This window comes from Sciurus vulgaris, assembly GCF_902686455.1.
Source record: "Sciurus vulgaris genome assembly, chromosome: 11".
Lineage (NCBI taxonomy): Eukaryota > Metazoa > Chordata > Mammalia > Rodentia > Sciuridae > Sciurus > Sciurus vulgaris.
Window position 1 is genome coordinate 91,045,034 of NC_136472.1, and position 288,358 is coordinate 91,333,391.

Consider the following 288,358-nt stretch of genomic DNA (forward strand, 5'->3'; position numbering starts at 1 on the left):
TGGCAGATTGGATTAAAAAGAAAAATCCAACAATTTACTGCCTGCAAGAGACTCATCTCATAAAAAGAGATACCCATAGAATAAATGTGAAAGGATGGGAAAAAACATACCACGCACACAGCAAAAAAGCTGGAGTATCCATCCTCATTTCATATAATGTGGACTTCAAGCCAAAATCAGTCAGAAGGGATAAAAAAGGACATTATATACTGCTTAAGGGAAGCATAAATCAGCAAGACATAACAATCATAAATATCTATGCCCCAAACATTGGCTCATCCATGTATGTCAAACAAATACTTCTCAATTCCAGAAATCAAATAGACCACAACACAATAATACTAGGCGATTTTAACACACCTCTCTCACTGCTGGATAGATCTTCCAAACAAAAATTGAATAAAGAAACCATAGATCTCAATAACACAATCAACAATTTAGACTTAACCGACTTATATAGAATATACCATCCAACAAAGAACGAATACACTTTCTTCTCAGCAGCACATGGATCCTTCTCTAAAATAGACCATGTTTTATGCCACAAAGCTACTGTTAGCAAATACAAGAAGATAGAGATACTACCTTGCACTCTATCAGATCATAATGGATTGAAATTAGAAATAAATGACAGAATAAAAAAACAGAAACTTCTCCAATACCTGGAGATTAAATAATACACTATTATATGATGAATGGATAACAGAAGACATCAGGAGGGAAATTAAAAAATTCTTAGAAGTAAATGAGAACAAAGACACATCATATCAAAATCTCTGGGACACTATGAAAACAGTACTTAGAGGAAGATTTATTTCATGGGGCGCATTCAACAAAAGAAGTAGAAATCAACAAATAAATGACTTAACACTACAGCTCAAAGCCCTAGAAAAAAGAAGAGCAGACCAACACCAAAAGTAGTAGAAGAGAGGAAATAGTTAAAATCAGAGCCGAAATCAACAAAATTGAAACAAAAGAATCAATCAGAAAAATTAACAAAATAAATAGTTGGTTCTTTGAAAAAATAAACAAAATTGATAAACCCTTAGCCACACTAACAAAGAGAAAGAGGGAGAAAACTCAAATTACTAAAATTCGGAATGAACAAGGAAATATCACAACATACACGAGTGAAATACAAAACATAATTAGAAGCTATTTTGAAAATCTATACTCCAACAAAACAGAAAACCTCGAAGACATCAAAAGTTTCTAGAGACATATGAATTACCTAAACTGAACGAGGAGGACATACACAGCTTAAATAAATCAATTTCAAGCAATGAAATAGAAGAGGTCATCAAAAGCCTACCAACAAAGAGAAGTCCAGGACCAGATGGGTTCTCAGCTGAGTTCTACAAAACCTTTAAAGAAGAGCTCATTCCAATACTTCTCAAAGTATTCCATAAAATAGAAGAGGAGGAAACCCTCCCAAACTCATTCTATGAAGCCAATATCACCCTGATACCTAAACCAGACAGAGACACATCAAGGAAAGAAAATTTTGGACCAATATCCTTAATGAACATCAATGCAAAAATTCTCAACAAAATTTTAGCAAATCACATACAAAAATATATTAAAAAGATAGTGCACCACGATCAAGTGGGTTTTATCCCACGGATGCAAGGTTGGATCAACATCTGTAAATCAATAAATGTCATTCACCATATCAACAGACTAAAAGTTAAGAATCACATGATTATTTCAATAGATGCAGAAAGAGCATTTGATAAAATACAGCATCCCTTCATGCTCAAAACACTAGAGAAAATTGGGGTAGTGGGAACATTCCTTAAAATTGTAAAGGCCATCTACGCTAATCCCATGGCCAATATCATTCTAAATGGTGAAAAACTGAAAGCATTCCCCCTAAAAACTGGAAAAAGGCAGGGATGCCCTCTTTCACCACTTCTATTCAATATCGCTCTTGAGACTCTAGCCAGAGCAATTAGACAAACCAAAGAAATTAATGGGATACGAATTGGAAAAGAGGAACTCAAACTATCCGTGTTCACTGATGACATGATTATATATTTACAGGAACCTGGAAATTCCACCAGAAAACTCTTAGAACTCATAAGTGAATTCAGTAAAGTAGCAGGTTACAAGATCAATGCTCATAAATCCAATGCATTTTTATACATAAGTGATGAATCTTCAGAAAGAGAAATTAGGAAAACTACCGCATTCACAATAGCCACGAAAAAAATAAAATACTTGGGAATCAATCTCACAAAAGAGGTGAAAGACCTCTACAATGAGAACTACAGAACACTAAAGAAAGAAATTAAAGAAAACCTTAGAAGATGGAAAGATCTTCCATGTTCTTGGATAGGAAGAATTAATATTGTCAAAATGGCCATACTACCAAAAGTGCTATACAGATTCAATGCAATTCCAATTAAAATCCCAATGATGTACCTTACAGAAATAGAGCAAGCCATTATGAAATGCATCTGGAAGAATAAAAAACCCAGAATAGCTAAAGCAATCCTCAGTAGAAAGAGTGAAACAGGGGGTATCGCAATACCAGATCTTCAACTCTATTACAAAGCAATAATAACAAAAACAGCATGGTATTGGCACCAAAATAGACAGGTAGATCAATAGTACAGAATAGAGGACATGGACACAAACCCAAATAAATACAATTTTCTAATACTAGACAAAGGTGCCAAAAATATGCAATGGAGAAAAGATAGCCTCTTCAACAAATGGTGCTGGGAGAATTGGAAATCCATATGCAACAGAATGAAACTAAACCCCTATCTCTCACCATGCACAAAACTCAACTCAAAATGGATCAAGGACCTCAGAATCAGACCAGAGACCCTGCATCTTATAGAAGAAAAAGTAGGTCCAAACCTTCAACTTGTTGGCTTAGGATCAGACTTCCTTAACAGGACTCTCATAGCACAAGAAATAAAAGCTAGAATCAACCACTGGGATAGATTCAAACTAAAAGCTTTCTCTCAGCAAAGGAAACTATCAGCAATGTGAAGAGAGAGCCTACAGAGTGGGAGAATATCTTTGCCGCTCATACTTCAGATAGAGCGCTAATTTCCAGAATATATAAAAAACTCAAAAAACTCTACACCAAGAATACAAATAATCCAATCAACAAATGGGCTATGGATATGAACAGACACTTCACAAAAGAAGATGCACAAGCAATCAACAGATATTTGAAAAAATATTCAACATCTCTAGTAATAAGAGAAATGCAAATCAAAACTACACTAAGATTCTATCTCATCCAATTAGAATGGCGATTATCAAGAACACAAGCAACAATAGGTGTTGGCGAGGATGTGGGGAAAAAGGTACACTCATACATTGCTGGTGGAGTTGCAAATTAGTGCAGCCACTCTGGAAAGCAGTATGGAAATTCCTCAGAAAGCTTGGAATGGACCCACCATTTGACCCAGCTATCCCACTCCTTGGCCTATACCCAAAGGACTTAAAATTAGCATACTACAGAGATACAGCCACATCAATGTTCATAGCTGCTCAATTCACAATAGCCAGATGGTGGAACCAACCTAGATGCCCTTCAATTGATGAATAGATAAAGAAACTGTGGCATATATATACAATGGAATGTTACTCTGCCATAAAGAAAAATAAAATTATGGCATTTGCAGGCAAATGGATGAAATTGGAGAATATCATGCTAAGTGAGATAAGCCAATCTCAAAAAACCAAAGGACGAATGATCTCACTGATAAGCGGGTGATGACACATAATGGGGGGTCAGAGGGGTTAGTGTTAGGGTTAGGGTTAGGTTTAGGGTTAGGGTTAAGGAGGGTGGCAAGAATGAAGGAAGGAAGGACTGTATAGAGGGAAAAGAGGGGTGGGAGTGGTGGGAGAAAGGGAAAAAAATAACAGAATGAATCAAACAACATTACCCTATGTAAAATTATGATTACACAAATGGTATGCCTTGACTCCATGTACAAACAGAGAAGCAACCTGTATCCCATTTGTTTATAATAAAAAAAAAAGAACTCAAAAAACTCTACACCAGAACACAAATAATCCAATCAACAAATGGGATAAGGAAATGAACAGACACTTCACAGAAGAAGATCTAGAAGCAATCAACAAATATATGAAAAAATGTTCAACTTCTCTAGTAATAAGAGAAATGCAAATCAAAACTACACTAAGATTCCATCTTACCCCAATTAGAATGGCCATTATCAAAAATACAATCAACAACAGGTGTTGGCGAGGATGTGGGGGAAAATGTACACTCATACATTGCTGGTGGGATTGCAAATTAGTGCAGCCACTCTGGAAAGCAGTATGGAGATTCCTCAGAAAGCTTGGAATGGACCCACCATTTGACCCAGCTATCCCACTCCTTGGCCTATACCCAAAGGACTTAAAATCAGCATACTACAGAGATACAGCCACATCAATGTTCATAGCTGCTCAATTCACAATAGCTAGATGGTGGAACCAACCTAGATGCCCTTCGATTGATGAATGGATAAAGAAACTGTGGTATATTTGTACAATGGAATATTACTCAGCTATAAAGAAAAATTAAATTATGGCATTTGTAGGCAAATGGATGAAATTGGAGAATATCATGCTAAGTGAGATAAGCCAATCTCAAAAATCCAAAGGAAGAATGATCTCACTGATAAGCAGATGATGACACATAATGGAGGTGGGAGGGGGCAAAAATGGAGGAAGGAGGGACTCTATAGAGGGAAAAGAGGGGTGGGAGGGATGGGGGAAGGGAAAAAATAACAGAATGAATCAAACAATATTACCCTATTTACATAGCGTATGTTTGATTACACAAATGTACCTTTACTCCATGTACAAACAGAGAAACAACATGTATCCCATTTGTTTACAATAAAAAAATTTTTAAAAAAGCGAAAATAAGCTCAATTAATGCAAGTTAGTATGTTCCTAGAATAAAGGAGAAAGCACATTTCATTTATGAATAATTTGACACAATTCAGTATTCACTGATAGTCAATTCTCTCTACACACTAGGAATATAAAGTAATATCCTGAATATAATAAAAGATATCTATAAAAACCTGTGGCAAGCATCATGCTTAATAATGGAAGACCAAACACTTTCTCTCTAACATTAGAAACAAGAACACATATCCATGCTCACCACTTCTATTCCCTGTCTGACAGAAAGCCTGGTTAGTGCAATAAGAAAAGGAAAAGGCAGAAAAATCACATATCTTTATTTTCAGAAGATACTGGCATGTACATAGATAGTCCTAAAGAATCTACCAACAAATCTGTGAAAACAAATAACTGAATTTAGCATGTTTGCAGGATAAGACTTCAATATTTTTTAAAAGTGTTTTCTATGTCTTGGAGCTACAAGAAGGAGTGAAAATTACCAGAAGCACTGATCTGATACATGTGCTTAGGGTTTGATGGAAGGAAGGAACTTCAATCAAACAGAAATTGGGAGGTTTTCAAGATGGCGGCCTAGAGGGTGGCTGCATTACGTGTTGCTCCAGAACTCAGGATTCAAGAGAGGAGATATTGAGACGCTTGGGACCAACTCAAAGTAGCCGGGTGACTCTCACCCCCTGGGGGGGCATCCCGGATGGGACGGGGGTCCCGGAATGCAGGAAACTTTGTGAAGTAGAACTGCCGGCGAGACGCCCCTCCCCCCGCTGGAGCGCCATAGAGGAGGCCGCTCGGCACAGCGCTGGGACTCGGAGCAGCCACTGGGGCTCCGGCGGCTGCCCGGGGGAGGAGTGGCGGGGAGAACTGTGTGGACTCAGGACACCGGGGCCTGCCCTGAGGAGGAGGAGAGGAGCGTGGCCACTTGGATTCGGAGAGACTGCACCAGAGCTGCAGGCGGTTGCCAGAGGAGAAGCCGCGCGCCGAGCTGTTTGGAATCAGAACGACGCTTCTGAACCCCGGGGCCTGCCCTGAGGACGAGGAGGAAGAGGAGCGGCCGCTTGGATTCGGGTGACTATACGGGAACTACAGGCGGTTGCCAGAGAAGGGGCTGCGTGGCGAGCTGTTTGGACCCTGACCACTTCTGAACCCCGGGGCCTGCCCGGAGGAGTAGGAGAAGGAGGAGAAGGAGCGCGGCGGGTCCTTTGGACTCGCAGTGACTGCATTAGCGCTCCAGGCGGCTGCTCAGAGGAGAAGGCGAGTGGTGAGTTGTTTGGTCTTAAAGTGACAGCTCCTGAACACAGGGGGGCTGCCTGGAGGAGAAGCGTGGTGGGACGCTTGGTCTTGAGGGACCACACCAGAGCTCCGGGCGGTGCCCAGAGGACCCGTGCAGCGGGTCACGTGGATCCAGAGCCACTCAGAGGGACTGCTCCTGAACACCCGGGGGGTTATCTGGAGAAGGAGGAGGAACGGGCAGGGTCACTTCGACTCGGAGTGATTGATTGCCCCGGGCTACGGGTGGTTGGTGGGAGGAGGAGGCACGAAGTGAGTTTCTTGGACTCCTAGTGACCGCACCGGCATACTGGGCGGCTGTCTGGAGGAAGAGGCCTGTGGCGGGTCTCTGGGACTCAGAGCGATTGTTCGGGGCCACAGGTGGCTGCTCAGAGGAGGGGCCACGCAGCCAGGCGATTAGGTGCAGAACAGGGTCCCAGGATCTAGGAGGCTTCTGGGTGGAAGAGCCGCACAGAGACAGGCTTAGGGCGGAGCGAAGGTTCCAGGCCTATGGGCAAATTCTCTGAGGAGGGGCAGCCTAAGGAGATTCATCTGCGAAGGGTGAGGCTCCCAGGCCCAGGAGGTAGGGCCGGGCCCCTGGAAACTTTGCAGAGGAAGGCAGCCCAGCCCAGGCAGTAGCTGTAAATTGAGGGGAACCTCTAGGAGGAAACTGACCAGTGAGACCTCCCCACCGGGTGAGTCTTCCCTGCTGGGTGAGGTTTCCCACAAGGACGGTAAAACCAGAGACTCAGGCCCAAACAGGCCTTGCCTCAGCCCACAGCCTAGGTCCCCTTTGGATGACCATTGGTCAACAAGTGGAGGCACCTCTGCCCACTAGCAGGGAATATACCCCACCTGAAGGCCACCACTCCTAGAGAGGCAGCTTCCTTGTGGAGCACCGCATTATCAACCTCCTCCAAGACTTCAGCCTACTGAAGGCTAAGAGGGGATATATATAGAAATCTTCAGGGTCATTGTAAATCAACAGAGGAAATCTGCAATATCTCAACGGTCCACTGATATCTGAACAACATGAGAAAACAAGGAAAGAAAATGCTGCAAACAAATCTAGATGTTACATCAATAAAACCCAATGACAGCATGGCAGAAGAAATGACAGAAAAGGAGTTCAGAATGTACATAATTAAAATGATCAGAGAAGCAAACGAGGAGATGAAAGAGCAAATGCAAGCATTGAATGATGAGATGAAAGAGCAAATGCAAGCATTGATTGATCGCACCAATCGACAGTTAAAAGAGCAAATACAGGAAGCAAAAGATCATTTCAATAAAGAGTTAGAGATATTGAAAAAAAACCAAACAGAAATCCTTGACATGAAGGAAACAATAAACCAAATTAAGAACTCCATAGAAAGCATGTCCAATAGGATAGAACACCTGGAAGACAGAACCTCAGACATTGAAGACAAAATATTTAACCTTGAAAACAAAGCTGAACAAACAGAGAAGATGGTAAGAAATCATGAACAGAATCTACAAGAACTATGGGATATCATGAAAAGGCCAAATTTAAGAATTATTGGGATTGAGGAAGGCCTAGAGAAACAAGCCAAAGGAATGAACAACCTATTCAATGAAATAATATCAGAAAATTTCCCAAATCTGAAGAATGAAATGGAAAATCAAGTTCAAGAGGCTTACAGGACTCCAAATACACAAAATTACAACAGACCCACACCAAGGCACATTATAATGAAAATACCTAACATACAAAATAAAGACAGAATTTTAAAGGCTGTGAGAGAAAAGAACCAAATTACATTCAGGGGGAAACCAATACGCATATCAGCAGATTTTTCAATCCAGACCCTAAAAGCTAGAAGGTCCTGGAACAACATTTTTCAAGCCCTGAAAGAAAATGGATGCCAACCAAGAATCTTATACCCAGCAAAACTTACCTTCAAATTTGACGATGAAATGAAATCCTTCCATGATAAACAAAAGCTAAAAGAATTTACAAAAAGAAAGCCAGCATTACAGAACATTCTCAACAAAATATTCCATGAGGAAGAGATGAAAAACAAAGAAGCAAATCAGCAAAGGGAGGAATTATCCTAAAGGAATTGTCAAATAAAGGAGGAAACAAGTTGCGTCAAACAAATAAATAAACAAAATTTTAAAAATGAACCAAATGACCGGGAAACCAAATCATTTCTCTATAATAACCCTGAACGTTAATGGCCTGAATTCATCAATCAAAAGACATAGGCTGGCAGACTGGATTAAAAAGAAAGATCCAACAATATGTTGCCTGCAAGAGACTCACCTCATAGAAAAAGATACCCATAGATTAAAGGTGAAAGGATGGGGAAAAACATACCATGCACATGGACTCAGCAAAAAAGCTGGAGTATTCATCCTCATTTCCGATAATGTGGACTTCAAGCCAAAGTTAGTCAGAAGGGATAAAGAAGGTCATTTCATACTGCTTAAGGGAAGCATAAATCAGCAAGATATAACAATCATAAACATCTATGCCCCAAACAGTGGCTCATCTATGTATGTCAAACAAATCCTTCTCAATTTCAGAAACCAAATAGACCACAACACAATAATACTAGGTGATTTTAACACGCCGCTCTCACCACTGGACAGATCTTCCAGACAAAAATTGAGCAAAGAAACCATAGATCTCAACAACACAATCAATAATTTAGACTTAACGGACATTTATAGAATATTCCATCCAACCAAGAGTGAATACACTTTCTTCTCAGCAGCACATGGATCTTTCTCTAAAATAGACCATATATTATGCCACAAAGCTAATGTTAGCAAATACAAGAAGATAGAGACACTAGCATGTATTCTATCAGATCATAATGGATTGAAGTTAGAAATAAATGAAAGAGTAAAACACAGAAACTATTCCAACATCTGGAGATTAAACAATATGCTATTATATGATGAATGGATAACAGAAGATATTAGGAAGGAAATTTAAAAATTCTTAGAGGTAAATGAGAACAAAGAAACATCATATCAAAACCTCTGGGACACTATGAAAGCAGTACTTAGAGGGAAATTTATTTCATGGAGCGCATTTAATAAAAGAAGTAAAACTCAACAAATAAACAACCTAACACTACAGCTCAAAGCCTTAGAAAAAGAAGAACAGAACAGCACCAAAAGTAGTAGAAGACAGGAAATTGTTAAACTCAGAGCTGAAATCAATGAAATTGAAACAAAAGAAACAATACAAAAAATTGACAAAATAAATAGTTGGTTCTTCGAAAAAATAAACAAAATTGATAAACCTTTAGCCACACTAACAAAGAGAAGACGAGAGAAAACCCAAATCACTAAAATTCGGAATGAACAAGGAAATATCACTACAGACAGGATGGAAATACAAAACATAATTAGAAGCTATTTTGAAAATCTATACTCCAACAAAATAGAAAATTTCGAAGACATCAACAGGTTTCTAGAGACATATGAATTGCCTAAACTGAATGAGGAGGACATAAACAATTTAAATAGACCAATTTCAAGTACTGAAATAGAAGAAGTCATCAAAAGCCTACCAACAAAGAAAAGTCCGGGACCAGATGGGTTCTCAGCCGAGTTCTACAAAACCTTTAAGGAAGAGCTCATTCCAATACTTCTCAAAGTATTCCATAAAATAGAAGAGGAGGGAACCCTCCCAAACTCATTCTATGAAGCCAATATCACACTGATACCTAAACCAGACAGAGACTCATCAAGGAAAGAAAATTTCAGACCAATATCCTTAATGAACATCGACGCAAAAATTCTCAACAAAATTTTAGCAAATCGCATACAAAAACATATTAAAAAGATAGTGCACCATGATCAAGTGGGTTTCATCCCAGGGATGCAAGGTTGGTTCAACATCAGGAAATCAATAAACGTAATTCACCATATTAATAGACTTAAAGTCAAGAATCACATGATTATTTTAATAGATGCAGAAAAAGCATTTGATAAAATACAGCACCCCTTCATGCTCAAAACACTAGAAAAAATAGGGATAGTGGGAACATTCCTTAATATTGTAAAGGCCATTTATGCTAAGCCCATGGCTAATATCATTCTAAATGGTGAAAAACTGAAAGCATTCCCCCTAAAAACTGGAACAAGGCAGGGATGCCCTCTTTCACCACTTCTATTCAACATCGTTCTTGAGACTCTGGCCAGAGCAATTAGACAAACCAAAGAAATTAAAGGGATACGAATTGGAAAAGAAGAACTCAAACTATCCCTGTTCGCTGATGACATGATTATATATTTAGAGGAACCTGGAAATTCCACCAGAAAACTCTTAGAACTCATAAGTGATTTCAGTAAAGTAGCAGGTTACAAGATCAATGCCCATAAATCCAACGCATTTTTATACATAAGTGATGAATCTTCAGAAAGAGAAATTAGGAAAACTACCCCATTCACAATAGCCTCGAAAAAAATAAAATACTTGGGAATCAATCTCACAAAAGAGGTGAAAGACCTCTACAATGAGAACTATACAACACTAAAGAAAGAAATTAAAGAACACCTTAGAAGATGGAAAGATCTTCCATGTTCTTGGATAGGAAGAATTAATATTGTCAAAATGGCCATACTACCTAAAGTGCTATACAAATTCAATGCAATTCCAATTAAAATCCCAATGACATACCTTACAGAAATAGAGCAGGCAATTATGAAATTCATCTGGAAGAATAAGAAACCCAGAATAGCTAAAACAATCCTTAGCAGGAAGAGTGAAACAGGGGGTATTGCAATACCAGATCTTCAACTCTACTACAAAGCAATAGTAACAAAAACGGCATGGTATTGGTACCAAATAGAAAGGTAGATCAATGGTACAGAATAGAGGACACGGACACAAACCCAAATAAATACAATTTTCTCATACTAGACAAAGGGGCCAAAAATATGCAATGGAGAAAAGATAGCCTCTTCAACAAATGGTGCTGGGAGAATTGGAAATCCATATGCAACAGAATGAAACTAAACCCATATCTCTCACCATGCACGAAACTAAACTCAAAATGGATTAAGGACCTCGGAATCAGACCAGAGACCCTGCAGATTATAGAAGAAAAAGTAGGTCCAAATCTTCACCTTGTTGGTCTAGGACCAGACTTCCTTAACAGGACTCCCATAGCACAAGAAATAAAAGCTAGAATCAACCACTGGGATAGATTCAAACTAAAAAGCTTTCTCTCAGCAAAGGAAACTATCAGCAATGCGAAGAAAGAGCCTACAGAGTGGGAGAATATCTTTGCCAATCATACTTCAGATAGAGCACTAATCTCCAGAATCTATAAAGAACTCAAAAAACTCTACTCCAAGAATTCAAACAGTCCAGTCAACAAATGGGCTAAGGAAATGAATAGACACTTCACAGAAGAAGATCTACAAGCAATCAACAAACATATGGAAAAATGTTCAACATCTCTAGTAATAAGAGAAATGCAAATCAAAACCACCCTAAGGTTCCATCTCACCCCAATTAGAATGGCGATTATCAAGAATACGAGCAACAACAGGTGTTGGCGAGGATGTGGGGAGAAAGGTACACTCATACACTGCTGGTGGGGCTGCAAATTAGTGCAGCCACTCTGGAAAGCAGTGTGGAGATTCCTTAGAAAACTTGGAATGGAACCACCATTTGACCCAGCTATCCCACTCCTTGGCCTATACCCAAAGGACTTAAAATCTGCATACTACAGAAATACAGCCACATCAATGTTCATAGCTGCTCAATTCACAATAGCCAGACTGTGGAACCAACCTAGATGCCCTTCAATTGATGAGTGGATAAAGAAACTGTGGTATATATATACTATGGAATATTACTCAGCCATAAAGAATGATAAAATTATGACATTTGCAGGCAAATGGATGAAATTGGAGAATATCATGCTAAGTGAGATAAGCCAATCTCAAAAAGCCAAAGGACGAATGATATTGCTAATAAGTGGAGGTTGACACATAATGGGGGGGAGGGAAGGGTTAGAGTTAGGGTTAGGGAGGGGGGCAAGTATGGAGGAAGGAACTACTGTATAGAGGGTAAAGAGGGGTGGGAGGGGTGGGGGGAAGGGAAAAAATAACAGAATGAATCAAACAACATTGCTCTATGTAAATTTATGATTACACAAATGGTATGCCTTTACCCCATGTACAAACAGAGAAACAACATGTATCCCATTTGTTTACAATAAAAAAAATAAAAAATAAAAAAATAAAAGTGAAAAAAAAAAAAAAAAAACAGAAATTGAAGTGAGGAAAAAGAGATTCAGCAAAACTTTATATAATAAGAAGGAGGAAATTCCAGCTTCTCACAGAAAGAAAACCAAGGCTCTGACTGATAAAATTGCTTTGCACGTATGAAATCTCAAACTGTGTACAGAACTTCTGAGGGGCAGAGATAGATAGTTTTTCCTTTGAAGTAGCCATGTCTGGGCTAACTACTCATTCTGGGCCAAAGATAGAAGATTCTGATCTTAGGATCTGGGTATGTTGCTTACATAAAAGAATGTTAAAGCTGGTCCCTTCTGCTTTTGGTTTCACTGAGGGATCAATTCTATGGCTAAGCCTACTGGAGGAGTTCCCTAGAGAGTCTTATATGTGCCTGCTGGAGTCCAGGCTACTGTAGACAGGTGTCAGCTTCTGGTCAGGGAATCATAGGAAGGATAAGGACTGACTGACTCACTATTTTGGTGATGTAGCAGAAGGCTACCATGCCAGAATTGCCTAAACTGCTTTAATGGATCTGAGGGAGAAAAAATGCCAGTGATTTCTTTGAATAAGAGATCAATCACAGGAGAGAGTGGAGCTGGCTGGAGCTATTGGGGGTGGAATGGGCTCCAGAATGTGAACCTGCTGGAATGGATTAGTAATAAACTAGAGGTTGAAGGCAGAGCGTTCAGAGAATCAAATACATCTCCTTTGTTTTGAGGATTGTGATTAAAGAGGCCACAGGGAGCCTTTGCAGAGACTTGTGAAAGTACCCACAAGACAATTATCTGCTCAGGTCAGAAAGGATGAGGTTACCCCATCAAGTGAGAACATGTATGTATCTTTCCTCCCTTTCTTTGACGTATCCAAGATTGCAGATTTATGTGGGACGTGATGAGGATGTCAGAGTAGATGCAGTGTTAGCTAGGGCAGGGAGGCAGGGAGTTGGCTGTGGATGAAGACAGAAGTGCTGATATCTCGTACCTGATATTTTCATTTCAGAAATTAAATTTGAAACTGAATTATTTACTTAAAACTCTAAGAATAAGCCAGAAAAAGTTGTCATAGAGATTATAACATGAAAACATGGCACATGAAAGAAGAAAATTGACAAATTGAACTTGCAAAAATCGAAATGTTTGCTCCGCAAAAGGCAGTGCTGAGAGAATAAAAAGACAAGTCACAAATTGGGAAAAATATTTGCCAGGTACATACCTAATGACGTACTTCCATCCAAATTGTACAAAGAATTCTTGCATTTCAAATAAAAAAACAAACAACTCGACTGAAAAGTGGGCAAAAGATCTGAACAGAAAAAAGAATAATATGCAGATGGAAAATAAGCATATGAAAAGATGCTCAATACCATTTGCCACTGAGGAAATGTAAATGAAGACAATAGTGAGATATACCAAGTACATATTAGGATGGCTAAAATTTAAAATAATCACCATACCAGGTGACTTGGCACACACCTGTAATCCCAGCAACTTGGGAAATTAAATCAGGAAGATTGCAAGTTTGAGGGCAGCCTCAGCAACTTAGAACTTAGTAAGTTAATGAGATCTTGTCTCAAACAGAAAAAAAAAAAAAAAAAAGAAAGAAAAAGGACTGGAAATGTAGGTCAGTGATAAAATTCCCCAGGATTCAATCCCCTGTACAAAAATAAATAAAATAAAATAATGACCGCATCAATTAACTAGAAGGATGTAAAACAGCAGGAACACTCATTCATTCATTGCTGGTAGAAATGCAAAATGATACAACCACTTTAGAAATGGTTTGTCAGTTTCTTAGAAAGCCAAACATAGACCATATGGGTCCAACAATAACACCTCTAAGTATCTACCCAACTGATGTGAAAATTTGTATCCACACAAAAACCAGCAAGTTGATGTTTACAGAAACTTTATTCATATATGGCAAAACCTGGCAGCCAATAATGTGTCCAGGAATAAAGGTGAATAGAAAATCTAGGTGTGGTACATCCACACAACAGAATACTATTCAGCAAACTGAACAACCAAAAGACACAAAAATCATGAGCTTTCAACTCACACAAATATGGACAAATCTCAAATGCATGGAAGCCATTCCGTGAAGGCTCAATACTATATGATTTCAATGGTATACTATTCTGGAAAAGATAAATTGTACAGGAATTGTAAACAGATCAGTAGTTATTTGAGGTTCAGGGTGGGATAAGTATCAAATAGGCGATATACAGGGTTTTTTAGGTGAAACTTTTGCATAATACTGTAATGGTGGATATAGAACAGTACATATTTGTCAAAACCCATAAAATTTTACTGGATAAAAAACAAACCTTAATGTACACAAATTAAAAACCATCATTTAAAAAGATCAGAAGATTCCAAGGTAGAATACTGATGGATCCAGTGATGGAATGAAGATAGAACAAAACAATTTAACTGTATCACAAATGTTTAAAACAATCTTACTGAAGGGGATGCAAGACAAAGTCATTGAATTTAGAAACTGCAACTTTCCAAAAGTAACTTTGGAAATAAATGGAGTCTATAAGTCTAAGACAAAAGGAACTGCACATAAGCACTGAACTCTGGTTAATAAAGCTGTTTCCCACAGGAGAATGAGTGAATGATACTGATATTGCTATGCATGTATATCGGAACTTAACCATTAAGTAAATGAATGACAGCTGCTGGGAGCCAGGTTTTTTGGAGTGGGAGTTTATAGATAAGCAAGGAAAACAAGTTAGGTTGGAATTTGAGATACCAGTATAAGCTTATGTTTAACTCATGTAGATATAGATGGTTACATGTAAAAAATGTCTATAACTATGCATTTACACACAAGTTAGAATATACATCTATATTTCCTTGCTTTGCCAGATGAAAGGTCCTAGAAGTAATGACACCCAAGCAGCAAAGGGCAGACCTAGCATGCAGAAATTGATTTCTAAAACCAGTTTCCAATAAAGGAAGCAAGACTCCTTGGGGAAATAACTGATTCTCAGATGAGAGCAGGAAATACACAAGGTAAGCCAGGAACATATCACAGCTCCAGAAAGTGAGGAAGTACTAAACCAAACAAATTCCATATGGAAGGGAGTGTGTCACGTGTACACAGGAGAAAACTAAAAGAACTCCCATGGCCAAAGCTGAAACAATTTGAGCAGCAAAGTAAAGTAGTTTTAGATCATAATCCAAATATAAAATAAGTATACTGGCATAAGTAAATAAATAATTAAATGTGAGAAAAGACAAACCTGTGCAGCAGAATTGCAAATTAATTATCCAGCTCCTTCACATTCAAGGAGGAGGAGCATAGCTCCAATACTTAATTGTGGGCTGTGCCACCCAGTGACATATTCCAAAGACTACAGTATGGAAAGGCGGGATGACTTCACCATGAAAAAAAATGAGAAGTAGCACCTCAGCCAGATGATCAAGTTTAATATGAGGAGTGATAATTCACATTCATAATGTGTGCCTTTGATATGAAATGATGAGAATGGCACTTTGTTTCTGTGGTCACACCCCCCCCCACCACCAAATCTGTAAACCTGTCAGTCACCAGGGCATCGCACAAAGCCCTATTGAAGGACAGTCTTCAAAACACCTAAGCAATACTTCTTATAACCATTGAGATCATCAAAAACAAGGAGAGTCAGACAAACCCATTCACTTTCAAGGAGCCTAAGGAGACATAAAGACTAATGAAATGTATTCTGATGGAATACTGAAACAGAAAAAGACAATTAAAAACTTAGGAAATGTGGTTAAAGTATGGACTTTAGTTAAGAGTAATGTATCGGTATTGGATCACTAATTAGGACAAATATACGATGGCAATATAAGATACAGTAGGGAGGGTCATGCGTAGGGTCTAAGAGAACTCACTCTGCTGTCTTCACAATTTTCTATAAGCCTAAAACTATTTTAAAGATAAATGTTTATTTTAAGAAATCACAGAGCCTGTCTAAGCTTTCAGCTAGGTATAGGGGGAAATTACATAATGAATAAATTTTGAAATTATGTGGAGTGAAAAGATAAAATTTGGTTAAATCACAGGACAATTGATCTAAAATTCAGGGGCCTTAAATATTAACTCATTCTCAAGGATACCTACATACACATGGCACTTTCACAGAACATCTTTAGCAAATGATTCCTGCCAAAGCTGGGTAATAGGCAAAAATTACAAAACCCACTCTCATAAAAAAGAGTTATCAGGTACAACAAACAGGCAAATATGAAAAAAAGGAATGACAAATATAAACTCAATCTCTGAAGGACTTAGATGTAGAAAGACATAGGCATAGAATGACTAAGCTGTTTAAAGGGATAAAAGAAAGACTATTGTCTATAATACAAGGAAAGGAAAGAAAGAGTGGACATATTTCAAGAATAAATATATAGTCACACTATGAATATAAGAAAATAGATATTTAATTTTTAAAAATACAATAAGTAGTTGACTAGACTCAGCTAAACAGAGACACTAGATTCAAAAAATATGAAAGGGAAAGTAAGAACCAAAGAGGATTTAATAAGAAGCTACAAAAGTGACAAGTAGAAGCTATAGGGTAAGAAAAAGAAAAAATAAGAAGAGGTAATATTCAATGCAATATTGGCAGGTAATTTTTCAGAACTCCAAAAAGACATAAATCTTTAGAGTGAAGATTCAAACAGAGTTCTAAACAAAATAAAGAAAAGCAAATATAAATCCAAATAGGAGTAAATGTTCAAAATGTCAAAGAATGAGATAAGATTGTAAAAGCTACCTACAAATTAACCCAGAGGACATTATGTTCAGTGAAATAAGCCAGACACAGGAAAAAAAATATATAATTTGCTCTTACTCACATGTGAAATCTGAAGAGTTGAACTCATAGCAGCAGAGAGTAGACTAGCATGGTGGTTGCCAAGGACTGAGAGGTGCAGGGCAGGTGGTGAGAGAAATGGGGAGATGTTGGTCAAAGGGTACAAGTTTCAGTTAGGAAGTGTGAATAATTTCTGGAAATCTATCTTATAGCATGGTGACTTTAGTAAATAATAATATACTGTGTGCTTGAAAATTGCTAAAATAGTAGATCTTAAATATTCTCACCACGAAATGATAATTAGGTGAGGTGATAGGTATGTTAAATAGCTTGATTTAATCAGTTTGCAATATATACCCTTATCAAAACATTTTACATAAGTGTACATAATTTTTATTTGTAAATTATTCCTTAGTAAGACTGGGAGATAAAAAAAAAAAAAACTAAAATAAAAAGCTTCCTACAAAGGAAAAACATTCAAAGCGTGGAACCCTCATCCCTAACACTAGATGCCAGAAACAATAAAAGTGATATCCGCAGAGAATTAAAGAGAAAAATGACAGTCAACCTGCTAATCTCTACACAGCTTGCTAGTTTTCTATGGCTATAACAAAATTCTTGAGATAATCAAAAGAAATAAAGGTTTACTTTGGCTCATGATGTCAGAGGTTCAAGTCTATTGTTGGTTGTCCCTGTGGCTTTTGGGCCTGTGGCAAAGCAGTATATCATGGTGAGGTGTGCATAGTAGAGCAAAACGGCTCACTTCATGGCAACTGGGAAGCAAAGAGAGAGGAAAAGGAGGGGTTGGGGTTCCAGTATCTCCTTCTAGGACACACCCACAATTACCTAATATCCTTCCACTAGTTCTCACCTCTTAAAGGTTCCACTCACTCTCAATTGCACTATAAGCTGATGACCAAGCCTTTAATACATAGGCCTTTTGGGGACACTGACCGAAACTATAGCACAGCTACACTACCATTCCAGGCTTAATAGAGTAAGTTTTAAAAGACTAGAAAAAAGACCAGTGGAGTAGAGAAAGGGGAATGAAAGGAAAGAAGGAGAGATGGGATAGGAAAAACAGTGGAATGAATCTGACCTAACTTTCCTATGTGCATATATGAATAACAACAGTGAATCTCACCATTGTGTACAACCACAAGACACTGATTTAAAAATAACTAGAAATAAATAGCAGAAAGATCAGTAGAGTAGAGGAAAGGGAACAGGGGTAAAAAGGTGGAAGAGGAAGGAGAAATGGGGACTGAATTAGAACAAATTATATTCCATGCTTTTATAATCATGTCAAAATGAATCCTATTGTCATGTATAACTAAAAACAACTAACAAAAAATTTTTGAAAAGTTTTAGACTATCAAATACTGAAAGAGATTATTTTTTATGACTATTTGCTATGACTGATAACTTCAGGCTGCTTTATTTAATAATAATGCCAACTACTTTCTTCTAATATAGAGGCTGGAATGCAATATATATACATATGACATATATGTATATGGATACATATATATATGTAAAACCTTTTAGACCTTTCTGCACTGGATCTGCATGTGACTTATGTTCTGGCAAGGGATATACTTACAGAAATTGAGAAGCCAAAATGAGCCACGTGAAGTTAAAGTTGTGTCAAGGTCTAAGTGTTCTTCTAGAGGACGCTGAATTGGTGTTCGCTGGCGACTGTAGCAGAGACTCTGCCAGCCTCCGCACTGAATGATGTCTGTGTGAGCCCTTACGGCTCTACTGCTTCTGTTGTTATGATGTCCAAATGTCATTCCCTAATGAGCTCCCAAATTTTGTTCTTTCTCTGCTATCCTGTAATAAGTTGCTTTTAGATTTGAACTAGTCATAATGGCCTGTTTTTACTAGAAAGAACAATGATCAATAAATAACTTGTTCCACAATTGCTGTCAGGTACCGACTTTTAAGAAAAGAGGAATCTGGACTTAGTTATCTCTTTTCCAGGATTTGAAGGCAATGAAAATTGGGTCAGCACAGGTATTCCATGGTATGCAATGACTCAGCAGTCACCATTTTACATTCTCACCAACCATAAGGGGGTCAAGTGATAAAGAGAATTTTGGGTCCATGAGTCTATTCTGTGGTTAGTCCCTGAGTTGCTAAATGAAGAGTGGGAATACTTAACCACTGGTGAAATCTACACGTGAACAGTTAGAGCAGTGCCAAGCAGAAGCCCCTGAAGCATCTTCTCCCTGTGAAAATAGTGAAACAAAAGCAACATTGTATCTTTGGAAGAATCACAGAGACTGGTATCTACACATAAGTACTTGAAAGGTACACAGTTGGTGATCCCTCCTACAGCCCATTCAACTCATCTTTTTGGTCTCAACCTAAAATAGATGGGTCTTAGATCACACACATAGGACTGACTGAGGAAAGTATCCAGTTTCTCAGCAGAAGATAATGGAGCAATACTAAAAGCAGAATGATGACCCCTCCTTAAGATGGTCACATCCCAACCTATGAATATATTCAGGCAAAGAAGAATTAAGTTTGAGGATGGTTTGAAGATTGCTAATCCAGCTGACTTTGAAGATATAGACATTATCCTGGATTACCCAGATGGGCCCAATACAATCATAAAAGTCCTGAAAATTGAAGAGGGAGGGGCAGAAGAAGAGAGTCAGAGGGAAATGTGATAATGGAAGAAGCTCAGACATGGTGCTGCTGGTTTTGAAGCTAGAGGAAGGGGACCAAGAGCCAAGGAATATGAGTGGCCTCTGAAAGCTATCAAGGGCAGGAAAAAGGTTCTACCCAGAGCCAACAGAAGGCAATGCAACCCTTCTGTGTCAGACTCCTGATTTGCCCACAGAATGATGAGATAAGCAATTTTTATTGAATTAAACCCCTAAGACAGTAGTAAATAATTATGGCAGTAATATAAAATAAATACAAATACCTTCAAAATTGTGGGGAAAAGTGATTTCCAACCCAGTATTCTACATGCAACACAGAACAAGTAGAAATTAAACTCGTTTACAGACAGATCAGATTTCAAGAGAAATGAGCTCCTATGCATCTTTCCTTGGGATAATGCTGGAAGATGTCTTCCCAAATAAGGGAGCAAACCAAAAAAGAGGAATACAGCCCTCCAAAAACTGAACTAGCTCTAATCCTAGAGAGAGCAGCAGGCAGGGAGAACAAGTGTTCTGCAGGAGGAGAGCAGACAGAGTGGAACTACTCAGGCAGCTCAGGAGGTCTGAGGGAACTGAGCTCAGGAGCTAGAGAACACTTAGGTCATGTGAGTGTGCCACAAAGCAATTTTGACTATTTTTAACACTGGAGAACAATTAGTGGCAGTGATTTAGAAAACTCAACCAGAAAACAAAAAGCAAGTTTTAACTTTGGAAAAACAAGGTCGTTTTAAAAAGGAAAAATAATTGTCATGTCTTGGTTGTCTTGGCAGTGAACTCTATTTGTTTGTTTTAATAATACAGATGTAAGTTGATTGGAAGAGTGCAGGGAAGAAATGTGAAGGCCTGGACCTTTAGGTCTCCATATCCATTAATTTACTGCTTATTTTTTAGTTGGCTGTGGACTTCAGGGGCGTATAATTGGATTTATTATACCTTGATTTGTGGCACACTCGCTTTGTTATTGTTGAGATGGAGTATTGCTGTGTTATCTAGGATGATCTTAAACTCCTAGGCTCAAGCAATTCTTGCACTTGGGCATCCCTAGTAATTGGGACTATAGGCCCTTGCCACCATGCCTGGATTTATGGCACATCCTTAACATTGGTCAATACACGACTTAATTTTGGCTATCTGGTGAGTGATTTGATTCATTACTTTTAATATATAACAAGCATCTATGAACCCATTGCCCAAAATTAAAGCTGGACAATATATCTATATAGATATTTACCCTGTGATACCCATCCGACCCTGACACCAACCAGTACCTCTTCTCTCCAGCCTACCATAATCAATATTCTAAATCCCATGTTTGTGATTCCTTTGCCTTCTTCATAGTTAAGCTGAGCATCTTAAATTCATGACCAATCTAAAGATAGGGTTCCTGTTGTCCTGGAAGTGGAAGTAGGGGAGGTACTATAAAATTCAAACCCTCTATCCTCATGAAACAGCTAATAGCTTCTTCTTCTCCACAATACAGATTATGATGCCTCAGAAAGAACACTGATTCCAGGGTTTTCTCACATTAGATACCACTGTTCTGTTTTTTTAAAAGGCTCCCAGCATTGCATTTATTTTTATTCTTCTTGTGTTTCTTTCCCTAAATACTCATTGAAATGAAAGGAAATTTTAGGGGAGGAGTGCATGGAAATGCTAATGGTCATCCTCCACAGCCTGGGAGACTGGCTGCCCATGGTTACCATCTTCAGGTCACACTCTTAAGACATACATGTTTCCCAGTGGATGTTCCAAGGCCCCAGTCTTATCAGATTCCTCCCTGGCTCCAGACACCCTGGAAGGGCTCCATCATCAAAAAGGCCCTGGTGACATGGCTTGGAAGCAGTAAGGGGTCAGCTGAATTCTGTTTATGCTACCTGAAGACCTTGGGGTCCAGGCTGGCTATGAGATGGCTATTTGCCTTGGCATCCTGCCATGGTCTAACAGGCACCAGCAATGTGAGAGTCACTTAGAAACTTGTTTGGAAGATGATTCTAACCATAACAACTCATGAGGCAGCCTTGTGATCTTTTAGTACTGGAATCATGGATTCATTGACCACTGGGCAACAGGAGCCTTTGAGGTTCACCTAATCAAGCATTTCCCAAAGTTTGTAGCTCAAACACTAGTTTTTAAGATTGTTAAGACTTTACCCCCAAAAGTTATCTTCCAATCAAGAAAATTTAAAAAACAATGAATTAAAAAAAAAAAAAGTAAGATATTTTTTCTGCATACGTTCTCAGAACTCAATATCCAAGAGGGTAACTTTTTTTTTTTTTTTTACATGTTGTATCTCTATTTGCACATGGAGTCAAGGCATACCATTTGTGTAATCATAAATTCACATAGGGCAATGTTGTTTGATTCATTCTGTTATTTTTTCCCTTCCCCCCACCCCTCCCACCCCTCTTTTCCCTCTATGCAGTCCTTCCTTCCTCCATTCTTACCACCCTCCTTATCCCTAACCCTAAACCTAACCCTAACCCTAACGCTAACCCCTCCTACCCCCCATTATATGTCCTCATCCGCTTATCAGCGAGATCATTCATCCTTTAGTTTTTTGAGATTGGCTTATCTCACTTAGCATGATATTCTCCTATGTATGCAAGTTATCTAAGTTTGCCTGAGCTTCAGTCTCCTCATCTGCAAAATAGAAATAATAATCCCCACTCTGAAGAGCTACTGTGCCTGTGAATGAGATAATGAGCTCAGAAGCCTTAGCAGGTACTGAAATGAGAAATGTCAACAAATCTTAATTCCCTTCTATTTCTACTATGCCTTCCATTTTTCTTCTAATTTTTCTCTAGGTTTAGCAAATTACTCCAATTAACGATTGTCTGTGAAACTGTTTAAAGCTTATTTTAACAGATGCTTTGAATGGCATCAGGGTAATTATGTGTTCAATGAAGGCTCCCATCCAGATTACCTGGCAGGATAGTGGAACCCCAGGCCCAGTGTAGCAGATCACCGTAGGCACAGGGAAGATGGTGCCCACTGCACACAGAAATTAGAAAATGACTCCCCCGGCTCCAGTGACTACTTCACTTCCTCCTGAGTCATCTAGGAACAGATGGAGCTTGGGCCTAAAATACATAGTACTCAGCTGACTCAGGAGGAAGCTCTGGATCAGGAGACAGAGGCTTCTAACTGGCTGTGTCCCCTCTCAGTGCTTGGACTTCCTCACTGAGATCCCATAGATGAGTTCCATGCTCCCTTTCTGAATCCATGTTGATCCCCATTTTAAAGGTTACCAGCTGCGACAAGAGTCACCAATCCAAGAGGCACAGCCCACGTACACAAAAGATATTTTATTGAGAGTGGAACAATTTACAATGAAGCATTCTTTACATCACACTGAGAAAACTCAAGTTTTACAAATTTCACATTCACAATTACAAGTCACTTTTTGCTCTGAGGTACAAAGGGAACACAGGAAAGGGGGCAGACAGGTGACAACAGGAGACCCAGACTTAAGGGTTTTCTCTGTAACTCAGCAGCATTTCTAGCCACCCTAAGAGACAAGGGAATGAAGCTGTGCCCATGAGTCCAGAGCAGAGTACGTTTTCTATATCCCTGCTGCTTCTTCTGGTTCTGGCTCATAGGATTTCTACGGCAGCATTAAGAGGAACTAAGAGCTTCTTCCTGACATCACAGACAAGAACAGACACGGGAGCCATTTAGCCAGAAAAACTCACTTGGGGATCCGTTTGGACTTAGAAAATGCTCTCAGCCCCATGAAAGTCATTTTTAAATCCATTCTTCAGAAAAAGATGATTGTTAATTTTTTTTTTCTATTTTGAAAATGTTCTAACATCCTCATATCCTCATAAATAGACTCGTATAAGATACTCTCATAGTTCATTATACAGAAGCAGATGATGAAACCAAGTTCAGTTTCAATCAACTACCTGGAGATGGAAGTGAATCTTGGACAAACCCTTCTCCCCTAAACCTGTTTCCCATTCGACTCCATCTGCATGCTTTTCTTTCAGGATTTCTCCAGGGCCAGAAGGAAACCAAAACCCAGCATGACAGGAGCAATTGTTCAGGGCTAGGGAATTAGGCTCAATTCTGCCCGACAAGTCTCTCTCTGAGTGACACTGTGAGTCAGTCAGGACCAGATGGAAAGTGACAAAAACATTCAGTCTCTGGAATGAGATTTTTCTGGCAAGTGGGCCCTTGAGGAAAAGAAGTTTCTTTAAGGATACCACAGGTTTTTGGAACTGACATGTGAATTGCCAAGGTGACAATGACAGTGAGTCTTCTTTCAGGAACTGGTGTGAAAAAAAATCTCATTATTCAGACATACAGAGAAATGGCCTGTCTAGACAGCTTGGGTTGATGAAGTGGCTCAGCACAGTTATTTCCAGCATGTTGGAAAGGCTTCTCCCTCATTTCCTGTGAAAACAGAACAATGCTTCACCCCCTTTGGTTTCTGTGTGATTGTAAAAAAAAAAAAAAAAGGAATTATAATTCATGGTCAAGTCTTGTCTCCTGGGTCATCATGATGGCCACCATCTGGGGAGAGGTACCTTAGCTGGACCCAGGGCCACCACTGGCTGCAAGATGAAACCAGTTCTGTCAGCATGGGAACAGTCTTCACTTTGGGTTCCTCTCTCACCTCTTCTTCAGCACATCTCATAGATGCTACTCTTGGAGAGCGGATCATAAATACCCTGCTGCACCCCTGATTATTGTTGGTCATTACAATCTAATGGAAAAGTATAGTTCAGAATTTTAAAAGTGCACCTATGCACACACAGAAAGGGAATAGCTGCAAATAAATTCACAGCATTAGCAGAGGTGATCACAAATTGATGGGATGAAAAAATGACTTTTTTTTTTCTTTATGCTTTTCTGAATTTTTCAAAGTGGAAATAATGATTTCTCTTTGTTTTAAGGAACCTAAATTGGCCTTTCGTGACATGTATAGAGACGAGCCACTGAAAAATTGTGATTTATCTTGGTCCAATGACTTCAGAAGGCAAGGCATGAAAACCCGGTGCCTGCTCTGACTTGCTAACATCTCACTAGCCAGTGAACCTGTTTCCAGCAGAGCTGTGTGCATCTGGGTCAGCCACAACCAAAGGATGACTCCTGTTTCCTCTATGTATGCTTAGCAGTCAAAAGGGCTAGAAGATAGCTGCCCAACAGTTGGAGTCCATTGACTGACTCAGCCCCCATCTGAGCTGAAGTTGCCTTGGTTCTCTCACTCAGAGATTCAGGGTGCTATACCTCATAGCATTTTCTGTATGGGAATTTATAAACAGATGCCTAGTTGGTAATTGAATTTTAGTTTGCACATCAAATGGGCTAGAAGACCAGGCAGTTTCCAAGGAACTCAAGGGCCCTACTGTTTCTGTAGGAATTTGTTTCCAGCACTGTGATGATCATGCACAAGAGGCTAGGCCACTTTCCAACCTCAGCTGAAGGCAGATCCTCCCCTGCCTCCTCCCCACCTCCTCTAACTCATTGCCACAATGGGTTCCACAGATGACAGATCTGTCTTCCCAGACTGGAGTTGAGAGGAGGGTAAGAGGTTATTAGCTAGTGGAGCCCTCCGATCATTGCTCTTCTCTGTCCAAGCCACCCTGAATGAAGCAACTGGGGAGGGTGGCCTGTCTTCCTGAGGCTTGGGGGGTCTTTGGCACATGCTCAGTAATGCCTTTAGCTCAACCCTGAAGTTCTCATTCAGCCAACAGTAGATGAAGGGGTTGTAGCAGGTGCTACTCATAGCAAACCAGTGAAAGGCAAAGTAGAGGGCATTGTTGGTGCGGATGACCTTGCTAGACAGGAGGAGGACATAACAGTTGAGAGGGAACCAGCAGAGGGCAAAAAGAACCACCACCAACATCAGCATCTTGATAGTTTTCTTCTTCTTGCGCCGCAGGGCCAGGTACTGCTCCGTGGTCACGTCGCCGATCGTGTTACACAGCCACAGCTTCTTGGCCACACGAGCATAGGCCACAGAGATGATGAGGAGAGGGAGGATGTACAACAGGATGAAGGTGGCCAGGTCCAGGTACTTCCAGAAGAGATCGGCTGGCTCAGGGAAATCGGGCAGGCATAGGGAGCGCACAATGTCCTCACTGGGGCAGGAGGGAGACAGAAAGAAGGTGACAGGGAGGAGACCCCCAAGAGGCACCAGCCCCTCCCTCCCCTGGGCTCTGGGCACCTCTGTCTGTTACAGCTTTTTTGACGCTGTAGCCTAAGTATCTGATCATATTTCTCACTCCCCACAGGTTGAGTTCTATAAAGGTAAGGAAGACACTGAATCTCTGAGCCCATTTACTCTTGCATTGTTCCTAGTCCATAGACAGGACCTAATAGGTATTTGTTGAATGATGAAACAGTAGTGTCCTTAAACTGAAAACTAATGCCATCCTTCAGGAATTTAGAATTCCCCATTGTACTAACTTCCTATTCCAAAGGGGAACTAAGAAATGACAGAAACAAATAATGGGTCTTGATAATGAGTGGGAAAGCCTGAACTAAGGAACTCATGTGACCAGTGTATTTTACACAGAATGAACGCTGGTCCCCTTCATCCTTCTTAATATGTCCATGTGGCTCGTTGCTCTTGTTATATGTGCTGGTAGCCATCATAAGCAAAATAAAACTCCCTTTGCTCTTGGAGGGAAAAATATGTCTTCCATATGTGAAGGCAGATGGGGGGTCTTAAGGTGGGGGAATCTGAGTGTGTGGTTTCTTCCAATATCCTGGATTTCATGGAGGAACCTCTATAAATAATTCGAAAAATTGATCTTTAAGACCTCTCTCTCTTGAGTCTACTTTTGTCATAGAAGTGAGTAAAATGTGTCTTTCAACAACATAGTGCATAGCCACTGTAGCAGACACTGGGAGTACATCGTCTTGGTCCTCAGGACCCCTTAACCAAGCATCGGCCCCCAGCTCCTGCCCCTCCAGTAAGAAATGCTGGCACCTGTGGTCTTCTAGGTGTCTGGGACTACCCTAGTAGTTCCACAGATTCACCAAGAGCCAGAAGTGAGGGGAGTTTCTGTTTTCTCTAGTAAACCTGGACAAGTGACTGACAGAAATGTGAAAACCAAGCTCTCTGACCTACAGCAGGGCAAACTGCTGCTCCAGACTCTACTTCTGACTCTATAGACTGCTCCAGAGCCCCCAGCTTCCCCTTAAACCATACCCTGGCATGGGTTCTCCCTTCCCAGTCCTGACTCCATACCCCCTCACCCAGTAGTCCTTGGAGTGTGGACTTAATAAACCTCTTGCCTGTATGCCTGCCTTTATCTCAGGACCTATTTCTAAGGAACTTCACCTAAAATGACTTGTGAGAGGTTGACTCACTCTATGATCATTCATTCATTCATTCACTCAGTAAATATGGATTGAAGGCTTGTTACAAAGAGTAGGGTAAGTGTTGAAATACTGAGGTCCCAAATTAGAAACTGAGCCAGCTCTTTCTAAACTTAAGTGTCTAGCAGGGAGATAGGCCTTAATGAACTAATTTAAATTTCTAAACACTGGGTGTTTAAAATAGAGTTTCCCATCTGGTGAAAATGTATGATAAAGAAACCTGGGTGAGAGGTGCAGGGATGTGGAGAATCCCACCTCAGACACATACACACATACGTGTTTTTCTAAGTCCTGTGAGAATTTAAACCTTGCTCATTTTAAACTGGGTGCAGTTGATTCCGTCGCACTCTGTGTGAGCACACGCCCCCTGGTGGCAGAACCTGGTAACTACTGCCTGGTCCTTGGAGAAAAAGTGGAAAGAGAACCAGGAGGAAGCTAAAGTGGTTGAGAAGAAAAACAAAAAGTCATGTGGGGATGCAAAGGACAGGCATGGATCAGGAAGCAACAGGATGAGGGAGAGGCCAGGGTCACAGCTCAGTGAGGCAGTTACTTGTAACTCTGATACTTGTGGATCCAGAGAGGGCTCCAGTTTCCCTTTCCCAGGGCTTCCAGTAGATTTGGGAGAAGGCAGGGATGGGCAATCTCCTCTGAAGTCCTGGCTACTCCTACTTATTCATCTCACCTGTACTTGAAGGTAAACAATTTCTGACAGATAGCATGTGGGAGTGAGAAGAACGTAGCCATGATCCAGATCACAGCGATGTAGATGACACCCTTTGTGATAGAGATTCGGGGCTTTAAGGGATGCATAATGACCTGGAAAAAAGTAAACAGCATCACTAGCCGAAGAAGTTTGAAGCAAATGAGACTTCAGATAATGTAACTCACTTGTCATATAAGACACACCTTATTTATTAAGGCGAGCACCCTTTACATTCATTGTTGAACTCCTGCGCTGCACCAGGTAACTGGCAGGGCTGGGAGACCATGCCCCACTCCACAGCTCATCTTTAAGGTTGGAAAAAAGGGTGCTGTCTGGATTGAGACTCTTGGCAGTTCAAATGCTTCTTGCTGCAGAGAAGGGACCAAGGAGGGCTTGTGAAGGAGGTCTGCTTGCATGGTAGAGGGACAAGCCCATGATCAGTGCTCGTGTCCTTGAGATCTGATTTAATCTTCCCAGGATTCTAGACACCTTAGGTTATGAAGGGTCTGAGAGGGTCTGAAGCTGATGGAGAGTAAATTCTCATCACCTCTTATGGAAAGCTGCGTTGACACTTATTTGGGAGCTCACAACACTGTTCGTGAAAGCTGCTAGTAAAATTGCAGTGGGGCCCAGCTCTCACACGCCTACAATAAAGTCAGTTTTATAGGCTTCAGGCTGAAATGCACTTGGAATTGCTACTGTATGCCAATCAATTCTTCTAAAAGGCTTAACTAAAGGCTTGCAAATTTAAAAGCATATTCATTTTAAGATGAGAATAATTACTTCTTGGAAAAGGCAGTAGGGATAGGTGATTTCAGGGTCAGGGGGACAGTGTCATACAGAGTTGCTGCTATCTTAGGACACCATCTGGAAACACATGCAACGTTCTGGGTGTTCCTCGGGATTTTTTTTTTTTCCCTTCCAATTTTTTCAAGATCTTGTGGGAGGATGTGATGAGTTTTCAGAAGCTTCTTCCCAGAACATCCCCATTCTGGACTTGGCCATCTCCAGCCCCTCCTACTCCTGTGTTCAGGTTTGATGAAGGCAGCAGTAGCCTGGGGCAAAGTCTCCAGACACTGCTCAGGGACTTCACTGGCATTGGGTCAAGACCTCATGTTTGAAAATATGTCCTGGCAACATGGTCAGCATGGGCAAGATTTAACCCCTGTTCCTTAGCCCCACTCAACCTATGCACCAACTCCCAGCTGTCAGCTATGTTGGACAGGGGTAATATAGACCAAGCACAGGTAACCAAAAGCTCTTATTGAATAAAAGGAGAAGATTAAGAAAAAGCAGAAAATATTTGTATGCAAATTCTCACACTTTACTATATTTATATTATATATGAAAAATTCATTCTTTCAAAATTATAGCATTTAAAAACTTATCTCACAGTTTGGCTAGTTCAATTCCTTACTAGATACCTGAGTCCCTTTGAAAACATTCCTATCAAGTGCCATCCAGACTTTGCTTAAATATGGCTGGTGACATGGAACTCATTACCTCCCAGGCAGCTTTGTCCACCTTTAGACAATTCATTAGAAAATCATTCCTCACATTGGACTTCAGCTTTGAGCCTGCATCTTTGAAGCTCCTTATCCCTTGGTCCTTGTTGTACCTCTTGGTGCTACTCAGGATAAATCCCATCTCTCTTTGTCCTGGTGGCCATAATGATACTTCTTTTGCAAGTTTCTTTGAGTCTTCTTGGAGCAGGATGGTCTAGTGATCACAGAATGAGCTTGGAGCCACATAGACCTTGGTCCTAGAGGCATCACTCATAGTCACATGATCTTGAAAAAGCTACCTAGGCACTTTTCCAAGTCTTTGTTCCTTGATTCAGCATTGTCTAAGCATAAAACACAGGCTCATTGAGTTAACATAGGCAAGGCACCTGGCAAGGAGCCATCCCCTTGCAGGATGGACACCCTCAGGTCTTCTTTGGGTTCCTACCACCATATCCACCTAAGGCTTCTAATGTCCTCACCCCAGGTGCTGTCACCACCATGACACCTGCTCTTGCCATCTGGATATCCTGGCTTGTTTTCCTTTTCAACAGTCTGGGCCAGTGAATATCCATCTCTCACTCAAGAGCCTAACTCCAACCTGCAATTATTTGCTGTTCTCTTTTCATTGGTGATCTTCCGGGTTTGCCTTTCTACCCCTAAAATGAGCTCATTGATTTCTGAAACAGAAAATGCCATCATTGAGCCTTCGTTGGAACAACAAACTGGAAACAACTTTTTGAAACAACTAGGACAAAGGCTTTAAGATCCCTAATCTACATGCTCATCTTGAACAAGAAGAAGACAAACATGCTCACTGGAAATGGGCTAAAATGCTATCTTGAGAGTATTTTCTGCAGACTCCAAGAAAGCAAAGCCAGAGAGGGAAGGACAGTGTTGGAGGTAGGTGCCCTCACCTGGTGACGGTCCACAGCAATGGCTGTCAGTGTCAGTGCTGAGACATGCAGGGAGCAGTACTGGGCAAAGCGGCTGACGTGACACATGCCCTTCCCAAACACCCATGTGCTATTCACAAAGCGGACCTAGGGACAAGCAAACAGGTTAGGAGAAAGACAGCCCTTGACTCTGACACTTCCTTGCCCTCTTGGCAGTCTCTGAGGAGCGTACCCCCAGAAGTCTCTCCCAGCTCCTCCCTTCTTTCCACATATGAGACCAAATCATGATTACATGTGATTTCCTCCAGCACAGCTGATTATCATTCATTCAGTTCAACAAACCCTGATCATGATCCTAGGTCATCAGGACAGGAGAGCTTAGGAAGATATGGGCTTTGGAGCTGATCTTCCTACCTCTAAGAGTTTATCACTGTTCGCCCTTGACAACATATGTAACCTCCATGAACCTCAGTTTTGTCATTTGCAAAGGGGGTAAAAAAAAAGGTTTCACAATCTCTACCTTACAACCTTAGTATAAAGTCTGTAAAGGATGGGAAGAAAATATCTGGCAGATTGTTAGAAAGCTATTAATAGAAATAAGAAGTAGGTATTTTTATGTGTAAAAAGATTCATTCTTGGCCCAACAAAGTTCACTCTAGTGGGGAACATGTTAAAAGTCATAACAGTGTTTGGACTGTGCCAGGAATTTTGGCTAAACTGATTTTGCAACTCTTCATTTGTAAAGGAGAAGCAGAGGCTTGGAGGAGTGTGGATCAGGATGAAGAGAGATGGTGCCCTGGGAGCAGCCTAGTCCTCCTCCCACAACGACCAGGGCTGTTTGCTCACTCCACTAGTACTTGAGTAGCTCCTGGGAATAATGCTGCTCGCCCAAGAGAGACCAAGCACGGTTCTGATCAAGGAGCTTCCAATCTGGGCAGAGGAGGACCCAAATAACCTAAATACAAGGCAGAAAGAAGTCAACGCCCTGTAGAGACCCAGACAAAAGGCAATGAGTCCACCAGGTAGGGCATGAGTGGGCAGAGGAGAGAGAGCAGCGATGGAGATAGAAACAGAACAAGTCAGCCCCACAGAAACGAGTACAGTGTAGAGATTTACAGCAGATTTTTTAGTCATCCTGGGAAAGATATTTGGACCCTCTAAGCCTCACTTTCCTCATCCATAAAATGGGGCTGCCCCTTTTCCGAAGGTAGTTATGAAAATCAAAAAGGATGGCCGACACACATGAAGTAGGCACAATAGTGTCTAATAGCCAGAAGTGGGTAACCCTATGCGCTGCCACTGTGACTACATCTGAAATGAGGAAGGACTTGCACTTGTGGAGATCAGAACAAAAGGCATTGACATTGCATCAGAATCCCAGGGCTGGCTGGGAATGAGGAGTGGACAAGTCTGGCCTGATTGTGAAACCAGGGCAGCAGACCTCTAGCCTTCCTCTCTTCGGGGTAGACAGGGAGGAGCCATTTGAGGCTTTCGAGCAGTCCAACCACATTATAGAGCTAGAAATATTCACGCCCACGCTTCTCACCCACACTCAGTGAAAGACCAAATCCAAACCTCTAATGGCTTTCAGATCTGTTCCCTCGTCCTTCAGTCCTGAGGTCATGGCCCTGGTACAGCATCCTCCCGGCTCTCCCCACTCTCAAGTCTTGTCCCTGGTAACAACCTACACACTGCTGCTCGTAGCTTCCTTAACAAAAAATCAGATTGCTGTTACCAACCTGCTGAGCATGGCTACAGTTCTCAGGACACAGCCTGATGCCTCATGGAGTATCCAGGCCTGTTTGAACTTGGCCCTGACCTCGCTTTCTAGTCCACCTCTACCTCTCCATCCCCAGTCCATCCCTCCACAGTGCCTCTCATCTCTGCTGCTCCAGCTACACCGAGCCACTCAGGATTCCCTCAATACACTGTGAACTTTGATGTGTCCTTTCCTTTGTCTCCCAGGTCCCTCGGTCTGCATTGACTATTCAGCATGACCTGGGAAACTTCTACTCATCTAGGTCCCACTGAAATGTCATGTTCTTTGCAAAGTATCCTTTGACCTTCTCATGGGACTCTGGTGGGTGGGAGTGAAAAGACTCCCCGTGACTCCCGGCTGAGACTCCATTACATTTTGCGGATGTCTCTACCATGAGAACTGTGAGTAATTATTTACTATGATGCCCTGTCATGTGCGAAGTAGATAGGAAGGGAGACAAGGGAGAGAGGACACTGTCAAGGATGCCTTGCCCTGCTGAGTGGACTGAGGGGTTAGAAGACCCTGCCCCTATACTCCTCCCTCTCCCTGATTGCCATCACCTTATGACACTAACAGGAGTTTGTATTCAGCAGCTTCATGGGTCAGGTTCAAGTCCAAGCTATTTTGGCTCGACCTGGAGGGAGTGCAGGATTTTTAGCACCTTGACTTCCTCTCTTGCAGACCATCCTCTGGGGTAGGGGTTCCCAGCTCTCAGATGTAGCTGGACTTGGGTCCCTGACTTCCTTGTCCCCTCATGTGTCTGCAGCAGATTCAGCCCTGCAGCCTGGCTCTGGGCAGCAGCACCAAGGCCAGGCCATAGAACCTTCTCGTTCCCACTATGAGTGGCCTTGCCCATCTCAGCACTGCCCACTGTCAGGTCAGAAACCAAAGGAGGAGGGGTAGGGGTGTGGTACAGTGGTAGAGTATTTGCCTGGCATGCAGCAGGCTCTGGGTTCAATCCCCAGCACCACAAACAAAACAAAAAACCAAGGAGAGACAGAGATGTTGTTCCTTGTGAATCAAGGCAGCAGAAGCAGTGCTCTTTGTCCTTGAGTTAGTACCCAAAGGATCCTGAATAGGCATCAGTAAGTTCTATGTAGATGAGAAGGAGAACAGGGAAAGTCCATAGTTCCGAGCAGTGGAATAGAACATGGTGCTAGAGTGACCTCCACTCCTCTAGTGGTATGGTGGACAGATAACTGGAATTGAGGTAGGGGATGTAATTCTTATCCTGGGTCTGCATATTACTAGTCACACAGTCCTGAATCAGGGACTGAACATCTCTCTGCCTTAGTTTCCTTATTGCCAAATGCGAGTGATATTCTCATAAGAGACAAAGAAAAGGAGAAAGTAAGAGTTCTCTGAGGATTTAAGATTTGGAAGGATGTTCACATAGGTACATGGACTTACAGGAGTCAGCCTCTTCTTTTTGTTGTTTGTCATTTCTGTGTGTGTGTGTGTGTGTGTGTGTGTGTGTATGTGTGTGTGTTGAGAGAAAGAAAGGCAGAGGCAGGCATGAACAGATTCTGCTTTCACAGTAACTCAAATAAAAATAAAGTTATTCCATAAATTGAAAAAGATGTAACTCATGCTATAGAAACATGCAGATTGTAGTCACAACCTTCACGATTCCCCGTTATCCATGAGAACTGCACTTTGGAGTCACAAAAGGACAGAAATGACACCACTAATGTTGAGTGGTCAGGGACTGGGGAGGAGGTCATGAACCACGGGTGTGCTGAGTAGACAGCTGAGCCAGGTGGGGCCCAAGTTCACCTCACCCTCATCTCTTCCCCCAACACATACACAGTCTCACTGTCACAGAAGGGAAATGAAATTTAAATAAGCAGTCTAGGAAAATGCGCCTCAGTTTCCATTAACATTTAGCAATTGTCTGATATTTCAATTGCAGCACAAAACAGCACCCTATCAGTATGGAGGGGTAGACATTTAATAGTTTGCACTTATGGAGAAGGAAGCAACCTAATAGTCTAGCTAATATTTTAAGGGATCAATTTACTGTTTGATAATCAAAAAGGCCCATATATCCAGTAAGATTAAACAACAGTAAGATTAGCCAACTGCAGACACTCCAACCATTGACCCAACGCCACCAACTGCAGAAGCTCTGGCTTAGAAAGTAATCAAGCAAAAGATGGGTGGAAGAAAATGAGGGAGAAAATATAAGAGAAAGAAAGAATGGGAGAGAAGTAGAAGAGACAGAAAACTGAAACCACAAGAAGCGAAGGAGACAAAGGATGCGATAAAAACACAAATTGAAATGAGAAACAGACTTAGAGAGACAGAAACTGGTGGAAAGACAGAAAAACAGGAGAGTTGAAGGGTGAGAAACTAGAGATGAGTGACAAGAGAGAAAAGAGACTAAAAGATGAAGTCAGAAAGGCATAAGTGCCAGAAATGAGGAGGAAGAACTGTAGGGGTGGAGAGATGGGGGTGGGGTGAGGAGGAGAGAAAGGGAGGGAGGCAATGATAGAGGAAGGGGAGAAAACTGAGAAGTGAGAGGTTAGATAAAGAGAGATGAGAGGGAGACCAAGACAACCAGAGGTTGGGAAGCCAGAGGAGCCAGGGCCCTTACCAAAGTGAAGGGGGTGTTGAGCAGCGTGATCATTATGTCTGCCACAGCCAGGTTGACGATGAAGAGGCTGGTGGCCGAGTGCATTCTCTGGTTCTTGAAGATGACATGACAGACCAGCACGTTGCCAAAAAGCGAGAAGATAATGATGAAGGAGTAAGCGACGATGAGCAGGGCTTTCACCGTGGGGTTCTGGGACTCGGCCCCGTAGCGCCTCCTGCCCACAAAGTTCTGCCAGTCGGAGAAGGTGTAGTTGTTCCAGGAGAAGAAGTGCGAGGTGTTGGGCACGGCTGGGGACGCCTCCAGGTTCTGCTCCTCCGCCCGACCCTCGGGGCGCTCGGTGGCTTGCACCAAGTGGAGGAGGAAGAGCAGCAAGAAGTGATGGACCATTTTGCCAGAGCCGCTGGTTTCCCGGGAGCTCGCGAGCTCGCAGTCGGGACGTCCCCACTGCCTCTCGGTGCTGGAACCAGAGCGCGCCCGGGCTGTGGCGCCAAGGGAGCCCGAGACTGTGCAGCCCCCCTCGCAGCCGGACTCAGCCAGCCACCAGCTCTAGGTTGACACGCTCAGGGCTTGTTTCAGCACTTTTATATCTGCTCCCACCAGGCTGCCAGCGAGCGCCTCGCCTATTGGGCAGCACAGCGACTCTTGCGCCGACCGTGACGCGCTCCGGCTCTGACAAGCCTCGCTCCCGCCACGGTGCCTGGCGGCGCGGCTGCTGCCCCCACGCCCAGTCCACTCCCACTCCAGCACACAACTCCGGCGGCGCTGCAAAGCGCTTTCTCTAACGCACTTTGGCTCGGTTTCTCCCAGTCTCTGGAAAAGGAAACGAGCAGGTGGAAACCGCCCGTGGGAGTGAGTGGGGATTACATGGGGTCACGCTGCAAGACTGGGTCTGCCAGGGGTCTCCTTCAGTGACAAGGATAAATTTCATTTGTTTTCATCTGTGCTGTAGTCTTCGCACACTTGAAATATTGAGATGGACCATCGAGTTCTGACCAAGCCAGGAACAAGGCAAAAAATGAAACAGAGACGTTAGAATTGCTTCAAGCTCTTGGAGCATCTGGATTACAGGCGTGCTGGAGGGCTTTTTAAAGGCTTATTATTTCTTTGACAGCCCTTGGGAACGCAATTTGGGGGAGCTTTGTTTTTCAAAGAAACTCTTCAGAACAGTTTTCCTGATGGATCAAAGGAAACAAGAAGCGTATTAGCTATGTGCACACTTACTGGGTAAGAGTGAGTTTTCTGTCCTGGAAGTTGCAGAAACTACCTGAAAGTGAAATTGCGACCCAAGTTGCTTTTCAGTTCCCCACCTACTTCTCCATCTTGCTCACCTGTTTGCACTTCCATTGTGAAGTCTCTCTCCCTGCCACACATCCCCTGCTACCCACCCTTCTGACCTTTTTCTTAAGACCAGGGACTCTGGAATCAAGGCCTAATCCCAGCTTTGTCACTTTCTGGCTGTGAGATATTAGGCAGGTTATTTCACCTTTCTGGCCATAGTTAACAGCTTTCTTTTCCTTTATGTAAGGTTTTCAGAGAACCCTGTACAGATCTCTCACTGCACTGCTTTCTGGTACAAGGGATGCAAGAACAGCTGACTACTAGTAACTGTGCCCTCAACTTCACATTCTGGTGGTAAACCTGGTGTAGACTTTCTAGTGTGTCATGTGGCCCTGCTGAGCAGTGCCCTTGAGTTTTGGCCTGAACCCAGGTAACCCAGGTAACTTCTGAGCTATCCTCTTGGCTGTGGGGAAAGCCTGCTCCTTTGTCCCACCCAAACCCTGGAGAACAGAAACTTCCCACCAAAGTCCTCTTTTCTCACTGGACCAGGAAGAAGCTCCAGTCACCTGTCACTTTGGAACTTTTCCAGGAACATTAGACATCAGCTTTAGTACTCCCTCGAACTCCAGGGACACAGGCCAGACTCTCCTGTTGCTAAACAATCAGAAAGTAGGTCAGTTAGTGTCACCATGGTAAAATACAAGAATGCACTTATCCCCTTTGGAGAGAGTCAGGGAAGTCTTATCAGAGTAAAGTGACATTTCAACTCAATCCTGAAGGACCAACAGGAGACAGGTCATGGAAGAGGAGGCAGAGGAAAGAAGGTGAAGTAATCCTCAGGAAAGAAGTCATAGTGCAGTCACAGGCATGGAAGTGAGTAGTGTATTATGCAGGGAGTGGAGTTACAGAGTGAACTGGAGAGGTAGACAGGGACTGGAGCATGAGAGCTTAATTGGTCATGCTAAGAATACAAAAGAGTTCTAGGGATGCATGGAAAGACTGTAGATAGAGACTGGTAGAATCAGTTTGACCTTTTAGAAAGAACACTCCAGCATCTGAGAGGAGAATAGAGAGGCTGTGGTTGAAGCAGGTTTGAAGGCTGTTGAAGTAACCCAGGGGTGGAGGTGAGACCTGAGTCAAGCTGGCAGCGGGAGGAGCAAATATGACAAAGATTGGAGGGAAAAATCAGGATGATTGCTCATTTCTTAGTTTGGTTAACATCAAACACAAAAAGCATGAAAGATCTTCCTTTGGCCTCAATCTCTCCCAGAACTTTTAGTCTTTCCTCACTAGTTTATCAGCTAGTTCCTAGAAATCCCCCCTTAGCTCCAGTTTCTTGCCTTAGACTCACCCTTCAAGCCACTGTTTTGAGGAAGAAGATGGTGAATAGGTGTTCCTTGATTCTGCTGATGGGCCTGACAGGTCACACAGGATTATGTGGTTGGAACAGGGGATTATGGGACTAATCCCAGAAGAAAGAACAGGGTATCAGGCTGATGAAATATCAGGTATATAGATTTTAAAAAGATAATAATAATCCAGGAGACTTCCTATAAACATGTAACCTTGAATAGACTTGATGCCCCATCAAGGTGACTTGGAACCATTTCAGAGTGGCAAGGCTAGTGAGTGGCGGTAGTTTAGGAAACAGAATCCTAATGAATAGAATTGTGCCCCATGTCAAAAAGGAGTGCAGAAGTAGAAGAGGGCCAGTGAGCAACAAGCACAGAGAAAGATACAGTGCCCTGAAAAACACTCGCTTCCAAGCACCATCCTGATGTCAACAGCAGGCATATTCTTAGTTTGAGCCACCTCACTAGTGCTTTGATTCCTTACTTAGCCTTGTACCTTGTGGGTATAAGGGCATTTATATCAGGTGCCTGGAACTGTCTCTCTGAAAGGCAAGATGAGGTGTTATAGTTCTCAGCTTTCCCTGGAAGCATATCCTGAGACAAAGATTCTAGTTCAAGGGTTTATTTGGGAGGTGAAGGCAAACACCAATAGGGGAGTAGAGAAGTGAGAAAAGGAAGGGAAGGTGGCCAGTAAAGAATGCATTGTCAAACCAGCTACCACTGTGGGTGACTGGAGCTTAACTACCTGTAAAGTCAGTATCAAGCATAGATGTGAGCTACCCAAGCCAAAGGGAAAGGCACCTGGGACACCTATGTACCGACTCTTGTCAAAGTTTTCTCCTAAGGGTGTATTAATGCTCCAGAATTGGCCTGCCAAGTAGGCAGTGACAGTGGGCAAAAGAAGGTCCTTGGGCAAATAAATTTCAGTGCTAGCCCCTGGGAGTTGGACTGGTGTGCTCTAAAGGTGTGGGGCACTCAGAATATCAGAATTTCCTCTTTCCTAGACATTCAGTTCTCCATTCAACCAGGTCAGGCCTCCCAACTGCTCCTGAATTCCCACTCAGCACCATTGTCCCAGCTTACCCTGAACTTCTGGAACAACCTATTTGCTAATGAAGCAAGAACATCCTTCATGTTACCCCACACTAAGGTGACATTATTACAAATTCTTCCCTCAGAAGCTTTATCTGTCCTGTAAATTACTGTTGCTCTAAGGAGTTATGGGAGGACACAAGCTGCTCTTACAGAATGAACCAACTCCTTTTGTACATCCTGAGTAAAAACGAGGACACTGTGTATAGTCAGTGTGTGCCACATAGTAATTAGATTTCTACATCTCTAATAATAGTTCCATGTATTAAACACACCAAAGAGAGTTTACTGTTTAACTCTCTCAAATGAACTTGAGGAAAAAAAAGAAAAGGAACAAAGGAAGAAAAACACTTCCTAAATATTTTAACAAAAATGAGACCAAGAATTATAGAGCAAAAATTTCACACAGAGGCCTTAGAAAGAAGCATTTCTGAGAGCTTCCCCACATCAAGACTCCAGATGCCGCAAACAATGTTGCTTTAACATCAATATTGTTTTCTAAAACGCTCCTACTTGGGTTAGAAACTCCACACTCACAATTCCCTTCTGGCACCAATCACAGTAGCAGAAAGGAAGGAAGCACAAATAGCATGGTGACATGACAGTCACTTGAAGCTTGTTTAAATTGCACAAGTTGGATGTTGACATACTTGAATTACAAAGAAACCAAGTAGGCCTGAAATATCAAGTACTGCTGAAGATATATACACAAATACAGTGACAACACAAAGCACGTGGGCAGGCTAAGCCAGGAATTGCTTTCCAAGTCTAGTATACTGGCACCACAGAGTAAAAAGGTACACTTAGAATAGGGAAAGGAAATATACCAGTGCTCTATCTAAATTACAATTTGTGACCCAAATTAAATTGTAAGTTGCTTTAACTTACCCTGCACTTTCACATAGCAATTTTTCATAAATGATGATTTGGGTCTTGGGCCACCTAGTGCCAATCTGTTTAACCCATTTCACAGTATTATTTGTACCCCAGGAAGGCTAGGTAGTAACCAGAGTGCCATCCTCCATGATTTACTCCTTTCAAATCAAATGTTCCCATGCACGTTTCCAACCATCTCCACAGGTTTAGCTTTCTATCACTCACCAGTAACTCCAAGATCTGAGTCTCCACTCACCACCTTTGTCAAGAGCTCCAGACCTGTATCAAATATTGACTGTTGACTGGACATTTTCACCTAGAATGCCCCCACACACTTCCAATTCTGCAAGCTCCAAAGTCAACTCATAGCCCGTTCTCCCCGACTTTCTTGTACTCCTTCCCTTTTCTGTTCACTGTTTACCATGGTTAGAATCCTGGGGTCACCTCACACTTTGCCAATTTCATGATGGTATATGATTAAGGATGTTGTTTCTCCACCTGCAAGCATCATCTCTGCCACCCTAAGGCCAGAAAAACTCCTCTCTTCTTCAAGACCCAGTTCAAGTATTGCCACCCCTCTGAAGACTCAGTGATGCCCTTGACTGTCAAAGTCCCATAAGCAAGGTCAGGTCCCAAATCTACTCTTTAAACAGTACTACCATAACATGCCATCCATTCTCCAATGTTGTACTTCCTTTGTTGTAGTCTATTTGCTCTGCACCCATCTTGCCCACTAAACTGTCAGCTTCTCCTGACCAGGAATGATCTTATTCCTAATGTTACTTCCTGCAGCCAGACAATCCAGGATGCAAACCTTAATTTCTCTGAATAATTTTTATCTAGTAGGATTTGGGGGGCATAATTAATCATAGAAAACTAAATAAACCTCAAACTTTTATATGCCACGTAAAATCTACCTTCTGTGAAAATAACTATTTTCTGGCTCTGTTGCTGGTTAATTATTTAAAGTGAACACTTCTTTATTAGATCTTGGAGAGAGCAAAGAAAAGATACAGTTCCTCTACAGGGTAGAGCCATGGAATTGATGTTTCAAGGAGATTTTCTATATTTCTATAGGTTGAGTCATCTTTCTTAGCACTAGCTCTAATTCTATGTTCTTAATTGCTATTGAGCTATTTTTCTACTTCTCTATTATTTCTATGTGTGCTTTGTTTCAAATCAAATCCTCGGAATGTGAAAGAGGAGGATTACCCATGATATTTAAGCCATTTGAGTAATAATGCATCTTACAGAGGGGAAAATGATGATTAAAGGGGCTTTAAAAAAAAAATACTCAGTAAAAATTTTGTTAAAGATATTTCTAGAAAGCATCACCAGATCTGCAATGCACTTTCATAGGATGTAAGCAGTAGCTGTCATTGACATTCTCTTTTGAAAAATGCTTTAATAAGATTTTTTCTGAATTACCACTTGAGGCCATTAATTTTGAGCTCCAGAAAAATGAAAAGTGGTCTTTTTTCATATTAATTTTATCCTGACTTCTATTTCCTAAAGTTCATGCTATGATAAAGACAAATTCTAGCAATTACAGTTGAAAATCCTGCTTGCAGGCAGTGGAATCAAGGGAGGTTTTGGTATTTGAAGTATGATGATGAAGCCTTTGAGAGGAAAAACTGTCCACAGTGAAGTTAGCATGTGGTATCGGAAAGGAAAGTGCAGATCCCGAACCACCAGGCTATTCAAAAAAATCACATAAGGATATTACAAAAGCCCAAAGTTAAGGGTAGAGTAATCAAATCTACTTTAAATTGTCAGGAAAAGGATCATACCATTTTTACTGTATCTAGAAGTTTAATTGCTAAAATTCTTAACAGTAAGTGTCTTCTGGAAAGCTCTGGATCCCCAGCCTGGGTTCATCCTGAGTTTTCTCCCACCTCGGCCTTTGTTACACAGTAATAACTATCCACACTCTGCCCTCCCATTGGACGATTTCCTTAAGGGCAGGCCCCTGCTCTTTTCTTCTTTTAAACTAAGCCTAGCATGATGCGTGGCACAGAGCAGTCTCTTACTAAATACTTAATGCATGAATATGTGAAAGTATAAATAGATTGTTAAAAGGAAAAATTCCAAAGCACTCACAGAAATAAAGTTGAGCTATTAATTTCACCATCACTCCTTGACAATGAATGCCTCTCATAAACACAAAAAATGGCTGTGTTCTGCGGTGGAGATAGTGTACAAATTATAAAGCCAATGATTCGATTTCCTCATTGTCAAAGTCCTTCTTAGATATAACTAAACATTGCACCCTGGTCAGATTGGCTCAATTGGTTCATCAGAACAGAAACCCATTCCCAACAGTGACAATAGTAAGGAGACTGTTATAAGTAAAGATTGATTGCACTGCTCTGCAAACCACTTGATTTTTTTCCCTAAGTTTACAAAACTATTTTTCCTGAGTATAAATGATATTTGTAAAAAAAAAACTGAAAAATGCAAAAAATGTAAAAAATTAATCACCACAATCCTATTAACATTTTAGTTTGCTTTAACATTTTTTATATAATTGGAATGAAATTTTATCAATTTCATGTCCTGCTCTTATTACTGTGAAAATATATTCCATGTTACTAAATTTTCCACAAAAACATCCTTTTAAATGACTGCATAACATTTTGTCTCATGGGATAACATAACATAATATTTTTTTTGCTATAATAAATAATGTTGGATGGAATCTTTTACATAAATATTTTTAGACTTTTTATATAGACAGATGTGTGCATCATCATCCAGCTTCGATCCATTTCCTTTCTGCTGGTCCAGATTATTGGCTAGGAGAGGATCCAAAAAAAAATGGAATTTCAGGTAAAGAGGATGAAAATGTTTTAAGGCTTATGATAATTTTGCCAGATTGCTTTATAGAAAGGATATATCCATTTATACTCCTACCAGCAATATGAGAGCACTTCTTTAACTGTACCCTAACCAACACCTAGTCATTTGTTTGATTTTCTGAAATGCATTGTAAAAGGCTTCTTCCGTTGAATTTAGACTTTAAAAATCTTCCTCGCCCAGTAGCTAAGGGTGAGATCATTGGTCACTCAGACCTGGACTTCAGTCCTCCAGCCATATAGCTCTGATTCATGCAAGTCAGTCAGTGTCTGAACATCTGCTTCCCATTCAGCGGATAAAAATACTACCTTCACAGTGATCAGAAGCAATGATGTTAACAAAGTGCTTAGCTCAGTCCCCGCTCAGAAAAAGAGCTCAATAAATTAAGTATCTCTTTTAGACTCAAAGCTCTGTGAGGTTACGTCTATTGTGGGTTTTTTGGCATTTTCTTAGTGCCTGATGTACAGCTCACACTCAGTATCATATAATAAAGTTCTACTGTGATAGGTAAAAGTGATATGCCATTTAAAGTTTAATCACTAACAAAGTCCCAGGCTAATTAGCTATTTGCCTTTCCAGTCTGTCCTTTTAAAGTTCATTCTTTTGGTTATTCAACCAAGCAATTTGACAGTTTTTACCAAATCTTTAAATATGACCACAGTGTATGTTCAACATTTCACATCTAAGTCTATCCTAATGGAACAAACAAGCTATGTTTACAAATATACATATGTATTCTTTATGCTGTTTAGAGCTTTTCAGGTTTTCTAGAATAGCACACATTTTTGTTTGTGTTTAGAAAAAAACTAATAAATGTGATTTGGGTAGCAAAAACAATGAACAGAATAACTTTCAAATGGGTTTTTAGCTGATGGATACATTAAACCCAATTAATCCCAGGAATCTCAGCATAAACCAATTCTCAGTCTATCACCTATTACAGGTTTTATCAAAACCTATTGAAAACCATTTGCATTTTCAACATTCACAAGAACTAGGTCATCAGGTCACCCAAGGTTACTACTCAATGTTTAATGACTCCCTGTACCATTTTAAATGTGTTTCTGTAAAGGAGAGCCCTCCTGTTGTTGTTTACCCTGCCAAGCCCAGTTGCCAATTTTAGATGTGACTCATGTTCTTTCTTGGGTTTTTCCTGTCTTTTTTATGTAGTCCCCGTTCAAATATGCTTTAGGATTTGAGGTTAATGTTTTTAGTTGTAAGTCAGGATGTGCCTCAGTTGATGGGAGGCAGTGTAGCTATGTAGAAAGAATGGGATTTGGATTTAGACAGAATTAGATTTAAAACTCAGTTCTACCATTTATTTACATTGAAAAAATTTAAATTTATTGTTTAAATTTTTTATTTAAATGTTATTTCTTAGGCCAGGTGCAGTGGCACACATCTGTAATCCCTGTGGCTTGGGAGGCTGAGGCAGGAGGATCAACAGTTCAAAGTCAAAACAACAAGGTGCTAAGCAATTCAGTGAGACCCTGTCTCTAAATAAAATACAAAAAAGGGCTGGGGATGTGGCTCAGTGGTCGAGTGCCCCTGAGTTCCATCCCTAGTACCCCGCCCTAAAAGTATCTTTTAGATACAAATCTCGGTTTTAACTTTTATTTGCTGTACGATTTTATGCTTAAGTCTTTATCCTTCCCTACTTAAAAAAAATGGGATAACAGTGCCTAATGTTTTAGTTCCCTTTTGTGTCTCTGTGACCAAAATACCAAAAAAAAAAAAAAACTTTAGAGGAGAAAAAGTTTATTGGGAGCTGAAGGTTTCAGAGGTCTCAGTCCACAGATGGTTGTTTCCATTTGCTCTGGGTCCAAGATGAGGCAGTACCTCATGGGGGAAGGGCCCAGAGAAAGAAAACCACTCAATTTGTGGTGCAGACAGGAAGCAAAGAGACAGAGGGGAGGCTCACAGGGAAGATAACAGGACCTGCCCCAACTAACCCACCTCCAGCCACACTCCACCTGCCTACAGTTACCACTCAGTTTGTCTATTCAAACAAGGATGGACAGATTAGGTCACAACTCCTATAATTAATCATTCCACCTCTGAATATTCCTGATAGTCCTGCATTAACAGCTTTTGGGGGACACCTCATATCTAAACCATAACACCTACTTTATAGTGTTGCTGGAAGAATTAAATAATACGTACACATAGCTAGGCCTGGCATAGAAAGCAACACTATATATAAACATTGTTTATGGTAAATATTTTGATAAAATAGACACCTTCATTTCACAAGTCATATTTCCAGACTATCAGAGGACCAAAAATAATGCAGCTATTGCTCTTTTCCTACTAAGTGATGGATTTTTATCTCTAGTAAAATTATCTCAAAGTCAGATATACCTCATCATCAATTCAAATGCACTAACAGAACAAAGTTGTAATTCAAAAGCTTATGGTGTATAAAATGGTGATTTTTAAATAAACTATAACAAATGCAAAATTCTTGAAGTTAAGTAGGCATTGTGATCAAGGGTATTTATGCATTAGTTTTGGGCATTAGCAAATGAACCACCAGGACTGCATAGCAGCTGCGAGACAGAACAAAATGTGGCACGGACTAACCAACATAGGAGCCATTGCAGCTCTCTTGGCTGGTCAACTGTAATGTGCAATCAACAGTCAAGTACCCTTTAAAAATCACTTACTACTTCTGCTGTCAAAGCATCTCCAGATTAATTTTCTTTTACTTGACCCAAACTGAACAATAACATTGAGTCACACATTGGAAAGTAGTATAATTATGCCTCAAAGGAGGCAAAGATGGTTCAACTAAAAAGTTAATAAACCAGATGTGAAAAAAATCAGAAAACTAAGATAAGTACCAAAGTGAGCATATATCTTGAGAGAAGCACTAATATTTAGCTGTACAACATGGGGTTCTAATTCAATGATGAGAGAGTGCCAAAAGTACTTTAAGAAATGCACCTAATTGCCCACAGAACATAACTGGCAAGAGGATTACAGGGAAATATATACATTTTGGTATATACTTCAATGTCTATATTTTGAAGAATAAGTATGCTTTTACAACTTTTTTGAAATATCTTTTTAGTTGTCAATGGATCTTTTATTTTTATTTATTTATATGTGGTGATAAGTAGCAAACCCAGGGCCTCACGCATGCCACACAACTGCTCTTCCACTGAGCCACAACTCCAGTTCCATTTTTACAACTTTAAAATAGCTAAAATCAGATCTTGTGATCTGTAACAAAGACATACAAATATACATGGCAATAGCAAACTATGTGAACTGACTTTAAAGAGATCAAATTAAAATTTTAGTATTTTCAGACCTAAGCAACATTAAGTTCAAAATTCTTGGAAGTAAGATAAGCAAATGATGAAATGTGGACATTTCTCATTCAAGAATACAGAATCTTTCTGGATAAAAAACTCAAATCTTTATTATGTAAAGCATGTAATAATTTTAATAGAAATTAGTTTTTAAAAGTTATAATTTGAAAGATACAAAAAAGAATATCAGATCACTTTGGGGAAAGTTGCTTTTAAATATCATACATTTCTATAGAAAAACCTTACATTGGTAGACTTTTCTACTCAACTTTTTGATAAAAGATTTTTCTCTTTATGAAAACATAAAACATTTTTTCCTCTTCCTGAACCTTAACATGCAAAATTATCAAACTGGCAATTTTTATGGTTACAGCCCAAACCAGTTGAAATATGTAAAATATTTAAGATTAGAAGGCAAATTATGGTACTGCTGCATAGGTTTAATATTCCTGCATAGGTTCTAAATTTATTACAAAACTCAACCTCTTGAGCTTTGCAGAGGAAACATCCTCACTGCATCACATGGTGCAAGCACCACCTTGTGGCAAAAACAAGCACTCTGGAATAGAGTCATGACTATATACTGGGAAGAAAGAATATTCAGTGGATTTCCAGGGCATTAGTGATACTCTATTTTGTTACCTGTGTGGAGATTCCACAAGTGCTAAATATATAATTATTTGTTAAACTGTATGACTTTTCTGTATTAACTGTTATTAGAAATTTTAAAAGTTTACTAAAAAAAAAGTTTTATCTGTACCTGAATTAAAGGTTGCCTCATCACTTGCCTAGATGCCTGAATTTCCTAAGCAGGTCTATTTCCTAGAATTGCCTAGGAAAACACTGCATTTGTAGCTTTGCTGTATTTTTTCATAGGAGACAAGAAGCCAGGAGATTTCTTCTTAGATAAGCATGGAAGGATACCCTACATATGTTCTCCTCACAATGTTTTCATCATTGCTCTCACAGCCTCCAAGAGCAATTCCAAGTGCTCTGGAATCATCTGAAAGACCCCCTACATTAACAGGTCTGAAAACTGCCACAGAAAAACCAATAATAGACTTTGTTGCCTCAATACAGAGAATCAAGGATAGGTGCACATTTAACTATATAACAATATTTGGTAAGATAGGTTTTCCTTTCACATTTTATTTACCATATTTTTAGGGCTTGACGCACATTAACTATTCACAAAATGACTTGAATTAGTTGAAGAGATGTTCATTCTCTGTAACTGCCACAGAATCACTTTCCTTAGCAGCTAACTGCATCACAGTAAGTATCTCTTTTCAAACACTACAGCAGTGTTTTAAAGAGAGAAAGCCTTACTCCTTTTGCCCAGGAACCTGTTAGAATACTTCAGTGGCCATGGCATAACTTTCACCCTTACCCAAGAACATTTAACTGGCAGGACACCAGCTATCAGCCGATGCTGCCTGATCCAAACCAGTGTGCCATGTGCAGGGGTAGCACTGCATCCCCTACCAGTTTCCACACCACCATTTCACCCCAGATGGACTTTCTACTCCATTCAAATACAGGGAATATTGTGGATTTAAAGTGCAATCAAGATGTAGGCAGATGTGCCTTAAGAGTATTTCACAGAACAATGCTTTCTGCTGTGTTAATGCTACTTACTAAAATAACCCTTATGCTCAAGTTAAGCACAAAATTTACTTTATAAAGAATTAGAATGTTATACTGTAATTTTTGACTTAGGCCATTTCTAAGATGCTATAATATAGAGACATCCATTATCCAAATGCTCCTTATAATTTGACAAGTTCCTTATAATTTGACAAGTATGATTATTCTGATGGTAATGAATATTGCTCAAATCAACTATTTGTTTTTATCTATAAAGAAATATCAGGTTGTGGTACCACAAAGATCCACCATTTCCTTAAGGAGTCTTTAAACAGAGCTGCCTCAAAGAATGAACACTCTCAGCCAGGCATGGTGGTGCCTGCCCATAATCCCAGCAATTCAGAGGACACTGAGGCAGGAGGATTGCAAGTTTAAGGCCAGCCTGGGTCACTTGGTGAGGCCCTTTTTAAACTACACTCCTAAAAGTTAGGAGTGTAGTTAGTTAGGAGTGTAGTTCAGTAGTAAAAGGTCCCTGGGTTCAATTCCCAGTGTGTGTGTAGGGGGGTTATCCTCAGGTATCTATTTTTTGTAGAGTGTTAAGAGAATGGGATTATTTCAATAAAAACCTTCTTTAAGATTTCTGGAATTTCCCATTCTGAAATATTTTATGGGAACCAAAGTTAAGATTAAAGAAAAAAAATTTTTGAGATGGTTACTACATTGTCCAGGCTGACCTTAAACTCACTCTCCTCCTACCTCAGTCTCCCCACTATAAGCATCACTCTATCTAAAAAAAGTTCTTTAACATTTGTAATATATAAAATTTATTTAACATTTTTCTTCCTACAAACAGATGAGAGAGAACAGCCTTAATAATAGAGAATAATAGAAATAATTGCTACCACTCAATGGGAACATAATTTTTTGAATTTTTGCTACAACTGGAAAAAAAAAAAAAAAAAAACCTCAGTAATTCTAACAGACTGTTCTTTTAAAAAAAAATTTAAAATCTGTATCTAATCATTCAAACTATTCAGTACTTCTAATCATTCCAAGTCTTTGGGGCTGATACTACATCAAGCACTGGGGGGTGGGAGGAAGAAAAGAAAAAAAAAAAAAAAAACCCACACTTAAATGACAAATAGTGAGCTTAGGTACAGTTTCACACAGAATGTTCACTTCTGGGAAATATAAAACCTCTAGAAAATTATAAAAAATTATGAGGTTAAATTTTATAAGCTCTTTCCTTCAACTTTGGCTAAATTTAATATTAAGATATTAATATTGTCTTTGATCATGAAGCAGAAATATATAATGGTGGATTTATTTCACTACTTATTCAAAAACAATTCTAAAGCAAAGCTCTTATTCAGTAAGATATACACTTACATGTCAGTAAAATAACATTTTAAATTTTATAAAGCATCCCTAAATAATTTAACAACCAGACTGAAAAATAAGGAGAACCAATGTTACTTTTAAAGCCATCAGCTGAGAAATGTCTTCAGTAATAGAGTCATGTTCAGGAAATGATGCTTAAAAATACAAATTTTTACACATTAGTTTCTTTGTTAAGTAAGTCTTTTTCAAATTCCTCAGTTCACAGAAACAGTTTAAAAATCTTTAACTATGAGTTCTTAGCTTGCAATGTTTTGATTTTTTCTATAACTTGAAACTTTCTAAGTTCCATTAAATATATTATCTTCTGTTTCTTCTTAAAGAAGCAATGCTCATGAAAGGATCATCATCTTCATCCTGAAATGACATTGAAATGTTAAGTCAGCTCCATGTTGCTGAGGCAAGACAGAAGTTCCTAGGGCAAAACAATAGCAATGGTATCAATGAGAGCCACTTTCTCTTCATATGGGTTAGATTTCATTTTTGCATTTCCTTTATAAGTGTGAAATATATAAATTCAATTCAAGTTCTTAGTGAGCATTAAAAATAAAATTTTATTCTGCAATGTATGTATGCATATATATATACCTACATTTCTCTCAGTGATTAGCCTTAATAAAGGGAAATGAGATACGGGAAAGCAAGGTAAAAATGATGTAAGTCATTTCAATTTGGTCTGTCAAATAGGTTTTTTTTCCCCCCATTTACATTTTATTACAGTTGTATGCTATCTGGAAATTCATCCAAAAAATAATGAAGTCACATGGAGAAGGTCGAACCTAGAAAGAGCTGTAATTCTTAGTTCCCACTTCCCATTTAGTGCTAGAAGTAGATAGTTACTCTCAGACTGATGTTAAGAAACAACCTATCAAAGCAATCTTCTGGGTTTTTGAAATATTTCAAGAGTTTCCATTCTGATGAGCTGTAAATTTTATATACATTAGAAAAAAAAACGGAAATACGAGGTATTAACAAGGATTTAATTAAAGAGAATGAAAACTAACAAACCTCAGACAAGTTCAAGTTATATAATTTGATGAGGGATAATATCAAATTGATTATATTCTATAATTCAATATTGAGAAGGTAAAACAAATTTGTAAATTTCTGATTTATGTTTCTGTTAAAACATTAATAAAAGAAATCACTTACTCATGTTAGTCTTTATTGGTGGTATTAACAAATTGAAATGTGAGCTAAATTATCCATCTCTGTTAAGAAATGGATGCCTTGAGAAATACAAATTCACTTTCATTTACTGACTCAATTTCTGCTATCAAAGGCAGCGCTTATTAAAAATGAATCCAAAATGAAGTTCAATAGAGAATTTTCTTTCTTTGCAGTTTAACACGAACCAGTACACAAAAGTTTAACTTTTAATATATGACCACATGTACATGCAGATGCTCTGCTTACTTCTCTCCTATAATCAATATGTTAGCATTCAATAGGAAGACTGAGCGCTTGCTGTCATTTTTCTTCCCAGTTCAAGTTGTTTTAAAACAACAGCTGAGATGCAGGGAACTTGAAAGCAGCAGTGAAAGCTCAAAATTATAAGGGGTAAGTCATATGCCATACCATGTATGAACCTTGAGGACATTTTGGAAAGTTAATAAGCCATTCACAAAACAGCAAATATTATATGATTCTATGTATATGAAGTACCTAGAGCAGACAAATTCATAGAAAGGAAAGTATAACGGTGGGTACCAGGGACTGGGGAAACAGGGAAGTGCGAACATATTTAAAGGTTACAGAGTCTCAGTTTTACAAGATTAAAAAGTTCTACCCCATCTATCACCCTGCACAAATTCAAAGTGGATCAAGGACCTAGGCATTAGACCAGAGCCTGTGCCTACTGGAAGAAAAAGTAGGCCCAAATCTCCATTATGTCAATCTAGGAACCAAATTTCTCAACAAGACTCCTAAAGCACAAGAAGTAAAATCAAGAATCAATAAAAGAGATAGGATCAAACTAAAAATCTTCACAGCAAAGGAAACAATTAAGAATATTAAGAGAGAACCTACAGAACGGGAGAAAATCTTTGCCATTGGCAACTCAGAGCGTTAAACTCCAGGATATACAAAGAAGTCAAAAAACTTCACACCAAAAAAACAACCTAATCAATAAATGGGCAAAGGAACTGAACAGACACTTCACAGATGAAGAAATACAAATGGTCAACAAATATTTGAAAAAATGTTCAATATCACTAGCAATCAGAGAAATGCAAATTAAACTACACTGGGATTTCATCCCACTTCAGTCAGAATGGCAATTATCAAGAACACAAGTAAAAATAAATGTTGGTGAGAATGTGGGGAAAAAGGTACATTCATATTGCTGGTGGGACTGCAAATTGGTGCAACCACTCTGGAAAGCAATATGGAGATTCCTCAGAAAACTTGGACTGACATCACCATTTGACCCAGTTATCTCACTCCTCAGCATATACCCAAAGGACTTAAAATCAGCATACTATAGTGATGCAGCCACATCAATGTTCATAGCAGCTCAATTCACAATAGCTAAGCTATGGTACCAACCTACGTGCCCTTCAACTGATGAATGGATAAAGAAAATGTGATACATATACACAATGGAATATTACTCAGCCATGAAGAAAAATGAAATGATGACATTTGCTGGTAAATGGATAGAACTGGGAACTATCATGATAAGTACAATAAGCCAATCCCAAAAGATCAAAGGCCGAATATTCTCTCTGACACGTGGATATCTGACTCAACCAATGCCTGAATTCTTCTGTGACATGAAAATCACCACCATACACCATCTTATATATGAAACATGAGGGGCACAGAGTGCGTACTTATTCTATTAAAGCAACATTAAAAGCTCTTACATTATCGTCACCATCATTTCTTCAAATACAAATGGTAGAAGCTAAAAAACTGCTCTGATCCTATTCACTGGGCAGATTGAGAGCTGAGTGAACATCATCTTTTAAAAATCTGCAGGCCTTTTATATGAGGTAATTACACAGATGGGCACTCAACAGATGTTCCCTATTGACTTTTACATTATAGCTCAAAGTAAAGCTATAAATGAAACTATTTTTAAAAATAACTTATAGCAACTAGATGATAGTCTCTATTTACCTATCACAAAGTTAAAAATTATTAAAATTTAACAATATGGCTTTATTACCTCATCTGATTCAAAATCGACCCCTTTAGTTATTTGGCTCTGGGACATTTGCTTGCTTGCTGATGTGCTCGACCACCTGAGGCAAAAAATAAAGGTGTTGGGGGGGCAGGACAATAAACCAAAGACAAGGACATATAGAATTTATCAGAAATGCATTTCTAGTTAAGTTTCTCAATCACATAGAATCCATGAATAAAAATAATATACAATTCCCTTCAATTACATTAGAGCAGTAAAAACTTGATGTTAAGAAAAAGGACTCTGGGGGGCTGGGAATGTAGCTCAGTTGGTAGAGTGCCTGCCTTGAAAGCATAAAGTCTTGGGTTCAATCCCCAGACCTGCGAAAAAAAAAAAGAAAGAAAAAAGAAAGAAAGAAAGAAATAGAAGAAAAAGAACTCTGGAGTCAGAGTTTGGATTTCAGTTTTTCTGTCCACTAGCATGTGTCTTTAGACAAGTTTCCCTATGCTCCAATTTCCTCATCTGTAAAACGGGATGTTTATTTTTTGTTAAAATTTCAGGGGCTGGGGATATAGCTCAGTTGGTAGAGTGCTTGCCTTACGGGCTCAAGGCCCTGGGTTCAGTTCCCAGCACTAAAAAAAAAAATTTCAATGGGCTAATATGCTTAAACACTCAGAGTAGTGCCTGACGTATCAAGCACTGCTCAGAGGCTTCATTATAATTATAGTTCTTATCACATATTAAAATGTATCTATTCTCATCCCCCACTTCTCAAAATTATGGCAATGTTGAAATATTTTTTCTCAAATCTCAGTTCTACAACAATAAATAAAAGTATCTAAAGATAGGCCCACCACTCTCCAGAACTTTTTCTTCTACCAGAGCCCACGTTCCTTGCTCTTTATTTGAGCCCTTCCCTTATGAAGCACTCACAATTAGGGGACTGAATCATAATTTCACACATAATTATGTACTGATTCAATCTTCCTTTAATGGATTCAAATGGGTTCAACTCTTCCCACAATTTAAGTTGCCTGAAGGCATAACCATATTAAAATAGTTATGTCCCCCATCAGACCTAATTTAATGCTCAAACAGAAAATATTTAAAAAGGTCAATGATTATTTTCTTAGTAGAAATTTTCATTAATTGAGTTTTAGTTAAGCAATGTTCACCCAAAATGTTAATCCTTAAACAAAATAGTACTATTGAATTAAGTCAAGCTTAACAGCAACAGGTTAAAAAAAAAAAAAAAAAAAAAAAAAGGCCAGGAAAAGCACATAAATACTCTGAAGGCAGAATAAGTCTACACCATCTCTTCCTAGTGTTTAGCACAGTACTACGTGCAATTAAGTAAATAAAATATGGTAGTAAAGAAAAGCTGGAATCAAGGATCAACAAATCACAGAATTGTTTTCTAGTAATTGGGAGAAAATCACTGAGTAATACAGACAAAAGGAAGTGGATTACAGGTTATTTACATTTCCAGTGACAATACTAACACTGCAACAGTTCTATGAACTAGCCCTTTGTTCTCAACTGATCTGCATACTTTACTAGTGCAAAATAATTCTGTTGAACTTATAGAGCACAGAAAAATGTATAACTATAGAATTCTAGATAATTTTTTTTGGGGGGGGATACCAGGGATTGAACTCAGAGCCACATCCCCAGTCCTCACTGAGTTGCTTGGCGCCTTGCTATTGCTGAGACTCGCTCTGAACTCTCAATCCTCCGGCCTCAGCCTCCTGAGCCCCTGTGATCACAGGCGTGCACCACCATGGGTAATTTTTAATATTTTGGATTTCTGTTTTTCAGGAAGCCCCTGACCTACCTTTGATCTGTCTTTGAAGTAGTAGGAAAAATGTCATCTTCATCTGATTCATCCACCTCGATCTCCTAAGGGGAAGGAGGAAAACGAAGCAACAATTAGTTCTTTTTAGGAATGGAACATCTGAATAAACATGAATTAAATAATTGAATCTGAAAGTGATTTTAAAATATATATATTAAAAAAGTCACAAAAAGGGAACCAGAAACTCTGAAAGTAGTAACTATTAAAGTCAGTCTGACCTTCCTCCAATGTCCCTCTTTATTCACAAGTGGTCTTCTCTACTGTGTGTCTTAGCTTACTTCTCTCCTTGCCACACAGGGCCTGGGCCCCTAAAGGATCCAGACCAGTCAGTAACTTGCACAAGCTTGAAGGCAGTCATGACCTGTGATGTTCTTCTTGGATTCTGATGAGGAGTTAGAACTTTAGTGTTTCATCTCCATTTTTAAATGAGGTAACTGACCATGTAAGAAGTACTAGGTATCTGTTACATTTGTCCCTGCTAAATACCATTTATTAGAATTAAGAACCAACAAAGATATCTCTGATTTTTTATTCCATCAGGGAAAATACTAGCTATTCCTTGACATTTTGTTATCTTGACACATGACACACACAAGTTGTCTTCATCTAACTGAAGCATAGATGAGGATAAAACCCCTATAAGAAGCGCATGTAAGGCCAACGATGTTGCTAAGCATCCTACAACATACAGGACATTCCTTCAAAAAAAAAGAATTATCCAATCTAAAATGTTAGTGGTGCTACTAGAGAAACCTTGATAAAAGAGGAAGATCACTGGCTTGGGAATTAAGACATACAGGTTTTGAAAGTGAAGGACTAGGAGAGTCAAGTCCATACTGAACTCTTCGGAATCTGGGAAGAGCAGAAGGCCCATGTGAAATTCAGAGCAGACCACAGAGATCCTTAGGCTCTGAGCTTTTAGTCTGTGTTGAGTATACACCAGTGTAAATGAAGCCTCTGTATGTGTAATACACTGGTCTTCAATGTTAGTATTCCACACACGTGCACTTTTGTTTCAGAGTTGTTACCCTTGGAAATATTACTCTACGTAAAATCCTTATTGATTTCTAGTAATGTGAACCACTATTTTAAAATGAGAGAAAGAAAAAAGAAAAAGAACTCTGAGACGTCGGTGTATATAACTGAGAAGTGTCTTCCGGCTTTACTATTCCACACTTTTTCCTCTTTTATTTACTCTCTAAATCAAGAACTGACGATTCACAATGCAGGAAATATAAACTATTAAAAGAGAACTATAAAAGTTTTTTCTTACCTCTGAGTAATTCTTAGTAGCAACATTTCGGGAGGGCTGCTGTCTCACAGATTTAAAAGCTAGAATGCAAAAGATAAAATACCCATTATGTAATTTTTACAATAACTTAGAAAATATTACATTTCTTTAGCTGAAGATTTTGTTTTGTTTTGGGTTTTTTCTTGGTTTTTTAAAAATGCTTTTATTAGTACATTACAGTTGTACATAACAGTGGGGTTCATTTTTACATAATCCTATATTCACGGCATTTATTTTGCTCCATTTCAGTCCCCAGTGCCTCCTCTTTCTCTCCACTCCTCACTTCCCTTAGTCCCTTTCCTCTACTTTACTAGTCTTAGCTCAAGGTTTTTAAATTCCTACCTGCAAAAACCCATGATGACCAATTATAAAACCATCTGTACCTTTTAAAATCAGAAGGCACATGGAATTCCATGTTCAAACAACTCAATCTCTGTTGGCCTCACGCTTTCCCAGCTTATTCAGATATAGTAACAGCAGTATTCATAAACACACCCATAGTAAAAACACTCTTAAAAAACACCCAAAGGATAAAACCTGATCCTCCAACCACTGAACTACAAAGATAATGAAGGTAAACCTCCCAATCCCTTCCTTCTTTGTAGTCAGTAATAGACTTTTTCTGTGGTTACATTAGGAATTTTCTCATTCTCTCTGCCTTGGTAGCCATATTCAGAGGAGTACTGGATATACCAGAACTATACCAGAGGGAAATTCTATAAAATAGTACATCTTTCTTTTATTCCACGATAAAACTTTCCAATGAATCTTTTTATTTTTTTATTTTTTTGGCTATAAACTACGTTAAAAGTCGAAGTTTAGCTAGCCCTTTACCTTTCCCCTTCTTTTCCCTTGAGATCAAAACTTATAATAAATTTCAAACACCTGAGATTTTATATTCTCCTAAGCCTTGAAGCTTGCTAATATCACGGATATCTCCCCCAAGACAATCTCCAATTTAAACAGGGCAAAAAAAGAAAGACAGATGATTAATAAAGCCAAACACTCAAAGGATCCTTCAGAGTCCAAAAATTTCCTCATCTGAAAACCCCAAGAATCTTTCTACCTGGCCGACATTTATTATTTGCTCTAGACTCTATCTCCAACCTTGTGATGTCTGTCTGAGAGGAGAGATGAAAGGCAGAGGCAAAGTTCGGTCTACTCTCTAAATTATTGGTCTCACATCCTACTCTACTAAAAAGGCTAGCAGAGCAAATGAACAGAAAAGCCAGTGATCATGACACTTGCAAAGAATATTTCTGCTCAAAGTTTATTCACTATCTCCCCAAACTCTGAGATGCTTTAAAAGAAGAAATCTTTCTTTTAATCCTCAGTGGATAGAAAAAGATTAAGGTTTATGAAATACATTTAATTTTATCAGAAAAATAAGCACACATTTTGTCATAAAGGCAATATATTATAGTGGTTAAGAGGTCTGGTTTTGGAGCTAGACTCATTTTGACTTCCCAACTGAGTAACTATGGCAAATTCCTTGGCTTCTTTAAATCTCACTATCCTCATCTGTAAAACAGTGTTAATAGTTCATGCAGAAAATTGTTGAAAGGATAAAAGAGGTACTTAATGCAAACTGCCTTGGCAAATGACTAGTGGGTGGTGGGCTTTCACATACAAGGAGCTGTTGGTGGCAGTAAATGCAGCAGCAGCAGTGGATTTCACGGTGGTAATTACACATAAAGGCAGTGACTGCAGAGGTGTCTTTTAGTTGCTCAGTCACCGACCTTTGCTAACTTCAATGGAAAAATTTGAGCTGTCAACTCTTCTTTACAACTGCCGCTGGCTAAAAATGTAATTTCTACTGTTTCCAACAAAATCTCAGCAAAACAAAAAATCTCCATATTCCATGGAGCTTGTTATAATTTGGCTTTTATTTTTTCTTCACTTCTCCTTTGACAATGGGTATCTACAAGTTAGTTTTAATGTTGCTTTTGTCCCAATGTGATGACAAGTATGGTTAATAGCCCATGGTTATTTTGTTAGAGATTTAAAAAACACCAAATCTAACCTGATAAAAATATTTCACACATTCATATTAAAAACATGAGTTTGTTTTTCAAAACAAGGTTCAAATACTGGAGGTAATCAGTTAAATTAGTATAACTATGAGATCAAATCAATTAGATAAAAAGTAAATTTTGACTCAGGATTTATATAACATCCCTCTCAAGTTGATTATATAGTTCAGTGATACAGCACTTGCCTAGCACGCAAGAGGCATTGGGTTCAACCCCTAGTACTGGAGGGGGGAAAAACCTGCCACTAATACTAATAAGTGAAAATCTACTGAGTTTTTACTAGGTGCTGTGCTCAGTACCATGAATACTTAAGTTCACTTAAAATAACTATTCCATGAGGTCTATACAACATTGCCATTTTAAAGCTCAGGGATCTGAGGCTTACTGAATAATCCCAGTTTATTCTTATTGAGGCCTATCATGTATAGACAATGTGCAAATACCTCACACATATCTTCCCAGTAATTCTCAACATGACTCAATAATGTAGAAACAATCATTACCCCATTTTGGAGATGAGGATTTTGAAACTTCAAGATGGAAAGCATACTAATCTGCTGAAGGACACACAGCTAGAAAACAAAGGAGTTAGGAGTAAAATCAAGGTCTTTCTGACTTCAGAACCATGCCCCGAACCTTCATGCTATTCAATCTCTAGGTAATTTTCACTCAGTCAAGCTCAAGAATTTAATGAGCATCTACTATATGCAGGCACTGTGGATGCAACGATGAACAAAAATGACACAGTCACTCTTCTCACAGCACTTACAGTGCAAGGGTGGCAGGTGAAGAGCTGACCTGACTGGACTAAAGCAGGCCTAACTCTAGAGCTGGGTTCTGAATCATAATGCTACACTGCCCAAAGCACCACAATAAGATCTGGGCCTCAAAAACAACTCAGAGAATCTGAAGCTTCAAATTAATGTGGTTTACTGACATAGCCTCTTCCACAGGGGACTATTACTTTAAAAAAATAAAGTCATGCGGCAGCCACATCAATGTTTATAGCAGCTCAATTCACAATAGCGAAACTATGGAATCAACCTAGGTACCCTTCAACAGATGAATGGATAAAGAAAATGTGGTATGCATGCACAATGGAATATTATTCAGCTATAAAAAAGAATGAAATTATGGCATTTGCCAATAAATGGATGGAACTGGAGACTATAATGCTAAATGGAATAAGTCAATCCCAAAAAATCAAAGGCCAACTATTTTCTCTGATATATGGATGCTAACACACAATAAGGGGGTGGGGGGAAGAACAGAAATTCACTGGATTAGACAAAGGGAAATGAAGGGAAGGGAGGGGAGATGGAAACAGGAAAGACAGTAGAATGAATCAGACCTAATTTTCCTATGTTCCTACATAAATACATGACCAGTAAAATGCCACATCATGTACAATCAAAAGAATGGGGTCCTAATTAAAATGTTATACTTCATTTATGTATAATATGTCAAAATACACTTTACTGTCATGTGTATCTAAAAATAACAAATTTTTAAAAAGTAAAAAAAAATAATGAAGTCTCCAATTTGTGAATCTCTTAAAGCACCATAACTAGTCCCTTTGTCTACCGACCCGAAGAGGGACTGTATTCCACACTCTCAATGGATAATGGAGCAGCAGTTGTTAACAGATGCTTTCAAAGTCCCACTTGGCATAGTGGTTCTGAAAGAAGCTGACACTAGAAAGTGAAACATGCTCACAAACCATAAGAGCTGAAGTCCTCAGTGCAAAGGAGGTACTACATGTGAGTTTCAAATAAGGAAGGATAAAATCTCTGTATCTATTCACTGTTTTTCAGATGACGCTTCTCCTGAAAACCATCCATGTGCTACTTCGAACAAGAGAAAAATCTCAGTGGCATTTGAAGAGCACATGACATAGCACAGAATTATCAGGCCCAAACTAGAAAAGCTAGAACTCAAAGAAGTAAGCAGTCCTTTTCCCTGAGGAACTTGTCATTCAGGAAAACATTAATGTTGGCTTTGAGAGTCTTGGAGAGAAAAGGGAGTGCTACCATCAGCCAAAGCCTATTGGTGGTGGGAGCCTGAGGCACTTCCTCCCTGCCATAAGCTGGCACCCCAATGGCAAAGACAGAAGCAAAGGTAAACAAGATTTCACAAGCGCATGTCACCTGACTGGCCCGAGCAACCCTCAAGTTATGTATTTAGTTTTAAGTGGCCTAAGACTGTTTTTAATCGAAAGCATTTTATGATTTTATTATTTTACATTTATCTCAAAATAATGTTTTTATTAGAAAAACAAATAATTTAAATTGGCCTGTTTCATACAAATACATATATACATATATATACATATGTATATACATGTACATATTTCATTTTTTGTCCTTTTTATTTATACATGACTAAATGAATGTATTTTGACATACATATATGGAATATAATTTCCTATTCTGATTGTACATGATGTGGAATTACATTGATTGTGTATTCATAAATGAACACAGGAAAGTAATTTCTGATTCATTTTACTATTTTTCCTGTTTCCATCCCCCCCACCTTCCCTTTATATCCTTCTGTCTAATCCAAAGTACTTCTATTCTTCCCTACTCTTACCCTTATAGTTACTTAACATCTGCATATCACATAAAACATTCGGTGTTTGGTTCTTTAGGATTGGCTTATTTCACTTAGCATGATAATCACCAGTTCCATCTATTTAGCAGCAAATGTCATCATTTCATTTCTCTTTATGACTGAGTAATACTCCATTGTGTATATGTATCACATTTTCTTTATCCATTCATCTGTTGACGGGCACCTAGGTTGTTCCATAGCTTAGCTATTGTGAACTGAGCTGCTATGAACATTGATGTGACTACATCACTATAGTATGCTGATTTTAAGTCCTTTGGGTGTATGCTGAGGAGTGAGATAACTGGGTCAAAAGGTGATTTTGTTCTAAGTTTTCTAAGGAATCTCCATACTGTTTTCCAGAGTGGTTCAATTTGCAGTCCCACCAGCAATATATGAGTGTACCTTTTCCCCACATTCTCACCAACATTTATGTTACTTGTGTTCTTGATAATTGCCATTCTGACTGAAGTGAGATGAAATCTCGGTGAGTTCTAATTTGCATGTCTCTAACTGCTAGAGATGTTTAATACTTTTTCATATATTCATTGACCATCTGTATTTCTTTTTCTGTGAAGTGTTAAGTGGCCTAAGATTCGAGGTGCTCTAGAAGACTGGAGAAACAAAGACAGATCTTTTCCAGAGGAACACAGCTTCATCCAAGGTCTGATTATTCCTACTGACAATTTTCTAGGTACAACAGATAACAAAACATGCAGGAAAATAAGTCACCAAGAATAACAACAAAAACAGAAATCACAAAGAAACAACAGAAAGAAGCCAAAGATATTCAGACATTAGGTTATAAACACAAAACATAAAACAAGTATCCTTACTATGCATACAAAAAATAAAAGAGACTTTAAAAATATCTGCAGGGAATTCTTAAAAACAAAACTAAAAATTCAAAAGAATTTCAGAATAGAAGATTGATCAGATGTCAGGAGCTGCAAATGAATCATTGCTTTGAAGTATGTAACCCTGGACAGGGAGAGGCCTCCCTTGGGAATCTTTCAGTTTGAGGGCTCCCAGAGAAAAGCCCATTTGCAGGTGACTCCTGTTGATTGGGAGAATTCCATGTTAGTCATGGAATTTACTAGTTCAAAAGCCTTGCAATCAATGCGGCTGAAGAGATGTTATAAACTGATAAGCCCCAACTAAACTGTTTTGCTCACAACTTCCTCTTGTTCACCTCCAGAAGCCTTTTCACAGTGGATCCCTTTGATGTTTAAAACCTATAGAATAAACACGAGAAGCCTTGCTAATTGTTGGATCAGACCCCCACCAGAACTGATTCACCCACTGAGTCCCACTTTCACCTATAATCGAATCTTTGTCTTTATTTCTTATAATTTATTATTTTCCTAATCTGCCCGCCACCTGTGTTCAGAGAACTATTCACTCGCCACAGGGCAGGTCAAGGCAATAATCAGATATTGTTATTCAGAATGTAGTCCAGGAAAACAGCAAATGCAAAAGAAATCAAGAGACTGGGAAGGAAAGAACAAAAAGGTCTTATATTTATTTAACCAAAGACCCAGGAATGAGGAATAAAATAGAAAAGAGAAAATAAGGGATAACAGCCAAGGCTTTTCTAGAAGTGATACAACACCAATTCAGAGATTTATAAAGCAATAAACCCTAAGCAGGATGAAAAAGAACACCATATTTAGATTTATGAGAGCAACACTACAGAACACCAAAGACAAGAAGATGAGGGAAAAAACAGATTACTTTAAAAAAAAAAAAAAAAAGAGCGATCTTAACAGCAGAGGAAGACTTATTTTAAATGATTAATTCTACTCACTGTGTCAAGGAAAACTTCACATAAAACAAATAAGCCAACACAAGCAAAGGTCATCAGGGTAAAAGCAAAGGCAGGCCACCTGCAAGTTAGCCTCTGAACATGGCATGCTAACCAACTTCTGGTGGTTTAACATGCAAATGTTCACATCTTATTTTACCCTCTTTTTCTCATTTTGTATAATGACAACAACACTTCATAAATGCCTAAAATGTGCCAGACATTTTGCTTATTTTCTTTTCAAAAAAGCCTAGTACAAATATGGATTATCATTCCTAATTTACACATAAACAACCTAGGACAGTGATGGCTTGTCTGAAGACGTGAAGTTTTCCCATGCTGAACTGAGTTGAACTTGGCCTGCACCCTTTACAATACATTATGCTGCCTTTTCTTTTTTTTTTTTTCCTTCTTTGCTTTTGTATCTGACCTATCAGAAAAAGAAGATCATCTCCCTAGACACCATTCCCTACCTGGCAATGGTTTCTTCAGTTTCTGAAGTCAAAAGTTAAGGGTATTAGGGGGCTCTCCAAAGTGCTGGAAAAAAAACCTCATTTAAAAAATACATTTAAAAGTTTTAGTAAGAAGGTTCTTTAACAGTCTCACTTGTAAACCCACACATCTACAGTCATCTGATCTCTGACATAGTTGCCAAAAGCATACACTGGAAAAAAGAGCCTTTTAAACAAATGGTACTGGGAAAATGGGTTATCCACACATAGAAAAATGAGACTAGACCCTTATCTCTCAGCCTGCACAAAAGTCAACTCAAAATGGATCAAAGATATCTAAGAGCCCTGGTGCTTCGCTCCGGCCCGAGCCAGGGCCATCTGAATTATGCCGAACCCGCGACCTGCCGACGATTTCTTTCCAGCATGATCCGCTGGGCCCCCAGGGCGTCACCTAGAAGACCCCACTCACCCTCGGCCCCCAGGGCGTCACCTAGAAGACCCCACTCACTCTGGACGAACTCTTCAGCAACCAAAGTCCGTTCTTGAGAAGGATGACTGAGACGTTATGGGATACTCCCTGTGTGTCTGCTCTCGTGGAACTGTCATCATTGACAATAAGCATTACCTCTTCATCCAGAAACTGGGGGAGGGTGGGTTCAGCACCTAGTGGAGGGGTTACATGATGGACACTTCTACGCCCTGAAGCAAATCCTGTGTCATGAGCAGCAGGACTGGGAAGGGCTCAGCGAGAAGCGGACATGCATCGCCTCTTCCACCACCCCAACATCCTTCGCCTCGTGGCTTACTGTCTGAGAGAGCGGGGTGCTAAGCATGAGGCCTGGCTGCTGCTACCTTTCTTCAAGAGAGGTACACTATGAAATGAAATAGAAAGACTGAAAGACAAAGGCAACTTCCTGACTAAGAATCAAATTCTTCAGCTGCTGCTGGGTATCTGCAGAGGCCTTGAGGCCATTCATGCCAAAGGTTATGCCCACAGGGACCCGAAGCCCACCAATATCTTGCTTGGAGATGAGGGGCAGCCAGTTTTAATGGACTTGGGTTCCATGAATCAAGCATGTATCCGTGTGGAGGGTTCCCGCAGGCTCTGACCCTGCAGGACTGGGCAGCCCAGCAGTGCACCATCTCCTACCGGGCCCCGGAGCTCTTCTCTGTGCAGAGCCACTGTGTCATCGATGAGTGAACTGATGTCTGGTCCCTAGGCTGTGTGCTTTATGCCATGATGTTGGGGAAGGCCCATATGACATGGTGTTTCAGAAAGGTGACAGTGTAGCCCTTGCTGTGCAGAACCAATTCAGTATCCCACAAAGCCCCAGGCATTCTTCAGCACTGCGGCAGCTGCTGGCCTCAATGATGACTGTGAACCCCCAGCAACGCCCTCACATTCCTCTCCTCCTCAGTCAGTTGGAGGCACTGCAACCCCTAGCTCCAGGCCAGCACACTACTCAAATCTGAACTAACCGTTGGCCATTTTGAGATGGCCCCATGTACCTTGGAAAGAGGCTCTGATCCCTCATTGGAAGTTCATCCTTTCTATCCAGGACTGCTCTTAAAGTTGGGCACCAGGGGGCTGGGGATATAGCTCAGTTGGTAGAATGCTTGCCTTGCAAGCATAAGGCCCTGGGTTCAATCCCCAGCACCGCAAAAAAAAAAAAAAAAAAGTTGGGCACTAGGGATGGGGACCATTATCTCAGTCCTCTCTGTTGTTTCACCCCAACACATAGGCAAGGGGCCTGACTGGTGGTGGGGCTGGGGGAGAAAGCAAAACTGAGAAAATATGGTGCACAACTCCGAGCTGGACTGCTGGGCTCACATCATGTTCTGCTTTCAAATCTGGGAGCAGGAGAATATATACACAGGAGAATAAAATGAAAGCAGGTTGGCATGGGAAAAAAAAAAAAAAAAAAAAAAAAGATGTCTAGGAATTACATCAGAAACTGAGCAATTCCTAGAGGAAAACATGGGGTCAACACTCTAACATATAGGCACAGGCAACGACTTTCTCAATAGGACCTCTAAAGCTCAGGAAATAATGCTGAGAGTAAAGAAATGAGACAGCATAAAACTAAAAAGCTTCTGAAATGGGATGGCATCAAATTAAAAAGCTCTGCACAGAAAGGAAACATTTAAGATCAAGAGAGAACCTACCGAATGAGAGAAAATCTTTTGCTAGTTAAACCTCTGACTGAGGATCAATATCTAGAATATGTAAAAACTCAAAACGTAACACCAAAAAAATCAAATAACCCAATTAATAAATGGGCAAATGAACTCAACAGACACTTCTCAAAACAAGAAATACAAATTGCCAACAAATATATGAAAATTTTCAACATCATTAGCAATTAGGGAAATAACAAATCAAAACTACACTAAGATTTCATCTCACTCCAGTCAGTATGGCAGCCATCAAGAATACGAACAAGAATAAATGCTGAAGAGGATGTGGAGAAAAAGGAAACTTTTCCACAGTTGGTGGGATTATAAAATTAGTATAAGTATTATGGATATCAGTAATGGAGTTTCCTCAAAAGACTGGGCATGGAACTACTGTATGACCCAGCTGTACCACTCCTCAGTATTTATCCCAAAGAATTAAAGTCATAACACCACAGCAATTCACGCACACCATGTTAATAGCAGCACAATTCACAAGAGCCAAACTGTGGAACCAGCTGAGGTATCCAACAATGGATGAATGGTTAACAAAACTGAGGTATATGAACACAATGGAGTTTCATGCAGCCATAAAGAAATATGAAATCATGAAATTTGCAAGAAAATGGGTGGAACTTGAAAACATTATGTTAAGCAAAAAATGTCAAACTCAGAAGGTTAAACGTCATATCTTTCTCACATGTGGCAGCCAGAGAAGAAAAAGGAAAGGAAAGGTGGTGGTAGATAATCTCATGAAAATCAAAGGGAGATCAGTACAGCAAAGAAAAGGGATCAGGGGAGGGAGGATAGGAAAGAAAGGAGAACTACTGATAAATGATGTTGGCCAAATTATATTGTTATATTATGTGTGCATATGAATATGTGACAACAAATCCTACCTTTACATACAACTATAATGCACCAATAAAAAGTAAGGAAATAAGAGAGTCTTAATCGATTTGATGTTTGTGTCCTTTCTCTAATGTCAGCTGTCATTCAATAAGGGCTGAAAAACTTCCTTTAAGGGAGTGACAATAATTCTTTACAAGGCAGCTTACTCCACCTTTATTTTTATATTAATTAGATCCCATTCTCATTGGGCCTCATTGCTTTACTTTTTGCTATGCAATCATGATCCCTCTGTCAAAGGTAAATAATTCTATGTGTCTAAAAGAAATTTAAAAGAAATCTAAAAGAAATTAAAAGCTGAGTTCCTTTGTGTTTGTCCCACTTACTAAAGTCCTAGCACAAAATGCACCAAAACCTAGAGCAGCAGTTCTATGTAAATGTTCATGGGTTTGTATTATTAATATAATTGTTAATCTACTCATAATTTGTGCAATACTGTATGTAGAGATTTGAGTTATCAATTAAAAAATGTGGCCTCTAAAAAAGAAAAAAAAATTATTTAAAACATTGTTAAAGCTTATTCTCTTTAACAGTTCTGATGCATGACAAAGATCTTTTAAAAAATAACTTATTGTGTGATCTTAATAGTCCTTTGAACTATAATGAATGCAATACAAACAAATGAGGGCTTCTAAGGGGGGGTTTCCTTAATCTCCCTAAGTTGGAATTTGTAAGCACTGCTAGATAGTCACTTGCAGCCTGTACTCACCATCTATAATAGACATATTTCTGGATGTTGATACAGTAGTCTTTGAGCTCCTGCTTCGAGTAGAAGTCTCCAGACCAGGACCTGTTATTAGAATAATGAATAGTCAATATACAATCCCACCAGTAACTAAGGCTTTTTCAAAAACCACCAAAAAATGAAAGCTAGATGAAGTTATGCCAAAAGTTTGTAAAAACTGTAATTGCAGCAGCTCAAGAGGCTGAGGCAGGAGGAGAACAAGTTCAAAACCAGCCTCAGTAACTTGGCGAGGCCCTAAGCAACTCAGTGAGACCCTGTCTCTAAATAACATACTTAAAAAGGGATGGGGATGTGGTTAAGCATCTTTGGGTTCAATCCCTGGTATTAAAAAAAAAAAGTTTGTAAAGAGCCAAAGGCCTATATTAGAAAATGTAGAGTCTGACCAATCAATTTTCAGAGACTATACTTTTATACTGTGTCTGGTTCACATTCATCCATTTAATATTTCAGAAAAAAAAATTATAAATGTAAGGATGATGATATCACTAGAAGATGGAGATTTCTCTCACTGAACTTTCCTCTTCATTTTGCCAGCTTAAAATTCATTTGGATAAATATTTAATGAAAACAAGAAATTTCCTTAGGGATGGATTTAAGCAACACCTTAGGAAGTCATTGGATGATCATTTTCCATTGTCTGGACTATTCAATGACAACAACAGTACATTAAACACAGAGATGAAAACTAATGTTAACAACTGGTTTTAAAAATCAAATTACTTCAGGGGGGATAATTTTCCTTTTTAAACACATTTTGTGGAGAACACTTTATAAGCATATAGGTATTTTACCTGTAACAGTAACAAAAATAATACTTTCATGATCTGGAGTAGTCATTAGCTAGCCATTTTCCTTAATGATTCATATTTGCGCATGTGAGGGAAAATGTGACAATAAGTGTACTCATAGTGTACTATAAGACAAATACAATAAAGCTCTAAAAACTATAGATTAAAAACAATTAAAACTATGTTTCATGTGTACATTCAAAATTCACTTAAGTAAAAGGTACATGGCAAAACTTAAAAACTGCCTTTTGCATTATAAAAATCAAACTCTAACTTGGCATGGTGGTGCACACCTCATAATCTCAGCTACTCCAGCTGAGGCAGGTTGATCACAAGTTCAAAGCCAGCCTGGGAAACTTAGTGAAACTGTTTCAAAATAAAAAATAAAAAGGGGGCTGGGACTGTAGTTCAGTTGCAGGGCACTTGCCTATCATGTATGAGGTACTGGGTTCCATCCTCAGCACCACATAAAAATAAATAAAATAAAGGTATCGTGTTCATCTACAACAAAAAGTAAAAAAATAAAATAAAATAAAAAGGGATGGGGATGTTAGCTCAGAGGTGTAGCACTTGATGGGTATGCACAAGACCCTGGGTTCAATCCTGATTATTGCCAAAAAAAAAGGAAAAAAAAAACATTTTTTAAAGAATCATGTTGTAGAAACAAAAATTTGTAACTCAATTCTGACCACAAGAGACTAGGTGCTACTCCCCATTCAACTTCCAAGTCAGCAATACGCAAAAGACAATATTTAGTACTAACCTCTGCCTCTTTGAGACCCTCCTCTCGAGGCGGAATTCTGCCCTCTGCCTCCTCTTCGACCTCTGCCTCGGCCTCTTCCTTTGTTGGGTCCTGCTGAGATGCTGTCATCAGAGTCATTTGCCATCTGCTCTGCTAGATCCATACTCATGAGATCATCAGTACTAAAGGCAGATGCAGAGTCTTCCGATTGGCACCTGAGAGCTCGGGCCCTATTCATGGCCTATGTAACAGGGGAAAACACACATCAGAAGATAATGCAGCATCTTGACAATCATTAATTTAGTCTTTCAGATGAACAGTTAATATTGTCAAATTGTCTATGTTGTTATTTTATAGCACTAACTGTGCTATAAAAGTACAAAAAGGAGAGTTGCCCTGCCAATCCAATTCAATGCCTATTATCTATCAGATCAATTTACAATACTACCTGTAAAGTGAAACCTTTAGAAAAGATTTATCAATCCAAGTATAATTTCAAGAATCAAAATTTTAAGAACTAGAAGGAATATTGGTTTTTGTGAGCTACTATTTAGAATGGGATCTTAATAAGCAATCATTAAAAAAAAAAAAAAAAACTTATACCAAGTAGCTATTTTCTCTAGGCAATGAAATTTTAGGATACTTTTATTTTCTTTTTTATTCTTGAAAATCCTTATGATATGCTTTTCCTAAAATATTGTTTTTATAATCAGAAAAACAATAAGTAATCTCTTACAAATGTAAATACATTAAAAACAACTGGGCTGGGGAGATAGCTCAGTTGGTAGAGTGCTTGCCTTGCATGCACAAGGCCCTGGGTTCGATCCCCAGTACGCAAAAAAAACAACTGAAGGTCTGAGAAGGAACCAAGAATAAGCCACAATTTTTTTTTGGTGGGGGATGGTGGATATCGGGAATTGAACTCAGGGGCACTCGACCACTGAGCTACATCCCCAGATCTATTTTACATTACATTTTATTTAGAGACAGAGTCTCACTGAATTGCTTAGTGTCTTAATTTTGCTGAGGCTGGCTTTGAATCTGTGATCCTCTTGCCTCAGCCTCCCGAGCCGCTGGGATTATAGGTATGCACACCATGCCTGGCTTACAATTTTTTTAATTTGATAAGAAACCATCTAGAAAAGACAAGTAGATAAACTTTCTTTATATGGCGAAAACTCCAAATATTCTATACTAACATGTGTATGGAGAAAGAAAGGGAGGGATAGAAGACTGAATAATTAGATTAAGACCAAAGTCCTAACTACTCCCAAATATTCTAACTCTAAAATGAATACAGATTTTTAAATTAAAAATTGAATAAAAACATGTTTGTCCTGGTCTCTTCCCTTAAACTAGCCAAATGTAAAAAGAGTACAAAAACAAAATGCATTTTCGATAAAACTAGAAAATAATTCCAACCCCAAATACACAATCTATGAAGCAGGGTGAATAAACACAATGAACACCTGAGCTGGTTGAGGGAGAAAACTGAGAAGACTTCAGGAAGCGTAGAGCTCTCCAAAACTGATACAGATATCTCAAGATGCTATGACAACAGTCTTTCTCACTTGGAAAAGCAAGTTCTTAATCTAAGAATAGGTGACCAAAGCATTTCTAAGCATTATGGTACCACAAAGGAGAGGCAGGGCTAAATGAAGAGATGGGAACAAGGCATGCAGGGTAGAAACGGGAATGAAGTGGGGTAGGGCATATGAACTAAACTAATTCGGTATTCAAAAAATTAGGAAAAATAAAAACTTGACGCTATTGTACAAAATTTGGAGAATCAGTAATATAAATTGACCAAGAAAAAACAGATGTTGTCAAAAGACTATCAGATAATACTGTTAAAAGAATGACACCACCGAAAAGAACAAATGAGTCCTCTCTCTTCAGAGGCAGAAGCAACGCGGCGGAGACTGTAGCGACTAGAGGACGCAGCTATCACCATGAGCCTCCTCAACAAGCCCAAGAGTGAGATGACCCCAGAGGAGCTACAGAAGCGGGAGGAGGAGGAATTTAACACAGGTCCACTCTCTGTACTCACACAGTCAGTCAAGAACAACACTCAAGTGCTCATCAACTGCCGCAACAACAAGAAACTCCTGGGCCGTGTGAAGGCCTTTGACAGGCACTGCAACATAGTGCTGGAGAATGTGAAGGAGATGTGGACTGAGGTCCCCAAGAGTGGCAAGGGCAAGAAGAAATCCAAGCCAGTCAACAAGGACCGCTACATCTCCAAGATGTTTCTGCGTGGGGACTCTGTCATTGTGGTCCTGCGAAACCCCCTCATCACTGGCAAGTAGGGGCTCCTTCCCACTGTCAGAACTTGCTTCCCTGTCCTGTGAAGACCTGCTCTTTGTGATCAGAATAATAAAGTCCTGTTTTTTGTTTAAAAAAAAAGAACAAATGAAAAATTTCACAAGTAAATTTGACCAAATTTTCAAAGTGATAATCCACTAGGTACTTCAGTAGTTCCAAAACACAAGGAAAGAAATCTTCCAAATGCTTGCAAAGCCAGCACAACATGATACTGACAAAAGACTGCATGTACAAAAAGAAAATTACTAATGGATACAAAGCAAAGAAAGAGAATCCAGGAACATATGGAAAGATCAGTATACCATCACTAGAGGGTTTATGAAGTGATTATACAAAGATGTGTCAATAATAGTATATGTAGTAATACAATTCATTATGTTAATAGAATGAAGAATGAAAAAACCTACATGCTTAACTCCCTGGCTGCCACAAACGTAATTAACTCTCCAGCCATTCTCAATTTAAATAAATAAGTTTCACATAAATAAATAGGGAAAAAAGCCTCAGAAATGGGTAGATAAACTTTCTTTATATGGCGAAAACTCCAAATATTCTATACTAACATGTGTATGGAGAAAGAAAGGGAGGGAGAGAAGACTGAATAATTAGATTAAGACCAAAGTCCTAACTACTCCCAAAAAATAGGAGCAAAGAAAATAAACGAGTGTTTCAAATAAGTGATTTAACATAAAAATTGCTCACATATTAGTAAAAGAGGAAGTGTAAGTTAAAAACAGCAGTTAGAAGTACTATCTCACCTCCAAGATTCATTAAAGATCAAAAAGATGTAGCAATACATCATGAGGGCAAGGATGAGGGTAAAATAAGCACTCCCACATACTATCATCACAGGGCAAATAGATATCATCTTTACCATAAAGTGGCAGTAACTAGAAAAAATTTAAATTCATATGCCCCATTACAATTATTTTTTCTTGAAGTGAATTACCATCATTTCCAAATTTTACATTTTTCTCTTTGCCCAAATACTGTATCTTCATCTTCATCACCTCAAACATTACATTTGAAAAGTATTTTAACTCTACCTTTCCTATGCAGATTTTGGAGTATACTCATCTCTAAGATGTTTTCATCATCCCAAAATGAAACTTTATACCCAGATGTCTGTTTATATCTGGACTTTTTTTCACTCAGCATGTTTTCATGATTCATCCATGTTGTACCACATATCTAAATTTCATTCTTTTTCAAAGATTTAACTAACATTCCATTGCAGGTAGGTACCACATTTTGTTTGTCCACTCATTTGTTCAGACATTTGGGTTGCTTCTATCTTTGGGTTATTTTAAGTCAGGCTGCTATGAACACTGTCATATAAATATCTACTTGAATCCCTGCTTTCAATACTTTGGTTAAATGTCCAGGTATGGAACTGCTAGATTATATGGCAATTCCCTGTTTAATTTTCTCAGAACACACTGGCTGCACCATTTTCCATCCCACCAGCAAAGTACAGTGTTCCAATTTCTCCACATTCTTGCCAATACTTGTTATTTTCTATGTGTGTTTTTCTTAGTAGCCATTCTAATGGGTATAAGGTGGTATCTCACTGTGGTTTTGACTGACATTTCTCTAATGATTGGTGATGTCGAGTATCTTTCCACCGTTTATTAAACATTAGTAAACCTTCAGAAAACTGTCTATTCAAGTCCTATGCCCACTCTTTGACCTGGGTTTGTTATTGTTGAGTTGTAGAAGTCTTTTTTAATCCATCGTGGATATTAATCCCTTGGCTATATGGATATAAGATTTGCAAGTCAATTGTGTGGACTACCTTTTCAATCTGTCAATAATATCTAGTATCACATTTTGAAAGAGGTTATCAACCCTAACTCTAATTCAGATAGAACATTAAGAAATCAGACCACATAAACTAAGTACTGTGGATCGTATTAAGAATAGTTTTTATATTCTTAAAAAGCTATGAAAAACAACAAAAAGGACTGGGTATATAGTTCAGTTAGTAGAGAGCTTGCCGAGCATGCACAAGGCCCTGGGTTCAATCCCCAGCATCGTAGAAAAAAAAAAAATAGTATGTGTAATAGAGACCACATATGATCTACAAAGTCTTATATTTACTGTTTGGTTCTCTGTTTCAATGTGAACTTATAATTAAAGAAAAAATTTTAATTTTTTCCATATGAACAAGAGTTTTAAAATATAATGCTTTTTTTCCTAAATGGAAAAACTTATATTTTTGTTTTGTTTGTTTAAATAATTTAAGCAACTATAGTACGATTCATATTCTGAGCTAAATTATTACGTAAAGCTACAAACTGCATCTTGGGAAAATATCAAAATATCAATCACCGAGGCTGAAAAAGTTTAATATTCTATGTATGGCATGCTGAAAATTTTACCAGTGGTTTGAATGAGTTCCCTAATTTCATGTGTTGGAAACTCATATATTAATAGTATTGAGAAGTGGGACCCTCAGGAGGTGAGTTAGTCATGATGGCTCTGCACAAATGGATTATCTATCCATGGATTAATAAATTAATGGGTTATCAAGGGAGAGGCTTTATTATGAAAATGAGCTCTCTCTAGCACACTACTGTCTCAAAATGTAATGCCCTCCACCATGTCAGAACCCTGCAGAAAGGCATCACCAGGTGCTCATCAGATAACTACACCATGTTCTCTGGACTTCTCAGCTCCCAGTACTGTGAGTTAAACAAATGCTTACTATTTATAAATTGCCTGGCCTCAGACATTCTGCTAAGAGCAACAGAAAATGGACTAAGACACCTAAGAAGCCCTGGTCACCTGCAAAAGCCTTAAAAATATAGCTGAAAATCTAAACTTATAAATTCTTTCCTCTGAAAAATTTCAATATGAAAAGTGTCATATCCTTTCCTACCTTCCTTATGTGTACTTTTTTTTTTTTTTTTTCCAATGCTGGGGATCAAACCCAGGGCCTGCCTCATGCATGCTAGGCAAGGGCACTACCACTGAGTCATACTCCCAGTCCTCATGTTTATCCTTTCAAAAGATTAATGAAAAATTGAAACTCATGGCTTCAAACACAAAGGACCCAAAGTAAGAAAGTACTTCTATAATCTGTTAAATTGAAAGAGGTAATTGATTCTATATTTAGAGGATCCAAAACACTCCTCCAGAAAACTTCTAGATCTCATCAATGAATTCAACAAAATAGCAGGCTATAAAATCAACACGCATAGATCTAAAGCATTTTTAAATGCAAGCGACGAAACAGCTGAAAGGGAAATGAGGAAAACAACTCCATTTGCAATAGCCTCAAATCAAAAACAAAATACTTGGGAATCAATCTAACCAAAGGGGTAAAAGATCTCTACAATGAAAACTACAAAACACTGAAGAAAGAAATTGAGGAAGACCTTAGAAAGATCTCCCATGTTCTTGGATAGGCAGAATTAATATCGTCAAAATGGCCATACTACCTAAAGTGCTATACAGATTCAATGCAATTCCAATTAAAATCCCAATGATGTACCTTACAGAAATAGAGCAAGCAATCATGAAATTCATCTGGAAGAATAAGAAACCCAGAATAGCTAAAGCAATCCTTAGCAGGAAGAATGAAACAGAGTATCGCAATACCAGAACTTCAACTCTACTACAAAGCAATAGTAACAAAAACAGCATGGTTCTGGCACCAAAATAGACAGGTAGATCAATGGTACAGAATAGAGGGCATGGGCACAAACCCAAATAAATACAATTTTCTAATACTAGACAAAGGTGCCAAAAATATGCAATGGAGAAAAGATAGCCTCTTCAACAAATGGTGCTGGGAAAACTGGAAATCCATATGCAACAGAATGAAACTAAACCCCTACCTCTCACCCTGCACAAAAATCAACTGAAAATGGATCAAGGACCTTGAAATCAGACCAAAGACCCTGCATCTTATAGAAGAAAAAGTAGGTCCAAATCATCAACTTGTTGGCTTAGGATCAGACTTCCTGAACAGGACTCTCATAGCACAAGAAATAAAAGCAAGAATCAATAACTGGGATAGATTCAAACTAAATAGCTTTCTCTCAGCAAAGGAAACTATCAGCAATGCGAAGAGAGCCTACAGAGTGGGAGAAAATCTTTGCCAATCATACTTCAGATAGAGCACTAATTTCCAGAATATATAAAGAACTCAAAAAACTCTACACCAAGAATACAAATAACCCAATCAACAAATGGGCTAAGGATATGAACAGACACTTCACAGAAGATCTACAAGCAATCAACAGATATATGAAAAAATGTTCACCATCTTTAGTAATAAGAGAAATGCAAATCAAAACTACACTAAGATTCCATCTCAGCCCAATTAAAATGGCCATTATCAAGAATTCAAGCAACAACAGGTGTTGGCGAGGATGTGGGGAAAAAAGAACACTCATATATTGCTGGTGTGGCTGCAAATTAGTGCAGCCACTCTGGAAAGCAGTGTGGAGATTCCTTAGAAAACTTGGAATGGACCCACCATTTGACCCAGCTATCCCACTCCTTGGCCTATACCCAAAGGACTTAAAATCAGCATACTATAGAGATACAGCCACATCAATGTTCATAGCTGCTCAATTCACAATAGCCAGACTGTGGAACCAACCTACATGTCCTTCAATTGATGAATGGATAAAGAAACTGTGGTATATATATACAATGGAATATTACTCAGCTATAAAGAATAATAAAATTATGGCATTTGCGGGCAAATGGATGAAATGGGAGAATATCATGCTAAGTGAGATAAGCCAATCTCAAAAAACCAAAGGACAAATGATCTCGCTGATAAGCGGATGATGACACATTATAGGGGGTAGGAGGGGGGCCAGAATGGAGGAAGGAGGGACTGTATAGAGGGAAAAGAGGGGTGGGAGGGGTGGGGGGGGGAGAGGTAATCAGAATTAAGCCAGATGATTCAAGAAGCAGAAGAGAATACTTCTTTCTAGCCTACATTTTTGCTACCTGGCAAACTTTTCTATTTTAAGAGCACTTTGTAAGAGGAATACAAATGCAATGGTAGCAAGGGATTCATAATCTATTGGCTCTTAAAAACAACTTAGCTTTCAAAAAACAACTTGTAAACGTCACAGCAGTTGCATCTATGCATAGTGATTTTGATGCCGTCCATGACAATTTTAGAAGTTTTTAATTTTTAGTAATCTGCTGACCGTGTGTTTTTATTATTATAACCTAACACTTTGGTAATACAAAGGATGGTGGAAAAATCTAGATTTCAAGGTTAAAATAGGTTCAAATTCCAACCTCACCATGTGACCTTGAGTTCATCTCAGTCTCGTTTGTAAAAGGAACAAAGATAGTATAAGTAAGGTACCTATCAAAAAGAATTCAATAAATACTTTCTTTAGAGATAGTAAATGGAGAAAATTTGAAGAACATAGATCACACCTTTAATTTGTATTTCTAATAAAAAGCAAAACATGTAACTCATAACTATTCAAAAGGTCTGCTGATGGAAAACAATCAAAAGCCAAGAGGAAATAATTGATGAGATAACTTTTGAATACTAGTAGGCAGTCATAAAACACTAAGGACAATCAAAAAGTAAGAAAAACTACTTTAATCACTGGATTGAACTAAACAGAGGTGGGAAATTCTACTAGATAGAGCCTCAAAACTTAAAAAGGTAGTTGTTAATTTGTTGTTCCTAATCTGCAGAGACAAAGACAGAGATGATGGTACCCAAGCTAATTTTAACATTTAGACTGGACAACAGAAACTGCCTACTTACTCAGAATAACATTGCTAACCAAAACAGTAAGTTCCTTCTTTTTTGTCCCAAATAATATCAGCTTAGAACATCTGCCTAGTATACATGAGGGCTGGAGTTCAATCTCCAGTACCAAGGGAAAAAAATGAATTTCAAAAATATCAGGATAAAATTTTGTCTTACATAGATAAGATGCTCTGACAGCAGTTAGATATTATTCTAATAGAAAGGGATCTTTTTAAATGTATCCCTGCCCCCACAATATATAAAATAAATTTTAGACAATAGCAAAAGGAAAAAAACATAGCAATACCAGCATAAAGAAAATTGAAGGTGAACAAATAAATGAAAGGCAGCAATTCTCACTCCTATCCACCACACCCTGGACTGACTATTCTAAATAAACCTACTAGTTATTCTATTTTAACAAACTAAGATATGAGTACAGAAGTTTACAGCAAGAAAATTACCTCTCGAACTTCATCATCTTCTTCATTAGTATTTTTTTGTCTGCTTTCTCTGAAACGACGTACCTAAATCATAACAGAATAAGTCATTAATGTTGCTTACCAGTTAAGTAAATATAAAATAATGGGCTACCATTGATTAAGAAATGCTTTTCACTACAACATAAAACCTGGAAATTTAACTCCAGTTTGTCTCACAAAAGCCTGATTAAAGAAGTCATATTTTTTCCAGTTACTTAAATTAAAATGCTAGAAATGTTTTCTGAAATAAATGTCTATTTATATATATGTGTGTGAATACACACACACACAATGTTCTAAGCAAAATTATATTACCTGTTGTCAAAATGTTCCAGGTCACTAAAAAAGTCTGTCAGACTGCAAAGAAAAAACATTCCTAATATCCTATGGGTATAATATTTCAATAAATAGTTAAAAACAAGTATTTCTCTTTTACAAGGCTTGAAATATTTATTATATCGCTCAATTCACTCTTATACACATGGCTGCAAGACATATAGGAGGCTCTCTAAAACAGTATCTGAGGTGACTGGGCCCCTAAAGATCCATTTTTCTTAATAGTCAACTACTAAATATTTCCTGACTGTGGCTCTGGAAGCAAGAGGGGAACTACAAATCCCATGTTTTAATGAATGCTGTTCACAAGGATCTTATATACTAGAGACAAGCCCCATTTAACAATGTACTCAGCATATATTTACCAAGTACCTACTACATGCCAGGTACTATGTAGGAAATGAGAATAAAAAATAGTAAAAAAAAAACTTCTGCCTTCACAGAGTCGACAATCTAGTGTGCATATGGGAGGGAGGAAGGGAAGTCAGCCAATAATAAAACAAGAAGTTATATTGTATTTAGAAGGTATCCAGAATCCATTTAATACAGTTAATATTGGAAAGGCTTATCCTAGGGGAGCCTTTGGCATCCTCATGGTCAGTGCCTTTACTGATGGGTTCAACCTACACATTATGATCATGTGACCTTGCTTATGTGATGAGAGGGCATAGAAGGACTCCTTGGAGTCAGGAGCATTGTCACACACCCGTAATCCCAGCAGCTCCAGAGGCTAAGACAGGAGGATCATAAATTCAAAGCCAGCCTCACCGGGGCTGGGGAGATAGCTCAGTTGACAGAGTGCTTGCCTGTCAAGCACAAGGTCCTGGGTTCAATCCCCAGCACGCAAAAAAAAAAAAAAAAAAAAAAAAACCTATTTGTCAAAGCCAGCCTCACCAACTTAGCAAGGCCCTAAGCACCTTTGTGAGACCCTGCCTCAAAATAAAAAGTAAAAAGGGCTGGGTATGTACCTCAATGGTTAAGTGCCCTGGGTTCAATCTGTGGTACAAAAGCAGAAAGAAAAAAAAAAGGGATTCCTTGGGAACTTCTGCACAGACTTAGTGTTCAGTCCAAGGACCACTCTTTGCAAATGTGGACTTGGAGAGCTCATGCCTGGTGTCCCTCAGATGCCAACAGACGCCTTACTTCTTACTTTAATATATACCTTTTGCCTTTAAAAACCTTAAATGGATGTGCTGCCAGTAGTCTTCTGAATCCTTTCAACCATTTGAACCTGTGAAACCTTTGCAAAAAGCCTGTAAAGTGCTCAGAGGAAAACAAAGCAGGAAGAGGAACAGGGAGTGTTAGGGAGAAGTTGCATTTGAACAGAATTATCACAAAAGCCTCAGGGCAAAGGTCATATATTAGTGAGGATGTTAAAAGGTGGGGAATGAGTCATGAAAATATTTAGGGAAAATCATTAAAATAAAAGGAAAAAAGTATGTGGACTGAGGAAAAAGCATACCTGAGATGTTTAAGAAACAGCAAGGAGGTCACTGTGGCTCGAGCAGACAGAAGATAAAGAAATAATAGAAAGTCAGCTGGATTGAAAACAGCTTTATAATCAACCATAAGAACTTGTTTTTTTTTTTTTTTAAAGGCAGGAGTTACTAGATTCATAACCTGTTAGGATCACTAGATAGCTGAATTGAGGACAGAATGGAGGGGCAGTGGAAGAAGAGAAAGGATAGGAGCAGGGAGATCAGTTTGGAAGCTACTGGAAAAATCCCAGACAATGCCTTTGACCAAGTGTAGTGATAAAGGTAGTAAGAAGTAGTCAAATACTGCACACATTCTAACAGAAGAGCCCAAAGGATTTCTAGACAGTGAGAATACAGGCGACAGAAGGACAGGAGTCAAGGATGACTTCAAAGTTTTTGGCTGAGCAACTGAAAGAGTGGTGTTTTCACTAGCACTGTAAAGGGACAGCAGGTCTGACAGTGGAGTGTGAGGATGAGCCACTAAACTTAGGATTGTTAGAAGTTTGAAATGCCGATTAAACATCCAGTTGGAATTATCTAGCAGGCTGTTAACTATTCGAATCTTGATCTGAGAGGAGAGGTTGGGCTAGACTTTTGAAAGTCACCACCAAACACAGGAAGCTGGACAAGGTTACAAAGAGGATGTAAAGATGAGGAAGAGGTCCCAGGACTAAGTTCTGGGGACTCTAATTTCAGAGGATAGGGAGATGAAAGGAATCAAGAACAGAGATAAGAATACCCCATTTGTTTACAATAAAAAATAAATAAATGAATAAATAAAAGAAAAAAAAAATGAATGCACAGCCAATGAGGCAGGAAAAATCCCTTAACAGTGAATGTGGAGTCCCAGAAGCCCAGGGACACTTAAGGTAGAACAATGACAGTAGATTTAGCAGAGGTCACCAGTGACACTGAAAAGAGCAGCTTCATGGGAATGATGGGGTCAAAAGCTTGATGGATAGTTTTAAAATGAAAATGAGGGAGAAAACTCTCTGAAGCAATTCTCAAAAAGAGGAGGAACAAAGAAATAGTGCAGTAGTTAAAGGGAAATGGAATAGAGAGTTGGTTTTTAAGCATAAATATCAGTATGTTTGTTATGATTCAGGGAGGGATGCAAAAATAATAATCTCTTTAAAAGATGACATAGTATGTAATAGCGGTTCAGATGGTATAAAGCATACTTAAAATGCCACCATTTGTAATAGAGAATCGAAATTCACAATAAACACACTGAGCAGGCACTGTGCGTCTGGCAGCATTCTAAGAACTTCATATGCACTCATTCTTTTAATCCTCACGACAACTTTGAAGGATGTTCCATTATTACCTCCATCTTATAGATGAGGAAACTGAGGCACAGGGGGGTTAGAGAACTCACTGATGGGTGCACAGCTAATCAGGGCTTTCATTTCAAATACAGGTGGTCTGATTCACAGTCCATGCTCTTAGCCACCATTCTAAATACACGAGTGAGCCCTCTGCAGCTCAGGAGTCAAGGTGTCACTGTGGGTAGGGATGATCTGGGTCATGTTTTATATTTTATACTCACCTGAGAAATCTATCTGTACTAAAAACTCAAACATAATATATCCAGAGGGATGGAGTGAGTAGTTTTGGAGTATGGTCTACATGCCTCAATTTTAAAAATACTTGGTAATGAATAAAACTAGCAACATAATAAGATTTTATTATGATTTTAAGAAAACCATGTTAAGTAAATTCAATAAAATGAAAACCAAAGTAATGTGTTTTTAAAACAGTGTTTTATTCTGCTGTTTAAGGGGAACAGAAAAAGTGATCCCCTATAACACAAATGCCTAAATATAACTGTTGATAATATATTGGAATACTTCCAATCTTTATATACATGCAGACACATACGCTCACATATACAATAAAAATAAGTGGGATACTATTGTGTATAGCTCTACATCCTTAGAATTAGTCTCCCACTTAACATTATATTAGAAATATTTTTCCAAGTTCTACAAAAATATAATTTTTAATGGCTGTAAAGAATTCTATATTGTGTATGTGCCAACACTGAATGTAACAAGATATTTCCAATTATTCTTTACTGTGGATAACACTAAGAATAATTACTTATACACAAATCTCTACTATATTATTTTCTTAGAAAAATTTCCCAGCATGTAGTTAAAGAGTAAATCTTCTTAAACCTCTTCATATATGCTACCAAAATGCTTTCCAATAAGGCTGTTTGAACATAATCCTCCCACAGCAATGTACTAACTACTCTTTCTCTCAAATCATTCCCAATTTGAGAAATAAAAAATACATTTAATCTAAATTTCTTTAATTTCTTTGATTATCGTTGGCTAACTACCATTTTCATATGCTTATTAGACATTTATATTTCTTTTGTGAACCATTTATTTATGCCCTTTGTTCATTATCCAATTGAAATATTTAATATTCTTAGGGACTTATTATAACTATTTAATATTAAGAATATCAACCTTTCTTCTGCCCACATATAAATATTTCCAAGTCAATACCTTTTAATTTTGCTTTCTGACAAATTGACATGCAAGCATTTAATCATCTAATATAGTCAAATCTATAGAATGGTCTTCTGTGATTCTTCCAGTGCCTTTATGCTTAGAGAGAATGCACCCTATAGATGAGACTCTAAAGGCCCAATCAAAACTTTAAAGCAGTGAAATGAACAGGCATTTTCATCCTACAAGGCTCACTTTCAGGAAAAGATGTTTTCTAAGGGAACAAGGCTAACAAGCATAAGACCAACCACATGTAAGACTGTTCTGGATACTTTCTAGACATTTTCTAATTTAATCTTCACCTTATTATCTCAATTTTATTGATGAGGAAATTGAACAATCAGAGAGATTAAATACTGGTTTATGAGAAAAAAACTCAGAGCTACTCTTAAGGAGAGACTATCTAAGTAGGCCTACACACCCAAATTAGTTTCTCACCTCTTCATCAATTTTATCTTCTAGGGCATCAATATGACGTTCTTTAAGAAATCGCTGTGTTTTTTCCAACTGGTATTTCACTAATTCCTCAATGGCGTCTTTCTCTTCCTTGTCGACAAATTCTTGTACTGCCTCACCCATCCCTCTTTCTGTTAGCAGTGAGAGTTGAACATTCTGAAAGAGATACAAATCACTATATGCAGAAATATTATCTATTCCTCATAAAATAAGTACCTATGAGCAAGGAAAATTACAAAATAATATTATCAGAGAAAAGTCAAACAAGTTACCCAGTTGTTGAAGGAAAAAAAATTGGCAGACAGTAATCTAGCCCAGTGACAAAAATTAAGGGTCAAAAAAACAAAGTCAAACCAAGAAAAGGAAGGGGAGTTGAGGACAGGTAAAGATGAAGAAGCCTGAATGGCTGGGGTACAGGGTCCAGAAATGGCACTGATGATTAGTAGAGATTAAGTGAATATGTTAAGGGGAAATGAAGGATGCAGGATAATGAGGCTGCAGGGAGATAATTATTAGAAACTGTCTAAGACAGGCCAGTGTAATCACAGGGTCAAGAAAAAGGAAGGAGGAGGTAGAAGGAGGGGGTCAGAAGGAAATGTAATTGTGGGAAAATGGTCAGAGATACAACACTGCTGCCTTTGAAGATGGATAAAGGGGACGAAGAGCCAAGAAACTAGGCACCTCTAGAAACTGGAAAAGATAAAGGATTCTTCTGTAGAGTTTCCAGGAAGTAATACAGTTCTGCTGACACCTGCTTCAGTCCAGTGAGATCTGTGTCAGATTTCTGACCTACAGAATGGTGTAACAAATCTGTGTTGTTTTTATACAACCAGAGGCTCTTAGAGTGGCATAATTTACTCCAATGGTTAAATTTAATGGCTTCACCATCATGTGGCTGTATTTGTAAAGTAATTCTGAAATTACATACAAATTAAGAGAAAACCAAATCCTGGACTGACTTTTGCAGTACAAAAAAGAGGATAACAACAATAATAAAAATAATAATAGCCACATTGATAACGATATTAATAACCATGAACTAAGCATTATTTTTTCTTGATGTACAGTAACTACAAATGAAAGTAACTAAATGTCACCCTACCTACTTCATGGCAACACTGTGAGGATTCATTTTGTTTGAACTATCAATTATATGTATCCTAAATTAAAATCTATTATTGTAAGATAGTCATTATTCAAAATGTAAACTATAAGAAATTACCTTCTCTGCAGTCTGAAAATACTGCTTGACGAGGTCTTCCACCCTGAGAGTTGTTCCTTCTGAAGGTTTTGTGATAAGCTTTCCAAAGTTGATCTCTTCTCCTAGAAAAATAAGACCATCAAAAAAATAGCAGCTTCTACTGACAAATTAAAGTAGCCAAACTCACTGCAGGTTGCTGTCAGTGAGGAGGTATGGCCAAACTCTATCAGCTGCCAACTTGCCCATTATGGTACATTTCAAGACACTGCAGTCACCTTTGCTAATAGCTAGTCTTTTCCCACAGTTAGTATTCCTTTCCATATCTCCAAGAAGTATGTCTCTTGCAGCTGTTCTCATAAGATGATTCCCAGACCTCTGGAGGTTCCCAAGACCCTTTCAGAAAATGTGTAAAGTCAAAACAACTTTCATGATAATATAATACTAAGAACACTGCCTTTTTCACAGTATGGACATTTGTACCAATTATCCAAAAGCAATCATGGGTAAAACCCTCAGTACCTTGGGATGAGCAAGTGAAGTTTAAACAAAAAAAAGAACCAATAGAATACAACTCACCAGGGACAACTCAACTAAGTAAGGTACTACTGTAATTCTGTTTTCTTATGAACACTATACTTATGATGTTTCGAGTAACTGATAAGGAAGCACAATTAAAGTAGATCATTATCAAGAGGCAATTATTTCAAATTCATAGCATAAAAATATGATTCTCTGGTTTGAATTTCTTTCTTCTAAAATAGTAGTAATGAGCTGACTGTGAAAACAGAAGCCCATTAAATCTGAGCTAATAAAAACCAGACTGACTTTTAAACAAGGGACATGTTTCCATGAAAATTCTCTAATTCAATAGTTCTAAGAAGAGTCTCTACATTTAACGTGATCAATACTTTTTATGAGAAAGCACCATTTCAGTCACTGATTTTGTTTTATCAATGTTTAAAAGTGCAATTAGATTTTATGAAATTTAATTGGAAATTAATTACCTAGATCATCAGAAACACCAAATTAAATTACAAGACTTGTTACTTCAAAAGTTTGACACCTTCCTAATCCACTATACACTATGGTGTCAAAATACTTAATAATGCATAATTTGCAAATATATTTTCTGAATATCAATAGTGTATAGAAAGTAGCAGATATTTATTTTGAACAATAAAAGTCTAAAGTCTATGTTATTACTCAGCAGCACTGTTTAGAAAAACTGTTTTTACAAAGAAAGCCTTCCTGTTGGGGTTGTGGCTCAGTGGTAGAGCGCTTGCTTACCATGTGTAAAGCACTGGGTTCGATCCTCAGCACCACATAAAAATAAATAAATAAAATAAAGGTGTTGTGTCCATCTACAACTAAAAAATATTAAAAAAAAAAAAAGAAAGCCTTTCATTTCTTCATCAATCCACAGGTTTAAAAAATAACAACTATCTAATTTATAGAAGAAAAAGATTTAATTATTCCAATCATCATTTTTTTGTCTAAGATATTATAATAAACTAAAACATCTTCTATAACAATTTTATATTATTTTACCAAAGATGAATTTACACAAGTCTTGCAATAGCATTCTTTAACGTGTAAAAATAACTAGCTTACCTGTTTTTTCTTTTTGTTCTCTATGTCTGAAAAAATGGATAACATCTTTTGGATTAGCTACTCGATCTACAAATTTCTGGCTAAAGCGAAGAACACTGAAAGGTTCAAAACCTCCACTATAGTCTACCTGGAAATACAGAATAACGTATGAAAGTTAGGAAATAATTTGCCAATTTTTGAGAAACACACTCATTCTTTGGTATTTGTATTTGGCATTTTTATATTTATTTATCAATATTTTAAATTTGTAAAAATTAATTTTCTACATTTTAAGGATCACGTTGGTATACCATTTGTTCAATTGGGAAAATAATGCTTGGAAGGTTCATAAACTTAAAAGTAAAATATTTTGGCTGGGCACGGTGATGTACACCTGTAATCTGAGTGGCTCAGGTGGCTGGGGCAGGAAGATCACAAGTTTGAGGCCAGTCTTAGCAACTTAGTGAGACCCTGTCTCAAAACGAAAAGCTTGAAGAGGGTGAGGTGCTGGGGGTGTGGTTCAGTAGTTAAATGCCCCTGGGTTCAATCTCCAGTACCAAAAAAAAAAAAAAACACAAAATATTTTGATAGATTCAGGTTACAGCAAAAATTTCCACAGTATTGGAATGATTATATCTCCAATGACAACAATGTTTAGGTACCCACCAGGCATAATGTCTGAAAAGGAGATGGAATTTCTAAACAAATTTCTAAACTTTCAAGCAAAAAGATAAACCCCTAGCAAAACAAAATGGCAGCCCTAAAGACATTAGTTCACTGTTCTATCATCTTAGGGATATGTATGTCTTCAAACTGGACAAGGACAAATGCTGGGAAAATCCAAGTAGGAAAGAATCAAGTTTGTGAGCTTTGGTAAACGATTACCCTCAGAAGATGGTATCTCATATCGCTAATAAGTGGAGGATGACACATAATGGGGGGGAGGGAAGGGTTAGTGTTAGGGTTAGAGTTAGGGTTAGGGAGGGGGGCAAGTATGGAGGAAGGAAGTACTGTATAGAGGGAAAAGAGGGGTCGGAGGGGTGGGGGGAAGGGAAAAAATAACAGAATGAATCAAACAACTTTGTTCTATGTAAATTTATGATTACACAAACGGTATGCCTTTACTCCATGTACAAACAGAGAAACAACATGTATCCCATTTGTTTACAATAAAAAAATAAAAAAAAATAAAAAATAAAAAAAAAGAAGATGGTATCTCAATGGAACCAACAATCTCTCTCAAGGAAGATTCTCCTAGAGAAGTATATAGTGGTAAACAATCCTTTACAAAGAGAAGTACGGCTTTCCTTTGAAGAGATACCCTCACTAAACTAGCTGTTCTTGGCACATGCTTTTGGACCAGCATCACACAGCCTATCCAGAACACCCTGACCTAATCACAACCCCACCCACTCTCTTCATCACAGTTGGTGCCATCCTTTTATTCATTATGTTCATTTATTTGATATTTATTATGTCTCTCTCCACTCCTCTACCTCCTATAAGCTCAAGTACAAAGCCGCCATCTTCTTTAAACCATCTCTATAGCCAGGTACAGTGGCGCACAACTGTCACCCTAGTAAGTCAGGAGACAGAGACAAAAGGATTGCAAGTTTCAGGCCAGTCCTAGCAACTTAGCCAGACTCTGTCTGAAAAAATAAAAAGAGCTTGGGATGTAGGCTAGTGAGTACCCCTACATCCAATCACCATATCACTTAAAAAAAAAAAAATTACTGTGTCCTTGTCGGGAGTGGTGATTCATGGTCTGACTGTCCTGCAGCAGAAGTGTGCCTGCACTGGGAACTTCCTGTGCACAGTCTGCAGGTTAAGACTGCCCAGTTACTATGGTGATGCCCTGCTCAAAGGAGATTCTGTGCATGGCACTGGCACTATCACTCTTGACCCTGGATTCAGATACCAGCTGTGTGGGGTAAAGAATTATGAGCACAAAAAAGATAATTAGCTGCCCAGAACTTCAACCTTCAGCCTGCCTTGCTTTGAAGAAACTTTCTCACAGAAAATCCTTTTGAGGTTAAAACCTATATAATAAACATGCTGAGCTAACTCTGTATCATTATACCTCCATCAGAAGGTAATGTCCCACCTACTCTCAGCTTTCTCTCCATGCGGGTCTGTTTGTATTTTCTAATCTCCCATAACCCCTCACCAGTTTTTCTGAATTAACAGTCAGCCATGCAGGTCTTGGCATTTCCTCCAACATCCATAACAGAGGTACTCTGAGATTTGTTCAATGAATTAATAAGGGCCCTCTAATTGAGACAATGTATTTTTATCATACTACTTACACAATAATATCTGTTCCCTTACTTCATGAATGAATTAATAATACTCTGTGTTTAGAAAAGGAATGTCAATTTGTATTTAAATGGTTGGTTCTAAAGGTATCAGGCAGGACATAAATGAGAAACATGGTATCTTTTGCCTAATGAAGAAGACTATGTAGTTCACTTAAAATAACCATCTTTGTATAACCCAGATCATCTCTACTGCTGCCAGGTCCTAAAATAAAGAATACTAAATGCTGAAGCAACTAGATCTCCCCCAGAACTCCTTAGACATACTCCAGCCTAGCTTTATTTGTAATTTTCTTCTCATGAAAATTACAAAGTGTGTTCACTAAACCAACTTCACTGGGTGCCTTCAAATGTTCTGGTTCTGAGTACTCTGCTACAGGTTAGGGACACAACCACAAACAAAATACAGTCTTGGTTGTCAAGAAATTCACACACTGACTGGGAAGACAAACATAAATAATTGCATGCAGAATGTAAATTGTACTGTAAGAAGTATGTGCAAAGTAGAATGAGGACACAAAGAAAGAAACTTCAACTAAAAGTAGAGGCCCAGAAAGGCTTCTGTGGAGAGACAGGCATTAAATGGGTGCTGAAGGAGACAAAAAGCCAGGAAGGAGAAGTGCATTCCACACAGGCCTGGCACAGGCAAAGGTTCAAGTGAACTTCACTAGGCACAGGACCAGTAATTTCAGTCCAATATGACTAGAGCTTAGGAACATGCTTAGGAGGAAAAAGCTTAAGAGGCTGGTTTAGACCAGGTTCTATGAACACCCTAGTGCTAGCCCCCTCAAAAGTTTTGACTTGTTTCTATTAGTGCTAGGGAATTATTAAGCTGTTTCCAGCAGGAAAGCCATGCAAGATTGTGTTTTACGAAGATTGAGGAGAGCCTAGCTAGGATGTTGCAGCTGCAGGCCTACAAGTGATAACAAGGGATCAACTACAGCAATGACAGTGGGAGAGAAAAAAGGGACCAGATTACTTTTTGTGCACCACTCGCTATATAATTCATTCAGATCTCTAAAATTTATGAAATACAAACAACAGACAAGAGATCCAGCTATGTGCCAGAATCAAACCCAAACAGTCTAGCTTTAGACTGTAATCTTTACCCCCATACCCTACATTCCAGGACCCCTCAAATTTTAATGTGCAAACAAATCTCTCGGGGAATTTTATAATGGGTCTGACGTTGGGTCTAAGATTCTGCATTTTTTTTAATAATTTCCCAGGTGATAGAAATATCAAGTAATGTGGCTTAAGGATCATAAAACTACATTACTAGACTCTGAAAATTAATAAAGCTTTATTTACATAAATAAATAAATTTATTTACCCGCAATCGTATAAGAGGCTTCTCTGGCTGTCTAGAATTTCCCAGACGTTCCCGTTCAGCATTTTCAAGCATTTCTTCAATCTCAAAATAAAAATTAGATAAAACAAAGTATTACATTTAGTTTAAATCAGTTGAAAAATAGTTCATAATCCTACCACAGGAACTTTCTTGAATTACATAGTTATCTTCCCTTCCTAGGTTATTTATAACACCTTTTTAAATATACCTTCTAGTAATACTCTCACTGATTAATGTTCTTTGGTGAAAGTTCTCAATAATTTTTCAATCTCTGAATACTTTTATAAGAAAGTTTAAAACACTGCTTCTGCTCCAACTTTCTATTCATGTTTTGATATGACTTAGCCCTCATTTTATCATCTTAAAAGCAAATAGTTGGGGAGATAGCTCAGTTGGTAGAGTGCTTGCCTTGCAAGCACAAGGCCCTGGGTTCGATCCCCAGCACCGCAAAAAAAAAAAAAAAAAAAAGGACATAATTTAAAAGCAAATAAACCTAGTTTTTTCAGTCATATCAGGCAGCATATATAAGATTCTATGAACAAGACTTTTGGATTATCTCCTTTGGAAAAGTTCAAGCTATAAGAAAAATGTTTCAAATATCTGAAGTTGTCTCATGGTATAATACTTGACCTAAATTGTTCCTGAGGTCAGAACTGGGCTATAAGTATTTCAACATAATAACTTTCTTTCTTTTTAAAATAATATTTTTAGCTGTGGATGGACACAGTAGCTTTATTTTATTTATTTTTTTTAATGTGGTACTGAGAATCACACTCAGTGACTCACACATGCTAGGCGAGCACTCTACCACTGAGCCACAACCCAGCCCCACAATAACTTTCTAAAAGCTGAAGTCCTTTATCCATCTGAAATTATCTTAATCACCATGCATGCAACCCTTTTGAAAAAGGATTCTAGCAGTGCTTCCTTGTAACTTGGTTACTCCTCAGGAACAATAATAGAACAAATGTTTTTGTCCTTAAATCTCTTCCAAGCCTAAGATTTTATAATCTTCTCCTTCAAGCTATATGTAACAATGCAGTCCAAAAAGAATTTACAATGATGAGGTTTTATATCTGTAGTATTCAGTATGGTTGCCACAAACCACAAATATATAGAGAAACTGGAATTGGTATAATGAAGTAAATTTTTAATTTAATTTTAATTAATTATATTTAAATAGTCACATGAGCTATTAACTACCATCCTGAACAACACAGAGCTATAAGACTATGATATAGATAAATTATTTCAATTCAATGAGCATTTACAGAGCACCTATTTGCCAAGTATTTTTGATGTGTGCTAAAGGGAAAAGTTAAGAGATGAGTATTATCTGCTCATGCATATAAACAGTAATATAATTAAGTACAAAAAAAGAAACACAATAGCATGCGGAGGTAACAAATGGATCCTTTTTACTTTTGCTTTTGCCAGCATCCACTCTCCTCTCTGAATTCATGTGACCATTCGAAGTCCATGTAAATCTCACAGTGGAGGCAAAAGCCAAGGATCTCAATCAGAGATGGTTTTGGCCCCCAGGGCCACTGGCAAAATCTGGAAACAGTTAAATCATGTCTAGGAGAAAAAGGAGTGACTGGCATCTACTAAGGCCAAGGAGGACACTGTTAAATATCCTATACTGTACAGAATAGTTTCCCACAACAAACAATATTTAATCTAAAATGTCATTTGTGCCAGGGTTGAGGTACATGCCTCAGGCTGAGATAATATAAATTCAAAATCAATCCATGTATTTTTCATCTCCCTGATTCAGGGATTGTATTTAGGGATCCATTCCTCACCTCAAGACAGTAAAATTCAATGTTCAGGGTTTATTTGGAACCACTAGGAAAAATAATTCTTCCAGCTGTAACGATAATGGAAGTCTGTGGGCCACCATTTGAGAATGTCTTCCTTATAATAAAGTTTAGCATAGAAACCATTAGTGTGAGTGGTAGCATAAAAAAAGAGAGAAATCCACAACCTTAAGCATGAATTTCTGGGATCAATTTCCTTGAAACCATCATACTCTTAAAATTTTTTAGTTATGTAAGCTACACTTTGCTTATACAGCTCTGGCATTGGATGAACTACTTTATCTGAGGTTTAGGTCATTGTGCATAAATTGTGGATGGTAAGGCTAGAGGTATAGTTCAATGACAGAGTGTCTGCCTACCAGGCAGGAGGGCCTAGCATTGATCCCCAACACTGCAAGGAAAAAAAAAAAAGTTGATCCTAACTGTCTAGAACCCTGTTGCAGGGCACCATCCATGGGCAGCAAATAAAGCCAGGCTTGGTCCATAAGACACCAGAATCTGGCTCTCAGGAACTGGCAATCATGAATATTGTTCCAGATTGCCTGGAGTATATGGTTTCCGTGCAGATTGGTTCACAGCTGGAATTTACAAACCCTAGATGTGCCAATGACCCACTAAAGCAAAATGGCTTGCTTAACTCCCCGCATCCTGTTTCTCACAGAAGAAGCTCCAACTGGTCCCCCTTTGATCTGTACCACTATAAATAAAGAGAATGTGGGTTCCTCCATTGTATTAGAACCAGACCCTTAGCATGGCTCAATCCGTCACACCCCCTGATTCAAAATGTGATTGTCTCCCGTGTTTTTTTCTATTAAATAAATTTCTGAGCGATTAATTTACAGTGAGCTCATCCTTCCAACAGGAACCCTTTTTACTGCCCACTCAGGCCGTGTGGCGACACCTTGTTGAATGATTTAATGCTAAATGCTGTCAACAGTGCACAGCATAGAGAGGTAGTCAGTAAATATTAGTGTTAACAAGTATTACTGCTGTCATCACTACCTTACATGATTTTTGTAAGAATAAAATGTAAAGTAGGAAAGTTGGCACAGAGTAAGAACTAAATAAAAGTCAGCAATTAATGTTGCTAAGTTGTCAACCTAAATTTTATTAAAAGCATTCACCCAACTTTAGATTAGTAGCATTTCCAGATTTCCTACACAGGTTTATGGGTGGTGAGTTGCACAGATAGGGAAGGCTTGGGCTTATGCTGAAGCTGTAGGGTATAAAGGAAACACATTTTAAGATTTTCTGTGGGGTAGATATCAGGGTGAAAGATATGCCTAATGGAGATTATTAGAGAGGCTCTGTACCACAATATCCTCCCATTGTCAATCAAATCACTGCCCACTGTCATAAGTGAAACAAGCCAATTATCAAATCAGGATTAAAAAGAAGAAAAAGATCATAAGTATTTTTTTAAAAGAAGGAAAGAAATTGGGGGGGAAAGGGTTTAATTGCAGTTATTTCCTATTTCTAGCATTCCTTTATCCCAATGATGTAAAGGGAAAAAAAGGGGGTCCCTGACACATCTAAATGCATTTACTAAACAAATGGTCTCACCAACTTTGTGAGAATGTAATAAATACAAAGGCTTCCCTCTACTCTACTGAATTACTTTATTGAAGGTAAATAATTTCTCAACTAACATAGATCCTCATTGACTTTATCTAAAAGAATTACCTTCTCCAAACAGAAGCTTTGAATGGCTTGGGTTACTTTAGGATTATCTGGGTTAAAAATATCTGGATGATTAGCTAGAACAATATCCTCCATAAAAAACTGCCGAACTGTGTGAAGAGGGATCTTCTGCATATTCATTTTCCTCCCTTTAACACGGAGCAAACCAACATGTCTGAAAAGGGAGAAAAACGAAAGCTTAATCACAACATCAATTTCCCCAAGAAAACATTCATATCAGAGCTACCATATTTATAATTTTCTATATTTCCTTATAAAATTATACCTTAAAAATAAATGTTTCTCTCAGTATAATCTTAATAGCATTTTTACAGGGAAAAAACTGTAAACATTCTTCTTTCTCAGAATAAAATCATTTGTCATTTTTCCTCTCTAAGCAAATTACAGTCTTACAAGGGAAGACAGAACTAAGTATAATAAAATGTTATCAGGAAAATGATAAAATTAATTTACAGCAGAGCTACAGAGGAAAAAAACCAACAAACACATATCCTATAAGCCTCCTATTATAACAATCTGAATGCCAATAGATTCCAAGAGTAAAACCCTTTAAAAATTGAGTTCAGGCACTGTTAACTGCTTTTTAAAATCACACCACTTTGTCAAAGAGTTAAGAGATTAGCTATATTATCCTATTGCATTTACAACTAGAAAAATCTCAATTAAGGGATTTTATGGGAATTTGTTTATAAATGAACTTTGTGAATTAGGAACCATCAACATAGCATCAAATTTAAAATTTAATAAATAAAAATGTTAGTCTTGAATTCACCTAATGAACAGCAAAATTAACATCAACTGGTTGAAAACATCTCGTTGAAAATGGCTTAAAATCTGGGAAAACAGTAAAACTACATAGAAGGTTGCTACCTTCATAAATAAATCTACCATATATTGCCAGTACCTTGAACCCATGGGATGATAAGTAGATTACAACAAGGATTTCTTTAAAATTGATTTGGAACATGTAACAATGACTCACTTCTTCACAGCTTCTCCTGGGGAAAGAGAAGTAACCACTGAGCTTCCAGGCTGTGATACATAAAAGAGCTGCTGCTCATTTTTGGTTGGAGCTATTTTACACTCGTGTTCATGGCCCCAAATAACAAGATCAATGAAGTCATCCAAAAACTGTTCTGGAATGAAGTTCGTACTTCCATGTTTACTCCTATACGAAGATTTTTAAAAATAAATTCACAGCAATATAGAAAAATTCCATATTAAATAAGTCTATACAGATCTTTCTCCGTTCACTAATGATTTATTACATCATTCTTTGTGCCAAAAACTGCCCATGGAATTGGAAATGCAAAAATAATCAATATCCACTTTTTGACTTTTAGGTAGTGACAGACTAGCACAGTACAGTCAAGTAGTATGTCAAGAGAATGTGTTCAATTCTACATTCAAGGAGTCACAATGGCTTTACAGAGAAAGGTTCCCCAACTTTGGTCAAGTCAGGAAAGCATGAGCACTGTCAACAGGAAAAATCCACAAACTTGATCTCATTATATGCCCCCAAAAAGTGAAAATGAAAATGAAATAAATCTAAACTTTATAATATAAAAACACATTTCTAAATGTGGTCAAACCTTTTTTATTTTTCTTAGGTAGGGACGGGAAATGAACCCAGGGGTTCTTTACCTCTGAGCTACAACCCCAGCCCTTCCCCAGCCCTTTCTAATCCTGAGAAAGGACCTCACTAAGTTGATAAGGCTGGCCTCAAACTTGAGATCCTCCTTCCTCAGGCCTCTAGGCAGACTGGGCTACAGGTGTGCACCACAGTACCCAGCCAACCAACCATTTTTTAACATAATCTGTTTCTTTTATGGATTATAAAAATCTGAGATAAAATGTCAATTTAAGACGAGATAAGAGTTTTCAATATTAAATAAAATATCATAAAAGTGCTTTGCAAATTATAATTTTATAGTTAGAAAAGTTGTTACCCAATAAGAAAAAACAGGAAGAAAAACTTTTCCCTTACATTAAATTATATCACTGGGTATTTAAGTGAAAGTGCTCAAATACTTTAACCTAGCATTCATTTGATCAAAACCAACATTCATTCATTTAACTAACAAATATTTAGTCGGGGTCTGAAATGTGTCCAGTGCACCAGGCAGTGAACACAGCAGTGAACAAAATCCTTACATGTGTGTGTGTACATAAATATAACTTATCAAGCAGTGATAGATGCTCATCATAAAGAAAAATAAAAGAGTGAAAGGGAAGGGATGCTAACTCTGTATACATAGGGTAGTCAGGAAAGGTCTCTCCAAGGAGTAAAAATGAGCAAAGAACTGAGATGAGGGATCAGTATGCAGGGAAAGAGCAGATGGCAAAGGTGCTGAAGTAGCAATGTGTTCCATGGGTCCAAGAAACATCATGGAGATTAATATAGGTGAACAGAATAATGCAGGGAAGACAGGAAATGAAATCAGGAAAGCAGCAGGCTTGTGTGTCTTAGAATGTTTTCATGTAAAAAGTAAACATTTGCTGGGCATAGTGGTGCATGCCTGTAATCCCAGTGACTCTGGACTGAGGCAGGAGGATCATAAGTTCAAGGTCAGTCTCAGCAATTTAGTGACCCTAAGTAACTAAGCGAGACCCTGTCTCAAAAAATAAAAAGGACTGGGAATGTAGTTCAGTGGTAAAGCACTCCTGGGTTCAAATTCCAGTTTTAAAAATAATCTAAGGTATGAGATCATGACAATTACTAAGAGAAAGAAGATAACTCTCAAATACATTATATCATGTGCCTTCATGGAGCACTGGCTCTTTCCTGGAATAAAGGGGGAAGATTATGCAGGTAGGCTGACTCTGATTTGTGACCTAGAGGTGGACCAAAACGTCCAAGTTGAAAGATTTTGCATGGCAAAGCCCTCCTCAGCTTCAGACTCTTCCTTCTTTTGAAGCAAAAGAAAAAAAAAACTGGTGAATGTAGGGAAACAAATAAAACCAGTACAGTATAGAACTTAAGAATTCTCACTCAATCTGAGAATATCTTTTGTTTTTATGACACTTAAGTAATAACAACAGAAGTATCTAAGAATGCAAAGGGTGGGAAATTAATCCAAGGGTGTTTAAAAAAAAAAAAATCACAAAACCACCATGAAGAAGGTGGGGAAGAGGAGTAAGCAACTTTGGAAAATGGTGTTTTGACTGAATGTAGTGAAGTTGTAGACAAAAAATATATAAATACTGTACCCTGGACCCTAGTTGGCAAATTTGTTTCTCAAAGGGTTATGGTTTAGTAATTATGAAATTACCTCACACACCTGTAATCCCAGTGACTCGGGAGGCTGAGGCAGGAGGACTGCCAAGTTCAAACGCAGCCTCAGCAACTTAGCAAGGCCTTAAGCAACTCAGCAAGAACCTGTCTCTAATGAAATATAAAAAGGGGCTGGAAATGTGGCTCAGGCGTTAAGCATCCCTGGGTTCAATCCCTAGTACCAAAACAAAACAAAACACCTTACACATAAACCTGGATCAAAAACACAGGTAAGCTGGGTGTGATGGCACACACCTATAATCCCAGAGGCTCAGGAGGCTGAAACAGGCGGATCACGTGTTCAAAGCTAGCCTCAGCAAAATCAAGGCGCTAAGCAACTCAGTGAGACCCTGTCTCTAAATAAAAGATAAAATAGGGCTGGGGATGTGGCTCAGTGGTCAAGTGCTCCTGAGTTCAATCTCCAGACCAAAAACAAACAAACAAACAAAAATCAAACAAGTAAATACATTACAGATAATACAATCCAGGTTTCTGTTAGAGAAAAAATTTACAAATAAAGCAAGGGGGAAGAAAAAAATGAACCTTGGAGGTCTGGATTAGAATCAGCCTGAATTTATGATTGCATTTTTAAACATATACATAATTAGAAATAGAAATACAGGTATATATATATGCATGCATCACTACACATATAAAAATCTTTATTCCTTTACTCTGTTTGCACCAAGGGCTGAGAGAGCCACAGAAGCAACAAGCACAACTAGGTATATGGGCACATGTGAGCTTCTAAATACTACTTTGCAAAAAAGGAATCAGAGCTCCTTGGAGAAGTGGCTGATTCCAAGGCTAGGGCAAGAAAACACAAAGGTGAGACTATAGCATCTTGAGTGCAAAGAAGCTAAGGCTATAGTCACCAAAAAATGAAAGAAAAAAAGAAAAGAAAGGAAAGGGGTAAAATGAAAGAAACGCAGAAGCCAACATAAAAGAGCCTCCAATGGTCACAGCAAGAATAATTTATTGGACTGTACCTCAAAGAATAAAATAAATATCCTTAAGCCCATAATGACCTGTATAAATGAGTAAAGGGATTTAAAAAAATCTTCCTTACAAAGAATTCCAATTACTAAATACAGAAAGAATAAATTAAAATATTTTAAAACACCACAATTATAATACCACACTATTAATTACTGGAAAAATGATGATCCCAAGGATGCCAAGATTAGTAGGTAAATTTTAAGGTGATAATTGATCATGACTACTGATATATAGTCTCCAAGTATTTTTCCCAAAATGTTCATTAATTACAAAGTAGAAAATGAGAATTTTATACTGGAGAAATCTGGACCACCTCTTAATCAAATGATGGTTAGCACTACTAGCAATGAGACAAAGCAACATCACATGTTGACTACTTATTCCCTGATCAATGCTGCCTTCTATCTTTCATTCTGGCTTAAATCTGGAACAATTAAGAGTTTTCCTTTCAACTCTTCCTTACTTCGGCATAGTACAAAGTGTGGCAGAACTGGGAAGACTCCAAAGAAAAGGAACAACTCCAAGTGTAAAGTTACATAGCAATCACACATAACAAATCTCTGCCTGGCTTTTCCTTTGAAACTCACCTTGTTTATTTGAGAACGTACATAAAGCAATGCAAATCTGCATCCTTCTTTGACCCAGCACTTGAAATAAGTCTACATTCATTAAATGTGGAATAATCTGCATTCAATAAATATATTCAATAAATAAATTATAGGCCCCAAATCCCTTGGATTCTTCCTCGACAATGTCCTAGGTCTGTCTCTTCTGTGTCAGTTTCACTGTCATCACTATTTCCACTTCACATTTCCTACTACGATAATCATATAAATCTTGCTTCTTCAAGTCTCTCTTCCTGTCATTCAATTCTGTACCCTACCAACAGATTAAACTTCTTCAACTACTAGCAAAAAACTAATCCTGCTATATTTACATATTCTGGAAAGACCTTTTTTCATATACTCAACAGAAAACGTGTACGAAATGTTTGCAACAGCAAGGTTTTAAAAAGCAAAATGAAAACTGGAAATAAAAGTGTGTACTGGCAGGAGAAAAAATAACTGTACACATCAATAAAAATGAGTTATAAATCTAAACAACAAAAATGGATGAAACTCAGTAATACAATGTTGAACATAAGTTGTCTAAAATATATAGCATCATTCCAGTTACACTAAAACTAAATAAAATACCAATTATGGCTATACATGTGATTAACAATAAAGAAAAGCAATGGATATTAATTCAAAGCTGCAATTCAAAGCTAGGCTATGGGGAAGCAGATGAGATCATAAAAAGTGAATGGGACAATGCACTGGTAAGATTCTACTTTTTTTTAATGTTTTATTTTTATTTTTATTTGTCAATAGACCTTTATTCTTTTTATATTTATTTATTTATTTATTTATTTTTATATGCAGTGCTGAGAGTCAAACCAGTGTCTCACACATGCTAGGCAAGTGCTCTACCACTGACTATAACCCCAGCCCCAAGATTCTACTTTTTGCTGAATTCATTTATTCTTTTATTCATTTATTCATTCATTCATTTATTCTTATGCCTCATCCACATGGTACAAATCTTCTTTTATAGAAATTAATATACACTAAAAACAATTTCAAAATGATGTCACACGAAGTAAGTCCAAGTTTTGCCTGATTCTGACATCTTAAAAGAATAGGGGCATTATTCACTGAAGCAGGTTAGCTTGGAAACAAATCTAGGGAACCTCCATACTTGGCTCAACATTTTTCAAAGAATTTCTTTACCTGTTTTGATGAATCACAAATAAGTTAAACCAAGAGTTCTCATCTTCTTTTGGTCTCAACATTGTTACTTTTTTATTGACAAACATTCGGTAGAGCCTTTCATCAGGAATGGACCCTGAAATAGACATTATGTTATTTTGAAATTATTTTCTTACTCTGGCTTGAAAAAAGAATGCTTTTCTTCTAAATTATGCATTTCTCAAAGTATTTCATTTTACTATTTAGAGATATATTTAAATTCTGGAATAAGTTATAAGTGCTATCATGTATAAATGTTATGTTTCAGGGCTGGGGAGACAGCTCAGTTGGCAAAGTGCTTGCCTTATAAGCACAAGGCCCTGGGTTTGATGCCCAGCACCACAAAAAAAAAAAAAAAAAAAAAAAAAAAAATTATGTTTCAGATTCTTACATGATAGCAGTTAGTTACATTCAAAGAACACATTTCATTTCAGAGATATATACCCTCAAAATCAGGGAAGCATAAACTAAAAAGTGAATTTCCTATACTTAAATTCTTATTAAAATCCTCAGTAATACTATTTTTCACTATCCCTTTATTATAAATTATAGGCAAATATACTTTTAATCTAAGATACACATTACTGCATGCAGAGATATTTAAAAAGTTTAGATAAAAAATGTATTTTAGCATAGTATTTCTACGTATGTTGTGATTTTAAATTAAAATATTTTGCTTTTTAATAATTCAATATTTTTCAAATAACTCGTTACATGTACACCACAGGCTCGCCTCAGTCTAGTGAAGGACAACAAACAAGTAAACAAAATAATAACAAATTGTAAATATTATAAAAAAGAGGGAAAGCCAGGATGATAAAATGAAGAATAACAGTTTGGGGTGGGAAAGAGGGACAAAGTTGCTATTTTATATAATGATTACAGAAGAAAAGCCAACAATACAATAATGTAGCCCAGCTCCTAAAGAAAATACCTTGCTATGGCAATTGGAATAAGAACTGAGGTAGAATGCAGAACATATATAACTGGAGATAAAAGTCAAGGTATGCAATGCCCAGGGCATTAGACAACTGACTTACTCAGGTATCGAAGCACTGAGAACACTGACAAAATCTAAAGATAGGCAGGTAAAAAGTTTGAGGGAAAAGGAGGGCAGTTCAGCCAGAAGACATAAGCTTTAAAGGAGGAGGGTATTTGGAGACATGAAAGAGAGCAGTGGTGGGGAACAGGAAGAGTGACCCCCACTTCTGCACAAAAGCCCATGATAAGAGAACTACAAGGGACCTAACAAACACAGACACCCAGCTGGGCTTCAGAGAAGGTCAGAAAGTAGAGGCAACATTCAGAAGAGACTGTCAATGCTGGAATAACACTGATTATAAAGAATTCCAGAATTTAATAGTGAAAGGAAAAAGGATGGGATGGAGATAAAGTCCAGCTAAAGAAGGCATATCAGGACACAATGAGCCTTTGGGAGAAAATGGTTCACTAAGGAGATGTATCTCTGGTGGTAACTGAGGCATAACTGGGTCTGTCTTTAGTCTGAACATAGGAGAAATCGTTTTCTGGAGATGTGATCTCTACCACTGCAGTGATTAAAACTGCTAATTGCTTTTTAAAAAGTGTATTTTGGGGCTAGGGAGATAGCTCAGGTGGTAGAGTGCTTGTCTTGCAAGCACAATGCCCTGGGTTCAATCCCCAGTACCGCGAAAAAAAAAAAACGTGTATTTCACTTCCTGCTCTATTGCTTGCAGAAGCAGATGTTAAGAACATAATAAATGGACTTAAAGCACATTTATTTCTGGCCTCAAAAATACCTGAGATACAAAATACACAAAATAATGAATGTACTCTTTAAAAATAATCTTTGGTCTTTCATTCACATGGAATCAAGCCTCACAAATAAGCTTCTGTCTACTGAACACAAATAAACTAAAGATAGTGAAGTTGATAAAGCAAATGCTTATCTTTAGAGATGATAGCTCTTAGACTAGCACTATCCAATAGACATATAATGTTAGGTACTAATTCATTCTAAATATATAATTTTAAATTTTCTACTAGACATTAAAACAAGTAAAAGAGGAAGACAAATTTAATTTTACTTATCTAATATGTTAATAAAGATGTGTTACATTTTTTTCTCAGTCTTTGAAATCTGGTGTGTACTTTACATTGATAGCCACATTTCAAGTGTTTGATATCTACCTGAGGCTAGTGGCTACCATAATGAACAGTGATGTTTTAGATTTTTCAAAGATTTCTAAGATACCAAAATGAAGTTTTGCTAATTATTCTATAATTCTAATATTCAGGATTCTACATCTAAGCTTAAAAGAAAAAAACTCAAAACAATAAACAGATCCTAAAGGATAGCTACATTTTCACCAAAATTGCTATTAAGTATTAATAGCTATTGGCTCTTACAAATACTAAAAGATTTTTTATCAAAATCTTCCAACATTTTTTACAGACACCAACAAGGAATAAGGAAATTTGTTCTGCTTTTTTCTGAAGGGTTACAAAAATATCTCCAAAATTCCATTTCACAATGGTTAAGCAATTGTTTATTGATATAAATGGTAAAATGAAACCATCTTACCTAAACCATATAAAGCAATTTTTGTGGTTCCTTTTTGAAGCAAAACTGGACTAATATCTATCTTCTCCACAGACATTGAACGTCCAAAGTGATTTATAAATCCAGCACAACTTAAAATATCCAGGGCACAGAGCGCATCTGCCTATGCAAAATATTTTCAAAGAATATTAATATGTATGTAAAACTAAACATTCTGCAAAAATACCAAACTACCTTTTACCAGCATACTCCATGTACTACCCGCCTTATCTAAAATGCTTGGGACCAGAAGTATTTCAGATTGTGGGGAATTTTGGAATTTTGGAATGTTTCCATAGATTTTTGCCAACTGAGAATCCCTAATCTAAAAATCCAAAATCAGAAAAGTTCAAAACTTTTTGAGCAGGCAGTTTCAGATTTTAGAGCATTTTGGATTTTTATTTTTTAATTAGGGATATTCAACTTGTAGTTACAGAAATATAGATTAGGATATTATCTTCTCAAAATTCCAATATTAAAAGTATTCAATACCTTTTTTCTACTATAAATTACCTACAGCAAATGAACTCATACACTAAATGCCAAATAAACATTTCACTCCAACTAATTGGTGTCTTGGCCAATAAAAAAGTAAAAATCAACTTAAAATAAGTGCTTTGTAATTTTAAGCAGACATTTTGAAATCAGGGAAAAAAGACTATAGGTAATTAGTGGCTTTAAATATTTATAACCAGATAAAATATTTTCAGTTTAGGACCTCTAGTCTTACCTCCATGACGAATAGGTAATAAAATAATCTAATTTAGATTTAAAGACGTTCATGTAATAATCATATCCTATAGGTGATATATTAAAGAGACATAGAAGCACTAGAGAACGCTACACAAATATTGTTTATTTCTCCTTGCTACTCATTGTTAAACTCAGTTCTAATGAAATAAAAGCATAGCTTGTATACCAATTCTTACTCTACATTTTTTTGAAAAACTCTAAACAGTAGTATAAATGCTTATATTAGTGGTAACAAGTCAATCTAAATTCTTGACTAAATTTGACTACAAATTGCTGAGGAAAAGGAAAGAAATGCTTTCCACAGATAAACTAAACTGATCATTTCTAAAATTTCAACAAACTATAAGAAAATAATAATTACCCCTGTGGGATCATCATGATTGCCATGAATACTAAACACTGGAATTGAGATGTTGAGATTGCCATCTTGATAATTCACCCATGGAAATCTTTAAAAAAAAGAAAAAGAAAAAGAAAGAAAGAAAGAAATCTAAAAGTTTCTATAAGAGACAAACTTGTGTTGCAAGACTCTCTTCCAAAAAAAAAATTCATGCAATTATAGGCACACTGTGCAACTTAAATTGGTAGATGACCACTAATTCAGAGCTTCAGCAAATATAATCATAGGTAACAATTCATTTTTAACCAAAGCTTGAAAATATCTCACAAAGTACTATATTTTAATGAAAACCCAATCACATTAAATGTGCTTCTGAAATGTATGAGAGTAGGAAATTAATAGGCCTTCAAAATTCTGAAAACCTTTCCATAAGGTTCATATTTGTCAGGAGGGCAGGAGAGAAAACACCTACAGTTTGGATTCCAAAAGACCTACGGTAAGGATCCTAGATCTATCACCTCCTACCTGCACAATTTAATCTCCCTCCCACTGTTGTCCCCAGTCATCCTATTCTTCTCAGAAGCAAATAATGTTAGCAATTTCTATTACATCTTTTCATTGTAACATATTCACTTAATACATTTCACTTAACATATTTTAAGTCATTCCACAGCAGTACTGTTAATGAGGAACTTCTTTCTGCTTTTGTGGTCACAAAATATTCCATTGTATGGCTCATGATACTGAATTTAAGCAGTACCCTATCAAAGGACATTTAGATTCTTTCTTGTCTTTTGTCTTATAAATAATGCTACAATGAATAATCTTGGAAAAGTTTCCCTCTTGAGAATGTATCTATAGAAAAATTCCTAAAGGACACTGTTGAGTCAAAAATATATGCATTTACAACTTTGACAACTACCAACAATTGCCCTCAACAGAGGTTGTTCACAATTCATTAAAATGTACAAAAGGGACAGATTCCCCAACCTTACCAACATAGAATGTTTTACCACGTTTTTAAACCTGTATGCCAATGCTCATTTTGGCAGCATATCCACAAAAATTTTAACCATACAGAGAAGATTAATATGGCCACTGCACAAGAATAACACACCAATTTATGAAGCATTACATATTAAAAAATCTGCATGCCAGTGGTTCTCAATCCTAGCTGCATCTTAGAATCATCTGGGGATGTTTTAAGAAGAACCAGTGCCCATGACACACTCCAAAAGAGATGTCCCTTGGGAAAAAGACAGGGCACAATACTTCAAAACTAGGTAACTTTAATGGGCACTCATGATTGAGAAGCACTGATCCAGGCCAACCTGACATAAGAAAAAAATATTTCAGTATAGTTTTGTTTTATATCTTTCATACAAGAGACATATAACTTCAATATGTTTAAGTGACATTCTATTTCCTATTCTGTCAACTATGTCCAAATTCTTTACCTATTTTCCAATAACTCAGATTTTTTAAGTGACTTGGAACTATCTCTTGGAAAATTAGGATCCTGAGACACCTCTGGAGACTGGAAGTTCATTGTCAGGAAAGGTATTGGAAACCTATAGGGTCACTATAAGCCTATACGGTGGAAACTGCAATACCCCAGATCTGCACTGATAGAGGGGAAGATACATTAACAACATGAAAAAACAAGGGAAGAAAAAGATCCAAACAAACCTAGATTCTATATTAATAGAACCCACTGACAGTATGGTAGAAGAAATGCCAGAAAAGGAGTTCAGATTATACATAATTAAAATGAATTGTGAAGCAAAGAATGAGATAAGAGAGCAAATGCAGGCAATGAATGATCACACCAATAAGCAGCTCCAAGAGCAACTGCAGGAAGCAAAAGATCATTTCAACAAAGAAATAGAGATTCTAAAAAAAAAAAAAAAAAAAAATGGAAATCCTTGAAATGAAGGAAACAATAAACCAAATAAAAAACTCAATGGAAAACATCAACAGATTAGACCACTTGGAAGACAGAACTTCAGACAATGAACACAAAATATTTAATCCTGAAAATAAAGTTCAAGAGAAGATGGTAAGAAATCATGACTAGAACCTCCAAGAACTATGGGACATCATGAAAAGACCAAATTTAAGAATTATTGGGATTGAGGAAGGCACAGAGATACAAACCAAAGGAATGAACAACCTATTCAATGAAATAATAGCAGAAAATTTCCCAAACCTGAAGAATGAAATGAAAAATCAACTACAAGAGGCTTACAGAACACCAAATATACAAAATCACAACAGATTCACAACAAGGCACATTATAATGAAAATGCCTAACATACAAAATAAAGATAGGATTTTGAAGACTAGGAAAGAAAAGCATCAGATTACATATAGGGGGAAACCAACACGGATATCAGCAGATTTCTCAGCCCAGACCCTAAAAGCTAGAAGGGCCTGGAAAAACATATTTCAAGCTCTGAAAGAACACGGTTGCCAATCAAGAATCCTATACCCAGCAAAACTAACCTTCAGATTTGAAGATCAACTAAAATACTTCCGTGATAAACAAAAGTTAAAAGAATTTATAAATAGAAAGCCTGTGCTACAGAATATTCTCAACAAAATATTCAATGAGGAGGAAATGAAAAACAACAATGTAGGTCAGCAAAGGGAGGAACTACCTTAAAAGAAAATCCATTCAAAGGAGAAACCAAGTCAAGTTAAAAACCAAAAATAAGCCCAAATGACTGGGAATACAAATCATGTCTCAATAATAACCCTGAACATTAATGGCCAAAACTCATCAATCAAAAAACATAGACTGTCAGAATGGATTAAAAAGAAAGACCCAACAATATGCTGCCTGCAAGAGACTCATCTCACAGAAAAAGACATCCACAGACCAAAGGTGAAAGGATGGGGAAAAACCTACCACGCACACGGACTCAGTAAAAAAGAAGGGGTTTCCATTCTTATTTCAGACAAAGTAGACTTCAAGCCAAAGTTAGTCAGAAGGGATAAAGAAGGACATTTCATACTGCTTAAGGGAACCATAAATTAGGAAGATATAACAAACATAAATATTTATGCCCCAAACAATGGTGCATCCACGTACATCAAACAAATTTTTCGCAATTGCAGGAATCAAGTAGACCACAACACAATAATTCTGAATGACTTTAACACACTGCTGTCACCACTGAATAGATCTTCCAAACAAAAACTAAACAAGGACATCGTAGAACTCAATAGTACAATCAATAAATTAGACTTAACAGACATATACAGAATATTCCATTCATCAATGAGCAAATTCACTTTTCTTCTCAGCAGCACATGAACCTTTTTGAAAATAGACCATATGATATGCCACAAAGAAGCCCTTAGGTAATGCAAAAAAATAGAGATACTGCCTTATGTTCTATCAGATAATGGAATGAAATTAAAAATCAATGACAAAAGCAAAAACAAATTACTCCAAAACCTGGAGACTAAATAATATGCTATTGAATGAAACACGGATAACAGAAAACATCAGGGAGGAGATAAGTTCTTAGAGGTAAATGAGAACGATGATACAGCATATCAAAATCTCTCGGACACTATGAAAGCAGTACTAAAAGGAAAATTCATTGCATGGAGCACATCCAAGAAAAGAATAAAAAGTCAACAACTAAATGACCTAACATTACAACTCAATGCCCTAGAAAAAGAAGAACAGAACAACACCAAAAGTAGTAAAAGATAGGAAATAGTTAAAATCAAAGCTGAAATCAATGAAATTAAAACAAAAGAAAAATTCAAAAAATTGACAAAACAAAAAGTGGGTTCTTTGAAAAAGTAAACAAAGTAGACAAACCCTTAGCCATACTAACAAAGAGAAGAGAAAAAATTCAAATTACTAAAAAAATTCAAATTACTAAAATTCATGATGAAAAAGAAAATATCACACAGACACCACTGAAATATATAACATAATTAAAAGCTACTTTGAAAATCTATATTCTAACAAAATAGAAAATACCAAAGACATCAACAAATTTCTAGAGACAGGATCCTCCCTAACTGAACCAGGAGGACATACACAATTTAAACAGGTCAATATCAAGCAACGAAATAGAAGAAGCCATCAAAAGCCTACCAACCAAGAAAAGACAAGGACCAGATGGATTCTCAGTCGAGTTCTATACAACCTTCAAAGAAGAACTCATTCCAATACATTCTCAAAGTATTCCAGGAAATAGAAAAAGAGGGACCCCTACCAAACTCATTCTATGAAGCTAATATCACTCTCATACCCAAACCAGACAAAGACACATCAAGGAAAGAAAATTTTAGACCAATATCCTTGATGAATATAGATGCAAAGATCCTTAACAAAATCCTGGCAAACCATATCCAAAAACATATTAAGAAGACAGTGTATCACGATCAAGTGGGGTTCATCCCAGGAATGCAAGGTTGGTACAACATCCATAAATCAATAAATGTACTTCATCATATCAATAGACTTAAGGATAAGAATCATATGGTTATTTCAATTGACACAGAAAAAGCGTTCGACAAAATATAACACCCCTTCATGCTCAAAACACTAGAAAAACTAGGGACAGCAGGGACACACTCAACATTGTAAAGGCTATTTATGCTAAGCCCATGATCAACATCTTTCTTAATGGAGAAAAACTGAAAGCATTCCCTTTAAAAACTGGAACAAGTCAGTGATGCCCTCTTTCACCACTTCTATTCAACATCATCCTGGAAATATTAGCCAGAGCAATTAGACTAAAGAAACTTAAGGAATACAAATAGATAAAGAGGAACTCAAGCTGTCACTATTTGCTGATGACATGATTCTATATTTAGAGGATCCAAAAAACTCCTCTAGAAAACTTCTAGACCTCATAAATGAAGTCAGCAAAATAGCAGGATATAAAACCAACACACATAAATCTAAAGTATTTTTATATATAAGCGATGAAACATCTGAAAGGGAAATGAGGAAAACAACTCCATTCACGATAGCCTCAAAAAAAATAAAATACTTGGGAATCAATCTAACCAAAGAGGTAAAAGATCTCTATAGAACATTAAAGAAAGAAATTGAAGAAGAGCTTAGAAGATAGAAAAATCTCCCATGTTCTTGGATAGGCACAATTAATATTATCAAAATGGCCATACTTCCAAAAGTGCTATACAGATTTAACACAATTCCAATTAAAATCCCTATGATGTTTCTCATAGAAACAGAAAAAGCAATCATGAAATTCATCTGGAAGAACAAAAGACCCAGAATAGCCAAAGCAATCCTTGGCAGGAAGAGTGATACAGGAGGTATCACAATACCAGAACTTAAACTCTACTATAGAACAATAAAAACAGTATGATTTTGGCACCAAAATAGACAGGGAGACCAATGGTACAGGGTAGAAGACATGGAGACAAACCCACATAAGTACAGTTATCTCATACTAGACAAAGGTGCCAAAAACTTACAATGGAGAAAAGATAGCCTCTTCAACAAATGGTGCTGGCAAAACTGGAAATCCACATGCAGTAAAATGAAATTAAATTCCTATCTCTCACCCTGTACAAAACTCAACTCAAAATGGATCAAGGATCTAGGAATCAGGCCCAAGACCCTTCACCAAACAGAAGATAAAGTAGGCCTGAATCTCCATCACGTTGGCTTAGGATCAAATTTCCTTAACAAGACCTCCATAGTCCAGGAAATAAAAGCAGGAATCAATAAATGGGATAGATTCAAACTAAAATGTTTTTTCTCAGCACAGGAAACAATCAATAATGTGAAAAGAGAGCCTACAGAGTGGGAAAAAATCTTTTCCACACACACTTCAGACAGAGCACTCATCTCCAAAGTTTATAAAGAACTTAAAAAACTTTACACCCAAAATACAAAGAACCCAGTCAATAAATGGGCTAAGGAAATGGGTGGACACTTCACAGAAGAAAATATACAGGTATCAACAAATACACAAAAAAGTGCTCATCATCCCTAGTAATTAGGGAAATGCAAATCAAAACCACCCTCAGATTTCATCTAACTCCAATTAGAAAGGGTATTATCAAGAACACAAGCAATAATAAGTGTTGGCGTGGATGTAGGGAAAAGGCACACTCATACATTGCTGGTGAATTTGCAAATTGGGGCAGCCACTCTGGAAAGCAGTCTGATTCCTCAGAAAAATCTTTCTAGAAAGCAGAAAGATTCCTCACAAAGCTTGGAATGGACCCACCATTTGACCCAGCTATCCCACTCCTCAGTTTATACCCAAAGGACTTAAAATTAGCATACTACAGTGATGCAGCCACATCAATGTTCATACCTGCTCAAGTCACAATAGCTAGATTGTGGAACCAATCTAGATGCCCTTCAATTGACAAATGGATAAAGAAACTGTGGTATATATACACAATGGAATATTACTCAGTCATAAAGAAGAATAAAATTATGGCATTTGCTGGTAAATGGATGAAGTTGGAAAATACCATGCTAAGTGAAATAGGCCAAGCCCAAAAAACCAAAGGCCGAATGTTTTCTCTGATAAGTGCATGACAATATATAATAATAAGGGGGGGGGTGAGAGAGGGGGAGAGAAGGATGAAGGAACTTTGGATGGTGTAGAGGAAAATGGGGTGAAAGTGGGTGGATGCCAGAAAGATAGTAGAAAGAAACAGACAGTAAAAAAAAAAAAAAAAAAAAAAGAAAATTAGGGCTTAATTTGTGATAAACCGTTAATACTCTTGCTGGTTAAATTATAGTTTTTAACTTCAAGCAATTTTTGCTACACAGAAATTTATTTTTACAGAGACAGATATATCAATTTTTTCTTTTATTGCTTCAGGGTTTTGTATCTTATTTAGAAGTTTTTCTACAGCTAAACTTTTTAAAAATGTCAAATAGCTTCTTTTAGTATTTTTACTGAAAAATCTAATATTTTCCTCAAAATGTGAGATGCCACCTTCATCAAATACTAAATTCTACATGCATTTGAGGCTGCTTCTGGAGTTTCTATTATTTTTCATTTGTCTATTAATTCATAAGCCACATATTTTTAATTATTGTACCAATGTAATATATTTTTAATATCTAATTGGGCTACTCATTCCTTATTAGTCTTCTTTCAGATATCATTCAGAATTTCCCTGTTTGTCTATATTTTTCTGTATGAACTAGTAAACTAGAAGGATAAATTTACCAGAATGCAACACAAAGAGAGAAAGTTATGGGTAGTATTGAATAAGAAGGTAAGAGTTATAAATGACATTCAGAAAGTAAAAAGATGAGAAACAATTTTTTTTTTTTTTAATTATAGATGGACACAGTACTTTATTTATTTATTTTTATGTGGTGCTGAGTTTCAAACAAAGTGCCTCACACATGCTAGGCAAATGCTCTACCACTGAGCTACAACCCCAGCCCAAGAATCAATGTTTGAAAATGTAATGGATAAGAATTTGTGAAACTGTTGGAAAAAAGTTCTTAAGATTAAAATGTATAATGAAGTCAAGCAGGACAAATAATTAAATACACAGCTGAATGAAATTATGAAATGCTAAGGATGACAAGAAACCCTTAGTAACTACCTTTTCTTTATGCAATTTTCTTATTAACTCACCCTTCACAACAATTATGAGACTGGCTTGATGCTACCCCATCTTATAATAATGGAACTGAGGTAGAACAGCAAAATGAATGGCTCAGTCTTTTGACCACTAAGTAAGAGAGGCAGGATTGAATTCAGACCACCTAGAATCCACCTATCATGCTTTACTGTCTTTCCAGCAACTAAACTGACAGTAAAGTCCTCAAGAGAAACAAAAAATAAGGGTTCACCACTCAAGGACACTCAACAAAAAAATTAACAAAAACTATATCAAAAAAAAGAAAGAGAATGGAATGGAATGAAATACAAGAAACAATAGTGAACAAAGAAATAGATACACAAGTCGGCAAGTGGAGTGAAGTTTAAAAACAGGCTGCAATATAAAAATAAAATGAGAGAAAACACTAGAGTTAAAATGTCCCAATTCTAAATTTGAATAGAAGGACAGGGATACTGATCAGAATTCTTTAAAACAAAGACAAATGTTAAATTATTATAGGAATCATTTAGAACCCAATTCTAAACTCAGGTAAATTATCAATTAAGAGGAAAGTTAAAAATAGACACTTTCTTACAGAAAAAAATCTCAAGTTATCTCCAATATAAACTCTTTAAAAAAAAAAATCTCTCCCAAAATATTTATTAATCACATTGGTGATTCCACAGATGTCTATCAATTCTTTGATATTCCTCCCTCCAGAAGTAGAATTTAATTCCCCATCCTTTGCGTATGGAAAAATAACTTTATAGTGGAGAAACAAGGCAGGTATCACACCTTAATCAAATGATCAAGGTTAATATAACCAGCGATAAGACCTGCTAATGTCATGCGCCTCCTGATAGGACACCATCAGAAGGGCCCTATGTCTCTGTGATAGCCTTCCCTCAAAAGTTACAATCCCAGCCAATTGAGGGACATTCTATAAAATACCTGACCAGTACTCTTCAAAAGTATTAGGGCCATAAAAGGGTAAAACAGAGAACCCGACACAGGCTGAAGAAGACTAAGGAAACACTTCAATTGAATGCAATATGGTATCCCAACAATGTTTATGAAAAAAAAAAAAAAAAAAAACAACAGTATGTTTACCATTAAGGTTCTAGATATATGCCATAATCAAAATTAAATATTTCTGTCAACCAAAGACCCCATAAACCAAGTCAAAAAGCAAGCTACTAATTGGGAAAATTTTATATGCCAAACAAAAGCTCAGTATCTAGAATACATAAATAAATCCTACAAATCAGGGAGCAAAAGACAGACAGACACAGACACACACACACACACACACACACACACAAATCTCAGTTTGTAAAACAGGCAAAGGACATAAACAGAACAATATATCAGAGAGTATAAAAATCTGAGAAGATGTTCAGTCTCAATATTAGGGCAATACAAACTCATACAATGTACAGAAAATTCAAAGAACTATATTTATTATGCAAATAACTTATAGTTAAAGTGAAATGGCAATAATTGTTAATGTATTTATGAGTATTATACAGAAAAGATATGTAGGTAACATTCACTTCAACACATAAATATACTTACTTACTAAAACCAAAGTTGACTGACTGATCACTGATGATTTCAAACTGTACAGGACGATCACCCATACAATATTTTCTTAATAATTCAAGGCACGTATGTAATGTTTTTCTTGAGGGTTTATTTTCATGGAAAAGATCACCACCTAACAAAATAAAATCCACCTAATCAAAAGAAAATAGTGTTAAAATTGGTAGGTTTTATGAGTAGAACTTTTTAAAAACCTATAGATGGAAAGAGAAAAAATTTTTTCACAAAAGACAATATCATGTATGATAATTTAAAATCTTATGTTTCCTTTGGATCTTCCAATCTATTGATTACTCCTACTTCAATTTAGGTTCAGAAGCTGCCTTTTACAAAGATACCTTTTAATTACTACACTAAGTCCCTGACTCAGGTTACCCAAGGTGATTATATATTTTTTTTAAAAAATTCAAATCAAAAATAAACTTAGCATTTTAACAGAACACAGAACAGATATAAAATTCAATCCAAATTATTCATTCAATTATTTAGTTTTCCTACAGGCACTGGTAGCTAAGGAAATAGTAACTTACAAAATAGATGTTGCCCTGTCCTTATTAAATTGTAACTATGTGCAATACCCTGTACTGGGTCCTGAGGATATAAAGATGAATAATACATGATCGTTATCCTTATTATGTTCAAACTCTAATGGAGGAGACAAACTGTGGTATTCTCATTTCTGTGGTACTCATGCCAAACTTGCAGAATCTGAATCTAATCATGAGGAAATACCAGGTATACCCAATTTCAGGAATGTTGTACAAAATAACTAGCCTGTACTTTCCAGAAATATCAGAATCCACAACTTTCCTATGTTCATATACAAATACACAACCAGTGTAACTCTGTAGCATGTACAACCATAAGAATGGGAAGTTATCCTCTATGTATGTATAATATGTCATAATACACTCTGCTATCATGTTTATTTAAAAGAACAAATACCAAAATTTAAAAAAAATCTAAAAAAAAAAAAAAAAAAGAAATATAAGGATCATGAAAGACAAAGGCAGATTAAGCAAATAAACCAGATTAAAGGAGATCAAAGAGACATGACAACTACATGAAATATGTAGTCCTAGCTTGGGTCCCTGAAGGACACCTGCCTGCCCCTAAAATGCTATAAGAGACATTAATGGGATATTCACTATTTTAAAACTCATAACAATATTGAATCTATATTACTTTCCTGGTTTTGAATTGTATATTGCAATTAGAGATGCAAATTATTAAATGGTTCAGGGGGAAAAGTATGTGTATGTGAAAAGAGAAAGCAGAAAAAGTCAATGTGATAAAATTTTAGAAAATCTGGATGAAGGACTATTACAATTTTTTCTATAAGACTGATTATTATTTCAAAATTGAAAATCGGAAAAAACTCCAAGGAACAATGAAATAAAATAACACTGGTTAGACTGCATGAGTAAACATAATAGAGAACTGCAAAGTTAGGAAATATTTAAACTTCAATAATAAATAATAATTTCAAATTAAGGGAAAGAGTAATTAAAATATGCATCTAGAAGTTCCAACATGAGGTCTCTGAGGGTAGTGGGGATAAAATTAAGGGATCTTTTATAAGTATTAGGATATAGAATGAACATCCAGGAAAGATTTTTCACTCTCACAGAATTTACCCTCCAGCAGGGAACACACATAATAAACAAGTAAACAATTCAATGAATTATTTCAGATGAGACTATGGAAAAAATAAAACAGGATAAGGTTATAGAGTGCTTAGAATATTCTCTTTTTTTTGGCACTGGGGGTTGAACCTGGTGGTGGTGGGGGAGGGGGGCACATAGTCATTGAGCCACATTCCAAGCCCATTTTTATATTTTTAATTTAGAGACAGGGTCTCACTGAGTTGCTTAGGGCCTAACTTAGTTGCAGAGGCTGAACTTGAAATTCTCCTACCTCAATCGCCAGAGCTACTGGGAATACAGGCATGTGCCACTGTGCCTAGCACTTAAGAGTATTCTTATTTATCTATTTCTATTATCAGTGCCACCATTCACCCAAACTCAATACACTTAATTATTGTCTTCCCTTTTCTCTCTTCCTCACTACCTACAACTAACCAAACTATGCAAATTCTATTATATACTATCTCTAGCATTAACTTCCTCTTTTCTATTCCCAATGTCACTGTTTTTTAAAAGATCTCAAACTGGTCTGATTCAAGCTGTACTACCCTGCTGCCAAAAGACTTTCTACAGAACTGGGAACAAATTCCTCACCTACTCTGGCATTCGAAGTCCTCCTTAACGCAGCTCAAACTCTCATTTTCTAGTCTTTCAGCACCCTTCTGATACACGGCCTACAGGTGAGTAACCAACCTGCCAGTTACCTAACATACTTCATACTGTTTCATGTCTGTGCCTTTATTCCTGCTTCACCTTGAACATACGTTCTCTGTGTTCTTCAAGCCCCAAACCCACACCGCCTTCAAAGCTCAAGTTAAATGTCACCTCTTTCATTAAGCTCATCTTGCTATTCTCATCTAAATGTCATCTCTTCCACCTCTAAAACTCCCAGGAAATACTATTTATGATTTTCTTAAAGTTCTTACCACATGTGACCTTGCATCTGAGTATTTTGGATATCTATCCGATCTCACATTTGGGTTTGCCATATGTTCTTTAAAAACAGAAACTATAATAGTAATCTTTTCATTTCAAATAGAAACTGCCACGAGATCATGCATTCATTGAGTGCCCCACTAAAGACACAAAACACAAAATCTACTTTGAGTTTTTAGCATACTTATATTTAAGTAGGCCATGTCAGCACAAAAAATAAATCTAACTTACGGGACAAAAAAAACTGTTGACCAAAAAAATACAGTAAAATCACACAAATATAAATCAAACTCACTTCATTTTCCTGGGCAAGTCTTAAAATTTCATCAAGTGTGACAAATGTATCGTTTCCTCTGACTGCATCTTTCTCCATAAATCCAAGGTGAATATCGGTTGCAACTAAGATTTTAAATGTATTTTCATCATCACTATTAAAAAATAAATATTATTTCAAAAAAAATGCATTAAAAGGATATTCAAGTAAATTGATATTTAAGCATAAAATAAATAACAGCAGTTTTAGGAGTAAAGTCATTTTTCTACCCTTGTTCTGAAAATCTGAAGTATTCAACGGATCTTCAACATCACATAATTTTCCTAATCACTAATTCAATATATAACAAATTCGTACATAAAGTTCTAAAAGGTTCTATAACTGCTTCAAAAATTTATAATGCTGTTATAATCAGTTTTATCACTAAAACCTAAAGTCTTGCTTGTCTTCCTATTCTGTTCCAGCACAAAAACCCAAAAGGCTCTGATCATGATTTCTAGATTCAGTTTATTTGATTTTGCAGTCTAGGAATGTCAAGTTTAAAAGGTCTCCCTCTAAGTTTGTAAGTAGATTTTATACGTATATGCTAGTAACTTACATTCAGGCTCCTGAAAACACCTGTTTGACTCTACTTTCTACAAAAAGTTAGTTTTTCATTAATAAATTTTACCAAGTAAGAAAATAAATTTTACTTCAAATGAGATTTGGTAGAGGCAATTAAATGTGAAGCAGAATTGTAACAGTTATTAACATTCTCTTAAACAATGTAACTTTTAATTATCTAAAATACTTTTATATCTGTGATCTCTTCATAATTCCCAGTTAATAAAGAGGTAGGTATTATTATCTCTGAAAAATAAAAAGGCTAAACACTGAGAAATTATTGATTTGCCACTCAATTAATGGCAGAAACAGGACTAAAAGCCACAATGAAAACTCAGGTTATTTTCACTAAACCATAATAAACTTTTAAAAATATTGAAAATCTTTAAAATCTTTTTATACAAAATTAAAATATTAATATACGAAAAGCATTTCCAGCAAGATTTCTTTAGAAACTTCAAAAATGATATGCACAAAGTTCTGATTACTGTAAACAAACTTTTCAGATCACATTACTACATCCTTCCACAGCAATGTATGAAGTATTTTCACATGAATTCTCTCATTTAAAGCTCAAAATTAATCTGAGAAAGGCATGATTATTCCAATTATACAAATTAAGAAATTAAGGCAAGCCTCAGAGTACTGCTGACTTTCCAAGGTCACACACCTAATTTTCACCAGCATCTTAACACCTGTATGAAAGATTCAAAGTCTAAGGCTTTTTCCATCCAACTTTTATAGTCCTTTTATTTAGATTTTATTCAAATTCATTTTCAATAGTCGATACTAGAGCAATTTACTCCTAAAATCTGCTTAAACAGAATTGCATTAATAAAACTTCATCATGAAAATTCAAGGATATACATATAGCTTCAGTATTTTAATAAAGCCTAAGAACATAACTTTACACACTACAGCAATATAACAAATTACTGCAAGACTCCAATCTATAGCTTCACATTTTTAGTAAACATATAGAATGGATTTTTAAACACTGCAAATATTCTTTTTGATGACTAAAACTTCTGTTCACAATTCTTTATTTACTGCTAATTTATTTTTTTAAGGCGATCACAGTTAATAGTCTTTGTAAACCCAAAGTAACCAAAGGATTCTAGAGTCTAAGGCTTACAGTGCATCTGCAGAACTCATTTTTATGGGCAGTGGGGCTCTGCAAGGATGAGGTTCCTCTCCAAGTACCCCTAGGTCCTGTGTTCAAATGTGCCAATCGTTTCCAAATTCTAAAAACAAATATCAAAAACACATTTGTTAAAAAGGTTGCACATATTTAACTATTTTAAGTTAGGCTGCATAGGGTACAGACTTCTTAAATAAGCAGATGGGCAATTTGAAAGTCTCATTTTCATCTAAGCGTCTACTATTATTTTTTAATGTATTTAGAATAGACAATAACGAGTCTTCAGTGCCACTCTAGTTTCACTGTTATGGTCAAACTCACCTCCTATTTTCTTTTCCCTTGCTCTTGTGGGAAATTAATGTATATTAAATAAATATACAGAAAGGGTCGCATACAATTCTGGTACACAACACTACTCTAGATGTTAAATTGTATGCACAGGATATTCTGGAGTATGATATCAATCCCATATTTCCTGCCCAAAAGTAACATTTTTAAAAGAACAGGCTTGTTTTTGGAAGAGGAGGGTCCCATGTTTAAAGCTAGAAAAAAATAAATCAAACACGTGGAGAAACACCTTTGAGAGCCAGCAGGACAACTTTAAGTGGTCAGATTTGGGAAGGAAAAGCTGCCATCTTTGGGAAGGAAAAGCTGCCATCCCTTTATACGTCTGGAGTTCCAGGTTAGGTTGGGATTCCAAGAGTCACCAAGTCCTTCCGTGGGACTCGCAAGTCAGACGGATGAGCACGCTACACCCCTTCCCAGCCGACTTGGAGGCCCACGCTTGCCAGAGCGTCCCATTCACTCTGGGCTTCCGCCCCGGAACCTAGAAAACTAGGAGGTGGATATGATTCCTAAATTACCCCACATCTGGACTCTTCAAAGTCCCACCTTCGGGACCGAGCCTGTCTTCTTTCCCGGAAGAAAGGGCGGGATTCGTGAATAGAAAAGCAAGCACTCTGCACCGGGAACTTGAAGGGTCATAAACCTGAATTAGGCGCGAGAAAACAGCATCGGTGCTTCTCGCGATACCTCGTTAATGACGTAGGCTCCTCAAGTCCTCTTCGAGTTTCATTGGCTGACGAATGTGGCGACGGGGTGAGGAAAGTAGTGGTAAGGCCCCGCCCCTGTGCAGGAGCCAATCCTGAGCAGCCGAGGGGGCAAACCCGGAAGCAAGGTTCGCAGCGGCGACTTTCCTCTTTAAGGTGGGTAATTCATCCAGGTCCGGAACCACGTTTCCAGGTGGACTGTAGCAGTTAAGAACTACTGGGTCCAAAGGGGCGGTCACCTTCGGCCCTGACCCAGCCCTGGAGGTCAGGCCGATTGGCGGGCCCTAGGTAAGACCATGGTGGCTTCTTCGCTTTTGGCTGTTTGGAAGGCCGCGGGCCTGCGAGGGACAAGCCGGTGGCAGAGTCAGGTCTGGCGACCCTCTTTCATCCACCCCGCCTGCTTCCGTACACCCACTAGTTCTCGGACTTTCTTCCCTGCTGCCCCTTGTCGCTCGTGCCCCGGGTTCAGCACATCTGTACTGCGTTGTGCTGAGAACAAAATACAGTGCAGTAAAAATGTGTGGAACTTTTAATTCCTTGATCTGAACCTGACAAGTTATTTTAATCTGTCCGAACTTCTGCGTAGTCACTTGTGAAATGGACTTATAACCCCCATCTGTCACAGAAACTGTCATCTTATTACTTCCTAATGGGATATCATCAAGTAAGAATCTGGATCATTTTATTAAATGGCAAATAAAGAAGATGAGTCTGGGTTTGACTTTTAAAATTAAGTGTACCAAGGAAGTTTTGTACGTGATTTATTTTATCTGGAACTTGAAAAGCTGAGAATTTATATGAAGGGCAGTTATATTTAAAAAGAAACTTTTTGTGGGAAGTCAGTGAGATCTGTGCTGTAATGTTACTATATCTGATATAATTACAAGCGATCCATACTTTATATGCACTTACATCTGTTAGCTGTTTAATGAATTGTTACACTTTTGTGTTGCAAGGTTCAGAAAATAGTTTGAGAATAAGAAAAAAGTGGAAACTCCAAGAGAATTAATATAACATAAAGCAAGCTGGGTGAGGTCTCCCCATAGACTCAGAAAAGTTGGATGAACCTTCATTTTACAGTGAAGTTACAGACCTAGAGAAGTTACTGAGTGATAACTTAAGCTTGAGTTCCATGATCCTGCCCCTAGTAAACAATTTTTAATACGACATTAGGTTTCTATACTATTAAATTTGTGAAATTTAGTAGAACAAAATCAATATCTTAGGTGTATGACGAACTCTGGAACTTCTAAGAATCTATTCCAGACAGAATCAAGTGACAGGGCTTTAATTAAATTTAATGCTATAGATATTTTCTCAATACCTGCTGTATTAGGTTAGCAAGGTCCTTATCCTTAAGTTCATAATTTTTAAGGGTCAGAAACAAAGTTAGTGGCAAAACAAGATAAAATACACCAAAAAGAACAAAGGAGAGTGGGGCATGGTGGCACATGCCTATAATCCCAGTGGCTGGGGAGGCTGAGGCAGGAGGATCACAAGTTCAAAGCCAGCCTCAGCAAAAGCAAGGCACTTAGCAACTCAGTGAGACCCTGTCTCTAAATAAAATACAAATAGGACTGGGGATGTGGCTCAGTTATAAAGTGTCCCTGAGTTCAATCCCAGTACCCAAAAAAAAGAACAAAGGAGAAAGATCTAATTGAGAGGATCAAGAAAGAATGAAAGGAGAACATCCAAGAATAATCTTGAAAGATTGGTTAAGAGTTCAACAAATGCAGTTTGGAGACTGAGAAATTGGATTTTCTAAATAAATATTCTCATTTTCTCTAATCCATTAAGGCTTGTGTGCTGTGTAACTCTTTAAGCTGATATTAATTTGTAAGACAATATGGCAGCTAAGCATAATAAACGTCTACTGAAAGCTTTCTTCAATCTCCAGGTCTCAGTGAATTATGACCCTCCTGTACACTCAAGTTATCTAGATAGGGTTCCATACTGTCTTTGCAATCACCTGCATTAGACAGGAAGCTTCTTGAGGTAAAGACATGGATCTTGTTCATTATTGCATCCCAGTTCTCAGGCATTATGTTTGTATTTGTTGAGTGAAGGAGTAAATGACAGCCAAAATTCAGTTGAGAAAGAAGGAACCAACTAGGAACTATAGTTTTCTATCAGTGACTCGGACTACTTTTTGAAGCAGGAAGTTTTCCCAGGCCTGGAATTATTAAAGTAGAAATAGGATAATTATTACAGATATTGTGATAAAATGTACTAATGAGAGATTTGGGAAAGACTGTTTTGGGACCTACTGTAGCTAAGAATTCTTTCAAGTTGTCTCTTAGGACCTAGAAATTTTGGTTTGTGCTTTGTATTTAGTTTATAAAAATTTTGATTGTATCTGTATTTATTGTATCAGTTATACTTTAAAAAATTTAAGCATTCATCACTCTTAACAGAACACCATCATACCTAAACCAGTTCAAAATAATAGGCATAGTTATTCATTTAATTGAAGAAAAGGAAGAATGGCTAGATCATTAAAGATCGTAGATAACTAAATTCTGTCAGCTCCAGTATTTAATATATTCAACGAGCATTATGAGAAAACCACCCATATAGATAGTTTTTATTTGTGCATATTTGTAAAACTGTTTTCTGTGCTATTGATAGAACTTCAATTACTGTTTTGCTAATAATTTTTGTGTTTGTGTTTTCAGATCCTGATGAACAAAATAAAGCAGACAATTCATCTCTAGAAACATTATATCCTAGAATTTGAAATGCTTTTTACTTAGAATAATAGTTAAAATGGAAAAAGTGAAAGTAAATGATGAAGGAAAACCAGACCCAGAGAATTCTTTGGACTTTTCTGAACACTTTAACCAACTTGAATTGTTGGAAACACATGGACACCTTATTCCCACTGGTACACAAAGTCTCTGGGTAGGCAATTCTGATGAAGATGAGGAACAAGATGAAAAAAATGAAGAGTGGTATCAGTTGCAAGAAAAAAAAATGGAGAAAGATCCAAGCAAATTGTTGCTTTGGGCTGCTGAAAAAAATCGGGTAAAAAAACAAAAAAGTGAAAAAAAAGGGAACCATAACATAGTAGGAAAAAAAAAAAATTGGGTTTGGAGCCTGAAGACCTGCCCTACCCCTCTACTTGATCTTTGAGCAAATTCCATTTCTGAACCTCTAGTTTCTCATATGTGAAAATGGTCATCATAATGTCTGTCTCTGTTGTACAGGATTGTGAGAATCCAATTAAGCAATGTACGTGAAAGCACATATTAAATTACAAATTGTCATGTTAGGTGTTATTTGGGGGTTTAATGATAATTATAAGGATAGCAAGCAATCACCTATATTTTTAAATCATTTATAAGTTATTAGGATCATCCTATGGGTAAATATCATTTAGAATAGATAAAATGGAAATTAGCATTTATTAAATACCAACTATACCAGTTAGCTTACTACATTATTTTTTTTAATCCTCACATATGCATACAAGAAGGGTAATATTAATTTGCCCAGGATTATCCAAGAAGAATTAGCACCAAAAATCTGTTCTTTCCACTTGGCTACTTCCACTTGACTTTATTACATTCTCCCATGTCTATGTTCATTTTTAACCCCAGAGTACCCAGCAGCCCACCAGAAGTTCATAAACCAAACTGAAAATCCCTACCTGGTGGCATGTTTCTGAGGTCATATTCAGAAAGAATTGAGCCCTTAATCCTTGAATTTCCTTTCACCATTTTATTCTTCTATTAAAGGAAATTGTATTTTTAAAGTTTTATATACTGTATATTGGTATGATGCTATTATAAGAAAATTAATGTTTTCTTTACAGATGAAGTATAGAATGTTTAATTATAGCCTGTATTATTCATTTAGGGCTAAAGCTTTTTGTGCAGTAAATCTTAATTGGACAAGGACTAATGTGTGGTTTGATATTCAGAGAATCAGATTCTTTGAAGCAACTGAAAATAGTTGGCACTAAATTGTTCATTAGTAAACCAGTTGCCCTCTCACCCCAAAAAAGAGATCTTAAATCATTTTCATTTTAAAGTCATCTGCTAGCAGATTTTTATTGAACTTAATTAAATCTAAAACTGCTAGGTAGTTTAATTTTCTTTATTATTTTGCTTCAAGTTGAGTTTTTTTAAAGATCTCTCTTTTTTTTTTTTTTTTTTTTTTTTTCTTTTCAGCTTACTACAGTGCAGAGACTACTTTCTGAGAAAACCACTCATGTAAACACTAGAGATGAAGATGAGTATACCCCACTTCATCGAGCAGCCTACAGTGGACACTTAGATATTGTCCGTGAACTAGTCGCACAAGGGGCAGATGTTCATGCAGTAACTGTGGATGGCTGGACACCCCTGCACAGTGCTTGCAAATGGAACAATACCAGAGTGGCTTCTTTCTTACTTCAGCATGATGCAGATGTCAATGCTCAAACAAAAGGCCTCTTGACTCCCTTGCATCTTGCTGCTGGGAATAGAGACAGCAAAGAGACCCTAGAACTCCTCCTAATGAACCGTTACATCAAACCAGAGCTGAAGAACAACTTAGAAGAAACTGCATTTGATATTGCCAGAAGGACAAGTATCTATCACTACCTCTTTGAAATTGTGGAAGGCTGTACAAATTCTTCACCTCAGTCTTAATAGTTCTAGTAATTTTTTTAAGTTTCTAAGTACCAGTGCCTCCTTTGTGTGTGATGTAAAATATTTCCATTATACAAAGTTGACATCAAAAGTCTAACTACAAAAATTCAGTGCTACTCATGATAATGTTCTTCCTAGTGAATCGCCTGATCTTGATGTCAAAATGTATTTGAGAGTTGTTTTGCTATATCTTTAATGGTTTCCGTGGAGTTTGTGATTTTTATGAGGAATAATTTTAACTTACCTTAAAAACTTGACACGGGTAGAACAGAAACTAAAGATATTTTTGGTGCTGATCCAAGAGAAATGTATTTTTAAATATCCCATATACTGGATCTTTGTTGAGTATTTACTATACTAACATGTATTTTTATAAAGTGAGGTAACACCAAATTTAATTTAAAAGTCTTAAATATCCTGGTACAGCTTAGCTGTCTACATTATCATTGCCAGTTGCTTTCACTTTAAACCTGAAAAACTAACATACTAGTGACTTTAAAAAATACAATGAAAAAAGCCTAGATTTTGTTTTATAAAACAGGCCATTTTGGAAAGCAGTTAGCTGGGCATTTAGTCCATAAATGTTACATACTGCCTCCCCTGCCACAGTTCACACAACCCTGTGCACAGTCCTACCTCACCCTGGTTAACCTACATGATCCTTATTCTTATGGTGAGTCAGTATGACTGTTTAGAGATGCACACAACCATCCCTTGGTCCAGGAGATCATAATATATCTGCTACTCAATGGTTTTACTTGCCTAATCCTGCTGGGTTGACCTCTGCTCATAAAATCTCTTGAGTTCACCAAAAATATCAACTTTCCAAGGTCCTCAGTTTATTCAAACCATTACAAGGACAACGTGACAAGGGTAAGGAATTCTAAGAATAAGGGGATCACAATTATTATATTGGGACTAGAACCACCAAGTGGCTCAGATTTAAAAAAAAAAAATAGTGTGAATAGTGATTAAAAAAAAATTTCAAGAAAAATAAAGTGTAAGTTTTGACAACAAAAAAGACAAGAATTCTTTTTTTAATGCGTATATTTTGTTGAACCTATAGCATATTTGTTCAAACAACATGCTTATTTATTACCAGCTCTCCATATGTCCAGTAGTTTCCCATTGAATACCTAGCCCGTCTATTTCCAAAGGGTCTTCTCTTAAACTCTCAACACTGGAAATAATATTTTAGGGACATGAAACTAAACATTTTGCTTTTTTTCAGTATAGTTTTTAAATGCCTACCAAATTTTGTCTCATGAGCCAGCCCCCATGACTCAGTCATCCTACACTATGCAATACTATTTTTATTAAATACATGCGGCAGGATCTTGATTAGAACAAAATTGGATCATCTCAGGAAGTTAAAGATAATAAATGAACTGAGTCATTGTAACAGACTCTCAAGAGTTCTAAGAACTTCAATTATTTCGTGATCTCTGGCCTTGGTTTCATAGTATAAATAGCTGATACAAAGATTTGAGCAGAAAATGAGAGATTGCTTTCTGTTTTTTTTCTGGTCCAAAGAAGTCATACCAAATGAGAAGTACGGCTGACAGGCAGTGATGGTAAAATAGGACCCCCCATCTATCCCAATAGTAGACTGCTGAACAAGGCTGCCTAGTTAGTTATCTGAAAGTCACAGAACCTCCATCTCCATTCTTAATTGGGATGGGTTACATTCATGATTTTGTTAATTTTTCCTTTCTGGAGCCAAAGAAATCTATTTCTGATAAGGAACTGATTTGTGACCCCTCTTACGAGTTTTCAGTCCTCAACATTCACCAATTCTAGAAAACAAATTTAAAAAATAAAAGCCCATCTCCCAGAGGGCAGAATTTTCATTGATGCTTCCTTTATACTTTCCTTAGCATTTACTACTGAAGCCAGAATTGGGGACAGGCAGTTAGTGTAGAAATAGGGGATAGAGTCAAATCGAGGAAATGGAGGCCATAAAAGTCATCTGGAAGTTGGAGACTGCCCCTGGGAGAATGGAATGTCAAGGATCTCCCGAGCCCATTGATTACCAAATTTACCTGCCCTTATCAAGAACTGCAGGCAAGAAGCTGCTAATTAATGCTCCCTGGGTCCTTTCTGGGCTGAATCACTTTGGCCCTCCCCCTGCCCATTTGCTTCTCACTTTATGCATCTCACCTGCAAAACCAGGCCTAGACACACAGGCAGGAAGGAGAGATAAGGGGGGAAAGAACTGGAGAACAAAAGATGTATAAAAGATATAGGGGGTGCCCACTTCTTGGGATTCTAGAACATCAGCCATGGCCCCCTTCTCCTTCCCAGGAGAAGTCTGTTATTACTACTTTTAAATAAAACCTGCTTAATATGTTTACCTTGGCATTCTTCTCTAGTGTTCAAACTTCAATATTGGAGCAGAACTCATCACAAGTAAATGGTGATATCACTACTATCCACAGAAGACATTCACTAATTGCACTTTTGTCTATATTACATAGCTGTATTTTATAGTTTGTGCAGGCTAAATAGTTTAGTTGGCAAAGTTTTCTCTAATTGTAAAGTTTAGCCAAAGACATTTTTTTAATCTACGTTTTTTCATAACAGGGCTTAATTTTGATTAAGTTGTCTGCTTGAGGAAGAGACAACTTGTTATTCATTGTTCAAGGTGCACATAGGCCAATGGTGAAACTTTGGCTTTGCCTATATAAATTTCAAGTATACTACAAAAAGCCTTGTGGCCCACAGCCTACCACAGTAATGGGATTTAGAATCTTTATAATAGAGATGAGGACATTCATTTATTCCTATTTTTTGGCATCTTTATGGCATCCGTTACTCACTAAAAGCTCATGATCCAAAGAAGCCCAGATACTGCCCCAAGACTTGAGTCTCATAACCAAAATGAAATTTCTGGATCAGCTTTCTATTTTTTTTTTTATTTGTTCTTTTTAGTTATACATGACAGTAGAATGCATTTTGACATATTATACAAACATGGAGTATAACTTCCCATTCTTGTGGTTGTATGTGATGTGGAGTTAACACTAGTTCTGTATTCATATACGAACATAGGAAAGTTATGTACAATTCATTCTGCTGTCTTTCCTATTCCCATCCACCCCATTTTACTCCCCTTGGTCTAATCCAATGAATTTGTATTCTTCCCTCCCCCACTTATTGTGTGTTAGCATCCACATATCAGAGAAAACATTCAGCCTTTAGTTTTTTGGGATTGGTTTATTTCTTAGCATGATAGCCTCCAGTTCCATCCATCTACCTGCAAATGTCATAATTTCATTCTTCTTGATGACTGAGTAATGTTCCATTATGTATATATACCACATTTTCTCTATCCATCTATTGAAAAACCCTAGCTTCAGTTTTCTATTTCTGATCAACATATATGCCATATTCACCCTACCCAAAATGACTAGGAATTTATGAAATCTGCCTATAAAATATGATACTAAATAATAAATTATGCCTTTATTATTAGGTTAATCATGGAATCCTTCAAGTGTTCTGTAGGATTACTAAATTACCATTAAACCTATGTAATAAAAAGTGCTTCCTCTAAAAGGAATTTAAGATCTATGTTTGGGGCTGGGGAAATAGCTCAGTTGGTAGAGTGCTTGCCTTGTAAGCATGGGTTCGATCCCCAGCACCAAAAACAAAAAGAAAAAAAATAAGATCTATGTTTCGTAAGTTCAGAAGACAGAGAAGAGTTGAACATAGCCTATTGGTGTTTTTTAATTCCTGGAAATTTCCCTTGGAAACCCCAAAATTTTACTTCTGGAGAACTAAGGAGAAATTAAATAGTACTATCACAGGGAAACATGAGCCATATGTAATTTTAAGTTTCACCTAGTAGCCACATTAAACCAAAATGGATGAAATTGAATTTTAAAATAAATATTAACCCAGTGTATCCAAAATATTAATTTCAGCATTAGATACATATTTAACAATTACTGAAATATGTAACTTTTTTTGTAGTTAAGTCTTCAAAGTACAGTGCATCTTACAGCATATCAGAATTCGACTAGTCACATTTTGATACTGAACAGCACAGATGCTGCTTTTTTTTTTTTTTTTTTTTTTTTTACTGATTTTACTGACTTTCACTCTTTCCATTCAAAACTCAGGTACATCTAATAGTCCTCACTATAGATTTAATGACATGGCACATCCTCCAATGGATCTCACTATAGCAAGATTTGTGAGCCAGAAAGTTATCTTAATCAAAGAAATATACAATTGAAAAGCAAACTGATAATTTGTTTTCTTTTTCCATTGGTATTACAATATGTTCAGTGTTTTATCTTTACTAGATGTATAGTACTTGAAAATTAGGAAGCCATTGCAGAATTAATTTGAGTTCAGAAATGGCATTATCTACTGAGCAGTCATTGGAGTTCCATTTTCATATACAGCTACCTTAACCAGACAAGTGTTAGTCATCAAAAAAAAAAAAAAAGTGAGGAAGTGAGCCTGCCACCACACACAAGGAAGGAAGGAAGGAAGGAAGGAAGGAAGGAAGGAAGGAAGGAAACAGAGAAGGAGAGAGAGAGAGAGAGAAAGAAGGAAGGAAGGAAGAAAGAAAGAAAGAAAGAAAGAAACAAAAGGAGAGAGACAGAGAGAGGGAAGGAAGGAAGGAAGGAAGGAAAGAAATCAGGTGCCTATCAAGTTTTTCTAAACCCAGTTGAATATCTCATGGAGAAAATATATAATGATTGCAGAGAGCAACTCTAGAATAAATGTAATGTACAAAGCTGCTCCCCCTGACCTTTCTGGTGCAGCCATTTCCCCCGCCTCCCAACCACTTGTCAATCTGTGAACAGCCTAGCTAGCTATTGGTTCATCAGTCAGATTTCAAGTATCCTTCTCCAATATAGATCCCCTGTTAGCCCGGCGGAATTCAATTGCTTTACTGTAGCTACCCCACCATCTTTCCTCATCTTTCTCTTCTACTCACTTTCTCTATCCTCCTCGCTTTCACACTTTCTTGCACGTGCCCTTTCTCGTTCTCTTTCTTTTCCTCTCATTTTCTCTCTTACCCTGCAAGGAGACACTCTGTTTGCTTAATAAACTCCCTTATGTGATTTCCCGTGTCCAGAGTGGTTTCCGTGGGATCCCTTATAACAAAGACATTAGCTCTGCTGTGAGACCATATGAAGACCTGAGATGAGTCAAAGGCTTCAGGGCATGTACCAGAAGAAAAGTAGCAGGATTCAGATTTGCTTTTGTGTGCTTTTGCATATTTCTTACTGAAATTGGAAGATATGTGAACCTTATGAAGAGAATCAAAAGCAAGAAAAAGGTACAAGTGTCCTTTCATCCTTCCTTTTGATTTTAATCTGCACCCTTGCTTATGAATCCATCTAGAAAAGTAACATTGTGTGAAGGTTTCTCAACCTTCACATAGTTGACATTTGGAGCCAAATAATGTCATTGTGGGGGCAGCCAGTGTATTATTGTAGGATGATCAGAAGTAATCCTGGACTGCACTCACTAGATGCCAACAGCACATACCAGGCCCTCACCCCCAGTTATGACAACAAAAATGTCTCCAGACATTCCCAAATGTCCCCTTCTATATAGCATGAAAACCCTCTAAGGCAGGAGATTTCATAATTTGAGCAGTCGCATGGCTGTTTTTATTAACACGTAAGTAAATTTAATTAAAGCATATGAAAAAAAAAAGCATATGTTTCCCTTACATTTTATTAGGTATTCTAAATTATTCATCAATGTATATTTAAAAATCAGGTATTATTGATTCTGATATATATATATATATATATATATATATATAAAATTATATTATTTGGTACCAGGAATTGAACCAGGGGTGCTTAGCCACAGCCTTTTTCCTTTTTTATTTTTTATTTTGAGACAGGGTCTCACTAAGTTGCTTAGAGCCTTGCTAAATTGCTGAGGCTGGCCTTGAACTTGTGAGCCTCTACCTCAGCCTTCGGAGTTGCTAGGATCACAGGCATGTTCCACCATGCCTGGCTAGATTTTTAATATTTTATTAATAAAATCATTTAAACACATTCAAAAATTGGGCTAAAACATACTATTAGAAAAAGAGAGCTCACTAACACTGAATGTTGTTTAGAATAAAAACTTAATCCCTATTCTCAATTTTGGCCTATAAGAAATTCACCACTTATCTCAGATGAGTTTACCTTTTTTTTTTTTTTAAATCTAATTTCTGTGTCTCAATGGAGATAATGGCAACATTCTCATTTTTAATAGGTTGCACCATTACAAATGTGAATGATTATTGTATCACTAATGAAGCTGACACACAGGCTTTGCTTCTAAAACAAAAGGGATAAGAGAAATCAACCACTTCTGTCATAGAAGAAGGCCATGGGGAGAAAGCTAGGAGGTTCAGTGTAAATAAGTGGAGAAATAGTAAAGAAAATTTCCTTTTAGAGACAAAAAGCTCTTAATATTATTATAGACCTAGAGTCTTTGAATTTGTTACTCAAATGTAAAAATCACAAGGTGTAATTTGTCAATCACTTTTATTTTATAAATGAATTCTAAGACTACTGTTTAGAGTATTTTCTTCAAAGTAAGTTCCCACAAAGCTCAAGTTCAAATGTAACAGCTCTCCATCTATAATGTTTTTGAATATTAATAACTGTATATCACTAGTCCGTCAATCATAACAACAAAAAAAATTTCATTTTCTTTAGTATTACTTTATGTGATATATTTATGGTGGGAAAATTGCATTTATTTTTAAAGGTTTAGTCAATATTTTAAAATTGGATTATTTATGTCTACATTTTAAATATGTATGTCATATATCCACATATAAAATATATATTACACAGGGGCCACATATACATTTGTTATTTTGATTTCACCTTCCACAATAAAATTCCATGCTCTGTTTCACATGTAAATTTCTTTATTTTATTGCAGGAAGAACATTGAACTTAAAATCTACCCTCTTAAAATTTTAATTATACAATATAATGTAGTTATCTTTAGGTGTAATTCTGTACAGCAGATCTGTAGAACTTACTTATCTTGCATAACAGAACCTTTGCACTCCATGGGTGTTCACTCCCTAGTTCCCCCTTCTCCAGCCCCTGGCAACCACATTCTACTCTGCTTCTCTGAGCTTACCTGTTTTAACTACTTCATGTAAGTGGAGGCAGGGGATTCACCTTGGTAGCAGAGTGCTTGCCTAGCATGCGTAAAGCCCTAGGTTAGATCTTTGGCATATGAGGTGGGAGGCAGGAGGAAAAACAAAATAAAACCCATATAGGTGGAATCATGTAATAAGGAGAAAATTGCATTTTATGGCATAAAAACATAAAGCAAAAATACTGTCAGTTGAAAATTATTAGAACCAAAGCAATCTTTAAAACGAAAAACCAAATTAGTAGGCTTATACATTCTGATTTCAAAATTAGCTCAGAAACATCATTATTAAGGCAGTGTAGTATAAGAAGATAGACTGTGCACAGGTCAATAGAGCAGAATAGAATCTACAAATAAATCTAGATATAGATGGCCAATTGATTTTTTACAAAGGTATTGAGAATTGAATGGGAAATTCTCTCAAACATTTGTTCTCTGGAACAAATGAATGTTCATTGGGTGAAAAATGAATTTGTTTATGGATGGAAAGAAGAACAGTGGTTGGTAACAGGGATATAGACTGGACTTCAAAATAGCAGAACGTATCATTTGGAGTTGGTTGAAATATTCTGTATCCTGATTGTGGTGGTGGTTTTGCAGGTGTATAAAACTTAAATTGAATTCCATAGTCCTTTAAGTAGAATGCAGTTTTTTTACATAAGTTATATTTCAATGAGGTTTATTTTTAAAGTAGGTATTCAAAGATGACTAATTTTATTCCTCTATTATTTTCCATAGTAAGCAGGGATATATGATGACCTCTTTCTCAAATACTAGGACTATATCTCCATAAGGGTCTGTGAGTTATAAACATGTGCGAACACAGGCACATACATTTAATCAATTGACAGGAATTTGAAAATTCCATGTAAAAAGCCCTTTGTAACAAGGAGTATTTTTGCCATTAAATGATAGAATAGGAAATAAAATGTGGGCTTAAAAACTTAGTCCATTTGGCAGCATTCAACAAATTTGAAACAATAGTTACTACATTACAAGGATTTAGTTGACTTTTTTTTTTTTTTTTTTTTTTTTTTTTTTGGTACTGGGGATAGAACTCAGGGGCACTCGATCACCTAGTCACATCCCCAGACCATTTTGTATTTTATTTAGAGACAGGATCTCACTGAGTTGCTTAGTGCCTTGATTTTGCTGAGACTGGCTTTGAACTTTCGATCCTCCTGCCATAGCCTCCAGAGCTGCTGGGATTCTAGGTATGTACCACCACACCCAGCCTTGGTTGGCTTTTAAATTTAGACCAGACTGTTAGAATCTAGAATTGGGTGCCAAAGTGGTAATAGCATTTACTTCTCTGAAGAAAAAGCAATAGCACTAAACATCCGATTGCTTATTCAGTTACTCCAAAACTAAGCTGAAAGATTTCTTGAGACCTGTTCCGTACTACAGAATTAAACACAGAATAAAAAACCCAAGTCACCTATATTTTTACTAGAACATCATTAAATAATGTTGTTATGTATTAACTTTGGTGACATTAATTTTTTATTTCTTTGATAAAGACTATTTTTACAGTATTTTAAAAAGAAAATTTAGTCCTGGGTTTTGCCTCCATCTAGTGGACACGTTGGTCTTTTTCATTTAATTGAAATGAAAAAAGGATAAACCACTGCCCAGTTTTTATTGTTCACTTTAGTTTAGTGGGATTAAAAAAAGGGGTGAGGAAACCACAATTCATAGCTAAAATGGTACATTTAACACTTTTTTAAAAATAATTTATTTCAAAGAGATTTTGAAGTGATGTATATTTGAAGACACAGATGATCACTGGAAATAAAAAAAAATCAAAGGTCATTTAGGAGAAAGAAGGAAATGAGTCAACTAAATTAATTAATATAGTTACTGTAATTTACAACTACATTACCTCCAAGTCTTTTATATTGAGGAAAACAATAGTTGTATGATTATTATTTGATCAAATAAGCCATATTGTTTTTTATGAGTAAAAAATTCAGACGAATTGATTTTTTCTAACTAAAACATGCTCAATTATTATAATTTTGTAGAGGTATGCCGTGCATAGAATAAAACTCAAAATTCTTGAAGAATTATATAAAGTTCACATACCCATGTTACTAACACCTGAAGATATGGCACATAACTAGTACTCCAAAAGCCTATTTTGTGCTGTCCCTCAGTCTTCCTTCAAAGTTGACGACCGCTCTAGCTTTCAGTACCGTTGAGTTTTACCTATATAAATGGAAGGATTTGCTCTGTGCATTTTTGTGTTCGGTTTCTTTTATCGATGTTATGTCTATGAAAATCATCCATAATTCCACATAAAGGGGTTGTTCGTTTTCATTGCTAAACTCTGTTATATCAGCATATAATAATTTATAGATACATTTTATTTTTTATTCTCTTATGGACCTTTGAAATGTTTACAGTTTGTGGCTTTGTTGTATTATAAAAATATGAGAATCGAGCATATTTTAGTGCGCCGGGTGAAACCAGTTTCAGCTCACCTGTCCAGTACCTACCCTCACTCCGCACTTTCTTTTGGTTGGTCACGTATTCCTTGGGCTTTGGATCCAGACTTTTCTGAGTTCACATTCCATCTATGTCACCTCTTGCTGTGTGGTCTCAGGCAATTTTCTAAGCCTTTCTGAATCTCAGATTTCCTATCAGGGAACTGTAAAACCTCTTTTGAGAAGTTGATGTGAAAAAGGAGAAATAAATGGAAGGTCCTTTGCTTTGGTCAAGAACTAATCCAAACTCTAAATGCACGTCTTCTTTGGCTTGCAGTGCAATGCGTAAGGGCCCTCCCAGAAGTTGGCAGAAAACATCAAGGGCGGGGAGGTTCCGCAGTCACTATGGCAACCGGAGACGCCTCGCGTTTATCGCAGCAGGCTACAGAGCGGACAAGGCCAGGCGACCTCGGACCGCTCAACCCCTCGCGGCATGAAGTGGCAGGAGACAGTGGTGGTGACCGCTGCGGCAGCGCCCGAGGGCCGCGACAGAGAGCAGCCTTGGCAACCGGCAGGGCTAGTGTGCAGGGCGCGCGGGGAGTCCGGCGTCCCCCAGGAACCCTGCAAACAGTGTAAGTTCAGCTGCGGTCGCAGACTGTCTTGAGGGGTGGATGGGGATGGAGAGTGAAAGCTGCAGGACACCTGAGTGGGACTGCCTGAACAGGTCAAGGTGGGAAGGGTTGGGGAGCTGCTGTTTTGGCAAAGGCAAAGATGATGTCACTGGGGCAGAAAGCGTCCTGTCCATTTCCCCAAGCCCTCCTTTACAAAAGTACCAAAGCCCAGGGTGTGGGCATCACCTAAAACTTGAAGGATTGGAAGGGGAATTATTCTGAAAGAGAATTATAAATGTATATATAAAATTATATGTATCTATTTACACACACATATACATATATACAGAGACCTTTACATGTATATAACATGTATAGACCTTTATATATGCATGCATGTGTGTATGTGTATATGTATTAATACACACATGGTAACATACAATCATTTTGACAATTCCTTCATTATACAGATTAAGAAATTGAGGTATAGAGGAGAGAAGGTGACTTGCCACCATTACTTAGTCAGTGCTGGAGAAATACATAAAATACTTTAGTTCTCATCTCTTGAACTCCAAATTCGTATATTATTCCCTGATCCTTTTGGAATCTCAGTTATGGGTTGTTGTTGGTGGTTTGATTTTTGTTGTTTGTTTTGATACTGGGACTGAATCTAAGGGTGCTTAACCACTGAACCATACCCCTTTTTTAATTAATTATTTTGAGAGAGTCTCACTAAGTTGCTTTGGGCCTCACTAATTGCTGAGGCTGGCTTCTTTGAACTTGCAATCCTCCTCCCTCAGCCTTCTGAGCTGCTGGGATTACAGGCCTACACTATCACGCTGGCAAGGGCCACATTTTAATAAGCTGCTGTTTCCTCTCTGTCCCTCTCCCCACACCAAACATACAAGCCATGTTCAAATATGTAAAGACAGTCTGGTCCACAGCCACAACTGGCATGGTTATAACTGGAGACCTAGCCAGGTTGCAATGCTCACCCACACTGTTTCATGAACTTTCAGATATTTGACAGCCTATTGCTTTGCACCCCACAGGTCTTCAGGTGCTAAGGAATGATGATGAAAATAATAGGACCAAATAGAACACAAGCAGTTTCTAGCCTCCTTGATTGCCTCTCTGGGGAGTAGCCTGAGGCTTTCCAGCCTCCCTCAGACCTGACTGGTCCCAGGAGGGAGCACTGAGCTCAAGCTATCAGCACTTACACTTCAGTGAACCCCATACCCTCCTCTCAGGAGACCTTGTCAAGGAGTCAGTCACTGAACCACTGCCTCCTGGGGAAAGGGGTCTGTCCCTCAGCATCAGCCTCAGTGTGACCATGATACCTCATTCCTCTTGTTATTATTACCAACAGCAAGCACAGGCCTTACTTAGAGCAATTAATGTAGTGTATTTAGGTAATGGAGATTCCTTACTTCTGCTTTAAATTATATCTGTCAACTTTCCCATTAAAATGCTTGCATTGAAAGGTATTTTCAGTCTTGTGACTTTAGGAATAAAAGGTGAACTTACTCATTCTTCCATTCAACATATACTGAGTCTTTACTACATGCCAGACATTGGGCAAATTACAGAAAATGGGGAAATGAATGCATGTAGGTACCAGCTTTGATGAGCTCACAAAATCAGGGTATGGGAATACAAAGGGTTTTTGCCCCAGCTTCCCTGAGAACCTCCTTTTAAGATCTCAGACCAAGTAGAGACAGGCTGTTCCTACCACACGAAGTATCCATTCAGTTTTCAAATGTCTTTAATTATCAGGAGATCTTTAGTCTCTCTATAGCCTCTACTCTCTAATCACAGTTGTGCTCTCAAATATACACAAAGTGTGGTCCTTCCCCACCTAAGCATCCTTGAATTATATAAAGTTGGCTATTGGAGCACCCATAAAATGCATCGAAGAACTAATTAGCTTTATAATCATTTGTTGTACTCTCACCATTCTGGCTGGTCTCTTCCAACATTATCCAGTTAATTAAATCACTGAACCCAGTATTGTAGGTATTATCTGATTATACAATGTGGTGTAACTATAACTCTTGATAAGAAAACTATACTTTTATTAAATGGATCCAAAATAAATACTGTTTTAGCTGTCATGATATCATTAACATGTAAAACAAATGCAGTTTATGACAATCATTAATCTTTCTTCCTTTCCCAGGTTCTAGTCTTCTAGATTAGGTTTGATTCATATATATATATATATATATATGTTTATATTCATGAATATAGATAGATAGATAGAAGATAGATAGATAGACAGACAGATAATCTCCCCAGTCTTCCCATTCACTACACAGACCAGGCACAGGGCCTGGGCTGTGGTATACATGGGGTAGGCTTACTCTGCCTCCTTTTTCTATACAGTCATTGTTAAGAACACAGCTTGTGGTAAGCATCAAGAGGCCTGAGTCATATTTACCCCCTTTAATACCATTCTATGGATTTTTGCATTTTTTTCCAGGTTTCGAATCAGCCCTTTGAGAATCCTGATTGTCATTCAACCACTTACCCATTCACCCTAGTTTATGCCATTCTCACAACTGGTGAGCTTGCTGGAGGTTCCTTTGTTCAAATCAGCAAGTTAGACGGTGATCCCAACAGAACTGTTTAGTTTGTAGAAGACTTTGATCTGTTACTTTATCAAATGCCTTGTTGAAGCACAGATGTATTGTGGCTACCTCCCCAATCTAGTAGTTTAGTAACTTGAGGTGTGGAAGAGTCAGGTAGGTGTGACTTCTTGTTTTTATGACTTCAGTTTTATGAGTTCAGACAGGTACTTTCTTAATAATAAAATAGAAATCATTATATTAACCCATAGGTAATTGTGAGGAAGAGAAACAACATGTTAGTAGATGCCTAAAGCATGGTGACACTGAATAAATTCTAGCACTTGTAACCTGAAATAGCATTGTCCCAAAAGAATAGAATAACAGAATAACTGAGGAGGCTGAGGAAGGAGGATCACAAGTTCAAAGCTAACCTCAGCAACTTAGGGAGTCCCTAAGCAACTTGGTGAAATCCTGTCTCAAAATAAAAAAATAAAAAGGACTGGCGATGTGGCTTAGTGGCTAAGCACCCCTGGGTTCAATCCCTGGTACCAAAGAAAGAAGAAAAAAAAAATTAATGGTCACTGTTCCTCACTGTCTATATACAGAAGCCATTTGTCAATCATTCACTCAAAATTTTGGTGAAGTTCATCATAGTTATAGTTTATAGATTTCCCCCTTCCCCTTCTCCCTCCTTCCCTTGCTTCCTTCCTTTCTTCCTTCTTTTTCTTTGTAGGGGATATTTGCCCATGCTTGCTCTTTACTACTCTCAATTTTCACTGTTCTTTAAATCGCCTTTAATGATTTCTCTGTAAATTCTCTTCGAAGCAAAGCTGAAATTTGTCAGAAGCTCTCACCCTTAGGCTGGGGTTGTGGCTCAGTGGTAGAGCACTTGCCTCACACGTGTGACACACTGGGTTCAATCCTCAGTACCATATAATAGTAAACAAATCAATAAAGATATTGTGTCCATCTACAACTAGAAAATATTTTAAAAAAAGATCTCACCCTTGAGCAGGTAACTTATAGACTTTGCTCCCTTCCCTGCTGTTATAGACTTTGTTTCTTTTCTAGCCAAGTTTTTTAAATCCTTTCCTGCTCGAAGATCATGATTCAACAGAATAAGTTTAAACCAAAGTTAGTCTCCAGTAGTGCTCTTGTCTCTCATTAATATAACTCCCAACTTTTAGGAAGAACGACACTCTGAGAGTATCTAACTCTACCTTGTCTGTATCTGAGGGTATATTTGAGTCCTCATGACCACTAATGACCCAAGGCCACTGTCATGGCAGCATGTATCTTGCCCCCATTTAGCCAATGTGTATTCAAGTCAAAGGAACTCCCTTGGGTTCTTTACTGGTTGGTCTAGAAAATATGAGACACCTGCCATATCTTTGTAGGTGTAATACTGAATTGTAAATAATTAAAGTGTTTCCTTGAATTTCTCATGGCTCCTTAAATTGAGCTCTTGGGTACTGAGCCTAGAATCATAGTTTCCTTACATTCATGGGGTTGCGTTGGCAGGTAAGCACATAGAATAGTCTTTGCTTAGGGCTCTATCAAATCTAATGATTGTTTATTCTACCTGAGCACACATTCCTTGAACCTGTGCTATATGTCAAGATCTGTTCTAGGACTCTGATAATTGAAGAGACAGTATCCCTGCCCTTATGGTGTTTAATGGTCTGGTAAAGAAGACAGATATCAGCCAGGTGTGGTGGTGTACACCTGTAATCCCAGTGACTTAGGAGACTTAGGCAGGAGGATCACAGTTTAAGGCCAGCCTCAGCAGTAAGTCCCTGTCTCAAAATAAAAAGATCTGGGGATTTAACTCAGTGGTAGAGTGCCTCCCCAGTTCAATCTCTAGTACGAGGAGGAAGAGGAGTGGGGAGGGAGGAGGAGAAAAAGAAGACTGACACCTACATAAATAATTGCATGTAAACAAAATGAAACTGCATACAAATTGCAATATCTAAAATGAAAGAAAAAAGGAGGGTATTATGAGGAAAAAACATTTCTATCTCATGGAGTCAGGGAAAGTTGCCCTGAGGAACAATATTAAAGCTGTGGCTACAATTTGGATAGCAGTTATGCAGAAAAAAAAAAAAAAAAAATCAGGAGAAAGGCAATTCAGGAAGAGAAAAGAACAGGTACAAAGGTGGAATGGACAGAAGGGCAACTTGGCTGGAGCTCAGGGAACTACACAGAGAGGCTGATCGAGAGATTGGAGAGAGGTGGGGCAGAGCACAAAGCTCTTATGTTCCCCTGGAGTTCTGTCCTCTGGGGTGAAAGAACAAATATCAATCCTAGACTGTAGTAGTAATGACCTACAGAACCATGTTCATAAGTGGTTCATTACTATAGAGAGGTAAGAATGATGGCGGTTTAATCTTTTAAAATTATAATTGTAAAATGCTGGATTTGTCCTGCATTCTGCATCTGGATTGCTAGCTCCATGCACACATCTATTTTATCAATTGCTCTCAGCCCTGACTCACATACCTGGTACAGTAAGTATTTAGTAAGAATCTATTGACTAAATTGAGTGAAAGATTTCATGAAATGAATGAGAAATCCCACATACTTCTTCACAATATCCAAAAGAGGGCTGGGAATATAGCTCAGTTGGTAGAATGCTTGCCTCACAAGCATAAGACCCTGGGCATTACCAAAAAAAAAAAAAAAAAAAAAAAAAAAAAAAAAAAAAAATCCAAAAGAGGTACCAAAAACGTATCCCCCAAATTCAGGAATTACATTGAAGTGTGAAGTCCCCAAAGAACCAAAGTTATAATGGAGTGATTGCTCTGAAAGAGGCTTCACAGCAAATTTCTAGCATTTGTATGGAATGATAGGTCTTTATATTAAAAAAACATTATTCATGTAGATATAATGGCTAGAAGGTTGGGAAGAATTATAATAAGTAACCAATTTTGTCAATTCCTTTACAGGGAAGAAATTTTTATATTGTGAGCCGCACAAGAGAATTAAGGAAGTGCTGGAAGAAGAACTTTATATTAAGAGAGATGAATGCCACATTAAAAATCCACCTGCAGGTAATCTCAGTAACAAAGTATATTTGTGAAATAAAAATTAAATCGCCTATTTAATAATAGGGTGATTATAACTACCAAAAGAAAAATAGGTTCTTAGGAAATTCTTAAACTACTCTATAATTATTTTTCTGATGTCCAAATAAATCTGTTGTGCTTAGAAAAAATGAGCTACTGGTATCTACGTCTTTGATGTTCTAATGTTTGGTGGAGCTATTTCTATTTAAGGATCAGTACCATTTTTTCCCAAATGCTTAAAAAACATAATAGCATCTTCAGTCTTATCAATATAGGCATAACCAATCACATTAATTCCCAAACTTTAGATTGTACTAGAATTACTTGAAAACTTGTTAAAAGCAGATTGGCTGGTCCCCATCCCTAGGTGATCTGGCTCCACAGGTCTGAGATAGGGCCGAACAATTTGCTTTTCTACCAACTTCCCAGTAAGGTTGATACTGTGGGTCCGGAGACACCATTTTGCCAATCTTTGACCCTGCATAATCCTAGGTCACTTAAATAGGTCAAAACATTGAAGGACTTTGTGCCACGAACACAAGTGTGTTACATGGGCACCAAAACCTCTCATTGATGGTTCATGTGAGAATAGATATGCTCTAAAAGCCCAAGAATTTGTCCTTTTTTTTTTTTTTTTTCCCCTACTTGGTATTGAACCCAGGGCCTCAGGCACATACTCTATTACTCTATTACTCAGCCCACAGATGTTATTTTGAAACTGATAGTACCCCTCAATTCATGACTCCTTCCCAATAAGTCGTGTAGGTGAATATTTCATGCTCTTCAAATCATCAGGTACTTATTACAATGCTGTAGGGTATCAGCAATTGCAAGAAAAAAATAAATAAAAGAACTGTAAGATTGGACTCCCATACTCAGAAAATTTGATGTTTTTTAGGAGAGTTGTTGAATCTGGAGATGGGGCCCAGAATCACTGAAGATCCCTAAGAGTAGGTGCTGTAGACCCAGAAGTCTATCATTTCAGACTTCATCATGCATACACCCATTTTACCTTTCTAAACCATCTGTAGAAACATCTTTGGGGCCTTCTTTTATTATCCATTCTTACAAAAGGAGAGACCAACATGGCCACATTTGCTCTTATGATGATTTGAGGGAAAGTTTTCATTTTATGAATGAATCTAAAGTTTGACATCTATGAATGGATGTAAATGGTCTATGAAATTTCTGCTGTGAATGCAGCATAGATGTATTATTTCCTCAGTGGTTAATTTTTTAAAAATCTATATTATATTTTGGATTTATCTTCATTGTTTTCAAAGACTACATAAAAGTTAATGTATACACTAGTTTTATCTTAATCTTATTGGGTGTGCTTTATTATGAGGCCATCTAGGTTTATAGGAAATATAATTTAATTTATAAAAATTCATTTTCCTAAGCCATTTTTCCAAATATAGGTCATACAAATGGAGACTTTCTGGGCTGCATTTTTATAACATCCACCAGAAGTTGCATAGAGGTACTATTTTAGCCTATAGAACTTTCAAAACTAAGAATAGATCCTTAAGTTTAGGTTTTAAGGGTTCTACTTGTTGAAAAGAAACATGAATTTTTTAAAAGAGTTAGAAGCCCCACATCCTTGACCAGAACATAGAACAAGTACCAGGGAGGGTGCCATACTTTCCAGCCCTGAGCCAGTCATGGACCCTCTGGCCATTACAGTGACACTTTCTCTGTCAATATCTGATGATAGCTATGGCTTTGCTTCCTGGAAGACATATCTTCTGAAATACATCCAGAATTATGCACCAAACTTTTAGGGACTTCAGTAGCTCCTGTAACCACTATTTATGGATGTCAAGAACAAGTACATTTGGGTCAGGTGTTGTAGCTCAGTGGTAAAGTGCTTGCCTAGCATGTGTGAGGCACTGGGTTCAATCCATATCACATAAAAATAAATAAATAGAATAAAGGTTAAGAAAAAAAGAACAAGTACATTTGACAGGGAGTGGTGGCATGCATCTGTAATCCCAGAATTCAGGAGGCAGAGGCAGGAGGATCACGAGTTGGAAGCCAGCCTCAGCAACTTAGGGAGGCCCTAAGCAACTTAGTGAGACCCTGTCTCTAACAAAAAATACAAAACAGGGCTGGGGCTGTTGCTCTGAGGTTAAGAGCCCCTGGGTTCAATTCCTTGTGAAAAAAAAAAAAAAAAAAAAAAAAAAAAGGATAAGTGCATTTGACTCATTGTCTTCACCTCTTTAAACATCCTTTGCTCCTTCACCTCTTTTGATTAGGCTTTCATTCCCATGAGTTAAGGGAAACTATTCTTTTCTAGACTGTAAATAGCCTGCTTGAAGGTCAAAGCCAAGGATTCTTTCATTATACTCACGTCTCCATAGAATATGACACAATTGTTTACTCCTTCCCTTTAAACACTTCTTCAGCTTGGACTCTAGGTCACCATGATCTATTTTGTTTTTGCTCTGACCTGTTTACCACTCCATCCTTCTTGCTACCTCTCCCTCTTCTTGGCCTCTAAAATCTGGAGAAGTCAAGTTCTTTTCTGTATTCATATTCCTCCTTGGGTGATCACATCTGGCTCTCTTTTACTAATAACTCTAAAATGTGTATCTCTAGTCTAATTCCTCAAATCCAAAAAAGTCTACTTCACCCTGCTTTTGGATGTCTGATAGACCTCTTAAACTTAACATGTCCAAAACAGTTCTTACCCAGGATTGACTGACTTTCCTTCTTTTCATTCTTTCTTTCTTTTGGTACTAGGGATTGAACCCAGGGCACTCTATCACTGAGCTACAACAACCAGCCTTTTATTTTTATTTTGAGGTAAGGTCTCACTAATTTCCCTAGGCTGGTCTCCAACTTGCAACCCTTATGCCTCACCAGGAAAAAGTATGCAGCCAGGACTCTTAAGACTTCCCTTTTGTGAACTTTTGATTCCCACTAGGCTCCTGATGCAGAGATAAATGGGCACAGTGAGATGCCCTGGATGCTGGGGTGAAGGGTAACAATGATAGTAATGATGACAGTGATAGTAATAATGATAGTTAACAATGCCCATCATTTATAGAAGTATCTTCTGCATGTGTCAGATTTTTTTTGTTATTTTTTGTTTTGTTTTACAAATTATCTCTTTTAATTACTGAAGCAACACTGTAGATACACACTCTTTTATTCATATTTTGCTTATCTGGAAGATGATGTTCATAAGGATACATGACTTGCCTGGTGTCACACAGCTGGCAAGTAGAATAGCTGAACACAGGCTTGTCAGAAGCTATAGAACTTGCTGTCACTCATTGGGTTATTCTGGCTTCCTTGAAAGCATTTAATTGTGTTTTTAGAAAGTAATAAAAAATTGAAACTAAAATTTTAGTAGCAGACAGTGTAGGGTCATCTTAAGAAAGGAAAGAAGGGGTTTTCAAGATGGCGGCCTAGAGGGTGGCTGCATTTCATGTTGCTTCAGGACTCAGGATTCAAAAGAGGAGATATTGAGAGACTTGGGACCAACTCAAAGCAGCCGGGTGAGTCTCTCCCATTGGGGAGGCGTCCCGGATAGGACGGTAGTCCCGGAACGCAGGGAACTTTGTGAAGTAGAGCTGCCGGCGAGACACCCCACCCCCCGCTGGAGCAGTGAACTCGGACAACTGGGAGCGTCGTAGAGGAGGCCGCTCAGCACAGCGCTGGGACTCAGAGCAACCACTGGGGCTCCGGTGGCTGCCCAGGGGAGGAGCGGCGAGGAGAGCTGTGTGGACTCAGAACAATGGGGCCTGCCTTGAGGAGGAGGAGGAGCGCGGCTGCTTGGATTCAGAGTGACTGCACCAGAGCTACAAGCGATTGCCAGAGGAGGAGCGGCGCGGCGAGCTGTTTGGACTCAGAGCGACCACTTCTGAACACCGGGGCCTGCCCTGAGGAGTAGGAGGAGGAGGAGGAGGAGCGCGGCGGGTCGTTTCGACTTGCAGTGACTGCATTAGAGTTCCAGGTGCTGCTCAGAGGAGGAGGTGATTGGTGAGTTGTTTGGATTTAAAGCGACCGCTCCTGAACACAGGGGGGCTGCCTGGAGGAAAAGTGCAGTGGGTCGCTTGGTCTCAAGTGGCCGCACCAGAGCTCCGGGCAGTTGCCCAGAGGACGCGTGCAGCGGGTCACGTGGATTCAGAGCCACTCAGAGCGACCGCTCCTGAACACCCAGGGGGTTACCTGGAGGAGGAGGAGGAACCGGGAGGGTCACTTCAACTCGGAATGATTGATTGCCCAGGGCTACAGGTGGTTGGTGGGAGGAGGAGGCACGCAGTGAGTTGCTTGGATTCCTAGTGACCGCACCAGAATACTGGGCGGCTGTCTAGAGGAAGAGGCGTGTGACGGGTCTCTGGGACTCAGAGCAATTGTACGGGGCCCCAGGTGGTTGCTCAGAGGAGGGGCCGCATAGCCAGGCGATTAGGTGCAGAGCAGGGTCCCAGGATCTAGGAGGTTTCTAGGTGGAAGAGCCCCACAGAGACACGCTTAGGGGCGGAGTGAAGGTTCCAGGACTGCAAGCAGATTCTCTGAGGAGGGGCAGCCTTAGGAGATTCATCCGCGAAGGGTGAGGCTCCCAGGCCCAGGAGGTAGGGCCGGGTCCCTGGGAACTTTGCAGAGGAAGGCAGCCCAGCCCAGGCGGTATCTGTAAATTGAGGGGAACCTCTAGGAGGGAACTGACCAGCAAGACCTCCCCACTGGGTGAGTCTTCCCTGCCGGGTGAGGTTTCCCCACTAGGACGGTAAAACCAGAGACACAGGCCCAAACAGGCCTTGCCTCAGCCCGCAGCCTAGGTCCCCTTTGAATGACCATTGGTCAATAAGTGGAGGCACCTCTGCCCACTAGCAGGGAATATACCCCACCTGGAGGCCACCACTCCTAGAGAGGCAGCTTCCTTGTGGAGCACCGCATTATCAAGTTCCTCCAAGACTTCAGCCTACTGAAGTCTAAGAGGAGATATATATAGAAATCTTCAGGGACACTGTAAGTCAATAGAGGAAATCTGCAATATCTCAGCGGTCCACTGATACCTGAACAATATGAGAAAACAAGGAAAGAAAATGCCCCAAACAAATCTAGATGTTACATCAATAAAACCCAATGACAGCATGGCAGAAGAAATGAAAGAAAAGGAGTTCAGAATGTACATAATTAAAATGATCAGGGAAGCGAACGATGAGATGAAAGAGCAAATGCAGGTATTGAATGATCGCACCAATCGACAGTTAAAAGAGCAAATACAGGAAGCAAAAGATCATTTCAATAAAGAGTTAGAGATAACGAAAAAAAAACCAAACAGAAATCCTTGACATGAAGGAAACAATAAATTAAATTAAAAATTCCATAGAAAGCATATCCAGTAGGATAGAACACCTGGAAGACAGAAACTCAGACATTGAAGACAAAATATTTAACCTTGAAAACAAAGTTGAACAAACAGAGATGGTAAGAAATCATGAACAGAATCTACAAGAACTATGGGATATCATGAAAAGGCCAAATTTAAGAATTATTGGGATTGAGGAAGGTTTAGAGAAACAAACCAAAGGAATGAACAATCTATTCAATGAAATAATATCACAAAACTTCCCAAATCTGAAGAATGAAATGGAAAATCAAGTTCAAGAGGCTTATAGGACTCCAAATACACAAAATTACAACAGACCCACACCAAGGCACATTATAATGAAAATACCTAACATACAAAATAAAGACAGAATTTTAAAGGCTGTGAAAGAAAAGAACCAAATTACATTCAGGGGGAAACCAATACGGATATCAGCAGATTTTTCAATCCAGACCCTAAAAGCTAGAAGGGCCTGGAACAACATTTTTCAAGCCCTGAAAGAAAATGGATGCCAACCAAGAATCTTATACCTAGCAAAACTTACCTTCAAATTTGACGATGAAATAAAATCCTTCCATGATAAACAAAAGCTAAAAGAATTTACAAAAAGAAAGCCAGCATTACAGAACATTCTCAGCAAAATATTCCATGAGGAAGAGATGAAAAACAAGGAAGCAAATCAGCAAAGGGAGGAATTATCCTAAAGGAATTGTCAAATAAAGGAGGAAACAAGTTGTGTCAAACAAATAAATAAATAAAATTTAAAAAATGAACCAAATGACCGGGAAACCAAATCATATCTCAATAATAACCCTGAATGTTAATGGCCTGAATTCATCAATCAAAAGACAGACTGGCAGATTGGATTAAAAAGAAAGATCCAACAATATATTACCTACAAGAGACTCACCTCATAGAAAAAGATACCCATAGACTAAAGGTGAAAGGATGGGGAAAAACATACCATGCACATGGACTCAGCAAAAAAGCTGGAGTATCCATCCTCATTTCCGATAATGTGGACTTCAAGCCAAAGTTAGTCAGAAGGAATAAAGAAGGTCATTTCATACTGCTTAAGGGAAGCATAACTCAGCAAGATATAACAATCATAAACATCTATGCCCCAAACAGTGGCTCATCCATGTATGTCAAACAAATCCTTCTCAATTTCAAAAACCAAATAGACCATAACACAATAATACTAGGTGATTTTAACATGCCTCTCTCACCACTGGACAGATCTTCCAGACAAAATTTGAACAAAGAAACCATAAATCTCAATAACACAATCAATAATTTAGACTTAACGGACATTTATAGAATATACCATCCAACCAAGAGTGAATACACTTTCTTCTCAGCAGCACATGGATCCTTCTCTAAAATAGACCATATATTATGCCACAAAGCTGATGTTAGCAAATACAAGAAGACAGAGACACTACCATGTATTCTATCAGATCATAATGGATTGAAGTTAGAAATAAATGAAAGAGTAAAACACAGAAACTACTCCAACATCTGGAGATTAAACAATATGCTATTATATGATGAATGGATAACAGAAGATATTAGGAAGGAAATTAAAAAATTCTTAGAGGTAAATGAGAACAAAGAAACATCATATCAAAATCTCTGGGACACTATGAAAGCAGTACTTAGAGGGAAATTTATTTCATGGAGCACATTTAATAAAAGAAGTAAAACTCAACAAATAAACGACCTAACATTACAGCTCAAAGCCCTAGAAAAAGAAGAACAGACCAGCACCAAAAGTAGTAGAAGACAGGAAATAGTTAAACTCAGAGCTGAAATCAATGAAATTGAAACAAAAGAAACAATACAAAAAATTGACAAAATAAATAGTTGGTTCTTCGAAAAAATAAACAAAATTGATAAACCTTTAGCCACAAAGACAAAGAGAAGACGAGAGAAAACCCAAATCACTAAAATTCGGAATGAACAAGGAAATATCAAAACAGACAGGACTGAAATACAAAACATAATTAGAAGCTATTTTGAAAATCTATACTCCAACAAAATAGAAAATTTCAAAGACATCAACAGGTTTCTAGAGACATATGAATTGCCTCAACTGAACGAGGAGGACATACACAATTTAAATAGACCAATTTCAAGTACTGAAATAGAAGAAGTCATCAAAAGCCTACCAACAAAGAAAAGTCCGGGACCAGATGGGTTCTCAGCCGAGTTCTACAAAACCTTTAAAGAAGAGCTCATTCCAATACTTCTCAAAGTATTCCATAAAATAGAAGAGGAGGGAACCCTCCCAAACTCATTCTATGAAGCCAATATCACACTGATACCTAAACCAGACAGAGACTCATCAATGAAAGAAAATTTCAGACCAATATCCTTAATGAACATCGACGCAAAAATTCTCAACAAAATTTTAGCAAATCGGATACAAAAACATATTAAAAAGATAGTGCACCATGATCAAGTGGGTTTCATCCCAGGGATGCAAGGTTGGTTCAACATCAGGAAATCAATAAATGTAATTCACCATATCAATAGACTTAAAGTCAAGAATCACATGATTATTTCGATAGATGCAGAAAAAGCATTTGATAAAATACAGCACCCCTTCATGCTCAAAACACTAGAAAAAATAGGGATAGTGGGAACATTCCTTAACATTGTAAAGGCCATTTATGCTAAGCCCATTGCTACTATCATTCTAAATGGTGAAAAACTGAAAGCATTCCCCCTAAAAACTGGAACAAGGCAGGGATGCCCTCTTTCACCACTTCTATTCAAACATTGTTCTTGAGACTCTAGCCAGAGCAATTAGACAAACCAAAGAAATTAAAGGGATACGAATTGGAAAAGAAGATCTCAAACTATCCCTGTTCGCTGATGACATGATTACATATTTAGAGGAACCTGGAAATTCCACCAGAAAACTCTTAGAACTCATAAGTGAATTCAGCAAAGTAGCAGGTTACAAGATCAATGCTCATAAATCCAACGCATTTTTATACATAAGTGATGAATCTTCAGAAAGAGAAATTAGGAAAACTACCCCATTCACCATAGCATCGAAAACAATAAAATACTTGGGAATCAATCTCACAAAAGAGGTGAAAGACCTCTACAATGAGAACTATACAACACTAAAGAAAGAAATTAAAGAACACCTTAGAAGATGGAAAGATCTTCCATGTTCTTGAATAGGCAGAATTAATATTGTCAAAATGGCCATACTACCCAAAGTGCTATACAAATTCAATGCAATTCCAATTAAAATTCCAATGACGTACCTTACAGAAATAGAGCAAGCAATTATGAAATTCATCTGGAAGAATAAGAAACCCAGAATAGCTAAAGCAATCATTAGCAGGAAGAGTGAAATAGGGGGTATTGCAATACCAGATCTTCAACTCTACTACAAAGCAATAGTAACAAAAACGGCATGGTATTGGTACCAAAATAGAAAGGTAGATCAATGGTACAGAATAGAGGACACGAACACAAACCCAAATAAATACAATTTTCTCATACTAGACAAAGGGGCCAAAAATATGCAATGGAGAAAAGATAGCCTCTTCAACAAATGGTGCTGGGAGAATGGAAATCCATATGCAACAGAATGAAACTAAACCCATATCTCTCACCATGCACGAAACTAATCTCAAAATGGATTAAGGACCTCGGAATCAGACCAGAGACCCTGCAGATTATAGAAGAAAAAGTAGGTCCAGATCTTCAACATGTCGGCTTAGGACCAGACTTCCTTAACAGGACTCCCATAGCACAAGAAATAAAAGCAAGAATCAATAACTGGGATAGATTCAAACTAAAAAGCTTTCTCTCAGCAAAGGAAACTATCAGCAATGCAAAGAAAGAGCCTACAGAGTGGGAGAATATCTTTGCCACTCATACTTCAGATAGAGCACTAATCTCCAGAATCTATAAAGAACTCAAAAAACTCTACTCCAAGAATTCAAATAATCCAGTCGACAAATGGGCTAAGGAAATGAATAGACACTTCACAGAAGAAGATCTAGAAGCAATCAACAAACATATGGAAAAATGTTCAACTTCTCTAGTAATAAGAGAAATGCAAATCAAAACCACCCTAAGATTCCATCTCACCCCAATTAGAATGGCGATTATCAAGAATACAAGCAACAACAGGTGTTGGCGAGGATGTGGGGAGACAGGTACACTCATACATTGCTGGTGGGGCTGCAAATTAGTGCAGCCACTCTGGAAAGCAGTGTGGAGATTCCTTAGAGAACTTGGAATGGAACCACCATTTGACCCAGCTATCCCACTCCTTGGCCTATACCCAAAGGACTTAAAATCAGCATACTCCAGAGATACAGCCACATCAATGTTCATAGCTGCTCAATTCACAATAGCCAGATTGTGGAACCAAACAAGATGTCCTTCAATTGATGAATGGATAAAGAAACTGTGATATATATATATATATATATATATATATATATATATATATATATATATACAGAATGGAATATTACTCAGCCATAAAGAATGATAAAATTATGGCATTTGCAGGCAAATGGATGAAATTGGAGAATATCATGCTAAGTGAGATAAGCCAATCTCAAAAAACCAAAGGACGAATGATATCGGTAATAAGTGGATGATGACACACAATGGGGGGAGGGAGGGGTTAGTGTTAGGGTTAGAGTTAGGGTTAGGGAGGGGGGCAAGAATGGAGGAAGGAAGGACTGTATAGAGGGAAAAGAGGGGTGGGAGGGGTCGGAGGAAGGGAAAAATAACAGAATGAATCAAACAGCTTTACCCTATGTAAATTTATGATTACACAAATGGTATGCCTTTACGCCATGAACAAACAGAGAAACAACATGTATCCCATTTGTTTACAATAAAAAAAAAAATAAAATAAAAAATTTTAAAATCAAAAAAAAAAAATAAAAAAGAAAGGAAAGAAGGAAGGAAGGGATGGAGGGAAGGACAGAGGGAGAGAAAGAAATTTGCCATTCTTCTCCAGGTTTAGTTTCAGTTCAGACTTCAGGTTCAAACCTGTGACCGGCCAGGTTTCACAGGTTTGCTCATTCCTGTCAGACAAGGCAGAGAGCCCGAACCTACTAGAAAATTTCTCATCATCCTAAAAAATAGAAATGCACTTTCCTCATAATATCTTCTAGTCAGATGAAAATGGAAGTTGGGGCAACCTGTGGAAACTTCTGGATAAGGAAGTCTGTAGCTAATGTGATTATTTGTAACTTAGTGATTCCCTGAGGATTTCTCCTCCCCACTTTTTAAAAAGAGAAAGGTAAGCTTGTGGTTTCCTCGAACTTCTGTGGAGGACTTTGTAAAAATAAGTTAATATGTTAATATTTTCATGTAGCAAAGGCTTTTTTAGCTTTCTAACTGAAAACTGCAGAAGTTATAGTAGCCATGAAATTTTGATAAATGAAGCTTAATCAAAGTTTTCCCTTATAGAATATTTCCTTTTGCAATGAATTTCAAAATATACTGCCAAGTCCATTAATTTTTGTCTTTTTGTGCCTTAATAACATGAAAACTTGAGTCTGGTTTATTTACTGTGCTTAGTACAAATTTAAAAAGTACAAAATGTTGTTTGAGCAAGGGTAGATAGGTTGAATATTATTTATTTCATTCAACAAAAATGTTTCATGCACCCATAATATACAAGGAATTTACTAGACAGATAATTGTAGAGTCTAGGAGTCACGGAACACAAATTAAAATTACTTGCATTTTTCTTCCTCTAGTCAAATCTCTGAATATGTTTATACAAGGGAAGTATTGAAGATATGACTCTAAACTGGCTTTTCAAGCTCTCATTCTCATTATTCACAGTCCAGAGAGAGCTAATAAGAACAAAAAATATTTTAAAGGGTGAATTTACTTTTCCTATGAGACAAGGCTAAGTCCCACTGGTTAGAACTGTTGGCATAAGCATAGATTCATAATTTTTAAAGTTAGAATAGAAACACACTTGAGTAGAAGGGGTTGAGTGCATGAGAGGGAAGAAAGAAGAATCTCTGGAAGGTTCTGGGAAAGGACTCGATTTCTTTGTCTTCATTTCTCTCCTACCTGCTGCCTGTTTCTTTTTCAGGCCAGGCATGCCAGCACAGAGGTCTTGCTGGGTCTGCTGTCTTCCTTCCACCTCCTGGAATACACGTGCTCAGAGCTGAGGATTCAGTTTCTCTTAAGAGAAGCAGCTGTCTCAAAGGACATCTGTGATTCTTAATGGGCATCTTTTTTCCCCAATTGCTTTCTGAAATTCTTCATCCAAACATCAGACCAAATAAAAGTAGTAGTATTTTTTTTCCCTCAGTAACCTCTATCCCTGAGTATAGTAAATTCTTTTGTATAACTATATTTTGTTTTGAGGGTTTTAATGAATTCTTTAGCATCTACATTTATATTTTTAGGTATTTTCTCTATTGATTATAAACTTTAGTTATTCTTGTGATTACACTGCAGAGCCCAAATAAATTCCTAATCTTTAAATTTGATGTGTTTGATTGGCATAGATCTGCTTTCTGATTTTAAGTACTTTCCACTTACCAAATCTTTCCACAGTGTAGATGAATCTATTTCCTTGGTCTCTTACAGGAAGTTATACACAAGTAGGTGTTTAATAAATGTTGGTAGTTAACTGATTTTGAGAGTGTGTTACCAGGGGCAGGGGAGCAGCTCTTTCCTATTTCTAGACAACACAGAAGAGGAAACTGGTTTGAATGGCAGTGGAGATTTAGGTTAATACAAGCAGTGACTTAAATTTTTTGGCTCCTGACAGAAGGAGAATGTGGCATTTTCTTTGAAGCTCCCTGAAGAAGAAAGAAGATAATCTTGATAGATAGCTTCAGCTACTCCACTCCCAAATGGGAAAGGAGAGGCAAGAATTGATGCTCAGCTCGGTGAGTCAGCCAGTGACTGACTGCTATCAGTGAACCCGAGTTTGTGCTTGGATAATAAAACCATTTCCCTGTAAAAATAATAGCAACCAAAAGAAACAAAACAAAAAAACTAAGCAAACAACAAAAAAAGCAAAGTAACCATTTATTAAGTACAAATCACTTTATGCCCACCTCATCTACGTCCTATAATAATCCTTCAAGGTAGATATTATTATCTTCATTTAAAAAAAAAAAAAAGGAAACTGAGAAATAGTAGGTTAAATAATTTGCCCAGAATCACATAATTGGAGGTGGTAGAACTGAGACTGAACTCCTGCTCTCTCTTCTGAATCCAAAGTCTGTGCTCCTGGTCATTACTGGGTACAAAACCATTTGAGGAAGGTTAAGTGTCAGTGAGGACGCCAGTAGGCAGCCCTAGATCCATGGAGAGAATTTAGCATTAAAATCTGTAGGCTCAGAAATCAGAAAAACAACTTAAGGCAACTCACCAGAATTCAGAAACTTACTTTACTTGGGTTGTGGTTTTCTGTGCAGTTGAAGTTCACAAAACACTTTTTGACTGACTCTCAAAACCTAAATAAGTGATTTTAGGATATTATGTCAGTCTGCTTTTTGTCACTAAGACCAAAATATCTGATACAAGCAACTTCAAGGAGGAAGGGTCTATTTTTGGCTATTTTAGACATTTGAGTCCATGGCTTACTGGCTCTATTACTCCGAGCCTGAGGTGAGGCAGAATATTGTGTGGACAGCTGCTCACCTCCTGGCAGCCAGGAAGTAGGTGGGCGGGTGGTGAGGGACAAGGTACAAAAGTTCTAAGGACAAGCCCCCAGTGACCTACTTACTCTGACTAGGCACCCCCTGCCTGCAGTTTATACCACCTTCTAATGACTAATGTCCACTAATGTCATTAAAGTATTTAATCCAACTATGGGTTAATCTACTGATGAGGTCAAAGTTCTCATTATCTAATCACTTCCAGTAAGTTCTCCCTCTGGACATTGATGCATTATGAACCAAGCCTTTGAGGGACATTCCAGATCGAAACTATAACAGATACAGAGGATAGCCCAGTGAAAATGATTACTAGAACTTATTGAATAGTGTCAGGATTTAAGACCTATAATTTGCCATGTACCAATGTGTACACATCACTTTCCAAGTATTTTGCTATGGTTTTTTAAATATAGGATCTAGGACTGGGGTTGTGGCTCAGCAGTAGAGGGCTCACCTAGCACATGTGAGGCTTTGGGTTCGATCCTCAGCACTACATAAAAATAAATAAATAAAGGTATTGTGTCTGCGTAGAACTAAAAAAAAAAAAAATCTGGTGATTTTGTTATTACTTCTTTCAAATGGGAAATTAAACAACATCTAGTTTATGGTTTTTAGAAGATTCTTGGATCTATTGGATAAATTAATGTGTTTTTTCCCCTTTAGAAATATTTCTAACCTGCTGCAGAAATTAAAAGAGAATCAGATAAGGTTGACTGAATACACTCTATATGTTAACTTTTATTCCTGATCTTTCTGTGTTCTTATATTGACTTGTTTGGAGAAATTTTTTGTAGTTTCTTTTCTTTTTTTGTGGTACTGGGGATCAAACTCAGGGCCTTGGGCTTGCAAGACAAGCACTCTACCAGCTGAGCTATCTCCCCAGCCTATAGTTTCTTTATAGCTATACATAGCAATAAGATTCATTTTGACATAATTTTAAAAGCACAGGATATAATTTGCTCTAATTCAGTCCCAGTATTACCTGCTTCTGTCCCCTCCCTCCTCCCTCTGTTCCCTTCTGTCTACTCTAATATGCAGAAGTTAGTTCAAAATAAGGGGGGAGGATAGAAAAAGAGAGAGAGAAAGGGAAAAAGGAGGGGGGATTCCATCAAAATAGAAGAAAGATCAGTAGACTAGATGAAGGGAATTGAGGGGGAGGGAGAAGGGACAAGATAAGGGAAGAACAAAGGAATGAATCTGACCTCACTTTCCTACATATACATATGAATATACCACTGTGAATCTCACCATCATGTCTATCCACAAGACACTTAAAAAAAAACCTATTTGACTTCATGTATTTGTTTAGTTGCAAGATAAATTATAAAAGGACACTATAGAAGTTTAATTGCATGAGAGATAACTGAATGCATAAAATGGAATAAAGACCTTGGGTAGCTTGATTAATTAAATCAAATAAACTTCCACGCAAATAATTGAAAAAAATAATCACCAAGTGAATAATTTACAAACACTTTGCGTTAAAAAAAAGAATATGCTAATAATCATCATTTTGCTTTTGAAAATATTGACAGTGGCCCTGGAAGGAATTTGGAGCATTAAAAAGAATCTCCCTGTGGGAGGCTTGAAGCCTGGATTGCCCAGCAGAAACAGTTTACTGCCACAAGCCAAGTACTATTCAAGGCACGGAGGACTGAGAAGTAAGATCCTGATACCCTTGAGTTCTACAGACACCCCGAGGATACTGTGCAGTTTACAAACGAGTGGTATATGCTTTGTTTAAAGATGTCAGTCAAAATTCACATTCACTGTGCAGTTTACAAACCAGTGGTACGTGCTTTGTTTAAAGATCTCAGTCAAAATTCAGCCTTCCCCTGTCTCTCTCTCTCCAGTTACTTTTTGTTTTGCTGTGCTCCATCATTGAAAAACTCAAACAGTAACAGTTCAGTTAACCAAAGTCCCCCCATGGATACAATAGAAGTTTATACTCAGACTTAACACTACTGACTTTCTTTTCTATATTTCCTATCCACAAAAAACTTTCTAGCACGCAGTCAGCTTCAGAGAGAAGGAATTTTGCTCTATTCTTTCTTCTCTGTTTACCAGTGGAAATGAGAGAAGGGAGATGAGGGATTAAGGAAGAGCTCCTTTAGTCTCACCCTTTTCTGGGCAGCAGCCACCAGCCTGGGTCCATTGCACTGCTCCTCAACAGACAGAAACTTTGGAGCAAAGTATTGCTATTCCTCACTGTCATAACCACTGTCTGCCAGGAACATTTGTGGCAGAATGTGGGGAAGGCAGAGGGCTTGACATGGGAGCACAGTGTCCAGATAATGTAGACATGCAACTGGGTAGTGAGTCCTGAAGATCTTCTACAGTCTGGAGATGACCTGGGGGGAAGGAAAGAAACAGGTAAAAGTCAAGCATGGATACCCTTATCTGGGATACGAATCATAGTTGCAAATGTTACATAGCACTGCTTATTCTAGATTCTTAATATATATAACTTATATATTCCTTTTACAATAATCACATGAAATGATTATAATGCATTTAACAATTAAAGAAACAGGTACACAGAGATAGAATAATTTACCCAGTGCCACTCAGTTAGTGAGTAGAAGTGCTGGGATTTGAACCAGGAGGCCTGTCTCCAAACTTTCAACCACTGGATGTTGCTGCAGCCCTGAGTCAGACAGTGCCCGGGAGCTAGCGTGTCTGTTGAACCTGAGTGAAATGAGAGTGCAGAAGTGCCATAGAGCAGGAGGCCATGGGTATAACCTCTGGGATATGAGTTCAATAGGGGAAAACATTGCCACTAAGAAACGGAACCATAATGTTTAAAAAAAAAAAAAAAAAAAGTGTTACCAAGGGGATTCATGTAGCAAGCTGGAGACAGTAATGGGTTTAAACTACTTTATTATTATGGGTCAAACATGGCAGTTAATGTTTTACATAGTTACTGAACCCCCATTGATTACATGAATTGAGAATTATAATCTCTCTTCCAAGGAAGAAAGCTGAGGCACAGAGATGTGACATTACCTAAGATCCCATGTGTTAGAGGTAGTGGAGCCAAAACTATAAACCTGTGTCCATCTGGTGTTCAAGACTACGCCCTTAACCACCAGACCATGAGTCATGGTAGAAAATCCAGTCACTGGGCAAGAAGGGCCAAAGTAGTCACAGGGTTGTGTTAAATAGGCACAATGCCTGGGCTCTGGGAAGGCAGGGTGAGGAATCTGGGAGTCAACTGTACTCACAATCCACAAAGATATCATTGTCCTGGAGTAATGGTTAATTCAGGCCTAATCTGGGCCACTTGCCTATTAGGGGTTGTTTATCTCAACTTTCCACTCACTTTTTTCAGGACCCATTTATAATGGGCAAATCCATCATTCCAAGAAAACTCACAAAGCTATTTATTTTAAAGATGGATGGTTTCCTAAGTGCATATTATAAGACTGAAGAATAAATTATCTTTATTTGAAAACATATAAGTCCAATAAATTACCCAATTAATCAGTTGGGGTCATATGACAAAAATGTGTTTGATTTGGATCATAACTGTACTGCTTTCATCTGTACGATTTAGGAGAGAGGTGTTCCTGGCTCCTGCTTGTACTTGTTGCCACTTATCCACACTACTTTCCTAGGCAATCTCTCCCTAGCCCATATTCAAGCAGTTATAGAGATCAGATGTAACTGTTACTGACAGGCCTTACTTTCATCTCTATAAGTTACCAATAGCATCTTGCCATATATCAACTGCTACTGTCTATGATACAATCACACCTGACCAAATCACATCAATCAGACAGATAATTAAGAATCAGACAAAGAGCTATTCATAGAAATGTAGATGAAAAAATCCAGACAATTGCCTGTAGTAATCAAGAGCTCCATGAAGACAGGGACTGTGTCTCCTTATCACTGGGTCTTTGGCACTTAGCATGGTGCCTGACACAGTAGGTGCTCAGTTGCTATTTGTCACCAGAATGACCAATGAATGAACAAACCAGAAAGTATATGTTGAATGTCAACATATGTTCAGGATCTTCTTGCTACAAACCCACATATGTCCCCCCTCCACAAAAGCATATGGCTTTCTCATGCAAATGATGAGGGAGGGGCAAGGGAAACTATTGTTTTCAGTGTGTGAATTATAAAAAGTTGTATATATTTTACACACAGCTTGGAAATGACACTTTCTTTGTGGTTTTCAATATGTCCAGGAACTCCCATTTGGTATGTTCCATTTAGAAAATCCAAAACTTACTGTCACTTTCTTTTCCTCTTATGCTTTTTTTCCCTTTCCCATGAGCAACATGATCATGATAGTTGTGACTCTCCCAACATCTAATACACATCATTTAAAGTTTAAATTGAGAGCCATGATAATCCAATTGTAGTTCTAAAACATGTTTTGTGAAACATCCTGAATTAGAAAGCACCCCTAATCATGGTACTTTCATCTCACTAACAGGCTTCATCCATTTACTTTTATCATTTCCTTCTTATCCTATATCATATAATGAACAAACCAACTTGTCTAGTCTAGTGCTAATCTTCAATGTGCCTGTGAATCACATGGGTATCTTACTAAAATTCAGATTCTGATCCAGGAGGTTGAGTCGGGTATTCTGTATTTAAAATTTCCCAGGTGATGCCAAAGTTGCTTGTTTGGAAACTGCTCCAGTTGTGAGGATCTGAAAGACCTAGAAGTGGTTTTTGTAGTTACAGGAAACACAGGGTGGGGCTTTTACATTCCACTCTACCTAATGAAATATTATTGGGAACATTAATTCAAACTTAAAGTAGGGTTGGTATTAAAGAGCATCTCCCCAAAGTAAAACATTTACTTATTTGTTCACATATTCTTTTTCACTCTAGGATGAAGAGAATATAATTTTCCACTGGGCAGAAACCTCTTTCTCCTAATGTTTGAAGAACACTGAAGAAACCCAAGCTTGTTTCTTGATTTCAGATGTGTATGGGGGCGGGGGAGTATATTAGTCTGTAATATCTATTTACATAGTCATCTAAAGTAATGAAAGACTATTGATAGTTTGCTAAGTACCTGCAAACAATGAGGGAAAATCTTATGCTTATTTTTAGTTTTCATAATTAGAATAAATTGGGTTTCTAATTCAATCAAATTGGGTTATTCTATTAAATGAGTGAAACAATAATAAAACAAAAGCACATTTATTGTGTGTCTTTATTTCAAGGTAAACATTATAAACCTTAACCTTCACTAAAGTGTAATGTGCTAATCCACTTAAAAACAGAATTAAGTCCAGGAATAGACAATGGTCAGTTGGTCAGTAAATGAGTGACATAGGTAAGAAGTCTTTGACTCAGGGACAATCATTTTCATACTGGTCTTAGTAAAGCTCCATCATACCTGTAGAATTTGTTTACTACATAGTAAGGAGTCAGGATATTTATGGAGAGATCTTAACAACAACAACAACAACAACAACAACAAATAAGTACTTTAATAAAACTTCTGGGTTAAAAAAAGACATTTGATTTACAGGGTGGAATACCCCTGTGATCCCAGCAGCTCAGGAGGTTGAGGCACGAGGATGGCAAATTCAAAGCCAGCCTCAGCAATTTAGAGAGCCCTAAATGACTTAGCAAGACCTTGCCTCAAAGTAAAAAATAAGACGACCTGGGGATGTGGCTCAGTGGTTAAGTGCCCCTGGGTTCAATCCCTGGTACCAAAAACAATTATAAAATGCATTTTTATAATTGTCCTCTCCCCAATTTTAAAAGATATAGGCAATATAGAAAAACTGGAAAATCAAGAAAACTGGAAACTAAAATCTTATGTGTAATTTAATTTCCAGAAGCAACCATTGATAATGTGTTGATATATAAGGGCGAATTATAAGCATATATACATATATGGATTGAACTCAGGGGCACTTGTCCACTAAGCCACATCCCCAGCCCTATTGTATTTTATTTAGAGACAGGGTCTCACTGAGTTGCTTAGTGCCTTGCCAAATTGCTGAGGCTGGCTTTGAACTTGTTGATCCTCCTTCCTCAGCCTCCCAAACCACTGGGATTACAGGAATGTGACACAGAGCCTGGTTTTAGTCTTATCTTCTATGCTATGTTTTACTTTATCTATTTGAAATCACACTGTATAGTATATACATTTATTATATACTTTTAGCACAACATTACATAATTTCCCATTCATTTATCATGTTAAATAATTATACAAAAGTCTTTATATATTTGTACTAAATTTATTCTTTAATAGTCTTTTTTTTTTTTTTTATTTGGATTTTGGGGAATCTTCATTATATATATCCATTATCATTTACTTATACTGCTCTTTTCCTTACCCCACAACTTAAGAAGTTATTTTGTTACTGAAAGCTTGGTCCTTGTCCCCAGTATTAATCCAATAATGAGGACACAGTTCTGAGAAAAAAGAAAAAGAAGTTTTATTCCTTTGCTAGCAAAGGAGAAACACAGGGGCTACTGTTCCAGAGGCTGTGATTCTGCCCATCAGGGGGACCAGGGGGCTTTTGAAGAGGTGATTCAAAGGCTACATTCCACATGTTCTCTGTCCTGAGTTGTAATTCACTTGTTAATTTTGGAGATGGTCATTTCAGAGATCTTCTGGTGCCACTCCCAAGTCGGAATTACTTCATTCCTAAGGTGGGTGTGTGCTCAAGGACAGATAACTCTGCCTAGGATGGGGAAGAAAGGTAATTCTGTTTTCCCCAAGATTAGGGACGGGGAGAGATTAAGGAGGAGGGAGAAAGAAAGAGAAAGAAACATGTCCATTTTAAAAATAAGTCACTGTGGCAGAGCAGCAAGGGTTATATATTCAAAGCATAAAGTGGACCACTATTACACTTTCTCCTACTATTCTGATTTCACTCTTCCTCTCTAGGATAAGCTCATCTTAAAACTTCCTCCAGTTCACTTAATTTATTTTGCTCTTTTTCGTATAATAAATCAAGTCTAGTCAACAAAGATTTGTTGATTGGGTATGTCTTGTCCCTACTCAAACTGTTTACACTGTGCTACAGTCAGTAATTTCTTGAGACATGTCGAGCTTTTCCAGACTTAATATAAAAATTTCCACTTAGTTCATGCACACTAAATGAGATCCTACCTGTAGGCCAATTCCAGGCACCACCGTGTTTACGGAACTCTCATCCTTGGCTACTTCAAAAACAGTGTTGTAGGCCAATAGTTAAATCAGAGGGATTACATTTAAATCAGTAGAGAAATTTTTAAAAACTACTAGAATTAGGGTGAAATATTCACTACTCCTACAAGCTTCCAAAAAGTCTCATGGTCAACCTCTTTCCACGTATGTGAGGATGCCACACAAAAAGTGCAATGGATAGAAAGTATTGACTTCATGCTTTAGAAATTGTGTTCTGTTCCCATTTGAGTTCCCAGTGTGACTTTATAAACATGCTCAGGGATTTCCTTTCTCACTTCCACTCCTGCCCATAAACAAGCTCCCTGTTTTCAGCCTTGCTGCCTCTGCTGATTGCTTTGAATTGGTCCCTTTCTAAGCTGCCTCTAATGCTAACAAGGGCAGATTTCATGGCACCTTTCCTTGCTAGGGTTTCTGTCGTTATTCTACTCTGGGGCCTGGTTCCTTCTGCAGTTACATGCTGCTCTTCTGTGCTCCCTTGCACATTTTCCCAAGTGGATTCATGTGCAGGGTTTGCCATCCTAACATTACTTATAATGTTACCGAAAGTTCAGTCCTTGTCCCCAATGCCAATCCAGTAATGAGGATAAGGCTCTGAGAAAAAGAAAAAGGAAGTTTGATTGCTTTGCTAGCAAAGGAGAAACAGAGAACTCCTGTCCCAGAGGCTGTGATTCTGCCCATCAGCAGGAACAGGGGGCTTTTAAAAAGGTGATTCAAAGGCTCCATTCCATGTATTCTCTGTTGGAGTTGTAATTCACTTGTTAATTTGGGAGACAGTCATTTCTGAAATCTTCTGGGGCCATCCCCAAAGTCTGAATTACTTCTTTCCTATGGTGGGTGTGTACTCAGGGACAGGTAACTCTGCCTAGGATGGGGAAGAAAGGAAATCCTGTCTCCCCTGAGATTAGGAAGGGGGAAAGGTTAGGAAGGAGCAGTGAGAGAGGAAGAGAACATATCCATTTTAAAAATAAGTTGCAGGGCTGGGACTGTGGCTCAGTGGTAGAGTGCTTGCCTCACATGTGTGGGGCACTGGGTTTGATCCTCAGCACCACATAAAAATAAAGAAGGATATTGTATCCATCTACAACTAAAAAACATTAAAAAAAAAAAAATCAGTTGCAGTGGCAGAGTAGCAAAGGCTATATTCAAAGCATAAAGTGGGCCCTATTACAATAATACAGAATTAATTAACTGAAATCACCTAAATTCTAAAGTAGGGGAGGATTTAAAAAATTACTATATAATATGATTTGACTATATTATTGTGCTTCTTAATTTAGTAAACATTTTAAAATAGAAACTCTTTTAAAACCAGAATTACAAGATACTTCTTTAAAATGATAAAAATACACAGTAATCTTAAACCAACATCTACTTTTATGCTTGATGAAGTACACTAGAAACATTCCTTCTGAGGCTCAAAATAAAACAAAAATGCTGTTTTTTCCAAAAATGTTTGCAGTGTGCTTACTTTCAGTCTTCATCGTATATACCTGCTGGCCCTAGGATCCTTCAGTTCCCTCAGTTCCTATCAGCAACAGTTAGAGCAGCAGTACTAGGTAGACTGGTGTCTTAGGGGCTTATACTGCACTTCCTAATTTGATAGAGTCATGGCAAAAGCATCAGTGAGTCACACAGACTACAGAGTAAAAAAAGAAAGCAAAGGTTCAAAATGATTGGGAAAACCATTTCCTTGTCATCAGATGGGACAATAGAAAAAAAAAAAGCTTTTTAGTCTTATTAAGAGCTTGATCTCCTGGTTTATCTTATTAACACATCCTTTGTCTTATAACTGAAATATCTATAGTGATGGAAATTATACAATGAGGAGATTTGGGGTTTTATTTTAATAAAAAAAATACACATTAAACATATTGTATAGTTTAATGTTGTTTCATTTAGTCATACATTATGACCATTTTCTATATAAGCTTATCTAAATCATGATTTTATAGATTATATAGTGTGTCATGATAATGGCTGTACCACAACTTATTTGTCTCTATTGATGCATGTTCATTTTACATCCAATTCTTCTAAACTTTGCATTTTAATGGATTTTTCCATCTCTTCCCACCTATACAAGGAAAAGGAAACATTTTAGATTTTCCTCTGAAAGTTTATACTCTGGAAACAATAAACCAGAAAGTCTTTGGATGAAAATAGGGCAATCAGATTCAGATTCAGAGTCATCCATTTTAAGAACTCCATCTCCATAAATCTAGTCAGATTTATGCCCTTGTCCACACACACACACACACACACACCACCCCACATAGGACAGGGAACTAGAGGTTAACATGGATGAACCTGGAGCACATTACACTGTGTGAAATAAGCCCAGTAACAGGAAGACAAACATTGCACAGTTCCACTTATGCTAGGAATTTAAAGTAGTCAAACCCATAGAAACAAACAGTGGAATGGTGGTTGCCAGTGGCTGGGGTAGGGGGCTACAACAGAAAGGGAGAGTTGCTAATCAACAGCATAAAATTTCAGTTATTCAAGATGAGTAAGTTCTAGAGATCTGTTAAGCATTGGGTCTATAGGGAGCAATGTTGTATTAGACACTTAAAGATAGGTTACAAGGGAAGATCACAGGTTGTGTTCTACCACAATAAATTAAAATTGGGGGGGACACAAAAGATGCTGATTAAACCTCTATGTGTAAGAACTGGGCTTGTTAACTGGTGGTTTTCTCCATTCATAAATGTTTTCCTGAAAGAATCCATAGTAATACAGATGCCTTTAGTTCTGTCTGAATTATAGTTGTTGCTTGGAGCACATATGTGCAGGCTAAAGAGCTTCCTTTTAATTTATGATGCAATTCATGATATAATTGAAGTGGGGAAAGTGGAAACTATTGGGGGGAGGACTCAAGTCTGTCCCCCTTTTGCAATGAAACTTGTTGTCCTTTACCCTAAAAAATTTTCTCGACAATTTGACAAACCACGCTTAACAAAAGGCAAAGGGAAATGATTAAGTTGCAAATGTAGGTGTCTAAAAGAACTTTCTGCTCAACAGTGTCACTTGATCAATACAGACAAAGGACAATGTGGCAAGGTAATCAAGGAAATGTTGCTTCAAAAGCCAAGTGGGCAGGATTCCTAGAGGGTGAGCACATTCACAGCTTCTGCTGTCAACCTTTGGACTCTTTAGGTCTGGTGTTGTTCTGAAGCTATAATTCAAATGGGTAGGGTGAGGTTAGAGCAGCATGTCCCTCAAGGGCAGAGATCTTTGTTCAGACAAAAGTTGTAGCTTTTGCAGGTTTATAAGCCCAAACCAAAGCTGGCCCTAATGTAGCTCTGCAAATATCAATACTGAACAATTCTCAGTGCTGGATTGTTTGGAAACACTTTAGAAATAGCTCTATAAGCCTGGTAATGGCAAAGCAGTCATGCCATAATCTACAAAACCAAAACAAACAAACAAACAAAAAAAAAAAAAACAAAAAAAACCTCAAGTATTTTTTTTACAAAGCATAAAAAAGATATTTTAATCAAAGTGTATTCTGCTGTCATGTATAAATAGAACATATGATTGTAAAAAATAATTTTTAATGACATGGAAAACGTTCATAATAAAATGTTGAATAAGAGTAGGAAACAAACCTGTGTATACAGTTGGATGAACAACCTAATCCAAAGTAATTTATCTTTTAAAGGAACACAGCAAATTCTGGGGTCATTTCAAAATCCACAAACGCTATCAATATTTCTCAAACTATAAATTGGAACATGGGGCCCAGGAGAGCTTTAAAGGGAGTCATAGAAGTGAAACAGTTGTTCAATAGTAGAAATGAAGAATGGTGGGCTCTGCAAAGGCGTGGGCACATGGGATCTGTCTTTCATTGAAGAATTTTTGCTATTTCCATGCTGCCTTGGATGATCCAGGAAATTAAGTCTGACCAGCTCACCGGAGAAAGAGGCTTTCTTTACATCTAGTGCCTAAAGGTGCTGCAGGACAGAAGTAGTTCCTGCAATACAGTTAGACAGCCAAGTCAGGGTACCTCTGTCTGTCCCCGACCACCTACACACACACATACACCAAGATCAAAAGTTTATTGTACTAAACAATAAACAGGTTAAATTTAGTCCAAAGGTCTTTTTGGAGTGGTGGAAAATCTTATATCATTTATATGCCTCTAATTTTGTTCACTTTAGTCCAACAAATACCCCAGGTTCCTTTCAGAGGAAGGATCACAGAAATGAGTGTGATAGTGCCCCTCAAACCCAGTTTTTCTGCTTGACAGGAATTTACTGAACAAGGAAGAAATTACCTGATTCAACAGAAAAACATATCTTCTCTCCTGAAGTGTGCCCAGGGTCTGCGTGAGAAATGGGGTCAGACAGAGGGACCAGGAGTCAAGATCCTGTCCTCCGAGCCGAAGAAATAGCTCATATTGGAGAGCGCTCGCCTAGCATGCGCAAGGATCCGTGTTTGAATCCCTGGCCCCGCAGAGGGGAGAAAGAAAGAGAGAAAGAGAGAAAGAAAGAGAGAAAGAAAGAGAGAAAGAAAGAAAGAAAGAGATCCTGTCCTCAGTCTGCAGAGCATCAGGCTGCCCCTCTGAGTTAGGGTCTGGTTGCCTATATTAGGGTATAGCCATGCAAAAGGGCTGGTACCAAAGTAATCTAAGTTTGAGTTCCTTGAAACTGTAGAGGATTTATGGTAATTCATTTGACAAACGATTCATCAAGCAGACTTGGGGCAAAGAGTAGAATGGTGCTGGAGAACCAAAATTTGATATGAACAGGCTTGTGTGGTATTTATGATTTTTACTCCACACTTGGGTGATACAATACTTATCATGGTCATTATTTTATAATTGAGAGTCTTTTGCATTATTTTTCTGAGTGTAGAAATTGAATTGCTTCGCTCTTGCTTCATGAAATATAAAATTAATAATGTTGTTCATTTAGTTATCTATTAATTTGTTTAATAAATATTAGGAATGTGCCAGGCATTATGCTGTGTAATATTAACATGTTTATCTCAATATCAAAATAGTTTTCTTTTGGGTAAGTACTGCATTAGACTGCAAATAATGTTTTAGGAAAGTATAGTTTAATAAGAATAATATAGAGGTAAACCATTGAAATATTTCAAATATCATGCAAATATTTACTACTTTAATTAAAATTTCACTATGTTTATTTTCCTGAACATTCCAAAATCTTGCATTACCTGTTCAGTCAAGTAAATGCCCAGGAAGAATCTGAGTACATAAATTGTAAAACTCTAAAGTAAATTTAATAAGTTTCCATATTGACTCCTATAACAATTTGTTAGGGCTAGTAAATTAGTTCACTTGAATAAAAAAGAAAGAGGTGGTAAATCTATGGTAAGTATATTTTTCTATCAAGGGTTTAGCAGGATAATGGGTAGGCAGTAAAATATGGGTTGTTGTTAATCTCACACAACTCCTAACAATTTTTCACCAAATGCCCTTTCCATATCATTTGGTCAATTACAGTTAAAGATGTTTTGCCTAACAAAGGAAACAATCCCCACCTATTTGCCTTTCAACCACACCTGCTCACTGGCCCTTTACTATTTTCTAGTAAGTGAATAATATTGGTAGGGACTTTGAACTGCCTTTTTCTTTCTTCAGGGAAAAAAAATGAAAGTATATGTATTAGTCAGTCTTTCATCACCGGTTCAAAATACCTGAGAAAAACACTTTGGAGGTGGATTTATTTTGGCTCGGGGTTTCTGAGGTTTCAGTCCGTGGTCAGCCGGTCAGTTGGCTCCACTGCCTTGCATCTGAGGTGAGCCACAACATTATGGCAGGAAGGCAGGGCAGAGGAAAGCTGCTCAGCTCATGAGAGCCAGAAAGCAGAGTGAGAAGGGTTCAGAGACAAGAAATACCCTTCCACCTCCCCCATCTACTTCCTCAAACTAGGCCCCACCTCTTAAAGTTCCCACCCCCTCCCACAACTGTCATCAAATTATCAATCCATCAGTGGGTCCATCCACTGATGAGGTCAGAGCCATTATGACCCAATCACTTCCCTGAAGCCCTACCTCTGAACATTAATGCACTAGGGACCAAGGCTTCAACATATGAATCTTTGGGGGACATTCCAGATCTGAACTATAGTAGTACATTTAGCAGGACAATGTTCAGCACAGAAATCTCAGATCCAACACAAAACAACCCTTTTGAGAATGGCTGGGGTCTCACAGAGCTCAAACTGACAGTTTGGTTCTGCTGGAAAATGAGGTAATCATATTTGAGGACTTCCATAGGAAAGATTGAATCTCTTTCTGGTAACAATAAAGTAGGCTTAAAATAAACTAGGGTGGTCTTATTATCAAATGAACTATTTCCTTGGGGATGAACAAAGAATGAGTTTGAGTTTTAGAAACCACCGTTGGCCTAGTTCTTGCTTCTGTGAAATTCTGTCTTACATAAAATTTTGGATCTGAATAGTTCACCCCTGGCACATTGTGAACTGATTATTCATTCACCGTGACAAAGTGAGCCTTGAGTTATGGAGCTTTCTTCTACACTATTTTGGCAACCCTGAGGATCCCAAATCCCTTCCTTACACCTGATCTTGCTGTTGTCTTCATGCTTGCAACTGAAAGTAAGCCAGTTCTTCCTGTACAGTGCTCTGTAGAAACTGAGAGGCCTTTAAAAACACATATTAATCATTTATTGTTGTTAAATTAGAAAGAATCAGGAAATATTTAAGTTTCTAAGGTGATTCAGAATTCATTTAGTTCAACCTCTTAATTTTGAGAATAGTAATAATTTCTTACACATGGAAGTTGGCACCAAGATAAGTCTTAATTAGGGGCAGTTTGTGGTTTTGAACTATAATGAGGTAGGTGGACACAGTAAAAATTGATGTTCATGAAATTTAAGCCATTTTCCAAGAACATTTGGAAGACGTAAGGGAAAATTAGAAACAAGAGAGGGGAAAGCAAGCAAGCAGATTAACATTTACCAAAAGCCTATCCACTGTGTGCTGGATACAATCTTGTGCTGTATCTCTGATGACTTAATCCAAGTGGAAGAAAAATATGCATAAATGTACTGATTTTTGAACTGCACAATATATAGTCTTTTTTTCCTTTTTCTGGTTGGAACAAGTTATTTGTGACTTTATAGCTTTCTTTCTTTTCTTTTTTCAAGAAGGGATCTCAGTACATTACCCAGGCTGGTCTTGAACTTGCCATCCTTCTGCTTCAGTCTCCAGAGTAGCTGGGATTACAGGCATGTGCCACTATGCCTGACACATAGTTTTTCTTTTAACTAAAAACAACAGAGTGGGGGTTAGCAGTGGTAGAGCTTGATGCCCTGAGTTTGATCCCTAGCATCATATAAAGGAAGAAACTTAGTTTCTAGTTTTAAGTTTAAAGGTATTGAATTTCTATTCCTAATTTCTATTTTTCAAATTAAAAACAAAACAAAACAAAACATTTAAAAGGTTTTTGTGCATAGGAGAAAATGTTAATAGATTGACAGTCATGGAGTTCCTAAGGCTCTCCATCCAACTCTTAACTGCTACCGAGGGCTGGGAGGCAGAGGTACCTCAAACTGTTAGAGAGCTGGGGCCCTCAAAGAAACTGAGGCAATGCAAAGACCCCCTACCCCACCCGCCTCCAAACCCAGATTCTTGCCATCAAGTCAGAAAGATTTCAGACACACGCTCAGAGTAAAAGGAAATAGTCTACTAAAGGGATAGGAAAAGGGAAAGGGGACATTCTCAAAGGAGTGAGGAGAGGGATAACTCTTCTACACTCCAGTTTTATAGGGCATTCCAGAGAAGTTTCCAGAGTCCTGCCCAGGCCCACTTCTTGACTTCTGACTGAGAGCAAGATGACATCAGACTTTTAAGTACCCATTGCCATGGCAACTTAGGTCACCTTGGCAGTTCTAACTGGATTCTTAACCATACATTCTTACAGATTTAATGGTTAAGAGGAACTATCCTTATCTCCCAAAGTTTCAGGATCTGGTCACAAAAGTCTCCCCCTTCAGGATTATTTGGGTTCCTCTTACCAACATTACTTTGGACCTACATTTCTCCTGCAGTTAACAGGCAGTTTGCTGAGGAATGTGACATATCTTGTTCACTTAGGCAGTGCTGCAGGTAAATTCCTTCTTGGAAAAGACAGTTTGTGGGGATCAGCAGAGTGGGCCCATTTTATAGAATTATTCTCTTAACCTCATGTTTCCACCTTCCTCATTTGTCTGTCCACTATTTAAACCACTTTCATAAAAGCTTTAACTCTCAGATTTTTTTTACAATTTTTTTAGATGTTGATGGACCTTTATTTTATTATTTATATGTGGTGCCGAGAATCGAACCCAGTGCCTCACACATACTAGGCAAGCACTGTACCACTGAGCCTCAATGCCAGCTCCTCAGATTTTTAATAATAAAAAAATGAACATATATCAAAACATCACATGGTAAATATGTACGATTCTTATGTAATAGTTAGAAATTTTAAAATATAAATTCAAATGGAAAACCCAAGTTTATTTTTGGTACTAATAACATGAAAGCAGTTGGCAGGCTGGGTGTGGTGGCACACTCCTGTAATCTCATCAACTTTGGAGGCTGAGACTGGAAGATCCCGAGTTCGAGGCCAGCCTCAGTAACTTAGTGAGGGAGGCCCTTAAGCAACTTATTGAGACCCTATCCCAAAATGAAAATTAAAAGGACCATGGATGTAATTGTGGTAAAATGCTCCTGGGTTAAATCCCTAATATAAAAACTAAAAACAAAAACAAAATACTGGGCTTGATGGCCCCATTCCCAGCTGTTTCTCTTCTAACATCCTGTAATTTATATCACACTCTACACAGCTGTGATTTACTAAAAGCTTTCTCAAAGCTACCTACTCTCTTTAGGTCAGCACCTCTTCCCTAGGCCTATTTAGAATTCCACGGAATAAAAGTTGATTAATATAAATGAAGGCCCAAACCAGAGGCAAAAAAATTCCTTGCAGGACTATAGATGTGGATTTCTGATTGTTGCCTCACCAACAAACCTGGAAAGGTCAGTGCTATACATAGCCTTCACTTGGATAAAGTTTAGCCTATACTTGGCTGCAATATTTATCTTATATAGTCCTGAGTATTTTGCATAATTTTCATGAGTGCAGAAATTAAGTTGTTTCTTTAGTGCTTGGCAAAATTAATACCGATTGTCCATTCACTCGTCCAACTGAATAGGTAGTAAGTTCCTTAAAGACAAGGGCCTCAAGGGCCTTATCTTATCTTATCTTTGGTTTATGAGTCCTGGGTCCCGGTACAAGAAATGCTATCAGCTGGCAGTCAGAAATATTCTGTGGGAAATTAAGGAAAGAACATGGTTTCATTGCCCAAATAACATTTTGTTCTTCTCTATCCTCTGCTGGGGCTATAGACAAAGGGAATAATCTCAGGACTACTCGCATTGAAAACTTAGTTTCACAAAACGCATTATCTTTTTGCCTATCTCAGGGTCTGATTCCACACTTGGCCTGTTTCCGCAGGCCACGAGGTCACAGCCAGCACGCGATGGCCGCACCTTTGCCCGCATGTTCCAGCGGTCTCTAGGGCTACCTCCCTGATTCCCTCCCTCCCTCCGGCGGGCGTCGCTGGCGGGTAGCAGAGCCCTGCAGGAGGAAGCGGATTCTGATCCTCAGCCTTGCGGGGCGGCACGGCCCAGTTCCCGGAACGCCTTCAGTCTTCAGTTCGTGCCTACGCCTGCTCTAGTGCGGCCGCGGCTTCTGGAGGATCTCAAGAACCCTGCATGCGCCCAGGGATGAACCGGGTACTAACTCCGAAAGGTTAAGTTTCAAGCCACTGTGAGGGAGGAACGGGTGGCAGCTGAAAGAAGGATCCAGGCGCAAGGCCCGGACGGTGGGTGCGCACGGAGAAGTCGCGACCCCTGGAAAATAGATCCGGATGAGACAACAGTGGGGCTCAGTCTGGGAGCCCCGGAACACTGGAAGGGGTGGAGTGTGGGTGGAGGCGAAGCGGAAACGCCCGGGCCAGGCCCGCTGAGCAGGGGGCACTGTGGAGGGGAGGGACAGAGCGGCGCCCAACTGGGTTGCCCGGCCCGCTTACCTGGCTCTGGCTGCGCGCCGCACGCCCGGCCCTCGGGAGGAGGCGAGCCTGGCCCGAAGGCCTTTGGATTCCGGGACCGCCCCCTCCTGCTCCTTGGCTGGCGGCGACCGCCAGAGACGGCTGGAGCTGCTGCGGCAGGATGAGAGTCGATGCCGCCCCTCCCCGCCTGCGGACTCTCGGCGAGCAGTGCCGGCTCAGCCTGCACCCTCCATGGGGATGCCGTGGGGCCCCGCGGTCGGCGGGCGGCGCGGGCGGCGTAGAGGCCTGGGGCTACCACCGAGCGCCTTGGCGCTGGCGGCCACCGGACTGATGTGCACCGCTCTGGTTGCCTACGCCTGCTGGGGGCAGCTGCCGCCGCTGCCCTGGGCGTCCCCAGCTCCATCGCGGACGGTGGGCGTGCTTCTTTGGTGGGAGCCCTTCGGGGGTCGCGGCGGCGCAGCGAGGCCGGCCCCCGACTGCTGGCTCCGCTTCAACATCAGCGGCTGCCGCCTTCTTACGGACCGTGCGACCTACGGAGAGGCTCACGCGGTACTTTTCCACCACCGTGACCTCGTGAGAGGACCCCCCGACTGGCCCCCGCCCTGGAGCGTCAAAAAGGTGCGCACAGCAGAAGAGCTGGAGCTGCGAGTATTAGACGATCTGGAAGAAGATACGGCTGCCCAAGCCCTGGCAATCTCCCGTCCCAGACCCCCGGGCCAGCGTTGGGTGTGGATGAACTTCGAGTCGCCCTCCCACTCTCCAGGGCTGCGGAGCCTGGAAAGTAACCTCTTCAACTGGACGCTCTCCTACCGGGCTGACTCAGACGTCTTCGTGCCTTATGGCTACCTGTACCCCAGGAGCCACCCTAGTGACCAGCCGATAGGCCTTGTACCGCCGCTGGCCCGAAAACGGGGACTGGTGGCCTGGGTGGTGAGCAACTGGGACGAGCGACAGGCCAGGGTCCGCTACTACCACCAGCTGAGCCAGCACGTGCGGGTAGATGTGTTTGGCCAGGCAGGGCCAGGGCGACCTGTGCCCGACAGTGGGCTTCTGCACACAGTAGCCCGTTACAAGTTTTACTTGGCTTTCGAGAACTCACAGCACCTGGATTACATCACCGAGAAACTCTGGCGCAATGCTTTGCTGACCGGGGCCGTGCCAGTGGTGCTAGGCCCAGACCGTGCCAACTATGAGCGCTTCATGCCACGAGGCGCTTTCATCCACGTGGACGACTTCCCTAGTGCCTCTTCCCTAGCCACCTATCTGCTTTTCCTGGACCGCAACCTGGCAGTTTATCGCCGTTACTTCCACTGGCGTCGGAGATATGCAGTACACATCACCACCTTCTGGGACGAGCCTTGGTGCCGGGCCTGCCTGGCTGTGCAGACCGCTGGGGACCAGCCCAAGAGCATACGCAACCTGGCCAGCTGGTTTGAGCGGTGAGGCTGTCCTGCCTTGGATGTGACCTTTTAGATCCTTTTCTGCACATTTTCCTGACTGCCGAATCATGGGGCTAAGTTCTCGGAACACCTATTTTTGCTCTATGAGGAAAAGGTGATTTACCAATTAATATTACTTAGCACAATGTTGGAGTGGGAAAGATTCCTGGTTCTTATATTTTTTGCACAACTAGTTAGGCTCTCTCTGCTGTTCATGGGTATCATTGTTTCCTGTGAAGAAGGGGACCTTTCCATGCCTGTTACACATGTGAAGAAATAGTTTAGCTACAAGATGCCTTTGGGAGATTTTTTTTGAATTTCCTCATCTGCTTTAGGTCATATCTGTGGCCTCTGCAGCCTCAAAATCTCATACATAAGGCGCCCCACTCACACTTGCCTGGACCAAGATGAAGCAAAGCGCTGTTTTTAGCGTTGGTGTGAAATAGTGGAAAAACTATGCCCACAATTTTTTTTTTTTGGGGGGGGTTGTATTAGTCAAAACCTTGCTTCTGCTGGTATTGGTGGCTCTTGCCTATAATCCGAAGCCTCTCAGGCGACTGAGGCAGAAGGACCGCAAGTACCAGACCAAGGCCAGCAATTTAGGGAAACCTCAAAATAATATTTTATTATTTTATAATAAATGTAGCTCAGTGGTAGAGTGCCCCTGAGTTCAATCCCCAGAACATTAACAACAAAAAATCTCTCCTTTGGGAAAAGGTAAAAGGTCTGGAGGGTGGTTCAAATAGCCACTGACTTCCTTGATAAGCACTGTTTATTCCCCTACCCTATAAATGCAGACAGATACTGGATTGGCCTTGGAGGACAGTTAGGATTAATATATGGTTGTACCTTACTTTACACAAGAAATGTATTCCTGAAAAGCTACATCTAAATCAGATCTCAAATTCAGTGCCCTAAGGGAGTTCAGTATTTAATGGAACCTTATGGAGAATCCCTTTACAATGTGAATAGTCATCTTCTAATTTATTTATTCTGTTCTTAATTTTTCTATAACCTGGATTTTTAAAAAATTACAATTACAGATGTGAAAATAAAGCACAAGCAAACTTCTTTTCCCTCTCTTCCTGGAAAACTAGCCTGCATTTACAGACAGAAGACACAGAAGCCATAATGTCATTTTCCACAAAATTATTTCATGTCTTTACTGGACCCCAAATTTAAACTGCAATCCAGTCATTCAGATGTGCTGGAATTAGGCATTACCTGTGCAAGAACAGTGAAAGAGATTGTACTGTATTGTGGAATCATGCAAAAGGGAAAAAAAAAAGTTTCATGGTGTCTGTTATGGCAATTTTTTTTTCGACCCTACAGTTTTTAGTAATGTGTTTTAATCCAAGGGGATAGGAACTAAACTAGTGCCTACTATTAACTGACTCTGCCTTTTGTTAAAGGCTAAATCTGCAGTGCTCCTAGTACCAGCAGGTTCCTTTCTTAGTGTGTAGACTACTACAGTAAATTCTCACATTTCTAGTGTACTTTGCCATGGGTCTAATTTTGAAAATAACATGCATTGACTTTATAGGGTGTTGAATGAACAGCATATTCAACAGATATCACCATGTGCCTACTCTGTGTCCAACACTGTGCTTGGGCCCCTAGGGAAGATACAAAAGTATTTATGGCAAGGGCTCTTCCACCAGTGCCAAAAAGTGAGTAGTGACTAATGAAAAAGTTGGTAAAACCTATTTGACTAAAATGAAATTCTTAGTGATATAGACCATAAATCCATGATTAGAAAGCCATTTGATTTAAAGCCTGACATAATGGGGCTTTTTGCTTCAAGCTATTTTAATAAGGACCCTCAGTGACTAATTGCTGTGGGTAAATTCCAAGATAAATTAGTTTTATACAGAGTTCTGTAAATAGTAATTTTGTATTTGATTAGTACAATTAGCTGAGTCATAAAGCAAGTTTTACCTCTGTGCATTTGTTGCATACATACTTGAAAAGCTCACTCAACACTAGGTGCTTCAATTCTATTTCTTCCTTAAAAAATTAAAAGCTGCGGACAACATTTCCTCATTAAAGTATTATAGTTTAGGCAGAATTTCAATTACAAAGTGGGAATCACCAGTAAAGATAAAAGTTTTATTCCTGAAATAAGTGCTTAGGAGATATTGATGAGTGATTTTTGTGTTATTGGGAATTGACATGGGGCAGTGGGGAGAGAGTTTAAATTTTGAAGGTGATCTGGTTTAGATTTGAATTCCAGCTGTATGACATTGATCAAATTAGTAATAGTCCTGAGTGCCAGTTTCCTCATCTGTAAAATGAGGAGGGGAATATTTCACAGCTCATTATGAACATTTCAGGAAATAAGTGAAGATGCCAATACTTAGTTATTTTAGGATGCCCTCTATTTTATGTCTGAAATTGTATCTCAAGATGTGTTACAGAATAAATCTGAAATAAAAAGGAAGATGCTTCATATTGTGTATTTCAGGATTCATCGTTACCATTTAGATTAAGCTTAATTTGCAAAGTAGGACAAAGCACCTATGCTTTCTTTGAAAAAAAAATTGTTTTGGTAAAGTTATACAGTTAAATTAGTACTTATTATTTTATCAGTGCCCTTTTGGTATTAAGTTGATTTTAAAACTAGCCAGATATTTATTGAATATTTAGCATGCAGAAGAATACATATGAATACATTATATGTATTTCAAAATTCCTTTCCTCTGATTGTCATGCCCTCCTTTAAGGCATAAACTTTTAAATTTATTACAAATTTAATTTTTTGAATTTTTTTTTTTCTTTCTCTCTTTTTTTGCACCAAGGGTCTGTATATGAGTGTACCCAGAAAGCTATTTACATCAGAAGACAGTCTGACTTGCTGGCAGTATTCACAGATCCTTTCCAGCTTCCAAATCCTTTCCTAACAGTAAAGGGAAGACAGTAGGGAAGACAGGGTAGCTTCATGAAAAGAGCTTGCAGTTTGGGGTCGGAACCTGAAGAGGAACTCAGGAGAGTTTTCATTTCCTTCTTAATAATGCATGAATACCCCTACAAAACCAGCTTGAAACATGATGATATGAGTCAAAGTGCTTTGTACATTTTAAAGTACTATACCATTACAGGATGTTCTAAATTTTCAAGGCTCTAGACCTGGAATCAGTAAACCTCTATACATGTCAGAGAGCAAATATTTCACGCTCCACAGGCTGGCTGTGTAGTCTGTTGCCACTATTCAGCTCTGCTGTGGAAGCACAAAAGCAGCCACAGACAATTCCTAAACAAATGGGTGGCTGGATTTGGCCTGCAAGCCGTAGTTGGCCAATTCTGGTCTAGACTTCTAGAGATGTAAGGAATTTGGGATGCTAAATATGTAGTTTTAAAATCTAACCTAAAGGGGGTTTCTTAGAAGGGATTTAAGGAATTATAAGAATTCTGGTGGCAGATATTCCTGGGTTCCTAGACCAGTTTTGCAACATTTCCTAGTTGATCTCAGAAAAATTATTTAAGCTTTCTGTGTTTTGGTAGCTTCATCTCTAGTTGAAGATAATCATATATAATTTATAGATGTGTTGAAAGTACTCGATAACACACTCGAAGCGCTTAGTATAGTGCCTGGCACATGGGAAGCACCTAGGAAATGCTAGCTGTGGTTGCCACGAATCCCTTCTTCAGAGGGAGGAGTCAAGGTTCAGAGCCACTGAAGGACTTGCCTGAGGATAGGTAGTAGTGACAGAACCAGCCATGCCTGTACAAATCACAACCCCTTTAAGCCTCTGCCACTTGATCTTCAAAATGGTGGGGTTGGACAAAATAAACTCTCGAGACCTTCCAGTTCCATTTGCTATCATTCTACTAATTGGTACCCTAGGGCTCAGAGAAGTAATTCACCTTACAGTATGCCTTCCTTACAGTTTGGAAATGAGTTCCTATACGAGCAATAAACTGGCAGAAAACCAAGCACCAGAAAGGGGGAATCTGCTTTAGCTTACACACACATACACACACACACACACACACACCATACTTCATATCAAGGAGAGAATCCAAGTCCATGCTAATTAGTTTGGTAGATAATTGTATTGCATCCATTTTAAGTCATTCTTACATGTGTCTCAGGGACTTTAATGCTACACATTCTTTTAATAAATCAAGTCTTAATGTTCAGAATATTTTGACAAAATGAATAAAGTAATAAGATGGAAAATGGCTCTTTGTTTTTGATGTGTCCTTCCATGCACCTTCGTGTTCACCTGTATCCCATGGGATACTTCTTGCTTGGGAAAGTTCCTGTGAATATATTGGTTCTAGATTGGTAATTGAATTGCGATGACTGCCTCTTCTGAATTATACCAGGTCCAATTCAGCTTGTCCTCTTGTTCAACACTTCTTGCCTGCTTGGTGACTCATCTCCAAGGGCATAAGAAGTACATTCCTTTCTGTCAGTGCGGTTTATTTTACTAAGTGCTCTAATGTCCTCTATGCACTATCTTTATCTCCTGTTAAATTAAGTAATGCCATTTTGAAAAGGGCTGAAATAAAGCCTGGGAACATGATGGTAAGCAGAGAGCAGAGGAGGCAAGATGCCTTCCTTAGAGCAGATACTGGAACTGTTGAAATAGGAAGTTGGAATAAACACTGAAGATTGTCTTCTATCGGCCCTCCCCCAGCACACATGCGCACACTTGCTGACATGCTCATTTAAGTACAGACTTTGAAAAATTACTGTGGCCAGCTGAGGATAGGAACAAGACTATCAAGAAAAGAAGATGTGATAACGAATTGAGTAGAAAAGAAAGTACATTATAAAATGGAGCAGGTGGTGCATATGGGTGGGGACTGGGAAAGAATAAAAGAAAAAGGAAAGACATTGAGGTCAAGAAGTACAAAGTGAAGAGAAAGCAAGAAGATTAGGTAAAAAGGAAAGATACATAAGAAAAGTAGAGCAAAGACAAGGAAGGGTTAAGGTTACAGGTATGTGCCACCATACCTGACTCAAAAGTTGTCTCTCTTGAGATTGTCCCCATTCTCCCTTGAATGTGTATCTACTTTCCTAACTAAACCTCTATGCATGCCTTTGATTGGCATGTACTGAAATTCTTTTCCCTCATGTATGCCAAGAACCCCCACTGGTCCCGAGTCAATCTCCCTTCTCTCTAGGAACTCCTCAGACCCATATTCAAAGACATCTCTTCTCCAGTGACACTTTGAAATTCTGTGTCAGTACTCCCCTTTATCAGCACGCTGATAAAGCTAGAGTAGACTATCTCACACAAATAAAGCCACAAATCTCTTGCATAAAATACTGTCACTCATTAATTGAGGAGGATTGGTGTGATATTAAGGTGACAACTTTTGAGCAGCACAGACAGCTTTGCTCTCTGATTTTCACTTTGAAGAGCAACCTACTAAGACTGACCTTAAATTCCTCCTTATATCCACTTGGCCATGTATCTGAGGTTTTCAGGGCACTAGAAACACTTTACCTGAAGTATTTTGAGTTGCACTTTTAAATGAGCATATATCATGTTCCAGACACAATCAAACAAAATCATTAGTAATTTGGATGACATTTTTAAAAATTTATCATAAAAAAATCCATTTCTCCCTTCCCCCTCTCTTCCTTTTTTCTGGTGCTGAGAATCAAAACCCAGCACAGCAAGCATACTGGGTAAGGGCCCTACCGTTGAGATACAGCCCCAACTTGTTCCTTTCTTTTTATACTTGTTTATATTTATTCTTTCCATGAGTCTTAATAAACTGCTGTTGAAACCAAATGAAGGTTTTCATTCATTACGTCTTTCTCACTTTATTTGAAAGCACTTTATTTTGCCATCATTCCTCTAGCATGACTAATGGACTGCTAAACTTATTTTTCATAATAAAATAATCTGAAGTAGTACATAGCACTTTTGGAAATTAGTCATACTCAGTTCCTTCTTTAAAGTTTTATCAAGATCTTTTATTTTCCAGTCATTCTATAAACATGTATAGTATGTGCCATAAAACACAGCTATTTAGCCATCAACTTTGGCAACCTTGTCATTCAGCTTGAAATTTCATTTGTACTCTCTTGGAATTATGTCTCACTTTATTTCCTGAGTATAACAGTCTAGGACATAGGTCTTGGGCAGTGAGATAGCTGAGCCAGGGATGCAAGATTTAAACCTATTTCTGTATATCATTATTTGTGAGAGTAAACAATTTTGTCTTACTTTAACTGGTATTCTGCTTTCTGTCAAAAATATTTTAATCATTTGGAAAACACGATTAAAGGGTTGGAATACAAGTTCTTTATGAAAAAGCGTGAAGGCCTGGGAAAACATAACCCAAAAAAGAAAAAACCAAAGGGGAGTTTTGTTCATAGTCTGTAAGCACCTTCCATCACTCAACAAATATTTGGTCAAGTGCTGAGCAGTATTCTCGTCACTGGGATAAAGCAGCAAACAGACAGGCAAGGCTCAAGTCCTCATGGTGAAATCACATGGAAGAATGTGGCTCAGTGGTGGAGGGCTTACCTAGCATGTGTGAGGCACTGGGCTTGATTCTGAGCACCACATACAAAAATACATAAGCAAAAATAAATAAGATATTGTTTCCATCTACAACTAAAAGTATTTTTAAGAAAAGTTACCAAAGAAATAATTTTTTATAGCACATAAGATCTTATTGTTCAGAATAAAATCCAGCATCCTTTATCTTTGCTGGGGCTCAAATAAGAGATGGGATAGGACAAAAAGGAAGGAGATAGAAGCTTTCTTTGGTAACCACTTCCCTTTAACTTTATTTTGTCTGTATAAGTAATCTTAAATCCTTTCTGGAACATGGTGGGACAAAGACACAGATTATGTCTTGTTTCTGTAGTCAAGGAAAGCACAGGATGCATTTTAGAAAGAATTCCATCCCAAGGCATAAGCAGTTTAACATCTAATACTTAATGGGAATTTTTCTTCTTCTTGACATTTTAATAATATATTTTCACAATTTGTTGAAAAAAAGAATGTTCATGTTATAGGTTAAAGAAGACTAAAGAGCTATAACAATTGAATGTACATTATCCTAATCTACCTGTATTCTGGATCAGAAAATAAACAAACTTATTTATTTATTTGTTTGTTCTTGCTTTCTAGGACATTTGAAGATAATTGGCCAAATTTAACTATGGACCATAGATTAGACACTAGCACTTTATCCATGTTAAATCTCCTGACTTACATAATTGTACTATGGTTCTTTAAGGGAATGAAAAATATTTTTGTTCTGAACAAATAGACACCAAAATATTTAGTAAAGGGAAAGATTTCTACAACTTTTTTATAAATGGATCAGAAAAAATACACATATAAAAAGAAAATAATAAGGCAAACATAGCACAATGCTAACGTGAAGTTTGGTGAAGGGTTTATGGAAGTTCTTTGAGCTATTGTAATTTTGTAAATTACAATTGTAAATGTGATATATTTCAATATAAAAAGATAAAAAGAAGAAGACTGTTTAAGTTAATCTAATAGTATTTTGGAAATAAAACCTAGTGAAGATAATACAACCATCTATACCTGTGCCAAGGGAATGAATTTTGTATTAACTGGAATCATGGACTGAACAAGTAAATTAGCAAATGTAGACATGCATATTCTTGGAGGTTATTATTATTTGCAGGGCTTTCTTAATAAAAAATTAAAAATATTAAGTTACAGCCACAGGACTGAATATGTGAAAAACGAGTTTTACAATTGACTCTGAGAATGAATTTAGGCAAATCTTTGAATGTGCTCTCTCTCACTGATAAAATTCAAATACTAATGTTTGAGCATTATTCCAAGGCAGGCACAAAATATGTTTTAGAGTGAATACTGTACTCTATTACTGAACTATGCTAGCTTAGAATCCCCCCAATATGGAACCTGAGACAGGAGCTTGCATGCAGATAGTTTATTTTAGGATGTGATTGCAAAGAGCAGGAGAGAGGGAACTGGGAAGAATGAAACAGGGAAGGATAAAAGGCAATGAAAGGATGCAGTATCAGGTTCATACTCCTGTGGCATCTGGTACTTGATCTCACCAAGGACCTCTGGTGAAGAGGTAGGATGCACCACAGAATTGCCTATCAAATGAATGGAAGGTGGAGCATTTAACACAATTGGCCAAGGGTTGACCCATGAGGTGCTAACTCCCTCATACTCTGAGTCTTGCTCCTATGTCAGAATGGCTGAGTAGATTTCAAGGAGTGGCCAGCAGCAGCAGAGAAGCCCAGGAACAGTGAGGTGAGGCACCATGAAGTGCTACTGTATGCACCTGATTGCCACAGTAATAGTTGGAGTCAACAGGTAGACTGAGGAAAACATGAAGGGCAGCATGAGACAACAGGTTCCTAAGACCAGCAATATCAGCCAATGACAAGGCATATGAGCCAATACATGCCCATGAAGTATTTGACACATATTCAAAAGGATGATATGGCTATTATTGTATTAAATTCATTTTTATAAAATCTGTCCATGACACGATTATGAAAATAATAATTAGCTATCCATTTTTTTATTACATGTACTAAGCATTATACTTATTTCATTTAAACCTCAAAACAACCCTGGGAGGTAAGCCACATCTAGTTCTCACCCAGGTTTTGCAGGGAACGTTTGATCATGTCCAGAGACACTTTCAGTTGTTACAATTAGAATTGGGTGTTCCTGGCATTTAGTGAGTGGAGGCCAAGGATACTATTAAATATCCAGTTATATGTAGGGCAGATAGTGCCCTACAATAATTGTTTAGTCTAAAATGTGAATAGTGTTCAGGTTGAGAGATCATGGCACGCCTTTATTCTCATTTTATATAATTGAGGAAACTGAGGCCAAATGAGATTAAGCACATTTGGGGAGCCATTCAGAAACTAGTGAGCAATAGAGTTGGCATGTAAACACTGGTTTACTGATTCAAGCTCATGCCTACTTGTAACCATGCTGTAGTTCCTCTGTATAATGGAGACAATGTGTGCTTTAAAGGTCATATGATGAGAGCACAATATGACTGATTTGTATGTCAGTTATTATAATGATTATAGCAGTAATTGAAATAAATGCAGACAATGATTAGAAATTATCAGGATTTCTGATTTTATAACAAATCAGCATTTGGAAAATGGAAAGGATTCGATTGAAGTTATGGTATTAGGGTTCTCCAGAGGAACACAACCAATAGAATGAATATATAATTATAATGGGGATTTATTATATTGGCTAACATAAGCAGAGGTTGGATAAGCTGTCTGCAGATTGGAGGCTGGAGGAAACCAGTAACCCATCAGTCCAAGAAGCTGGAGGCCTTAGAACAAGAGGGACAAATGTTACAGCCCCAGTTCTGGCCAAAGGAACTCCCCGGAGAGCCCCTGGTGCAACACCACATTCACAGGCTGAAGATACCAGAGTTTGATATCTGTGGGTGATGACAGTCATGCAGGAAGTTGAGAATGTATGTATGAGCTTCCCCCTCCTTCACTTTTGTTCCAACCAGGCCTCCAGCCTATAGGATGATGCTGTCCACCTGCAGGGTGGATTTTTCCCTCAGTTCACAACGGATTACCTCTTGACCTACCCTTGCAGACACACCCAGAAGTGTGTTTTACCATTTTCTTTTCTTTTTTTAGTGGTGCTGGGGATTGAATCCAGGTCCTTGTGCATGCTACTGAAGTGCTCTACCACTGAGTTATATCCTTAGCCCCTGCTATACCAATTTTCTAGGCATCTCTCAAACTAGTTGACAACCAAGATAAACCATCAGTTACTTAAGTGTGTTCTCAGCTTTTCTTGTCACTCTTCAGTACTATCATATCTGTATAAGTTACACGCAAAGTAAAGCAGTGTTAGGAGGTGGTAAATTTGGAAAAATGGATAAGGACTATTTTCATATTCAGAAATAAAGTGCAGACTTTCAAAAGTAGATTCCTTTTGCGTCTCTTTTCACCTGCCCCTCCTTTTTAACATAGCAGTTTATGATCACCCATGACTTTTAGATTCACTTTTTTGTTTTTAATTAATTATTAGAACTTAATGATTATACATAGTAGTTGGGTTCATCCTAACAAACTCATGCATGCATGGAAATCGATTTCAGTTCTTCGCTTTCAAAGAAATGTACTGCTGTTCATTAGAGTTGCTTCACGGAACCAAACCTACTACTAGCCCTCTGTGCTCAAGGGCATCATTACTTCTTGCACTTGCCAGTCATCAGGGTTAATGGTTTTCCAAGAGAATCTGACAAAAGGGTATTCTGATGGAAAAAGAAAGCAGAGCATGGCATATTATACAATATTTGGGCTTTTTCCTTTGCTAAGGACTGTATCTAAAGTAAGACTGATCACCTGGTTGGAGGGAGGAGCACCCTGGAAGGATGCATGTTCCCTGTGACCCTTTCCTTACTCTCTCTCTGCTTCCTGACCCCCACCATGAGTTGAGCAGTCTTTCTTCACTTGGCCCCTCCCCCACGATGTTGCCTTGCCTTGGACCCAGAGCACAGAGTCAGCTATCTATGGACTGAGACTCAAACTGAGCTCCAAATAAACCTTTCCTCCTCCAAGCTGTTCTTGTTGAGTATTTTGGTCACAGTGAAGCAAAAGCTGACTAAACCAGCTGTATTGTATTTTGCTTCCCTTTCACCATCCCATTCACACTCCTGCTCTTTTCTCTTACATAGGTGCTCAAAGCACTGTATCTGTTGTATATTCTTGGATATATGTGTTTGCTTGAAAAAAATTTTATACATATCTGTATACATAAGTCCCTTATAATAATATCCATGATATGGATCTCAATTTTTAAAACTTTTTATTCATTTGTCATAATGTGTTAAATGTTGCTAAATGTGTCTCTAGGTCATTATCCCTGAATGTTAGTCCAATATTTCACTCTATGCATCTACCCCATTTTACCAGTCCAGTACCCCTTCTGATAGGTACACAGGCTGTCTCCAACTACCTGCCACCCCAAATAACTTTTTAATGAATGGCCTATACACATGCCATTATAACCTCAACACAAACTTTTAAATTGACCCCTAGTAGTAGTTAGTAAAGTTCTATACACATGCATGACTAAAATAATCAAAAAGCTAGGAACAGAGGGAAGCTTCCTTAAAATGATAAAAACTATAAACCAGATATTTACAATGAATGTCAAATAAAATGAAGGTATTTCAGAGATAGTCCCATTAAAATCAGGACTGATTTCCAGCTATCAGGATAAGCTTCGAAATATCACAGTGACATTTAACATTGTGCAGAACAATTTAACCAACATGATAAGACAAGAAAAAGACATAAGAAGAATAAAATTAAGGAGTGAGACAAAATTGTCATATGTGTAGATACGATTATCTACATACAAATTCAATCAAGTCAAGCTGTAAGAACCAAGGAGATCAGCAGGCTTGATAAACAATTTCAACTATACCAAAACCAAAACTGTGTCTACACTAATAACTACCAATCACTGCAAATACCAATTACAAAGTATCATTAAAATAAGATACAGGTTACAATAAGAGAAAGTATAAAATTTTAAAAAATTAACCTAAACAATACATGAGACTTTTATTACAAAAATTTATGTTCGTTAAGGGACACAAAGAGAAACTTGAAGGAACTGAAACATCTAACACTGTACAAATAAGTTATTTACAAATTAATTTCTTATATTAAATACAATGCTATTGAAATTTAAGCAAGCTTTTTATTTAAAAATATTTTTAGTTGTTGATGGACCTTTATTTTTTATTCATTTCTTTATGTGTGGTGCTGAGAATCGAACCTAGTCCTCACACATGCAAGGCAATTGCTCTACCACTGAGCCACAACCCCAGTCCCAAGCAAGCTTTTTTAAGAAATCACAAACATTTTAAAGTTGCTATGAAAGATGAAATTTTGTAAATAAAGTCATTGGGAATAAAAGATCAATGAACAAAGATTTTTCCTACTAGATTAAAAGTACATATAAGTGGAATAGAAATGGAAGGCATAAACTACACCTGTGTACACAAGGGTCACTTGCTGGAAGTGGCTACACAAAAATTAAAGCAAGCATGGATTGTTTAACTGATGAAGTTAAGGAAAAACGGCCGTCTATATGGAGATAAAAGGTGGATCCCTACCTCACACTATGTAGATGTGTGTTGGTGTATGTAAACTAATGAAGGATGGAAGATGTTTAATGTGAATAGTAAATTTACAAATTTATTAAAATTAAATGTCATGTAATGTCCTCGTCCTTGTGAACTTAAGGTTGTGAATTTTTTCTTAAAAAAAAAACAAAAAACAAAAAACAAAAAACCCAAAGACACAAAGCATAACATTTTAAGAGTTGCTGCATTTGCCTACATCAAAATTAAGGATTTTGGTTATATAAAACACTTCATAGTCAAAATTAGGTCGTAACTAGTAGAGCTGTTTGTAATGATTCCTTAAATCACAAGGAAAAAAGATGAGAAACGTGATTTTAGAAATGGGCAACAGATATAAACAGGCAAGTCATACAGTGGAAAACTCCAAAACTATCACATGCCTACAGAGGTGCTTACCACCCTGGGGTGCAGAAAATACAGACTGAAAAAACGCAAGATTCATGCTACTACGTCACGCTCGTTAATGTTGGCAAAATCCAGAATGTTGGGCAACGCCTCATTCGTGGTGTGAGGGCAGGTCAAAGCAAAGGCCACGCCTGGGTCCCGCCCCCGCCAGCCGCTCACGTGCCAGAGCTGCACCCAGCGGCGCCGGCGCCCTCCGCCCACGCGCAGGAAGCTCCCTGGCTTTCTCCCAGGTGTTCCACGCGTGGCCTGACCTTATGTATGCCGAAGTCAAAATACTCTAGTTGGGACTGCAGCTCCAGAAGCCACTCGGGATGCTTGGAAACATGAGTGGACGGGCTCGTGTGAGGGCGCGAGGCATCACTCGCAGATCGAGCGTCACGGGGGCGGGGCGGTCCCCGTCCTCACCACTGGTGTGTAGAAACCAGGGCTGGCCTTGTTTGTCTCTCTCCTGTCTCTAGTTGGACAGTGCTTTCCTCTGTGTTTATCTTCACTCTGTGACAGCTTTTCCTCTTAACCTTGAGCCTTTCTGCGGTTTCTCAGAATTTTTCTTTCAAGGGGTCTTATGTAAGAATGATACTAATGTAGGGGCATTAGCTATGAAAAGGAGGCAAGGGTGTCATTGCCTTCTACTTTCTGGATATTAATTACTTGATTTGGTTTTAAATTGCCTGGAAAAAACTGATATACCCTCGGACCGTCGCATGGCATATCATCTAATACAGTTATCAATTGTTATATAAAATAAGTGATCGCACATGCGGGTGTGGTTTAGATTCAACTACTTATGCTTGGTCTTCACAATCAGTAGGGATCCTTCCTGGACTTAGACAACTAGATGGAATTGACTTGCAAATGAACAACTTTTGAGCGACATTACAACTAAATATCAGTATTCGAAGCAACCTCTTAGACCAAAAGTATTCAATTGAGTAATCTGTGGTTATTACACCTTTATTTTCATGGAGTGGTTCACTCAGTTTTTAGCAGGCCAAGATCTAGTAACTTCTTGAACAAAGAGATGTAGTTTCTGTGAAAAGGGAAAATGTTAATGGTTCTCTCCCCAGTTATTTTTTGAACTAATTTGGGGCCAGTTTATTCAGGGGGAGTCATCCTCTGTCTGGTGCATCACATTCCCTGGGCTCAATTTATTTTCATGCCCATGGACCATGGCAGCTTAACGTCTGTGCATGTCTGTGCCATGTTCCCTCTAAATAATAGCTCCTGAGTGGAAAGATCACATCTCTGCTTCTTTACACCTCCAGGGACTAATGCTGTCTCTGGTTCACAGAGTTACTCAAATAAGTTTGATGAGCAGGGAAAACCATAGCTCGTCCTACCCCTTTGTCTATCATGGGTACTCTCTTCTCACCTCTCAAGGGGTTTACATTTTAACAGTTGCTTTTCCTAGATCATGCAGATCTAATGCCTTATGACCCTGTTCTTAGTTTGTGAAACCTTGTGGTTTGTGACTTAAATCTGAATAAAATGTTTTTGCCCAATTTAGTCCACTCCAACTGATCTTAGAGACAATGAAGTGGCCTCTAGCAGTGACTTTGTCGAAACAAGCGGGATTTCACAGCAAGGTAAGTGTGGTTCATTCCACGTATTTCCAGTCAACCAGGTCTCATAGCAGCAGGCTGGCTTCTTGAGTATCCTGTTCTTTTCTTGAGTAATTCCTCTGGGACTCAAAAATGCAGAATCAGCTGCCAAATTCAATTTCAATTTCAGTTTCTGAAAGTGCTTGGTAGATGAGAATTCACAGACAAGAAGAAGCCAGTTTTCTGATTCTTTCTGTTCACAGAAGAAGTCTGAAAAAAATATTTTAAATATCCTTATGGTGCATGGGGACTGGGAATATGACTCAGTGGTAGAACACTTGCCTAGAATGTACAAGACCCTGGGTTCAGTCCCCAGCACCACACGTGCACGTGCACACACACACACACACCCACACACACAATCCTTATGGTGTACAAATGCCAATGCTGTCACCTTACAGGGATGGTAGAAACTCCGCAGTGTGCTTCCATGGTTGGCTGCCTCCCTACCCACCTGTGTTAGATGTCTCTGTTTGGTGGTAGTTCTCTTCCCGGCAGAGTCAGATATGGTCTCAAAATACTTGTCCACATGCTACTTCAAATAGCCACTACCACACAGCGCCAGTTGGCATGCATGAGGTGTTAGTTTGCTTGGGCTGCTATAACAAAGTCATAAAGACTACTTAGCTTAAATAACAGAATTTTATTTTCTCACAATTCTGGAGGTTTTGAAGTCTGAGATCAAGGTGTTGGCACAGTTGGTTTCTTCTGAGGCCTCTCTCCTTGACTTGTAGATAGCCACCCTCCTGGACTCACATGTTTCCTCTGTGTACTTCTGTGTCCTAATTCCTCCTCTTATGACATCAGTCATATTGAATTAGGGACCACCTTAATCACCTCATTTTAATTTGAATCTTTCTTTAAAAATCCTGTCTCCAAATATAGTCACATTCTGAAGTACTGGGGGTTAGAACTTCAGTCTTGGGGGAGCACAGTTCAGCCTATAACCACAGGGGCGACCTGTTAGCTGTCTCCTTTGTTCTGACCACAGAGTGAAGTGATAGATTTCTAGCAAATATGTAAGTCGAGGTTCTCCCAAACTGAGTCCGGTTCCCCATCCATTTCCTGACTAGCTCTCCAGCTCCTGGTTGACTTTTCCAGTGCTGCTCACGTATCCCCTGTGTGATCTGAACTCACACAACTAATGTGCTGCAGGAGCATGGAAGGCCTGCCCAGAGAGGCAGCGCCTCTGGCCCAGCACACCACCACTGTTCAAATAGTGCACCAACCTGGGCTTTTCTGCCCATGTCTGCTGCACATTTTTCTGAATAGCAAGTCATGAAAACCTTTCATCCTTTGAAGGCATATTGAATTTTTGTTTATTTAAATTATAGTAAAGTACATATAACACAAAACTTACCATTTTACCTATTTTAAAGCATTCAGTCGGGGATACTAAGTCTATTTGTATTGCTGTATAAGCGTCATCACCATTCATCTCTAGAATTTTTTCATCTTGCAAAAGTTAAACTCTATACTCATTAAATAACAAATCCCCAATCCTCTTTACCCCTCGCCCATGACAACCATTGATATGGACACTCTAATAAGGGTATAGATATATTAAAAATTAAATGGACTTTGTGATTTTCCTGAGAGACTCAGGCTCCACTGAGAAGGGTGTGAACAGCAGTTTTGAGCAGGTGGCAGTGCCATTTGGGAGAATGGTATACAGCAAGATATCATAGGGCAGTTCAAGTCAGAGTCCTGGGGATTCAGCACCCTATTGGTCCTATTACTTTGCAGCGATAACCTGCATTTTGATGTTTTAAAGTTATCTCCAGAGTTCCCAAGGCACATCCAAAAACTCAGCACCTTTTATACTTATTTAAACAGGCAGTACTCATTTCAAAACATTTTAATTTCACATTTTCTAGAAACTGATAGTCTCCAAGGTAAAACACTGGCTTTCATTCTCTTGAGGAATGATCTAACATAAGATAGATTGCAGTGTTTGGGGCAGTTTCTCTTCTTTTCACTGGGAAAGGTGAGAGGTTCAGCCCTTTTTGTGCAAAAGTTGATATGGGTAGTCCTAGCCTGTAGCTCTTCAGGGTATTACCCAAGAGCTAAAGGAGGAAGAGCTGCCCTCTGCAAATAAGTGTTTGGTGGGGTATAAGGAGATAATTTTCTCCTTAGCCAAAAAGAGGAAGTCTACAATATTATAAGTGCTAGTACTAACCCAGTGCCTCTTATTTCTAAAAAATATTCCATTCTTTCTTTACAAGGCTAAAGCCTTCTGTATAGTCATGAATGTTTTCAGCAATGTGGACATGTTTTGTTAAAAACTTACAAACATCTGAGTTTTGAATGTAGATGCATTTTTGATGTAGTAAACCTAGTATCATTAGAATGAAATATGTGATGTTACTGTGTTCTCTTCATTCTTTAGATAATGATGGTTTACCTCATGGTGATATTGAAAGTACCTTTGTGGAAAGAGATGTGAAAATGAGACGGAACTTCATGGATTTGGGCATCTGTACCAGAGAGAAATTGACCCACGTGAAAGATTGTAAAACAGGTACCCAGTCTTGATGAGGTTTACTTTTATAATATTACCAAATCTCACTTAAGGAATTTCCATCCCTTGACCTAAAATAAATAAGTTTATAGATAACTAATTGAATAGATACTAACTGAACATTTGCTGTGTTCAAGGCAAGTCTAGAGGCTTTACAATTTTTAGACTTAATTTTCTCTTTTGTTAATAGAAGTAATAATACTGTTCATAAAAACACATCTCATTTTAGGAAAAGATTTTTTTTTTCCTTATTCTTGGATTGGGACTGAAAACGATGCTGCTTCTTTTTCCCAGCTCTTATCCAGTACGGAGAATGATAGTGTTTTGAACTTGAGCCAATGTGGGCTATTTTTTACTCAGATTCCAGGCTCCTCCTGAAGTTGTACACACAATTGTGGGCATATGTGCTTTCTGGAAAATAGGTCTGTTATTTTCACTGGATTCTCAAATGGTTTTGTTGCCTTCTCCTTAATGATGGATATCAATGTTTTTCAAACTTTTGCATAAAACCAAGACAGCTAAAGGAGAAATAGGTGTATTATTATCCAGCAAACATACACTGTATACATATAGTGGAAGCAAAAGTTTCATGAAACAGTGCTTACCCCTACTGCATGCCAGACACTCTGGTCCATTCTGTTAAATTCTTATCTTTTCATTGAACATACTGTCCACTTCATATTTTATAATTGTAGTATTAATGGGGTCAGCTGCTATCTGTAAACACTGGTGTAGATGATCTCAAAGGGCTCTCAGCTCCAGCACTGACATTCTCGTTTGACTTCTCTTAGTTCATTTATATGAGCAGCTAAAATATGTTGCCATTTCCTCAGGATCTGGGTGAACAAAAGAACGCTTTTCTTTAACTAAAATAGCACAATGACTCCTTGCTACTACCAGTTGTATACCTAAGAGTGAGGAAATGCCAAGGACACGAACACCTTCTCTTCCTCACCACCTTGTGGCTCATGTTTCTACTTTCTCTATGAGAAGGGCAAATTTGTGCCTATTTGATATTGTTCTTTTCTGTAAGATAAAAACTGGGTGATTCCCTTTGAGGAGATGTGAGAAGAAAATCCTTAGTATCCTCTTAGATTATGTCCTGGGTGAGTTTAAGTCATCCTGAGCATTAACTGTGCCTTGGCCATCTCTGATTTTTTCCTATAGACATTTCAGATGTGAATACAAATTTCTATAGGGGAGCAGCATTCCTGGAAGCACACATGGCCTCCATGTGTCTACAGGACCTCCCCCCTCCCCAGATCCTGTCTGGTTTTGGACAGGAAAGGTACAGTTCCTTCCTTTTTCCCAGCCCTCCCCACTTCTCTGAGGTTCTTCTGTGGGACTAGCACAGCAGTTTAACCACTAATGGAATTTTTCCAGAATTTTTAGGAGTATGGTTTACTTTTGTTCATCTGGATTTCCTGGAGGTTGGGAGTTGTAGTCCTGCTCAGAACTGGATAATTTCTTTGCAGTCTGAGAGCAGCATAATTTCAGGGCAGCACATGTGAATATTACCCCATTCGATTTGAATTGTAGAGAATCAGAGCTGGAAGGCAGGCGGAGGGAGGGTGGAGTAGCTGAGTTCAGTTGTGATCTTCTCCCAAGTCATGAATGTCATTGTCTGCTCCTTAGTTCCTCTGAGGTCCAGTTCACACACCATCCACTCTAACTTCCAACTCAGTTATTAGGCTGCAAGTTTTAGATTTTATCTTGTGTCACCAAACAAAAATCCTTGCTTTATGCAACTACTGTGCATATGCAAATTAATTTTTAAATGATGTGATTAATGTTAACAAGTGATTTTTTTCTTTTTTGGTGAAAAAAATTTGTTTTTTGTTTCCCCTAGGTTCCAGTGGAATACCTGTGATGTTGGTTACAAATCTCTTTAATTTAGATTTGCCCCAGGACTGGCAGCTATACCAGTACCACGTGACATATATTCCAGATTTAGAATCTAGAAAGCTGAAGATAGCTTTGCTTTATAGTCATAGCAAACTTTCCAGCAAAGCAAAAGCATTTGATGGTACCATCCTTTTTCTCTCACAAAAGCTAGAAGAAAAGGTACAGTATGGTTAATTTTTCCATGATTTATGTGTATGTTCACATGCCTGTGTATACTTATTTTCCTGTTCCCTTGCTTGAGAGCAAAAAGATTTACTAATAAAGACTTCATTAGTAATTGATTTTTTTTAATTAAGAAGCTGGTGATCTGGCATCTTAAGAAATAAGAGCTGTGAGTGTCTTTGAAATAGGAATCCTTTTAAAAGCTTTTCCCCAAACAAGCAAGACTTTAAGATAAACACCAGTTAACCTATGGCTTCAGAGCTTTAAATTTATTCTACTTGTTTTTGTTCCTGCACATTTGTGTTCCTGTATATCCAAATAATCTCACACCAGTCTCTGAACCTAAAACTGTCAGTTCTTTTATGACTTGCTCATCATATAAGATATAAATTATTGGTGTCAATTCTAAGAGTATTTTCAAGATATGACCATTGGAAATGTCAGCTGAATGTTTCATATTCCTTCATTTTTTAACACTTTCAATCCTAAGATAAAGATATTGACTTTTTGTCATATACTTTGTTCTAAAATGATATTAAAACTACTACAAGAGAAAAGAAACAGTTTTCCATATGAAGAGGTCAAATGGAACATGGAATTAAAGCTTTATGCTGCTGGCCCTATGAAAACTTAATCCTATAGTTCAGTATTTTGAGCCTATGGTGCCAATAACATAAACTGAAACTTCTAGACAATAAGTAAATCTATGAATTTCCTTAAGAAATGCATTTCTGAGATTCTTGGGTCCTTTACCCTTTAATGAGACCCTGAGATTTGTAGGAGCTACTTGATTATTTTATCTGGATGTGGGATTTTAAAATTATATCATACAGTTAAATCTAATAGTTTAGGAAGTCTGGATTTGTAAATTTGGAAACATTTTTACTCCCCATAAGTCTTTACTGGTTGGTCCTTCAATACTTTGTACTATGAGCAAATGTTGTTAGCATGTTAGTATGGTTTCTCATAATTAAATTTTATATCTCATGTGTATTATTATTATTAAAGATCACCTTATTCTCATAGATTCATTTTAGCAATAGCTTCAAGTTTTCCATATGTTAGCATTATTTTATATGACCTGTGAATGGTCTGGCTTATTTTAATTGTACCTAACCAAAATGGACAAATTTTGCTCTGCAGGTGCTAGGATTGTTAGTACCACCCATTTCTCATTCAAAATGAGCATGTGATATGAATCAGACACATTTCTGTTGGTGGGGGTGGGGTCTAAGGAGGAAGCAGGTGATGAAATGGAAGATAAATCCATAAAGTGTGACAAATCTGGCCTGTTGGTTTTATATCCAGTCCACGTGATGCCAGGTTTAACAGTGTGCATGGTATCCTCTTGTTCCTTATTTATTTTTATTTTTATTTTTTTGCAGTGCTGGGGATTGAACACAGGGCCTTGTGCTTGTGAGGCAAGCACTCTACCAACTGAGCTATCTCTCCAGCCCCTCTTGTTCCTTATTAATGTATGACTTGCTCTGCCCAGTTGCAGTGAAAAGGGTCCTAAAATTGAAGCTGCGATTCTCACTTTTTGTCCTGGCCTTAATACTGATTTAGGGTTCATCCTGCATCTCTGCCAACCCCACACATTTCCTAGGGGTATGCAGTGTAGTTGAAGAGCCTCTCCAGTGATTTGTACACTACACCCCCAGATGGTATGGTTCTCAAGGTCCTGTTCAGCTGCCTTCTGACTTTCCACTCTTCTCCAGACCCCCTCTGTGCACCTGCAGCCACAACTGAGGGGATTGCTATCATGTCATATCTGTTTACCACTCTCTTGCACTTATGAAGTGCCTACTCTGTGTTTGGTAGAGTATTACCATTGATTTCTCAAAAATCTCTAATTTATTACCAAAGTTACAAATAAATACAGTGCAAGGTAGAATAAAATAAGTTCCTTGGTACTAATTAGTAGTTTGATTATGATAACATTTACTAAGTGTTAAGTGCTATGCTTGATTGTTCTTGGATTAACTCCAGCCCATCTCTCTTGAGATGAGCGGATCCATACCTTATTCCCAATCAGCAGCTGCTACCCTACTCCTGCTATTCTGCCGACCAGACTCCATTTGTTGACTGCTTGCCCTGCCAGGCTTTTAGTAGCATGATTTCTTCTAATCCTCTCATCACTTCTGGAGCTGAGAGGTTCAGTATCTTGACCAAGGTGAAGGTACAGAGCTTGATGAAAGGCAAGATCATTCCTAGCAGGATACTTTAATGAGAGTTATACTTAGGTTCTTGGGTAGGGTTTGGATCAATGAAGTGGACAATCTATTGGGAAGGGAATTCCTAGTGAGAATTCCTATCACTGCAAAGACGCAGTGATAGGAAGCAAGGGTCATATTTTAGAATACAATAAGACCTGCACATTATCTGATTTAGTCTTCACAAGCCTGTGGCATAAGTTGGGCTCACTCCTGCTTAAGAGACAGAAGAAGTTCTTTAACAGTTGCTTGCTCCAGGTCACACAGGCTGTAAGAAGTGGACCAGGATATTTCTGCTTCCACATCATGTGCACTTCAGCTCTGCGGTAAATAGCGATATTGACACAGCTGTAATAGATTAGAGACTGGCGTAGATATACTAAGACTCTCCAATTGATTAGATTGTGGATGGAGGAGGAGGAGGATGAAAGTTCACTCTGAGGTTAGCAGCCTGGGGACTCGAGGGTGTGGGTCCAGCAACAGATGTAGGAAGTGAAGGAACAGTTGGTGTTTGATGAGGGAGGGGCCCAGGGGACTAGGAGTTTGATCTTAAGTGGCTGTCGGGAATTGCAGTTCCTGAGACCATCTGCTCCCACCTCCCCCCATCTCCTCACCTCCACATCCTTTGTTGTCATAATCCTTTGTCCTGAAGTCCCTGCAGTGTTTTGAGAACTGCACGCCCCTCCTGCCTACCAGACTTTTCCTGATGTTAGCGAGCTCTTCCTGCAGCTGTTCTGATCTCTGTACAATTTTATGTGAGGCAAGACATCATCTCAATGAAATGTGTCATCCCCTGGGAAGGGACTATTTCTCTTTGCTTCCAGACCTTCTTCATTCAACCTAAAAGTGGTTGAACTACACTGTAACTGTAGAAAGAAGCATTTATATAGAAATATGTAAATGCTCACTAATTAGCTGACTTCTAATTCATTGCCCTTTTGAAAAATCCCTGATGACTGATTGGTGTTTATTGACTGATTAGTGAATTCTTTTATTTCAAAAACCTACACAGAGTCCTTTCTGGTTCAGGCAACTTTCAGTTTAGTTGGAGAGCTGTTAGAAAAATCTATTCATGCATTCGTTATGTTAGAATCTGTTTGAGGCTACATAAGAACCCAGGGGATTTCTCCAGAACTTTTCTGGAGATTCGTGGGATTTCTGCCACGAACTTTTAAAATTAGATTTCCTGTCTGTTCTAGCTTACACTACTTTCTCTCCTCCCCCCTTCTTTACTTTCCCTCTTGTCTTCCCCTATCTCCTTTGCTTTCTTCTGCTTTTTCTGCTTTAGGAATGAACTGTGCTGTGGAATGTATGAACTTGGGAGAGGCAGGGCAGTCCACTCACAGGCTTCTGGGCATACACAAACCCTTCCCAAATGGGTACATTGTGGGTACATTGCATATGTGAAATTTTCTTGGGAGAATGTAACTTATTTCAGACTTTTAAAGTAATTTGTGACTCATCTTCTTCGCTCCCCGCCACACACACACAATAAAGATTAAGACCCAGTTCTGTGTAATTCTCTTTGGATCAAATCTTTAAGTCATGAACCTTGGCTTTGATTCTCATTTAAGAATTTGGAGAGTAGAGAGATGTGTTACTTTCTTAGAATCAGTAATACAAAGGAAAAAAAAAAAAAACCCTTCAAACCTAATGTGATGATTAGATTTCTACTTATTTCTAACACCTGCAGTTTCCTTTTCGTTAATGCATATTAAATGGTGATGATTTTATAATATCTGCATTCTGCCCACTTGGGGATAATCTGTAGAGTGCATAAGTACCTCTTTTTCCAGGTCACAGAATTGTCAAGTGAAACTCGAAGAGGTGAGACTGTAAAGATGACTGTCACTCTTATGAGGGAGCTGCCATCAAGCTCCCCTGTGTGCATCCAAGTTTTCAATATCATCTTCAAGAAGTAAGGCACTTGAATGTGAATTTATTCTGGGCATGGAGCCTGGGTATTAAAATGATCAACCACTTTGTCGGCAGTGTGACCCAACAGGGCTGTAATGAGGGCAAGTCTTCACATACTTTTCAGGTACTCAGGCAGCAATGTGACACACAGCTGTCACAGCCTCCCCTTGGCACAGCCACCATTATCCAGGATTGTCTAGGTTGAGACTTAGAATTGGAGGGTAACTGTCATCTCATTGGCAACAGGGAGGGTGCCCTTTGCCTTTTCTTCATTTCTTGAACCTGTTCTCTCTCTTGACCCCCTGACTTAAAAGTTCACTCTATTTGACTTAGTCAACTAAAAGACCTGTTTTTCTCCTAGTTGGTTGATATGGAATGTAAAATGCCATCACCACCTGCTTTCTGCTTTCGCTCTAATATGTCCGTGTCAGGTAGAAGGAGGCTATAATGGGACTGACTTTACAGTGTTCTTCAGCTGTTCCAAGGATCAAGTGTTCCAAAGTCATCTTGAGGGTAGAGTGGAATTTGTTAAGTGTAGGTTTCCTGACTCCTTGCGGGACCTGGTAAACATAATTTTATGAATGGGGCCCCCAAAATTCACATTTTTAGCACACTTCCTGCAGGACAGGTAGGTTCTGTAAAGCCAGTTCTACATTCTGCTAGTGTGAATCTTTAAGATGAACCATTCAGAAACCTTAGGTGCCATCCCTTTGCTCAACTGCAGTCTCTGGAGAGGATGAAGATGGGGAAGTTTGGGGTTTTGCTGAGTAGTAGGGGCACGTAAAGGAATTTCTCCTGCACAGATGCACCGTTTCCTAGTGCTAGTCAGATGTCTCATCCAGTCTCCTTTGGTCATATCTGGGCCTCAGTGCACTGCTGCATAGTGGTTCTTCAGAAACCTGACTTGTACGTGCCCTCTAGCTGACATGTGCAAGGTTCTTCCCAGTGACAAAGCTTTTCCCTTATGCTTTCTATGACTCCCTCCTCACTGGAGGGCCCTGATGTAGTGTTACATCAATTTCCATTTTCAGGTAAGGAGGTCAAAGGCTCATTGATGTTTGGCATCCCAGATTACAAAGTCGGAATCCCTGGTTCTGACCCAACACCTCTTATATCTCTCTCACACACTGACAGCCTCATATCAGTGATGTGTCAAGTTCTGGGGTTAACAAACCTTGTTGCCAAAGAGGTATTTGGCGGCAGCTGGGGAGCTTGAGCAGCCTCAGCAGAAATAGCCGCCTCCTCTTAAAATGGCAAAGAAGCCAGAAGAGCCTTCAGACATGACTTGCCTCACCCATTCCAGCCAACCAGAATGTTACATGACCAGTTATGGTGGTAAATAACTGTAGAGTTGTCATTGCAGTTAAGTCCACACACACAAAAATGATTTCCGTTGTCATTCTCAAATATGAAGAAGTGAGAGTTCTTATATATACTCATATGTATATTTAGGATCTGAATGTTCCAGAGCTGTAAGAAAGAGAACTCTGTATGGACTGTGTATTTTTATTATGTTCATCATGTGTACAAACTTAGAATTACACTGTTATTGACTAATATTTACCAAAAACTCAAAAGAAAAATATACTTGCAGGATCTTAAAAAAGTTGTCCATGTACCAAATTGGACGGAACTTCTATAAACCTTCAGAGCAAGTGGAAATTCCCCAGCACAAGTAGGTTTACTTATATTTTCTTTTCCTCAGAAATGGTTATAAGGTGAGCAGTATAATTTATGATGACCATTATGCCTCCTATAAGTATCTCTGTGATATGAAATATAATGAATTTTTATCTCTGTGATATGAAATATAATGAATTTTTATAATCTTCAATTTTTTTAATCGAGTGGTGAATGTGAACCTGGAGCTAGAAGCCCAATTTCTTCTATTAGTGTATGAGATCATTGTCATAAATTCTAGATGGAATTCAGAAACTGAATTTTCTGTGTAGCAAGTTAATGCTGAAAGTACAATAAGCTTTATTATGTCATAACACTTAGCTGATGTCTGTGGTTTTGTTGAAAGGAACTTTAGCACAGCCAGGGTGATTGGCATGAAATCAGAGGTCAGAGAGAGAAGTCAGCTAAACTCCCCTAGAGAAGGGCTGAGCCATCCTGAACCCTTGGAGAATGAGTGTTTATCCTGAACTGAGGATTTAATGATTCAGGGAGCATCAAGCCATGTCTTGAACTGGTTGGTACTCAGCTCTCCAAAATATTATGGTCAGGCTAAAGATAGGAAGGCCACTGATAGCCCAAAGACAGATAAACAGATGAGGGGAGAAGTGCATGAAGAACAGAGAATCAGGTGCAGTGATTGATGTGTTGCCAGGCGGAGACCAGCGATGCAGCTAAACATCCTGCAGTATCCTAAATATGTACTTTACTCTAAATATGTGTTTAAAGACACACCAGCTAAAAACAACTTAAGTTTTAGCCCCTGGAAAGAATCAGACTAAAGAAAAAAACTACCTCTAGAGAATTAGAATGAAAAAGCATTTAAAAATCTTTACTGCTTTTCTGGTATAACATCTTTAATTTTTAATTTTTTTCTTTTTATTTGTTTTTACAGATTATCCCTTTGGCCTGGGTTTGCTATTTCTGTATCATACTTTGAAAGCAGGCTCCTGCTTAGTGCTGATGTGAGTTATAAAGTCCTCCGGAATGAGACTGTTCTGGACTTCATGACTGATCTCTGCTACAGAACTGGTGTGTCTTGCTTCACCCAGACATGTGAGAAACAGCTGATAGGACTCATTGTCCTTACGAGGTAAAAGTCTACATCTAAGCGACTTTTCTCCAGAGAATGAATTGTTTATGGAGTTTGGGAACAAGAATGTCATTGGAACATTGGTTGGAGCACAGGTCTGCTCAGTTTGTTTAGAAGATATGGCTGTTCTTCATTGTCTTGAGTTCAGACTTCCTTGTGTGTCATTCTCAACTTCCCCAGACTGCCTTGATCCCAAATTCTCTCTTTCTGTTCTCCCCACCACAAATTCTGCCTTTTAAGTTTTCACCTTCACAAAGCCCAGTTCTGATCTTCCTGACACCTCCACTTGCCCACTCAGTTGGAACTGTTCCACTCCTTCCCCGGCTCCTCCCCTTGCACTTTCTTAGAGCCACACCTTTATATTCATTTCATTGTGTTTTATTATGTTATAGGACATAATGTGAAGTTCATACCTCACCTTTCTCTAAAAGATTCTGAGGTCCTTTAGGCTGAGAGCATGTTTTGCTTCTTTGCAGACCTCTAGGCTTTTCCACGTATAGGTTCAAAGCACATTGAATTAAAACAAGCAGATTAGATGACTTCCTGAGTACTAAAAAACTCACCATATACTTGCCAATCCAAAGAGACTTCTTTTAGGGACATACTAACCTTCTCCTGCACTGTCTTGAAATTTTCTCCTAAAGTTGTTTTTCTGGTTGCATAGCAGAGGAGTGGGACTGGTTGAATTCTGTCTTCTCTTCTTGTCAGGATCTTGATGGGTTAGTTTATCCATGCACTTTCAGTCACCTTGTAAGGTACTCAGAGATCTGGAGAAACCTGCCTTGGAGGTTTCTCAGCTCACAGGCTGAGAAGACATTCCAGGCAATTCTGGAGGAGAGAAGGAGTTTAGAATGATCCTCGCTGACCTGTTCTGCAGCTTTGCCGAGGGCCAACGTAGATGGGAAGTCTAGAGGATGCCAGAATCGCTGGTCATTTGGCCTACATTGGTGCTTTTTACCAGAAAGATAATCTGGGAGCTCAAAAATCCGAGTGACACCTGAAGCCAACAGGAAAGTTTTGAGCAATGTTTCAGCATTTGAACATTGAAGAATGATTTACCTGAAGGTAGAGTGTCTTTATCAGTGAGAAAAACAGCTTGCAGTCTAATGACTTTCTCATGGGTTTCACTGGAATATGGAGATCTTCCTGTGTACTGAAAAGTTAATTAATGCTCTTCTCAGATCAAAGCTGAGAAGAGCATTAATTAAAATAAGAAATAAGTGACTCTTATTGTGTTTATATGTGTCCTTATTTCTGATATTCTGGAACATACTTCGAACTTGAAGTTAAAAGTGTGATGAAGTAACTGCTTATCTAGGATGACTTGGAAAACTTTATTAAAATAAAGATTTCTTCCATTTGCCAGATACAATAACAAAACCTATCGCATTGATGACATTGACTGGTCTGTGAATCCCACACACACCTTTCAGAAGCGTGATGGCTCTCAGATCACTTATGTGGATTACTATAAGCAGGTAGGTGTTTTCTTTTCCTATTAGCTTGGAGAGGTCTCCCTATTCCTTTCCAGTCTGTCAAGTTCCCTGAATTATTATGGCAAGTCTGCCTCACACATAATTCTCTGACTTCCCCTGTCCCTTCTTCTTCATCTCCACCATCCTGGGTTGACTGAGTTGCTCATCTTTTGTCCCACTGTCCTTCTTCTGGCAGTCTGAGGCCAAGTACTGTGAGGCATACCTGTAATACCAGTTATTCAGGAGGCTGAGGCAGGAGGATTGCAAGTTCAGTTCCAGCCTGCTCAACTCCAGAAGATCCTGTCTCAGGGAGAAAAAAAAAAAAAAAAAAAAACAGGAATGTAGCATAGTGGTGAACCCCCCGCCCACAGGTTCAGTCCCTAGTACTGAGCACAAAATAAAACATAACCCCAAAACATATATCTGATGATGTCACTTCCTAGCTTAAAACATTTCCGTGATTCTTTATTGCCTTAGGAACCAAATGATAACCCTTTTGCAGAATTTCCCAGACCCTTCCTGACCTGTGGCATTTCCAGCCACATCTCTTCTCCCCATCCTTCCCTGTGCTCTTCTATACCAGTCTTTTGTGGATACTTGACTCAGTTTCTCCCCTGTGCATTTTCACACATGTTGCTTCCTCTTCCTGGGCACCTCTTTACAGCCCAGATGAACATTAAACACCTTTTAGTACTCAGCCTGGCCATCAGCTCTCAGGGAGGCCCCATGGCACCCTTCCCAGGACTCCCTTCCATGACTTGGCTGCACTGGCTCATCTGAGTCAGGATGTGAGTGATCTGACCTCCCTCCTGGACCTTGGGCTCTCTCAGGGTTAGCATAGTTCCTTGCATGTGTCACACACTCGAGAAATATGTATTGATGGAATCTTGTGCTGCCTCTGGGGGCTGTGTTCTCAATAATCACAATTAGTAAGCCCCCACCCCCCCACCTTCCATGTTCATTTCCTTTCAGAGACACTTTGTCTTGAATATATTAGTCATTCAGGTCTCTCAAATCTCACAGATGTTTTAAAACAAACGACCACAACTACAAAAAAACCAGAAACCCTTCCTCAATCTTTTCTCACCTTCAGGGAAGGTTAAGATTAGCTCCATTGATAGCTAACTGTGGAAACTTGTCTACACTAGCTCCAAACCCCTCTTTAGTTTTCCTTCCAGAAATGTCAGCAGTCTGCTATCTGATTCTGTTGCTATGGAAATAGCTCAACAGAGGTCAAAATCAGCTACCCTTCTTATCCTAAGCAGCTCTCAGTGACTTTTTTATTTCTTTCCTCACCAGTAATTACTTTGTTTTATTTTTATTTTTTTAATTGACAGATAATTAGCACATTTTTATGAGGTATAGTGTGATGTCTTGGTACATTCATACATTGTGTCCTGGAGATCATTCTGTTAAGTGAAATAAGGCACAGCAAGACAAATACTGTGTGCTTTCTCTCATCCATGGAATCTTAAACAATGGAGCACATAGGTGTAGAGAGGGGAATAGTGAGCACCAGAGGCTGGGGTGGGCAGTGGGGCAGGAGGTAAGGGGAAAGACTGGCACAGAGTCCCAGTCACAAGTAATGAGTTTTGGTGTTCTACACAGAAGATGATTATAGTTAAAATATTGTATATTTTACAAGCCTTTGACCGCCTGCCTTCCTTCACTTTCAGAGAACCATTCTTGTGGTTCTCTGTCAGGGTTCAGGTTGTTCTCTAAGCCTGCTTTGATGATTTTCTCTCTCCTTCTGCCTCAAAAGGAACCATTGTTCACCATGATTCCATCACATAGGATTTTTTCTTTGTAGTTTGAGACTGTGCAAATATAGTATTTTTGCCCTGCCCTCATTCCCATATTTCATATTCATCTCCATTTCCAGAACATGTTTGCATGACATCCTGCAGGCTTCTCAGATTCCCATGATCCACACTGAATCGATATCTTTCCCATTCCTATTCTCCTTGGGAATTCTGCATCTCAGGAATCATTTTGCTTTCTTCTTCATTTCCACCCTCACCTCTTTTATCACCAGGATGAGTTCTGCCTCTTTTTTCCTTGAACTCTCTCTGGAACCTTCCCTGCCTCCTCAGCCCGTCCCCACTGTAGGAGTGCAGGACCTCTCGTGGATTCCCCTCTGGGATGGTATTGCAGTCACCCTCCACGGTCTCTGCTCCAGCTCTCTCCTCACCATGATCCAGCATTCTCACTGCCATGAGAGAGATCTTTCTGAGGCACTGCCCAGAAACGTGGTTAAGAGCATAAACTCTGAGATAAGAACCATAGTGGTTCTCGCTGTGTAATTTTGGGCAAATCACTAAATGTGGAAGTGTTTGGGGAACTGACTTAAACTCATTGTTAAGGGACTTTGTCTACCTTCATGGCATAGTGCAGCGCTTGGTGGGATAATGGTGGTGAAGAGCGGTAGCCTGATGGCTGCACACTGTGAGCACTGGGTGAAGCCCCCAACCCCGCTTGCCACCTGCCCTTCTTCACTGTAGTATCGTCTCATCCCACCTTTTAGCTTAGCGCTCTCAGTGTCCCCACCAGACACCCTGCTGTTATCACCCCATCTATTCTCTAGATGCTGCATGGATGTCAGTCTTGGTGCGAGCTCACTAGACGCCTGTGCAAATCCACACTGTCCCTTCTCCCTCCACCCACTGCATCAGGATCAAGTGTCATCTCATGGATGTTGCTTTCTACCACACAGGAGAGCTGGCTTCTAAGCTCCTGCACTGTGCCTTACAGTGTTTCTAGAACACATTTTTCTTGTAGGACAGGGATGGCCTTTGGAATCCTGGATGTGTAGTACTGGCAAGTGTCTTGTGACCGAAACGTGCTTTGTGTTTGTTTATTTAACCCATGATTTATTAAACATTCAGGTTTCTTTCCTGCATAATTAAATTTGTTCTTACTTGAATAGCTGTATTTTAGGACTTGTGATTTTCTGAAGAAGGAATCATGGTAAAATCTCTCTCTCTCTGTAGAGAGTTGTGCTCTACTGCATATATATTGTAACTAGGGAGAAAAGAAACAAAATTGTGTCTTCCTCTCTTTTCCAGGAAAGGAACATTAAATTATGTAGTCAGCTAGCTTACTAGCTTTCTTTTCTTTTCCCTCCCTCCCTGCCTCCCCTTCTTTTTTCCTTCCTTCCTTCCTTCTTTCTTTTTTCTTTCTCTTTCTTTCTTTCTTTCTTTCTTTCTTTCTTTCTTTCTTTCTTTCTTTCTTTCTTTCTTTCTTTCTCTTTCTTCCTTTCTTCCTACCTTTCTTCCTTCTTTCTTCTTTCTTTCTCTTTCTTTCTTTCTTCATAGTGGGGGTTGAACCAGGGGTGCTTTACCACTGAGTTACATCCCCAACCCTTTTTATTTTTTATTTTGAGTCAGGTTCTTGCTAAATTGCTGAGGCTGGCCTTGAACTTTTGATCCTCCTCAGTCTTTTGAGTCACTGGGATTACTAGCCCGCATCATTGAATACAGGATATAGTCAGTTTTCAAAGTAGAAGACATTATTCTTTCTTGAAAAACATATTTTTAAAAGCTGAGAAAGTGAGCAAGGAAAAGGGTAAAAGATGCCTTAGGAAGCAACTTTGGGGGGAGGTAATTCTTTTCTGTGTTCCATCTAAATATCACTTTTTGCTGAACCTTGCCCAGCTTTGTCTGAAGTGTTCCGGGGGACTGTCCTACTCTCATGTATTCTTCAAGGCCTTTTCTTATCTCTCCCTCTCTCATCAAGCCTTCCCTGGTGTACTGACCCAGGGACACAGTTCTGAGAGGTGTATCAAGCACAGTGAAGGGATAAATCCCAGACTAGGCTAAACTTCCAGTTATGACGCTCTGGAAAGTTGTTCAATCTCTCAGTCTTTCCTCATCTGTGGAGGGGGTGATGATAGTGTGTAACTCCCAGCTTTGTTGTCAAGATTAAATGAGGAAAATTGTGTGCTTAGCATATCATTACTTGTGCATCTCCATTTGCAGATAATGTGGTGAGTAAAGGTGAGGACTCTGCCTCTTCTATCTTGTATCCTCTGCAGTTTCTGGGGCATAGGAAGCATGCCATGTGCCCTGAGTCAGTGAGGTCACGTATAAAGATTCTTGATAAAGACTTCTCTAAGCTTCTTTCCACAGCATTGTACTCACCACCTTAAAATATGATTCCTGAATTGTTTTTTTTTTTAATTTATTTTGATGACTAAAACTCCTTATCAAAACAGAAAAATGTTTGCATCTTAATCCTTAATTATAATGCCCAGGCATTTTATAAATTATTACAGTTCTGTCACTAGTGTCCAGTAAATTATACAATGTTAGCTGGAACCTTTGCCATTAGAAATGAACTTTTAGGATGTTGAGAATATTGAAATTCAAGTTTAGGAAGGAAATGGAGTGGGGTGTGAGCTGACAATTGGTAAAGCAGACACCACGCTAGAGGTTTTCCTAGGGCATGTCTCACCTACTGTTATCCTCATTCCATAGAAGAGGGAAGGTGAACAACTTTCCCAGTGTCACAGTCCAAGCAAATGGAAGAACTGGGGATCAAATTCACATTTATTGAATTTCTGGACTGCTTCCTTATAACATCATACCATCCTGGTTGTTAAAGACAGGCATGCTCTTTTTGAGAAATCTGAGGTCTGCTCAGTGTAACACTTGCCTCTGACAAGTGTATTGACATTTCCAAATTGAATATGGAAGTTTAGATGCTGTTGTTTAATCATGGGGCAGTGTGCCTCAGTCACAGTTAGTGGAAATGCTCCTTTTCATTCAGCTTCAGGGGATCACTGGACTATGCATAGAACCAGCTGGAGGTGATTCTGAATCTGGAAGAAACCCAGAGAAATTAGGGTAATGACTTTAAAGAAAGTAGTTGCATTTTAAGAGATGTAAAAGACAAATTCTAGTCATAAAGTTGTGAGGAGCAGAAAGCCTTGGGGTTTCTTTTCCCTCCTCTGAAATGATTCTCTTATGTATTCATTTTGGGATTTATTACTTATAAATAAGGGTACAGTGTTTCCATATAACCTTTTTCCTCATTATTTTTGCATTTTATAGCAATATAATATTACTTTATCTGACCTAAATCAGCCAGTGCTTGTTAGTCTGTTGAAAAGCAAGAAAAATTACAACACCGAGGCCCAAATTGCCCACCTGATGCCTGAGCTCTGCTTTCTAACAGGTAACGTTTATGTTTTATAAATGTCATGCTCCTGATCCCAGGCTCCTGAACCTTAGCGATGGACAGATCCTCCTAGTTAGCAGGGTGCCAGAGCATTAGTTTAACTTGTGGAGGATGGGCCCTTTAAGGAATTTATCCAGTAGTAAAGACAAATGTGAAGATAGAGGGCCTGTGGAATCTATTTTCTTTATCTCATTATTCCATTTGTTACTTTGATGCAAAATAAACCTCTGTATTTTCCTAAAGCTACTTACTCTTTTCAGTTTTTTAAATTCACTAGAATAGGAAGCAGTAAGACTGATTTTTGTCAGATGTGTTGTTAGCATGGTGTCAAAATGATCCTTAGGTTCTTCCTGCATTAGCTTCCAGAAGGTAGTCCTCATTATATACTAGGATCTGAATAATTATCTCCAGTACTTTTAATGTTTATCCAACTAATACAGTATGCCTAAGAAAGGGGGACTTTCTACTTTTTATGTATTTATATTGCTTCAATTAGTTATGATATATGTATCATATATATGTATGTGTGTATACATATACATATATATATATAAAACACACATTTTGCAATTAGAAAAATTAATAGGATATAATCTTTGAAGGGAGGGATGTTTACTTCTGGTTATAGTCTCATATTGTAGCCCAGCCTAATGGTCATGAGCTACATGAATTTATTGGACACTTGAAATGTGACAAGCTACATGGAGAAACTGAAGAAAGATGTGCTGCAAATGCAGAATACAGAGAAAAGGGAAACTACTTGAGTAATACATTTTTATATTGATTACATGTAGAAATGATAATATGTTGAGTATACTGGGTTGAGTAATTCATATTACTTGAAATAATTTCATCTGTTTCTCTTTGGCTTTTTAAACACAGTTAATAGAACAATTTTAATGACATGTAGCTTGCATCGGACAGTACTGTCCTAGGGAATCTGATTGAGTGTAAAATGGAAAAGCTTCAGGTGTGTTCGAGGTGTGTGGACTGGGGCTGCAGTGCCTGCTCATGTTCCCACATTGTATTTGTTGGCATTCGTAGGCTTGACTGATGAGGCAACCTCTGATTTCCAGCTGATGAAGGCTGTGGCTGAAGAGACACGGCTCAGTCCTTTGGGCCGGCAGCTGCGCTTGGCCAGGCTTGCTGATGACATCCAGAGGTACTGGGTCACCTTACTGAGGCTGCATGTGCCCTGCCTAAGCCATGTAGAATTGGATGATGTAAATGATGCTTCATTCTTTAGGCAAACATTTCATTTGTTGACTCAGAGGAAGTCACTTTTGAAATGTGTTGTTCGGAGTCCAGAGATTCACGCGGGACGTTCAGGAGTAGTGAGTTGAAGAGAAGAGTGGGAGGCCAAGCTGGAGGGGCAGCACCACTTCAGCTAGAGAGCTCTGCTTGCACATGTTTACCGAATTGAGGTCTGGGGAAATTTATACATAGAGATCATTATTAATCTTAAAACAAAACAAAACCAAAAGCAAAAATCAAAACCAAAAACAACCAAAAACCCTGGCAGGCCTCGAGTATTCAGGGTCAGGAGTGCTCAGATCTGCTATAGTGGCCTCAGGAGCTGGAACTGTAAGCCCCCACTGCGTAGTCTTTAAACTCCAAGGGCCTTTGTCCTTTGGTTCAGCCCATCTGATTCTCAGACTGTGCTCCTGCCCTCATTTACAGCAGCATGGTGAAATCTGTGATGAGAGAATTGTGCTCCTTTCTGACATCCTGAAATTGTGCTGTCTCATACCATAGTCCCATGTGGCTATTGGGCACTTGAAATGTGGCTAGTAAATACATCCTCAGTTGATACTAATTTGAATATACTAAGTTACATATTACATGTATCTTCCTATTTTACATGTAACTTTTTAAATGTGGTTCCTAGAAAAATTTAAATGTGTTTGTGGCTTGCTTCATGTTTCTGTTGGGATACATTGTTGTAAAATGGCCATTTTCCTTTGTTTGTTCGTTTGTTTACAGTGTTGAGGATTAAAACCATGGTCTCACACATGCTGGGCAAATGTCCTACCACTAAGCTACATCCCCAGCCCTTTTTTTATTTTTTGTTTTGAGACAGGGTCTCACTCTGTTGCCCTGGCAAGTCTCGAACTTGGGTTCCTTCTGCCTGAGTCTCCAGAGTATCTGAGATTACAGGTGTATCATAGCACATGGCCAAATAGTTAATTTTCTTTAAAATAAAAAAAATACTAGCTTAAAAGAATTTAGATATGAATATAAGCAAAATGAGAAAGACAACTCAGTAATTATTTGTTAACCAATAAATCATAATTAAGTGAATGGTGTATATTTTTTTCAAATATTTGCAAATGCATGATACTGTTCCTTTTAGGAAAATGGTATAGTATCATAAATCATGTTTTGTAACTTTCTTTTAAAGGTTTTACTGGAATGTTTCCATATGATAAATGCACATCTCTATTATCAGGCTAGTGGCTTTGTAGTGTCCATTTTATGATACACTTTTTAAATTTATTCTGGACATGCCCCTGACTTAGGTCTACTGGAGAAATTCTCTCTTTTTCCCCCTTATTCTGAGCTGTGGATCATTTCTCTGGACACATTTTTCTGCCACCTTTCAGTTATACAACCTACCTTACCCCATTTCCTACCCAGTGATGGCCTTATCCTCCCATCTTGGGAAGATAGTATCTGAAGGAAAATAATTAATTCAAAGGATTCAGTTTGACCAGACTAGACATAACATTAATAGATGGACATAATGAACTGTTGCAGAGTGACAGTGCTTCCAACCTCCCTAAAGAATGAGGTGGAGCTGGGCACGGTGGAACATACCTATAATCCCAGCTGCTCAAGAAGTCAGAGGCTGAGGCAGGAGGATCTTGAGTTCAAAGCCAGTGTCAGGAACTTAGTGAAACTCTGTCTCAAAATAAAAAGTGTATCAGGTCTCAAAATAGAAAATAAATAGGACCGGAGATGTGGCTCAGTGGTTAAGTGCCCCTGGGTTCAACTCCTAGTACAAAAAAAAACCAAAAAAACAAAAATTGAGATGGAGGTTTAAGTGGTACGCAGAGGTGTAGATTTCATAATATCTTCTTAGTGCCTGGCTTAGTATGTGCTGGGTACTGTGTCAGAAGCAGGAGACAAAGTCAGGAGCTCAAAGCTCAGTAGAAATTACCCCATATCACAGTTTCATCAGATTAAAGCATAATCTATGATTAAAGCTTAATAAGTTATAAACTAAAGTCTAATCAAGCATGAAGGACTGTCTTTATTAATAATACTAATATTCACCTCATAGTCAACCTACTTCCCTATCTTCTGAAGCTAAATTCCTCATGTCTTCTTTATCACCTTCTCTCCATTCCCAAGCTACTGAATCAAATATTCCCAGAAGACCTCTCTATGTCCAGAGGCCCCCAGATGACTCCTCATTAACAAGTTTGTTACTGGGAATAATAATAATAATATCTACATTTACTGAGCACATAGCATGTGACACTTTCCATATATTGTCATATTTAATCTTTACATCAACTCTCTGAAATACCTATTTTTATTATCTCAATATTTTGCCAGTAACTAACACTTTGAAAGAGTTGAAAGTTTGCTAGGGGTCACATATAAAGGTTAGACCTAGGAGTTGGGGTTGTGGCTCAGTGGTAGAGTGCCCGCCTAGCATGTGTGAAGCCCTGGGTTTGATTCTCAGCACCGCATTAAAAACAATTAAATAAGATAAAGGTATTGTGTCCATCCATTGCTAAAAACAATTTTAAAAAGGGGGGAAAAAAAAAAAAAAAAAAAAGGTTACACCTAAACCCAGGCTGGCCTGGCTTGGCTTTTGTAACCAGTGTGTCCCACTGGAGGCCTTTTCCCACCCGTGCATCTCCCAGATGGGCATCCTTTTCCCTAAGTCTTTTGAGCAGGAGAGAAAAATGAGTAGAAATAGAAGCCAGGAATCCTAAAGACAGAAAATCAGCCCCCAATTAGTTCAGTAAGCTATAATTTAATCTCTAATGATTAAGAATCTTGAAAGAATCAGCACTCTTTTGACTTAAAACACTTCTATCAACAGAAACAAGGATGCTCGTTTTGAGCTGGAGACCTGGGGACTGCATTTTGGAAGCCAGTTGTCTCTGACTGGCCGGGTCATGCCTTCAGAAAAAATATTAATGCAGGATCACATAGTAAGTACTATGATTTTATTTTCATTTGAAGTTATTTACTTGAACATGTGTAAGTTTGATCATTTGCCAGAGTAACTGGGCACTTAAACTATGTGTTGGGTTTCTCTGTGGCTATGTCCCTGCCCTCCGTTTGTCCTAAGACTTCAGGTCCCCTTTAATTTTCTTTTCAGTATAAATTTACTTGCATGGACTTAGTGGCACCCAGTGGACATATCCTATTATTGACTGTTGTACTATATGACTGAAAAAAAAAAAAAAGAAAGGAAAAGCCATAGTTATCTAAGAAAATTCTGCCAACTGGTAAAGGTTAATTCTATTAGACCAAGTTCCTGATACCAGAGTTGGTTTCTTGGTTGCTGTGTCCATTGTATCTGTTAACGTTTCAAAGTAAAATGCTATCCAGTTGACATAAAAGTTGAGAAATTCTCATGGAGCCTACCCCCAGACATTGTGTAGGGAGCGTCGCGGAAGCCTCAAGAGAGAAATCATTGCTCATTTTGGCTTTTAGTTTAGTACTAAACCTATTTTGTGCAAAAATTGCATGTTATCCTACTTTCCCCGTTTTGCCCATTTCATTTAGTTTGAAAGACTTTCTTGTCTTTATTTCATGCAATAAAATACATATCCGAACTAATATAACTGAACAGTGAATGTCTGGTATTTGCAACATGGGGATATTTTTCATCCTTTATTTTGAATAATCTGTCTAAATTACCAAAACCTTGACTGGAGACACTGGAAAAACTAATTTTCAAAACAAAGGAAATAAAACAAAACTCTAAAATATCACCACTAGGTTAGGGATCAGTAAAGAGAAGTGCAGTTTCACATCCATATGTGAAGCAGGGCTCAAGATACTTCACATTATCCATTTCATCATCCCTCCAAGTAAAGTCATATTTTCCAGAACTTTTTTTCTTTCTTGTTTTTGTGTTTTTTGGTGTGGAAATAGGTCTCCTAGGGAGAAAAGGCATTAAAATGGAAGAACCTGTACCCTAGAGGTAGTGGCCTGCTAGAAGTGACTATGTCATCAGCTTTTTGGTCAATCATCATCATCATCATCATCATCATCATCATCATCATTTTGCAGGGCTGGGGATTAAACCTAAGACCTCATATATGCTAGGCAAGTGCTCTACCACTGAGCCACATCCCCAGCCATTGGCCAACTCTTTTCTGAAATTATGTCCTAGGAACTGATTAAAGTAAAGGTTCATAGGTTCATTGTTCTGGGTCTCCTTCCAGTATCCTTGGTATGACAGCAGGGTTGTATGCGAGAAGACCGTGGCTCTCTTCTCACTTTAGGTAATGAACAGGAATGAACCTTGGCTTTTACGAAACTGACTGTGGATGGCTAGCTGTTCCATTTTGTTCTCATGTTAAGGTCACTTCCTGGAGCTGAGTTCCAGCCTGGCCACTTACAGGCAAGGCATCATGAAGATGGCTAGTAGTTGGAAATGAGTGCTTCGTAGAAAGTGCTAGCATTCTTAATCTGCCACTGCTGCCAGCTGGCTCTACAATTTCTCTCAGCTACAGCTTTTGAGTCTGTAGAACAAGGGGATTGTGTTGCTTCTCAAACATTAATGGCATTCCTCTTTGTTCCTAAATGTAGCTCTCCTACAATAAAGTACAGTGCTAACTTCTCTGTAGGGCTTGACCATTTTAGTTTGATGACCTGGAATATCAATAATCATCATTTTCCATTTGAGATACCAGAATGCATAAAGGAGACCAAACTGTACAGCTTCTTTGCCCATGTCACTCATAATAGAGGTTGTAGATTCTTAGAAGTGGAAGGGAACCTCTGAGATCTTTGGATCAGACACATCTGAGACCCACAAGGAGGTCTTACCTAAGTTTCTGCACCAGCGCCTGGCAGACCTGGGATGATTTACAGATGTCCCCACTCCCAGGAAGCATATGTGTATGTGTTCAGGTGTGTAGTGCCTACATCTTCGTGTTAAGACTGAATAGCAAGGTGTATTAAATGGTTCTGTTGTGGCAAAAATTGGCCATTTGCACACTGTATTTAATTGCTCTCTGAATAAATTTGTGCAATCCTTTCATGATCATTTTCCTCAGTGTCAACCCATGTCTGCTGCTGATTGGTCCAAGGATATTCGATCTTGCAAGATTTTAAGTGCACAGCCTTTGAATAAGTGGTTGATTTTACATACTGACAGAGCTGAAAATGTGATTGAGAGCTTTCTGAACTGCTTGAGAAGAGTTGGAAGCCCCATGGGATTTAATGTGGGCTACCCCAAAATGTGAGAATACACTGAATTTTTCTTTCATGTATTAATTTGATTTGTCTAGAAGGTGGGAAGTAATGGCTGACATATCTACAAAAGTTTATCTCAGTAGTGTTCCCTAATATAAAGTGCAATAAAATAGTCATAAGTAGATAGATTTTGTAATGATCATAACTTTATATAGCTAAAATATATTTTAGATTGATTTGTGTAAAATTTTGTTTTCACATCACATTTCTTCTTAGGCAAGTCTCATGACCTCAAAATCTTTTCAGTAATCATTATAGAATAAATCCTAACTAAGTACATAAATTATTTTCTCAATATTTTCTTTATTTCTTTCATATCAGTCATTTTAAAACTTAACAGCAAGTAGGATATTTAAAAATAAAGTTGCATTTTCTGATTTACTTGATAGATTTTGTGCTTTAACTTTTAGGTTAAAAGTAGATCTAAAAATAAGCATTGCTGATCCTGTCACTATAACAAGATTACTTATTTTCTTAATATTCTGTTAAAACCAAGTTCATTCATTTATTTTTTTGAACATTTATTGTGTACCTATTGTGTGCTAAATACTAAACTGGTTGCTGGGCATGAGAATAATAAAGAAAATTGCTTTAATTGAGTGCATACTACATGTACAATCATACTTAAAGCTTAACATTGTTTTACTTTAGGAAAGCCATAAAGTCTGTTATGCCACACCTCGTTGAACTTGATATGCTTCGAAAGAACAATGGTTACTTCTTTTTCTTTGTTGTAGTGGAGGTACCAATGTCCTAATTGGCAGGTTGGGAAGTTAGTCTTTAAACACCTAGTTACTAATTAATTACATCAGCAGCACAAGTATTGTTGAAAACTATAGCTATGCCCAAAGTCTCATTTTACACCATAGTTTAGAATTCTCTTCTTATCAAATCTGTTAACAAATCACCTGGTTCGAGTTTCCCCTGCTCTAGTTTCCCTTAACCAATGAGGTAATAGAGCAGGAGACGATTATGAAAGAAGCCACAGTCTGCAGACCCTGCGCTTGCATCATAGGCTCTTTCTCACATGAACTCAGTGAACAAGCTCAGGCTGGTGTTCTTCCCTGACTTTTTATTTCAAAGCCCATATTTTATTCCTCCTGTTTTTCCCCTCAGTGAAGTATCCATTTACCTGGTTTAGATTTTTATGCATGCATTTTTCTCATCTAAAACGTTTGCCTGATGATTTTAGAAGGCATGGGCAGGAATAGTGGCTGAATTGCTGTGCAGGATTTCGATTGCAAAAGTCAGGACCATCTAGTCGTTGAAATACTGCTTCAGACCTTTCTTGTGGGTTAGTGCTCCTGCCACCTGCTGGGCAAGCTTTAAAAGGGCACCATTGAGCATTGGGAGGGTCCAATTATTTGCATATAAAAGAAACTGATTCTTTTGAAAGAAACTAGATTTATAAACCCTGAGTGTGAGAGTTATTTCTGCAGCCTTTGGCGCCTAACATACTGTTACATAGTTGATAAATGCTTGCTGACTGATGGATTGATTAAGCCTAGATATTCCAGGCTCCAAACAAGCTTCCACTAATGAGAAATCCACCTTCCTTTCCTATCATCCAGCTTTGTCAAATATTAATATTTTATGTTAAAATTCTCATAGAGATTCAGTGAGAGAAATCTTATTTCTGCTTTAACTTGAACCCTATCTCAGACAATTGATATTATGTACTTGTGATTTCAAAAGTTCACTTTCAACCCCATTTTGAACAACAGAAATATTAATTGAAGGGATTCTATACAATTGAGAAAATTCCATTTCCACCAAATTATTTTTGTGCTAATAAAAATGATTACTAAATATTTTTTGGCATATCTTGTGTTGGGAAAAACAATTTTAGACTCAAAAGGTTGTCTTTTTAGTCTTTTTTGAAGTTACTAGTTTGTTATAAAAATTTGTTACTACAATGACACTTTCATTGTTATTTTGAAGCATTTTCATTTGTTTCAATAAAAAATTCATTCTATTGATAACATCATAATGCTTATGTTCCACGAAGGAAATTAAATATTTCATCTTTTTGTGTAGCATAAAAGTAGAAGAAAATCCATCCTCGTTCCTTAGAGCTATCCAGCAACATGTGAATCCTGATGTTCAGTTGGTAAGTATAGGATACATTTTTTCCTCAGCTTTTATTCCTTTAATATCTTAAAAAAAGACTTCCCAAAGTTTAAAAATCTTTGAAAAACATAGTTTCATATTATTTACACAATATATGAGTACAGGTTCTAATATCATACAAATATTGTTATGTTAGAAACCATTTTAGTTTTTGTTAAATATTTTTAAATGTTTTCTTTATATCTGTGGTCTTGAAGGAACCTGAACATGCTGTCCCATATTGTGTCGCAAATTGCTGTGCATTTCCCCCAAAGCACTGAAAAAATACTCATCTCAGTATTTTAATCAATATTTTATTTTCCTATTTTTAACAATTTAAAAATACATGTTATCACCCCTGTATCAGCTTCTTGGATGACTGCCTGTTTTCCAAATTGTTGGGTGTCCCACTGTATCCCTTAGGTGCTGGGTTGCCCAGCATTTCTCCAGTATTTCAGGGGATTCTTGGAGGTCTGGGTTTTCCTTTGTTGCTCATGGCCCCAAGTTCAGGCTTCCTTTGAGTTCTTGCCATCTGCTGAGTGTTTCATCTTTCATAGGTGCTATTTCTTCCTGCACCACACCACACAGTGGGACATCTGCAGTTGCCTCATTTCCCTAGGTTGTGCCTGCGTGTGTGCCTGCATGTCGAGCTGACTTTGCAGGCTGTTTGAAGCCAAGACATAATTAGGTCATGCTTCAACATTCCAGACAAGTTAAAATTAGCATCCAGTTCTTCGAAATCTCTCAACCTTTCCTGTTTCCTGAAAATTTCTCCTCTTCTGTCATGCTTCTGGCTGCCCCCATATTGCAGTGCTCTTCCTGTCCACCCTGTTTCCCCTTCTCACCTTGCTAGCTCACTCAGCCCAGCCCCCACCATTCCCGTTCATACCTCATGCAAACTAGCGCAGCCATCTCTGCTTCTCTTGTAATCACATAAGAAAATCCAAAGAATATTATATTAAACGAAGAGATTTCTTACCTTACTTAAATAAAATCAAATTTACAGAAAAGTTGCAACATATATTTTAAAAAAGCCTCTCATGTGCCTTTCCAGAATCCTTAATTATTGAGATTTTGCTGTATTTGCTTTATCATTTCCTGTCTCTTTCTGGAACCATTGGAGGGTACAGTGCCTTTTACTCTTGAATACTTCAGTGCATATTTTCTATAAACAAGGTCGGGTCAGTCTCTTGTGCCACCATGAGTCAACCAAACAGCTGTAGGAGGAACTAATGAGAAGGGCATTTTAGGGGACTAACAGAATCCCCTAAAATGAAGAGGAAGGAAAGAAAATGAAGAGGAAGGAAAACCAAGAGGGAATGGGTCAGATTGTAGCATGACTGTGCAGAACCAATAACTGGTGAAAATGCATTTCAAGTGACATTGATTCATTTGTTAGTGGTTTAAAGGCCATTTAAGTAGCCATGCTAGTACTTACTTCTGAGGAACTTAGGGGCAGAGGGTATTAAGAGAATTCATGTATTCACTTTTTTTCAAAAACTTTTCCCAAACATAATGAAATTGATTTCATCTCCTGCCTTTTCTTTTTTTTTTTTTTTACTTGTAGGTGATGTGTATTCTGCCTTCTAATCAGAAGAACTATTATGATTCCATTAAAAAATATTTGAGCTTGGACTGCCCTGTCCCCAGCCAGTGCGTACTCACTCGGACTTTAAATAAACAGGGGATGATGATGAGTATCGCCACCAAGATTGCCATGCAGATGATCTGTAAACTCGGAGGCGAGCTGTGGGCTGTAGAGATACCTGTGAGGACTTTCACATTTTTCCTTTTAATGATCAATCAATCAGTCTTTCAGTCAAAGTAGGAAATATTATCACATGATCCCAGAATTACAGTTGTCCTTTGATATCGTGGGGGGTTGAATCCAGGACCCCCCTGAAGATGCCAAAATCTGCAGATGCTCAAGTACTGGATATAAAGTGGTAGTATTTTAATATAGCTTTCATACACATCCTCCCATATACTTTAAATCCTCTCTAGATCACTTCTCATAACTAATATATTGCAAATGCAAATGACCTGTGGTTATAGAGGGCTGAGTGTATTTGGTTTGTTGAGCTGTACCCTGGGTTCTGGCATTACCCAAGCCATTGCGGAGAGTTTCCCTGAGAAGGTGAGGCATGGCTGTTCTTCTCAAGGAGCTTCAGTTTAAGCTTCTAACTTATAATGTTCATTCCATGAGAGAGAATCTAGTTTGTCATAGACTTAGGGCAGGGCTTGATTTGGATCCTTGCAACTGCTGTTTTAAAATCTGTGTTCCCTGGCCTCTATCTTTACCTGCTTTCACCAGAGCTCTCTCTCTGTCAGAATAGTCTGGCACCCTGGATGGGGGCTTCCCAGAGTTTGTTGCAATGACATAATCTTAAGTCCTGAAGCTCCTAAATGTGATGGGAACTGAGGAACTTCTCTTCTGTTTCCTGAATCGTAGCCACCATGGAGGAAGTGAGGCAAATGCCTCCAATTGCCTTCCACTTCCATACCCAGGTGCGTAACCAAGTGAGGATTCCTTAGCAATCTGCAGAACAGGAATGGAATTCCTCTCCAGATGCCTTGAGACCAGAGGCAAGGGATAATGGATTGACCACTTTCCTGAAATCACTTTAGCCATTGGTGCCCCCTTGCTTGCTGCCACAGAGAGTGATGGCTGGTTTGGACTACAGCAACTTTCTTAAACACATTATGTATCATATTTTTCCATCTACATCTTTATCTCTGGTTTGTAATTTAAAAATCTGCCTCCTCTGGATCTTGATTTCCCTGATACATAGTTTAATTAAGTAATTTAGTAATCAGTCTTTTTATTTAAATGTCATATTAATCATTGTTAGGTGGAAATACTTCCTCCTATTAAATCTTAATAAATTTAATTTTGTAGTTAAAGTCCTTGATGGTGGTTGGTATTGATATCTGCAGAGACACTTTCAGCAAGGATGTGGCCGTGGTTGGATTTGTGGCCAGCCTTAATCCCAGAATCACCAGGTATTTTTAAAACTATGCCGATGTATTCTTCAGTTGGATTGTTATTTGTAGTTTAACTAAAGAATGTATTAACAATAGTTTGTATTATTCATATTTTAAACACCAACACATAGGTCACAAAGTATACTTACATATAAAAATGTGGTTGATAATATTGGAGTAATGTGTAACCTCGTTAAAATATATTCATACATTCATTGCTATTGCTTGTATTCTGGTCATTTTCTCAAAATTATGGATGCATGGAAATTCCTGTGCATTTGTTTTATTTTTTAAGCATCTGCACTGTACCAGGCAGTATAACAGGTACTTGCCAAATATTATGTCAAGCATTTGTGCTTTGAAATCTGATTGCCTGAAGTTATATCCTGTTCTGCCACATATTGTCATTGAGGCATAGTTTCTTATCTTTGCTGTGCTTCCCTGTTATCTGTAACATAGGGGTAATAACAGTGCCAATTTTGTAAGACATTTGTGGGAATTACGTAAGATAAAGTGCTCATAACACTACCACCCAAAGTAAATGCTCAGTACACACTTGTTGTCATTAACACTTGAAGACACTTGATGTGGTTGTGGTTCATACAGCTGTTAAAAATAGAGGCAAAATTAGGGATTATGCCTGAAGCAGTGGCCAAGGTACTCATTAAATCACAGTTCCTGGAATTCCTTCAACATTTGTTGAACTCAGCAATATGTTTTGAGTAGTAGCTATTACTTGCTGTTTTCTTCCTGGCTTAATCGGTTTGATTTGCTCCTTTAAATTTGTGGTCTGGTATCTATTTGGGGCTGTAGGAAACAGAAAATGTAACACTAGGCTTCCAGGTCACATAAGATCCCTGGATCAGTTCATCCATCAAGTTAATAGAGGACTCGTATTTTTTTCCCTTATACATTTAGGATTTATATTCACAAGTATGAAGTAGGGAGCCTCCTTAGCTTTTCCCCTTAAGTAGTCACTGTTTGTGAGAAAATTTCCTATCAATTTGCCCTCAGTTCTGTTTAGGTATAATTGACAAGAAAAAATTGTATACATTTAAGGTATTCATCATGATACGTTGATAAATATATCAAATCAACAAACCTATCACCTCACATAATTAACCTGTGTGTGGTGGGGGAGATGAGAATACTTAAGAACTACTCTTTTAGCAAATTCGTTTTCATTTATTGCATGTGGATATCAGTTTCCCCCTTATTCTTTATTGAAAATAATTTATCTTCCCCATTGTGCACTCTTGGTGATTTTGTCAAAAGATTAGTTTACCATATATGCGTGACTTTACTGAAGGGCTTTCTATTCTGTTTCATTAGTCATTCTGTTATGGGCTTTCTTTTCTGTTCCATGTAAAAATATCTTATTGTTAACTATAGTCAACATGCCTTAGGTGTACAGAACTTACTCATCTCATAGATGGAGGCTTGTACTTTTGGCCAGTGTCTCCCCATTTCCTCTCTACGCACAGCCCCAAGAACCACCCTCTACTCTCTGTGAGTTTGACTTTTTTGGATTCCACATTTGCATGAGATCGGTGATTATATTTCTGTGATTTTACTTAGCTCAATGATTTCTAGGTTCATCTGTGTTGTTGTAAATGGCACAATCTCTTTCTTCTTTGAAGACTGAATAATTTTCTTTTGCATGGATGTATCACAATTCCTTTATTCGCTCCTCAATAGACACTTAAGTAGATTACACATCTTAATGAACATGGAGTATAGCTATTGCTTTGAAATACAGAGACCTTTCATTTGATACATATCCAGAAGAGGGATTGCTGGATTGTATGGTAGTTCTATTTTAATTTTTGGAAGAGCCTTCATGCTGGTTTCTATAATGGCTTTATCAGTTTTCATTCCCACAACAATGTTCCAGAGTTCCCTTTTCTCCACATCCTTCCCAACATTTTCTGTCTTTGAGTGTTTGATATTAAATATCCTAACAATTCTCAGATGCTATCTCACTATGGTTTTGGTTTTCATTTCCCTGATTATTCATGATGTCACATGGCCATTTGGCCATTTCTCTGTCTTTGGAAACATGTTTATTCTGGTCCTTTGTTCATTTAAAACATTGCACATTTTTCTTTTTTTTTTGTTACTGAGTTGGATGAGTTCAGTATATATTTTGGATATTAACCTCTTATCAGATATGCAATATGCATATATTTTCTCCCATTTGTAAGTTGCCTTTTCATTTTGTTGATTGTTTCCTTTGCTCTGCAGAAACTTTTTAGGTTGATGTATTCCCACTTGTTTATTTGATATCATGTCAAAAAATCATTGCTGAAACCAGAGTCATGAAATTATCCCTTATGTGTAAGATATCTGCTCTTCTTTCTTCCTTGTTTTTGTTAATTTGCTTGTGGATATTCAGTTTTACCTGTATAATTTATTGAAGATACTTTCTTTTCCCCAATTGTATTTTCTTGGTATTTTTGTGAAAGAATAGTTCACTGCATATGCATGAGTTTATTTATGAACTTTCTATTCTATATGTCTGTTTTTATGCCAGTACGTTCTGTTTTGATTACTATGACTTTCCAATATATTTTGAAATCAAGAAGTGTGATGCTTCTATCTGTGATCTTTTGCTCAAAATTGCATTCATTATTTGAATTTCTTTTGTAGCCTTACACAAATTTGGGGGTTGTTTTTCTATTTCTGTGAAAAATGCCGATGGATTTTCCATATGTTTGAAATTGTTCATAATAAACATATTTTCAAATGTGAAGAAAGAAAAAAAAAATGCCATTGGAGCTGGATAGGCATTGTACTGAGTTTGTGGATCGCTTGGGTAGTATGAACATTTTGACAATAATTCTTCCATTTCATAGCATGGGATATCTTTCCATTTATTTGTGTTATTTTCAGTTTCTTTCCTCTTTGATTTACAGTTTCCAGTTATACAGATTTTTTCATCTCCTTGGTTAAATTTTTTCCTCAGAGTTTCATCTTTTTGATGCTGTTATAAATTAGATTTTTCCCTAATTGTTTTAGAATAGTTCATTGTAGCGCATGGAAACACTGTTGATTTTTGTATGTTAATTTTGTATCCTGATATTTTACTGAATTTGTTTACTATTTAATCTATTAGATTTTTGGTGAGTCTTTGGGGATTTCTATAGATAAGATCCTATTATCTGCAAACAGGGACAGTTTTGCTTCTTTCTCTCCAGCTTCAACGTCTTTTAAAAATTTCTCTCGTATAACTATCCTGGCTAGGACTTGAAGCACTCTGCTCCATAGAAGTGGTGAGAGTGGGCACCTTTGTCTTGTTCTTGATCTCAGAGGAAAGGCTTTCAGTTTTCACCATTGAAAATGGTTTTCATATATTTAGGTACATTTCTTCTAATTTTAATTTTTTGAGAGTCTTTGTCATGAAAAGTTGCTAAATTTTTTCACATTTTTTGCATATATTGTTATAATCATTTATTCTGTTAATGTGGTGTATCATGTTTATTGATTTGCATATGTTGAACCATTCTTGCATCCCAGGTATATGATCCTTTTAATGTGCTGTCATATTTGGTTTGACATTATTTCTTTAAGTATTTTTGTATCTGTATCTTCAGGGATATTTATATATATGCTTTTCTTAAAATACTCTTAGCCAGGCACAGTGACACATGCCTGTAATCCCAGCAGCTTGGGAGGCTGAGACAGGAGAATTGCAAGTTCAAAGCCAGCCTCAGCAACAGCGAGTTGCTAAGCAACTCAGTGAGACCCTGTCTTTAAATAAAATAAAATACAGAATAGGGTGGGGGATGTGGCTTAGTGTTTGAGTGCCTCTCAGTCCCCAGTACCCTTGAAAAAAATTCTTGTCTGGCTTTGATATCAGGTAATGTTGGCCTCATAAGTTTAGAAGTGTTCCCTTTTCTTCATACATTTTGAAGCATTTGAGAAGGATTGATACTAATTCTTCCTTAAATGTTTTATAGAATTCACCAGTGAAGGCATCAGGTTTGTGACTCTTCTTTGCTGAGGGATTTTTAATTATTATTTTGGCTTCAGTTTCCTTTCTCTTATTGGTAAGGTCACATTTTCTATTTCTTTATAATTCAATCTTGGTAGGTTGAATGTGTCCAGGAATTTATTCATTTCTTATAAATTACCCAATTTGTCACCATATAATTGTTCATAGTAATGTGTATAATCCTTTGAGTTTGTGTGATATTAATTGTAATGTCTCTGATTCATTTATCTGAGTCTTTTTTCTTTTTTGCTAGTCTAGATAAAGGTTTGTCAGTTTACCTTTTTAAAACCCCAGCCATTTTGTTCATTATTTTTATTGTTTTTCTGGTTTCCATTTCATTTATTTCTATTACCATCTTTATCATGTCCTTCCTTTCACTAGCTTTGGCCTTGTTCATTTTCCCACTTCCTTGAGGTACACAGTTAAAATTGTTTGCAGACTTTCTTTTTTCCTCAGGCAGTCACTCATCCCTACACAGTTTCCTCTTGGAACACCTTTTTCTGCATCACATCAATTTTGGTATGTTATCTCAAGATATATTTCGATTTCCTTTTTTGTTTTTTGACATATTCGTTGTTCAGGAATGTGCTGTTTAATTTCCACATATTTGTGATTTTTCAGTTTTCTTATTGACTTCTAGTTTCATACTACTGTGGCCAGAAAAGATGCTTGATATGATTTCAGCCCTCTTAAGTTTGTTAAAACTTGTTATGATTTGTCTTGAAGAATGTTTCATGAGTTCTTGAGAAGAATGTTTATTCCAATGCTCTGTATGGAATATGTTGTGTGTCTGTTAGATCCATTTGTTCTAAAATCTAATTCTACTCCAATGTTATTTATTTATTTATTTTGGTACCAGGGATTGAACCCAGTGGTGCTTAACCACTAAGCCATACATCCCCTGCCCTTTTTATTTTTTATTTTGAGACAGGGTCTCACCAAGTTGCTTTAGGCCTTGATAAATTGCTGAGGTTGGCTTTGAACTTGTGATTCTCCTGCCTCAGTCTCCCATGCTGCTGGGATTACAGGTGTGTGCCACCGCACCTGGCTCCAATGTTGGTGTTATTGATTTTTTCCATCTGATGAAAATGTGGGTATTGAATTCCTCTTTATTTTCATGTTGCTGTCTATTTACCCCCTCAGATCTATTTACATTTGCTTTATATATTTAGGTGCTCTGGTGTTGGGTGCATATATATTTACAATTGGTTTGTCCTTTTGATAAATTGGACTATTATTATATAATTATACTTTGTGTGTTGTGAGTTTTTTGACAAAAGTCCATTTTCTCTGATGTAAGTATAGCTCGCCTTGCTCTCTTGTTCATTGAGTCATTCTCTTTTGGTTGGAGAATTTAAAATCAGTTTACGTTTAAAATAATTATTGATCAATGGGGATATATTATTACCATTTTGTTCTTTGTTTGTTGTTTTGTTGATCCTTTGTTTCTTCATTCCTCTCTTTATGTCTTCCTTTGTGGTTTGATATGTTTTAAGTCCTTTTTCTTTTTTGTGGCTAATAGGGTTTTGATTTGCGGTTACTGTGAGGTTTACATAAAATATTTTACAATTTTTAAAGCTGATAGCAACTCAATTTCTTTTTTTTTTCAGTTTTTTTTTTTAATTGTAAACAAATGGGATACATGTTGTTTCTCTGTTTGTACATGGCACAAAGGCATACCATTTGTGTAATCATAAATTTACAGAGCAATGTTGTTTGATTCATTCTGTTATTTTTTCCCTTCCCCCCACCCCTCTCACCCCTCTTTACCCTCTATACAGTCCTTCCTTCCTCCATACTTGCCCCCCTCCCTAACACTAACTCTAACCCTAACACTAACCCTTCCCTCCCCCCCATTATGTGTCATCCTCCACTTATTAGCGATATCATTCGTCCTTTGGCTTTTTGAGATTGGCTTATCTCACTTAGCATGATATTCTCCAATTTCATCCATTTGCCTGCAAATGCCATAATTTTATCATTCTTTATGGCTGAGTAATATTCCATTGTATATATATACCACAGTTTCTTTATCCACTCATCAATTGAAGGGCATCTAGGTTGGTTCCATAGTCTGGCTATTGTGAATTGAGCAGCTATGAACATTGATGTGGCTGTATCTCTGTAGTATGCTGATTTTAAGTCCTTTGGGTATAGGCCAAGGAGTGGGATAGCTGGGTCAAATGGAGGGTCCATTCCGAGTTTTCTAAGGAATCTCCACACTGCTTTCCAGAGTGGCTGCACTAATTTGCAGCCCCACCAGCAATGTATGAGTGTACCTTTCTCCCCACATCCTCGCCAATACCTGTTGTTGCTCGTATTCTTGATAATCGCCATTCTAATTGGGGTGAGATGGAATCTTAGGGTAGTTTTGATTTGCATTTCTCTTATTACTAGAGATGTTGAACATTTTTCCATATGTTTGTTGATTGCTTGTAGATCTTCTTCTGTGAAGTGTCTATTCATTTCCTTAGCCCATTTGTTGATTGGGTTATTTGTATTCTTCGTGTAGAGTTTTTTGAGTTCTTTATAGATTCTGGAGATTAGTGCTCTATCTGAAGTATGATTGGCAAAGATATTCTCCCACTCTGTAGGCTCTTTCTTCGAATTGCTGATAGTTTCCTTTGCTGAGAGAAAGCTTTTTAGTTTGAATCTATCCCAGTGGTTGATTCTAGCTTTTATTTCTTGTGCTATGGGAGTCCTGTTAAGGAAGTCTGATCCTAGACCAACAAGGTGAAGATTTGGACCTACTTTTTCTTCTATAATCTGCAGGGTCTCTGGTCTGATTCCGAGGTCCTTAATCCATTTTGAGTTTAGTTTCGTGCATGGTGAGAGATATGGGTTTAGTTTCATTCTGTTGCATATGGATTTCCAATTCTCCCAGCACCATTTGTTGAAGAGGCTGTCTTTTCTCCATTGCATATTTTTGGCACCTTTGTCTAGTATGAGAAAATTGTATTTATTTGGGTTTGTGTCTGTGTCCTCTATTCTGTACCATTGATCTACCTTTCTATTTTGGTACCAATACCATGCCGTTTTTGTTACTATTGCTTTGTAGTAGAGTTGAAGATCTGGTATTGCAATACCCCCTGTTTCACTCTTCCTGCTAAGGATTGCTTTAGTTATTCTTGGTTTCTTATTCTTCCAGATGAATTTCATGATTGCTTGCTCTATTTCTGTAAGGTACGTCATTGGGATTTTAATTGGAATTGCATTGAATTTGTATAGCACTTTAGGTAGTATGGCCATTTTGACAATATTAATTCTTCCTATCCAAGAACATGGAAAATCTTTCCATCTTCTAAGGTGTTCTTTAATTTCTTTCTTTAGTGTTGTATAGTTCTCATTGTAGAGGTCTTTCACCTCTTTTGTGAGATTGATTCCCAAGTATTTTATTTTTTTCGAGGCTATAGTGAATGGGGTAGTTTTCCTAATTTCTCTTTCCAAAGATTCATCACTTATGTATAAAAATGCGTTGGATTTATGGGCATTGATCTTGTAACCTGCTACTTTACTGAATTCACTTATGAGTTCTAAGAGTTTTCTGGTGGAATTTCCAGGTTCCTGTAAATATATAATCATGTCATCAGCGAACAGGGATAGTTTGAGTTCTTCTTTTCCTATTCGTATCCCTTTAATTTCTTTGGTTTGTCTAATTGCTCTGGCCAGAGTCTCAAGAACGATGTTGAATAGAAGTGGTGAAAGAGGGCATCCCTGCCTTGTTCCAGTTTTTAGGGGGAATGCTTTTAGTTTCTCACCATTTAGAATGATATTAGCCATGGGCTTAGCATAAATGGCCTTTACAATGTTAAGGAATGTTCCCACTATCCCTATTTTTTCTAGTGTTTTGAGCATGAAGGGGTGCTGTATTTTATCAAATGCTTTTTCTGCATCTATTGAAATAATCATGTGATTCTTGACTTTAAGTCTATTGATATGGTGAATTACGTTTATTGATTTCCTGATGTTGAACCAACCTTGCATACGTGGGATGAAGCCCACTTGATCATGGTGCACTATCTTTTTAATATGTTTTTGTATGCGATTTGCTAAAATTTTGTTGAGAATTTTTGCGTTGATGTTCATTAAGGATATTGGTCTGAAATTTTCTTTCCTTGATGAGTCTCTGTCTGGTTTAGGTATCAGTGTGATATTGGCTTCATAGAATGAGTTTGGGAGGGTTCCCTCCTCTTCTACTTTATGGAATACTTTGAGAAGTATTGGAATGAGCTCTTCTTTAAAGGTTTTGTAGAACTCGGCTGAGAACCCATCTGGTCCTGGACTTTTCTTTGTTGGTAGGCTTTTGATGACTTCTTCTATTTCCGTACTTGAAATTGGTCTATTTAAATTGTTTATGTCCTCCTCGTTCAGTTTAGGCAATTCATATGTCTCTAGAAACCTGTTGATGTCTTCGAAATTTTCTATTTTGTTGGAGTATAGATTTTCAAAATAGCTTCTAATTATGTTTTGTATTTCCATCCTGTCTGTTGTGATATTTCCTTGTTCATTCCGAATTTTAGTGATTTGGGTTTTCTCTCGTCTTCTCTTTGTTAGTGTGGCTAAAGGTTTATCAATTTTGTTGATTTTTTCGAAGAACCAACTATTTATTTTGTCAATTTTTTGTATTGTTTCTTTTGTTTCAATTTCATTGATTTCAGCTCTGAGTTTAACTATTTCCTGTCTTCTACTACTTTTGGTGCTGGTCTGTTCTTCTTTTTCTAGGGCTTTGAGCTGTAGTGTTAGGTCGTTTATTTGTTGAGTTTTACTTCTTTTATTAAATGTGCTCCATGAAATAAATTTCCCTCTAAGTACTGCTTTCATAGTGTCCCAGAGATTTTGATATGATGTTTCTTTGTTCTCATTTACCTCTAAGAATTTTTTAATTTCCTTCCTAATATCTTCTGTTATCCATTCATCATATAATAGCATATTGTTTAATCTCCAGATGTTGGAATAGTTTCTGTGTTTTACTCTTTCATTTATTTCTAACTTCAATCCATTATGATCTGATAGAATACATGCTAGTGTCTCTATCTTCTTGTATTTGCTAACATTAGCTTTGTGGCATAATATATGGTCTATTTTAGAGAAGGATCCATGTGCTGCTGAGAAGAAAGTGTATTCGCTCTTGGTTGGATGGTATATTCTATAAATGTCCGTTAAGTCTAAATTATTGATTGTGTTATTGAGATCTATGGTTTCTTTGTTCAATTTTTGTCTGGAAGATCTGTCCAGTGGTGAGAGAGGCGTGTTAAAATCACCTAGTATTATTGTGTTATGGTCTATTTGGTTTCTGAAATTGAGAAGGATTTGTTTGACATACATGGATGAGCCACTGTTTGGGGCATAGATGTTTATGATTGTTATATCTTGCTGATTTATGCTTTCCTTAAGCAGTATGAAATGACCTTCTTTATCCCTTCTGACTAACCTTGGCTTGAAGTCCACACTATCGGAAATGAGGATGGATACTTCAGCTTTTTTGCTGAGTCCATGCGCATGGTAGCAACTCAATTTCTATAACATATGAAAACATTTTACTCCTCTCTCTACATTTTTAGTTTAAAATCACAATTTACATTTTTATGTTGTATATTCATTAATATTATTGTAGCTATAGCTATTTTTTGTCCGTTAACCTTATTCTTGAGTTATAAGTGATTTATATACAACTATATTAGAGTACTCTGAATTTGACTATATATGTACTTTTACCATTGAGTTTTATCCTTATGTGTGTTTTTGTATTACTTAATTAACATTCTTTCATTTCAGTTTGAGGAATTTTTTTTATTTCTAGTGGTCATGAACTCCTTCAGCTTTTGTTTGTCTGGAAAGTTTTTATTTTTGAAGAATAGCTTTGCTGGGCAAATATTTTCAAGGTTACCCCTGCCTAGAACTTTTGAGAGTATCATCCCTGTCTCTCTTGCCCTGTGAAGTTTCTCCTGAGGAGTCTGCTATAGGGATTCCCTTTTATGTGCTTAGCCCGTTTTTTCACTTTCAAATTCTCTTTGATTTTTGACAGTTTGATTGTAATGTGTCTTGGCAATGTATTCTTTGGGTTGAGCTTATTTGAGGACTTTTGACCTTCATGTGGCAGCGTGTCCCTATTTCTCTCCAGGTCTGGAAGTTTTCAGTCATTATCCCCTTAAATAAACTGTCACTTCACTGTTCTCTTTTTGAACTCCCATACTGTGAATATTAGCCTCATTGATGGTTTCCTATAATTTCCATAAGCCTTCTTCATTTCTTTTCAAAGTTTTTTTTCCATGAATCTTTTTTCATTTTTAAAATTTATTTTTCTTCCTCTGAGAAAAGACCCTTCTACTGAAGCAATTCTGCTCTTTTTGCACTCTTCATTTCATTCATTAGATTATTCAGTTCTGGAATAGCACTTTTTTTCTTTTTGATAATTTTTCTCTTTTTGAAGTTAGTATTTTTTGTTCATGTATTATTTTTCTGATATCAAGAGACCTATGTTCTCTTGTAGCTCACTAAGCTCCCTTCAAACTACTATTTTGCATTTCTTGTCAGGTAGTTCTTATATCATTTCTTTGGAGTTGGTTGTTGAAATATTGTAATCCTTCAGTGTGTCATGTTTTCTTGATTTTTCATCTTCCTTGAAGTCTTACATTGCTGTCTTCACATTTGAAGAATTAGTCATCTACCCTGGACTTTATTGACAGGCTTTGAGAGAAATGGCTTCACTCAGGAGTGACCAGTGATGGTGAGGACTTCTTAGATCTTTTCCGTAGATGTGCCTGTCCTGCACCTCTTGTTCCTTCTTAGGGAAGTTCTTAAGATTGCACCTTCTCTCAATCCTAGAAAGCCAGACAAGATACTGAGAGTTTCCCAATTGCCTTCCATGGATGGTGCCCAGAAATTTTTATATTTATGTGTATCCTCTTCCAATCCTGTAGATAGAGCCCAGCTAGCTGGGAAGTTGTCAGCCTTTATTGTACCTTCTCCCAATTCTGTAGACTCCAGACACTTATTCTTACTGTCTGTTAGGGTGTGCTCAAGGGGCCATCCTTGGAGTAGAAGTAGAAGATGTATGGAGCATTTGGGGTGCTTCTAGGCCAGTTGAGGATAGGGTACAGCAGGGTATCCCAAGCATTTCATGGTTGAGCATCCTGATGGAGCTAATGGAGCAGTTAGTATGGTCTGAAGTCTGCCTTACCCTCTCAGTTCAGTGTTCTAGGTGAAGGAAGAAAGAAGAGGGCCTTTTGGGCAGCATCCTACAAGGCTAGGGGGCCAAGATGTTCACTCTTTAGGTGTTCACATTCTTCTGTGGGAGAAATTATAGGCCTATGGATCTCTCTTGGCACTAAGTTGTGCCACCTTCAGGAAGAGTTTATATAACTAAAGTGAATCTGTTCTTCCTTTGAATCTGTTCCTGGATTTTTTACTATGACAGTGTGCTGGAATTTGTCAGCTGATCTTCAGGACTTGCACAGAGGTACTGTCATACATGAGTAGTTTTTACAATTCTTGTTTCTATTTGTATGTGCAGTGGTGGGGGTAAGGCAATAAGGTTAGAAATCTCCTATTTTGCCATCTTGCTGACATCATTCAGGGCCTCCAGTTTGTTAGCAGATTCCTAATTGTGTTAGTATTATCATATACATTTAGAGAATTATAATTGGGTACATACTTCCTAAATCAGGACCTTCATTTTCCAATTGTTTTAATTAATGACGTTCTTGAACTTCTGATATCTAGACAAATTAATTATGTTAAGATGTTAAGTCCAAATGGATCATGTATAGAAATGGAAGTTTCTCTTTGAGAAATCTTTGAATATTTGGGATGCAGAAGAACTATTTATAAACTAATACATTTAATAATAATAATAATATAGTAATCTCTATTAGTACTTAATATATGCCAAGTACTATGCTATATTGTATTGTCTAGTGGACATTTTACTACAAACCTATGAAGTGTAACTATTTTACTGCCTTGTAAATCTCCTTGTCACAGATAAGGAAAATGAGGTTTAGGTTCACATAGCAAAGCCACATAGCTGGTGAGTATACTAGGATTTGAACCATAATGTTAACACTGTGCTTTAGTTTCACTTAATAATAAATCTATTCTGGGGAGAGGTTCTTGTTAATATAATTGTGATCACATAGCATATATAAAATTATGAACATTGATTTTTTTTTTACTCAGAGTATCTATTTCTTAATTTAATATTAAGGCATGTTTAGAGCAAAATTTTGAAATAAGCTTTACTTTTGTCTCTTGCTCACTTGTAGGTGGTTTTCACGCTGCATCCTTCAGAAAACAACAGATATTGCAGATTGCTTAAAAGTCTTCATGACCGGTACTAAAAAGATAACACTGTGGGTGGGCTTCAAGAACTCTTCCCTCAGATCCAAAGTATATTCCTTCCACATATTTATAGCAGAGCATATAGGTGGATGCAAACTCCCTAAACCTGTTAGTTATCACAGAATCAGAGTTTCCCAAAGCTGTGTGCTGACTCACATGGGCAGACAGACTGTGAGGCTTTTACATTTGTGTGTGTGTGTGTGTGTGTGTGTGTGTGTGTGTGTGACAAACAAGCTGAGAGGGAGGAAAGTTTGCAGCTACTGGAGGTCCTGGTAAGCAGTTTGAAGACCAAAGGAAACCTACCCTGGAGAGCCTTTGGGCCTGGGATAGGGATGCTAACAGATAAAGTGTGGCATAGCTGGAGAAGAAGTGGGAGATGACAAATGAGACAAGATGCTCTCTTCATAGTGGGATGCAATGGAAAGACAAATCCAGGGTTTTCATTTCCTCACCAGCCATGGCCCAGGTCTGGTTCTGCTGTCCCACAGCATGTGTGGGACATGTGCAATCTTTGATCCATTCTTCAGTTTTTCAATTGGTAAATTTTGGGGAGGTTATAATTTTTTTTTCTAAAAAGGTAAATTTGACGATCCACATTGGTAATGGTTTTAGATATATGATTATGTTCTGTCACAATAAAATGAATTTCCTAGACAGTAAACTCTTCTAAAACAAATTATGCAGCATATACATGAAAAGAAGTCATGGCATCCAGTTATTTTTTCCACACTGGAACATTTCTTTTAGCAGTTGTTATTAAAAGTTTCTTTTGTGTGGGAGTTACTTTGATTTCTGTTCTAAGGCAGTTTCTAGTTAGCGTGGGTGGAAATGTTTTCAGAATTCCTATCATCAGTGAGAACTGAAAGTGAATTCGGTGAGTTAGTCAAAGAGCTGTTTTTAGAGGAATGGCCAAGTCCTTATGTTTTCGTGTTTCTTCTCATTAGGAAAGAAAATCATATAAACTCATCTAGCCTGTTTCTACTGAGAGGATTTAAAGACTTGAATAAACTAAATTAGTATTAATTTGGCTTTATGTGTCTATTATGAATTGAATTTTGATTTGTACAAATATTAAAATTTGATTAAAGAGGTATGTTAAGTTTAAGAATGTATTATGCCATAGACACCATTAAGATATTTCAGATAATAGAGATGAAGGAATGCCTCTAAAGTTATTCATCTTTACATTATTGCAAATGCAACCCAAATTAGATATGACCCTATTTTACCATGGTCTGAAAGAGCCAAGTTATTTAAACAGTGAAATACGTGTAAATGTATGTGTTGACACTGAACGTGTCATTCTTTTCTTACTAACACCAAATTCTGCAGGAGCACTCAACAAGTGGTACAAGCTGAACCACAGCTTGCCAGCACGCGTGATTGTGTATCGTGATGGCGTAGGGGATGGTCAGTTGAAAACCGTTGTTGAATATGAAGTCCCGCAGCTGCTAAGCAGTGTGACAGAATCCAGCTCAAATACCAGGTATTAAATGGTTGTTCTTTCTTTAACACTCCCATTAATAGCACATTCAGCTGCAGGTATTTGACATGAGGTATACAAACCTAACTTGAATTTTTATGTTCTGCTGTGTTTCTGCATCATGGCAGTGTGGCTGGGTGAATCTTCCCTTGGTTAGAGGGTAGTCTGTGTGGTCTAATGTACATGGCCAGGTGGTGTAAGCTTTGGGGTCCTGGGTGGATCACCAGGAAGAAAGCAGGTATCCTTTAGAGTAGCTGACATGGACTCAGCAGGAAGCCTGCAGGACTGCTGGCCAGTGAAAGTACTTTGCACATATTAATATACCATAGAAAAAATTTTAAGTCTTGGTTTTAAATTTGAGGCCCAGATCAACGCACAGAGCTGACACCTCTGAATTGCAGGCACTAATGTGTAGTTAAGTTACTGAGAGGGGTGTGAGTATCATGGAAACTGAGCCACAGGTTGAAATCAGACCATCTTGGACATGAAGCACCTTGCTCCGTGTTGCATTGCTGGATTTGGTGTTTCAGTACAAAATTTCCTTCAGTGATTATGTGAAGTGGCAACTCAAGAAAAATATTAGAAATGGAAAATGAGGGAGGGTAGTAGTCTCAAGTTGGCACCTTAGAATATTTGGAAGGCATCTTATTTCCAAGATGCACACAGAACTCCATATGATTTCACCATCATCTCCATCAAGCAGAGCTTCTTGGCCTCAAGTCACAAAGGAGCTGAGTCTTGACTTCAGCCAGTTACTATTAGAGAGGATGGAGAGCCTCATAGCTTGGTGGCAGTGTCACTTGCAGCAGCATTCAAACTCTTAAAGAGTCAAATCTCTCTTCCCACTGACCACAGGTAACCAAGAGAAGCAGGGGTAAATTCAGCAGCTGATGGTGAGGAGTTGCTTTTCTTCCTCTATAGTATCAACTTTCCCAAGGTCTGATATTGAAAACACTCATCATAATTTTTAAAAATAATAAAATGCTTAAAGTAAACTTCCAAGTGAGCCTTACATCCCAAAGTTCCTTCCATAATGATGAATATTTGGTTTTGGCTTTGATGTTAACACTTGGCCGTTCAGCATTTGACCAGAACATAAATTTGATCTGTCCATCCATCCACCTAGTGAGTTTTGCAGAATTCAGAAGAGTTGATTTGAGAAGCAAACTAAGTGATTCTTCCTTTGCTACGCGAATAAATTTGAAAGAGTGAAGTTGAGAATAAGGTGGTTCTCGCTAATGGGAAAAAAAAAATCTTGTCTCCTTGGTAATTCTGGAACATCTCCTCTCAAAATGCAGTTAAAGTTCATTGTTCTGTGAATCATTCCTCCCATTTCCTTAAGTGGTATAAATGAGACAGATGACTTGGCATGATGCACTTTTGCAACCTAGAAGGACAATCCCTAACTTAAAAATTGTATGTCTCTCTAAGGAAGGGATTGTAGGTGGTTTTTCTTTCTGTTTTGAGGTGTTTATCTAGTAATAAAATTTTTATTTCAATTTAAAAGATTTTAATTACAACAAAAAACCAAACTATAAAGCTGCATGGATTAGTTTCAGTTCTCGCCTTATTTTTTTCCTGTTCTTCCAAGCTGTAGACTGTCGGTGATTGTGGTCCGGAAGAAGTGCATGCCACGATTCTTCACAGAAATGAACCATACTGTCCAGAATCCTCCCTTGGGTACTGTCGTGGATGCAGAAGCAACGCGTCCAAAGTGGTGAGTGCTACTAGAAATCAACTTTTAATCAGCATTTGCTGCATTTTGTTTAGGTTTGGCCTTACCCCATGTGACTTCATTTCTCTTCAGGTATGACTTTTATTTGATCAGCCAGACTGCCTGTCGGGGAACTGTCTGTCCCACCTATTACAATGTCATCTATGATGACAATTGCTTGAAACCTGACCACATGCAGAGACTAACTTTCAAACTGTGCCATCTGTACTATAATTGGCAGGTGAGTGGAAGCTGCTTACTGATGTAAATGTGATACTCAAGATGCCCACCTGGGTATTGTACCCCAGTTCCCCTGTATATTCCTAGGCAAAATAATCTGACTTTTCACAAGATGAGATGAATGTATAACTCCTTAAGTTCACAGTGGGAGGAACCCAGTATGCCACAGAAACAAAATAGCAATAACTATTGTAATAGATCAGTGCATACAATACATGAGAGGACTTTATTATATGCATCATCTTAGGTGAGCTTAGGAGGAAATCAGGGCTTTCTTAATTCCATCTTGTAGATGAGGAAGTTGAAGCCAGCACATATGTCCCTGGTGGGCAAGTGCCAACAGGCCTGTGTCTGTCCTGTGTCCTGAGCATTAGTCCAAGAGCTGCTCTCAAAGTCCAATGCCAAGATTTGCTGTGAGCTCCTTAGAATACGACCAGACCTGAGTGCAGTGTCTCCCAGCTCCTAGCACCCAGCACTGTGAAGCCTTTACCCCCCACTTGCCAGGGAACTTCAGTTCTGAGTGAGTGAGGCTGCCTATTGTGGGTTGAGTGTGATTATTGTTTACCCAGAGACACATTTCTTTTGTCTATGTAACCGGTAGGTGGAAAAACTCAGAAAGAAAAAAAAAAATCACATTGAAGAGCAAATTATCCTCTTAATTATTATCACTTCTTTTTCCTTCCCCAGGGCTTAATCGGTATCCCAGCACCATGTCAGTACGCACACAAGCTGACCTTTCTGGTAGCCCAAAGCATTCATAAGGAACCAAACTTGGAGTTAGCCAATTATCTCTTCTACCTGTGATGACACCAGCCTTGGCGTCACTAAATGAAGAATCCAAGAAGTAGTTGGTATACTTCGTACGATCTGCCAAAAACTGGAGACTGTGGCTAAGGAAAGGAATTAAGCTCAGTTACTTCTGGGAAAACCCATAAAACATCTTAATCTAAAACAGTTAAAAATAAATGTGTGTTATTTAACGTTTAAAAAGTTATATGCTGGAGTAGGTTCTCATTGTGGTCTGTGGAACTAAAAGAATCTCCTAAAAGAATCCCACAAAGTTAAACAGCTTTTCAGAAAATATGTTTTGCATGGTACTTTGATGATAGATAAGTGGAATCTAATCCCCTTCCAAAGTTCATAGAGATTTTCTTTTTTTTTTTTTTTGAGATTTTCTTAAATAATGTTGTAGAGCATTTTGTAGAGTGGTTTAAATAATTATTAGAAAATAAATAAAGTTTAGAGCATCACACATGCATTTGTTATTTGAATCTTAAGTTGTCATTACATGTGAACCTCATTATTTAGTATTTTTAGCAAAGACTCTTGTCTGCTAGACCACAGTTGTGTCAGCTTTGAGTTGTACTTACGAAACTGAACTTAACCACTTGCTCTTTTGATGGGATGGTATTTCACTTACTGGCATCCTCAGTGATGATCTTGCTTCTAATCAGAGAAAGCGGGCAATTCTGTCCTTTCCTTTCTCCACCATCACTAACACTTTTCCTCACTAACACTTCTCCATTGGCATTATAAATTTATTTCTCCAATCTCAAAAAAGAAACCATTTTCTCTCCAGCTATCTTTACAGAAAACCATCTTAAAAGAATAGAGAATAGTCTGTGCTTGATATATCCAATTCCTTACTCCAATTAGAATGTCACTTATTAGAATTTCACTGCTGTATCAAAATTGCCTTGGTCAAGATCACTAATGGCCTCTGCTTTGCTAGATCTGATGGTCACTCTCAGTCCTTGCATTATTCAACATGACAGTGGATCTCAGTGGTCATTCCCTCATACTCTTCCCCAGCTCCAGGTATAACACCCTCCCTGGTTCCTGTCCTGAGTTCTCAGATGCCTTTGCTTCTCCTCACCTTCTCACCCTTTCCACATTGGAATGAGAATATGGCTACATGCAAAAGATATTTTGATGAAGGGAAGATGAGAGTTGCAAATTCTGCTTACCAAGGAAAGGTTATGTGGAAAGCTGCAGGGAGGGGCAGGAGAGAGATGACAGGTCAAGGGACAAGAAGCAGGTGATCCCCGTAGGGGTTGATCCCTGGAGCAGCACAAGCACAGAGATCATATCATATTGCATGCAAACATTCTTTCCTAGATTGAGAGTTAACTGGTAGTAATGACAACCTTTGTGGGGCATAAGGCTGGAGGGGCTTAACAGGTTCCAGGCACAGTGCCAAGCACATACGTATTTAATATTCACTACAACTATAAGAAATAGGCTATAATGACCATTTCACAGATGATAAAAGTAAAGATATCACAAAAAAAAAGTCATCAAAGCTTATGAGACTAATAAATTGTGGATCCAGAATTTGTCCTCATGTTCGTTTGACAGTAAAAACCTTGAGATCAACCACAAGACTCTATTGCCTTAATAAAAAGTTCTATAAGATTTTAGAAGTTTCTTCCAGAGTTCTTATATAAGGGAGTGTCTTAGATGCTGAAACTGGCATTTATGTAGCAAGTTTTTGGAGGCAAGGCACTGCACCCATCCCTGGTGGTGGTTTTTGCTTTTGTGCTCATGATGTTTTTTTTCCTTCAAAGTATAGGGGTGATGTTGGGCCCCACTGCCTAGAAGCAGACTTTTATAAACCTACATGCAGCATATCGATTGGGCAATACAAAGGTCTGCAGAGTTCCCCTCTCTAACCCATGGAGTATTGCTCAAGGTAATGCGTTTTTACCACTTTATACCACTAGGGGTCACACTAGGACCGTCCTATGAACAAAGTCTTTCACCTTTGCTGTATGATGCAACAAATGGTAGAAAAATAAGTCAACTTCAAGTACACTCCCAGAGGATAACATGGGGCTAAGAAATTTTCATTTGCTCTCAGGTTCCAAAGCATTTACTGTTGAATGCAACAACTTGCCCTCTCTGGGACTCAGTTACCCAGTCTGTAATATGAGCAGGGGTTGGACTAGACCAGTGGCGCTCAGCTTTGGAACACTTTAAAAAGTTTTCTAAAAAATTAGATGCTTGGGCCCCACCCCAGAAAGAGTGATTTAGTTGATCTGGGATGAAGCCTGATCATCTGAATGCTTTTAAAGTTTTCCGGATGGTTCTGATGTTCAACTAGAGTTGAAGACTGTGAGGCTAGATAATATCTAAGATCCATTTCAGCTCTCAAGTGATTGCCTCCTATCACCTACATTTACTAGTTTTTCTTTTTAAGGTTACTAGGACAGAGAGGAGAGGAGGCACACTGTAGAGTTGCCACTCTGCTTTGCTAGATCTGATGGTCACTCTCAGTCCTTGCCTTACTCATCTTGACATTGGACCTTAGTGATCATTCTCCCATCTGAGATATTCTTCCCTGGCCCCTGGTATAACACCCTCCCTGGTTCCTCTCCTGAGTTCTTAGGCTCCTTTGCTTCTCCTCACCTTCTCACCCTTTCCACATTGGAATGAGAATAGGGACACACTGTAGAGTTGTTATAAGGACTAGATCGTCAAACCCAAAGTATATGGTTTTCAACAAGTATTATACTTGAGGAGAAGAAAAAAATGACATAATTTAGTCAAATACAAATGTGTGCACATTATATGTCGGGCACTGTGCTAGATTCTGAATTCTGCAGTTCTGTTTAAGGAGCTTAACATGTTCTCTACTAAGTTTTTGAAGAAAAATTTTTGGTTTTGCTTTTATTTTGGGGGTGGGGAGAAGACTGTCGAGGAAAGCATAATTTACATACTTTCTATGGCTGCCATGCTGGTGAACCAGTCACATCTTCCTTTAAAAGAAACTTCTCAAGGAGTGGGGTTGTCTGACACCCTTTAAATGTTACACCGTTGAGATCCACTGCAGGGCGATGTGGAGACCATACTCTTTCCAGGCTGCTCTTAGCCCCTGAGCACAGCAAAGGAAACAGATTGACGCCATTTCTGCCCAGTGTGAGCTACTCTCAGGCGGTCTTTGCCAGGATCTCCTCTGACTTCGCCAAGACTTTCTCAGTGCTGGACTGTAGTTTCAGGCTCTTACTATCAATTCTCTTTCCCTCCCTCTCTCCTTCTATATCAGATTGGCATTGAGGTCTGAAGGCTGGGCTCTCCTTATTTAATCCTGCTTCCTTTAGTCTATATCCTGCACAGGAGTTTTTCCCAGTGAATCTCTTGAAAATCTAATTCTGTTGTGGCTTCTGGGACTGGGGATATAGCTCACTTGGTAGAGTGCTTGCTTCACATGCACAAGGCCCTGTGTTCAATCCCCAGCACAGAAAAAAAAAAAAAAAAAAAAAAATTTCCCCCATTCTGTTGTGGCTTCTGCTGCTTTGGGGAACCAAACCGACACAATTACTATCACCATTAAATCAATCTTTAGTTTTTATTTAAAATGAGTCTATTTTAACCTTAAAATCTCCCATCAACCAAAACATGAAATTAAAAAAAAAAAAATATTTACCTTGAGATATTATAACCTTTCAAATGTTGAGTTTTGAGTTAGCAGTTTCCTATGGGAAATTTGCTCTTAAACCTTTCTAACAGATTTCAAGATCTCGAACATGAAATGTAAACTACTCTGAGAGGAGTTTTCAAATGTGTTGAATTTTGTTGCTCAGATTCACACTTCATTTGACCCAATCCCCACACTGGCCAGGAAGAAACCAACAGCCCCTACTGGAAAGATGGGTAAAGGGACTCATTTTGAGTAGGGAGAGGACAAAGAGAACTGAGTCAAGATACTTCCAATTTATTGAAGGTTTTTTAAAAATTATAAAAATAATAGATATACATCATGGAATATTTGAAAGTACAAAAAAGTATATAGAGGTAGAATGAATTCACCAATACAGCTACTACCAAGTATACCTAGTCAACACTTTGATAGATAACTTTTCTTCCAGTCCTCTAGTTGTACTGTTACAGTTTGGGTATGAGGTGTTCCCTAAAGCTCATGTGTTTATCAGAAATGTTTGCAGGTGAAATGATTAGATTCTGAGAGTGGTAACCTTATCAGTCCATTCTAAGTGGAGTGGACTGGCTGGGTGGTAACAGGTAAGCAGGTGGGGTGTTGCTGGAGGAGAAAGGTCACTGGGGATGTACCCTGGAGGGGTTCATCTTCCCTGCAGCTCCTTCCCCTGTCTCTCTGCTTCCTGGCTGCCACTAAAGGAGCAGCTTTCCTCCATCCCTCCCCTCCACCAGGATAAGCTGCCTCATCTTGGGTCCAGACCAATGGACTTGGTGGACCATGGGTGCTAAACCTGTGGAACTGTGAACCAAAATACATTTTCTGTCCTCCAAGTTGTTCTTTCAGGTATTTTTGGTCACTGCAATGCAAAGCTGAGATATACATGTACTAGATGTCTGTATCTATAATCTCTCTCCCTCTCTCTATAGAGTGTGTGTGCCTGCACACACATACACAGTTTCGTATACTTCATTTTCACCCACGATTATGGCTTGAGTATTGTCCTACTTAATCACACAATTTTTGTAAGCATAATTTTAATGACTGAATGATATTTTACTGTACAGGTGTAACAAATTACTTTTTCCCCTTTTTATTGTATCTCTGGGCTGTTCTTAATTTTTTTTTTGCTATAAAAACATGGCAGAAGTTTTTCTTCTTAAGTATTTGGGATTGGTTCCTTGGGCTAGATTCCTAAAAGTGAAATTACTAAATCAAAAAGTTATAATACTTTTAAGGTGGTTGGTATATACTGCTACCCTTTTTTTTTTTTTTTTTAACAAAATGTCTCATTATACTTCACCACTGGCCCTGGAGCAAGCTTTGTTTATTTCCATGAAAAGAAAAAAGCTTTGCTAGTATAGTAGATGTTATTTTTTTATGTTTTTATTTGTATTTTTATTACTAGGAAAGAAAAATAATTTGAAAGTGTTTATTAGCCATTTGTTATTATTTGTGTTTTTATCATCAACTTATGGAGTCCTTTATATTTTCAAGATAGTAACCCTTTGCCATCATATATGCATAGTTTATAATGTGCTTTCAAATTTTGTTTATGTTGCATTTTATGCTACACACATTTAAAGCTTATATATTCAAATTATCACTATTTTCTTAAGATTATGAAAACAAAGCTGGAATTTAAAACCTTAAAAATGTTTCCCCATCTAGAGATTATTTTTGTTGTCTTAATTTTAACTGTAAATCCACCTATATTATATTTTACTATACAGTTCTAAGCTGTTTTTCCAAATAGTTGTGGAAAGGAATTTGTAGATTTAAAAAAAAAATCAAGTAGAAATCAATAGCAGGATCAATGAAATAAAAATCTCAATAGTTTTGTTAAGTAGTAGACTAAGAACAGTTGAACAGAAAATGTAAATTGAAAGACAGACTTCAGGAAGTAACTTAGAATGAAGTTCAAAGACACAAATATAGAGTGTAAAATTAGATACCCCACTACAAATTTTGTAGAAGTTCCAGAAAAAAGAAATACAGAGAATTAGGTGGAAGATGGAGGCAGTTTTAAGAGACAATTTCTATCAGTGTTAAAATGTTGAAACATACATTTGTAGAATGAAAGAAAAAGTAAAATAAGGAGGTTTCATGCCTAATACTTGTATTAAAAATGCAGATCATCAAAAATAAAGGGAAAATTCTAAGACTCCAGGGAAGAAATGCAGACTTGTGCACTGCCTATAAAGAAGCAATTACACTGACTGTAGACTTATATTATGTTGAATAGATGAGAGAAAATGGAATAATATTTTTAAGTCCTTAGAAAAAAGAATAATGAAACTAAACTCTTGGTGAAGCCAAGTGATCTTTCAAGTGTGAGAGATAAATTTAAAAATTTGACTATAACAAGAAAGCTTACTGCTTATAGACATTTCACATTGAAAGAACTACTAAAGAATGTCCTTCAGCAAGACAGAAAAATAAATGCATCTACTAAAACAAGGATGAGCAAGCTCTGTTAGGAACTTTCAGGGAAAGAGCTTGAGAATTTAATTTTTGACAAACCTCTGGGTTTTTTGGTTTTTTGTTTTGTTTTGTTGTGTTGTGACGGTAATTTGGAAGAGTTTAGAAAACTGACCCAGCTAATTCTCAAACTCTATGACCCAGCTCAACGTCAGTTCTGCTGTCACACTTTCTCCCCATTTCAGGCACTTAGGATCTGCTTTCTTTGTACCCTGTGTGCCCATCCAGAATCCCACAGTGGCTCTCCTCACAGTGTATTATAGCTAGTTGTCTACACTGTGCCTCTGGCTGTTTTGTGTTTTTTTTTGTTGTTGTTGTTGTTTTTTTTTTGTGAACTCATTGGCTGATGGTACATGACAGGCTCTCAATATATGCTATTCGTATAAATTTTGGAAAATATAGATACATGGAAAGTTTGCTTTCAAATAAATTGGGTGATTCCAAGAATTTAAACACTGTCTCCAAACTCCTCAGTATTGTAGCCCTTATTGCTTTACAATGAATGGGATCGGTCTCTTCTATCATCTCTGTAGAGTGAAACATAGTAATATTCAATTTATTCCCAAATATGTTGTTTTAGGCTTGGGTAATGCCCAGAGAAGCTGTAAATATAAATATGTTTCTTACTTACCTTGATAGTTTATGATCTCCAACCAGCATTTGGTGAATAGTGCTTACACTGGGCCAAGCTGTCCTGGGCTTAGAACTGTGCCACCCAATGTGGTAGCCTCTACCCACATGTGGTCATTGAAGTTTAAACTCAAGATAATTAGAATTAAATGTCATTTAAGAATTCAGTTCCTTGATCCACATTTTATGTACTCCAAAGCCACATTTGGTAGTGGCTACCAAATGTCTTGCAGTGTACAGTCATGGAACATTTCTATCATCACAGAAAGTTCTATCAGAAAGTGCTGACTAGATGATTCCTTGTTACTTTTCCAGATCCAAATAAGATAGCTTCTCTTATGCAAGACCTTCCCTCATCCCCCCCCCAAGCTGAGTTCCCTTTGGTTCACAAGGCCAGGCAGGTCTTGGACACCAGGAATTCAGAGATAAAAGAAAATGTGCTTGCTACCCTGAGAAAGTTTAAAGCAGGGATTCTTAACCAGGGTAATTTTGCTGCTCAGGGGTCATTTGTGAAAATGTGGAGACTTAATGAGGTGGGTTCCCTTTGAATTTTTGCCTGATAATCTTCAGTATTTGGGGGAAAAATTCCTTAAATGATGTGGGCAAATACCACTCTGTCTTTGGTTGGCTTTTTTCTTTCCCTTCAGGATGTTTGACCTGTAAGACTCTTCAAAAAAAAATTTTTTTATAGTTGTAGATGGACACATTACCTTTATCTTATTTATTTAGGTATTTTTATGTGGTGCTGAAGATCAAACTCAGTGCTTCACATGTACCAGGCAAGTGCTCCAACACTGAGCCATAACACCAGGCCCCTGTAAGACTCTTGATTCAACTGTTTATGTATTTTACACAGAGTCACTCTCCAGTTATATGAAGACTTACTAATCAAAAAAGAAAAGAAGCTGGGCATGGTGCACACCTGTAATCCCAGCAACTCAGGAGGCTGAGACAGGAGGATTGTGAGTTCAAAGCTAGCCTTAGCAATGGTGAGGTGCTAAGCAACTCAGTGAGACCCTATCTCTAAATAAATACAAAATAGGGCTGGGGATGTAACTCAGTGGTAAAGTGCCCCTGAGTTCAATTCCCAGTACCAAAAGAAGAAAAAAGGAAAAGAGAATTCAATAAAGATGTAGGCTAAAAGGATATAGACAGGAAGTTCACAGAAGAGGAAATCCAAATGGCCAATAAATATCTAAAAAGGATGCTTACTTTCGATCAGGAAAATGTCAATTCAAACAACAATGGAAAACTCTTTCATACCCATTATGTTGTCAGAAACTAAAATCTGAAATACTGAGAGTTGGTAAGAATATGGAGAAACAGAAACTCTCATGTTACTTGTGAGAATATAAATTAGTACAGCCATTCTGGAGAGTCATTTGGCAATGTCTAGTAAAACTGAGAAGGCTGAAATCCTACAATCCAGGACTCAAAGTTGTTCACTGCAACCCAGAATAGTGAATATTAGTTAAAATGTAAATGTCCATCAGCAGAATGGATGGACAAGGTGGGATACTATTAAGCTTTTAAGATGAACAAAACATATCAATATGCATTAACATGCATACACCTTCAAAACACACTATCAAGTGAAAGAAATCAAGTCACATATTTATATGCACAGCATGGAAGACATATAAAAAGATCTTAAAAACCAAAACAATGGAACCCAGTGCTTGTTTGTGTGTGTGTGTGTGTGTATACATGTGTATTTGTATATATATATACATTTTTAAAAACATAGAAAAAGTATACACCAAATTTACAAAATTGGTTATCTCTGACAAGGGGAAATGGAATGAAGAGGCTAGCAAAGGCAGTTTCTAACTGTTTATAAAGTTGTATTTATTTTTAAAATGAACAAAGAAATTATAAAACATTATTGTTTGTGGATTCCAGATTGAAGATTATGCAAGTTATTCTCTGTCAGTCTCTGGGGATACAGATGAAAGGGAGAGGAGGAAGCAGGTTGCTGTTTATTCCCCCATCTCCCTCCCTACAGAAATGTGGGTTCCTGTTAGGGGTGCCTCCCTCCCCCATATACTAAGCTTATCCTCAGCCCTTGGGGTACATCACTTATCTCTTGTGGTTTTCCTTGCTCTTTCTTTTGCCATGTATTTCCTGTCAAGACCCCTCTTAATATAAAGGTATTAAATTGTTTCATATAGATTTCTCAGCATTTTTTAATTATAAAAAGCTACACACACACATACACACACACAAAGCAAGTATTAAAGTATTAGAGATGTAAGGAGTTGAGAGGAAAAAGGCCCCAAATTATGAAAACATTCCCCCAAACTAAGATGCCTTGAGGAACTAGATATAAGTTTAAAAATAAGGAACTTGCTTGTGTTTTATGTGAATCATGTCTCCATAGGAGTCCAGCCCTCCTACCAAGACACAGACAGAGCATTCACATAACCCTATCATTGATTTGATAGATAATAGAGATATTGCTCCAAACTACTCTTTATTCTCCCTAGTTGATTTAGTTCAACAGACATGACAGAGATGATCCATTCTGTCAACCTGTGAGCCAGATGCTGGAGGTACAGAGGTTTATCAGAACCTGACCCGGCTCTCAAGGGCTTTGTTGACAGGTAGCAGGACATTGGCAAGATGAGCATTTCAATATGAAGTAGAATCTGATGTCTGAGTTTTATGTGGGACTCAGGAGTATAGGGTAGAACTCAGGGAAGGCATCCTTGCAAGAGTGAAGACGAGGCTGAGATTTACTGGGAGTGTATTTTTTACTAGATCAGTAAATGGTTGCCGAGGACAGTGTTATATGTTCCTGATATAGGTTCTGGGAGGATACTGGCAAAGCCTCCTCGATTCAGAGCAGTGCCATCAGTAGAGCTCCCTGCGATGGTGGGAAAGCTCCATTTGGAATTATTAGCCACATGTGCTTATTAAGCACTATCATGTGGCGGTGGTGATAATGGAAGTGAATTCTTATTTTATTTAATTTGAATTATTTTAAATTTAAAAAGCTGCATATGGGCAACGGCAATCATATTGGACAGTGCAATTCTCGGAGCATCCCAGGGACAGACTGTAGATTATGATTACATAGTACAGAAATTATGTCATTTTATTTTTCATGTGATGAGCATGTTTTGAGAACCTCATATGTGTTGGCATCATGATGTAGAGATGACCAGGCTTTGGAAATCATCACCAAGGGGACCATAACCTTGTGGGATTCTTATACCAGCCAGGTCAAGAATCCTCTGTAACATGTAGAACAACAGAAGTAAATAAGCCTCAGTGGAACCAAAATCATTAAGGGCATGGGGCTGGTTTGGCCCTCGTTTGGCCCAATCGCAACATGGGAATCTTGACTGTGACCATCAGGAGAGACCACTTGGTCTAGGTTTACAAATTTGCACAAATATGTCATTATTGGAGTTGATCATTTAGCTTTGAACTCTATGAAGACCACAGAAGGATTTGCTCATAATGTACCCACACACTGGGATAAAGGCCACATCCCTTACACATCAATTATATACTTACATAAAGCATTTCTCTCAGACCTACAAAGGATTCTGACACCCGTTCCTCACAAGTGAGAGTTGGCAAGAGCTCTTAAGCAGCATGGCTGAGGTTAAATCCCTGGCCCTGCCCAGAACTGTCTTTTGTAAGTCTCACTCTGTTCTTACCAGTACATGAGTTGTACAGTCTGTGCTGGAACACTCCCTCCTCCTTTGGGGCTTTTGATTACCGTGTCTTTTTTTTTTTTTTTTTTTTTTTCTTTCTGTACTTGCTCAGAGCAGCTTTTTCTCATCCATTTCTAGGAAGGGTTTTTATAAGATGCTGCTGGGCTCTGCTCTAAATTGGTCCCTCTGTGCCAGTACCTGCATTCTCGGCCACTGCTCATTCTTGTTGTGGCATCAGCCTTCTAAGTGCTGGGGTGACAGGAGCATAGTTTTAAACTTCTTTTGAGTTACTTCTAGCTGAAGACAAGTCCCCAGCGTATGTAGCACATGGCACTACCATGGGACACATTGAACATGCCTCATTCTGCTCTCTCCACTACTACCCAAGGGTCTTAATGCTAAATCATGTTCCAGATGACATGGGGGTATGCATCTATTGGCTACGGACCACATCACCCAGGCAGTGACATTTCCTGGGACCTCAGCCTCTCTCCCAGCACTGTCTCCATTCTGTGTTCTCCACAGGATCACCACTGAGTGGATTCCTAGCAGCTATGCAATGGCCTCTGTCTGTCCACCTGGCCGAGACGACAGCACAGAGAGGAGGGTCTGAGCCAAAGTTCCTTCTCTAATTTAGAACTGGAGGGAATAGGGCAGGGTTGGAGGCAGCAGAAGGGAGACTGAGTCTACCTGAGAGAATGAGCAGAGATGGTGTGTGTCTGGGACTGTGAAGCACCAACTGGACAAGCTGGCCCACAGAGAGACCGTGGTGAGGCAACTGCACACAGAGACACAGGCTCCTGGTGGCATTCGACACCCAGCCTCCTGGCTTTCCTCAGGCTGGGCTGCATCATCACCCTTGGTCCACACGACAACCTTGTTTCCTTAAAACGAATTCTCCTGATTTTGTTAAGGTTAGTTGAAGTGATCTTGTTTTTAGTATGCGTACATGTGCACACACACATGCAGAACTCAGTTAATGGAAGGTGTGGTAGGCAGAATTTTTAAATGGTCTCTATCCCTGGTATCCATGTTTTTCTGTAATCCCCTAACTCATGGGAGGTTTCTGTAATTTGCTTTTAACCAATAAAATATAGTAAAGTTGAAGGAATCTTGCAGTCCCTAATTAGTGGATTTCAGATTCATCAAAGGGGAGCTTGTCCTACGTGGGCCTAATTTATTCAGATGACCCCTGAATAAGGGTCTAGCAGTTAGGGAATCCTGCTTTCCCACTGGTCTTGAAGAGACAAGGTGCTTGAGTTCCACAGCTAACTGTGAGTTTGGAATCCTGAGGCTCAGTAGAGACTCCAGTCCTGGCTGACACATTGACTGCAGCCTTGACTCCTGATCTACAGAAACTGTTTTCAGTTCTGAGCTGTTAATTTTGTCCTAATTTTCATGTAGTAAATAAAGGGCTCCATCATTTCTTATTCCAGCCCTTCTTGTCTGGCCTTGTTGCTTCAAACAACAACCCGCATCGTCTTTCAGGCCTGACCATCATGCCTCCTATCTGCTTGTCAGTATGGCCCCCTAAGAGTCTGAATCAGCTGCACTGTGCCTTCTTACTTTTTGTGCCTCACCATGACCTAGGGCTTTTCCTTCTCTGCAGTCCTGAGGGAATCATTCCTCAGCCGATTCATCATGAAATCGGTGACTTTGATGAAGAATATCTCAGTTACTGGCAGCAGAGAGAAGTGGAAGTGTCTGGTCCCAAGAACAGAGCAGGTGTGAAATTGTACCCGCTGTGACACAAGACCAAGTGCAAACTTACTGATGGCATTTTCCTCACCTCTTGATGGAGATGAGGCTCTTGTGGAGAAATGAGGCAGAGATTCTGCTTTGGCAGGAAGTAACTGGCTTCCTCTTTACCAGAGCTTCTCCTGACTCACTCCGCATTGGCCCGAGTCCACTAGGTTAGGCACCAGCATGCTCCCGGCTGTTTCAGAACATCTCTGGAAACTACAAAGGCTAGGAGGCATGTGGTTTGGGTGTTGAGGCTGGCGAGTTCTCCAGTAACCAACCCAATTGTAAAAGTAATAATATATGACATCCACTTAAAGTTCTACAGCTTCCAAATTGTTTTAGTCTCCATTTGTCATTTGGTTCTTTCAACAACCCTGGAAGCAAATCACTTAGTTGCATTTATTTTATGGATGAGAAAATTGAAGCCCAGAGAAGTTAAGTGAACTTCCCAAGGTTACACAGCTCAGCAAGTGGCAGAGCCAGGTTTAGAAGCAAGTCCTTCCTCACAGTAAGTCCTAGCTCACTCATTCCTTCTCCAGAGGTGTGCCAAGGGCATTTCAGGTGCCAGGTGCTATGCTGGGATGTGGCTGCAAACAGGGAAGATGTGATCCTGAACCATCAAATAGACAATCACAGAAATAATTGTCAGTAAAATGTGATTATGGAAGAGCTATAGGAGGTTCTACAGAGTTAGTGGGAGGACCTCTAACTTAGTTTGGAGCATTGGAAAGTCTCTTAAGAGGCAACAAAATGCATAAACTAAGATCTGAAAGCTAAAGCTTGCTAGCCAGGAGACCAGAAGCATGGAGAGCATTTCTGAGGCAGGGACTTGCTTGGCACCTTTATGGAAGAAAAAAATGTACTAATATAACTGCAGGGTAAAGAAAAGGAGGCATGGAGCCAGCGAAGCTAGGGGAGGCTGGCAGGGGCCAGACTACAAAGTGCCGTAAAGTTCTGATGAAAGATTTTTTCACAATTAAAAGAGCAATGGGAATCCTTGAAAGTTCTCAACCAGGGGAGACACATTTTCAGATATATTAGAAAAATGTCACTGTGGCTGCTGTGTAGGAATCAGACTGGAGGTAGAGGAGGACAAGAGCAGAAATGTGGAGACAAATCAGGAGCTATTGCAGTGATCCAGGCTAGACTCCCAGTAAATACAATGACAGTCGTTTGGGGGACACGGATGGGCTTTCAGGCTGATGAGATGTGGTGATGGTGAGAGAGAAAGAGAGATCAGAGATTTCTGTCTGTAGGTGTTCATTATCTGCCAGGCTGGGTTGCTCTGTTTGCTTTCCTTCTTACAAAAACAAAAAAAAGATCCTTCTAACAGTCCCGGGAGCACAAAGGAAGCTCAGGTAGGTGGCAACATAGGCTCAGAAAAGCTCTTCAGATATTCCATTGCTGTGATTCATACAGACACAGTACAGTACTTCCCCTCAATGTCACCTTGAAGGTCAGAGTTTTTGAGGAAGATACTGAACCTCTCCTCATGTAAGAAAAATAACTCATGAGAATAACTCATGAGGGCAGAATAACTTCTACACTGTGCAGAAGTGCAAGGGTCATGTCACGAAAAATGTTCAAACTACTAGTTTGATATTAAACCCACAAATCTCAGCAGTTTCTCAAACCCAAGACTGCCGCTCTTGAGAATGACAAGAGAATTGTTTAGAATTAAATTTTAAAAATTGTCCTTAAATTTTCTCCTCAAAATTCTGGGGGAGGGAGAGTTTACCAATAAAGAGAGCACATTAAGAGTGGCAGACTAGAACAAAGGGGTGAGGTGCCATCCAGTTTGTGTACATTTCAGAGTGGAGCATTAGAAAAAAACATGGGCTTTGGATAGTAAGCTGGGTTCGGTTCCTGCTTCTCTTGTTTATTAGCTGCATGAAGTTGAGTGAATCACCTTTTCTGTATCAGATACAGAAACTGATTTAAGAAACCCTTTATTTCACAGATCATTATAAAAATTAAGACCTTATTCAAAACTAGCATCAATCATATGTGGTAGAATTGACAATCATCATTATGCCTATATGCAAGGGGAAAAAGGTTTTTAGGTATTTTTTGACTCTTTGGTGCTGAGTGAAAATTTTTTCACTCCCACTAACACTAATGGAAATCATTTTAATTTGAAATTGGGAGCTTATAAAGCAAGTAATTTGTTTCCAAAATATCAAGAAATATTTGAATATTGATTATGTGTTCATCATTTTGCAAAGTGATGTGGGACCCAAAGGAGCATAAGACACAAACATATAGACCAGTAGGTCAGACATAACGCAAAGACCTTGGAAGGAAGGCTTGAGATGTGGGGCACATAAGTGTGAAGGGAGGCTGGCTGGGGTGCAAACTCCCATAAACAAGAAGTGCTCTCTGTCTGGGGTGACAGGATGTGGGTAATGACTGGCAGAGTCTAAACAATAAGGCCCATTCCTACCACATTCAAATGCAGTTCCTAAAACCTAGTTCACAAACCCTGAGGAACATTTTTTTTTTTTCAGAGCAATTAAAAATCATTTTGAAGAGGTCAGAATAAAATGCAGTCAGTTCCAGATTATGAAATTGCTGCTCCTCTGTGTGCAGGAGTCATTCATCCTATAACTAAAATGAGTAACTCAATGAGTTTTCAACAATGAAAATCAGCTTTAGAAATACTGCCAGAGAAACTCAGGCTAAATAGACTTGCATGAGAGATTTGAGGGATCCACCCATTTTTAATTCAATTCAAGGTCACCAGCATCTTCTGAACATCTACTCTCTGCCAGTTTGGGAGGCCATAGAGCTGCTGTTGAAAATCTTATGGATCAGTGGAGGGGACAGGCACGTCAACAAACAAGTTATGCTGCAGCCTGCAGAAGACAAGTAAGAGAGTGAGGTTTCTGTTCCGAGGTCATGCAGAGGAGCGGGCTAATTTACTGTGATGGGGAGGGGATGGAAATGTCTGAGCTGGGTATGAAAGGAGAACAGTGGGAATTCAACAGAAGGATGAGAGAACACAGAGGTATGAAATACTGTCCGGGTAACTATAAGAGGTTGGGAACTCTAAATGGGCCTGGCCTCGCCCAGCCTGCAGGTGGAGAAAGCCACAGCTAACTTTTCATGTTCCCACTGTGCAGAGCACCAGGCAGGTTCTGTCCCAGATACCTTCTCACCATTATTCAGGGAGTCCACTTTTAGATAGTTTTGATCCTTGTTCAAAAACAGATACATATTTTAGATTGTTGGTCTTCATTTATACTTGAATGAGGATGAATCCTATGTGCTTTATTGAGAGAAGGTTTTAGATATGTAAAGAGCAGGACAGTCTGAATCCCCAGTTGGAAAGCCCATCTCCCCACCTCCCATCAGTTTCACAAGTTTTGCTCAGCAAGGCCAGCTACTAGTCACTTATATATTTGAAAATTTACGAGTCTACTTGTTTTTAATGCCACTTACTTGGCTATATTTGTTGTCAATTATGCTTTATTTTTCAAGGATACACTAATTAGAACCTCTGGTAAATATTGAAACAAACTGACTAATTTTAATATTAACTAGAAATTGACCTTTAACTATAATGTCCTTCTTCCTTCCAGATAAGACATTATGAGAAAGGCAAAGAAAAATAGTGTTTTCTTTCTTCCCTTTTCCTTTTCTCACTTTTTTAGTTAAACTTACCTGGAAATGTATAAAGTGTGCTTTTGTTCCTCCAGGGGCTCAGCCCCAGGTCCTCAAAGGAGACTGTGTACTTATGTTACTTACTTATGAGTTCTTAAGCTATTTTCCCAATCATGCAAATACACATTTTGTACCTTGCCAGGTATTTTGCATTATTGTTCTTGGTAAAATACTTTGAACCTTTACTTTTTGCCCAAAGGCAGAGAGGACAGAAGGACCTCTGTAAGTCAATCTGGAGATTCAATTATTCCATGTACTTGTGGAAAGTTCTGGGAACTGGAACTGTGAGCTGTAATCAATATAGCATTTCCATAAGATTTTCAGTGGAAACCAAATATTAAAATTCTTGGAAGGAAAGAGCTTTGGGAAGCCCCAAATCACAGCAAGCCTGACTGTTTCTGAGAAGTGGCCATTGGCAATATTGCTGCTTCTGGGAGCCTGAGAGAAGAGACCATGAACTGGCTTTTGGTGTCTCCGGATATATGTTAGGCTCATTTAAAAGAATCCAAACATATATGAGATTTGTTAGGAAGAATGTGGGGCTAAGAATGAACGGCCCTAACCTTCAATAGACAGTCTAGAGAATCTAAAGTTATTTATTAGACCAAAGATGCTGCATTTTATTTATAGTCATGGCATGCTAAGGAGGCAGAGGCAAAAGCCAGCTGAGAAAGCAGTTTTGCCCCTGTCTAGAATCAAAAGAAGTAACCAGAATGTGAGGCAGGGTCCCCACATAGCACACACTTGATTCTAAGGCTTTGCTGTTTGTATCCCACAGAACCTTATTCTGGAAGGAATTATCTCAAGATGGTTACACACTTTGACACTCAAGGAGAGTCCTTTTTGGGACCTGATTTCCCATATGTTATGGGAAAGGCTTTAACCAGAAGATCTTTACTCTCTAATCTGGCACCCAAGTTTTGTGGACTGTACTCAGCCAGGAGTCCAACATAGAGGCAAATCATACCCAGAAGATGGGGGTGGGTGGAAGAAGGTATCCATCATGATATCTATGACTCCGGACGGAGTCACTGATTTGCAGAGTCTGCCATTGTTAGTTAGGACTTTAGGGGAAATCACTGGAGTACTAATGTCAAGGTCAAGGAAACCCTCAGGACAATTGTAATGGTGTCGGGTGAAGAGCAGGAACAACATGGTGGAGAGAGAATAGAATGATGACAAATGAAACTGCTATTTTCCCAAGTGTACAACAGAAGAATATTTGCACGATGTCCAGGGAGGTTGAAGAGAAATGGAATATGGAATATGTTAAACTGAGGAAATTGGAAATGATGTCATTAGTCTTTGGTTTCCCTGTCTTCTTGCTCTAGACCATCTTACATTCTGCTGTCCAAATGATAGCCCTAACAAACAGGGCTTTGCCACATCCTACAGGAGTCATTCAGAGGCTCCAGTTACTTCCATTCAGCAAAAAGCCACCCCTTTCAAAACCCTGACAGACAGATCTGATCCCTGCCTTCTTCTCTAGCCTCAGCTCCTTGCTCATTACCCAACTGCACACTCTCATCCTGGCCCTCTTGCCCTTTGCTCTGGTCTTACTGAAAATTTTACCTATAAAATCAGCTTTTAAAAAGCTGTACGTTTGCATCTGCAGCTCCCTTGGCCTAGAATACTTTTTAAAAACATTACATATTTTTGAGGCATCAACACTAAATTCAAGAGATTTCTGGGAAGACTTACTCAAGAAGAATTAATTCCTGTACTTTTCTCCCTGCCTGCTCCTTCATGCAATCACTGTACCCAGTGTAGTTGGTCCTTATTAGTACTTGCAGATTTAAATTCTGTGAGTTTGGATATTATCAAGAAAATAGAACATGAATGTTAAATAAAAATTGGCTTATTTTGCTAAGGCTCTGGTTTGGGTTATGTTTCCTGGGAGACATATTCCTAGGAGATAGTCACTGGCTATTGAGGAAATCTAGACAACCATGTAACATTTGTCTTTTTATGTGATTTGTCCTCCACACCTATGGTCATGTGGGCAGTAATCTAAAGGAGGTATGAAAAGCCTGGTTTACCTCTACTGATAATATCACCTGATCAATGCCATGTAAATATCTTCTCATTTAACTCTCACGAATTTCCTCTGAGTGCTTGCTAAAATTCCCATTTTTACATATTAGGAAATTGAGATTTGACAGAGTAATTTCCCCACATTTCCACAGCTAGAAAATGAAGCCAGGGATTTAAACCAGGTATTAAACTAACAGAAAGGGACAGAGAACAGGGAAATGAAAACTGAACTAGCACCCATGATTTTTGAAGTTGGTGAAAAGGGATAAAGACTATGAAGTAATTGTAAGAATGTGATTATTCTTAACTTTTAAAAGGTCTTGAATAAATTAATGGTGGGGAAAATGATTTTAAAGAAAAATTTGCAAATTCAGGAATTCTTGATGACCTTATGATAAGTTATTTGGACCCAAATCTTTAGGCATAGTCAAAAAAGAAATCTATTCTATTATGGCCTCCACATCACAAAATCCAAAAGGCAATCTGCAGATTTCCACAGCATTGAGCAAAGCAGATCACACTTCTTCCTGGAAGCATTTTATTTTCATGTTCTGGACCAACGTACACACTTGGTTCTCCTCCTACCTCTCCAGCTGTTCCTTCCATTCTCTCTTTTTTTTTTTATTCCCAAGAATTTTATTTATTACATTTGAAGCCATTTTATTTAATTATTTATTTATTTTTATTGTAAACAAATGGGATACATGTTGTTTCTCCATTTGTACATGGCATAAAGGCATACCATTTGTGTAATCATAAATTTACATAGGGTAAAGCTGTTTGATTCATTCTGTTATTTTTCCCTTCCTCCGACCCCTCCCACTTCTCTTTTCCCTCTATACAGTCCTTCCTTCCTCCATTCTTGCCCCCCTCCCTAACCCTAACTCTAACCCTAACACTAACCCCTCCCTCCCCCCATTGTGTGTCATCATCCACTTATTAGCGATGTCTTTCGTCCTTTGGTTTTTTGAGATTGGCTTATCTCACTTAGCATGATATTCTCCAATTTCATCCATTTGCCTGCAAATGCCATAATTTTATCATTCTTTATGGCTGAGTAATATTCCATTCTGTATATATATACCACAGTTTCTTTATCCATTCATCAATTGAAGGACATCTTGTTTGGTTCCACAATCTGGCTATTGTGAATTGAGCAGCTATGAACACTGATGTGGCTGTATCTCTGCAGTATGCTGATTTTAAGTCCTTTGGGTATAGGCCAAGGAGTGGGATAGCTGGGTCAAATGGTGGTTCCATTCCAAGTTCTCTAAGGAATCTCCACACTGCTTTCCAGAGTGGCTGCACTAATTTGCAGCCCCACCAGCAGTGTATGAGTGTACCTTTCTCCCCACATCCTCGCCAACACCTGTTGTTGCTCGTATTCTTGATAATCGCCATTCTAATTGGGGTGAGATGGAATCTTAGGGTGGTTTTGATTTGCATTTCTCTTATTACTAGAGATGTTGAACATTTTTCCATATGTTTGTTGATTGCTTCTAGATCTTCTTCTGTGAAGTGTCTATTCATTTCCTTAGCCCATTTGTCAATTGGATTATTTGCATTCTTGGTGTAGAGTTTTTTGAGTTCTTTATAGATTCTGGAGATTAGTGCTCTATCTGAAGTATGATTGGCAAAGATTTTCTCCCACTCTGTAGGCTCTTTCTTCGCATTGCTGATAGTTTCCTTTGCTGAGAGAAAGCTTTTTAGTTTGAATCTATCCCAGTTATTGATTCTTGCTTTTATTTCTTGTGCTATGGGAGTCCTGTTGAGGAAGTCTGGTCCTAAGCCGACATGTTGAAGATCTGGACCTACTTTTTCTTCTATAATCTGCAGGGTCTCTGGTCTGATTCCGAGGTCCTTAATCCATTTTGAGTTTAGTTTCGTGCATGGTGAGAGATATGGGTTTAGTTTCATTCTGTTGCATATGGATTTCCAATTCTCCCAGCACCATTTGTTGAAGAGGCTATCTTTTCTCCATTGCATATTTTTGGCCCCTTTGTCTAGTATGAGAAAATTGTATTTATTTGGGTTTGTGTCTGTGTCTTCTATTCTGTACCATTGATCTACCTTTCTATTTTGGTACCAATACCATGCCGTTTTTGTTACTATTGCTTTGTAGTAGAGTTGAAGATCTGGAATTGCAATACCCCCTGCTTCACTCTTTCTGCTATGGATTGCTTTAGTGATTCTGGGTTTCTTATTCTTCCAGATGAATTTCATAATTGCTTGCTCTATTTCTGTAAGGTACATCATTGGGATTTTAATTGAAATTGCATTGAATTTGTATAGCACTTTTGGTAGTATGGCCATTTTGACAATATTAATTCTTCCTATCCAAGAACATGGGAGATCTTTCCATCTTCTAAGGTTCTCTTCAATTTCTTTCTTTAGTGTTCTGTAGTTCTCATTGTAGAGGTCTTTCACCTCTTTTGTGAGAATGATTCCCAAGTATTTTATTTTTTTCGAGGCTATTGTGAATGGGGTAGTTTTCCTAATTATTCTTTCCAAAGATTCATCACTTATGTATAAAAATGCATTAGATTTATGTGCATTGATCTTATATCCCGCTACTTTATTGAATTCACTTATGAGTTCTAAAAGTTTTCTGGTGGAATTTCCTGGTTCCTCTAAGTATATAATCATATCATCAGCAAATAGGGATAGTTTGAGTTCTTCTTTTCCTATTTGTATCCCTTTAATTTCTTTGGTCTGTCTAATTGCTCTGGCTAGAGTTTCAAGGACGATATTGAATAGAAGTGGTGAAAAAGGGCATCCCTGCCTTGTTCCAGTTTTTAGGGGGAATGCTTTCAGTTTTTCACCATTTAGAATGATATTAGCCATGGGCTTAGCATAGATGACCTTTACAATGTTAAGGAATGTTCCCACTATCCCTATTTTTTCTAGTGTTTTGAGCATGAAGGGGTGCTGTATTTTATCAAATGCTTTTTCTGCATCTATTGAAATAATCATGTGATTCTCGACTTTAAGTCTATTGATATGGTGAATTACATTTATTGATTTCCTGATGTTGAACCAACCTTGCATCCCTGGGATGAAACCCACTTGATCATGGTGCACTATCTCTTTAATATGTTTTTGTATGTGATTTGCTAAAATTTTGTTAAGAATTTTTGCTTCGATGTTCATTAAGGATATTGGTCTGAAATTTTCTTTCCTTGATGTGTGTCTGTCTGGTTCAGGTATCAGTGTGATATTGGCTTCATAGAATGAGTTTGGGAGGGTTCCCTCCTCTTCTACTTTATGGAATACTTTGAGAAGCATTGGAATGAGCTCTTCTTTAAAGGTTTTGTAGAACTCGGCTGAGAACCCATCTGGTCCCTGACTTTTCTTTGTTGGTAGGCTTTTGATGACTTCTTCTATTTCATTACTTGAAATTGGTCTATTTAAATTGTGTATGTCCTCCTCGTTCAGTTTAGGCAATTCATATGTCTCTAGAAACCTGTTGATGTCTTCAAAATTTTCTATTTTATTGGAGTATAGATTTTCAAAATAGCTTCTAATTATATTTTGTATTTCAATCGTGTCTGTTGTGATATTTCCTTGTTCATTCCGAATTTTAGTGATTTGGGTTTTCTCTCGTCTTCTCTTTGTTAGTGTGGCTAAAGGTTTGTCAATTTTGTTGATTTTTTCGAAGAACCAACTATTTATTTTGTCAATTTTTTGTTTGTTTGTTTGTTTCAATTTTGTTGATTTCAGCTCTGAGTTTAACTATTTCCTGTCTTCTACTACTTTTGGTGCTGATCTGTTCTTCTTTTTCTAGGGCTTTGAGCTGTAGTGTTAGGTCAATTATTTGTTGAGTTTTACTTCTTTTAAATGCGCTCCATGAAATAAATTTTCCTCTAAGTACTGCTTTCATAGTGTCCCAGAGATTTTGATATGATGTTTCTTTGTTCTTATTTACCTCTAAGAATTTTTTAATTTCCTTCCTAATATCTTCTGTTATCCATTCATCATATAATAGCATATTGTTTAATCTCCAGGTGTTGGAGTAGTTTCTGTTTTTTACTCTTTCATTTATTTCTAACTTCAATCCATTATGATCTGATAGAATACAAGGTAGTGTCTCTATCTTCTTGTATTTGCTAACATTTGCTTTGTGGCATAATATATGGTCTATTTTGGAGAAGGATCCATGTGCTGCTGAAAAGAAAGTGTATTCGCTCTTGGTTGGATGGTATACTCTATAAATGTCAGTTAAGTGTAAATTATTGATTGTGTTATTGAGATCTATGGTTTCTTTGTTCAATTTTTGTCTGGAAGATCTGTCCAGTGGTGAGAGAGGCGTGTTAAAATCACCTGGTATTATTGTGTTATGGTCTATTTGGTTTCTGAAATTGAGAAGGATTTGTTTGACATACATGGATGAGCCACTGTTTGGGGCATAGATGTTTATGATTGTTATATCTTGCTGATTTATGCTTCCCTTAAGCAGTATGAAATGACCTTCTTTATTCCTTCTGACTAACTTTGGCTTGAAGTCCACATTATCTGAAATGAGGATGGATACTCCAGCTTTTTTGCTGAGTCCATGTGCATGGTATGTTTTTCCCCATCCTTTCACCTTTAGTCTATGGATATCTTTTTCTATGAGGTGAGTCTCTTGTAGGCAACATATTGTTGGATCTTTCTTTTTAATCCAATCTGCCAGTCTATGTCTTTTGATTGATGAATTCAGGCCATTAACATTCAGGGTTATTATTGAGATATGATTTGGTTTCCCGGTCATTTGGTTCATTTTTAAAATTTTATTTATTTATTTGTTTGACACAACTTGTTTCCTCCTTTATTTGACAATTCCTTTAGGATAATTCCTCCCTTTGCTGATTTGCTTCTTTGTTTTTCATCTCTTCCTCATGGAATATTTTGTTGAGAATGTTCTGTAATGCTGGCTTTCTTTTTGTAAATTCTTTTAGCTTTTGTTTATCATGGAAGGATTTTATTTCATTGTCAAATTTGAAGGTAAGTTTTGCGGGTATAAGATTCTTGGTTGGCATCCATTTTCTTTCAGGGCTTGAAAAATGTTGTTCCAGACCCTTCTAGCTTTTAGGGTCTGGATTAAAAACTCTGCTGATATTCTTATTGGTTTCCCCCTGAATGTAATTTGGTTTTTTTCTCTCACAGCCTTTAAAATTCTGTCTTTATTTTGTATGTTAGGTATTTTCATTATAATGTGCCTTGGTGTGGGTCTGTTGTAATTTTGTGTATTTGGAGTCCTATAAGCCTCTTGAACTTGATTTTCCATTTCATTCTTCTGATTTGGGAAATTTTCTGATATTAGTTCATTGAATAGATTGTTCATTCCTTTGGTTTGTTTCTCTAAGCCTTCCTCATTCCCAATAATTCTTAAATTTGGCCTTTTCATGATATCCCATAGTTCTTGTAGATTCTGTTCACGATTTCTTGCCATCTTCTCTGTTTGTTCAACTTTGTTTTCAAGGTTAAATATTTTGTCTTGAATGTCTGAGGTTCTGTCTTCCAGGTGTTCTATCCTACTGGATATGCTTTCTATGGAGTTCTTAATTTGGTTTATTGTTTCCTTCATTTCAAGGATTTCTGTTTGCTTTTTTTTCAGTATCTCTAACTTTTTATTGAAATGATCTTTTGCTTCCTGTATTTGCTCTTTTAACTGTCGATTGGTGCGATCATTCAATGCCTGCATTTGCTCTTTCATCTCATCATTCAGTGCGTGGATTTGCTCTTTCATCTCATCGTTTTCTTCCCTGATCATTTTAATTATGTACATTCTGAACTCCTTTTCTGTCATTTCTTCTGCCATGCTGTCATTGGGTTTTATTGATGTAACATCTAGATTTGTTTGGGGCATTTTCTTCCCTTGTTTTCTCATATTGTTCAGGTATCAGTGGACTGCTGAGATATTGCAGATTTCCTTTATTGACTTATAATGTCCCTGAAGATTTCTAGTATATCCCCTCTTAGCCTTCAGTAGGCTGAAGTCTTGGAGGAAGTTGCTAGTGCGGTGCTCCACAAGGAAGCTGCCTCTATAGGGGTGGTGGCCTTCAGGTGGGGTATATTCCCTGCTAGTGGGCTGAGGTGCCTCCACTTGTTGACCAATGATCATCCAAAAGGGAACTAGGCTGCAGGCTGAGGCAAGGCCTATTTGGGCCTGTGTCTCTGGTTTTACCGTCCTTGTGGGAAAACCTCACCCAGCAGGGAAGACTCACCTGGTGGGGAGGTCTCACTGGTCGGTTCCCCTCCTAGTGGTTCCCCTCAATCTACAACAACCGCCTGGGCTGGGCTGCCTTCCTCTGCAACATTCCCAGGGGCCCGGACCTACCTCCTGGGCCTAGGAGCCTCACCCTTCGCAGACGAGTCTCCTTAGGCTGCTTCTCCTCAGAGAATCCTGGAACCTTTGCTCCGCCCATAAGCGTGTCTCTCTGCGGCTCTTCCACCAAGAAGCCTCCTAGGTCCTGGGACCCTGCTCTGCACCTAATCACCTGGCTATGCGGCCCCTCCTCTGAGCAGCCACCTGGAGCCCCATACAATCGCTCCGAGTCCCAGCGACCCGCCACACGCCTCTTCCTCTGGACAGCCACCCGGTGTTCCGAAGCGGTCACTAGGAGTCCAAGCAACTCACTGCATGCCTCCTCCTCCTGCCAACTGCCCGTAGCCCTGGGCAGTCACTCCGAGTCCAAGTGACCTGCCCCATTACTCCTCCTCCTCCGGGTAGCCCCCCGGGTGTTCAGGAGCAGTTGCTCTGAGTCGCTCTGAGTCCAAGCGACCTGCTGCACACCTCCTCCTCCTCCTCCAGGCAGGCCCCAGTGTTCAGGGGTGGTTGCTCTGAGTCCAAACAGCTCTCCGAGCCGCTCCTCCTTTGGGCAGCTGCCCAGAGCCCCAGTGGTTGCTCTGAGTCCAAGCACTGTGCTGAGCGGGCTCCTCTACAATGCTTCCAGTTGTCCGAGTTCACTGCTCCAGCAGGGGGAGGGGTGTCTCACCGGGCAGCTCTACTTCACAAAGTTCCCTGCGTTCCGGGACTACCACCCCATCCAGGACCCCTCCCCAACGGGAGAGACTCACCCGGCTGCTTTGAGTTGGTCCCAAGTCTCTCAATATCTCCTCTTTTGAATCCTGAGTCCTGGAGCAACATGAAATGCAGCCACCCTCTAGTCTGCCATCTTGAAACCCCTCCATTCTCTTTTGTTGGTTCCCTTTCATTGTTCTAATCTCTGAGTGTCCAGTGGTCCTGTGGGACTACTCTCCTTTATATGTACACTCCTCTTTGATGAATGTATCAACTTTTCAGGCCTAAATTTTCCCTTTATGCTGACAACTCCCTTGGATTCCAAATATCCCTCTGCCTGGCAGACATTTTTATGCAGATGTGTAGTAGACACCTCAAAAGCAAAATATCTTCAAATGTCTGTCTTCCTCAAATCTGCTCATCTTCAGTCTTGGGCATCTTATTGACAACTCTATCCTTCCAGTAGCTTAGGACAAAAACCTTGGTATTGCCTTGCCTTTCTTTCCTTTGCCCCACATACACTCTCTTAGGAAACTTCTATTCGCTCTGACTTAAATGCATGTCTGGCCACTTCTCACCACCCCCATTGCTACCACCTGGCCCAAGCCACTATCATTTCTCTCCTGCCTTATAGGAGCCTCCTAACAGTCTTCCTTTCTTTTATCCTTGTCACTGACCCCTATGTCCCACTGTCTATTCTCAACATAGTGACCAGAGTGATGCTTTCAAAATATAAAGCAGATCATGCTACTTTGTTCAAAATCTCTGAGTCTGAGTAGAAGCCTGAGTCCTTACATTAGTTTATAAGACCCCATATGATCTCCACCCCTCCTCATTCCATTACCTACCAACATATTTTACAATAATCATTTATTGAGTAGGCTTGTCATCTCCCTTCCCCTCCTCCAGAGAGTATGGAGTTTGCTGTTTCAATTGCTACATATCTCCCACCTAGGAGACACAAGGAGATATCGGGTGCTCAAAAGGTCTTGGCCTAACATCATGAAGGATCTCACAGAGTCTGGTCCTCTAAGAGATGGAGGGACAGAGATAGAAATAGAGAAAAAGGGAGGAGAGAGAGAGAGAGAGAGAGAGAAAGGGTATGTGTGTGTATGAGAGAGATTTGGGGCCTCTATCGCATGGTGATATATACATGGAAGAGAGTAAGGTGCAAGTTAATATGGAAAATAAATTAAGAGCAGCATAATTGCCACAGGCTTTCATTTGTGATACTGGTTTCCCAAATGAAAACTTCATTCTTAATGAAATTCTTTTTTCAAATGTGACATTTTTCTAAATTAGCTAGAGCAAACACCGGCCCATTGCCAATTTTACTGTCAAATGTCAATAGAAAATCAGCAGTCTGCTGCTTTAAACAGTACAAGGAGTCAGTAATTGCCTGGGTACCCAAGGGATTGGGATTAGGTGGTGGTGAGGATGTATATTGCCTGTCTGTCACCAAGTTTGTTGATGCAGAATGGGCTAAATTCATCAAGCTCTCTGAGTGAAAATTTCCAAGCTCATTTTTTTTCTCTCAAAAGAATCTGATTCTTCTTTAAAGTGCTTTAGCATTGAACACAAGCAGAGATAAACTTTAATTTACACAGTAGGTATGTTCCAGCAAGCTGCAGATCAACATTCCAAACATTCACTGGTGCAAAATGCCTGTGGAGAGCTTATTCTTGGCAGGACCTTAGAAAGGGGTTTTAGAGTAAGGAGAGTTTGAGTTCTGCAGGATTGTGGAGAATCCTGGCTCACTCACTCCATCCATCAGTAAAATGGGTTCATTGTATCTATCTAACTCATAGTGTTGTTGAGAAGATCATCTGAGATACCCCATATACACATGAAAGTGATTCATAAAGTGATATCTAAATATTGGTCTATGACAAAGTAGTAAAGTATTTCCATAAATCAAAGTGCTTGTCTCTAATGCAAATAATCCACTTTATCCACTCTGTAAGTTTGGATTTTTATATTCTAAACTGAATCATGTTTTTATTATTGCCGTTGTATTCTTTATCTCCATTTCAACTGTAAAAACTGAAATTGTGCCTTGTCAATTCGTCATTCTGCTTCATCAGTTTATTCAAAGAACAGGCATTTTAGGTCCATGACTGCTTAGACTGATGCATTTGGAACTACTCAAGGTCTTCACCAAATGACTCAAGTCAGTCAGTGTTAAGGGTTGAATTGTATCTTCCAAAAACCTACATTGAAGTCCAAACCCTTGGGATCTGTGAGTGTGACCTGGTTTGGATGTAGGGTCTTTGCAGGTGTAAACAAATAAAGGTGAGGTCATTAGGGTGGGCCCTAATTCCAAATGGCTTTTCTCTTTATAAGAAGAAGAGGCATAAACACAGACATTTGCAGAGGGGAGACCAGGTGAAGATGCACAGAATGTCATGTGGTGACAGAGGTAGAGATCAGAGTGAAGTGTCCACAAGCAAGGGATGCAAAGTATTGCAACACTGGAAGCTAAGAAAAGGCCTGGGAAACGCTGCTCCGTAGAGCCTTTGGAGCCCGGGGCCCTATCAGTACCTTCGCTTTAGATTTCTGGTCTCCATTACTGACAGAACAAATTTAAAGTCACTCAGTTTGTGGTACTTGGGTATGACAGTCCTGGTAAACTAGTACAACCAGTTAGTTCTGCCACTGGCCTTTTTGAGGCAGTGTTGGTTAATATGATGGGGACTGTGATGTATTTTTCTTGTTTTAATGGTTGAACTGCTGAGTCTACAGGATTGATAAAAGACCAAATCATGAAGTAAAAGCAGCGTAGGGTAAAGGTCCCACCAATGCATCTTCCTGGGTGAGTTGGGTCACACATTCTGAGTTGATAACTGGCAGGTGTTAACCTGCTCACACGGAAACAAAATAGCCCTGTCTTGTTTCCCGAACCCTTTGGATGTTTTTTTTTTTTTTTTTTCTCCCACCACTATCTACTTTGTGGATAGTTTAAGTAAAGCAATTTGCTTTTTTTTTTTTTTTTAATTTGTTTTATGATGCTAACTTTTTTTTTTAGTGAAATAAAGACTCTTATCTCAACCTGAAAGACACACACACCATCAGAGAAAATGTCGGAAATCAATGTAGCAAATGTCTAGTTAAGTGGTCCCCGATCCTACCTGCACAGTATGTTCACTGGGGGCCCTTAAAACAAAAACCACCCTCACCTAAGTCCCACTCCTAGTGATACATGGTGGGGCTTGGGTTTTGCTATTTCATAGCACCTCAGATGATTCTGAAATGTAGCCAGGATGAAGAATGAGAAAGCTGCTAGGGATCTAAGATAGCTGACTGGAGGGAGTCTGCATTCCTTCTTGGGTTTGAAGCAGAGGAAAATCTGTTTCTCTGTGAGGCAGTCTTTGCTCATCGATCTCCTGCTGTTTACCCCATTTGTCCACCTTGATCACCCACTGTCTGCAAGCATATCACTTACTTACTTTTTGAGTGCAGATTGCTTACTGACTACCACCTATCATCTGCCATTTGCCCATTTGCCTGCCTCTTGCCTGCACATGGCCTGCCTTTCACCTATGCATCACCCACTGCCTGAGGTCCACCTGCCGATTGTCCACTGTTAGCCTGAAGACTGCCGGCAAACTGCCAGTGGATCGCCTGCTGCCTGCTGTTGCCTGGAAGTCCATTGTCACAGTACCCACAGGTTTGGTTACATATAGCTGCTGCTATTTTGGGACAATAGCCAAGACCTGCAGGACCCCTGGCCCTACTGACTGTACCGTGTCTTCAGGATCACTGGCCTGCCTACGCCCTGCACACACTTGGCACCACTGCCTGGTCAGCACCCATGCTGCAGCTTCCCATTTGCCAATACTTTGGAAACTAGTGCAACCATCTTGGATTATCCTGGAAGCAGAAGTAGCTGTCTTTAAGATGGGCAACTCCCATCCTGAGACACATGCTAGAGACTGGAAGTTCATTGTCAGGTACCTCTCATCCATCAGGCTACTAAAGAATGGGAGATTTGAATAGTATATGCCTATTATAGTGTACATTTTTTTTCTCCTTTTTGAAATTTTTAAGTTTTTATTTATTTTTCTCATTCTATTTTCCTTTTGATTACCTGTTTCCTCAGAGTCTTTTTCTCCCTTTTCTCATGCTAACAACCAACTTATTTTGATTCCGCTTTCACTCTTCCTATGATCTAGTACCTGTATATACTCTTTTCTTATTCCATTAACAGTTATATCCTACACCCCTCCCCATCTTCTTTGTCCATCATTAGAAACTGCAGACCTCATTGCAAATCTATCTGTTATACTGTAGATAATAATTGAACTCATCCTCTCTGTTTATTATGACAATATTGTTAATGTCTTCATAAGGGCTATTTAGTTTAGGGCTACATATTTTCTGTGCCAGGTGCTGCTATTATTGATCTCTCCATTAAAAAAGAGGTTTTGAAAAACTGCAGGGTCACGATAAGCCTACGGGGGGAAAATGCATTACCCCAGATCTGCACTACTAGAGGTGAAGATATGTGAACAACATGAAAAAACAAACAAACCATGATGTGTCCCAAACAAACCATGATTCTATATTAGTAGAACCCAAGGACAGCATGGTAGAAGAAATGTCAGAAAAGGAGTTCAGAATATTAAAATGATTTGTGAAGCAAAGGATGAGATAAGAGAGCAAATGCAGGCAATGAATGATCATTCCAATAAACAGTTGAAAGAACAACTTCAGGAAGCAAAAGATCATTTCAATAAAGAGAGATTCTGAAAAAAAACAAACAGAAATCCTTGAAATTAAGGAAACAAAAAACTAAATTAAAAAACTCATGGAAATCATCACCAGCAGACTAGATCACATGAAAGATGGAACCTCAGACAATGAAAACAAAATATTTAATCTTGAAAATAAAGTTCACCAAACAGAGAAGATGGTAAGAAATCATGAACAGAACCTCCAAGAACTATGGGATTTCATGAAAAGACCAAATTTAAGAGTTATCTGGATTGAGGAAGGCACAGAGATACAAACCAAAGAAATGAACAACCTATTCAATGATATAATAGCAGAAAATTTCCCAAATCTGAAGAATGAAATGCAAAATCAACTACAAAAGGCTTACAGAACACCAAATGTACAAAATTACAACAGATCCACACCAAGGCACATTATAATGAAAATGTCTAACATACAAAATAAAGATATAATATTTAAGGCTGCAAGAGAAAAGCATCAGATTACATAAAGGAGGAAACCAATCTGGGTATCAGCAAATTTCTCAGCCCAGACCCTAAAAACTAGAGGGCCTGGAATGACATATTTCAAGTTCTGAAAGAATATGGTTTCCAACCAAGAATCATATACCCAGCAAAACTAACCTTCAGATTTGAGGATGAAATAAAATTCTTCTGTGATAAACAAAAGTTAAAAGAATTTACAAGTAGAAAGCCTGTATTACAGAACATTCTCAGCAAAATATTTCATGAGGAGTAAATGAAAAACAACAATGTAAGTCAGCAAAGAGAGGAACTACCCTAAAGGAAAAACCAATCAAAGGAGAAACCAAGTCAAATTAAAAACCAAAAATAAGCCCAAATGACTGGGAATACAAATCATATCTCAATAATCCTGAATATTAATGGCATAAACTCATTGATCAAAAGACATAGACTGGCAGACTGAATTAAAAAGAATGATCCAACAATATGCTGTCTTCAAGAGACTCATCTCATAGAAAAAACTTCCACAGACTAAAGGTGAAAGGATGGGAAAAATATACCAGGCACATGGACTCAGTAAAAAAGCAGGAGTTTCCATCCTTATATAAGATAAAGTGGACTTCAAGCCAAAGTTACTCAGAAGGGATAAAGAAGGACATTTCATACTGCTTAAGGGAATCATAAATCTGGAAGAATTAATGATTGTAAATATTATGCCCCAAACAATGGCATATCCATGTATATCAAACAAATCCTTCTCAATTCCAGGAATAAAATAGACTACAACACAATAATTCTGGGTGACTTTAACACATCGCTGTCAACACTAGTAGATCTTCCCAACAAAAACTGAACAAAGAAACCATAGAAATCAATTACACAATCAATAACTTAGACTTAACAAACATATATAGAATATTCCATCCATCAATGAGCAAATATACTCTCTTCTCAGTAGTATATGGATCCTTCTCTAAAATAGATCATATGTTATGCCACAAGGCAGCCCTTAGTAAATACAAAAAAATATGAGATACCACCTTGTATTCTATCAGATGATAATGGAATGAAATTTGAAATCAATGATAAAATTAAAAATGGATACTACTTCAATACCTGGGGACTAATATGCTATTGAGTGAAGCATGGATAACAGAAGACATCAGGGAGGAGATAAAAGAAATTCTTAGTGGTAAATGAGAATGATGATACAACATATCAAATTTTTGGGGATACTATGAAAGCAGTACTAAGAGGAAATTTCATTATATGGAGCACATTCAAGAAAAGAATAAAAAGTCAACAACTAAATGACCTAACATTACATCTCAAAGTCCTAGGAAAAGAAGAACAGAATAACACCAAATGTAGTAGAAGACAGGAAATGATTAAAATCAGAGCTGAAATCAATGAAATTGAAACAAAAGAAACAATTCAAAAACAACAAGTTGGTTCTTTGAAAAAATAAACAAAATTGATAAACCCTTATCCATACTAACAAAGAGAGAGAGAAAACTCAAAATTACTAAAATTTGTGATAAAAAAGGAAATATCATGACAGACACAATTGAAATACATAACATAATTAGAAGCAACTTTGAAAATCTATACTCAAACAAAATAGGAAATCTTGAAGACATCGACAAATTTCTAGAGACATATACTCCACCCAAACTGAATCAGGAGGACATACACAATTTAAACAGATCAATTTCAGGCAATGAAATAGAAGAAGCCATCAAAAGCCTACCAACCAAGAAAAACCCAGGACCAGATGGATTCTCAGTTGAGAAGTTCTTAAGTCAAAGTTAAAAGTCTTAAGTTCTTAAGTCTTAAGTCAAAGAACTTATACCAATACTCCTCAAAGTATTCCATGAAATAGAAAAGGAGAGAACCCACCCAAACTCATTGTATGAAGCCAGTATCACTCTGATACCAAAACCAGATAAGACACATCAAAGAAAGAAAACTTTAGACCAATATCGCTGATGAACATAGACACAAAAATCCTTAACGAAATTCTGGCAAATCACATACAAAAACATATTAAGAAGATAGTGTACCACAATCAAGTGGGGCTCATCCTGGGAATGAAAAGCTGGTTCAACCTCCTGAAATCAATAAATGTAATTCATCACATCAATAGACTTAAGGTTAGGAATCATATGATTATTTCAATAAATGCAGAGAAAGTGTTTGGTAAAATACAACACCCCTTCATGCTTAAAACACTAGAAAAAATAGGGATAGTGGGAACATACCTCAACATTATAAAGGCTAGTTATGCTAAGCCCACAGCCAACATCATTCTTTTTTTTTTCTTTTTTTTTTGCAATGCTGGGAATTGAACCCAGGGCCTTATGCTTGCAAGGCAAGCACTCTACCCACTGTGCTATATCCCCAGCCCCTACCAACATCATTCTTAATGGAGAAAAACAAAGCATTCCCTCTAAAAACTGGAACAAGACAGGGATGCCCTCTTTCACCACTTCTACTCAACATTGTGCTTGAAATACTTGCCAGAGAAATTAGAAAGACAAAAGAAATTAAAGGGCTATGAATAGAAATAGAGGAACTCAGGCTATCATTATTTGCCAATGACATGATCCTATATTTAGAGGTCCAAAAAACTCCACCAGATAACTTCTAGAACTAATAAACGAATTCAGCGAAATTGCAGGGTATAAAATCAACATGCATAAATCTAATGAATTTCTATCCATAAGTGATGAATCCTCTGAAAGAGAAATTGGGGAAACTTCTCCATTCACAATAGCCTCAAAAAAATAAAATACTTGGGTATCAATCTAACAAAAGAGGTGAAAGATCTCTACAATGAAAACTACAAAACACTAAAGAAACAAATTAAGGAAAACCTTAGAAGATGGAAAGATCTCCCAAGTTCTTGAGTAGGCTGAATTAATATTGTCAAAATGGCCATACTTCCAAAGGTGCTATATAGATTTAACGCAATTCCAATTAAAATCCCAATGACATTCCTCATAGAAATGGAGAAAGCAATCATGAAATTCATCTGGAAGAACAAAAGACCCAGAACAGCCAAAGCAATCCTGGGCAGGAAGAGTGATGCAGGAGGCGTCACACTTTTAGACCTTAAACTCTACTATAGAGCAACAGTAACAAAAACCAGCAAGGTACTGGCACTAAAACAGACAGGGAGAACAATGGTACAGAATAGAAGACACAGAGACAAACTCCCATAAGTACAGTTATCTCAGCAAATCAAAAGCACCCGAAGATTTCATCTAACTCCAGTTAGAATGGCTATTATCAAGAACACAAGCAATAATAAGTGTTGCCATGATGTGGGGAAAAACGCACACTCATACATTGCTGGTGGAGTTGCAGATTGGTGCAGCCACTCTGGAAAACAGTATGGAGATCCCTCCAAAAACTTGAAATGAACCCATCATTTGACCAAGCTATCCCACCCAAAGGACTTAAAATCAGCACACTACAGTAAAACAGCCACATCAATGTTTATAGCAGCTCAATTCACAATATCTAGATTGTGGAACCAACCTATATGCCCTTCAACTGATGAATGGATAAAGAAACTGTGGTATATATACACAGTGGAATACTACTCAGTCATAAAGAAGAATAAAATTATGGCATTTGCTGGTAAATGGATGGAGTTGGAGAATATCATGCTAAATGCAATAAGCCAAACCCAAAAACCCAAAGGCTGAATGTTTTCTCTGATAAGTGGAAAGTGGGGGGTTGCAGTGGGGGGTAAGAGAAGAATGAAGGAACTCTGGATTGTGTAGAAGGAAATGGGGTGGGAGGGGGTGAGGGAAGGAAAGATAGTGGAGTAAGACAGACATTATTACCCTATGTACATGTAGAATTACATGAATAGTGTAAATCTACATTGTGTATGACCACAGATATGAAAAGTTGTACCCCATTTGTGTACAATGAATCAAAATGTAGTCTGTAAAAATTAAAAAAAAAATAATCAGAGTTTGTCCTGCCCTCTTATTTTATGGCAGAGTGTTGAGGCCAAGGGTGGTCTGTGGCTTGCCCAGATCAAACACCACGCTCCCTGCTGTACATCACTGTCCCCAGGGCATCCTGTCCCTTCTTCTTCCCCTGGATATTTCTGGTCTCTCATCAAGGCTGAACTTGAGGATCCACTCCTCCTGTGGGGCCTTTCTTGACCCTCCTAGCTCCCAGACCCCTCAGCACTCAGGAAAAAGGGCTTTCTCTGCAGCCTCTCCTCTGGCCCCTTCAAGTTCACAGTCACTGCCAGTGTCACACATCGACTGTCCAGCTTTTTTTCTCCACTAGACCATAAGCTTCTTTGGGGCAGGAAATAGGTGGGAGGAAAACAGAATGTGCTCTGAAACTCAACAAAGGAGGGGTCTAAATTACTTGCCATTTTCTAAATTCAGATATAACTCTTCCTGTCAAATTCACCTCCAGTCATTTTTCATTGCTTGCATTTATTTAGTAATATTTATTGGATTTTTTTCTGAGTATAAAACAAATTTATACTCATGGTCAGAAATTTTGAAAATGTTCACAATTACTCAGTGTGTTAGTCATCTTTCCACAGCTGTGACAAAATTCCTGTGATCAATCAATTGAAAAGAGGTTTATTTTGCTCATGGTTTCAGAAGTTTCAGTCCACAGTGAGTTGGCTTAGTTGTTTTGGGGCTGTGGCGAGGCAGAACATTACGGTGGGAGTAAAGATGCTCACCACATGGGTAGCAAAAAGAGGGACCAGGCTCCCCATATCCTCTTCAAGGGCATGCCCCCCAATTACCTAACTTCCTTCCATTAGGTCCCCTACCTAAAAAATCCATGCCTTCTCCTGTATTAGAACTGTTAAATTTCCAAGCTCTGAAGGTCTGGCCAGTTCAAGAGAGCAGTGAGATTCAGAGGTCATTGTTAAGTAAAAGTAAGCAGGGCCTTCATGGACAGTCACATAGGTTGTGCACCAACAACCTCAGAGGCACGATTCGCATTGCAGAACACATAAACAATTGCTCCAGGAATGGCACAGTGCCACGTGCTCAGGGCTGGAGTTGGTACTGTGCCTGTGCTGTGCCCGAGGCTGAGCCTGCCACACGTGAAGGTTGCGCAGCCACATGGAGGGTTAAATCCCTTCAGGCAGGGAATTGAACACTGTGCACTGAGCTGGGGAGCGGAAATGCCACACACATGTGGGCCATTGAATTATCCTCTGAAATGCCAAGAGTGCAGCAGAAAGGAGGGAGAGGGCAGGACGGTAAGCACTGCAGAGCAGGCCGTTTACTCACCTCAGGGCAAAGCCGCTTTCTCTGAGGGTGAAGCTGGAGAAATTGTCGACAGGCTCACAGGGGGAGCTGGCTTCTCAGGCCCAGCAACTTGCTGCCAGGTCAAGGGCTGCTTAGGAAGCATCCAGACTGGTTCCCATCATCTTGGGGATGAGAGCAAAATTGATAGAGCTTTCTTCCTAGCAGGGCAGGGGGGACCATGACCCCGCAGAACCTCAGAGTGAGAATCGAAGGGCTGTCCCCACAACTCAGAAAAACCCTAGGAGAAAGCCCTGGAGGAAAGGCGGGATGCTGAGTTTTAATCATTGGCATTGTCACCCTAACAAACAGGCATTTCTGTGGCAGTTGCAAAGCATTTCCAAGTACAGAAAATTATTCCCATTTGGTTCCGATTCCTCCCAGCTTAGCCATTCTGAATTGTTCCTCTGCCCTGCTGGCCTGGAAGCTCTTCCTTCCGGCCCCTCTGCCTGGCTGCTTCCTGTTCAGTCTCTTCCAGGATGCCTGCCACAATCCCCATAGCCTGGGTGCCGCTGCTCCAAGATCCCAGATCTTCCTTTTGTGTATTTGTTTCAAAGCAACAACCGTTTTCCTCAGTAACCCAGTCAGTGCCACCTTCCAAAAGTGGTCCTCATCAGATCAACCCACTGCTGCGAGCAAAACCCTGGGTGTAGCTGTCCTCACCTCTCATCTGGTGACAGCCTCGTCTCAGCTCTGGTGCCCCTACAGTGTGAAGTGCCCATGGCTGTCAGGAGGCACTTTCTAGGTTTCTAAGTGAGAACATATCACTCAGCTGCTTTAAGTTCTCTATTGCAAGAGCTGGCAAACCACAATGAGTGGTCCACCCTGGCCTGAACCCAGCTTCTCATCTGTTTTGATGATGTCATTACATACAAACCGCCTCACACTCTCCCCTTTTCCTTTTCCCTACCTGTGTCTCTCAAGCTCAGGTGGCTCTGAGGCTGCCCTGGGGATGTGGATGCAGCGTCCCCCAAATTCCCATGTTGGAATCCTCATGCCCAGACTGCTGTTACTGGGGGGTCATTTGGGAGGCAGGTTGGTCATGAGGGAACCCTCATGAATGGAATAAGCACCCAAGAGGTCCCAGGGCACAGTCCTGTCCCTGGTCCTCTGTGAACCAGAAAGCAGACACTTAACAGCCACCGACTCTGCTCCTTGATCTTGGCCTTCCCATTCTCTAGAACCATAAGAAATAAATGTCTACTGTAAGCCACTCAGGGTAGTGTTTTGTTATAGTAGCCTGAACAGATCTATGCTCAGGGGTCTAACCTAGAGCCTGCCTGCAGTGCTGGGGTCATCAGCAGAATTTTGATATTGCCATGTGGTTGGGTGGCCATGGGCTTCAGAAACCTCTTTTAGTTCTGAGACCTTCTCAAGTGTTTGGGTCTGCTTCAAGATGGTCCAGGGTCTCAAGATGAGCTTGGGACATAAACTTCTAACTAAGGTTAAAAATGAGGCTGTTGAATGGGGACCATAAAGTCGAAGATTGTGGGTGGCAGAGAATGGCAATGCCAGCCTCCCTTCCCCAACAGGGGGTGGTGACTAGCCGCAGCCAGGACCTGCACCTTTCTAAGCCTGTGGCAGCATCACCTGTAGCAAGCACACCCTCAATCATCTTAACTGCAGCTGAGCAATGGGGCCACCAGCCAGGGCAAGCCAGCGGCCGGTTTTGAGGACATTGGTGCCCGTTCACATGCAGATGTGGCTGCTCCCTTCGCATGATTAGAGAGCAATCTTGTGCATAGATATTTACACTGAAGTCAGTAGATCAGCAGATTGCTGTGCTGTTCTTGCCAGGGCCTCAGGAGGTGGACAGTGTGGAAGGTCCAGAGGGTGTGAAGCCGAAGACCACACTCCCTTTGAGAATCTTGTGAGCTCACTGGGATGGAGGGAAGAAGCACACTGAGTTTAAAATGAGTGGCATCTTCTGTTCCCTTCCTCCTCCCCTGACTCACAGAAAGAATTACATCACCCAGGACACTACCTGGCTGCATTTTATGTGGCAATGCCAAATGAGAGAACTGTATGAGAGAACTGTCCATTTCCTGAGACTGCAGAAAGGAAACATTGTCAGCAGCTGCCTGATTGTTACACTAATGTCCTAGCTTTGACAGAAGCAGATTCACTATTTTTTAAATGCAGTGAACTTTTCAAAAACTAAAATTCATTAAAGCGGCAAAAAAAAAAAAAAAAAAAAAAAATGAGGTTGTTAAGGCTCACACAGGGAGCATGCCAGTGGTTAATAGTGGCTCTGCCCATCTGACATTTGTTGAGTGAATGAATGAACCCTAAGGACAACCTGAGTTGTCACAGTTAGAGAGCCCGGGTGTGAGGTCCCAGGTCCATGGCTGTTCTGGATGCTCCCCTGGACCTAGGTCCAGACTTCCCTCTGTTCTGACCCCGGGTGCACTGCCCAGGGGCTGGGGAACAGTGCACTGTGCTGCTAGGAACCTTGGAAGAGAGCACCCACTCACACACAGGCACGTTTATAAAAAGAAAAAAAAAAACGGGCCAGATCATTCTGGGCTCTTGCTCCAGGAGAAGCAGTTTCTTTCTCCTTCGAAAAATCTACCCACTAAGGCATAAAGCAGAAGGAGCCCGGCAATTCCATTTGAAAAAATCCTTCTCCCAAATTACCATATTTCAAATTGGAATCCCATCCTCCCCCCTCAGCCCTTGCCTATTGCTCTTTCTTCTGTAGGAAGCCGCAGTGGGGAAATGTGAATTCCACTGATTAAAAGCAGCCTGCGATGGGCCTGCCACCAGCTAGTTCTGAGAGACGCAGCCAATTAAAGCAGACGACACTTTCAAAGACCCCGGCCGGGCATTTCATCTCCGCAGCACTTCCCCACCATGTCGGTGTTACCTGCGGCAGTTTCCGCTTTCTTTTCTTTCCCCCACTATGAAATTTAGGTCAGTAACTGCGTAATCCACAAAAACAGCCCCGACTGCCTCCTCTCCCTCCTCCCACTTCTGGAGGTATATGCTTTGCAAACACATGACTGGCCCAGATGCCTCCCCAGCAGTTGGGGGTCAGAACTCAGCTCAGAAATGCAGGGTGGCTGATAGGACCTGTGACAAGAAAGGAACTGAAAATTGTTAGTGATTTTAGAATGAAATTCAGCTGAGCTTCCAGCCCTGGGGGCCAGCTGAGCTGTCTAATTGTGATATTAAATGTATGCCTTACCCAGCAAGTCAACTCTGCGACCCCAGGGGGAGCCAGTGGCCCTCTCTGGGCCCAGTTTTTTCATCTATAAAAGGTCCCTTGGCTGGTCACATGCCACCCCTTGCTGCTCACACGCCAGCACTTCCTGCTCCCACAGAGCCGTTTGAAGTCAGGTGCTCTCTGGGGTGCAGGTCCCACCCCTAGTCAGCTGGGTGTGAATCTGTGTCCACTTGTTTCTTCAGATGCCTCTGTGAAAATGTTCAGATCCCAGGGAGATGGAGAGATGCCACTTAGCCCAACCAAGAGAGGGAATTGGCTTCCTCCCTAAGCATTGTGTTTGCCATAGAGACAGCTCTGTTTTCTCAAACAGAAACGTAAATTCTGTGCTGGGAAAAGTGAGAGACAGAGCAGGCTGGCTGGAGCCGGGCCCAGGGGAAGAGGCCCTAGCAAATGCTTCTCCATGCTATTCTTGTCCTGCACAAGATGACGTCTGACATTTGTCCAATAAACTCAAGAAAAGCTTTTCAAGAAGTTTTCAAGAGAAACTCAGAAAAATGTTTTCTTTGTTCCTTTGTTCATAGGAACATGGACATAAGGACAGCCACACTGGTTTTGTCTGACAGAACAAAGGCAATCTGACCTGGAACTACAGCCCTGAGAGGCACATAGGGACCCACTGGGGTGGGCTGTGGCCATTTATCCCTGTGTGGTCACTCTCAGAAACAGGGACATAGAGCTGGATGGAAACTTAACATTATCCAGTCCAACTCCACAATCTGCAGATGAGAAAATAGACACAGACAAGGGGCAATTTGTCACATTCACTCAGCAAGAAACTGGTAAGAATGGGTGGACCAAGTATTCTCCATTATCTTATGGCCTTCATCCTATCTTAGTTTTAACTTCCCTCCTTGGGAATTAGTTTCCCTCCATTCAGCAGATATTTAAGGAGCACCTGCCTCATTCCAGGCACAGTGTTGGGCACTGGGGATGGAGAAGTGAATGAGCCAAGACTCTGACTTTAAGAAGTCCACTGTGTCCTATAGGAGATATTTATGTAGAGAAAGAAGTCCAGGGGGCTGGAGTTGTGTCTCAGTGGAAGAGTGCTTGCCTGGCATGCTTGAGGCCCTGGGTTTGACACTCAGTATCACATATAAACAAACTACACTGAATCATGAGTGGCTTTCACTTGATACTGAGCTCTTGGAAGATAAGAAGACAAGGGCTGGCTTACTAATTTATATATCCACAATACCCAAGGCAGAATCTAACACATTGATGGTGCTTAGTAAATATTTTTGTAAAAAAAAAAATTAGTAAATATTTCACAGAAACAAGGCAGGTGGGGAAGTTATTTAACACTTCTATGTCTCTGTTTCTTCATCTATAAAATAAGAATAAATATTTTATTTTCCAACTCTGGTGGACTAGCTTGTATAAGTAAAACCCTGTTGTTGAGAGCTATACAAGCAGAACACTGTGTGTGTGTTTGTGTATGTATGATGTGCGTGAAAACATACACACTCTTAAAAATAGTATATGTACAACTTTTTAAGGGTATAGCCAGGAACATGTCAGTGAAGTTTCAAGTAGTCAAAATCCCAAAGGAAGAAAATAGAGATGATGGCTCAGCATTGGGGGGGGGGGGGGGGGGTGGCAGTTTTCTCCTTAAGGTATTTTCTGACTTCTAGGCAGCAGCCAAGAGTCTGAGAAACTGAGCAGCAATTGATGGCCAAGGAGCTGAGAATCTGAGCCAAACTTTGAGTGATCACTCATGCTTAGGAAGGTAACAGTCAAAATTAAGATTTACCAAGTAGAGGAACACCAGCGAACATACAGGCAACACCTGAGAGCAAAGGTGAATTGGAAAGGGGTCAGCCATTACAAAGACCAAAGCACAGCCTTGAATCAGCAGGATTCCAGAATCAATTAACCTGATCAGTCTTTATCCTAATTTTCAAAAGCAGAAACAAATCCTCTCTGGAGAAAATTTACATCATCCAGACCCAAATAAAAATCTCTACCATTTTTCTCTCACAGTTACTGACACTCAATTCAAGATCATCAGACATATTAGAAGTCAAGAACAAAGAATCAAAGTCAAGAAAAAAAAAAGTAGACAAAAGAAACAGACCAAGGAAAGCCAGCTATTGGAATGATCACAGACTTCAACATATAAAGCAGGTATGACAATCAAACCTACTAAATGAATGAATACATTTTGATACTTATAATCATCCCTGATTCATCTAAGGTACATTAAATATAAAAAAAAAAAAAAACCATTTTGGAGTCATAGGGGTTCTGCTGGGAAATTTTTCAGTCATGTCATTTGTGCAACACACACTTACCAGGTCAGGTAGGCACTGTGCTTGGTTCTGTGAATACAAATGAGATGAGGACCCTGATCTCAAGGTACAATGGAATGAGGATAGAACTTTCTTAGCATAGGAGAATCTTACAAGGGTGTTGCAAAGAAAAGAGGCAGAGGAAGAAGAATCACAGTATATGCACCCAATGAATTAGTAGAAAGGTAAATAATAGAGCAGATATTATGGCCAGGATGATGGGTGGCTGGAGTCTGATGCCTCCTCAAAGCCTTTGAGCAATGATTGGGATTGATGATCATTCCTGGGGCAGCTCTAAGAGTTGAGAGTGCCCCGTTTTGTTCATTTACTTATTTATTTAGGCATGTTTTATTTTATTTATTTGAATTTGTACAGACTGCATTTTGATTCACTGTACACAAATGGGATACAACTTTTCATTTCTGTTGTTGTACAGGATATAGATTCACACCATTTGTGTAAACATACATGTACATAGGGTAATGATGTTTGTCTCATTCCACTATCTTTCCTTCCCCCACCTCTTCCACTACCCTCACTTCCCTCTACACAATCCAGAGTTCTTCCATTCTTCTCTTATACCCGTTATGTATCATCATCCACCTCTCAGAGAAAACATTCAGCCTTTGGTTTTTTGGGATTGGCTTATTTCACTTAGCATGATATGAGAGTACCCCATTTTATTGGCAGAAAACAGACCCAGAGAGGTTAAGGAATCTTCCTTGGGTGGATGGAAAATTAGTATTGGGCTAGGAAGCCTCCTGACTGCCAATCAGTGCTCTTTTCCCTTCTCTAGTAAAGTACTATTTCAAAATATGGGACTCTAGGCCAAGGTGAGTGAAAGGCATATATGGCAAGAATATCCCTGATCATTTTCTGTATACTCCCTAGCACTGGGAGTCTGTAGAACCTCTTCCAAGGCTCAGCTTCTATTAGAAACCAGGAAGCTTCTCAGCTGAGAGTCTGCAGATGTGAGGAGCCCTGTATAAGCTCCTTTCCAGTCAGGAAACCCTCCAGAACATTGATAGACAGCATGGCTGCATTCCAGAAGGCCAGGTGTTGGAGTCATTGACCACCTGCAGCCTCCTCCAGTTTCATAGAATGTTCCCACAGTTGAATGGTCATGAGAATCACAGACCTGAGCCCCTCGAGCTTTCCAGATTAGCTTACTGCTTAAAGGAATGACCGGATAATAATTGAAGATTTGTTTATTCCCTAGCCCTGGAGGCTCCCTTCTCTCTTGGCCTGGGTGATCTTCTCTGTAGCTGCTGTCTCCACTTCCTTTTGGCTTGATCACCTGAAAGAGGGAGACAAAAACAATGCTCTACCCAGGGATATGGGCTCCAAGGAAATTGACAGGACAGCTCAGCACTGCATCATGGCCCTACCTGGCCAGGATAAGAGCAACACACCCCAAAAGGGCATTCGTTGGAAGCTAAGCCTATTTTGAGCAGGTGCCTGCTGTATCTATGACAAATGAGGCAATCTCCCTGCCTGGGGCCAATGCCCAGCCCTTTTAGATAGTGAAATGTTAAGCAGAGGACTGAGCTGGCAGAAGCTCTCCTGGGATGGTAGGCAGGAGTGACTCCAGAGGGGGTGAATGGAAAGGGAGATCATCCTGGCTGTGTTTATGGGATGGCAGTAAATGACACGGAGAAACATGAGAGACGCTGTGGGAGGTCAGACATGTGACTCACTTAAACCACAGTCTCTGACATTTGTTTCTGGGGACATGCTGGTCACAAAGTTACCTCGTGAGTCTGCAGTGCTTTCCCCCTGGTTTTCCATCCCAAGCCGTTAATGAACAAGAAGTGGCTGGGAGGGCACTTCTGACTTCACTTTCCAGCCTCCCGGCTTGGCACTGTGTGCTGTTTCTGTTCTGAAAGGTGAAGATTATGATACCCTGCCCTGACAACCTCACAGGGTTTCTCTGAGGAGCAGAAGAGCTTGAGCTTGTATGAAAGCATTTGGTAAACTATTGCTATAGTGTGGATGTTGAAAGTTCCCCACAGGCCTGTGTGTGAAAGGCATGGTCTCCAGGATGGTGTTATTGGGAGATGGTGGAACCTTTAGGAGGTGGGGCCTATTGGAAGTCCTTAGATCATTGAGGGCATGACCTTGAAGAGGATATAGAAACTCCAGCCCCTTTCTCTCTTTTGCTTCCTGACCATAAGGTGAGCAGTTTGTTCCACCAATGTCTTCCTGCCATTACCATCTGGCATGTTCAAGAAAGACCCAAAGCAAAGGATCAGCCCAGTCTTGGACTAGAAGCCACAAAACTGTGAGCCATCACAAATGTTTTATATTTGTAAATTAATTATCTCTGGTATTTTGTTATAGTGATGGAACACTGACTCGCATAACAGTAAAACAGTGATGTGGTCCAAAAATCAGCTGCCTATCTACAAACCATTTGTTACCAATCCCATGTAGACCTTATGACAGAATGTGAATCAATGGTCACTAAATATACTTTTGTTCAGGGGACTTTTTTTTTTTAATAGCAGGACTTTCTCATTGGCAGAGGTAGTTCTCATTTCACTCTGGATTTGCAGTTTGGATAGCTCTGCTATAAACACCATACACAGGGACAACTCTTGCCTCAGATTCCCTTATCCTAGGTGCCCTAATTCTTTTTCTTTTTTCTTTTCTTTTTTTTTTTTTTTTTTTTTTATTCTGGTGCTGGGGATTGAACCCAGGGCCTTATGCATGTGAGGCAAGCATTCTACCAACTGAGCTATATCCCCAGCCCCTTTTTCTTTCTTTTTTTTAATTCTTAGCAAGTACACATCAATTTCATTTGGGAACAGGAAAAAATGTGAATATTTCAGAGTAAGCTTAGTAAAATAATATGTGGTGTTAAAAATTTTTTCATTATCATTTTTTGACAGTGATAAATATTTTTAAAAAATTTTTCTTTCATACATAGGATAAAATGTCTGTCTCATTCTACTGTCCTTCCCATCCCCATTAACCTCACCCTTTCCCCTCCCCTCACTCCCCTCTGTACAATCCAAAGTTCCTTCCTTCTTCCCTACCCAACCCCAACTATGGATCAGCATCCACTTATCAGAGAAAATATTCAGTCTTTGGCTTTTTGGGATTGGTTTATCTCACTTAGCATGATATTCTCCAGTTCCTTCCATTTACCTGCAAATGCCATAATTTCATTCTTCTTTAAGGCTAAATAATATTCCATTGTCAATATGTACCACATTTTCTTTATCTGTTCATCTGTTGAAGGGCATCTAGGTTGGTTCTATAGTTTAGCTATTGTGAATTGAGCTGCTATAAACATGGATGTGACTGCAGCACTATAGTATCCTGATTTTAAGTCCTTTGGGAATAAACCAAAGAGTGGGACAGCTGGGTCAAATGGTGGTTTCTTTACAAGCTTTCTGAGGAAGCTACATACTGCTTTCCAAAGTGGTTGCAAAAATCTGTAGTCCCACCAACAATGTATGTGTGTATCTTTTACACCACATCCTCACCAACACATATTATTGCTGGTATTCTTTTTTTTTTTTTTTTTTGTTAGCATAAAATCCCTGACCCTAAAACTTATGCTTCTTCTCTCTTGACTGCAGAGTTAATGTGATATCACTTGGGTCTGCTTGACCTCCGCCTCCAAAATTTGTATTGAGTTTGAGAGCAAAGGTTGGCAGGCTGGGAACGAGGAGGAGGGTTTTTTTTTGTTGTTGGTTTGCTAAGTTTCAGATCGATTCCTTCAGAGTTTTTATTTTAAAAACAAAAATACTACCTCTTGGATTTGGGACCACTGTGCCCAGGAAGCTCTTCTGCAGTGTGATGCTAAGCCCTATTATCCTGGGGGTCCACCACCCATTGGTGTGACTGCTCTCAGGAAGGTAAAAGAAAAAGTCTGCTAGACACTAATAATTGGGATGAGGTGCATCCAATGCTTAGTCTTGTCCTTTAGTAAATGATTGACAAACTTACCAACCACATTTTTATCATTTCTACTTTGAAAATAAGGACACAGGGTTCTCCCACTCCACATCCTGACCATTATAGGGGCCAGCAGACTTTCTCCCTTATATTTTGCCTATGCCCCCAGTAAACAATATCTAGCTATCTAACTCTTTTTTTTAAATTTATTTTTATTGTAAACAAATGGGATACATGTTGTTTCTGTTTGTACATGGAGTAACAGCATATCATTTGCATATTCATGAATTTACATAGAGTAATGATGTTTGATTCATTCCATTATTTTTTTCCTTCCCCCCCACCCCTCCCACCTCTCTTTTCCCTCTATACAGTCCCTCCTTCCTCCATTCTTGTCCCACTCCCACCCCCCATTAAGTGTCATCATCCACTTATCAGTGAGATCATTCCTCTTTTGGATTTTTGAGATTGGCTTATCTCACTTAACATGATATTCTCCAATTTCATCCATTTGCCTGCAAATGCCATAATTTTATTATTCTTTATAGCTGAGTAATATTCCATTGTATATATATATATACCACAGTTTCTTTATCCATTCATCAATTGAAGGGCATCTAGGTTGGTTTCATAGTCTGGCTATTGTGAATTAAGCCGCTATGAACATTGATGTGGCTGTATCTCTGTAGTGTGCTGATTTTAAGTCCTTTGGGTATAGGCCGAGGAGTGGGATAGCTGGGTCAAATGGTAGGTCCATTCCAAGTTTTCTAAGGAATCTTCATACTGCTTTCCAGAGTGGCTGCCCTAATTTGCAGTCCCACCAGCAATGTATGAGTGTACCTTTCTCCCCACATCCTCTCCAACACCTATTGTTGCTTGTGTTCTTGATAATCGCCATTCTAATTGGGGTGAGATGGAATCTTAGTGTAGTTTTGATTTGCATTTCTCTTATTACTAAAGATGTTGAACATTTTTTCATATACCTGTTGATTGCTTGTACATCTTCTTCTGTGAAGTGTCTGTTCATTTCCTTAGCCCATTTGTTGATTGGGTTATTTGTATTCTTGGTGTAGAGTTTTTTGAGTTCTTTATATATTCTGGAAATTAGTGCTCTATCTGAAGTATGAGAGGCAAAGATATTCTCCCACTCTGTAGGCTCTCTCTTCGCATTGCTGATAGTTTCCTTTGCTGAGAGAAAGCTATTTAGTTTGAATCTATCCCAGTTATTGATTGTTGCTTTTATTTCTTGTGCTACGGGAGTCCTGTTAAGGAAGTCTGATCCTAAGCCAACAAGGTGAAGATATGGACCTACTTTTTCTTCTATAAGATGCAGGGTCTCTGATCTGATTTCAAGGTCCTTGATCCATTGTGAGTTGAGTTTTGTGCAGGGTGAGAGATAGGGGTTTAGTTTCATTCTGTTGCATATGGATTTCCATTCTCCCAGCACCATTTGTTGAAGAGGCTATCTTTTTTCCATTGCATATTTTTGGCACCTTTGTCTAGTATGAGAAAATTGTATTTATTTGGGTTCATGTCCATGTCCTCTATTCTGTACCATTGATCTACCTGTCTATTTTGGTGCCAATACCATGCTGTTTTTGTTACTATTGCTTTGTAGTAGAGTTGAAGTTCTGGTATTGCGATACCCCCTGTTTCATTCTTCCTGCTAAGGATTGCTTTAGCTATTCTGGGTTTCTTATTCTTCCAGATGAATTTCATGATTGCTTGCTCTATTTCTGTGAGGTACATCATTGGGATTTTAATTAGAATTGCATTGAATCTGTATAGCACTTTTGGTAGTATGGCCATTTTGACAATATTAATTCTGCCTATCCAAGAACATGGGAGATCTTTCCATCTTCTAAGGTCTTCCTTAATTTCTTTCTTCAGTGTTTTGTAGTTTTCATTGTAGAGATCTTTTACCTCTTTGGTTAGATTGATACTCAAGTATTTTTTTTTTTGAGGCTATTGCAAATGGAGTTGTTTTCCTCATTTCCCTTTTAGCTGTTTCATCGTTTGCGTATAAAAATGCTGTAGATTTATGCATGTTGATTTTATAGCCTGCTATTTTGTTGAATTCATTGATGAGGTCTAGAAGTTTTCTGGAGGAGGTTTTTGGATCCTCTAAATATAGAATCATGTCATCCACAAATAGTGACAGCTTAAGTTCCTCTTTTCCTATTCGTATCCCTTTAATTTCTTTAGTCTGCCTAATTGCTCTGGCTAGAGTTTCGAGGACAATGTTGAATAGAAGTGGTGAAAGAGGACATCCCTGTCTTGTTCCCGTTTTTAAAGGGAATGGTTTCAGTTTTTCTCCATTAAGAATGATGTTGGCCATGGGCTTAGCATAAATAGCCTTTACAATGTTCAGGTATGTTCCGACTATCCATATTTTTTCCAGTGTTTTGAGCATGAAGGGGTGTTGTATATTGTCAAATGCTTTTTCTGCATCAATTGAAATAACCATATGATTCTTATCCTTAAGTTTATTGACATGATGGATTACGTTTATTGATTTATGGATGTTAAACCATCCTTGCATTCCAGGAATGAACCCCACTTGATCGTGGTGCACAATTTTCTTAATATGTTTTTGGATACAGTTTGCCAATATTTTGTTAAGGATCTTAGCATCTATATTCATCAAGGATATTGCTCTAAAATTTTCTTTCCTTGATGTGTCTTTTCCTGGTTTGGGTATGAGGGTGCTATTAGCTTCATAGAATGAGTTCAGTAGGGTACCCTCCTTTTCTATTTCCTGGAATACTTTGAGAAGTATTGGAATGAGTTCTTCTTTGAAGGTCTTGTAGAACTCGGCTGAGAATCTGTCTGATCCTGGGCTTTTCTTGGATGGTAGATTTTTAATGGCTTCTTCTATTTCATTGCTTGATATTGATCTGTTTAAATCGTGTATGTCCTCCTGGTTAGTTTGGGAGGAGCATATGTCTCTAGAAATTTGTCAATGTCTTCGGTACTTTCTATTTTGTTGGAATACAGATTTTCAAAGTTTGCTGGCATTCTTGATAATTGCCATTCTGACTGGTGAGATGAAAACTTAGAGCAGTTTTAATTTGCATTTCTCTAATTGCAAGAGATGATGAACATTTTTTTCATGTATTTGTTGATCACCTGTATACCTTCTTCTATGAAGTGTCTGCCCAGTTCCTTAGCCCATTTATTGATTGGGTTATTTGCTTTTTTGGTGTTAAGTTTTTTGAGTTCTCTTTATAATCTTGGAGATTAGTGAATCTATCTGAGGTGCATGTGGTAAAGATTTTTTTCCCATTCTGTAGGCTCTCTCTTCATGTTATTGATTGTTTCCTTTGCTGAGGAGAAGCTTTTAAGTTTGAATCCATCCCATTTATTGATTCTTAATTTTACTGCTTGCACTTCAGGAGTCTTGTTAAGGAAGTCAGGTCCTAAGCTGACATGATGCAGATTTGGGCCTATTTTTTCTTCTATTAGGCACAGGGTCTCTGTTCTAGTCTTTGATTTGCAGTTGAGTTTCATGCAGGGTTTCATGCATAGATGTTTAATTTGATTTTGTTACATATGGATTTCCAGTTTTACCAGCATCTTTTGTTGAACAGTCTATCTTTTCTCCAATGTATACTTTTGTAGGTGCTGTAATTTCTATCAACCAATCCACTTGCCAGATGCCAATTCATTTCTCAAGATGCAATTCAAGTACCTCCCACACAGATAGATCTCTGCTGCAGAACCAATCCTGTCCTCCACTCCTTCACCTGGGCCTCCACTGTGATTGCAATATCTATTTCCCAAGTAGGAATGCAATGTTTTTTGTTTATTTATTTGTTTTGTTTTTGATACTGGGGATTGAACCCAGTGGTGCTCTATCACTGAGCTACATTCCTAGTCCTTTAAATTATTTTATTTTAGGACGGAGTCTCACTAAGTTGCCCAACTTGCTATCCTCCTGCCTCAGCCTCCCAAGTCATCACTGGTCTTACAGACTGTGCCTGGCTAGGCTGTGAGGTCATATTCATCTCTGTGTTCAGAGATTGTCCCAAGAAGGCCCCATGTTTACTTGTCTGGTAAATGAAAATTAAAATATATGAGGTGATGCTTCTTCTCTTCCTATTTCTTGGGTGGATGCCATTAAATCTGTTAGAATCTGAAAAACCTCCAGGTGTGGCGACTGAGATGCAATCCTGTCTGGGGACTGGGAAATGAAGCAATGATCTTTTGAAATTTACAGAATCTATAGAGCTTTGTCTATCCAATGCACAGTTATTAGTGTTAGCTTAGTGTGAGGCATTGGGGATACGACTATGAATTAACAGTAGTATCTGATCTCCAGAACATGAACTACTAGTCTCCTTCTGTATATATGAGCTTATACAAGGTGAGGTAAGGCCTGTCTCTGACATTGGAAATCCACCATCAGTGCATCCACCCCTCGATGTTGGGCTAGCCAACCTCTTTGTAAGTTGGACTATTAAGAACATGAAGAAGACTAAAGTCTTGCTTTCTGAAGAATCCCTCAAGACCTCCCCTATAGGAGAGGAAGAGATCTGCAATTCAGAAGACAGGAGGGAAAGGTAAGGACTAAGGAAGGGTAATCAAAAACTGGGGCAGAGAAACCTCAGCCTACTTTTCTCAGTCCAGAGTACACCTCCCCTGACCTGCCTGGCTGGTTGCCCTTGTTCTCTCTCTAGATGTAGCCTCTGCATGTGTTGTTCCCTCCTTCCTGTGGGCTGCCTCTCTGTTTACAGTTTACATCATTGTGGAACTTACCAAGTTTCTTTACAACTATTTGTCTACATGTCTACTTCTGGCCTGCAAGCCCCATGAGGCCTCATTGTGTTTATCTTTTGCCCAGATGTTTACTTCTTGAATCAACGAATAAATACCTCCATTTGTGCAAATGAAGACCCTAAGGTCACAGGCAGGGCCAGGATGCCAGGCAGATCTGACTCCAGCCGGGGCTCCATCCCTGAGGCCCAGCCACACCCGGGAGCCTGGCCCCAAGAACCACAGTTAGAAAACCCCTACTGTCGATCAACTTTCCTGTTCTGAGAAGTGGAAACTGAGGCTTAAAAGAAGACAGGGGCCTATGGCCTAAATATTTTTAAATAATGGCAAATTGGAAATCTGAATTAACTCCTCTAGCCTCCAGATCAGTAACAACATCTCCAACCCCTACACAAGGCATCTCCTGCCCAAATTATTAGGAACTCCAATGGATTCTGTCTACTTCATCTCTATGAGTTCTTTCATCTCCACTGTCACTGAGTTAGTTTGGGCCCCCTGTGGCTCTTTAACTACTCATCTGCTCTGCTTATCACACATTTCATACCTAAGCCACCATGATCTTTCAGAAATGCAAGCCCAATCATGTCCTTTCCCTTACTGAAAGCTTCTGGTGATTCCCAGTGTCCCAGAAATAGATCCAAAAGGTTAAGTAGGTGTCATTTTTGTCTGATTTCTCTCTTTCCCAGCCTCCTCCTTACCATACAGACTCTACACTTGGAGGCTTTCCCTAGGCTGCCTCCCCTTCATCCAGTTCCACCCCTTTAAACCCTCTCACTCTGCCCTGCTGTCTCCAATTTCAATCCTGAAGCTATGGGACTAGATCTTTCTCTGATCAGTCCCTTTGAGGTTGTACATCTGCTTGGCCTTAGTTATGATTTCAGATTCCCTTGATGCCTCTAACAACCTCTGTGAGTTGGTCCCACAACATCCCTATCTTTACCCTCAATCCCATGCTGTGAGCTGCTTCAGCCCCTGAGTTACCAGACTAGATCCAATCACTTCAGCTTCTACTTCTCTGAAAGGGCTACCAGAATTAATGAACTAACTAATTAATTCATTTCTGCACCTTCTCTCCTACTTCCTGCACCGGCACCCAGGGCTCTCACCCCTGCTGTGGTCCTTAGGCATGTCCTCCTGAAGATGTGACCTCACTGACCACTTACCCTCTCTGAAGTGGCCCATTCTTCAAAACAATCTCAACTTTCCTTTCCTTACTCTAGTATCAAAATTTCCCTCTCCACCCAGGTAACTGACATGAAGACAGGGTGTAGGTATGGGCCTCAGGAGGCATGGGGTTTAGATACCTTGAAGCTCCTGGAGGGAAAGTTTTTGCTTCCAGAACTGGTATGAGGCCTGGCAAGATCATAACTATGACAGCCCTTCATGCAAAAGCTCCAGGCTCAGAAGAAAGCTGAAATAGTGGGAGACTCATTTATAAGCACTCTTTCCTCTATCCTGAGGCCCCAGATCTGCCCGTCTTCCTGAACTGAAGACCACCAACCCATTGCTTCATTCCTGCTTTTCCCAAGGCCCATGCCATAACTGGGACTGCAGTCTCCAGATAAGAACTACCCATGGATCAAATCTCAGACACAAGGCTCTCCTGGGCTTCCAAGAAAGTACTTCACCTTGCTTTATCTTGTGCGATTTTTGCAACATCTTTATGAGTCAGGCAGGGCAGGTATTGTTACAGTCTATAACTCAGGAAACCAGGCTCAAAAATGTGGAAATACTTGTTCCATGAACAAGGTTCATCACAGGACCAGATTCATGCCAGATTTCCTAAACCTAAAACTTCATTGCTACCTTTAGGGGCCCTTACTCCTCCTTTCCCTCCCTTCTTTCCTGCTTTCTTTTCACTTGCTGGAATGCTGGAAACATGAAGAGACAGGTTCAGGGCCACAGGGCCTAATACCTCATAGTATTTGATAGAAACAGATCTAGCAAAGAGCTTTGGGGGCTCAGGATGCAGAGCTAGGAGACAGGACCATCGAACTTTTAAAAGGACATATAAGCTTTGTGCAAATAAATGTGCACAGGGAAAGGGAGCATTCATCACCTACAGAACTTGCTCGAATGTGCCCTCTTATATTAGGCTCTATTCAAACTCCTAGGGGCAGTTTGAAAAGCTCATAGGGGCAAGAAAAACAGGGAGTCACCCATTCCCATTAATCTCTCAGGAGGCTGTTGTGAAGATCCTCCTGGCAGCCTGGTGTTGGAGGATGACTGACATTCCTCTTTCAGGCTAACAGAGAGGAGTCTAGACCTGTACCCAAAGCTATGGGTAAAGATCCTTGGCCCTCTACCTTGCAGAAGAAAATGGGGTAGGCATGTACATACAGATTCAGGCAGGTCCTAAACGGCTCTTAAAATGAGCCGCACACACCAAAGGCAAGGGAAAATTCAGAATTTCTCCCTTCACAAGCAATCCCTGCTGCTCTGACTAGCATTGCCTCTTACCCTGCCAGCCCTCCCACCTGGCAACTCCCTGAAGCCCCCTAAGAACAATCCACCTGGCTCTTCCCCTGGGCTGGAGGATGAGTGCCTTCCTGAGGACTTGATTCTGAATGGGTCCAAGAGACATCAGCAGCATCCCTGGTGCGGTCACCAAGCAGTTTCACTTCATAGCTCTATCCTACTACGCTTCCTAGGCTGTAAAATAAGGGAATGGTAATACTTCCGCTGCCCATCCCACAGGTCTGGTGCAGAGAAGTGACATCATCCAAGTGAAAGCATTTTGCAAATTCAAAACTATGATTATGCTGATGATTATTATCATGTTAATATGTTCATAGTCTGGTTTGGGTCAGGAGACTCAGAAAACAAATTCACGTGGAGTCTGGAGAAAATTTGTAGGAAATAGTCCATGAGGGTCAAAGAGATATGCTGATTAAAGTTTTCTTGACTAATATTTTAGGGCTAGAGAGCAAAAAGGCTTTACTCCAGAGATGCATGCATTACAGCATGTCCACGGCCTCTCTCTAGAGGGAGAGAGACGTCATGGAACTCCACTGTAATAAGTTCCCTGCCCAGTTCTAACAACAGCTGAACAGAAAAGTAAATCAGAGCTCTCCACCCTGGATGATTCACCTTCCCAGGAATAACACCTGCACCCCCAGCTGACACTAATTGGGTCTCAACATAAGTTCAACTGCTCAGCAGCAGCACTAAATGTCTAGGAAGAGCTGCTATTTCTCAGCCTTGCAGGATGGGGTACATGGAGGGGAGGAGGCTGAGAAATGCCTTGTGTCCTGGGTTCCAGTCACAGAGCTGGGCCAGCTTATCCACTGGAACAGGTTCTGTCCATACAGCATATAATGTGCCAAGTAGAGGAGAGTGTAGAAATACCATTAATTCGGTAGCTAGTGAGGCCATCTTTAGTTTTTAAAATTTATTCGTTCTTTTTAGTTACACATGACAGTAGAGTATTTTGACATATTTATACAAACATGGAGTATATCTTATTCTAATTAGGATCCCAATCTTGTGGTATGAGGCCATCTTTATGAGTCTTTCCAACCTGGGTGGGTTTGAGAACCAGTTTAAAGAAGCCCAAGTTCAAATCCAAGGACAATCTCCTAGAAAAGCTTAGTAACAAGATTTCAAGGTCTTGGACTCAAATTCTAACTCATACGTTTGCAAATTGTGGGATCTAGAGTAGTTTTCTTATCTACTGGTAAAAACAAAACAAAACAAACAACAACAACAAAACCAGTACTCACCTCTTTGAGTTGCAAGGAAGGAAGGAGTGAATGAGATAACAATTGTGCCTAATATGTAGAGTGTATTCAATAAATTCTCATGGTCCTGAATTGCTTCACCTTACAAGCTTATACCCTGGGAGGTAGAGAGACAAGGTATAAGACTATAATTTTTTTGTCTAAGGAAATGGCACAAGCTAGAAACCTAAGAGCCACCCTTGGCTCCTCCCTCTCATTTACCAAGGCCAACTAGTCAAGTATAACACCTGAATATTTTTCATATCTGTTCCTTTTTCAAGGCCTGTTTACCAATTCAAGCCATTAAAATATGTCACCCATACTGCAATGTTAGTGTCTTTATTGATCAGTTTTTTGTCAAACACGTGCACACCTTCTCAATCAGAGCTCATCATATATTATAACCAGTGTTTCTAAAAGGAAAAAAATGATGCCCTAGGTAAATGCAGCCTTTCAAATGGCCTGTTGCAGTTACTGAGTATGGCTTGCGGAGTGCTCTAACTTCTGGCACAATGATCTGGTTCCTGTCTCTGTCCTGTCCCCTTCATTTTCCCATGTGGTACTTTATACATTGAGCAAACGGAATTTTTTGCCAGTTTCTGGATAAGTCATGCTCTTTCTTGGCAAATGATAGTCCCTCTGCCTTTGACGCCTCTCACTTTCATCACCTGGGAAAGTCCAGTCAGCTCTTCAGGTTCTGCTGAGATGTCCTTTTCTCTGGGAAGTCCACTCTGCTCACCTAAGCTCCACCTCAAGGAGAGATTAGATGCCCCTCCATGAGCTCCTGGGACATCCTTTTAATTCTTTCACAGACTCAGCACACTCATCTCTGTCAGGAGCTACTTTCTTGTCAGTCTCCCCCTGTAGATGGCAAGTCCCTCAAGGATGAGGACTATATCTAACATGAAATGACTGGACTTGGGGAAGAGCACATCGGCTCTACCAGAGATGCTGCAAAGGAAGCCTCCTTGTTTCCCATGTTCCCTCCTACTCAGCATGGAGAGACTGTTGAAGCTCATTTTAATTTCTCAGCTTCTTAGTGATGATATCTGCTTGACTTATCATCATGGCTCCTTATACTGCTTATGCAGAGACAAATGCTTTGAGATTATTAATGCTTTGAGATTATCATATTATCACCCTCATTTCTTTGTTCTGCTTCCTCTTGTGATCCCTCTATCCAACTCTCTTGGAACCCTGAACACCATTTATGCCAAAAGCTCTATTCAGCTGCCATTCAGCTTGGCAGCTGAGTCTCTCATCCTAAACTGATATGAACTGGCAAATTCTTGAGGGAGAGAGCAACACAGAATGTCAGGCTCACCTCCATAGGTTTCCTCTTCCTTCAGACACCTTGCCTGACACTGCCAGTCCTGGTGGACCTTGGAGACTTTTCAAAACCTCCAATCATTTTAAAATCTACCTCTCTCTCTCTCTCTCTCTCTCTCTCTCTCTCTCTCTCTCTCTCTCTCTCTCTCTCTCATACTGTGGATGGAACTCAGGGTCACTCTACTATTGAGCTACACCCACAGTCTTTCCTGCCTTCCTTCATTTATTTATGATTTTGAGAAAAGTTCTCACTGAGTTGCTGAGACCAGCCTGGAGGTTGGAACCCTCCTGCCTAACCTCTGGAGTCCCTAGGATTACAGGTGTGCACCACAGCACCTTGCTTAGATCCACCTTTTCTATTATTGGCTTGTCTGTCAGTGGGGGCTTGACCTGTTGCAAATTAGATGGATGTAGCTGACACAGCTGAAAGGAAAGCCAGTTGCCTCTCCCTTTTCAAAAGTCCACTAAAGATAATTTTTGGAGATTTTAAGATGACAAAAATTCATTTGAATCATATGGTAAAGGTTTATGGTGAAGCAAATAGGCTTAGAGGTAAAGAAAAAGGACAACCATTTAAATACTATGGGCAATAAATAAAAACATACATACTGTGGGTGATTCTTCTCACTACGCTAAAGTAGGTGTGTTCCAGACTGAGTCTGAGATAAGAGGTAGGATTCTGTTGTTCCCTCAGCCAGCTTCTGTGGGAGCCACTCACCATCCTGAATGTGATTCTAGAAACAGAACAATGTTTGCACAACATGGCCTCTAAAAGCCAGCTGTCTCATTTTGTACTTTACTTTTTCACAGTTTGAAACTGTTGTGTTGGACTTACTGAAAAATGATATTTCAGTCTCCAAAATGACACCTTTAAGAAAGATTTTCTACGCTATTTTGAGTTCTGTGCAGTTTCACCTTGCATGCTAACTTTCAAGGTGTATCTCCATGTCAATGCAACTCTGCCCATGGGGCACCCGTGTTTCTGCGTTAATTACCTCACAAGCCCCATGCTGAGCAAAGAGCCTCTATGGGAAAAGGGTCATCATGCCCTTCCAGGAAGTGTGTGAGATGAGAACCATCTCAGGAATAAAAGGAGAGAACAGAAATCCAAAGGCACTTTCTGTTCCCATATCAGCATGTAGCCCAGAGCTGAAAAGAAGCAACTGAGAGATATCTTAATCTTTGTTAATCCCTCACATTTATCTTTTTGATGTCTTCTGCCCGTTTCCATTGGGTGATTAAAATCAAGTGGGCTTCTCTGTAGGAACAGAGAGCCTCAAGTGTTGGGTAGTAAGTAGGTGCATCTGGTGAGGGCCTGAGTCTATGGTGGAAAACTGAAGGGCATTCCGTGAAGGGCATACACGTGTGTGTGTGTGTGTGTGTGTGTGTGTGTGTGTGTGTGTGTGTGTGTGTGTGTGTGTGAGAGAGAGAGAGAGAGAGAGAGAGAGAGAGAGAGAGAGTGACAGAGAGAGAGAGAGAGAGACAGACAAACAGACAGAGACAGAGAGAGACTGAAACAGACAGAGAGAGGGAGGGCAAGAGGAAGGAAGGAGACTGAATTAATTCTTTTATCCGGAACGCATTCCTGAGATAATAGCATTAATCTATTCATTAGGACAGAGTCTTCATGACCAAATCACATTTTTTTCTTATAAATTTTCCTAATCACCTTTTAGAGGTGCCCTCTCTCCACACTCTTGCTGGTGGTTAAGCTTCCAACACCTGAACTTTGGATGCACATTCAGTAGTAGTGTTCCCTTTAAAGCCCTTGTATTAGTTTCCTAGGGCAACAGCACTGGAGCACCACAAATTAGGTGGCTTAAACTTAGAAGGTTTTCGCCTCAGTTCTGGAGACTGGAATCGTGAGATCCAAGTGTTGGTTGGGCTGATTCCTTCTGAGGGCTCCGAGGAAGAATCTGTTAGGGGCTTCTCTCCTGCCTTCTCATGGTTTACTGATACTCTTTGGCATTCCTTGGCTTGTAGAAGGACCACTATAATCTCTGCCTTCATCTTCACATGGTATTCTCCCTGTGTTTGTCTGCCTCCAAATTTTTAATTGGGACACTAGTTACTTAGATTAGAATCCAGACTACTGGTCTCCTTTTAGCTTGGTTTTCTCTGTAAAGAACCTCTCTCCAAAGAGGGTCACATTCTGAGGTCCTAGTGTTAGGACTTCAACAGTATCCTTCTGGGGAGACCTAGTCAACCTATTATAACTTTTCTCTCACTCCTTGCCCCACAAAAGCTTGTGGGAGCTGGATTTTAGTGGGACAGCCAGGGATAGTACTAAGTGCAGCCATCAGAGAAAAGGATACACATGAACAGGAGGTTACAGGATGTGGACCATGGACTCAGAAAACTTGAGGAAGGCTTCACATGTCCACTGGCCACCAACCTCAAGAGTATTGTGGAAAATGTTTCAGAAAATTCATGTGAAATTTTATCTCAATGTTACTACAACCTTGATGCAAGTGACAAGGTCTCTGATAAGTCAATTCCAAGATTCACTTTTGGTTACAGATATTTCATAGAAAAAGAGAATTGTTGGTTTATTATGGGACTAAGATTCTCAAAGAAAGGAACCGTTCATTAAATGATTGACTAAACACTAGGACAATTGATTGGCAATCAGTAGGGGTAAGTAGATGATCGAATTTACAGGACAAATCTTAATCTCATTAAAGTTAATTAGGAAATCAATAAGTGCTTTGAAAGGAATGCTCATTTCTTCACAGAAGTAGATTTTGAATTATATCAACCAAAAGGTTCAATCCTAGATGAGACCTAGGATGTTTTTCTTTTCTTTTTCTTTCTTTCTTTCTTTTTCTTTTTTTTTTTTTTAACAAGACTATGATTTAAATATACTGGAGGAGAAGATTTGTGAATTCAGGACTTCCACCGGATTCTCAGCTGCCATCTAAACTGCATTCTAAGGATCTCATGACACAGCAGCACCCATTCCATGGACACTCCTTTGCCACCAGAAGTTCCTGCCCAGCCTGTCCTCACCCTGCAAGAGATGGGCATTATTCTCCTCTTACAAATTGCAACTCCTTCTCTAGTGCCCGGGTGGTCCCCTCTCCCTATTTCCAGTCCATCTTCTCTTGGCTCATTGTCCTCCATTCACATTGACCTCCTTTCTGTTTCAGGCTTTCACATTTGCTAGTGGCTTTGCCAGGAGCGTTTTTCTGTACAACCCATTCCTTCTCACTATTTGGGGCTCTATTTGATGGCACCTCTCCACAGAAGTTTTCCTATTCATTTCATCCTGCTTACTTCCTCCACAACACAAAGCCCTCCCTCCACATGTATCTTGTCACATATTCATGACTTCTTGTCTGTCTTCCTTACCAGATTGTTAGCTGCACTCAGGTGAGAAATCTGTCTGTATCTGAGAACAATATTCAAGTGTCTGGTTCATATACTAGGTGCTCAATAAATTGTTGAAGAATGTTGAATTCAAATATGGGGAAAATGTGACTGGGAGTAGTTAAGTAGTTTACATAAGATCAAAAACTTTAAGTGCTGGAATGGAAGAACTAGCTTGACTCACTCCAAAGCCCATATGTACCCTTTTCACTCTTCCTCTTTGTCTTGTTTATCTCTAATCCTGGGGCACTCAACCCTTTCACTTGTTAGATATTCTTATTGTATAGGTCTGACTAGTCAGAGCTAATTTTCTTCTTGTGTTCTCTTGACCCAGAGGACACAAATCCTCTGCTGCTGTGGGTGCCCTGGACAGCCCTTTGATACCAGTTTGCTCCAAATTGGTGATCCTTCCTTCCAAAGCACAAAATGCTCACTGGGCAGCCCCACAGTATCTCTTCTTTCCCACCTTAGAAGACTTTCATTCCATAATTATGCAACAAACCATCATTAAACCCACTGCTTTTCTCAGTGAGGCATAGGTCACTATTCTGATCCATCTTATGTCCTTTTTTATTTTCTCCAAACACAAATAAATTAGTAGCTTTTTCTATCTTTTATCAGCCCTTTTCCTTCAGTGACTCTGGCCTGCTCATACCTGCAGAAAACAACCCATCCCCATTCAGTACAAGCATTAACATATCAAAAACTCTGGGTTATATTGTAGTTATTCCCAGTCAGCACAGCACCCGAGGCTCAACTCCAAATAGATTTTGAGGTGAATAATTTCATGTATTAAATTTCCATATAAGGTACCTGACATGATATAGACACACAAGTCCTGTGGCAAAATCTCCTCAACTTTTTGCAAACTCCAACCCAGAAGTACTGAGAAAGCAGGATGGACTTGCCCAGCCTTGCCTTGTTTCAGATGTGAGTCCAGGACACATCTAAAATTAGCCACACCCCCTCCCAGTGCTGAATCTCAGCTGGAGCAGCAGCAGCATGGGGGCCAGCTACTTTTAGAAACCATCCCTTTGGGGCTTAGCGCTGAGCAACAGAAACAGGTGATGGAAACTGGGTCTGGAAAGAAGAGCCGGGTCAAGTTCAGAAGGTGGAATCAGAATGCTGGACCCAGAAACCAGGACTGCAAATCCCAGTTGATATGGCTGCGGTCAATGAAGGAGAAATATCTCAGAACCAATTCAGAATTGCCCCTAGCTCTTAGGACAATGCTGAGGTGGGGCAGAATCAGGTAGGGTATTTATTAGGTACATGCTGTGTGCCAGCTGCTTTATATATGACACTCATTCAGTCTCACTGATAGGTTCTGATATATTGCTTCTTTTACTATCAACTAAGTGGAATGTCAGAGACGTTTAGCAACTTAGCCAATGTCACCTACCCAGTAAGTGGCAAAGCGGGAATTCAAACTTTAATCTATTTAACATGAGGCCCAGAACTTCCCTCTTACCACCAGGAGTAAAAGGGAGGAGAATTTACAATTCACCCAAAACTTTTTAGAATGGACCATCAAGTCCCTCATGAGTATGGCCCTGGGCCACATCCTGATGATTACCTGGGTAGCCTTGAAAAAACTTACCATTGCTTGGGCAAAATCACCCAGAGGTTCTGAGTTAATTGCTCTGGGCTGAGGCCCAAGAATAGGTAATTTATGATCTTCCTGGAGAGTCTGTTGTGCAGCTTGGGTCAAGAACCGTACTCTGTTTTGCTGTTAGTCATTTCCTCTGAGAAAGCAAGAGAAATATGGTGGCATCATTGTTCTTGCCCAACTCACCTGGACCATACCAGAGAGGCAGGACACCTGGCCAACAGTGGCTCATTTCCACAGAAGCTTCTGCGGTTGCAGGTGATGTCAAATTCTGAAGTGGCATAAAGAATTAAAACAGCATTTCCACAAATTGGGCTGAGACCAGGAGCCTGGGACTTTGTATTCTCTAAAGCAGAAGTGGTCAAAGAAGAGAGGGAAAGAATCAGCACCACCTACCACTCTAATGTATCCCTGTGCCCCTTTCTCCAATCTGCTGCTGAAAGCCTTTATAGAAGGAGGAGCCCTTTCAGTGTGACTGGTAGGGACCCATCTAGTCCACCTCTTATTGCACTCAAAAGACTCTATCCTGAACACTTAGTTCACAGCTTCTATGCCCTATAGCATAGATATACTCAAGTATATCTATCTTGTGGACTTTAATTTCTAATAGGCAATTGTGAAAATAGACAGGGCTCTGTGAGGGAAGACGCTACAGGAGGTCATGTAATGTAGGGACACTCCAGAAGAGAGTTACCTGAAGGCAGAGGCAGAGACTGAACTCACAAACCTGCAACCCAAGGAATGCTAAAGACTGATGGCCTAACCAGAAACTCGAAGAGGCCAGGAAGGATTTTATAATGTTTCGTGGGGCATGGTCCTATTGCTACCTTGATTTCAGACTTCCAGCATCCAGAATCAGGAGATAATATATATCTGTGTATAAGCTGATTCTGGCACTTGTTATTGCAGTCCTAGGAAACTAATACAACTATTAATCATCCTGACATAAGTGATATTTATAAACACCCAACAACGGCAAAATACATATTCTTTTCAAGTACATTTGGAGTGCTCACCAACATAGTACATGTTCTGCACTATAAACTAGCAAGGACTGATATAAAGAGTATGTCCTCTGACTACATGGAATTAAATTGTAAGTCATTAAGATATTAAGTCAAATCACAACTTAAAAACAATATAGTTCAAAATAATTCATGGTTTAAAAATTAATCATGAAGAAAATTAGAAAAGCTTTGAACTAAAAGATAGTAAAATATAACATTTCAAAGTTTGTGGATGCAGCTAAAGCTAAAGCAGAGCTTAGGGAAAATTTTTAGCTTTAAATTAAATGATATATTCGAAAAGAAGAAAGTCTAAACCAAAGACCTAAGATTTTGCCTTAAGAAACTAGAAAAAGAAGAACAACATAAACTTAAAGTAAATAGTAGGAA

The 288,358-nt window shown here is 38.7% G+C and overlaps 6 protein-coding genes, 1 long non-coding RNA gene and 1 pseudogene across 22 annotated transcripts; 5 read left to right on the forward strand and 3 right to left on the reverse strand.

Annotated features, from left to right (window-relative positions):
* Nucleotides 1-24,325: 24,325 nt before the first annotated feature.
* Nucleotides 24,326-35,311, reverse strand: GPR83 (G protein-coupled receptor 83). Its single transcript, XM_079103274.1, has 4 exons — nt 34,670-35,311; nt 30,336-30,461; nt 27,896-28,029; nt 24,326-25,967 (listed from the first exon to the last, which is right to left on the reverse strand). Exons 1-4 carry the CDS (start codon nt 35,054-35,056, stop codon nt 25,343-25,345), a joined length of 1,272 nt encoding a protein of 423 aa, XP_078959400.1. The 5' UTR covers nt 35,057-35,311; the 3' UTR covers nt 24,326-25,342.
* Nucleotides 35,312-44,333: 9,022 nt separating this feature from the next.
* Nucleotides 44,334-129,247, reverse strand: MRE11 (MRE11 homolog, double strand break repair nuclease). 9 transcript variants are annotated; one of them, XM_079101954.1, is made up of 20 exons: nt 129,133-129,247; nt 113,800-113,908; nt 112,083-112,215; nt 109,179-109,339; nt 100,038-100,125; nt 98,906-99,047; nt 96,325-96,439; nt 91,262-91,447; nt 90,262-90,433; nt 86,741-86,821; nt 83,114-83,240; nt 81,524-81,624; nt 80,284-80,457; nt 75,492-75,554; nt 66,981-67,200; nt 65,394-65,474; nt 54,684-54,742; nt 53,390-53,454; nt 51,598-51,673; nt 44,334-48,782 (listed from the first exon to the last, which is right to left on the reverse strand). In XM_079101954.1, exons 2-20 carry the CDS (start codon nt 113,817-113,819, stop codon nt 48,726-48,728), a joined length of 2,121 nt encoding a protein of 706 aa, XP_078958080.1. In that variant the 5' UTR covers nt 113,820-113,908; nt 129,133-129,247; the 3' UTR covers nt 44,334-48,725. The 9 variants fall into 9 exon arrangements, with proteins under 9 accessions (XP_078958080.1, XP_078958079.1, XP_078958078.1 ...); XM_079101953.1 differs by lacking the exon at nt 129,133-129,247 and adding an exon at nt 114,771-114,835; XM_079101952.1 differs by lacking the exon at nt 129,133-129,247 and adding an exon at nt 114,697-114,821.
* LOC306638711 (serine/threonine-protein kinase 16-like) lies at nt 62,094-63,180 on the forward strand (annotated as a pseudogene). The gene has a single exon. The product of its transcript is annotated as a serine/threonine-protein kinase 16-like (transcript).
* LOC306639395 (small nuclear ribonucleoprotein Sm D2-like) lies at nt 68,851-69,379 on the forward strand. The gene has a single exon (XM_079102872.1). It carries the CDS (start codon nt 68,912-68,914, stop codon nt 69,266-69,268), a length of 357 nt encoding a protein of 118 aa, XP_078958998.1. The 5' UTR covers nt 68,851-68,911; the 3' UTR covers nt 69,269-69,379.
* ANKRD49 (ankyrin repeat domain 49) lies at nt 114,957-119,697 on the forward strand. 4 transcript variants are annotated; one of them, XM_079105775.1, is made up of 3 exons: nt 114,957-115,010; nt 117,530-117,878; nt 119,027-119,697. In XM_079105775.1, exons 2-3 carry the CDS (start codon nt 117,621-117,623, stop codon nt 119,486-119,488), a joined length of 720 nt encoding a protein of 239 aa, XP_078961901.1. In that variant the 5' UTR covers nt 114,957-115,010; nt 117,530-117,620; the 3' UTR covers nt 119,489-119,697. The 4 variants fall into 4 exon arrangements, with proteins under 4 accessions (XP_078961901.1, XP_078961902.1, XP_078961900.1 ...); XM_079105776.1 differs by having other exon boundaries at nt 115,007-115,142; XM_079105774.1 differs by lacking the exon at nt 114,957-115,010 and adding an exon at nt 115,019-115,518.
* Nucleotides 129,248-129,382: 135 nt separating the features above from the next.
* LOC306638685 (piwi-like protein 4) lies at nt 129,383-227,759 on the forward strand. 4 transcript variants are annotated; one of them, XM_079101948.1, is made up of 20 exons: nt 129,383-129,692; nt 135,187-135,291; nt 183,524-183,655; nt 185,505-185,719; nt 189,732-189,853; nt 191,447-191,527; nt 192,425-192,622; nt 193,989-194,100; nt 199,149-199,272; nt 200,320-200,437; nt 203,333-203,444; nt 205,527-205,711; nt 207,763-207,835; nt 209,402-209,602; nt 210,734-210,837; nt 223,078-223,145; nt 224,486-224,639; nt 226,228-226,353; nt 226,444-226,591; nt 227,278-227,759. In XM_079101948.1, the coding sequence occupies exons 1-20, from the start codon at nt 129,554-129,556 to the stop codon at nt 227,392-227,394; spliced, it is 2,634 nt and encodes an 877-aa protein (XP_078958074.1). In that variant the 5' UTR covers nt 129,383-129,553; the 3' UTR covers nt 227,395-227,759. The 4 variants fall into 4 exon arrangements, with proteins under 4 accessions (XP_078958074.1, XP_078958071.1, XP_078958072.1 ...); XM_079101945.1 differs by lacking the exons at nt 129,383-129,692; nt 135,187-135,291 and adding exons at nt 179,763-179,946; nt 181,041-181,119; XM_079101946.1 differs by lacking the exons at nt 129,383-129,692; nt 135,187-135,291; nt 183,524-183,655; ... (1 more) ...; nt 189,732-189,853; nt 191,447-191,527 and adding an exon at nt 192,078-192,160.
* Nucleotides 147,685-153,183, reverse strand: LOC306638719. The gene is made up of 3 exons (XR_013757543.1): nt 150,456-153,183; nt 148,065-148,131; nt 147,685-147,972 (listed from the first exon to the last, which is right to left on the reverse strand). It is a non-coding gene; the product is annotated as an uncharacterized lncRNA (long non-coding RNA).
* FUT4 (fucosyltransferase 4) lies at nt 165,634-169,433 on the forward strand. Its single transcript, XM_079101999.1, has one exon. The coding sequence runs from the start codon at nt 165,777-165,779 to the stop codon at nt 166,986-166,988; it is 1,212 nt and encodes a 403-aa protein (XP_078958125.1). The 5' UTR covers nt 165,634-165,776; the 3' UTR covers nt 166,989-169,433.
* Nucleotides 227,760-288,358: the final 60,599 nt, after the last annotated feature.

Bases quoted from the DNA above. Each gene is read 5' to 3' on its own strand.
- MRE11 (XM_079101954.1), bottom strand. From the start codon at position 113,819: ATGAGTTCTGCAGATGCACT. The intron at 83,241-86,740 runs GTAAATAAATTT...CTGTATTTCCAG, and splicing joins AGCCTCTTATACGATTGCGG to GTAGACTATAGTGGAGGTTT. The intron at 53,455-54,683 runs GTAAGAAAAAAC...CCTTCCCCTTAG, and splicing joins CTACTAAGAATTACTCAGAG to GAGATCGAGGTGGATGAATC.
- LOC306638685 (XM_079101948.1), top strand. From the start codon at position 129,554: ATGAAGTGGCAGGAGACAGTGGTGGTGACCGCTGCGGCAGCGCCCGAG. The intron at 192,623-193,988 runs GTAAAAGTCTAC...TCCATTTGCCAG, and splicing joins GGACTCATTGTCCTTACGAG to ATACAATAACAAAACCTATC. The intron at 223,146-224,485 runs GTACTAAAAAGA...CAAATTCTGCAG, and splicing joins CTTAAAAGTCTTCATGACCG to GAGCACTCAACAAGTGGTAC.
- ANKRD49 (XM_079105775.1), top strand. From the start codon at position 117,621: ATGGAAAAAGTGAAAGTAAATGATGAAGGAAAACCAGACCCAGAGAAT. The intron at 117,879-119,026 runs GTAAAAAAACAA...TTTTCTTTTCAG, and splicing joins GGGCTGCTGAAAAAAATCGG to CTTACTACAGTGCAGAGACT.
- LOC306639395 (XM_079102872.1), top strand. From the start codon at position 68,912: ATGAGCCTCCTCAACAAGCCCAAGAGTGAGATGACCCCAGAGGAGCTA.
- FUT4 (XM_079101999.1), top strand. From the start codon at position 165,777: ATGGGGATGCCGTGGGGCCCCGCGGTCGGCGGGCGGCGCGGGCGGCGT.
- GPR83 (XM_079103274.1), bottom strand. From the start codon at position 35,056: ATGGTCCATCACTTCTTGCTGCTCTTCCTCCTCCACTTGGTGCAAGCC. The intron at 30,462-34,669 runs GTAAGGGCCCTG...GCTTGTCCCTAG, and splicing joins TCAACACCCCCTTCACTTTG to GTCCGCTTTGTGAATAGCAC. The intron at 25,968-27,895 runs GTGAGATGAATA...CTCCTGCCCCAG, and splicing joins TTGTTTACCTTCAAGTACAG to TGAGGACATTGTGCGCTCCC.